The sequence below is a fragment of the Pipistrellus kuhlii genome, unplaced genomic scaffold (genome assembly GCF_014108245.1).
Source record: "Pipistrellus kuhlii isolate mPipKuh1 unplaced genomic scaffold, mPipKuh1.p scaffold_m20_p_5, whole genome shotgun sequence".
Classification (NCBI taxonomy): domain Eukaryota; kingdom Metazoa; phylum Chordata; class Mammalia; order Chiroptera; family Vespertilionidae; genus Pipistrellus; species Pipistrellus kuhlii.
The window spans coordinates 27,676,156-27,964,513 of NW_023425551.1; the positions used below are offsets into that span (position 1 = coordinate 27,676,156).

The 288,358-nt window shown below is 38.9% G+C and overlaps 1 protein-coding gene across 10 annotated transcripts; it reads left to right on the forward strand.

Annotated features, from left to right (window-relative positions):
* The first annotated feature begins 6,645 nt into the window (after positions 1 to 6,645).
* HS3ST5 (heparan sulfate-glucosamine 3-sulfotransferase 5) lies at positions 6,646 to 237,610 on the forward strand. 10 transcript variants are annotated; one of them, XM_036414173.2, is made up of 7 exons: positions 7,295 to 7,517; positions 93,507 to 93,694; positions 140,819 to 140,932; positions 227,950 to 228,028; positions 232,108 to 232,157; positions 232,276 to 232,414; positions 235,887 to 237,610. In XM_036414173.2, the coding sequence occupies exons 6-7, from the start codon at positions 232,308 to 232,310 to the stop codon at positions 236,815 to 236,817; spliced, it is 1,038 nt and encodes a 345-aa protein (XP_036270066.1). In that variant the 5' UTR covers positions 7,295 to 7,517; positions 93,507 to 93,694; positions 140,819 to 140,932; positions 227,950 to 228,028; positions 232,108 to 232,157; positions 232,276 to 232,307; the 3' UTR covers positions 236,818 to 237,610. The 10 variants fall into 10 exon arrangements, 8 of the variants coding, with proteins under 8 accessions (XP_036270066.1, XP_036270064.1, XP_045428541.1 ...); XM_036414171.2 differs by lacking the exon at positions 232,108 to 232,157; XM_045572585.1 differs by lacking the exon at positions 232,108 to 232,157 and having other exon boundaries at positions 140,819 to 140,928.
* The last annotated feature ends 50,748 nt before the right edge of the window (positions 237,611 to 288,358 follow it).

The following is a 288,358-nucleotide window of genomic DNA, read 5'->3' on the forward strand; positions in this document are numbered from 1 at the left end:
TACTTGCTATATAGGATGCTGTCCAACCCATAAGTCACTTAATAAAGCCAATTAGATATTCAAATTTACTCAGTTGAATTTGCATTTTAACAATGATAGGGAGGAACAGCCATCCTAGGAATGCTAAATCAATCCATATAATTCTTCTCCTGTAGACCTTTCATCATTACCTTTGCCCACTGTCTCTCAGCCGATAATATGGGAACTAAGTGACTGATGCCCAATCGTAAGCCTAAATTCAAGTGGAAGCAAAAACTCTTTTTTTTTTTTTATTGCTCTAAAACTTAATTGAGACAAAGATGGAATATATGAAATATTCAAAAAAGGCATTATTAATAGTCTCAATGTAATAAAAGCAAATGTATCAGAGTCCAATGAACTTTGATAGTTTGACTTGAAAGAGTTGGCTTGTTTTCTGTCTGAGAAAGACCACCCCATTCACATGGGGCAAGAATGAAGAATCTGGAAAGATCTTGCCAAGTTTCTCCCTTCTATCTTTTTCTCTCTCTACATAGTGACAATATATTAATATTTAGCCTACAAACTTAGCACTTCCCAGACATATTGACTCCTTTTAGTCTAGACTGACACTGCCCAATCCAGGGACCACTTGTGGCTAATGAATCCTTGAAATATGGCCAGTCCAAATAGAAATGGGCTTTAAGAGTAATACCAGATTTTAAGACTTGGCACATGTATGAGTCTTCCATTGCTTCTGTTAAAAAAAAAAATACTATAAATTTAGTGGTTTGAAACAGCCATTCATTATCTCATGTTCTGTAGTCTAGAAGTGAGGTTCAGTTGAGCCCTTGGCTAGAGTCTCATAATGCCAAAATCAAGGTGTCAGTAAGGCTGCATTCTTCTCTGCGGGCCCTAAGCATTCAGGTTTGGCCCAATTCTGCTTTTGTGGTGGAGGGCAGGTCCTATTCCTTCCTGGTTGTCAGTCAGGAGCTCCTCTCATCTCCTGAAGACCGTCTGCATTCCTTGTCATATTGGCCTCTCCATCTTTAAGCCAACAACACAGCATGTTGAATCTTTCTCATGCCTCAAATTCTACAAATTCTCTTTCTGTCACATCTCTTCTGCTTCTAGGCTGCGTAAATATTCTGCTTTTAAGAATTCATGTGATTAGATTGGGCCCACTAAAACAATTCAGGATAATCTCTCTATTTTTAACCTTTTGTTCTTGTTAATCCTAACCCAAGGATATTTTTATATTTTTTTAATATATTTTTATTGATTTTTTTTACAGAGGAAGAGAGAGAGATAGAGAGTTAGAAACATTGATGAGAGAGAATCACTGATCAGCTGCCTCCTGCACACCCCCTATAGGGATGTGCCCGCAACCAAGGTACATGTCCTGACTGGAATCGAACCCGGAACCCTTCAGTCCGCAGGCCGCTGCTCTATCCATTGAGCCAAACCGGTTTCGGCCTAACCCAAGGATATTTTTCCATTGATTTTTAGAAAGAATGGAAGAGAGGGGTAGAGACAGAGAGAAAGAAAAACATCAATGTGAGAGAGACATATCCATTGGTTGCCTCTGACACAGCAAATGACATACATGCCCCTTGACTAGAATCCAACTCACAACCCTTCTGTCCTCAGGCCTATACTCTAGCTACTGAACCAAATTAGCTAAAGCTTTATTTTTAACCTTAATTAAATCTGCAAAATCCTTTTTGCCATGTAATGTAACATACTCACAGGTTCCAGGGATTATGGCATGAGAGTCATTCTGCCCATCAAAAAGAAATAATAATAAAAAAGAAAAATATTTCATTAATAGTTTTTATATTTCTCATATGTTGAAATTAAAATATCTTCTAATATTTTCAATTAAATAAAATACATTATGAAATTTAACTTCACCTGTTTACTTTTACTTTTTGATGAATATAGTATATTAAAATTGCATATGTGGCTTATTAGGTCTAGTAATAATTAATGTCGTTTTCTAATACTTTTTTAAATCGAATTTATTTAAACAATACAACAAAATTTAATCAACAATATAGTTGCTGTTGTTTTCTACTACTTGTGCCCAACGCTCAGGAAGCATGTTAATCCCTCTGTTGTAAAATTCTTGTGATTTTGATGCAAAAAATTCGGTCAATGCATTTTTGAGGCATTCTTCATTATTAAATTTTTTTCCAAGAAGAAAGTTTTGCAAAGAATGAAACAAATGGTAATCGGAAGGGGCAATATCAGGAGAATATGCAGGTTGAGGGAGAACTTCCCATTCCAACTGGCGCAGTTTTTCAGCAGTGATTCTTGCAGTATGCGGTCGTGCGTTATCGTGGTGAAGAATTACGCCCTTCCGATTAATCAGCGCGGGTTCTTTTTCTCTTAAAGCTTGGGCTAACCTTTCCAATTGGGTACTATACACTGCACTTGTAATGGTTTGGTTAGATGGTAAAAGTTCATAATGAAGAATTCCTTTAAAATTCCACCAAACACACAACATCACTTTTTTCGCATGCAAGTCAGGTTTTGGCGTGGGCTGCGGAGCCTCATTTTTGTCCAACCATTGAGGCCGCCTTTTCAAATTAACATAACAGCACCCATTCTTCATCTCCGGTAACAATTTGCTCTAAAAACGGCAAATGGTTTTGATGAGAGAGGAGCGAACTGCAAATTGTGACTCTTTGATTACGGTTGTTGTCGGTCAACTCATGAGGAACCCATTTTCCAAACTTTTGGACTTTGCCAAGTGCACGCAATTGATTGGAAATTGTTTTTTGTGAACAATTTAAAGTTGTCGCAAGCTCTTGTTGCGTAATTTGAGGATTTTGCACCAAAAGAGCTTGAAGAGCTTCTTGATCAAAATTGGACACACGGCCTCGACCACTCTTGTCATCTAATGAAAAATTTCCCTCGCGAAATTTCTCAAACCAACGCTGGCATTTTCTGGTGCTAACTGCATCTTGACCAAGAGCACTACAGATGTTTTTTGCAGCCTCACTTGCTTTTCTTCCTAATTGGAACTCATAAAGCATGCAGTGCCGAATATGCTCTTCATCTGCCATCTTCTTAGCCCTAGTTTTGCAACAAAAACCAAACCAAACACAAACTTTTTCAAGCAAAACTTGTTAATTGCACTTCACACGTTCTGTAGATACCACGTGTTTGAAGGTTATGTCAATACAAGTCAACGCCAAGCAAGATTTTAAACGAATGTTTAAAAACGACATTAATTATTACTAGATATATTTATATCTTATATTACACTTCTATTGGCCTGTACTGGTCTAGACTTAGAGAGGTCTTAAATCCTCTTTACCATCCTCATAGTTTGTGACATCTCATCTGTGGACCACCTCCTCTATAAGAAATGCTTCCCTTGCCAAAACCAGTTTGGCTCAGTGGATAGAGCCTGCGGACTGAAAGGTCCCAGGTTCGATTCCAGTCAAGGGCATGTACCTTGGTTGCGGGCACATCTCCAGTAAGGGGGTGTGCAGGAGGCATCTGGTAGATAGTTCTCTCTCTATTTCTAGCTCTCTATTCCTCTCCCTTCCTTTCTGTGAAAATCAATAAAATGTATTAAAAGAAGAAAAGAAAGAAATTCTTCCCTTACAATCAGGTATGACCTTATACTTTTAAGCCTCTTTCATCCAAGTGATACGTAAGTATAGGGATGGAGCATGGAGGTAGGTGTATGGGTTCATTTCCAGATAAGGGAAGGACTCCAGGTCAACCTGATAACCCTAGTAATTACCAAGCTTGCCCTATGAGTGCAGAAGCTTCTCTTAGTCACCTCTTGGTTTCTGGTGGTTGGCACATAAATGGGTCCTTTCAGTGAATATTTGCCAATCCAAGTGAATCTAGATATCAGTGATTGGCTGGTTAGAAGCAAATAAATAAATAAATAAATAAATAAATAAATAAAAAAGAATTAAAATTAAAAAAAAATTAGAAACTAAGTCAGCTACCTCCTTTATATTCTAATAATGACAAACACTTCCATAGTGAAGTGAGAGAACTGCCTCCATTTGAAACTGCAAGCTGAGCAATATTTAAGAGTTGCACATCTTTATGAAAAAAGAAAGTGTGATGATGCTTGGGGAAAATTTTTTCATTTTCTTTTTAACAAATGAACACTCTAAATAACCAAATGTTTTCATTACTGTGCACTTCATTTGGCTTTGGTGACTAAACAAAACCACTAAATCTGTGACTGTTATCAAAAGTGCATTTCCAAAGAGATTTTTTGGATATGCCGCTTTGTCTAGAGTTTACTTTTATTTAATTTAGCACAATACCAAAATGTTTCTACTAAAGATGTTGGACCTCATCCACTCACCTTTGCACTTCACCTAACAGGAGGCCAGATCATCTGTGGGTGCAGAAGAACAGCATCCAAAAAAAAAAAAAAAAAGTGTGTGTGTATTAGGGGGCAGGGAGGGCATTTATTCTGATCTATTCCTCTAACCACAGGCAAGGTAGGCAGGGTAGAAACCGCCAGGCTTTGCTTCAGTTTCTTGGTCTGTACCCACTCTCAGCCCCAGGTGTGATCTTCACAAGCTAGGCAGCATCACTGTGACAATCTCCTCTCCATCGCTAGGATTAGAGTTAAGGATCCTCTGAAGAGAGGTTAGGACTGCTGAGAAAGCTCGGGCTGCTGAATGTCCCTCTCCTGCCAGACTTAAACCTAAAGCAGGACAGAAGTTTGAGAAACCAGGTTCATCCCACCCCATTGTCCTCAGTGATCTTCCTGGCCCAATGGAAGAAAAGGATACCATGAAAAAGATAATATAAACGTTTTAAATAAAGTTTACTAATTAAAAGGACAGACAGAATGAGGCATTCTTCAAAATCTATTGTCATGCCTTTGTGAATTGTATTGCTTATCGGCATTTTCCCCCTCAAAAAAAAACAACAACAACAAAACAAAAAAAACCAGAACAGCAACATTTGTTCAGAAAAAGAAAAAGAAAAAAAAAAAAAACAAACTGATGATTCTTCCTTTCTTATTACTTTTATTGTTTGAGGTTTCAGACTATAATGGGACATTGTGATTTTGAGATGGGGAAAAAACAACCCCTTGTCTTTCAAACATAAGAATGTGATTGTATGCTATTGTTGCTAACAATGAGCTAAAGAGGTTAATGGATCACATATCTGGCAAACAGCCATCTTTCCTCCAACTCAATACATTAAACAAGATACATTTGGTTGCTGCTGCTGAGCTTCTGATTTTGTCTGAGCAGTTGGTAAATAAGTTTACTTACATTTAAGTTATCTCTTTCTAGAACTCAACAGCTTTGTCCTTCCAGCTGTATCCTGAAATTTAAAAAGTGTTAGGAACTCTGAGTCAGACCTTTGGATGTCAGGGTGAGAGTGAGGGGGGAAGGGGCTGGACTGGCTGGCTGTTGACTGGGAATCTAGAAATATTGTGCCTTGCCAATTGTATATCAGACCTTTCATTTTCAGATTGCCTAAACTAACGGTGAAATTACCATTTAATAAAAAGGAATGGGTGCTAGAGAAAGCATCACCATTCTTTCTAGTGTGGTTTCCAGGGATCATTCTAACAGCCCTCTGATTAAATGGACCCTCCGCTCCACCCACCTTGGGGTGGAGTGGGGGTGGGGTTGACGCAACTTTGCATTCTAAGACAGTCATTTGAAAACAGACAGCAGTCATAGGCATTAACGCAGTGATTCCCCGCCTAAAGGACCTCTCTGTGTATTGCATTTTACTATGAAATTATAGAGAGACCTGATACCTCCACAGCCAAGAAGAAGAAAAAAAAGGGGTTATTTTTAGGAAACTCCACAGGGAAAAACTTTATCAAATAAAGGAGGGGGCTGGGGTTGGGAGAGAAGCAGCAGCCCATCAATCTCAGATCAGGTGGGAGAGACCCCTTCCATCAGGCAAAGAGCGCAGTAACATCTAGTTCATAAGAGTCCCCGGCCCATTGTTTTTGCTGGGAGCTGGGGGAGGAGGGACCTCGCCTGAATCGGGAAGGTGAGTTTGGGACCTGGACCTGGACAAACGCCCAGATTTCCGCTGCTTCCCAGCTAGGCGGTGATCGCCCCCTGCGACTCGGGAGGCACACAGCAGCCTGAGAACCGCCGCTGCCACCCCGCACACCCTCCGACCCAGCTCTCCAGCCCTGCACGCTGGAGCCACACACGAGATCCCCGGACACCTGTGTGCCCCCAAGCTCCAGGTGCCGGCCCCTGTTACCCCGAAAAAGACCGATCTCGACCACTCAGAGAGTGAGTCCCTCGGACTTCCAGATCCCCCGGGGTTCTGCCACTCAGGTCACTTCCGCGGGTTCTCCGGGCAAGGACCCCAATCCACCTGGGGGTGGAGGGCAGCACCCCGCCTCCCTCCCTACCGCGCAGTTGGCCCGCGGCTCCCGCGCCTGGGTAGGACACGTGGGGGGGCTCAGCCACAGGACCTCCACCTCCGGGTACATCCTCTCCTCCCCTTTCTCCGCCTAAAACCCTGCCCAGCCCCTGCCGGAGCCGCTCGGGCGTGTGCGCCCACCTCTCCCGGGAAGACACCTGCGCCTCCTTCCCCGCCCTCCACGGAGAGGTTCCTCCCCGCCTCTGGGAGCCGGGAGCGGCCGCTGGAGGAGGAGCCGGGAACGCAGGGAGAGGCCGGGCAGGAGTAGGGGCGGGGTGGGTGGGGAGAGAGCCCCGAGGGTGTGGACTGGCAGCCACTCCGCAGCTGGCCGCCGGGACCCGTGCCTCCCGCGCGCCGGGTGATGGAGGGGAAGCGATCCGCTTAGACACACACGCGCGCTCACAGCTGGGCACGTCTCCGGGAGGCAGGCAGCTGCCGGCTGGGGCGCTGGGGCCGGGCGGCGGCCGTGACAGCGCCAGCCAGCCGCGAGGAGCGGGGAGCCCGCACCGCTTGGCACCGGGAGCTCCGACCCAGGAAGGGAAGAACCCAGCTGACCGTTGCTTTTTTTGGGGGGGCGCGGAATCAGGAAGGAGCCGGCTGCCCTAGGGACTGTCTACCGGGGACGCCGAAGACTCTGTCCTCAGCGCCCAGACGCGCCGGTGCCCGCGCGGGGCCAGGAGGATGCGCCCCTCCTCCCGCGGGGCGGCTGCGGGCCCCGGCGCCGCGCGGACACGAGCCCCGGCGGCCGCCCGTGCCGTGCCCGCGCCGCGGGAGCGCGCCCTGCCGCACCTGGCTCCGGTCTCCCGGGGAAGTGCAGGGATCGCTCCCTAAACTCCGCTGCGTACTTCCCGCCCGCCTCCTCCTCCTCCTTTGCCTCCTCCTCCTCCGCCGGCCCCCCCGGCCAGGACCTGCCACCGCGATCGCCCCTGCGCGTGGGGCCCGCCCGCTTCTGACTCTCCCGCGCGCGGCACACGGAGAGCCCCGCTTTCCCGTTCCCATTCGAGCCGGCTGGCTGGCTGGCTCTCCACGCCGAAGCCCGGGCATTCGAAACTACTGGACCAAGTGCCGCAGGGACCGTCAGGGCCGCCCGGCGGCCTGGCACGGGCTGCCCGCGCCCTGGGCTCCCGCCCGCGCCTCTGCCGCCAGCGCCGGGGACCGCGGTAAGTGATGCCAGCCGCCCGCTCCGCGCCAGGGGCCGGGGGTGGGGTGGGGGAGGAATTGAAGGGGGCGAGGACTCTAACACAGCGGGTTGGAACCTGGTAGATCTGGGGGAAATAGCAAGGGAGGAGGCATCCGGGAGAGATACCCATGCCCGTGCGATGCCAGCCAAAGTACTTTAGTGAGGCTGGGCACGGCTGGGCACTGCCTGGAAAGACTTTGGAGACATTCGCTGGGCCTCTGGGCTAAAGGAGTGCGGGATGGGAAAGGACGGGGTGCCTCCTGGGGTAAATTGAGAGTAACCACCGGTGTTAGTCAGTCCGCGTCTCCCAAAGGTGGGTGCAGCGCTCAGTGCTCTTTGGGAGGCAGTCCGCGTTTGAAGGCACTCGGCAGAGTTTGGGGGCTCGCGCCTGGCCACTTCCCAGGGGTGACGGTAGGGCTGTCGCTTGCCATGCAAGTCGGCTTTGGGGGAGGTGGGTGTCTGCGAGGTCCGAGGCAGGGTTCAGGCAAAGGCTAGTGAGCATGAAGGATGGGGTGTATTCTCCCCATCTGGCCTCCACCCCTCCAAGCCCCAGTTCCCGCCCCCTAGTTCACGCAACCCGTCCCACCCACCCCATCACACACACACACACACACACACACACACACACACACTCCGGAATTGGATGCCATCGAGGGGACGGTTACATTGCTATTACTAAGCGGTGCACGAGGTCGCTGTGGCCGCTGGCTGGAGCTCAGAGTCCTGCTCCTGGAACTTGGGCGACAGCCTCGGTTCAGGAAGGCGAGGAAGGAGCGCCCAACCTCCGGTGGATGCCTCTACCTGGCCGCTCCTGGCGCGCAGCTAGCTGACCTCAGCCAGAACTCCCGTCACTGCAGCTTGGGGGCTCTGCTCTCCGGTTTCCCTCCTTTGAGGGCTTCAGGGCGCTGACCCAAAGGAGCGGTTGCTGAGATCCCGGGTCTCTCCCCAGTCCTAGCCCTAGGCCGGTAGGTCTGTCTTCCTCCCAACTTCCCTCCCTCTCCTCAGCACCAGCTTCTTCATGGAAGACATTGATCCCTTAAGGGGAAGTTTAATATTTGCAAAGTGCTTTATATCATATTACTTCGTGGATGCCTTGAATGGCACTGTAACGCTTCTCTGGTTTATGTAAACTTAGTCTGATAAAGAGTGTGCGGGGTGGGGCCAGTGTGGGAGTGAGCCTGGGTGGGCGTCCTTTGGGTAACGCTGCTCCTTTCTAAGCTGACTTGCTAGAAGTGATAGAAAGCTGGCGCTTCTGGAAGCTTTTGCTCAGTAGCCTTGACGTATTCCAGGGCTTTAGACAAATGTTTCCACATTACAGCTTATTTCAAATATATTCAACTTCTATGCCAAGAAAAAAAAAAAGTTGAAAAGATAAAGCAATGACAAATTTGGATATCAAAACTTTTTTAAATGTTCTTCATTGGTATCGATTATGTTGAATGCAGCAGATTTATTTTTAAGTTATTCTGGTGGTTTTTCCTAGGGAAGCTTTTAAAAGGAGAAAGGAAAACAATACTATTCCCTTCCTCCCTGTATGTGTGTACGGATGGTCCTTGCTTAGAGGGACTGAGTGAGCAGCAAGGTGGGCTTCGTTAGGAATGCGAAGTCAGTCGCCAGCTCACCAGTGACCTGATGGAGACACAAAGATGTTCCCAGAAACATAATGATGGGAAGGAAACTGTAGTTTACATTTCACTGCCTTCCAGTGCAGGGAATTTTAACAGTGAAGAAATGAAGACTGCCCTGGCCTCTTTCAAATTACTCTCCACTGTTTTTAAGGAGTCTTTTCTCAATTAATAGAAATCTATAGACACATTAGTAATGTAAAGTGATAGACTCACATAGATGCACAAAGTAGATTAACCCGGAAATTCTAAGTATGGTGTTCAGTGGAGTCTCACAGGAGTACCAGGATCCTGGTTGCCAGGTGAAGCCAGACCTTAAGTTTAGATTTCTGCTTCCTTTGACATCTCTGTGAGAAGGTGCTGCCTACAGTGTGCTGATTATGCTTGCATTATTGTCCTTACCAATCTGCAGACCTACACAGATGTTTTTGAATGAATAACCTTCTTACTCACTGAATTTTCCCTCATTCAAAAAGTATTTCTTGAACACATGAGCACACACAATATGCAGAGCTGAGCTGGGTGTTATTTTAAACAAGAAAGGATTTTCAGTGGCAGCAAAATGCTTACTCCTACACTGTGTGAAAAAGGCCTGCAGAGCAGTGGCTTACTCGGGAGGCAGCATCTTGCCCAAAGTAGGTAGCCCACAAAGAGTGCCTGATTCAAAAATCACACAGATGTCAACCAGCCAACCTTCTTCCTCCATAAAGCCCGCCAATATTCTTAACGCACCACATCATTTAGGTATGACTCAACTTCAGAGAAGTGATATTGACTTTGATCTTCTTGCTCTTTGTCTGAATACTCTGGAGAAATACAACTATCTGTGCATTGCTCTAGCTCTCTGTGTCTGACTTCTGTGGAACAGTGCCCGGTCTGTATATGTCAGTAGTATTCATTCATGAATAAATGCAAATAGTCCTGTTACATTAAGCAAGCAAACTCAAATTCATAGGAAAAACAGCAAACATTTTGCTCCTTTTCTTATCTCTTTATAAACTCAGAAACAGTAACATCTCTTAAAAATGCAATTCTACTATGTAAGTCATCAAATTAACAAAAATAGTTATTTAGGATTTTCTAGACACATGGAAATATCTCATGGAAATTTTAGTTGAGGAGAATTTTCCTTGGCTTTTTTGATATGTCTGGCAGGATGGTCTTTCATTTTAGAGACTTTTGTTCATGAATGAAATAACTTTCAAGGTAACTTTCTAGTTAAGGGAGCTCGCAGAGAAGGAATGGTTACCAGAAAATGATGTTGAAAACTGGGAATAGAGTATGAGCAATAATGCTAAGTTTGTGTGATGGAAATTAAACGAATACTTATGTATTTTATTGGTCTTTATATACATATGTTTTTAAATTTTTTAACACTTCTTTTTCAAATACTTTTGTATTCTGACATTATTGCAATTGCAGAGGAGTTGTAGTTTAGTAATGGAATTATAGTTTATTTTGCCTTTTTTTTTAAAAAGGTTAAAATTTGAAAAGAGAATAACTCAAGGGAATAATTATTCAAATCACAGATTTATCTTCATCTAAGTCCTGTCTCCTCCTCCCCCCTCCCCCAAGGGGAAGGGAAATCTCAAAATGAAAATAAGTAGTTAAACTTTCATTATGACCTAAATCGTCACTATTTAGAGAAATCCTACATTTTACTTTTTCTGTGAATTTAATAAGAGTTTTTAAAACCAGCAAAAGGTTTTTTTTCCCTCTAGAATCCAATTTAGTTATTCAAAAATTTTGCTCACTCTAGGTCAGTGTTTGTTCCTGACTGATTATGTTATCCTTACCTTTACAGCAAAAGTACAATTAAAGAAAGATATTAATATTAATAAGTACACATAAGCATCACTAATCTACTCAAAAACATTTCAGAGCAGTAAACATTTATCAAAAGTAGAAGCAAAAGATAACTGAAGATCCACATAATGTTTAGGCAGGATAAATGAACATCTCTGAATCTAATATGCAAGTTCCATTAGTCATGTCTTATTTAATTAATATGTGCTACAACAGATTATTTTCTATCTTCTTGAAAACTTTTATGAAAAAAACCTGTTAGTATTAAGAAATGGTTGACTAGTTGGTTTGACTTTAGACCACTTTACCTAGATTGTGCATGGGAGTCAGACATGTTTTATATGTACCGTATTTTTCGGACCATAAGACGCACTTTTTTTCCCCCAGAAGTGGGGGGAAAAAGTCCCTGCGTCTTATGGTCCAAATATAGCCTACACATATACTTTTAAAAAAAAGTTTTTTTACTTGCCCAGCTCTGTGTGGTCTCTGTGTGCTTGCCCGGCTCTAAAATGGTTCTAAATGCTGCTGTTTACTTTACAGGGTTGATTACATGTGTTTATGACTGTGATGTTGGGTTTTAATGCACATAAAATATTTTAGGACACTATTTGTTTCAGAATCTTTTTTTCTTCATTTCCCTTCTCTAAAAACTGGTGCGTCTTATGGTCCGGAGCGTCTTATGGTCCGAAAAATACGGTATATACATATGTTTAGACCAGCGTTTTTCAACCGCTGTTCCGCGGCACAGATGTTGCCTGGTGTGCCGTAGGTGCAGACAAGACAAGAATTTTATAATTTTTCAGTATTTTGTTTACTTAATATTTCATAATAAAGTAATTATAAAATACTTTCTTTGTGTTTATTTGATTCCTATTCAAGAGAATTACTTTATATATAGTCAATATAGGCACAGAGTTAAATTTTTTAACATTTTCTAATGGTGGTGTGCCTCGTGATTTTTTTCATGAAACAAGTGTGCCTTTGCCCAAAAAAGGTTGAAAAACACTGGTTTAGACACACAGAAGATATACTTATGTATTTATTTGTTTCTATATCTATATCTATACTTGATAACTGTGAAGAACAGGAAGAGAGTCTCTTTTGTGGCATATGTGATTTGTGAAGTCAGTGTCATCTGACAATAGTATTATACTTACAAATGCTCAACTAGTTTGATATTAAAAATTGAGACTATACTAAACTTTTTTGAACAACTTATTTAAGAAACACCTATGATAACCTTTGATAACCTTGTGTGTCTGATACTGTCTAAAGAATTCTGCTAATATTAACTAGTTCAATTCTGGTAGCCACCGTGCTATCCCCCACTACATGAGAGGAAATAGGTAGGCCTTATTATTATCCCTGTTTAGATAAGGAAAGTAAACCTAACTAAATGGCTGGCCTCTACAGTTCATAAACGACAGAGCTGCCACCAGAGCCCACACAGCCCACGGGCTATGCCACTGCTCTTGAACAGGTATTTTTAAAGCTTACTTAATTAAATAAGGGTCAAGGGGGGAGTGAGGTAAGTGCTAAAGCAAATACATTCTAGCAACTGAGATTTGTGATGGTTTTCAAATTAGAGTGAATTTTTTTTTAACATATTTTTACTGACTTCTAAGAGGAAGGGAGAGAGATAGAAACATCATCAATTATGAGAATCATTGATCAGCTGCTTCCTGCATGCCCCACAGTGGGAATGGAGCCCGCAACATGAGCATATTCCCTGACCAGGAATCGAATCTGTAGCCTCACAGTTCAGTCACTGAGCCCTACCAGCCGGGCACTCAGAATGAATTCTTAGGGAATTCAGAATGAAGGCGGTTGTTACGAAGCCCCAACATAACCTGAACTAGAGCGGTACTAGAACAGCGCTGTAACTTAATGTAGTTTTCAATGGACTCAATAATGTTTTGAGATTCCGCTACTTTTAAATTAGGTAACTTAAGAACCAATGCCATATTTAAGTAGTTTTAATGGCTCAGAGGATCCCATATTGGATGTTTCAGGCTTCCCATAATATCCTTCTAAGGGGAACTTCTTGTACAGAAGTCAGTGTTACAAGTTACACTATGGTACTTGTTAAAAGGACCGGTAAAGTTGTATATGAAGGTGTGAGAAGGTGTGAAATGACACTGATTCTGCTCTGACCCACGTGGCATATAGCAGGCATCCAATTAATGTTTCCTCCATGCCCTGAAGGGAAGTATTCTAGAAATTGCTAGTCCAGAGGTCAAGAAACTTTAAATGTCTTTGTAATTGCATATTAAGTCACATAGATTGTGATTTCATAGTGAATAGGATTTTCCCTTTTTCATGAGGGTCTTAGGACATTACTATCTATGAAACCCTGTGGAATAATAATAATCTTCATGAAACTGAAGGGCCTGAGATAGAAAAATTATGGTGTAAAGGGGTGAAATAATCAACTGATTAAAATGCTTAAGTTTAAAAGTCTGCAAAAGAAAAACTGCCTGTAATTGTACGTTTTATTTTACAATGGCAGATAAGCTATAATTAACACTAAATAACAGAATCCTTACAATACTAATTAAGTAGCATTACTGTGCTGTCATAAATATTAACAATCTAATATTTGAGTACAGTTTGGGGAACTTTTTTGGAACATATGAAAATGCTACTGTAATGCTCTTTGCCCCAGCAAAGTCAATGAAAAAAAAAAAATCATAGTAATTCTTAATGTGCCTCACCACAAGTAAGATCTAGCTACCTTCTATCTATGAGAATTGGTTGTACTCCATCATAAAGCATATGTTCTGTGGATTCTCTGACTGTTAACAGAAAGATAAGAGAAGAAATACATGTTATAGACTTAAGCTTGATTCAAGTGTTACTAGATTTAAAGGCCTGTGTCAAGCACAGAAGTTGAGAGGAGACTTTTGCGACAGCCATTTCACAATTTTTTCTTGCAGGGCCCAGCTGAATGTGCTCACATAAGTCTTCGGAAGATAATATCTTATACTGATATGATTAATGGGGAAGAACAAAAGGATTGCTAAATGCATTGAAACATTTATATTTATCTACATACCTAATATGAGTTAAAGCATTAAGATACATAAAAATTTATTTCTCATATACTAGTGTGTGTGTATATATATATATACACACACACTAGTATATGTATAAAAAATCCATTATATATATATATATATATATACATATATATATATATATATAATGGATTTTTTTTTTTTTTTTTTAGATAGAGATGAAGAGGAGAGAGAGAAAACATCCATGAGAGAAAAACACTAATTGGCTGCCTCTTGCATGCCTGGTGAGTGTGCCCAAAAACTGGACATGTGCCCTGACTAGGAATCAATTTGGTGACCTCTTGGTACATGGGACAAGGCTCAATTCACTGGGTCACACCAGCCGGGTTCTTTTATATTTTTATACCACATAGAATTCATGGCTTAAAGAACAATCTATTCCCTAATTCTGGTTACTAAACTTGAGTAACTTGATTTAAAAGGTTCAATTTAACTTTATTCTTAGATGTTGTTTTTTTGGGGGGATGACATTTAATTCTGGTAGCCACCCAGTTTCCTCACTTTGCAAACTAATGTTCCTCTCTATTATTTTGTCCTGTCACCTTTGTTTCCATGGCGCTTTGGCATGTGGCATCATGGGACAGACACAGCTTCCTCCTGTGGACATCTCAGTCTGGACAGCGAGAGCTAAGGGATTCTGCAGGGGGAATGTAAGGAGGAGGTGGAGGCGGAAAACAGGACAGATGAGGATACATGAGGGGATGATGGGCCAGCACGTGGATTGCTAGCCAGTATTAATACTTATTTTCATTCCAGTATTTTTATTTCATATTTATTTAATTCCTCTGTTCCCAAGGTTTGACTAGACGTGCAGTGACCATTTAATCCTTATAATTGACTCTGTAAAGTCAAAATTATTCCCATTGTCCTGGTAGCGGTACCTGGCACATCATAAAATGACAAATATTAGCTATAATTATGATTGCCTGATTTTCTGCAGATGGAATTATTTTTTCTTAATCATGTACTTATCATATTCTCATATTCGGTCCGCTGACTAGACAGTTTTTACTTTAACAGCATTTGGTTCAGGACTGTCTGAATTCCATAAACACTGGCATCCTTTTAATAAGGAACTCTCAACTCTGTAATTACCAACATAAGATGAAGGGCTTGAGAATTTTTATACATTAGTTTTCTAATGTTACCTCTTTTCCAATAGTTTGTTATTTTGCTATTTCTGTGTTGGCAACATCATCTGTCCATACACCCAAGAAAAGTGAGCAAATAAGAACATGTAGTTACAAGGATCATAGTAGGGACACAGGTGCCTAAGGATCAAATTGTGTTTCTCCTCCACCTCTAGTCTGTCACCAGTGTAGTGAACCCCTTTCATGTCCCACGTGGTTCAGGGTTCAGGTTTAGTGTTCGAGTTCTGGAGGAGACTGCACACAAATGAAAGAGACTAGAAAATATTAATTTGGAAATGTTGGGGGCCAGGCAGGAGCCCAACTCAAGGGAAAGGACTCCACCCTGCTCTGGCCTTGCTCTCCCTTTTATTAAGACTATGGGATATACCCATAGCCTTTACGCAGGCAATTCCAATAATAGTCAATCAGCAAGGATTTACACAAAACAACCTGGAAGTTGCTTTAGCTACCATTGTCTCAACTAAACAGTGGGTGCTTGGCTCTGACCTTTCAGAGCTTCAAGGTTGACCAGCCTTCCGGGGTCCTAGTCCACACCTCTCTGCTAGTGAAGGCACTGGGTGGATTCCAACACACCAGGTCCTGAAAACCTTGCCTCCAGAACACCTACCTTCCCACCAACCCCATTGGTTGCTTGAGTTCAGGTAATCAGAACTCACAGGATGACACTAGCCTCCTTATTAGCTTCAGGTCTTCAATTTCTTCAGTGCTTCTGAAATTCTTCCCAAATGCAAATCTTCTCATGTAATTTCCCTGCTTAATAGCCTGCAGCATTCTTTGCCTTCAAGATAAAGTTCAAACTACCTCAACCTTCAAAGCCATTATTGTTCCAATGGTCCAGCCTGGGACTCATCTCCTGTCACTCCAACACAAAGCACATACATTTGGTAGATGCCAACCAAGGAACAGAGCATGCTATTTAATATTTCCATGCCTTTGCACATGCAAGCCCTCCGTCGAAACTGTTCTCTGCTTGTCTAACGTATCTTCCTCATCACTTCTCTTTGTTTTCTTACTCCTTTCCTTTGTAGCCCACCAACCGTGATCCACACCACTGTCAATATTCCCTTTACCTAGGATAGTGTATGGAATATAGAAAGTACTAAATAACATTTCTCTTAGAGCAGTAAATAATCATCTTATTCTCCCTTCTGTCTTGCTAACGTTTACCTGCCTTTCCTCTTTCTCACTGATTTATTTATTTCAGTAAACATTTACTGAGCAACTACTGTGTACCAGGAAGTGTGTTGAGGATATAAATGATTTTATACTTGTCCTCCCTCAAGAAACTTACAAGTTCAAGAGCAAACCCAGTTGGTAAAGAAACAGGTAGTATTCAGTGTACTAGATGATGGAGAGAAGACAGGTGTCAGGACAGAGCATGAGGGAAGAAATCTAGTTCTGCCAGTGATCAGGTAGAACTTGCTTCCCACCCTTCATTCCCCACCTCTCCTCTCCTCCAGTTTTCTAAGTGTCCATAAGTAAGTATCCATCTAGGAAGACTTTTAATTTTTAAGAGTAGATGCAAGTTTCCATTTCTCTAATAATAGTCTATAGAGAACTAGGTAATTTTTTTTTCTAATTGCAAAACTAAGAAAGCTTCAGAAAGTTCTATAAAAGCCCATGTGCTCAATTTGAGTTTTTCTTCTATTCAAATTACTTTAAATACTAGAGGTCTGGTGCACAAAATTCATGCATGGGGAGGGGGTCTCTCAGCCCAGCTTGCACCCTCTCCAATCTGGGACCTTTTGGGGGATGTCCCACTGCTCATTCAGGCCTGATCCCACTGGGAAATTGAACATCCCTCTCACAATCCAGGACTGCTGGCTTCCAACCGCTCACCTGCCTGCCTGCCTGCCTGATTGCCCCTAACTGCTTCTGCCTGCCAGCCTGATTACCCCCTAACCACTCACCTGCCAACCTGATCAATATCTAACTGCTCCTCGCCAGCCTGATTGCCTCTAACTGCCCTCCCCTGCAGGCTTGATCCCTCCCAACTGCCCTCTCCTACTGGCCATCTTGTTGCAGCCATCTTGTGTCCACATGGGAGCAGACATCTTTGACCGCATGAGAGCAACTATATTCTGTGTTGAAGTGACGGTCAATTTGCATATTATCTCTTTATTATATAGGATATCTAGTAATTATATTGCCTATTTAAGTTGATTTGTCCCCTATAAAGCAGGAAACATATTTAACCAAGTGTGAATATCTGCTTATAGTAATATAAAAATCAGTTTTTTCTGGTAGGTGTTTTTTAAATTATTTTCCATCTGGAAAGCTTTTTTTTCTCACCTTCACCTGGGATGAACAACCAAATTATTAATTCTATTTAAATGTGCTGTATTCAGAAGAGTAGCTGCCAAACTTGTTGGGATCTATAACAAGATAATTAATTATCTAGCAACACAAGGACTATTGGAGTGTTGGATATAAACCAGATGGTGGAGAAGAAGGATGAGGCAGTCAGGATACTGTGAGCGGTGTGATAAGTCTTTTTGGCCTGTGTGGGGTACAGCCACGTGTGCGCCAAGCTTCCCTCACCCTCCCTGCTGTGCTTATTTTTTCCCCATTGATCCTTCCACCACCCTATCACTTCACCCCTGGGGACTCCAGTGCCCCCCCTTTCCGACTGCCGCCACTTTCATTTTAAATGTCAGGGAAGGTGAGGGCAAAGGTCTGCTCCCCTTAGACCCCGGGTTCTGCCAGCATCTGTGGCACCCCAGCACCTACCCCATGGAGCAGATCAGCCTGCCATCATTACCCTTGCCCTGACATTGCTTTCGGTCATGCAGCTGTAGAGCTATGAAGGAGCTTGAGGTTCATTTCAGAGTCCGTTAAGATAAAGTAATATTACAAGCAAACCTCATGATTTTTTTTTTAAATTTACACACTTCAAAGACCTAAAATGAAGGCTATCCATTTTCTTATAGAGAAAACCTGGTAGGACATCAGTGAAAAATGTGTACAAGAAACAGTTACTTAACCCCCGTCCCCATTTGTCAAAGTGATGTTCCGTGTCTAATCCAGTTTGTGAGCAATTAGAAGGTGCATTTAGACCGAACTCAGGGTTTGATGGTAGAGATTGTAGTGACTTCACCATGATGCTTTTCCTACAGATTACCATCATGATGCACCAACTGTGAGCCTCGCCGTTCTTGTTGTATTACAAAGGGGGGTGGGGGGGACATTTAGATTACAGATATATATATTTACAAACTATTTAACTGCAAACTTTTAGCACTCAGGCACTAAAGAAACACAGAATAACCCAGGTAAGACATCTCCACAATGAAGTTACTCATTTATCATAAAAAAATAAATTAATTAAAAATTAAAAAAAAAAAGAATGAGTCTCTGATGGGGAAGTAAGCGGTCACCTTGCCTGTCTCACCCTCTCAATATCAGGCCCATCTTTATTATTTAAAGTAGAGCTTCCTAAAATAGATTACACTGACAAGTAGTAATTACTGACAGCTGCATTTAATTAGCAAAGCAGATTCCTGCTCATGACAATAAAGTATTATTACATGTTTAGCATTAGCACTGGCAGTAAAGGAGGTGACTTTGCTAACACAGAACGAGAAGACCTGTTTTCCTTATTTAAAAATACACGCAGTTTGGCTGGAACTGAGCTGGTGCTACGTGGGAGTGTCTGTGGTTACAAAAAGAAAGAAAACAGTAACTATAAAAGTGTTTTGTGTTTTTTTAAAAAAAGAAACAGGCATATTGTACAAGAAAAAAAGTGCCAACCCTTGGCTCCCAGTCTTGAATTGTGAGTGCTTGTTTTTGTGTTTGAATTTGTGTTGGGGGGAGGGAGGAGAGGTGTTTGAATGCCAGATAGAAACACAATTAATCCATGCATATTAGTAATTTATCATTATATTAAGACACTATCACCTTCCTTCCTTTCTTTATCCCAGTGGTCGGCAAACCCATTAGTCAACAGAGCCAAATATCAACAGTACAACAATTGAAATTTCTTTTGAGAGAGAAATTTTTTAAAAATATATTTTATTGCTTTTGTACAGAGAGGAAGGGAGAGAGATAGAGAGTTAGAAACATCGATGAGAGAGAGTCATCTATCAGCTGCCTCTTGCACACCCCCTACTGGGGATATGCCCACAACCAAGGTACATGCCCTTGACCGGAATTGAACCCAGGACCTTTCAGTCCCCAAGCCGACACTCTATCCATTGAGCCAAACCAGTTTGGCAAGAGAGAGACATTTTTTAAACTTAAACTTCTTCTAATACCACTTCTTCAAAATAGGCTTGCCCAGGCCATGGAATTTTGTGGAAGAGCCACACTCTAGGGGCCAAAGAGCTGCATGTGGCTCGTGAGCTGCAGTTTGTTGACCGCGGCCTTATTCTATAAACAACTCTGAGTTTTAAAGTACTTCAAAAGTATATGCAATCAAATTTAGGACTTTATACACACTCTGAATTTTAAAGTCGATTGTAATTTCCATCCATTCTTTCTTGCAATAAGCTTGTTCTATCTCCCACTGCCCCTAATGTTCCATTTCCACTGTCCTATCTCGTTCTCATCTGGCAATTTGTACTGAGCATGAACTTAACAATGTTGGGATTACAAACATCACAATAGGTGGTCAATATTTTGAGCAATACCACCTTTCCAGCACCATCACGCCACAGTATACAAATAGCTGCTGTTAACACTAAGAAGGACTGTGAAGATAGCTAAAACAAGCAATCCTTGACTTAAATGACATGTGCTATTTTTGTTATTCAACTATTATATCACATGAGGTATAGAAACAGATCCACTTATTGTGGCATTATCAGTAGAACCAGTCCTAGAACCGAATATATTTTCTCACACTTGTGGAATGCAATTCTAAAATATTTACTGAAGGTCTAAACTCTGAAGCAAAATATATGATATCACATATCTGGAAGATGTTTTTACTGGGATACCCTGGTGTATTTTCACAATGCAGCTTGAAGTTATCTGGATGGCATTTATTTTTCAAGTAGTAAAAATAGGCTCAGTATAATATATTGCCATCTTGTAACTTACCGTTAAAAGTACTATATTTATAAAAATCAACATATGTAACCATGGCAATAAGAGGCAAGATGAATATGAATAAAGAAATCCTAAATTGATCCTCAAACTAATTTCCATGGTGGAACTGTTCAGCAGACTTGCTAAGCACCTCTTGCTGGGTTTATTTTTTTAAGGTCTCTCCCACTCACCCTCTAGTGGACATAAGCTAAAGAACAAGGGGGATGCCCAAGACAGCCTGCAACAAGGTAAACAATGGGAAGTCCACAAAGAATGCGGCCATGGTCATCCCAGCACAATCCCTGGGTGTTCTGAGAAACACTTCCTTAGGCGATGCCATTGTGGTGCGAAAATCAGCATCAGAGTGCACTTACGCAGACCCCATGGCACAGCCTATTGTACACCCAGGCGATAGGGTATAGCACCTGGGCTACACACTGAGGTAGCATATGACTATACAAAACAACATGCGATACGATCAAGCACCAGGGAAATGATGCAATCCGGAGACACAGTCAACACAAGATGCCTGAGGCTGCTGCCTGCCTATCATGGCATACTGTTTAAAAGCAAACTTTTTTTGGCAAGTATGAAGAATACACGCTAAAACAGGGGCGGGGAACCCTTTTCCTGCCAAGGGCCATTTGGATATTCATAACATCATTGGAGAGCTCTACAAAGCTATCAACTTAAAAATCAGCCTGCTGGACTTGGTCAAATGTAATGAACTCACCCCTACTGCCTTGGCAGGGCCAGACCAAATTATTTTTGGGCCATCAGTATACAGCCCTCGGGCCAGATGTTTCTCACCCGCTATAAAATGATGATTAAAAAGTGTAGTATAGTAAATATTTGAAGCAGTAACATAGTCATGATCACTATCAAGTATCATGAACTGTACATAATTGCGTGAGCTGTACTTCTATACAATTGGCAGTGTAGTGAGTTTGCTTACATCAGCATCACCACAGTCATGTGAGTAATGTGTTGTGTGCTGTGAGACTGGGATGCCTATGACATGACGAGGCCATAGGAATTTTTTAGCCCCATTGTGATCTTACACAACCGCAATGTATATGCCATCCGTTATTGATCGAAACATTTGGAGTCACATGACTTGTAGTCTGATATTATTATCTACAAGGACTTTATGACCACAGACATTGTGTTCAAGCCCAGGCTGGGCACTGTATCATCTTTGTTCTCAAATGCTAATCATTCTAGCAAGGATATTTGGAGGAAAAAATTTTAGGAGCATAATGGTATTCAAGAAGACTTCTACAAAAATTAAGTTTTAAGAAACTGCATTTGTATGGATACTAAATATAAATATCTAAATGAGCATTCAGGTAAGACCATTTAAGAGTTATTTTTAATAATAAACCCATAAAGCTTCATTCACAGCCTAAATCTAAAGCCCTACTGAGTCTCATAATTTATTGGTATTTAAATCCTATTGAGAATAGAGGTTTATTTTTATTTTGTGCTTTAGAAACCAACCAAGAATAGAAGATTCTTTACTGAAAACAGTTTTTGTATTCAAGGACATTGACTAAAAAGAAGTAATGTGATCATCGAAATTGGGTATGTTTGACAACTCAGTGTTTCAACTATAAAACTTTCCAAAATTAGACCGATAAAATTGGAAACTCTACTACGCAGCTGCTCTAATTACTGTGCTGGTTTATAATTTAGTACTGAAGAACAAAGCCTCAAATATTCTCTTTTAAGAATGCCTTTGACTTTTAATATAATCGTAACTCAGAATTCCATGTTCAGTCATTAGGCAAGTATTGCCATTACTCAAATTCCATATTCTGTCATTTAGGCAAATGCTTATTGAGGGCCTACTGTGTGCTATGAAGATGAAACAAACACAGTCCCCTAGCATCAAAGAGTCAGGAGGAGAAAAAGTACAAACCCACCCACTTCAACAAAGAAATACCATTATTATCATGTTTCTATCCCACCATGTTGAACCAGTTACATAACTTTTTATCAAAATTGGTCTAGAATACCTATTTTTAAACTGGAACAGCCTTTGACCATAAGGCCTGGGCTACTGTGTGACTTCAATAGGTTCTTATTTTAATCCATGATCAATTGTGCCTGGATAACCAATCCTATCAAGTTGACGTGCAGAAATCTCTTGAGTCTCTGCCCAAGTCAAATCTCCTACACAGACGATGCATAAATCATGTGCAGTTGCCAAATCTTAGCAATGCATCCATTCAGAAAGTGGAAAGTTAGGCTGATACATTCCAAGATCTTTAAATCTTTGTTTAAATGTTCCCTTTTCCAGAACTAAGTGTAGATAACTCCTGCATGTATAACTATTAATATCATTTCCTAGTTTGACAGTACTTCACTAATCATATGACTAGAATTGTCCTATGCTATAACTTTTCTTAAGTCCGGTGAGACATGTTAGCAGCAGTTGGAATCATTCTAGCATAAGAGAGGTGATCCCATAAACTGCTATGTGGAAGGAGCCTAAATAAGGGTTTGCTCAAGTCTGCAGATCCATTCCTCGTCCATCTGAATACACTTGAGTCTGCCGGCTGGAATGCTTTCAGAACATCACTGGCTAGAGAGGCTACCAATAGACCTTGTGCATCCAGTTTCTCAAAAATTGAAATAGGCTTTAGAAAAGGCAAAAGACAAACAACTTCATCACTGATAAGTGACACCCCAAGTGCACATAGTTGTGGTTTACCATGAAATAATACCCTATGTGTTTTTAAAAAAGAAATTTATTTTGATGGGCAGATATCTGCAAGGAACTCAAGAGAATGCATCCTACCCTACATAATATATGTATTATGCAACTTAAAGCAACTGTTCAACTGTTCAACCAGTAGCTGTGACATGCACTGACCACCAGGGGGCAGATGTTCAATGCACAGTCATGGAAACATGGAACAGACTTATGAACCTAAGAGGGAAGGGGGGAGGGGGAGAGCAGGAAGAGATTAACCAAAGATCTTATATGCATACTAGAGGCCTGGTGCATGGATTCCTGGGGGGGTCCCATGGGACCAGTGGGGTCCCATGCCCTGGTCTGTGGGGATTGGGCTGAAACAAGCTCTCTCACATCCCCTAAGGGGTCCCGGATTGTGAGAGGGTACAGGCCAGGCCAAAGGACCCCACCGGTGCAAAAATCTGTGCACCAGGCCTCTAGTGATTATATAATTTGGGGGAAGGGTGCTCATTTTTTAAAACTTGGAGTCAGAGCCATCAACCTAGGGTTGTATCACAAGGATTTTGTTCTTTGGTACCATGATTAGATGTCAAAAGCCATATATAAATTATACATAAAAGTTATGAGCTGTGCTCTGGCTGGTTTGGCTCAGTGGATAGAGCACCCGCCTGCAAAATGAAGGTCCCAGGTTAGATTCCAGTCAAGGACACATACCTGGGTTGTAGGCTCATTCCCCAGTGGGGAGCATGCAGGAGGCAGCCAGTTGGTGATTCTCTGTCATCACTGATGTTTCTATCTCCCTCTCCCTCTCCCTCTCTGAAATCAATAAAAATATATTTTTTAAAAAAGGATTGGCATAGTTGTTAAAAAAAAAAAAAAAAAAAAAAAAGTGATGATCTGAAACCAGAATCCTGCCATGTCAAAAATTACTTGCCCCTCCAGGGCCACGTTAGAAATGAGAGTTTTCGGGGGGGCGGGGGGGATATATTCAGAGAAACACAGGTGGCATTGTCTTCACATGCTCCAGAATATTAGAAGCTTCCCAGCTTTTCTCAACCAGGCATCACGTTAGGTGCCAGAGACACCTGGCAGCCCTAAAACAGAAGCAGATGGGTAAATGTTTTGAGGTCTTTACGTTTTATGTGTAGTAATGACCATTGCAGTGCACAGTGACTCTCTTAGGTTGTATTGATCCAGTACAAACTTCTTGAATGTCACACTCTTAGTGCCCCCAGTGCTCCTGCTGGAGCCGTCAGGGTGTCTTTGTTTACCCTCACCTCCTGAATCAGTGTCCAGAACAGCTTTCTAGGTCTCTTTGGTCAAACGTTAAAACTTGATTTTTTTAAGACCCTTTAAAAATATCTTCTATCCCAAATTAAGATCCAAAACCTGAAACCAGTACTCCTTAACCCACCCTAGGCTACTATACCTTTAAACTCTGGAAAACTTTGTATATTTTAGCTTTCTATTCATTCAGACAGAAAATGCAAACTATACAAAAATAATAAGATTTGCATTGATTGAACTGCCACATACTATATTAGATCCTCAGCATGCATTCTCTGTTTTCCATTGAGATAGGTTCTACATTCCACTTTTATAGATGAGGAGTTACAGCATAAATTAATTTACTCTAAGTTGAACAGTTAGGAAGAGGTAGAGATAGGAATTAAACTTCTGTCTTTCTGGTTTCATAAATTTATTACCTCTGCCTCTAGTCTTATTGCCTACTATAGGTTACAGTGAGAAACACTTTGTTTTCTGAGGACAAAACTTAAGTATGCCTGTACTATTAATACTAACAGATTAGTGATTTTACCTATATCCCCCTATACACATTTAATAGTCAGCCAAACGTTAGTCCTTGACCCCTAAATAATTTTACATATCATGAAGTGCGTGCCAGGCAGCTTACATACATCATATTTCTCTAATCCCAGTAACGGTCACAATCCTGCTACCTGTTTTTCTTTCCCTTGTACCTTCTTTATTATGGTGCATTACTTCTTATCGTATGTATTAGTCAGAAGCAGGCTAGGCTGTGCTGAGGTAACAAATGACCCAATCTCAAAAGTGCATGTCTCCCTTCCACCAAGGGTGTGCAGTGTGAGACATGGGCTGTCAGAGCAGCATCTATCAGGAACATAACCTAGCTTGTGGTGCAGGGAACAGAGAGCACTATGGAGGACACACTGGAGCTAAAAGTTTCCCCCTGGAAGTGCTACAAGTCACTTGTATTTATTTTATTTGCCAAATCCATTTCTATGGCCAAGTCTGACATCAAGAGGCAAGGAAATCTAGTCTGTTGTCTCCCCGCTCTCCCCCAGCAAGTACAGAAAATATTTGGGAAGTTTAATATAGTTTATGGCATTAGATATGAATGCTCGCTTGCTGTATCTAAAAACTATGGTCTATTTAGTCTTTTTAGTGGATGAGTCATAGAAACCTCAGTGGCTGAGGATTATAGATGGCAAGAAGGGAAATCAGCTGCATGGAATGTCTTCAAGGACTACCTCAGCAGCTTCTACAGAAATGACCACCAGGATTCTTGTTCTTTCGCAAATAGGTTTTCTCACATTTATTCCTCTTGCTAACACGGGTTTTAGTCATTATCAGCAGGGGCTTTTTATGCTGCACTGTTGCCATTTTTTAAGAATATATATTTAGAATTTGGAATTACTTTCTCTCATGTCAGTTCTGCAGCTGATTTTTTTAAAATGTGTTATGTGAGCAAGTGTAGATTTTAACTATAAACACAGTGCAAGGGAGAAGCAGGCCCATCTGTCTCTTTCAGACTTGATTAGTATGGTCTTAAAATTAAGGTGAAGGTGCTTGGAAGCCAGCTGACTACCATAGATTTATTTCTTTTGAGGGTTGGGGATAAAACAAATGGAAAATATATACACATTCCCAAAGACACATTATGTTGCAACTTTAAAACCACATTACTATTTTGGTTGCACAGGAAATGCATTTTAGGCATAGAGAGCTTTCCTTCTCTGTCTTTGGTGACAGAAATTTTGAAATTGCTAACAATTATCTTATCTTATACTTAATATTACTAAGAAGAATTGAACATGCTATCAAGGGAAAGTGTACATAATATCAAGCACTGTATATGTGATAAAAAGTTACATTACATTCATCTAAATGGCATAGAGAAAAGTAAATTTAATAGCAACTAAGAAAAAAGTGGCTTTTCATTTGTTCTAAGTCTGATTTTAATAATCAATCTGTTCTATCAAGTCACCAAGTTATTAAATTATTAAGTAACCAGAAAGTACCAGACTAGCCTTATTTTTCTCCACTTCCCATTACTCTGGGAAATAGACAAATACCAAGCAATCAGATAAATAGTCAGATGCTGGGTTAATTGAGAAATCTGTGGGAAAAGCCCTTAGTGGCACTGGTGGGGGGGAAAAATTAAAAGGAAAAAAACAAAAAAATCCCAGATATTTAGATTTATGAAAGAGCAAATAGTTTTTTTAATAGAGAGAGAGCAATAAAGCCAAAGGTTGTTTCATGCACAGTATTAGTATTTTACATTCTGAATCTGCACATGCTACTAGGTATGAGGGGGGAAAGAGGCTCATAGCTTGCCCAGAGTTTCTGTGAGTGCATTGATGGGGCCAAAATTAATTAAATACATTCATTTTTTAATTCATTCAAAAATATTTATTGAGTACTCTCTAGACACTGTTCTAGGTGCTGAGGATATTGCAGTAAACAAGAGAGAGTTGGTATTTCCATAATGCCAATAGTTTTCTGTTTTATTTTTAGCTATAAAATTGTGGGTTTTCCTCCAAAGAAAATATGATATGATCTGTCCCCATCCTCTGTACATAAAGCAGATAAAAATAAAGCTGCTCTATTTGAGGTGTGGAGAGGGGGCTGGGAGGTCTACCTGTTTAGTGCCCACTTCCCCCTCCTTTCTCATTTCACATGTGTCTACTTGGTCCTTATACCGTGAGATTACTACCAAAACAGTAGAGATATCAACGAGGGAGAACAGCAGGTCCAGGTGTTGAGGAAGGATGACTCTAGCTTGAGATAGTAATCTTATGATGTATTTGAATTAACATAGAGTAAGATTATTGGACAGTAGTGAGCAGGAGAAATGAGAGGGAAATGATGGAAGGAGGGCTACCCAGTAGTTCACTTGATAGTAGTGAACACTGAGTAGATACAGAAGATAGAATGAGTCAGCATATAAAGACTGACCTCACACATGATTAAAGAAAGATTGTGTATTTGAGGGTAAAATATGGGTTTAGGAATTAGAGAATTCAGGTACATCACCTGGCCTTGGTACTTACTTTGTAAATTTCTAGTTTGACCCAAGACTCAGTCTCCTCATCTGAAAACACAGGCCTAATAAAACCTGTCTAATTGTGAGAATTAAATATAACACATGTAAGGTCCCAAGAACAAGACAGTCACCTACAGAGGCACCTCCTGCCCGTCATCAAATTTTATAAGATTTTTTGAGGAAAGATGTGTACTCAAGAACAAGTTGTATTAGTTATTATTATTATTATTATTATTATTACCACCATGATTTCTCCCTCTCTAGTAAAAAAGACTGGATGCCATAAAGAACTGATTGAACTTGATGTGCTATTTATTATCATGAAGAAGGCTGAGAGAGATAAGAAGATTCTAAACCTGATTGGGATAATGGTAGAGCCATTAACAAAGTACATATGAGTCAGGTATTTACAAACATAATTATACAAGGAACTGTGTTTATTGCAATAGTGTTTGCAGTTGCAAAAGATTGGGGAAAACCTGAATGTCCATCAATAAGAACTGAAATAAATTATAGTATATTCAAATAATGAAATACTATTCAACCAAACAAAAGGATGAGATAGAACTAAATAAAACATGAAATGATTTCCAACTTAAATTTTAACTCTCAAAGCAAGATATATACTCATTGGAAAACTAACATTAAGCTTTTACACATATTATTTATATTCAAAAAAGAAAAAAAAGAATAAAAATGAGAAAATTACTTTGTTTTTTAACTAAGGATTCTGAAATGGCTTTTACAAATCATTGACATGGGCATAACCATGGATAGACTTTGAAAATAGCAATGACAGCTGGTAACCAGAGTCTATACTACATATGAATCAAATTGACAAAAAAACTTGAAGGCACAAATCATTCTCTTAAGCTATATTTGTCTGTAGAATTGCCTCCAGCAGTAATATCTTTGAACTCTGAGGACAGAAGTAGATCTAAATCACAAGTGTGCATAATGGTGCCTGAAAATTGAATGATCCAACACAAATGTATTAAGTTTAAGAAAAGTAAACAGATTAAGTTCTCACTTTTTCTATGAGGTTGGAACATATAGCATTTCAGAGACATACAAGTATACATGTATCACATTAAATAGAAGCCACAAAAACATAAAACTGGATGCACATTTAAAATATATACTGTGGATGGTCACCAATTTAGGATGGTTTTTAAAAATATATTTTTATTGATTTCAGAGAGGAAGGGAGGAGGAAAGATATCAACATCAATGATGAGAATCATTGATCGGGTGCCTCCTAAACACCCCTACTGGGGATCAAGCCTCCAACCAGAGCCTGTACCCTGGCCAGAAATCTAACTATGACCTCATTGTTCATAGGCTGATGCTCAACCATTGGTCCACATTGGCCAGGCTAGGGTGTTTTTTTTTTTTTTTTTTATTTTCAAACAAGTATAATAAAGTAAAACAAAAGACTGCCAAGATGATGGGTAAAACCTAAATCTTGTTCCTCCTGGGACTAATGGGAACTAATAAAAGTGATGTTTTAGTCATTATTGGAAAAAGATTATGGAGCAGTAATAGCTAATAGGTAGTGAGCACTTGCTGGGTCCAAATATGATACTGAGTGATTTAAATATTAGTTAATTCCTCATAACTTGATGAGGTAAGTGCCCTGTTTTCCCAAGTGGTTCATTTACTTGCCCAAGGTCCCTGGGTAATACTATTATAGTAAAAGGTCAAGTGGGCATTTGAATCCAGATCTGTTGATACCAGAGCTCTTATTTGTAACCAAGATGCTGGATGCTATAAGAGTAGTGTGTAGCCTACAAGAGGGAGAAGGGGTAGAAGTCAGTTAATTATACAGAGCTAGAGGAAAAGCAATGCAAAATAATGCATTTGGATATAGACACGAGATATAATGATGTGCAGAGCCTGTTATGTACTATGTTTTGTTGTGTAGTATGTACTAAGTTCTGTACTATGCTTTTGGCTAATGTAGACCTTCAGTTCTTCCTAGTTGGTCACCTTATATTATGGGCTGGCTATGAGGTAGACAAAATGATGGGGAGCCATGAATAGTGAGATGTTAAATGGTAGAGATTAATGAGCCTTGGCAGGTCAGAGTAGGGGAGTTTGGGTGGCATCTGTTTGCACTGCAGTGAGCTTAACTCATGCCAGTTCTATGTGTAAGAGCTGACAGTTCAGAATTTGAAGTGAAGAAAAGCTCACTTCACCTAGTAAAGTGTTCTAATTTGGGCATTGCATTAACAGTGCTGTTAATGAGGACATCTCATTTTTTGAAAATATTTCATTGGTGTGTGTGTGTGTGTGTGTGGTTTTAATATGTGTTGATGATGTGGGATTCAGTTCATCAACAACTCCACTTAAAGCAAGCTACTTCTCCCCATGACTTTTCCCCACCTTCCACCCCACCCAATGCCACCATCATTACTCTGTGGTGGTTCCTTCATAGCCCTGAGGACAATTTGTGAATAATTTGACTTATCTGTATTCATGTTGTTCCCCAATCAAAACAAGCTCTCCAAGGGCAGGACTCCTGTCACTTTTGTTCCCAGCTAGGTAGGTGCCTACTCTAACACTGTAGGAACTCTATGAATACCTTTTAAATGAACAGATGAGCCAAAACCGGTTTGGCTCAGTGGATAGAGCCTTGGCCTGCAGACTGAAAGGTCCCAGGTTTGATTCCGGTCAAGGGCATGTACATTGGTTGCAGGCACATCCCCAGTAGGAGTTGTGCAGGAGGCAGCTGGTCGATGTTTCTCTCTCATCGATGTTTCTAGCTCTCTATCCCTCTCTCTTCCTCTCTGTAAAAAATCAATAAAATATATATTTTAAAAAAGAAAAAATAAATAAATGAACAGATGGATGCATCATATGTCTTTCCCAATAAACCTGGAATAATCAAAACTCCATAATATGCTACTCAAATATCATATTCATAGATATTGCCCAAAACCCTAAAGAAGGAATATTTTCCTATTGAACTTTAAGACTGTTAAAAAATTCCTTTGCATTTCAGTTAGCACTTTCATCCTTAAGAGAGATCATAACTGGAACTACATGCTTCAGTTTACTCCAGGTCTGTTCAAGATTGGCCTTATGAGTAACATAAGAGATTAAATGAGGAGGAAGGGGGCTTTTCTACATGAGAACATGACAAAGCTTAAGGGCTTTCCCTCCAAGATGGCCTATGTATTTTACCAAAATGAAAGTAAAATCATTTACATGCTCATGATGCCTTCGCTTTTATAGAGATAATGGACATAAATTCCCCATTTGACATTTTTACTTTTTAAAGAAACTGAGAAATTAAATCACTTGCACAAAGTCACCTCACTAATAATTGGAAAATCAAAGATGTTAAATCAGATCCTTGAATGAAACTTCAGTGAGTTTCTCATTAAAACACACAGGATAACTTGATGACTTGCTTTTATAAGGAAAATCTTACTTTATTTACCCAACTAACTGTAATTTCTGTGCAGCAATTTTATCAACCTAGAACTTTAAAAAGAAGCAACTTAATGAGTCAGTATCATTTCTTTCATGTGAGAAAAATCTAAAAACATCAGCATATAAGACAATGTAAAACATTTTCTCCTTATCTAAAATACAGAAAAAAAATGTATTGCCTTTAAAATTTTAGAAATAATTTGTGCTGATGGTTCAATGAACTTATTCATCTAGGAGAGCTTTAATTTTTTTTTAGCAGTGTTAACTACAGAAGGCATAAGTAAATTTACAGTGAATTTCTGTTAGCCTAATAATATAAATATTTGGCATGTGTAATGTGGATTAATTTTTTTCTCTGACATCATCTGCTTGCATCAATTTATTTTTGCTTTTTTAATCAAGTTGGCACTTGAATACTTTTGGATATGTCTGGGATCATCACCCTCCTCTGCTCTCCATTTCTTGTCCCCTTGGAATTAAAAAATCATCAATTTGATTTCAGTGCTCATCTGATATGTGACAGAATAAACAATACTGGAAGTATTCCAGGTCTACATTATATTTAATGCCATCCCTCCAACAGATGGCCAATGTGGTGTTCGTTTCATGAGTGTCCTTAGATCAGGGCTGCTTCCTGCATCATTGGTTTATTGCAACTGGTAGCGATATGGTTGGGAGGGTTACTTCCAAAAGCAGGTCTCATTATGGTATCATTTATACAAATAATTATCTGTGCACAGGCAAACTACTAAAATATAAGGAATACTGTCTATTGCCTTGAAGAGAGGTGGAGTGATAGAAGATCGTTGTTCACTAGCGACCTAATTCGCTCCATATAACAATAAATTCAATAATTGTTGATAGAAAAAGTCACATGCCTGCCTTCATGTCCCTTAATGGCACTGCAGGGTTAGATTGAACGTGAATGAAAAGATGGTATGTTTTCAGAGCCTTGGCAGCCTGCAGTGACCTTCAGGAGAAATGAAATGCTCTGCTGGCTAGAGAAACAATTGAGCTGAAACCAGTGAGGCGCAGAAAACTCAGAGATAGACTTCCCAAATTAAAAGCTGTTAGCAACAGCTCAGACAAGAAGAGGGAGAAACGAATATCATTCGGTAAGGTGATTTTATGCAAAGATTAAAACCTGGGGAGAAAACAAAAGTTCAGATAAAAGAAAATGTGAGCGTAGTGCCCATATGTTAATCTAGAACAGGTATAAGTGTATGACCTGTTGAAAAACATGCAGGAAAAAAAAAATCAGACCTTTTTCATAAAACAGAGCACGAATGACTTAGTAGTGGTCATAATATTTTACATTCAAATCGTTTTCTGTGCACGCCTAAGTCACAAAACATCAGTCAGTGAACCACACATTTATTATGAAATATGAATACTAAACTGTTTACTGAATCTGTTGATGGCTAAGCTCTATGATTATTTGCATTTTTCCCTTTTATGAAAATAATTGAATATAACAAGGTTTCTGATAGCTTGTTGAGACACTAGAATGAACCCCTAAATGTATGTGTCTAGGACACAAAGCAGAAGACTGAACATATATTCATTTTATATTTGTAAGGAATAAAAATCGGAGTTGTAGTGGACAATGAATGGAGAGATTGTACCACATTCTAATATTATGTGTGGCAGTCTCATTAAAATGCTTATAAATTATGCTGAATAGGGAGAAATAATTATAGCCATGATTGCATATTCTACACATGAAAATTTATATGCACAAATAAAAATGTTCTTTTAACTACAAATGCTCTATTGCTCACTTATTGTCCAAGCCACATTTCCTAGTTATTAAATTTACATTAGCATTTGTTATTTTAATGATAATCGGAACCAGAAATAGTAGGGAGAAGTTGAGGTATATAACATAAAATTAAGATTATCTTAATTTTAATCTTACTTGAAAAAAATTACACTTCTAGGATGTCTTACAATCCTCAGAAGCTTTCTTTTCTCATCATTTTCAGATAGTGACCTTCTAATATCTATGCCAAGTCTTCAACCTAAAACTTCTGAATGTTCAGCATAAGTAACAGAAAATTAAATGTAAGCTTCCATGTTCACCTATTTATCTTTGAAGAAAATTCATAAATACAAAAATTAAAAATGGAAAGAATACTCATAGAGTTACTTAAGTGCCTCTTCATGGTTTTTTTTTTTTAATCATATTTACTTGAAAATTTGATATAAAGTTGGCCCTCTCTCTAGGGAGGGTGGAGGGAGAGCATGCATGCAATATATTAGTATTGAATTTCAGAGGATTTGCCAACTCTCTCTATGATTTCCAAGGACAGTATTAAAGCCAATAAAAAGCTAACTTTTATTTTTTTCAGGAAATGACTCAAAACACTAAATTCATTCCCATTAAACTGAGAGGCATGTGAATGGATTTAAACTTGCAAAATTGCTCTGTATTTACTAACTGCAGCGAGGAACTTGCTGAAATTGACCCATTGAATGTCTCAATTTAGGAATCCTTTCTGCCCCTAAGCAGTGGTTCTCCGTGTGCTGTCAGGACCAGCTATGTCAGTGTCACCTGAGAACTTGTTAAAAAAAAAAGCAACTTTTTGGAGCATCACTCCTAACCTACTGAATTAGACACTTGCGGTGGGAACAGCAGTATTTTAAAGAAACCTCTCAGGTGATTTTGATGCAAACTGACAGCTTGGGGACCACTAGTCTAATAAGTACCCTTATTTCTAATCTGTACAGCCATACATTTCTTTAAATTCCTTAATTGATACATAATTTATATACAATAAAATGACACATTTTAGCCCAGTCCATGTGGCTCAGGGGGTGAGCATCAACCTAGGGACCAGGAGGTCACGGTCTGATTCCCCATCAGAGCAGGGCACATGCCTAGGTTGGGGGCTCCATCCCCAATGTGGGGCGCCAGGAGTTAGCCAATCCATGACGCTCTCTCCTCATGGTTGTTTCTCTTTCTTTCTCCCTCTCCCTTCCTCTCTGAAGTCAATAAAAATGTATTTTTAAAAATGACACATTTCAAATGTACATTTGGTGAGTTTTGATATATCTGTGCGCCCACTTAACCACAATGAAGATATTAAACATTGTTTCCATCCCTCAGAAAGTTCCCCCATGTACCTTTGCAGGCAATCCCTATCACCTCCCTAGTAAACTATGGATCTGATTTTTATCACTATTGATTAGTGTTGCCTACACTAGAATTTAATATAAATAAAATTATATAATTTGTACTTGTTCTACAAGATTTTTTAAAAAATTTCATCCGGGTTGTGTATATCCTTAGTTTATTTTATTTTTTAAATTGCTGAGTAGTACTTCATTGTTTGGATATACCACAATTGTTTGGATAACACTTATCTGTTTTTGGATATTTGGATTATTTCAGTTTAGGGTTATTATGAATATTGGCATGAACATTTTTATACATGTCATTTGTGGACATTATTTTATTTATCATGGGTAACTACCCAGGACTGATACTTACTGTTAGATCCTATGGTCAGTGTAAGCTTAACTTTAAAAGCCACCAGTCTGTTTTCCATCACAGTTGCATTCTCATCAGAAACACATGAGTTGTTCCATCCACATTCTCACCAACAGAACTGCCAGCTTTTTTTTTTTTTTAATGTTTGCCCTGCTAATGACAGTAAAGTGGTCTCTCACTGTGGTTTTAAATTTCATTTCCTTGATGACTAATGTTGAACATCTTTTCATATGTTTATTGGCTATGAATATGTCTTCTTTGATGAAGTGGATTTTTTTGCCCATTTTTAAGTGGGTTGATTTCCTTCTTATTATTTAGCTTTTAGAACATTTTTTTTTTTTGCTTCTGGATACAGGTCATTTGTCATTGTATTTTTCCAGTCTGTGGCTTGCTGTTTTTATTTTCATAATAATATTTTTTGAAGACCTAGAGTTCCAGTTTTGATGAGGTTCAATTTTATTTTTTAAAATTTATTTGTATTATGTCTAGTTTAAGATATCTTTGTCCCCTTTAAAAGTCTTTTCCCTGTGTTTTACTGTAGAAGTTTAATAATTTTAACTTTTATATTTATAAATATAAATATTTTACATTTTTATTTTAAACAAAAATTCTAAATGTATTTGGTGTGAGGTCCAGATCATGGTTATTTTTTTTTTTCATTTGGTTATTCATTTGTTTCTGCACTCTTTGAAAATTTAAGGTAAGCATCCATTTTTAACTCTAAAATGGTTTATATTAGATTTCTTTTAAAAGTTTATAACTTCTCCATTATTTTGAAATAATATTAGTTTACAAACATATTAATAAGAAATCCAACTATTCCTGAGGTATTTAAATATTGGTTAGGCCCGAGGTTAGCTAGAAGGGAAAAATAAGAATGCTCTATATACATCTCTACCTCATTGGGAAGGTAAATACAAAAGTATGAGATCATGTGTTAATGGAAAATATTACTCATATTACAAAGTTAAAATACTATGGACTTTCAAAGCAGAATGCTGAATGGAAAGTAAAATGACTGAAGTAATAAAATATATAATAAATTATTTATTAATTTTGTGGGGAATATAATATCATTCAACAAATAATTTCTTGTGCATAAGGTCTTATCTATTTGCAAGTGGGCTTAAAATATGTATATATTTCATGGGTGCCTAGAAAGAGAAAAAATATTTGGTGAGTAAATAAATTAGTCTCTTCCACAAAAAGCATGTTTTAAGTTTCTGCCTTTTATAATACAACTCAATCTGAAAGCTTAAAATGCCATTTTAGGTAGTTTACTTATTTTGGAGTCCTTACAAAGCTTACAGATAAGCATAATTATATAATTTCTTATCTTTCAGGAAAAAAAATCTATAGTCACAAACTTTTTCTCATACAATTGCCTCCCTATGGCCATTAGTATACAATAAAGGCAGATTTTTCATTCATTTATTGAGTAGCTATTCTGTAATAGATCTTATACAGAGCACCCTTGAGGAGACTGCCCTCTCCCTGGGAATTTAATACTTGAAAGATACTTTATACATAAGAATGTTACCTTAGAGTTGTTTTTTAATATGTTTTTTTATTGTTTTTTAGAGAGAGAAAGGGAAAGGCATAGAGAAGTAGAAACATCAATGAGTTAGAGGAACATCATCGATTGGCTGCCTCCTACACATCCCTCACGCGATTGAACTGCAACCCAGGTATGTGCCCTGACCAAGAAACCAACCGGTGGTTTCTGGGTCAAGACTCAACCGCTCAACCACACCGGCCGGGCTTGAATGTTACTTTAGATTAAATCTAAATCTTCTATAGAGGCTGTGACTAATTTTTTCCCTCCACTCCATCATGGATTCATTGTTCCCCTGCCTGGTGTATTATAGGAGAGGGAACAAGTCCATTGCCATCTTCCATTGACTTGAAAAGTCTTTTCTCTGCACGTTACCCTTTAGACCTTGATGAAAGGCATGCTCAGAAATATAAATAAATATAGAGAACTTTCTTCAATATACTTCCTATATAGAAAATAGAAATTGGAAAAGAGCCCTGGCAGGCAATACTTAGTGCAGACTTAATTCTCTGCTCAAAATGTGGAACAGTCTTGGCCCAAAGACAAATGTAGTACCATGTTTTTCAGAGTTTTAGTCTTTGCATATAAAAGAGAACATGTTCAACACAAAAGGCTATTGTAATATTTTTGACCCGAGGTTACTATTTAACTTACTACACTGGCGGGGGGGGCGGGGTGTGTGTGTGCATTTTAGAATTATATCCATGTGTTTTATTGACAGTTCATGCAAATAGTAAAAGGTTTTCACTTATTAATGCTTGTCCTGGACAATGCCATTTGTACTTTAAGTATAATACAAGTTTCAGTTGTTTTCAGCATACCTTCCTTTTAGGTATTTCCTAGTGCTTGTATATATTCTGCTAAAGGGTTTCTTCTGGTGTGGCAAAGAAACCATCTTTAAAAAATAAAATGAAGTTGAATTCACCTCGCATTGGTTACAGCATCTCCAAGGTTTCTTGTAAAAAGCCTCCTCAGCCATCCCTATTCTACATCTGAGCCTTTCGGGGTGGGACCCTGTGTTCTGTGATGCTCTGTTGTACTGTGGTGTCTGCCTCAGCCCAAGCCATGGCCCTGCAAGTGAACAGGACCAGGGGGAAGAGCACAGCATCCTCATCACCAGTGGGCTGCCTGCCCAGGAGGGTGCCGGCAGAGCATAACAGCCAGAGATGTGCTTGCCTCACCTGGAAACGGGGAGCGGGTACCATCTTTCTCCCCTAAAGAGCTGCCCTAGAGCGAGGAATTCGATTTGGGGCCATGTTTATCGGGTTACTAGGACTGCAGCCCACTAATTCCCTGTCCTCTTCCCTGCACTGTCGCTGGGCCTGTTGGCCATGCTCCGATATCTACCCTGGGACGCCACCCTGGGTTGCATCTGCCACATAATGGTCCAGGCCGAGGTGATCCAGGCGACTGCTTAGGGGTGTGACATTCACTGCAGGCTAAGGACCAATGCTTTGTGGGATCGGGGCTCGTTTTTGGCTCCTGCTTGCTTGTTACCATGATCTCTGTGTCTGAAGAGATCATCCTTTCTTGTTAGGGATATCTCTATGCGCAGCACGAGGTTTTGTCAGTTCCCTGGGTGGTGTCAGGTGAAGTTTCTCACCATCCTTTTGTTCACTCCTTACCTGGGCCTTGCCTCTTCCTGGGACTCTGTGCGGGGACAGGTCAGAGGCTCAGAGCATTTCCCAGAGCTACAGCTCAAGTCAACTGTGAAAAAACTATAATTTCCTGCACTTATACTTAAGTGGTCAGTGAGCCATCTTGTTAGCATTAAACTGGTCTATTTTCTGCTATGCAAGTGAGTCCAAAAGGAAAAGAATATTAAGTTTAAGAGACTCTTCCTTTAAAGAGAACTTTAAAAAGTTCAATGTTACTCTAAGATATTTCTATGCTTACTAGGTTAATACATTTTTTACTTAAAATTTTACTATGACTGTTTTTCTACATTAGTCTGAAAATAAAGAATATTCTGTTAATTATTTATTTCCTCACTATGAGCAATGTCTATATATAAAATGATTTTTTCAAATCAAAATGTCGTCTGCTTTCTAAAGCAATAATTTCTAAGATTTATCATATGATTCAATGTATTATTATTTTTTTTTACTACATCAGTCTTAATGTTAAACATTGAATAATATTTCATAGATTGGGGTAATATTATATATCCTGACATGGTCAAAACCTCCAAATAGTTTTAATTAAAACCAATTTGAAACTGGTGAGTAAGAATATCTTTGAAAATAAATTTTAGCCCAGCTGATGTGACTCAGTGGTTGAGCATCAAACTACTGTATGATGAAGTCATGGTTCAATTCATGCCCTGGTTGTGGGTTCGATCCTTAGTGAGAAGGTGTATAGGCAAAAGCTAGTTAATGATTCTCCCTCATTATTGATGTTTCTACCTTTTCCTCTCCCTTCCTCTTTGAAATCAATGAAAATATATTTTTAATAAAATAAAGTTGAATTCACCTCACACTGGTATTAATGAAAGTTGTAGTGTTCCAAATATTCTTGGATTTGGTGCTATCAATATTTTATTATCTATTAAAAGAAAGCAAATCACATCTCACTAGTAAATGCCAATTCACCTACTTTCTAAATTTAAATGCAAATTCTTTCCACCTCTTACCTTTACATAGAGATAAGTTAAACTAGAAATTGCATATGTTATGCATTACTTTATACAGGTTTCAGTACCAAGCATTTCTATCACTATTCTTCAAAAATTTATTTTAGACAAAAATCAATGAATCCAATTTTATCTTCATTTCTATATTAAATTTTAATATAATAAAATGTTTAGACATTTATCAAAACAGAGTTTTATCACAGTTCTTCAAGCTCTGTGTACTTTCCAACAGATTACTATGTGAAAACAAAGAAAGGGGACTTTGATGTACATATTTCAAATGTGGTATCATATGTTAGTGTCACAAGGGAAAGAGACCATTGATTCAATCACAAAGCCTCAAAATTGCAGTCTGACAACATAAGGCTTTGGATCTTGTGTATCAACAATAAAGGAATTCCAGTCTACATTTTCTCTGCTCATGACTTAGGAGTCCTTGTTTGACAGGAATATAAGGAGGTGTTCACCAGCTCTTGCTACTGCAGTGATCTGTTGGTGCTACCACCTGTACTGTAGTGGTCAGAACAGAGTTTCAAGAGCAATAGGAGATGTTGAAATGTACCGAAAGAGACAATCTGATGCCCTAACTAGTGTTCCTGAGGTAGGGTATAGATGTTTAGTATTTGGAGCTTCTCTTGGTGATCATGACTTTTAACTTTCTCAGGTAGGGTTTACTAGATTTCTCACTCAACTTATTAAACTCTTTGGAGTCTTGGATTCTAAAGCATTTAATACCCTTTCATTTAATTTGGGCACTCAAATAGCATCTCTCAAATATAACTATTTTTATAGAGACTATACCTGTGTCTAACAGAGCACTCTAAACACATCTTTTTTTCCCCTAACCTGTGAAATGTTGAGAATATTTTCAGTCTACCAGGTAAAATCATATTGATGGATAACAATTTGCAGCTAGAATATAAAAACACAACGAACACTCTGCTGACAAAGTAGTATAAACATAATGTCAGGCACTAAAGCACCAATGTGTTTCTATAATGTTGTAATACAAAATTGGCTCTAAAATTTACTCTAGGTCAAAATTACACACTATTTATAATGCCATGATAACACTCTTTGCTTGTAGATATTCTATATAATATTCATGAAGAGTTTTGCAGTAAACAGTACCTGAATAAACAAAACAAAAAATGCTAAAGTAACATTTGGATCCTTAAAGAACAAGGATGGGTTTTTTGAACATTTTTTAATAGTCATAATTGTTTAAGAAATGTATTAAGATTCAGAACCTCAAAATTTAAAGTACTTTTTTAGAGACAGAATGTAGTGGGAGTTGCACAGGAACTGTATGGCTCTTAGATATTTAAGCTTAAGTGTTTATGTCTATTAATTCAAGAAGCCAACAAGCTTATCCTTGGTCCCAGTATTATAGTCCAATGTATCATATAAATCCTGGCTCTTAAAGTGTGATTTGTGGACTCCTGGGATTCTTCAATCACTGTCAGGAGTCTGAGGACAAAACTATTTCCATAATAATATTAAGGCATCCTATGTCCTTTTCACTGTGCTGATATTTGCATTGATGGTGCAGCAATAAGTGGTGAGTGAAATTTCTGAAGTTTTAACACAAATCAAAGCAGTACCACCCAACTGATTGTGTTCTTTACTGCCACACACTCAAGTTAAGAAAAGAAGAGGGGGGCCGAAGCTGGTTTGGCTCAGTGGTAGAGCGTCGGCCTGCAGACTGAAGGGTCCCAGGTTTGATTCCAGTCAGGGGCATGTACATTGGTTGCAGGCGCAATCCCGGTGGGCGGTGTGCAGAAGGCAGCTGGTCGATGTTTCTCTCTCATCGACATTTCTAGCTCTCTATATCTCTCCCTTCCTCTCTGTAAAAAATCAATGAAATATATTATTTTTTTTTTAAAAAAAAGGAAAGAAAAGAAGAGGGAAAAGGAAGAAGAGCAGGCAGTTTTACTTAAGCATGCCCTTAATGAATCAGAAAATATTATGACTTATGTGAAATTGCAACTCTTCAGTTACGGTCTTTCGAATATTCTGTGATGAAATGGGAGGTATGTAAAGCACTTCTATGGCATATCAAAAGTACAAAGGTTCCCTTGAGGAAAAGTTCATGTGGATTATTTGAGTTGCTAGTTAAACTAACTTTTTTTTTTTTTTCATGGAACATCATGAAAGAATGATTGACATATAAACTATACTTATGCATACTTTGGTATTTTGCAGACATTTTATCAAAAATAAACAAGGTGAGCCTGTCACTTCAAGGAAAACAACTGGCAATATTTGTTACCAATAGTAAAATTCAAACATTCAAATAAAAGTTCTGGGAAACTTATGTATGCTACTATTTATGTGACAGCATCCCAACATGTAGTGACTTTTTTATGATGATTTGGGTAGTGATTTTTTAAAATATATGGTTTTTATTGATTTTTAGAGAGGAATGGAGAAGGAGAGATAGAAATATCAATGAGAGAGAGACATCAACATTAATTCGCTGCCCCCTGCTGGGGATCAAGCCCTCAACTCGGGCATATGCCCTAACCGGGAATCAAACCGATGACCTCCTGGTGCATGGGTTGATGTTTAACCACTAAGCCATACTGGTCGGGCATGGGTAGTAATTTTTTTATAATGAAATGTGTCAACATTTGGAAGACCTGCCGAACTCAGTGCAATATTTTCTCAATGAGTAATGCATGATCTTAAAAAATGTATTGCCAATGGAGTGTAAGTCAGAAATACTCCTGACATCTTATATTTCTCCTAGAGACATTCATATCAATTACAGGAAAATGAATGTGCATATGGAAGCAATGACTAAGTTATGAGTGATTTATTTTTTTCTCTTCTCTGAGGTTCACATAGAATCACACTGCTACTATAGGCAATCATTTCTGTGGGTTTATGAACTCTCCCTGAATGACATCCATTTTTTATAATAAAATGTATTATTTTTTTTTTCTTTTTGAAGCATTGATATAGAGAACCACATCCTAATTTTTAAGAGAAGAATGCAGGCTCAATAGTTAAAGATGATTATTTTTGTGGGTATTTTAGGAATCATAGAATGCATTATCATTATCATTTGTATTTCTTAAGTAATCTTAAGCAATCAGTATTATGGTAAAAACTAAAGCTAAATACATCCAAATTTGCAACAGCCATGTTGTTTCATATTCCTTAGGCTATGTGTCCCCTGGTAAGATGGAATGTGCCCTGATAAAAACAGAAGTGAGGGGGGAAAAATAGTTTTATGTTCTCAGACAAGAGGTTCTTAGTATGTTGAAAAAAGAAAGAAAGAAAGAAAGAAAGAAAGAAAGAAAGAAAGAAAGAAAGAAAGAAAGAAAAGAAAAGAAAAAAAGCCTTTAAAATCTGATGAAAGCCATCGTCACTCTGCCTAGAAATATATAAAAGTACAATATGCTAATTTTTGTAAGTTTAGATTATTATTACTTCCATTTTACTGTCTGAGGATTATACTATAATGGAATTAAGTGTCTGTTCTGTCTCTGCTATGACCTAATTAAGCAGAAGCTAGACCTTACTTTCTACCAAGAATGGAACTTCTCAAATTATATATGCCTTGCTCAGCACTGACTCCCGTGAGCTAAGACAAGTTTTTGAAAGTAGATTAACGTCTGAGAAAATAAGGACAACTGTTACCTAGGACAACACTTTAGCTTCCCAGGGGATGGTAGGGTATCTGAGTATGACCTTTAGAAATAAGTTGACTTTTCGTGGAAATATAACATAGATGTCAAGATGGTTTATAATAATGTATATCATGCTAAAAATGAACTTGCCAACATAGAGAATTTTTTGCAGAATCAACTTTTGAGGAAGGAAATCAGCTTATTATTTTTTAAAAGCTTTACTGAGTTATAATTCCCATAGCATAAAATTTTCCCATTTAAAATGTGCAGCTTAGTGGGTTTTAGTACGTTCACAGAGCTGTACAGCCGTCACCACAATCTACTGGAACATTTTCATTACTCCCCCACAAAAACTCTGTACCCGTTAGAATCACTCCATCCTCCTGCTCTTCAACCCACCAGCCCTGGGCAGCTGCTGATCTGTTTTCTGTCTCTATAGATTTGTCTATCCTGGACATTTCATGCAAATAGAAGTATATAAGATATAGTCTTTTGTGATTGGCTTCTTATTTATTCATTCATCAGTTTATGGATATTAGGATATGGATATTGTTTCTACTTCATGGCCATTATGAATAATGCTACTATAAATATCAACATAGAATTTTGTGTAGGACATATGGTTTAATTTATCTTGGGTATATTACCTAGGAGTAGACTTGCTAGGTCATATGGTAACTCTGTGTTAAATGCATTGAAGAGTTGCCAAAACGTTTTCAAAGTAGCTGTGACATTTCACAATCCCACCAGCAATGGGTGAGGGTCTCCATTTCTCTGCACCCTTGATAAGAAGTTATTCATTGTTCTTGTTTTCCCCATCTAGGAGCCAGTAAAATAGTTTCTCATGGTTTTGAGTTGCCTCTTTTCATATGCTTGTTGGCCATTTGTATGTTTTCTCTGGAAAAATTGCTCCTCAAATTCTTAACCCATTTTTAAGTTGGATCACTTGTTATTTTTATTGTATGTTTTATATTTAAAATGTCCTTTACATATTTTGGATGCAAGTCCCTTGGCAGGTATTTGGTTTTCAAATATTTTTTTCCCATTTTGTGAGTGCCTTTTCATTTTCTTGATGATGTCTCTTGACACACAATACTTTCTAGTTCTGATTAAGTTCATTTTATACAAATATATTTTATTTCTTTTTTCACTTGTGCTTTTGTTGTCATAGCTAAGAAACCACTTCTAAAACAACTGATAAGATCTGTATGTTAAACCATTTTGCATTTAAACCCTTAGAATTATAGACGTGCATTATTTTTTGCCTTGTGCTATATGGTTAGGCTATCTTTACCAGCCCACAAGGATGCCCCTCCCCCTTTGGTTGGTATCAGGCTATGGGAGAGGAAACAGTATTCAGGAAGTGTACATTTTTTAGTGATCAGTTTCGCCCTAGCAGTCACTAGTACTGAACTTAGAAAGGAGCATAAAGCACAAAACTTGTATTTTCTTTTTTATCTTACTGAGAAATTTCAATTATGTTGGATATATTTCTTGTAATGTATGGTAGATTTTAACTAATATCTGATCATTTCAATGTCCCCAAAGGGCATTATTATTGAAAATTCAGTCTTATTCTCTCCAAATAAAGTATTCATTACTGTTATTTAATAGAGGACTAGAGTGTGTGCTCTGAGGTCACACTTCTAGGTTGAATTCTGACTAGCACTTGTTAGCTGTGCACATTTGGGCATGTTTTGTGTTTGAATTCTATAAAATAGGAGTAACAAAAGCATCCAGCTTGTAGAGTTGTGAAAAATAAATGAGATATTTTAGGTAAACTAATTAGAGCAGTGAGACATAGTAATAGATGACAATAATGTTAAGAATTGTCATATTTGTGCAAAATTGACCAAAACAAAATCTGATGAGTCTTTTTTATTGTTGTTTAATTATTTCAGACAAAATGAAATGTGTCTTATAAGATGAACAGCACTATATAGGCATAAATGAAACAGAAAGCATCTTGAGCGTTAATGTACAGTATTTTCACGTTTTTCTTTTTTCTCTTATAAGAATAAATTTCAGCCAAAACCGGTTTGGCTCAGTGGATAGAGCGTCGGCCTGCGGACTGAAAGGTCCCCGGTTCAATTCCAATCAAGGGCACATACCTTGGTTGCAGGCACATCCCCAGTGGGGGGTGTACAAGAGGCAGCTGGTCGATGTATCTCTCTCATCGACGTTTCTAACTCTCTATCCCTCTCAATTCTTCTCTGTGTAAAATGAATAAAACATATAGATATTTTAAAAGAATAAATTTCATCTTCTAGTAGTTAGGAAATTGCCTCTGTCAATTATTTTTTAAATATATATAAATATATATTTTTTTTAATTTCAAAAATGAAGCAAAAGGGAGAGAGATATATAAACATGAATGATGGGGGGAGAATCATTGATTGGCTGCCTTCTGCACACCCATACTGAGGATTAAGTCCCCAACCTGGTTATATGGACTGAGCGGAAATTGAACCATGACCTCCTAGTTCATAGGTTGATGCTCAATCGCTGAGCCATGCCAGCTGAGCCACCTATTTCAATCTTTGTTGTTTAATTTGTTTGAATGCCAAGCATTAAAATAACTCATTAATTAGTCAACATCTTCTCAATTACTTTCAAGTGCTAGGAATATGGCAATATTTTACATATGGTAATCAAAGGTCTTGGAACTACTTTTAGTGACTGCAAATATACTCATCTTTATATGTGACAGTCACAGCAGGGAAGGAGGATGACAGACACCACCAACATATAGAAAAATGCCTTTTAAAAACACTATATTAACCTCTTAATAGTAAAGATAATTCATAGAAAAATTAATGTCGGGTTCTTAAAAGCATGTTCCAGTTACTGTTCACAAAATAATGTGTCAGATCCAATTGTATTCATTATCTGTATTAGTCATTCTAGCAGTTTCAGCTTTGCTGTCTCTATTTCATGAGACTGACATACTATTTTCTAGTGTAAATACTGGGGTAGATGCTTTATTTCTCCATTAGACGATCACTCCTTAAAAAAAGTCACTAGTCATACTTGTTGCCTGTCCCCCCACATCTAATCCTATATAATAGAAGCCTAATATGCAAATCGACTGAGCAGCTGAAAGACGCATAAAATGACCCATTGATATGATATGCACTGACCACCAGGGGGCAGAAGCCCAGCACAGAAGCTGCCCCAGCCTGCAGGCCCCAGGCCAGCCAAGGCAGGTGGCAGTGGGGGCGTGGCTGGCGAATGGGCATTGGCAGGGGGCAGGGCCGCCCCACTGGTCACCACCCAGATTGGCCCTGATCAATGGCCAGGCCTAGGGACCCTACCCATGCACCAATGTCATGCATCGAGTCTCTAGTATAGATATAATACCCTGTAGATTCCTACAAAACCAGGCAATTTTAAAGCTACCAAAGAAGGACCTTCATTAAAGATGGATAAATCCACAGAGTATTAATATAATGTGTGAAAAAGAATGTGTTAACGCTACACTGAAAGAACTGATAAATGTCTTAAAAGACACTTTTCCCATGAGCCCTGTTTCTCGTTCTTGCTCTGAAGTTTTGCTGGTGCCTTCTCCTCTCACCTCTCACACATGCTGTTCATATACAGATGCCTGAGGACACTTCTGGGTTGGGAGTTCCTTCAGTGTGTCTCTGCCATATGTTCAACTTCCTTATTCTAGTACATATTCTCTTAGTTTCAAAAGTGCTTGTTTAATTTCTATCTCTCCCTCTACACTGTAGCCCTAAAAGGCCTACACCATTGCATTGTATTGCTCATTGCATTGTGCTGCTCATTGCATTGTACTGAACATCATATTATGTTGAACATTGCATTGTGTTATGCACTGTATTCTTTTTGTCTAGCATGTAGTGGTGCTAGATGCTAGGTGGTAATTTCTCATATATTTTTTGGATGGTTGAAGTTATGTCTAGCTCTGCCTCTAGCTAGTTATATCATCTGGGGAAGGCAGTCACCTCTCTAGGCCTCTGTCTACCTATCTGTAAAATGATGTGGTTGGACTTGATTCGGGTTTGAAATCAGATGATGCACTTGTTGATTTTGATCCAGAATAATGTTTTTATTTTGTTTGTACCGTATTTTCCGGCATATAAGACGACCACCTAATTTTACAGTTAAAACATAGGTTTAGGCCTATATTCACTGTATAAGATTAGGTGTACTAGGTGTATGGTGTTGCCCCCACTTCCAAGGCAACACCAGTTCTTTTTTTAATAGACCACCTCTCTGACTCTGGCCAATCTGAGCAGGCTTTTTACTAGAACACAGTGTACATGTTCTGTACCCGAAGCTACACTGTGTTCTAGTAAAAAGCCTGCTCAGATTGGCCAGAGTCAGAGAAGCAGTCTATTAAAAAAAGAACTGGTGTTGCCTCGGAAGTGGGGGGTAGTCTTATACAGCCAATATAGGCCTAAACCTATGTTTTAACTGTAAAATTAGGTGGTCGTCTTATACGCCGGAAAATACGGTATTTGTTTGTTTCAGAGAAGCATGCATTCCCATTTGGCTACAGACCCCATCACTGCATTTCAGCTTTCACCCTTGTGTTCTTGTTATCTGACCAGCCCCTGATATACTAGGTGGGGTCCAGCCAGCCTGGCCAGGTGGAGTCTACATGGGCAGTTGGCCAGCCTGCCTGCTGGTTGAACTCCTGGTCTAGAGGACAACTTGCATATTAGCCTTTTATTATATAGGATATACACTGAGTAGCCAGATTATTATGCATTCAGAGATCATAATAATCTGGCCACTCAGTATAAAGATATATAAATAAATTTTTATTCTAAACTTAACAAAAAGTGTGTATAAATGTGTGTACATATGAACATAGAGGCATATTAATAACTTTATGTAATTATGAATATACAAAGGTTTTCTTATTGGGGGCAAAATCAACCATAAAATCTTTGCATAATCCTCAAGATAACTTTATATTATCCTCAATGAATCTGTTTCAAGGTGTGTAGTTACCTCCAGGAGGTATCATTTTATAAATAGCACAGCTTGGTAGAAGAAGCTTATTTGACATGAACCATAGTTTACTCACAGTTGAGTGGAACATAACAGGCCTCTGCTGAATAAAAACGTTAATGTAGCAGTGTAGTTTATACACAGGGAGATGAATAGTTTTAAGTTTCGCACTAAAAATTACAAGAAGTCTACATTTTGTATTTTTGCTGTACTGAGCGGAGTGGCAGCCATTACAATGAGAAATACGTGAGCATTGGAGCACTATTGCTGCCTATTTTAGAACATTCTGCATGGCTAGCTACTTGGGGCATAAATTCACAATAGAAGCAACTTTCAAATCAAATAGAAACCCGGGGGACATACACATGGGATTGTTCAAATAATTGAACTCTCCTCCACTTATGACTATCTTATTTGCCACTTGGTACAGACCTGAAGATTGTTCGAGCTGTGAAGAAGCCACTTGGATATGGTCTGGTGGTCCCTAAGCAATCATTTTACCTTCTGTCACAGCAGACCTAGTTTATAGAGAACTAAGGGGCCCTGTCCTTAAGAATATTAAGGAAGTAATTGCTCATACATGAGTTCCGACTCTGTAACAATTTGATGTTCAAAGCAGCAGTCGCCAGATATGCCAGCTTGTTGTATGTGGCTATGGCCCTGAATAAGTGTTTCTACTATGGAGGGAGCTCTGCCTACCTGAAATGTTTGCAAATGCAGCAAAGTTAAATATTAATAGTCTATTCTCCACATTTGGCCAAATTCCCCTTGTCCTAAATCAAGCACTTAATGTCTTATTAGAGAAGTTTTTAAGGATTTATACTGTGCCTGACATTGTGCTTGCTGTAGAGGCCTACTCACTTAAGAACCATTTATTATTATTTTATAGATAAAATTTTATTGGTTAATAAAAAATGTTATTATCAGATTTAAATAAGGGGATTAGCAAAGATAGGTGTAATTCAAATCCATTTTTTCATTCCTATTCTTCCATTACTTTTACCTTATTTTATTAAGAGTCTGAGTGTGTACATGTATGTGTGCATGTGTGTGTAGGCAAGAAAGAGAATGAAAAAGGAGTGAGTATACACTTAGAATAAAATCTTGTTCTTGGGATAATTTAGTTCTGATGCCAGACACTTGGGTTTGGGTGGGGGGAAAGAGTTTCTAATATCTTATTAATTAGTATGTAAACTATTATCTGTGAGATTAAGCCTCTTCATCTAAAAAAAGAGAACTGTAATCCTCAAATACACAGAAATGTTCACCTTCAGTTATTCTACAATTAAGAGAATAATAATGATATATAGAAAAATTAGACATTTGATCTTTTTAAGAATTTCCAAAAGGCTTTTTTTCACATATTTCAGCCAATGTTAATGAAACATAATCAGTGACTTAATATTGCATAATATTAAAATTATTTCAGAGTCATGAGGATAGCTCTTTCTATATCAGAAACATATCTTTTTAAATAGGTATGGTGGAAACATTTATAACTTCACACTTAGCAAGATTAATTTTGGGAGTTCAGAGGGACACATCTAAAACCATCAAATCCTACCTTTTTCTGACAGCTAGAAGGCCTCCTGTACCTTCTGATCAAACATGTAGCAAGGTTCCACCAGAACACTTCCAAAACCCGTTCATATTCTGGTGGAGTCAGCATTATATTGTTGGCTAGCTTTATTTCTCTAGCTTTTTCTATGTTCAACCAAAGTTCACTTTTCTGTATCAGCTATCTTTTTCCCTAACACTGCCTCCTTGGGACATTCCTCTCAATCTCTAAATATGAGAAACATTCCAAATGTCCTCCAGCTGCCCCTCCTTCAATTGTTTCCCCATGAAGTGCTGTTGAGATTGCATGCCATCCTGGGTTCTTTCTGCATGAAGATTCCCATCCAGCTCTTGCCATCATTTCAAAATCCCTCCATGATATTTCATCAAGCTTCTGATAAAAGCATATCCGTCCTCATTGCTCTTGCTTCTTCACTTTTAATTCACTCCAGAAAGCACCACAGCCTGATTTCTCCTTCAGCCTGGATTCTACTGAAATGTGCCTCCATGGAGTCAGTGATAAACTCCTGAGGACCATATCCTGAATATATCAGTTCATCTCTGCAACCTGTGATCCTTGTTGATTCCTTGAAACTCTTTCCTCTTTTGCAGTCCTAAAACTTGCTTGTCTACCTTTTTCTAATGGTTGTGACTGCTTCATCTCAGGCTCTTCCATGGATGCCCGTTTAAAGGCTGGCACTGTTTTCCAAGGTAGCATCCAGCATCTTTTTGTATATTGCACACATTTACTGAGCAGTGTCTATATGCTGTTTTTTGTTATTGCTCATATTTGGATGACTCACAAAAATGTATGAATCCAGACGACTCTTACAATTCAATTGCCCTGTGAACTACCTTGGCTTAATACCTCCTATAGCTGTCTCCTTATGGGTCATGATGTGCAATTCATGACTTCACTGTGGTGAGGATAAGATTTCTGAAACAAAAATCAATAATTATCCTGAGGGAAAGGCTTAAGGGACTCCCTTTGTCTAAAAAATGCCTTTCAAACACCTTAGTTAGTGTATGAGGCTCTTCATGACTTACAATAATACTTCTCCAATCTCACCTAAAAACCACTTGCCATTTTAAACTCAGTTAATAGCTGTAGAGAATCCAAGCGGAGCACTTCCTCACCTCTGAATCCTGTGCAGATCCCTCTGCCTGAAATCTTTTTTTTTTTTCTCTTTTCCTTCTCTTCACCTGATTACCCCCTGCATCTCAGAGGCTCTGTTCCAGCTACACTGTGGCTCATCTTCCCCAGAACTCAGCTAAGTGCTTCTGGGAGTGCTCCTGGAGTCCCAGCACAGCGCTCTACCCAGCATCCATCACTCTGTGATTGTTCTTGTGCCTGTCTCTCTGCCCACCAGACCACGAGCTACTTGAAGAGGGACTATGTCTTCTCATGTGTGTAACTCCAGTCCTTCATAAAAATGACTTTTGCTTTGGGTAGGTATCTGAAGGAAATTAAATCACTATGTTGAAGAAATATCTGCACTCCCATACTTATTGCAGCATTATTTACATTAGACTAGACAACCTAAGTATTCATCATTAGATGAATAAAGAAAATCTGGTACACACACACACACACACACACACACACCTGAATACTATTCTGCCATTAAACAAAATTAAAGAAGGAAATCTCGCCACTGACAATAAGATGGCTGGACCTTAAATACATTATGCTAAATAAAATAAGCCAGACAGAGAAATACAAATACTGCATGAGTTCGCTTATATGTAGAATCTAAATGGGGAAAAAATGCACAGAAAAAGAGATCAGATTTATGGTCACCAGGAAAACACTTTTTTCATTTTTTTTTTAAATGTACCTATGTAAGATTAGGAATATTAACTAAACTTACTGTGGTAGTCATTTCACAATATATATTAGTCAAGTAATTTTGATGCACACTTTAAACTTATACAGTACTATATTTCTGTTATACCTCAATTAAACTGAAAGAAATTACTTTTGCACTTTAATTTGGGTCTTAACATTCATTCATTTGTTCATTCAATGACCATTTTTTTTGAAAACCCACTATTTACCCAGCTTTACAATGGATGCTGGGAGTATACTGATGAGCAATATAAAAATGGACCGGCCCTGTTGAAACTTACAAACAACTAAACAACCTTGTTATTCCTTTTAAATGTTGTTTATTCATCCCTTATTCCAATATGCCAGAATCATTTTAAATATGTATTGATCTTGCTATAAACCACATCAGTTAGCGTTCCTGTCTATATCTTGTGCAGATTTGTTCCTTAGAACATTTCCTGGAATAGTCGGCATGCACTTAGTGCCAACATTTATATCTCCCTTCATTCTCAAAGCAATTCTATAATGTCAGTACTGTTATTCTCTTCTGACATGTGAGAAAACAGAATCTTGCAGAATTTAAGTCTTGGGCTTGGGAGTGTCGAAGCCAGTTCAAACCCAGAGCCCAAGAGCTTTACACTAAGCTGATCAAGAGGCTCTTTTGTGTCTTCGTTTTAGGCATCGATAACAAATGCTGAATTAAAAAGAGCTGAACACCGAGCCCCCAGGCTGACATTACAGATCTCCTTCCAGGTGACACCAAACATTTATCAGCCGTCCCTCTCCATCTCCCGGTGGGCAGCCCACCTTTCTTTATTCTGTCCCCAAGAACATTTACAAAGGGCTCACTAAATGCCTCACAGAAATTAGTACCCACCTTCTCCGTGTCCCTCTGTCTGCAAGCCCGGCACCCCCACGGCACAGGGAAATGGGCTGAGCACCAGGCCTCATAAATATCTGTCACATAAATGGCCGACTTGACTTTCTTCCCTGTTCTTCCCACCGCATCCTCTAATAACTTGCAGCTGCATAAATGCTCGGTGCAATTACCCTTTAAAACCTCAGGTGTGCTACCTCAGTGACACCATGAATACAAAACAAAGGCTCTCCTCAGAAACCGGATGGCTTCCTTGCATGAAATGTACAGGGTTATGTATGTTCTAATCAGCCTGCTGCTTGGTCCAAAGAAAGGATCTTTGGCGAGGGGGGAGAGGGGATGCAGGGAGATTATAAGGGGTGAATGGGAGAAAAAGGGAGGATATATGTAATACTTTCAACAATAAGGATTTGGACACACAAAAAGAAGAGGTCTTTGAAAACCTATGTTCTTTAACCAGTATTTATACTGAGGTGCTAAGTGGCAGGGCAGGTGGGACTGAACCAGCGATGTTGTAATTTATTTCATCTCCAGAGAAAAGGGGTGTGACTCAGCCTTGTTGGGGATAGTGGTCCGAGGAAGAGGACCCATTTGACAGAGGAAAGGAAGAGCTGCACCCAGAAAGAGTCCCCGAGTCGGGGCGGCTGGATTTCCATCCCCAGTTTCTCACTTGCAGCTTGACATTGCAATCAGGAGGAGCAGTGGGAAGAACTTATAAAATAATAGATTATTTAAATATATTCTTAACAGTGTCCCCCAGGGAGATGAATGGCTTCTTGTTTTAAAAAATGAGTCACACAACACTTGTACATAAAACTCTTTTTTAACATTTCTTAGGCAGATGTGACAATATCAATGGCAATTGTTAAGTTGTAATTTTAGAAATCAAAAATGCTTGCCCAGGAAACCTGTGCTTTAAAAGAAAAATTTAGCACTGAAACTGACATATCATTTGGTATTCAAATCACTGCAAAAAAAAAAAAAATTGTTCATAGCAGTGTGAATTCTCTGAGGACAAGGCTAGTGAGGACCGGCGACTGAATTGAATAACCTTGAAGAAAATAAAAACATTTTGGGATTACCTCTTACCGTGTGATCTCCTGTTAGTACTGCATTTTAGCCTGATCTTGATCAGAAAGGCATAATTCATAGAAGAAATTTCAGAATAGGACTTCATCTGGTTAATATTTTACTATGCTATCTTTAAAGAAAAATCTGAATTCTCCCCCTCAAACCTAACTGACTACTGATTATTCTGAAACTCCAATACAGAACAATGATTTACTGACCCCTTTGTCTTCTTCAGCCTGTGCTACTGAGAGCAATGGATTTGGTACAGGACATTTTAACAGCTGACTCATCCTGTGTGTAATGTGTCTTTCCAAAAACCACTTTGGCATGTAAATTAGATTCTAAAATGTAATTACCATTGAACTAAAAGAAATATTCCCTTATATGTAGTTGAATCTCTATTTATATGATCATTTTGAAATAGTGCACTTTTGCAAAACTTACAAGAAAATGCCACCATAATTGTACTGCAAGTCAGTGGCCACTGAGGACAGAGAATTCTTGTATAAGAAGATGATGTAGCCTTTTTGCTCCCCAGAGCTCATATAATCATTATTATAAAAGAAATATACTACTTTTGTTTTTCATTTGAAGTATGGTACTCATCACTGTATTACCCATTGGATATTTTAGTTAAGACATGTGGCCAAGAGAGGTGCTTGAATGTAGAATGCTTAACTTTGATTTCAAAGTTCATAAAAAAAAAGTTTGGAAAATTCACATCATATCTTGTTTAACCTTTCTGACTTCAGCTCTGCCCACCACTTAGTTAACGACATAAAGTATAAGTAACATTTGTACTGGTAGACCATGTTTCTATAGTTGAGAGAGCAGGTTCTGGAAGGCACTTGTCATTAGTCTTCATGAAGAAGAGACACATAGTGAGGCTTAATGCCCTCCGCTGACACACTGACACAGGTTATGATTGATTTGAGGTTTCGTCATCTGAGATTTACAGGGAAACCAGCCTTGTGGAGTGGTTCCTCTGCAGCCTGTCTGAGTCAGGACAGGGTGGCAGAAGCAGGGGACTGCTTGGTGAATCAACTCCATCAGTGCTTGCTTCCTGGCGTGTCTTAAAAAGACTAAGTGAAAATCAATGGTGGAAGGTATTTAACTGTTATAACTTTAATTTTTAAAATAAATATCCAGACTTATTTTCTTTATTTTCTTTCCTTTTTCTTGATTTCAGAGAGAGGAAGGGAGAGAGAGATAGAAACATCAATGATGAGAGAGAACCATTGATTGGCTGCCTCCTGCACGCCCACACTAGAGAATGGAGCCCCAAACCAGTGTCTGTGCCCTGATGGGAAATTGAACTGGGATCTCCTGGTTCATAGGTCGACACTTAACCACTGAGCACACAAGCTGGCTATTTTTTTTATTTTAGAACATTTAATAGATTCATGTTTCTTGGACTTGCTGGCTGCACACTTTGCTGATATGGAAGCAATTGCAGCATTGTCTTTCCTACTCAAGGAAGAATTTATAAATAGGACTAATCAGTATCCAATGTGTGTTATTTTTTAACTGGTGATTGAATTATCTTTTACATTTCTAGTATAAAAACCTCAATGTTGTATTATGATACCGCCTATGAAATAGATTTTAAAATAAGTGTACTCCAGACTGAAGAGTATAACATTAAATAGAGAAACTCAGTTAGTGGTTAAATATATGCATCCATTCAAATAGTTTACCAACCAGCATTTATTGAAGGTTTATTGTATGTCAGGAACTGTTCCAGTAACGATGTTTTGAACATCTCTTCTGTCCCAGAAATCATGCTAGGCATTTATAATACAAAGCTCATAAAATAGAGTCTGTGTTCTTAAGGAGTTAAGGATGTGTGCAATTGAAAGTAGGAATGATTGATTGGTAGCCAATTAGGTCAGGGCAAAGCCCTAGAGTTAGTGGCCCCCATCACCGTTGGGCTGAATTCAAATTCTTAGGCAAAGACTAATTCTAACATCCCACTTGTTTGGGGAATGGCAACAGGAGACAGCAGGCCAGAGATTCTGGAAAAGAGTGAGGCTGTAGATAGCATAAGTGCTAATAAGTCTTGGTTTGCTGACATGTGTTTAGGACAAGTGACTCCATTTTGGGACTGCTTTTTAAAAAAAAAAAAAAAAAACTCAAACTCACAAAGTTCTTGGGTCTTACATTATATATCTATGTTATCTATATCTGTACATCTTTATGTCTATCTGTTTCTCTGTCTCTGAATGGAAGCTCAGGACTCCAAGTGCAAACGTTCTAAGATATGGGAAGTGGAAGATACCATTCTCTTATGCCCTTTTTTCATTCTGGAAAGATAATTTTTTAAGAGAATATTTTTAAGCCTTCTTTAAAACGTTTCTGTCTCCTGGCAATCATGCCAATATACTTAATTTTGTTTTTAAAACCATAAGAAATCCCAAGTATAACTTAGTTATCAGTGGTTAGTGGGATTTGGGGTACATATAAAACAATATAAAATATGCCATTGCATTTTCTGATTTGAGCTGTGGAGAAACACACCCAGGTAACTTTGACATGCAGTAATTCCCCTTTGGTTTCCTTTCCTAAAGAGTGTATTTTATAATTCACTGTTAATCGAGGAAAGGATTATTTTATAGAATGCTATTTATCTGTTGCTTTCACTGGTACAATACATTACCTAGCATTTTTTACAATTGTAATGGATTAATTATGCATGTGCTCTATGTATTAGGTATTTAAATAAATAGCTATAATAACTCCTGACTTTCTCAGCTACCCAGAAATAACTGTCATTTCTTCACATTTATAGTGAATATGTGAGTGTATGTGTGTGTGTTTAAATAGCATCTTCACACATTACTAGTTTCAGAAGGAAAAAATTTCAAGGACTATTCCCTCTAAAGCTTTTCGGTGGGAGAAGATGAGAAACTGGGCAGAGGAGACATTTCCATCTTACTACTGCATACTACACAATTAGGTACTTTATGGGGGGTTTTATGTTTTCTATAAAAATAGCCAGCATTGGACATTTTCAGAAATAGGATATTGGACTGATCAGATCATTGGTCAGTTCTGCTATGGTAATTTCTGTTTTCCTGAAGAGGATGGTGTTTGCTCGATTTGAATAAATGTCAGATAATAGAGCGAATTCTTTGTTTAGGCTCCTTGAATCACGCACCATTCAAGGAACAGCCATACTACAAGGTGTCTTACTTGGCAAACTCCTTCTCTTTCAAGTGCTTTGGTAGGGAATTGCTTAATGATGCGAGAACAGGTTCATAGTATGTTATATGGATAAAAACAACATTATAAAACAGTATATAAATTACTCTCCTTTTATCTTATACCCACAGAGGAAAGCCTTATGTTATGGACTTGCGGTAATGATCACAGTCTCTGGCATAGTTCAGAGGGCCCAAGTTCAGATCAGCTTCTCCACTTATGGGGCCTTTTACCCAGAGCAAGTTAGTAAACATCTCTGTGCCTTAACCTTCTCTCTTGCAAAATGGAGATTATGAGGGTTTGTATATTAGTGTATGTGTGTGTGTGTGTGTGTGTGTGTGTGTGTGTGTGTGTATATATATATATATATATATATATATATCTCCAGAGACTGATGTAGAGTAAGTGCTCATATTGTTAAAACTATATTATTTTATTATTAACACATATTAATAGTGCTTATCACTGAATAATCAGACCTAAAAGTTACTTTTATTTCCTTTCTTTTAACTGTGCTTTCTAAATTGTTTAAAATGCGCATGAATAAAGGTTAACTATGTCATTTTATTTAACTGAAAGAAAACCAGGCTAATCCTCTAATTTGCCTGGAAATCCAGCATAACCCCAGTCATCTTTAACATCTTCTAAAGGGAAACTACTTTGCATTATTTTAGTTTTCATTTCATTTTCATCTTTTTACTTAATGCATTAAAATTGGAGTGTTACTAAGTGACTAAGAGCTTTACAGCCCTACAAATGTAAGCTTAGCACAAAAAAGTAAGAAGCTTTTTTTCTTCTTAAAATGTTATTTATAATAATAAATATTAAGACAAACTTTTTATCATTTGTTGTAACTTTCTAACTTCTAAAGTTACTTATTTAACTGAAAGTGAGTCACAAGAAAAATGTAAAAAGCAAAATTATATGCTTAAAGGGGAAAATGTTTTTAGCAAGTCACTGTTTGTTAATTCAAGGTTAGTTTATAGCAACTAAGAATGAAAATTGACAATGCATACATTTAATTGGGAAGAAAAATAAGTCTTTTCCCAGTAGAGCATAACCATGCCTATTTTCTTTTTATTTTGCTACACAAATTGATTGATATATAATATGATATTCTTGGCTAATCTATATTACTTAATAAAACTGGCATATATATGAAAATGGTACCCTAATCGGTTTGGTTCAGTGGATAGAGCGTCGCCCTGCCAAATGAAGGGTCCCAGGTTCGATTCCAGTCAAGGGCATGTACCTTGGTTGCAGGCACATCCCCAGTAGGGAGTGTGCAGGAGGCGGCTGATCGATGTTTCTCTCTCACTGATGTTTCTAATTCTCTCACCCTCTCTTATCCTCTCTGTAAAAAATAATAATAAAATAAAATAAAATATATATTTTTTAAAAAGAAAGTGATGTGAAAATTGAATATTCTAGCACTTTAGAGAATGAGTCATATAATAGTGTACACTGATTACCTTGAACTACAGACCAATTTGAATTTTATAGATGTTTTCTCTGCTTTCTTTTCTAATTTACTTTTATTAAACTTAGTGATTTTACCCCTCAAATTTTTTTTAAATATATTTTTTTATTGATTTTGTACAAAGAGGAAGGGAAGAAATAGTTAGAAACATCGATGAGAGAAAGTCATCGATCAGCTGGCTCTTGCACACCCTTTACTGGGGATATGCCCGCAACCAAGGTACATGCCCCTGACCGGAATCAAACCAGGGATCCTTCAGTCCCCAAGCTGACGCTCTATCCATTGAGCCAAACCAGTCCCGGCTTACCCCTCAAATTTATGTTCTACTCTGATCTGTAAGAACGATATACATGCGTGTATGTACTATTTATACACACACAAATTTACATATTTATAGATGTACTTATACATATACATATATGTGCACACAAGTGTATGTGTATCTGTGTATTTTAGAAAGATACATTGAGGATTTCCTTTTTACCTCTACAAAATACGTTTATTCTGCTTATAAAGACTGTTTATCGTTTTACTTTCCACAATTTATGTGGAAGACATTATAGAGATTTGCAACGCTGATATTAAAGGAGCTTTTAGCTCTTTTCCCTGGATCCTGCCATCACAGACCCAGGCTTTGGGGATGTGGGTGAAGAGATGCACAGTGGAAACTGACCAGTTTCGTTATGACTGAGACTAAATCTCTTGGCTCAGGCTAGCCTCTCAATTCGCAGCACAATTCTTTGGGAATGAATGATTTTATAACTGGCTTCTCACCATAAAAAAAGGCCACACTTAAAGAAAAAAAAACTTTAAAAATATATGACTTGTAACAGCTCTACAGTTAGCACCAAAAAATACTGCCTTTGTAAAATAATGGCTCAATGCTGCATAAAGCCTCCAGGTCTGTGCCTTGTGAATGGGTTTGTCAATGAAGAATGCATTGTTAGTGTGAAAAATGAAGCCAATAAAGATTTGGTATCAAACTTTAAAATTCTGTAATGGGTTTTAAGTTCTTCCTAGATAGGAAGCTAAGCATTTTCTAGTTAATGGTATGTGTGAGCCCATAATCATTTACTTATCCTTTAAAGGAGGATTTAAACTTTTGTTTTGTTTTGTTTGTCTTGACATTGAATGTTAAAGACCAGATTCCTGGTCAATCACAAGACAGATATACCAATTAACACCCAATAATTAGACCTGCTCAGTGATGGAACTGGTAGGAATCGTTGAGTCCTTCATCAGCTTTTCCAAACCCAGAAGTATATGCAATGTCATTTTGAGTAAGTTCTTAGTATATGTATTTTCTGCTGAAATAATCCACCTGCTGCTGCAAATAATTTGGGGTTCTTTTTGGAGATATGTCATTTTTGATATTCTAAAATACTTTTTAAGAGCATTTCTCACTATAGGCAATATCTTCCACAAATTCTCTGGTTTCCACATTTAAACAAATTCTCTGGTTTCCACATTTAAATATATTCTTCTTCCCTGTCTTTTCCTTTGCTCTGAAAACAACAGATTTTCTTTGTGTAGAAAAGAAAAGGGAATTCCACTGTCTATTGTGTTATAAACTCAGAAACATCTTCTGTAAGCTAACAGACAGAAAAAATGCTTCCAAAAAGTATCTTAACTGAATGAATTGTAGTATAAACCAAAGGTGGTTTCTTTGGTTACATAAAAAAATAAAATAGCAAAGAAATCTTAATTTATTTATATATATATATAATTTAGAGAAAACTTTCCTGGATATGATTCTGCTTGTTACAAGTTCTCAACAGTGTTTGTATTGGCACTCCCAATGCACAGATGAGAAAACTAAGTGTCCAAGAGGCCCTGAAGGTGGTGAATGATAACCCAGGCCTATGAACATGGTAACCTTTAATCCAAGGATAATACATATTGTCTGGATGCCAACTTTAGTTACAAAGTCACAATGACAACCCAAAACCAGGCTAGAAATGAGAGTCAGTGGAAATTAGAGTAGGTATTTTAAGCAAAGCCTAAAAAACTAATCCAATACCGATTAGTTTTTTAGGCTTTGCTTAAAATATTAAAGACTTATGTATTAAAATAGCATGCACCCATGTTAACTCTATGTAGCTTCGGCAGGAAAGATCAAGAATTCTCCTGTTGGTTCCATTTTAGAAGTGAAACCAAATTAACAGCTTAAATTTGGGAGAAATATATTTAAAAGTCCTTTAATTCTGGTCACAATGTATATAAATTATATTACTTTTGTAAAAAAAAAATGGTTTAGAGAATGAAGCTATACTTGAAAAACTTCAATTATGAGTGTTCCTTGGTTCTGTCCTTTAATAATGGGAACAAAGGGGAAAAGAGAGGATGGGAAAGGTGGCGAGGAAAAGCAGAGACAGAAGGAAAAAATTAAATCAAATTGGTAAGAAGACAGCAGTTCCAGGTGCACCTCAGTGGGCCAAACAGAGCATTCAGCACAGTCTATTAACATGCCCTTGAATAATTCAAACTTTCAAACCACAGGAAGAGGCTTTCCAGGAGGAGGGAAAGTCGCCATAATTAAACCTTCCCTGGCATGAAGGCAGCTGTATCCTCCGACAGACCCGGAAACTGGACATGGCCTACCAGCCGGAGAGAGCAGGGACGCTGTGGTGCGGCTCTGTGTGAGGAGCATTAGGTTTATATTGGTGTTCTCCAATTATAAAGTCAATTCTCTGGATACCAGCTCCTTTTACATATTAATGGCCTAACCCTTGGCATATGGTAAGAATTCAGGATTCAACTCTGAGGCTCTTGACAAAGGAATAGTGAGTTCAGAGATGCCAGTGGCCGCATATTATATTTTTGAAAGGTTGCTTTCAAAATAAACAAGAAGATGAGTCCCCCCCGCCACATCCAAATACAATTAATCTTAAGAAAAGATATTTCTTTGCTTAGTATCTCTACATGAGATGCTTAGGAGTTTCCAAATATTACACACACACACACACTCAAACGAATAGTTTCTGAATATGTTAAATTTTTAAAATGGAGATTATTCCTGTGTATACATTCCTTTCTTTAACAAGCCTAAACACCTTCCTCAACTCACCCCTTTATAGTGTTCAACCTCCCTCCCCTTGATTTTAATTTATCCAAATGCAGAGACTCATCAGCACCTTTTTTTTTTTTTGAAGGTGCTTATTTTTCCCCTTTAGTGCATTTCCTATGTGTAATTTCCTGCCATCTCCCAAGTGCCTTTCCACAAGTAGGCTCATTGTCATGCTTGTTTGCTGGGTGTTGAATGCACCAAAAGGCCTGTACGAAATAAGCAATTCAGTGTATTCCTGGAGGCCTTGCCAGACTTAGAGAAGCTAAAACACATTGCGGTGTCCCCTTTGGGACTTCACACCATGCCTAGGCTAAAGAAGGTAGAAAAAAAGAGGCAAGCCTACCTTCTATTTCCTCTCTCCTTCGCTGAAAGAGTTAAGACTGTACCTCTCTCTTCGTGTTCGATTTCCCCCTCCCCCATCTCCCGAACATCAGTGCGATGGTGAGCTATTTTCCAGGCAGCTACAGGGGATGGGATCATATTATAGAAATGGGAAGCAAGGAATCTGAAGTCTACTTCTTTGCTTCGGGGAGGAAAGTAGTTTATTTTTATCAAGCTCTTTAAAAGCTGGTCAGAAAGTTTCCATGGCCTTTCAAAGGATCGCTTCATTACTCTCAGGACAACCTTTAAAACTTTCATGATAAAACTTCATTGGACAGGATCTAATTTCAAGAATTAGATCCAGTCAAAATCAGTTTGGCTCAGTGGAGAGAGCATTAGCCTGCGGACTGAAGGGTCCCAAGTTCCATTCCTGTCAAGAGCATGTACCTTAGTTGTGGGCACACCCCCAGTAGGAGAGGTGCAAGAGGCAACTGATCAATGGTTTTATCTCATTGATGTTTCTAACACTCTATCCCTCTCTCTTCCTCTCTATAAAAAAATCAATAAAATATATATTTTTAAAAAATTAGATCCAACGTTGTAGACAACATTGGCATACTTTGTAAAATATAATTCATGTTGAATCAGATATTTTAGTTAAGGGACATGTTACCCTCATTGGCACCCACATAGCTTTCACTACCGACTAAAAAGATGCAGTACAAGAAAGCAAGTGAAAAATATTTTAGAATGCATTTCTTATTCTGAATTTCCAAATTAAATTACAGCTGAACTCTCAACTTATAAGGTCATTGTCTTACCTTAAGGAGCAGAAATGACTGGCCTCATCATGTAACCACAAACCCATTGACCTGAAGCTCTCACACAGACAGACTGCATTGTCACTCTGATGATTGTGTAACTTACCAGTTTTCATGATTCCTAAAGGCTCAGTCTACAGCCCAAGGTGCCCTATTTCAGTTTTAATGCTGATTTGTGAATAAGCAGGTCAAATTATCTTCAAAGGCATGAAAATTGAAATCAGGTCTCTGAAGGCTCACCCAAAAGGTAAGAGATGGAGTGCAATATTTGCCTCCTTCAAAAATACCATACTCTTGAACTTTTTGAAAACAATTGTACTGAAATAAACTTTACATCATTTACAATGTGGAAGTCAGAAATGTAGTTGGAAATTGAATAATTCAACATTCAGAAGACTCGGTAATAATCAACTACGGGTCTGGCAGAAGACTGATTTTTAGACCAGTTTTACTAACTGGATTTGGGTAATATCCCCTGGCCATCATTCTCTTCCCCATAATGTGATCTGGGTCCTCTCCCCTTTGTGTGGTGGATGGGAAGCTACCTTCCCCGTCTCAGCTGTAGCAAAACTCTCATGTGTTGAAAGCCTCCATAATGCTGACCCAGAGACTCCTTTCGGGCTCAGGCCACCATGTCAAATCTTATTTTAACTCCTTTAGCTGCCAAATGTTGACCTAGATCATCTTCTCCATCCTTAACATAGCTAAAAAGGCCCATCCTGAACTGGCTTCTGCTTGAGTTGCCTCAATTTTCCATGCTCTGTCCATGCTTCAGTCACTCAGAAGGACTTTCCCCTCCCCACATTCTTCGTTTGCTTTCGCTCTGTATGGGAAACCTTTTTTCCTATATATTTTCTCTCCCTCTCTCTCTCTCTCTCTCTCTCTCTCTCTCTCTCTCTCTCTCTCTCTCTCTCTCTCACACACACACACACACACACACACACACACACACACACACACATCTTTAGCCTGGACAACTCCCAGGGCTCACATAGATATCATTTCGCTAAGAAGCCCTCCTAGACTAGTTTGGCTGGTCTTCTATATTCTTTCCTAGTACCAGGGCAATGTACTCTGGCTTTGGTCTTGTTTATCATTCTGAATTATAAGCCTGTCCTTTCCTGCTCTATGTGGGAACTCTTCCCTCCCCACTCCCTAAGCCGTCGGAGGCTAGGGAGAAGGACTTATTCACCCAGGTGTTCCTACCACCTGCCCCAGAGTCTGCCACAGAGCAACTTCTCAGTAAATATTTGTGGAAGCAAACTGTTTGAAGCCAGCTTGTGTAAACTCTCTCCCAACTTCTGAAAGGTAGCTGTCCCTCACCCACCAGGTCATGGCACCACCACAGGAGACATACTTATTTCTGTCTAGCTCACATTCCCTGCCCATCCTTTCAAGGTAATTCCTTCCATAGTGGGTTGTGTCCTAACCACAATTAAGAGGTTCTCCTAAAGCCACGGTAGACAAACTGTGACTCGTGAGTCACATGCGGCTCTTTGGCCCCTTGAGTGTGGCTCTTCCACAAATACCACAGCCTGGGAGAGTCTATTTTGAAGAGGTGGCATTAGAAGAAGTTTAAGTTTAAAAAATTTGGCTCTCAAAAGAAATTTCAATCATTGTACTGTTGATATTTGGCTCCGTTGTGTTTGCCAACCACTGTCCTAAAGCAATAAAATAATGACAATCTTCAGCTGCTGACAAAGATGTGGAGACTGCCCAGAATGGATTAACTCCCCTTTTTGGTGTTGTCATCATTTAAAACTCATTTCAATTGAACAAAAATCTGGGACAGCCTTGCTCTACTCCATCACCAATAGTCTACATTTAGATCCTTGTATAACACACAAAGCACAGGTTCCAACTATTTTTCCCTAAATAGAAAGAAGAGGTTATAGTGAGAGTTGAAATTATGCTTCCGTTGCAGAGCCCCCCAGGGCAATTTGCTGCTCCACGTTCCTCTTGCACCATGTTAAGAACAAGCATGACTTACAAGGCATTTCCTGAAGCAGCCCTTTCCCATTTCAGTATCATTACAGACACCGCCTTGCTTTAAATTCAACGTGATAAACAGGCAAGCACACCCATCTATTGATATATACCTATTGACATGGGTGTTGATTTTTCTTCTAAAGAAATATGAACTTGGAATAATCCTGATGTTTTGAAATACCAAAGTAGCTGTGGATTTTTTGTCTAATTATTAACTAAAGAGATAGATTACTTCTTGTCATTAAAATCTGGTATTGATTAGCAGTCCTATAGTGCACTGCATATTTATCTAAGTGGAATTGATGCAGTCAACTAGACACAGAATGAAAAGAGGTTATGCTTGTAGTGCTACATTCTTTACTAAGCTTTGGAGAGTTTCCTAAGTGGTGAATTATGGATAAATGAATTGCATTGGCCATATCCTGTCACTTGATGTGGAGAACACATTTCAGTCTGGTTTTCCTGCATATGTGCATGAATTTTTTTTACAAAGAAGTATGTTTCCCTAGCCTTTGTCTTTTTTAATGGAAATTCACTCAAAGGTTCTTATCATTCCCTATCCATGTCACCTCCTCAGCCATATGCTCTCTCTGCCTTCCCTGCCAACAGCCTTCAGCTTTCTAGTGGAAACAGGTCTTAAGGAATCTGGATACAGCCGATAAACAATTAAAAACCCTAGAGATTTGTTATAAGAGTTTATGGTCTTACACTGTCTTGATTTTTTTAAAGAGGAATGAAGTATCAGTACTTTTGAAATGAATATAAAAAGGCCTCACATCCCTCCCAGATTGCTAAATTAATCTCCTTTTTCCTTTTACTTTGTCTTATTTTACTATGTATTAGAGATAATTTTTTTTTCTGTTCATTTTGACTCACACCTTGTAAGGCTGTGGGGTTGGCAAGCAAAATAATACACAAAATGCAGCCCCCTAAGGCAAAGAAATTAGCAATAGCGACAAGAAAAAGAATAATGCCTTAAATTGCCTACATTCAAATTCAAGAAGTGGAAGAATTGAACAGCAAGGATTTCTATTGATTTTGACATATTTTTTATTATAGCACAGTGTTCATTTATGGAGCTATATAAATCTCATAAGAATAATTGAGGAGCACATGTAAGTCTGCTCCTGGCCCCTTCCGGGTCTCCTCCCTCATGACTTCTCCGGGGTGTCAGCAAGCAGCTGTCAGTCATGGGTGGCTGTGTTTAATCATCTATTGTTTCTCGAGCTAACCTGCCCCTCTGGAGCCTGTCCCAGGTGGCCTTTACCAAAAATAAGAAATGAGAGCCACCAGGCTCTCTCATCACTGAAGATTGGTGTGACCTTTTCATGTTTGAGGAATTTTAAAATATATTTTAAAACATCGGAGTAAGAAATAAGTCATCGTTTTAAAATTGTTGTGATTATTATACCTAGACAAGGCTCAAGAGGGGATGTAAGAATAACTAACTCATTCAAAATATCCTTGAGTAATACCTGCATGTGGCTGTTCCCTAAGTCATTGGAATTTCCATGTGTGTACTCAAGCATGGAGCAGTGTAGAATGAAGTCCCTTATTGCGAACTGTTCCCTGTTTTCTTTTGCCTATGAAACATTTTGTGCAACAAACATCATAATCCAGTTTATTTTTATTAGATAGAAATGATAAAGTTGTAACACCAAATAAAAAAAGGAAAGTGACTAAGATTTTCACTTATACAAATGCAAGGGTTTTATTCTTGTTAAAATTACTGTTACTGGCAGTATAACTACTGTTCTAAGTGGCCATGTATTTCCTATTGTAAAAAAACAAACAAACAACAACAAAAACAGTCAAAGTTATATAATGCCGATTTCTTCTTTTTCCTAGATCTGCTTGTTACTTATTGGCAATTGACATTGTAACCAAAGAGACCCACCCCTGGTTACAGAATTTTAAAAGAATTAAATCAAGATTTTTTTTTCCAAAAAGCTTTAATAATGTGTCATCCTTATTAGGGATGGAAGTGATTCTGCAAATATTTGGAACATCAACATGACAAACTGTGAATCTTAGGGATTCCTTTTATATCTTTCTAATTGGTCTTAAAAGAAAACAAACAAAACACCAAAAACATTCTAACTGCAGACTTTCCCTCAATAGAAAGAGAAGACAAACTGGGAGAAGGTAAAGCTAAAATAGGTTGCACTGATGTTCATTCTTTGCCAAATGCACCTTTCCCTTCACATGGTAGTGGCTGTACTTGGGGATTTGTCCTGATGCGATTAGAGATCATAATGTTTTTCAATACTCTCTAAATGGACCCCACACTCAACATCATTCCATTTCATTGTTTTCTTACATGAATAGAGAGGGATAGAGAGAGAGCAACTATTTCATCAAAAATGGGGTTGGTGGATCGAGTAGGAAAGAGAGAACAAATGCATGTACTTGGAAAACAGGCCTTTTTGTGCCCAGTAGACCCCAATCTTAGCTGTAGGAACTGTCCTTTAGTTTATGAAATTTGTGCTATAAAGAGGAAACTGTAAATGTGGTGCTGAGGTAATGTAAGGTATTTCACTTGGAAATTTTCACCAATTTCTGAGAGGTTTTCCCCTCTCACAGCTTTCAGAGATTTAGCTGTGGCACATCTTGGGATGATTTACCTAAATGGAATTTCCACTACTATAAATTCTTTTCTTTTTAATAGCTGGTTAGTAGAATACCTTGTCTTGCATAAAAGCATGAGTTAACCATTAGTTAAAATGGTACTAAACACTTATTCTCTCACCATGCAGATATTTATAGGATAGCTAATTCATTTAACTATCTTATAAATAGTCTTGAAGAAGTCACTTAATTTCTCTAATCTTTGGTTTCAATATATTTTTATTTATTTTAGAGAGGAAGGGAGAAGAAGAGAGAGCTAAAAACATCCATGATGAAAGAGAATCATTGATTGGCTGCATCCTGCATGCCTTCTACTGGGGATCCAGCCCACAACATGGGCATGTACCTTTGACCCAAATCAAATCTGGGACCCTCAGTCCATAGGCTGATGCTCTATCCACTGAGCCAAACTGGCTAGGGATATAATTTTTTGTTTTATAAAAGAACTAAAATAGACCTGAGAGAGGGTCTTCAGGTTCCCAATCTTGCCATCTATATTTGTCACTTTTTCTTTATTTTTGGTGATTACCCTCGACCCCAAACTTGTGAATTTTGACTCGCCAATAAACAGTTCTCAACCAAAATATACTGGTTGAATATTTTAATCCCCAATTTATTGTCATCGTTGTTAATTCTTAATAACCTACTCTTGGTAACCTAACTTAAATGTCATTTATATGGCTCCATTTTTCCCTATAATGAGTATGAGCATCTTGACTTTATATCTATGGCTGAAAATGTTATGATAGATACATATACTTAATATTTTTGAGATGGAGAAAGCCTTGCAAATTAAATAGGCTTCAGGAAGGAAAAAATAAGGCTTAGAATGGCCAAGTGAGTTGCCCAGACTCACACTGTATAGAACTTCCTTGGACCCCATTCCAGAGCTGTCTTTACTGCACATGCAGTCTCCTCCTGCCTATCAAAGTTAATTTAAATAAATCTTACTGCAATATTTTCATTTCGGATATTTAATTTTTTCAGTACGTACTGTGGGCTCATATTGGATGACCATAAGCATACATCAAACTGAATCAAAATGAAATTTTATAATGCAGTACAAAAATGCTATTTTAGTAATTTTTCTTAACACAAAACCTAAAGATTCTAAAATGGATTTTTAAAAGTTTCTTCCTATATTTTCACTGAGATGGAAATCAATAAAATCACAGTGCTTTTATAGAATGGTGCAGAGAGAATGTTTTTATTTGCAATAGACTAAAGTACTGATTGTATTATTATAACTTGGCTTATATTAGCAAAATTGGCCAAGTCTACCTCATTAAGTTGCATTTGAGAAGTGAGCTCTTCCTTTTCCTGGTTTACTCATTCGAATACAGGAATCCTTAGCCTCATATTAACTTCTGACATTGTTCACAGACCACTCTGGTGCCAGACAGCAATGGTGCCACCACAGAGAATTTGATTATAACTCAAAAGCTAAATAGTATCTGGCTATGCTAGATCAATATTAGAGTTGGAAGGCGCAATTTGAGCTTTGAGCATGAGTCCAATGTTCAAATTGCCCTTGACTGACCGTGGAGGCACCGATGAAGGCCAAAAGTGACCAAATTGCTGGGTAAATATTAAGTCCATTATCAAGCCAGCAAAAGGTTGTGTGACAGTGTATTAGTCACTCTCGCCCTCTGGGCCTTGGTTCTGTCATCTGTAAACTGAGGGCTTTGGACTCGATGATCTCTAAAGAACAGCCATTCTAAAATTATATTAATGAATCTATGATAGCCCCTGGGGTGTACTGATAACCAGAAATTATACGGGCAGCTGCCAAATAGCACACATAGCTAAATGGACTCCCGTATATTTCATTATTATTTAATATTCTTCTTTCTAAGGTTTCCAGCCTTGCTCCAATAGCTAGAGAAAATTGAGTATGTTGGGAATAAGCTCAGGATGCCATATGGTGAAACTGAAGGGAAATATGGCTGCTACTTTCTAAATACACTGGGAGCAGTGGTTCTTCTAATTTTATGGCTTTAACCCTTTGAGAATTTGAGGAAAGTTGTAAACTGTTCCTTCCAAGAAATTACACCAACTGCCCAAATTTTGCTGAAATTCAGAAAGCTCATGGAACTCTCTAGAGCCATCTTTGTCACATCCCTTTGAAACATCCCTGTTTTGATGGTTGGTATATATTGATATATGGTGGGCTTTCCATAGCATTGTCATGATGTCATAGACAGAACATGAGCTTTGGAATTAGATTACAAGTTCTGTTTCATAATCTGTCAGATACTAGGCAAAATGGTTAATTACTGTGAGTTTATTTTCACCTATAAAATGGGAATAGAATACTTTTGTTGTAGAATTTGGATTATTTGAAATAATAATAATACTGCCTAATACCATGCTTGATACATAGGCATTCAAAAAAATTATTTTCTAGTTCTTTTAAAAAATGTGGCCAGCTTATAGTATAGATGAAAGTTTTGGATAGCAACTAATGAAATTTTAGAATCATAAAGTGTTAAGTGTTGGAAGGTAGAAATCTAATAGCCTACAAAACTCTGAATCTTTAGACCATATAGGTCTGCAACTTGAGATACTAGAGAACTGGAATGAGGCCTGGGGGACATCTTCCAAGTCCCACTAGCTCCTCTCTTTGGCATACTCAGTGACCTTCTATTGTCTGGTCTGTCTCCAATGTGGGCTTCATCCCGACACGAATAGTCTTGAACACCAACATCCTCTCTCTTATTTATCAAAACTCATCTATCCTGGGTTTTCACCCTTAATGCTTATTCTATCCTCAATTAATTTGAGTGAAAGTGCTAACAGTGGATAATAAAATACTCCTTATTACACCAGTAACTCTTTAACTATTGCCCTCAGTACTCATTACCTGCCCTCCCCCCACACCCAAATGACTAGTTACATAAAATGGTTCAATCTCTCATTTCTGAATTGTTGCTTGACAAGCAACTACCTATGGGCATCTCTTAGTTTATACTTTTGGAAAGGAAAATGACAGAACATGGCTCAAAATGTATGTAAAACGGTTCAGTTTTAAAGTTTTTTGTAAACATGTTCAGTGCTTATGGATGTAAGTTGTTGACATCCTTCCTATTTATTTTCTATCCCTCTAAATCATGAGGAAGAGAACCAATGGCAAAGAGAAACTGGGGCAATTCTTAGCAGCCTTCCCTCTTATCCTATTTTCTATTCGTACTTTTTAGAGACTTGTATCATGAGAATTTAGAAGAGGTAGTAACACGTTTTCCAACTAAAATGTCCAGCATGTCCAAAAAAGCCACATTTTCTGAAACTAGTGATATGAAATTCAAGAAAGAATATACTGGCATAGATATTGCAAAAAAAAATGCTTTTTATGCCTGGCTTCTGTCTCCCCTGGCCCTGTCTACCAGGCTTTTAGGAATTCTAAGAGCCAATGGTGGCTCAGCATGATTGGCTGTTTGGTTCATTCTGCTTGTCCTTGAATACAACAAGTTGTTCCTTTTATCAAACTCCTACCTTATAAAAATAGATAAATAAGAAAATGCTCCAGAAGCTAGAATTATGGCTGCTCCCTTGAGTCTAAGAAGAGGGCCTCTGTCTAGTCTTACTGAACCTCTGCTCTGTCTTCTAGCACCTGATACCTGCTCCACCCTCCTTCACCTCAATGTGCAGAACCCCATTCTGAACCCAGTACATTTAGAAGGCTCTGTTCACAATATCTTATATGAAAAATGAATAATCAGAAATTTCATTATAAATGGAGATAGGAGGGTAGAAGAGAGAACTTTCACACACGTGTCACTCAGTGCACACTCCTGACCCCAAAAGGAAGAGAAGCGCTTTACAGCTCCGACAGGAAGTGATACTACATTACTGCCTCAGCAAGAGGAAAAAGGTTTCCTCCTTGTCCAGTACCCTAGCTCAGCAATGAACAGTCACAGTATTTCAAACATCATTTCCTCCAATGGACTCTTCATAATGTTCAGATTTTATCCCTTTAAAAAGTCCTTGTTTAGACATGCTGAGAAAAGAGTCTGGAAGGAGACCCAATACAAAGTGGACAGTGAGTCTCTTGGATTGTGTATTATGAGAACTCTTTATTCTTCTTTAACTTTATGTATCTTATACTCTTTCACTATAACGTGTTATTAGTTTTTATCTTCTAATTATAAAATCTATCTTCCTGCAAATTAATATAGGTGTTATTTGTCAGTTCTTAATTACTTTTTTTAAAAATTTCAGCTTTATTGAAGTATAATTAACATATGAAATATTTAAAGTGTATATCATGGTGATTTGATACACATATATATATTGTGAAAGGATTCCCCCCATTTATTTAATTAACACATCCATCACTTCACATATTTATCTTTTCTTTTTTTCTAGTGGGAACATTTACATTCTATTCTCTTAGCAAATTTTAATTATGTAACTAATTATAGTCACCATGTTTTGCATTAGATCCTCAGACCTTATTTATTTTATAGAGAAAAGTTTGTACCCTTTCACCAACCTCTCCCTATTCCCCTCACCCCTCTCCCCGCCCAAAGCTTGGCAGCCACTCTGTTTCTATGAGTTTGACCTTTTATTTGTTTTGATTCCACATATAAGTGATACCATGCAGTATTTGTCTTTCTCTGTCTGGTTTATTTCACTTAGTTAATTACTGTTGACTCTTGATGATTATGGGACTACAGCAGTGGTCGGCAAACTCATTAGTCAACAGAGCCAAATATCAACAGTACAACGATTGAAATTTCATTTGAGAACCATTTTTTTTAAACTTACTCTTCTTCTAATGCCACTTCTTTAAAATAGACTCGCCCAGGCCGTGGTATTTTGTGGAAGAGCCACACTCTGGGCCAAAGAGCCGCATGTGGATCGTGAACCAGTTTGCCGACCATGGGACTATAGGATGGGATAAAGAATCTCTCTCCATAATACATTTTCTCATCTGACCAACTTTGAAAGGAGCCTAGTTATGCTGTGCCCATACTCCTTTGGTCTTTTCCTAGAGTAGTGAGGGTACGGTGACGTTGTGGCCAATAAACACTCGACACCTGAACACTACTTCATTGTGAGGCTGATTATCAGAAAGCTTTTTGCTTTACTTTTTCTGTTAGAAACAAGTGATAGAAACTTTTAAAGAAATGAGATTCCATCTAACAAGGTTGACAGAAAGCTACCTGAGAGTAACAAATGTCAAAGCTTTGAAGATTGTGAGATATGTTAGAAATTCAAAGAGCTTTTTTTTTTTTCTTATTAGGAGGATTGAATAATTTACTGTTTAACAAGCTAAGAAGAATTTTTTTTATTTTATTTACTAGACTTAATGAGGAAAAATAGTATGTAAAATAAGAGTTCAAAGCAAAGTGAAAATGGGATTTATATGTTTTTCTAATATTAAGATGAAGGTTAAAATTGTCTGAATGAAAGTGGCTAATAAAGATCTTGAAGTATTTTTACTGAAAAGTACATCTGATAGGTTCAGAGTCCTAAAAGAAAATATAATTATTAAATGCCTATTAGAAAAATATTCAGTGTTTGAATAATTTGTAAAAATCTCAGTCACTTAGAGTCCAACAGAAAAATCCATTCCTCCACCCCTTATTTCTAGACCTACATTGATGGTAATTAAAAGAAAGAAGGCATACATAGGGAAGTTACTGGAAACAGTAGCAACCTGATACCATTATATGCTCATTTTGATCTCCTACACTATTTTCAAGAATACGGTAGTACTAAAAATATTCTGGTTATATTCATAGGCACAGCAAAATCTTCAATTATCAAAGAAAAATTCACTTATGTTTAGTGGATTTCCAAGGGAGAAAGGTGTTCTTAGTAACATTTCTCCAACAAAAACTTATTCAACAAAAAATTCCTAAATCGCAATCAAACTGTGAAAAAAATAGTTCACAGTTTCCCATGCAGGCTAAGTAACTGAGTTTTTTATTCCTCTGACTTTCATCTTTATTATTATATAACATTGCTTTTTTTTTGTTTTGTTTTTTTGGCTTTTACAGTCATCAATTTTCAACTAAAACATCTTCCAAAAATTTGATGTGAAATGATTATGTGCCCATGTATTTACTGGCTATAAGAAATTATTTCAATATTACCTGAAACTGCTAATTGGTTCATAATCCTATATGATAAAAGTATAATATGCAAATAACTGGATAGCAGAACCACCAGTCAACAAAAATTACTGAGTATCCAGGACTTTGATAGCAAAAATACAGGGTTGCCTCAGCCAGGGTATTTCTATAAGCCTCCTATTAATTCTAATCAATTCCTGGGTTTTGTTTAGCCTGTTACCTGACAGCAGTAGAGGTGAACAGGTCAGACTGTGAACCCAGATTTCCTGGGTTCCAATCCTGCTTCTGCTCTTTACTGAGTCTCAGTGTCATCATCTTTAAAAAGGGATGATAATAACAGTACCTACATCATAGAGGTATTTTATGGATTAAATGAGTTACTTGTCAAATTATTAGAGTAGTACCTACCATTTGAGAAGTTCCTCAGACGTTTATGGTTTTGTGTTTTGTTTATTTCCCCAAAGAAGTCCCAGTTTTCCTAAGTCAAAAACCTGAGTCCTCTCTTTCCTGAGCCCACTGCCTCCCTCAACAAGCACTGCCAATTCTGCCTCCTAAGCAGAACTAGATACCATCTACTTTCAACTTGTGCTCTTGACTTGCAGTATCAGCCTTCTCACCAAGTCTATAACCTCAGCCTAGTACCCCCTCCACCCCCCTCCCCTGTCAATGTGAATCTCAATTACCATTTCTCGTATGCTGTAAAGATTACACTATTTTCCACAGCCCAATATTACTATTTTGAAACCACAGTGAACCTGCCACAGTGGTGAGAAATTTAAACACATTCATTTGGGAGGTTTGGGGTCTTCCACAGTGTTTGGGGCAGGGACAAATGGGAATTGGGTCCTTGGTCCACTCAGGGGACCAGGAGGCACCCACTACTCCAGTGTGCATTGTGCTGCAGGCTCGGGGGGCTTGGCTCACTCGGATACAGAAATCATTTTCCTTCTGGAGCATTGGAAGGGGACCTGTTTTCCATGGGGCAGAGCTCAAACCCTCACTTCTCGCACTTAATCTTCTCTCCTCTCTCTTCTATCCTTCTCTTCTCCCTTACCTATCTCGTCCTTATTCAGCGGACTGCCGTTCTGGCTTCACATTCCTATCCAAGCATTTTCCTATACTTCCACCTTCTCTTCATGTTACTTTCCTCACACGCTATCTAAATTGCCTAAGGCAATTTTGGATCAGAAAAGCCAGAGTGAACATTTCTATTTTTCACCTGGCCATATTCCTTCCCCAAGTCAATGAGCCAAGAGTCTGTTGTCTGCTTAAATGGAGAAAAGGAAAAAGAATTACAGGGAGAACAAAATAGGTTAACATCTGAAATAGTGTCTAGCTGCACATTCAATACACAGAAGCCAAGTATACTGGCTGCAAGACCTGAAGCACTGATGGAGTCACATCATTCCTGTTTACAGATTTCCAGTGGCTTCTAATTGTGTTGAGTTTCACATCTACACTTCAGACCTGTGTACAAGTTCAGACAAGTTAGCACAAGCTTCAGCCTTCTCCGCTCTCCTTTCCATCACTCCCTCCCTCTTCCCCAATATCGGGCCACATTAAACCTCTATCCCTAGTGAGAAGAGCTTTGCTGACCTCTGAGATTTAAATTACAGAGTTTGATAGTATTTGCACTTAAGATGCCTCCACCCCACACAAAATAAAACAAAATCTCAGAGAGAACCAACTGTTCTCTGCATCTTTGTTGACCAATCCAGGGTACATATAGCTATTGAGCACCTGAAGTGTAATTAGTCTGAATTGAAATGTGCCATAATTTCAGATTTCTATGATTTAGGATCAGAATACACACAAAACAAGTCTCATAACGTTATTATATTGAGCACATACTAAAATAATACTTTGAATATATTAGGTTAAATAAGATAGATTATTTAAATATTTTTTACCTGTTTTGTTTGATTATTTTTAAAGAGTACTAGTATACTGGAAATTTTTAAATTGCATAGGTGGCTTGCTTACATTATATTCCTATTGAATCTGTTCTAGGCTGATGGAGAACAAAGTAAAACATTAAAGCTTAGAAAGAAAGGATTAGGATTCTGCACCCATTCTACCCTCTGAAGACCCAGGGCTGATAGTCATTTAATGTAAGCCTCCACAGGGTCAGCCTTAAATTGGAGTAGCTTTATAGGAATATTGTATTTTTTTTCCAAAAGAAAGCATTCCTTACCATGTCTAAACACACTAGAGGCCCAGTGCATGAAATTCTGGCACAGGGAGGGGGGTCCCTCAGCTCAGCCTGCAATAATGCCAGCATCCCATGCCCTGGCCTCTGGCCACCATCTTTGTGATGGAATGATGGTTAATTTGCATATTACCCTTCTATTAGATAGGATTCTGTTCACAGGCCTATAGCATTCTGAAATTTTCATTAAGTACTCTAGGTATCCCTGCAATTATAATTAAATAATACAATTTTCTCTAGCAAATCATCTAGAACTTACACTCTTCCCCCTCAGCAGATGTTCAGGAAGCTCTAAAACAATTAGTGAGAACCCTGCATTGACTGCCATGAATCCAGCCTTCCTGGTCCCCCAGAGTACAGCTTGTCTTCCGTGGGTCACCATAATTTCACACTCAGGCAATCAGTTACGGGAGGAGCAGGGCCACCTTAACCCATGGTTAATGAGAAATTCTCGGTGGCCGAAATTTGTGCAGAATCAAATCAGTGCATTAACTCTCAAACCTCTGCAGGTTGACTAAGAAGCAACACAAGCAATAATCTGCACACAGGCATAGCAGGATTCGTAGTGTCAGAGCAGGAATGCATTTTGGAGAACAATCTAAGCAGCTCTCTTGTTTTACAAATAAGGGAAGATCAAGCATTGTTAATGGAATTATCCATCGGAAATTAGAACCCATGACTCCTAATTCCTAGCTCGTTCAGGCAACAAGTATTTGTCAAACTGCCGTATTTTTCGGACCATAAGACGCTCCGGACCATAAGACGCACCAGTTTTTAGAGAAGGGAAATGAAGAAAAAAAGATTCTGAAACAAATAGTGTCCTAAAATATTTTATGTGCATTAAAACCCAACATCACAGTCATAAACACATGTAATCAACCCTGTAAAGTAAACAGCAGCATTTAGAACCATTTTAGAGCCGGGCAAGCACACAGAGACCACACAGAGCCGGGCAAGTAAAAAAACTTTTTTTTTAAAGTATATGTGTAGGCTATATTTGGACCATAAGACGCAGGGACTTTTTCCCCCCACTTCTGGGGGGGAAAAAGTGCGTCTTATGGTCCGAAAAATACTGTACTCAAATGTGTTAAGTCCTCTTCAGTTACATGCTTTTCTGCTATAACAGAAAAAAGGAAAACAATGAAAATCTGATTTAAAGAGAAAAGGACATTGATAGTCACTAACTGAAATCTGGCTCGCTTCAGGCTACACTTGGCCAGTACTCAAATGAGTTCACTGGGCTGCCTCTGTCTCAGCAATCTGTGCCACTTCAGGGTTGGCTATTCCTCCGTTATTGTCACAATATACCAATTCAGCAGCTCCTGGGGTTATGTGCTTTCAGGTGCAAATCTAGCAACAACAACAACAACAAAAAAGAGAGTCTGCTTAGTTCTGAAGATAAAAACAGCAAAACTCAAACAAAGACACTTGGAATGGATTCTTGCAGCTGATTGCTAAATTGAGTCATGTGTGGGCTATAGATGATGAGATGTGCTGACTATGTTAAGCTAATCAGGGGCCACTTCCAGAGTCAAGAATGGTGTCAAATTTATCCAAAATACATGCTGAGAATGTTAAGGTACTGTTAGGATGGGGGAATGGGGAGAATAAATTCTGGGAAGCAATACAAAAGTTAAGCAATCTTCGCTTCAGATCCCCACAGCTGAGCTCTTCAATGACCTAATTGTTTTTACACTTTGCTACGTCGAGTCCTAGGAGTTCCTTAGGTGTATCTCAGAGTTTGAGGGTGTCTGCTACACTAAAACGCTCAGCCGCTTACTTCTGACTTCAAACAGAGCTAGTCCTCTCTTGCCTGTTTTACATATTGGGGTTCTGCATGAGGTTTCACTTAGACAAAGTGCTTCACTGCTGGCATGCAATTATAAAACCACCATCCCATGATCATGTTATTGCAGTGGTAGATGTTAGTATGTACTACCCCAGTCCTCTCCTGTTTGGACATGTCTGAAATATATTGTTATGGGGTTTTTCCCCCATAGCTTGAAGCAAACAGCCTGCACCTGCAGAAGATAAGATACCATCCCCAACTGACTCGGGCGCTCCCCTCTGCCTGACCGGGTTGTATACCCACCAGACATCCTGCTATCTTCCAAGGCTGTCCTGTTGTTCAGGCAGCTCCCCCAGTGGGCTGGTGCTACCCTGACCCAGTCCCTGTATAAGAGAACACAAACACTCCCTCGGTGCTGACACTGACACACTGGTCTCAGCCCACTGAGAGAGAATGTAATAAAAATTTCTTAATCTCTCACAGCGTCTCTTGGCCTGGCTCCTGTTGGTGTGGACCTAACAGTAGAGTTATCTGTATTTTATGCTTTTCTTTGATTCAAGTACTTATCCCTTTTGCCAGAGTGCCTCTTCCAGGGCTAATTGAATGGAATAAGAATGTCCTGAAGGCATTTCTTGGAACTTAGGTCTTAGTGCTGAAAATCCATTTCATAGGCTTTCTCATGCTTCTGATATTTTGCTGATAGTAGTCATTTCATAGACATTCTTCCCATTCCCTGTTCCATTTACAAATGCTAAACACTATGAGAAAGGTTCCTCCTCTCTAAAACTTATAAATACTCAAATTTCAGGTCACAAGTATACAAGTGAAATTCTTAACAGATGAGTGAATCTGCTGCTGAGTTCACTAGGCAGGTGGACTATGACTGTCTTCCAATGACCCACCTGCTTACCTGGAAGGAAGTCAGACCTTACAGTGTGATGATTAACATAAAATAACAAAAGGCCAAACAAACTTTAACCCAAAAGAAGAAAAAATGTCCCTTACTTCATGCCATAGTTGGCAGTATATTTGTTATGGTCATGTACTTGGTGAATTCTCTTTCCCTGCTAAATTTTTATCTCTTTCATATTCTAGTTAATGAAATTTTAAATTTGAAAATATATCACATTCCCTGTTGACTCTGAAAGGGTTCAAATATTAGTGCATTTATTCATATTCAGTCACTTCTGTCCCATTTCATCAGCATGATGTATTTGGCCCATAATTTTTTTTAATTCTGGAAAAATAAATTTTCTGAGAAGCATTTAGGAGATTCAAAATATTTCCTAAAATTCAGTCTTAAACAGTGAGTAATATTCATATCATAAATTTTTGTGGAATAAGCACTATTATTTCCTCACTTAAAATTAGATAAGAATCTTGAAAATAGGTGAGACTATACAATTATTTTAGATTCATATTGATTTATTTTTACATTATTTATCTTTGTTTTTGATTGGGTGAAATATATTTCTTCAAGTTCTTTGAAAATATATGTCATGGGGAATTTTTGTGCCTGGAATTTGGTGAAGTGTTTGGAAACAATAGCTATAAGGATCTGAGGGAAGCAGGGTTGGACAGATGGAGAGGTTCATCTACGAGCTGTCACAACAAAGATTGCAGATTATCATGGAAGCTCTTACCTAGCTGGGTCTTCAGAGTTGTCCTAATTTGAGTCATGGGTCCTGGGCTTTGCATGTCACATTGACCAGTCCTTGGATGCAGACTATGCTTGGGAGGGGGCATGCCTTGGGTAAGGTAGTTCCCTTCAGGCAAGAGCAGCCAACACTCTTAGGGTGCTTCCATCTAAAGGGGGGCATCCACTACAGTACAATGCCCTCGCCCTCATCCTTGCCATCAGAAAGGCGCTTCGAGGGGCAGAACAACAGGTATTTATCTGAGCAGTGCCAAGGATTCCTGTTCTGTTTCATTCCTTGTCTGCCACTCAAACAAATTATGTCTTGAACTTTAAATGCATGGGTAAGTACTTTTGAAATACTTTTGTTGATACAATGAAAGTACAAGTAATAGATAGTTACTGAATAAGAAAAACATGTCAGAGGTTCCCCTGGGCCTAAGGGGGTAATTATTTGATTACAAAATAAGTGCTAAAAGGAAATTAATTTTAAAGGCAGTGAATTTCTAGAAGTTGCCTTTGTCTGGTATGTAATACATTTCTTAAGTAGGGAAGCAAAAAGAGGGACTCACAAGGAAATTATTTCACGTATTTCCTAGATTAAATGAGCTAGTCTTAACAAGACTCTGGAAAGATAGGTAGCATTCTTGTTTTCAGCAGGGACCAGTAAAAGTATTGAAATTTTCCTCACATAACATATATACAGAAAAAATTAAAAAACAAATCAGGGTAGACACAAGATGGAATAAACAATACCTTCAGTCTAAAGTTTCTGCTTGGGATTGAAATAGCTGATAAAATGCTTCAGGCAGCCTTTTCTGGGGATGGCACTGTGTTAACTGAAACCATGGGAAGTAAGTTCTGTCATATTCACTTTTACTTCAGCTATTGCAATTTTATATTTCTACAGATTTGACTCTTTGAAAATTATTAAATTGTCTGTATCACTAGACATTCGTTTATTTTTTTTGTCATGTATTTATTTAGGGCTTTTAAAATTATTTTTTTTCATTTTTCAATTACACTTGACATTCAATATTATTTTATACTAGAGGCTCAATGCATAAAATCCATGCAAGGGCCTTGGCCCTGGCCTGCACCCGTCACCACCACAGCTAAGAGCCTCTGCTGCCTCTTCCTTGGCCCCCACCCACCGCAGCTTTGTCTGGAAGAAAGGATATTTGGAAGGACATCCTGTCTAATTGGCACATTATGCTTTTATTATTATACTAGAGGCCAAGTGCATGAAAATTCATGCACTAGATGGGAGGTCCCTCAGCCGGTCCTGCCCCCGTCACAGTCTGAGAGCCTTCAGGGGCAGGAGGCCACCCAGCAATCGGGGGAAGGTGATGCCCCATCACACCTCTGCCACTGCCACTGCCAGTAGCACAAGCCTCAGCTAGCCCTGGTTACCTGAGCCTCAGGTGGCTCTGCGCAGCTGGGCAGCGACATCTGAGGCTTGCTTGCACCTTGGGTTGGCCCTGGGGGCTGAGGGGACTGGAGGACTCTGGAAGCAGACATGCAGAATGGCCAGAACCGCCTAGGGGTGGGCCCGGCCATGCAGCATGCCTCCTACCCTGGTGGAGCTGCAGGGCCTGGGCACCACCATCTGTGGTTTGAAAGCATGGCAGTTAATTAGCATATTCCCTCCTTATTGGCTGTGGGTGCTGCCATCTTTATGATGGTGTGGCAGTCAATTAGCATATTTCCTCTTTACTAGATAGATATTAATTTCAGGTGTATAGTATAGTGGTTAGACAGTTATGAAATTTACCAAGTGATCCACTGATAATTCTAGTACCCACCTGACATCATATATAGTTATTACATTATTTTTTACTATATTCCCTATACTGTACTTTATATTCCTGTGGCTGTTTTGTAATTATTAATGTGTACTTCTCAATTCCTTCACCTTTTTTCATCTACCATATGGCAACCCTCAGTTTGTTCTCTATATTATGTTTCTGTTTTGTTTGTTCATTTCTTTTTTTCTTTAGATTTAACATAAATGGGGTTAGTATGTAAAATTTGTAAAGAATTCATACAACTCAGAGCAAAAAAAACAAAAACAAAAACAAAAAACAAACAGTTTAATTAAAAATGGGCTGAGGATCTGAATAGACACTTCTCCAAAGAAGACATACGGATGGCCATTAGACATATGAAAAGATGCTCAACATCATTAATCATCAGGAAATGCAAATTAAAACCACAGTATCACCCCTCACCTGCCAGAATGGCTATCACTAATAAATCCACAAAGAACAAGTGTTAGTAAGGATGTGGAGAGAAGGAAACCCTTATGCACTGTTGGGGAGAATGCAGATTGGTGCACCACTATGGAAAATAATATGGAGTTCCTCAAACAATTAAAAATACAATTACCTTATGACCCAGCAATTCCACTTCTTAGTATTTATCTAAAGAAATCCAAAACACTAATTTGAAAAAAAAAATTTCATTGCAGCATTATCTACAATAGCCAAGATATGGAAGCAACCTAAGTGTCCATCAAAAGATAAATGGTTAAAAAACATGTGGTGCACATATACAATGTAATATTCAGGTGTAGAAAAAAAAATCTTGCCGAAACCAGTTTGGCTCAATGGATAGAGCGTCGGCTTGGGAACTGAAAGGTCCCGGGTTCGATTCCTGTCAAGGGCATGTACCTTGGTTGCGGGCATATCCCCAGTAGGGGGTGTGCAAGAGGCAGCTGATCGATGACTCTCATCAATGTTTCTAACTCTCTATCTCTCTCCCTTCCTCTCTGTACAAAATCAATAAAATATATTTTAAAAAAAGAAAAGAAATCTTACCATTTGTGATAACATGGATGGACCTAAAAGGTATTCTAAGTGAAATATGTCATAAATTAGCTTCTTGAAAGAAGAGATCTTGTCTGGGTTTCCTTGTTATTTTATTCCCACGGCCTAACGCAGTGCCTTGTCATACAGCAGGCATTTAGTAAATGTTTGCCAAATGAATGAACCCTCAACCAGATGACGAAGTGCACAGCAGTCTGATGATCATACACTCTTCTCTTAGACCGACTGTACAGATCTGAATTTTGCTGGCTGAATCTTGAAAAACAAAACATTCTGTGACAAACTTAGTACTTGCTTCTTATTTAGAAATGCATAGTATTTATAGCAATCCTTCATAATATTATATTCTAATCAATAATTTGCTCTTCCATTTTCAACTATCTTCTGTCTGTCTAGTTCCAAAAAAGATCACTATCTATATGAATACACATTTTGTGTATCCCATAGAGAATATTTCATATATTATTATTTACTAATAAAAACAAATAAGGGCTTTCAAATTCAGTTAGAAAAATAATTTTTCTGATGACCTCAATAACAAAAACTAAAATTAAAGTTTCTTTCTCTGCTTAGTGTTATTCATGCTTCCATAGACTGAGATATACAGTACAGAGAATAGGAAAAAAAATGTGTTAAGTAAAGGTAAAAACTATGAAGTAAGGTTAGAAATGCAAATTAGGTGTAGGAGTGTCCAAGTCACTGGGTAATGGCTAGCAAAGTTCTTAAGTCCAAGGAGTTTCTTTATTTTTAACTATCAAACTCTTAAGCATGAGACAGTGGCTCCTTTTCAAAATATGTCCTGAAATGTTGAATCGTCAAATGTGTGGATTATAAGCTGTTTGTAGAAACTCTAGTGCTTTCTTGAAAGTCACATGTCTATCAGTTACCATGGTTTCTCAGATAGACTCAGACTTCAAGTTAATTTTCTACTTTTTCATTGTTAACAATATCACCCAAGGATATGTTTTCCATTGATTTTTAGAGAGTGGGAGGGAGGAAGAGGAGAAGAGAGTGGAGAAGAGGATAGAGAGAGACATGGATTGGTTGCCTCTCACATGCTCCTCTACAGGGCTGGGAACGAACCTGCAATGCAGGTACATGACCTTGACCTGAAACTCTTTTGTCTGAGGGATGACACTCTACCACTGAGCCATACCAGTGGCGAATTTTCTACTCTTAAGTTTAGCTCTCATTCTTGGTTTATCTTTATCACTCATTTCTTATAAAGGTATACTAATGAACAAGTAGAAAATAGTCTTATATAATGGTGGCCATGGAGTAAACTCTCTCATTGCCTGAGTGGCTGGTACCACCCATTTAAACAGACACCACTGCAAAATTACAGAGCACTTTCCCTCTGGTTCCTTGTGTTACATTCATGAAAACTGAGCAACTACTGTGCAGCAACAAGACTAAGAACAGTAGAGGGTGGGTTAACCACAGAAGGGTACCTGCAAAAGTGAGAAACAATAACCCAAAGTGAATTACCAATCTCACGACGGAGGCAAAGGAAACAAAATTAAGGAAGAGATATATGAAAATGGCTTTATTTTAGTTAGGAATTCTGATTAAAAAGAAAAGAATATTTAAAAGCATAAATTACACAGACATTTGTTTAATCTATTATTATTTTATTCCCATTACCACAGTGAATGAAACCAGGTCATGGTAGAAGATTAGGTTTACCTTTTAATTCAAAGCTTTTGTGTTGTGTTTTTTTTGTTTTGTTTTTTTTTTCTTTTTCATTTTGTTTGGGGTTGTCGTCTGTACGAATAAGACAGCAATTTCTCTTTGAAGGTGCTCCTGCTATGTGAGTAGAGCAGGACACACAACCCAAGTTCTTCTCAGTGACTACAAATTGGTAAATAATGCCCAGCCTTATGTTCAGAATATGTAAATCCAAACAAACCAGCCAGTAAAAAACATGTTACTGGGTGGGAAGATGCTTTCCCAGGACTCTTAAGTCAACAGGAGGAGGAAAGTTTATTCTTTTTTCTCTTAATAGAAGCTCTTCTGTATAAATGCTGCTTAAGCTATCATGAAAGCCAATTTTAATTTCCCTTAGCTTAAGTGACTGGCAGACAGAGTATTTTATTGTCTACTAAAGCTGACATAAGTAGAAGAGCAAATTGTAGTAGGCCTGCTTTGAACATTGTTGTTGGAGCCCTCTTAGTTATACTTTAATGTTTGCCACATGTGCATATAGTGCTCCATGGAACACAAATCTTGGCTATGACTATTCTCACTCTAGATCCTCACAAAATAAACTGTGACTTAAGCAGAGATAAAAATCTGACAAATTGCAAAACTTCTGTGGCTCAGGACACATCTGCAAGTGTTCAATAATTCCCTTAGATAATTATGGTCCCTTTACCACGAATCATGGACATAATTCAATGATGGACAAGCACTCTTCCTACAAAGTAATATCAAGACACTAGAGGCCTGGTACACGAAATTCGTGCAAGGGGCTCAGCCCTCGCAGCCCTCTCTTTGTCCAGAAGGTCGTTCGGCTGTTCGGTCTAATTAGCATATTACCCTTTTATTATTATAGATTTTATTAACAAAGAACAGAATACAGAACACATACCAGCATACAGACTGCTGGATGCTGGTGATGGCCAATGAGAATTCTCAGGCTAGGTCACTTGGTAAAATTTCTTCTTCTATTTTCTAAATTCCTGCATACAAGGCCTGAAGGTGCATGCTCCTAAAGGACAGGGTGGGACAAAAGTAGGTTTACAGTTGTTTGAATGGAAAATAAAAGAATAATTAATAAGTAATACTACAGGAATAAACTGTGTTTTGCATACTCACAACTGTAAACTTACTTTTGCCCACCCCTGTACATAAGCAGTCGCTTCTAAGGGGTCATGAAGCTTGACTGAAATATCTTGCCTTGCCCTTTCCATAAAACTCTGACTTTTATATCAGTTCAAGGCACACAGTCGATCTGGCTGTAGCATAACTAACTTGGTTTGGACATTGCATACATGCAGCTTTCTTTTCTCAGTGTGTGTGCATAATGATTGACTTGTATGTGTGGCTTTCACCGCTGTTTGTACCAGCTTTGCTTATATTTTGCCTTGGAAACGAGGCCACTCTCACTGATTGCTCTGTGTCAGGGCAATCTATCAGGTGCAGGGCTCTCTCTCCATAGCGAACCTTGAAACTGTGCTTCAGTGTCCTTGCAGGACTATCTGTTCTCTCAGCGTGTGCTGTCCCCACACCAGCCCTCCAATCCACATCTGTGCAGTTATCCTGTTATCATCTATTCTCCTCACCTGTGGAGCTCCAGTGTGGCGATCTGTGCTAGCAGGCTGGCTGCATACCAAGACATTGGTGCTGATGATGACTTACCATGTAATGTTCAGCATTATTCACAAGTACACGAGAAGAACCAGGTGGATTTTTTTTTTTTTTTAATCCATGCCCATTTCAAAGCTATGGGCTAGGTCACACCTTACTTCCGATTCTCTCTAAACCCTCATTTTATAAAGTCAGAAGCATGATGCTGTCTTGGTTGTGTTCTAATTTTTAGAAAAGCACATTTACTTTCTTAATCTAATTTTTACTCTCGTAGGCATTCCTTGGAACCTTGGGCAAGATGCTGCCGGCATATCATCAGCTATCAATTTTGTATTGTAACTTCAAACCATAGATTTCCAGTGCCTTTTCTGTACAGTTCTCCTCAGCTCTTTAATGCTGAACAGTATCTGAAACGTACATGTCACCTTGTGATTCACTGTTCCTATTGCTGGTGACAAGGAGAATTCTGTTAGGCCATCATCAATTCTGTTGCAATAACCCCATGTTTTCACATTTCACAACTGAAAATAATAAGTGATGCTACTTTGATCATGGGTATACCTCTCCTGTCTCCTCCTCAAAGTAATCCAGGCTAGTAATGGAACAGCATATAAGGTGTTTCATATACTTAATGTTAAGAGTCCCCATAAGTGGTCACTTCATTTGTTGATATTCTAGTGTTGGGCTGTGCTCCACTTGGGAAGCTGGAAAGGAACATAGTTTCTTTGACTTTCATAAAAGTAACAAACTGTGAAGAAAACAAAGAGCTGTCTTTGTCAATTAGCAGCTGCTCACCCACTTAGCCACTGCTCCTGACTGGAGCACAGCGTGGGGGTACAGGTCAGATTTTACATGGACCGTAGGCCAAACTGAATTTTCGTGAGGGAAATACTGTGCACCAATCTTTCAACTAACATTTATGTCTGAACGATGTGCCAGACATTTTAATATTTACTGCCTTCTTAATCCCGAGAACAACCTATGAATATATATATTATTTTCTCCGTGGTATAAATCAACTTGGGATGGTTTAGTAACTGTCTAATTATGCATCTAATAAGTGATAGGGGAAGTGAATACCACTGTATATCTACGTGTTTTTTCCCACTCTGTGACACCATTCCATATTAAACTTTTTGTGCCAGACTGTCACTGGCAGAAGTTGTGACCCACAGAAGCTAGTCTCAGAAAGGTTGTATCATTTTTTTAAAGTAATTAATTAATTAACTCAGGTTCTCCACTAGCATTTTTCAAACCATGTAAAAGAGAATTTAAACAACAAAACCTGCAGGACCCTTTGCTAAGATCTTTCCTTTCTATTCATGGTCCCTAACAGCCTCCCTTTCTCTGAGTCCTCTTAATTTAAACAAAAGGCGCCCCCATCCCTGACCTCATGCAGCTTTTCTGTCTTTTATAAAGGGTGCTATTCTTCTAATCTTACCCTTTAACCTTTCTACCCATCATTCAGTTCTCCCTCATTCTCAACATTTTTATTCAGAATCAAAAAGCCCAACCCACCCATAAAACAGTAGGAGGACCCTTCCAGGAGCGTGTTGAAGGCTGAGAAGGGGATGACTCGAGTGGAAAAAGCCAAGTGCCATTTTCAGCAAGCATTGGGATAAGACAAAGCTGGAAGTAATTATACATTAACAGCTTTTCAACCACCAACAAAAAAAAAAAGCATCCATAGGAAGGACCTTTTGTAACAAATCCACCACTTGCTTGAAAAAAGAAGAATCATGCTATGCTACTCAATTCCATTTAAGTCGTAGCATCCCTACTGATCTTGCCTCAAAACTCCTCATGATAACTGACGTGTTATACTTCTAGGATGAATTTGTCCAGCTCTGGATAGAATATATTCTCTGGTTCTCGTACTTGTCTCCCTAACTAAGGTTAGAGAGAGTGTCATTTAAGTGTGGCTGTAAGGTCTCCAATGTGAATTGTCACATTAAAAAGTGAAAGCTCAGTTCTGAAGATTATACTTCTGTATCAGTTAGGTATTTCAAGAAGAGGCTGGATAACAAACAACCATGCAGTCTCAGCAGCAGGCAGTAATAACCATATATCTTATAGCTCTGTGGATCTTTGGGGTTGGCTGACCTTAGGCTGCGGTGGGCTGGGTGGCTATAATTGTCTCATCTGTGTGCTCATATGGCTGGGGGCCAGCTGGGGGTTAAGCTTGGCTGCACAAACTTCTGTTCTACATGTCACCCATCCTCTTCCTGTCTGGGTAAATTCTCATGACAACAGCAGAAGTGATGGAGAGCAAACTCAATAGTGCGAGCAATGCTCAAGCCTTAGTCACATCATGCTCTCTAAAGTTTCATTGACCAAAACAAGTCAGGTGATGAAACTCAAAGCAAGGGAGGAAGAAAAGACATCCCACTTCTTTATCAAGACAAATTACAAAAGCATTAACAGTGGGCATGGCTGCTGGAAGAGGCAAAGCCATGGAGATATTGATAAAGTCTACTACAGCCACTGACCCATTTTTCTTAAATATCATCCTATGAAAAATTAGATATTGTTCACTCTGGTAATGTCAGCTGTAGATGCACGCACCTTTCATTTATTCATTTGTTAGTTCATTCATTCATTTGTTCATTCACTCATTTTTAATGCAATCTAAAGGAACAAATTAATTTAAATAGTGCACTCATTATATATCTTTCTAAGGCATTTGCTTTTAACTGACTTTTGGGGGGAAATTGTTGCGTTGATACAATGAATCTTAGATCTTGTCATGCCACTCACTGTGCAGCAATTCCTCTTCTTGTCCTAGGGGTTCTCTATTACACACCCCCTTGCAATCTTTCCAGCCTAGTTTAATTGGCAACATTTCAACATGCCGTTTCAAAATCTCATATGGAGAGCTATCACTGAGCTCCAAAGTCTGGCAACAAAATGGTTGCTTTTGCAAAATCAATACAGTAAAGGAATATTACCTGAGATCTTATTACTAGGTGGATAGATTTTTACATTATGACTTTTTCTAATAAGAGCCCAGGGTCTTTCATGATAGAATATTTGAATGGCAAGTTGTCTTTCCCAGGGCTTATCTGCTTTTGAAAAAGTTAAAAAAACAAAAACAAGAAATCACACACACACACAAAACTCTGCGTGGTTGTATGGAGAATTCATATTAAAAGTAGGTAAAAGGGAGAATATTGTTTTAGAGCTAGTAGAAGGAGTAACAGAAGCAGAGAATGGAGAAAATGGCAGGGAAGGACATTGACAGTATCTATTATTGAGCTGATAAAGATTATCCCTGCCTAAGGGAAAGTTTGGACTTTTCCACACTAAACTGTCCAAACAAGGTTTATCAAAGAGGGTAATTTTTAGAACACAAATATTAATTGTACAAATTGAAGATAAAGGGTCCTGGCAGGAATACAGAGATGTTTTCTTTGTAGTCTACAAAAATCTGATGTTTCTTATATATTTAGGCATAGTTTATAGAACTGAAAGTGATTTATTCTAAATCCTATGAATTACCTTGTGATTTCTTTTCTCTGTTTTAATCCTGTTCTGGTTATTGCAGGCCTTTCTGTGGTGATTCATGGCTTTGATTGTGGAACACAGGGTTATAAAACCACTTTGGACAAATGCCTCATGCTTTCTTGTTCCTCTGATGACGGAGCAGGGCCCAGTGATGGCCCGTGGAGTAACACTGCCAGGGAACCCAGAGCACCTCTGGCTTTCAGCGCCTGTGTAATCAATACTTTCCTCCAGCTGGCGGAGTTTATGTAGTTTGGGGTGATAATAGTACAGAAAACAGTATTCTCAGCACTGAGATGCTGATTTCACATGATGTTATTGAAAACTACAGTTATGCTCCATGTTTTCATGCTAGACACTTTAGGAAATGACTATAATTACATACAGAAGAGAGTCCAGATTACATGGTGGGATTTTTTACTATTTAAATTACAAACATATATTTGTGCTTGTACTCCAATTTTTCACGAGGATTTAAATCAGAACAGCAATATCAATCTTGAGTTTAGTGACAAAATATCATTTCAATCATTCCAAATAATACTTTTCATCACCAGCAGACATCCATGAGGTATCTCCTCTCCCCACTTCCACATCTGACATTCTTGCTTTTTTAACATTGAAATATTTTGGGTCATTTCTTTTCATTGAGATATTTTCAGATGGGGATTTAAAATAAATTGAAAAGAATCAAGCAGTAGTAAACTAGTGGCAAATTAATATTTTATGAATAAAAGAAAGGCAACTATAATAGCATGAACATCAGAGGTCAAAATCCTCCCCTCTCCAAGGTCAGGAAGTGGGCAAGGGGTTTCATCAAAGTGAAAGAAGGGGCAGGAGGTGAGGGTGTCACCAGAAACATCAACTTTAGCTCAGGTATGGAGCATGGTCCTGTGAAAAGGAACAGGCTCCACTGAACAACTCATAAAGTCACTTGGTAAAGAACTAAAAGTTGCTGATGGAATTAAGAGTAAGGGTGTGTGTGTGTGTGTGTGTGTGTGTGTGTGTGTGTGTGTATAAAAGCTTAAGAAGTGACTTAAAACAGTTTATACTGAAATCAATGAATAAGCTGTGTGGTTGTAAATTATCTTAAGAATCTTTATATGCCCATGGCTTCAAACAAAAAGGCACACCATAAGTATTTATTGGATAAATAATGAATGAATGTTATCTAATGAAACAAATTTGAGTGACTATGGGTTTACCTTTTTATGGATAGTAAGCCCCTTCAAACTAAAAAAAAGGACCTAGGAATTAGGCAGACTTTCAGAAACAGCCATTAGCATTCTGTCCCTGCTGCCATATCTCAAAGATCAAAAGTCCTATCAACTGCAGAAACAAAGGCCAGAGCTAAGGAAAGGGAACAAAATAAGGCCACAGTTCTCATCTCCTACCCTGTTTCCCCGAAAATAAGTATCTTAGATTTAATTTTTTCTCCCAAAATTGTGCTAGGTCTTATTTTCGGAGGATGTCTTATTTTCGGGGAAACACGGTAATTCCAAACCCTAACTTTAGCCTCTTACCTGTGGCCTGCACAGAGAAGTATCAAAGAAAGGAGATGGAGCTCCAATCTTAACATACTTAGTACTTATGCTGTATATCCTTCCCTCCCAAAGATAACCTATTCCAGTTTCAAGATTAGTGTCAGAGATACCTGCATCTTCCTTTTTTTTAAACCCAGGTATATTCAAAAGAACAGCCAAGGTTTAAAGACTCCTGATTTGGTTCTACTTCCTTTCATATGGATAGAAAAACTAAAACCATTTAGGGAGAAATTATTTCTCTCAGGCCACTGTAAAGCCTGGGTTTTGCTATGAGCATGTTTTTTCAGGTCTTTACAGAAACTGATCATTGAAACATGAATTTCTCTATTCTTTTCACTATGGTGATAATTATTACAAATCATACACAATTTACATAAGATAACACCAACTTATAAACATAGACACACAATTCAACTATCTAATTAGGTAACTAAGTCCTTATTAAAGACTTGTCATAGTTTGAAAGATTGTGTAAATGAATATAGTTCTCTTTATAATTCATAGCATATCCTTGTACTTAATGAGTTTTTTCTTAGTTAAATCTTTATTCCCAACTACTTTAAACTGTATTTTATTGTCTTTTGATTAATAAGAGTTTAAGGTAGGAGCTATCCCTCCAACATTCCATCCGCAGTAGAATGTTTGGCTCACCAAGGATGCTTAAGGCATGATGATGCTCACTATATACAAAATTTTGCCTGAGTGCTAAAGAGAAAAATGTTTCTAGCTTTTTATCTACTATCGTTTTCATTTATTTCTGGCACTGGCAAGGTAGAAAATTTGCATTACATCTGAGCACAGGCATGATGCATTTAGATACGCTTTCCATCTCTCCACAAGATAAAATATGTGCCACATAACAATCGGTACTGCAATTTTATGCTGAATTGAAATATTTTAGACTCTGATGGCCTCAACAGACATATACATACAGAAAAGATAGGTGTCAAAGAACAGGAAATGTTTAACTATCTCTGTCTTCCACTCTGTTAACAATGGGCCATGTTATCAGCGCTGTTTTCTCAGAATGTTTCTCAGGAAATGAGTTACACATACTTTATATGATGACTTTAATAATAGGTCTACCTATGCTAAAATGATATGAGATGTCTCCTTGATTCAAATAAAATGACAAGTTATAAATATGTTTCAGGAATTCTTCACAACAATCAAACACTAACTTATTATTGGTGAAAGGCAAGGTCACCTACCCTGAGAAATGTAGGAAATTCATACATTTACACTACTGCATAGCATCGTGTTTACTTTTTCTCAATCTACCCAATATATGACATAAAAATTTATGAAGCATGATTCCTTCCATTAATGGTATCAAGGGAAAGTTCTAAGAGTCCAAACTAAACAAAAGAAATTAGTACTAGACTGTTATGAAAATTGCTCCAAACTGGGACTAGGTAAAGTGGCATCTAACCCATAGGTCAATACCCAACCACTGAGCATGCTGGCTAGGTCATACTCTTAACTTTAAAAATCATTTTTTTAAATAAATACAAAAGGTTTGAACTATACTTATAGAACATAAGTCAATTTTATTAAAAAGAGGCAAACACAATCTTGTCAATAGATTCAAATATTAACAAGCAAAATGAAACAATTTGGCAAGTTAAATATACACCTGAAAATCATGTTTCCCCTTAAACAGAAAAGAAGCATGAATAAAGACACAGCATAATAATCTGTCCTTCCACCATGCAGCTAATGTTACTTTTTACTTATATTGAGAGGAACAAAGTAAACAGTTCTACGTTAGCTTATTCCTCGGAGTTTAAGTACTGGGAGGGAAAAGAAATAATGACTATACCCTGGTGGGATTTCTTATTTTGCTTGAAAAGCAGTTGAAGATTAAATCACAAATCACTAGATGCCTAAAATACCTTTTAAAACTCTAATTATAAAAGAGCTTACTCTCTGGTTTTTAATACAACTATTAATGGTCATTCTTGAAATGCAGTTCTTGTAGCGGGGTTCCTTTTTTTTATTTCTTTCCTTCCATTTTTTTTTTTTTTTATCTTTTTAAGTTTTACAAACTTCCTAACGGATTACATACCCTGAGAAAACAAGGACATATTTATAGTGGAACAACAGGTCTATAGAAACCCAAATTCAATGATCTCTTCTATAAATATGCCTTAGGCAAACTTCAACTACTTTTTAAGTAAAAGGTTAAACCTGCTCAAGACGTTTATTCAGGCACAAACTTTGTATTGTCTACTCTTACATTTCCTGGCCTCTCTTCCTTTTAGATTTTTTTCCGTCATAATTCTCTCATTCTCCAACTTGGGAAACATCTGGCCATAGTAACCCAGTCCGCAGTGGCTGTGAAATATATCCCTGTGTCCTCCAGGCTAGCCCAGTCACTCACAGTCCCACAGCTTCATTGCTTTCAGGCCCCCAGCGTATGTTCTTATTTTAGGCTACTCTAAGAAACATTTCTTTTATTTTGGGTAATGTCAGTATAGAGCATAGGCTAAAATTACATGCCTACCTTTGGCTTTCTGAAGTTCTTCTTGCTTTGTTCAGGTAAATATCCAATAACTAGGAATTAGTTTGTACTTAGGGTAACTATTTTTCAAAATAATCAGTTTCTACTCAAAAAATGTCCACTGTTAATAACTTAAAGTATTGAATTTTTGCTTATATGTTTCAAGGAGAAAAGATTTCTAAAGAAAAATATAAAACATTTGAAAATATGACAGTAAAAAAACGAAACAAACACTGTTTGTCCACATAACTCAAGGCCCATCTGAAAATTCATGTCGTGCAGAACAGCTCCTGTATAACTGAGTGCAAATTCTATAGAATTGTGATCATAAACAAGTTTCCTATTTTTAACTTACATTTTGATAGCATAATAATATATTTCCCCTTCTTTATTTAATCTTATAGGTAAGTGATAACTTATTCTATTGTGAGAATGAACTTCTGCCTTCAAAAACAAACCGAAGTAGAAATGTTAGTATCAGTACAATATAGCATCCTGCAATGGGATACAAAGAAATCTGATATTTCTTTGCCTTCAGTGGGCTTATAAGTAATTCAGAAAATAAAGTATACAGAAAAAATAAAATTACAAAATGGTTTATGTTCAAAAGTTGTTGCAAAGGAATTATACATTCATTTATCAAATATTTATTGAATGCCTACTATGTGCTAAGCATTCTGCTTAATTCTGAGTATTTAAAAAATGAGGGATGACTGGTAACCATGGCTCAGTGTTTGAGCAACAACCTATGAACCAAGAGGTCATGGTTTCATTCTGGTTAGGGCACAGGCTCGATCCCCAGAGTGGGGCTCCATCTCCTTTTCCCTCCGAAATCAATAGAAATATATATATTTTAAATGAAGGTATTTAAAAAGAAATAGTTGGAGGAGGGCAAAAGGGTAAGTGAGGGACAGGTGTAATATTCAATAATAAAATACATTTTTAAAAAGAGGGAGAAATGGTCACTTTATTCTAGGGAAATTAACCTGGAAAAGTAGAAGGGAAGAGGGCCCAATCATGACAAAAAGGTGGACTTAGGAACAAAGAGAAATAGAAATGAATGAAATAGGAGATACACAATAAAAATAAATAAATAAATTACAAAGGTTTTTTGTTGTTGTTGTTATTCTTGCCAGTTACAGAAATACCAACCCGAACAGGCCTACTCATGTAACCCCATTCTGGTCCATACACTATAAGAAGAAAGGAACACTGGGAAAGTGGACAGCTGATTTCTTTTTCTGTATTTGTGAGATATATCAAAAAAGAAGAAAGCTGCCATAGCCGGTTTGGCTCAGTGGATAGAGTGTCGGCCTGTGGACTGAAGGGTCCCAGGATCAATTCCAGTCAAGGGCATGTACCTTGGTTGCAGGCACATTGCCAAGAGGGGGTGTGCAGGAGGCAGCTAATCTATGTTTCTCTCTCATCAATGCTTCTAACCCTCTATCCCTCTCTCTTCCTCTCTGTAAAAAATCAATACAATATATCTTTTAAAAGAAATATTGTAGAAGAAAACTGAGAATGTTTTTAGGCAGCCAAGCTGTAGTGTCTTCCATTGTTGTTTCACAGTGTACTCTGTCCTTGCATGTGTGTGACACTTGGTGTTTTGTGTTTGAGTTTGTATTTATCTGTATGTGTTGCTTCCTCTACCGTTTAAGAGAATATTTGCATGACTGATCACCAATTTTAAAAATAGATATTTTATTCTTTTTTTCCATTAACCACATCTTAACTTCTTCAACAAAGATGCTAGAATTTTGGTTTCTCTGAGTAAGCAACATATTGACTAGATAGGATATTATTTTCATTCATGTCTAATTACCTTGGCAAGCATTGCCCATGTGAAAGAAAATATAGCAAAAGTAGCAGATGATTCCATGGGGATTTAGTAAAGGTATTATGTTTTATCGTCTTATGAGGTGAGATAGTCTCCTGTAAGAATATATTTCCAAGAGATCTCATCAACCTTGACCTAAGAATTCAGCACCAAAATGTAGCACCTGCATATCAAAAATAAAATGAGTAATTACATCGCTTGATGCAATCTTTGGGGGGGTGGGAATCGTCAATTAAAGCTATATGAATTCGTCCAGAATCTTCTGCAGGCAGCGGCATCGTGCAATTCTGACTTCACAATGACATGAAATTTTAAATGACAACTGCTAAATCAGGCAGCAGCAAACCCAGGCCAAGTTTAAATTTAGTAACACTGCTCGTTTACTGAAAATAACCTCTACAACAGAGGCCCTGAATCTCAGGTAACCGACTACTTGTTTTTCTATTCTGTTCAGAGATAACCAGGTGCCCAGAGGCCTCTCGTCTTCTCTTCTCAATGGCATTTCTGGTGTCCATCTAAGGAGTCTCCTTGTCCAGCCTTGAAATTTTTGGAAATTAAACAGAGGACTCGCTTCATATCTTCTTCTTGAAGATTTCCACCATATATATCCAGAACTTTCTGAATAAGCATAAAGATTTTAAGGTAAGTGATGTCTGGAAGTGACTCACATTCTCATGTCATGCTTAGTTACATCGAAAGTAATATTTAATGTATGTTAATACAATACACAAAAGTGAAAGTTATGAACTATGAGAAAACAGCTAGCGATGTATAGTTCCACACAAAAGAGGGAAGTAAACTACAAAGTTTAAAAGTTGTTATATGGCCTGTAAATGTACATACAAGCAAGGCACAGTGGTGATCTTGGTATCTGATCATTGGTTTTGAACAAAGTAGTGATGAGACCCTGTTTTGTTCCTCAAATCTAAATGTGCATAAGAGTCACCTGGGGGTGGGGGGAGCCCGAACGTACACATGCTGATCCCTACCCCCATGTGTACGTTCGGGCATGTTTCACAAAGAGATTCACCAGGTCTGGGAGGTGGCCCGACAATCTGCATTTTTACAGCTACCCACCCCCACATGATCCTGATGAAAGTGAGAAACAATGAGTTATATTAAATGGGGTTTTATGTTGTTTCCTTCAGTCACAAGAACAAATAAGAAAGGAGTGCCCTTAGCACAGAGGGGCTGAAGGAGTGCTTCCTTTATAACCCTCTCAAGGTGGATTCTTATTTTTAAAGACTCAGTACAATGAGCTCATTCCCAGGTGCCCCCATTTCTTTCTCAGGGTGACAGTCCTGCCACTGGTCTCTTCTTGTGTCTCTATTCTCTGCAATGTTGTGATTTATGCAGATGTTTATGGCTATTGATCAAATCCCAGTAAATAACTACACATTGAAAATAATGAGTTCTTGCCAGGGTTGGCTAAGCATTTCTACATTTTTGAGGGTTTTTTCCCTCTTCATATTGAAAACTCAGCCATAGATTTTTAAAGAACAGATCTACTTAATACATAGTTAGCTACTCTTCCTTTGCAGATAAAAACTTATAAAGCATATGGTGTATTTATAAGTTACAAGAACATTTATTGAATATCACACATTTGTATTTCTGTTTTCTATATCTCATTTAGCACCTTTGTTTCTATTATTTTCAATTTTAAGTTTATAAAATGTTTGCTTTTTAATTCCATTGAGAAGAAGTGATTAGTAGGGACATATTCAGATCTTAAATTGTGATGACTCCTTATAAGTACAATATGATATTATTTTTATAGTAAAAAGTAAACTTTTTAATTAAACTCCTTTGATTGGATATCTAGCTCATAGACCTTTTCTTCTCTCTCCTTATCAGTCATTGTGTGCCCTTGTTCATACTGTGTAGAATTTTTTGTTCATAAAATATCCAAAGGTAAAAGTAAAGCCTTAATAAAAAAGAAGTATATCCTTATAGTGCCAGTTAGCTACACATATTATCTATTCAACAATTTAAAAGAAATTAATATAGTCATATGCATAAAATAAGAAAGCATTTTTTTTAAGTAATCAAAATTAGGGATTTACATAATTGGGTCAACTATGATAATAAATTTTCACATGTAATTGTTGTCAGAATTGTTCTTAATAGTAAGATTGCCATATCTAATGATAAACCCTAAAATATGTGCTACAAAATATCATAAAATCTTCAAGTATATAGTACACAAGTGTGTGATTCAATTAAGTTTCCAAATTAGACTTAAATTAGTACAAATCTGTATTATTTCAATTTCAGAAAAAAAACATAACAATTACTGTTATGTTTTTTGTTTTGTTTTGTTTTTGCTTTTTTTAGTAATCAGTAGGTCATCTTCCATGTCATTAATTAAGAAATGAAAACATAAAATGTAGGTGTATTTCAGGCTGGTCAGCTTTTTCTGGAAATCTGATATTGAGGGGGAAATAGAGTTGAAAGTAAGATACAGCTTTTGAACAGTAGAGCCATCTGGGACCATTGAGTGTAGGGAGAAAGGAGATTTAAATATGTAAGAACCTCTGGGGAGCATCAGTGTTATTATGAAACAGTATAATAATGACATTTGTGAGATAGCCTAAAAGATTAAAATGGGTTTATTATTCTCAATTTAAGAAGCTGGGAAGTAATTAAAATTTATGTGCAAAAAGTATAATTATTGACATGGGAAATGCTCATAATATACTTTATATGAAAACAAGTTATAAAACCATATTTAAAAAGCTATAGAAGCACAGGAAGAAAAATTGAAGGAATAAACACCAAAACATTATTAATGGTTATGCTCAATTGATGAAACTATGGTTGATTTTTATTAGTGCTCAGGGTTTGTAAAACTTTTTCTAAAGTATGTATGTATGTATGTATTATTATTTTGTTAATCCTTACTTTGGAGGACATTTTTTCCATTTATTTCAGAGAGAGTGGAAGGGAGGGAGGAGGGGGAGAGAAGAGCGAGAGAGAGAAACATCAATGTATTAAACTAACCTTATTGAGATAGCAATTTTGTTATATATATATATATATATATGTATATCAAATCACACATATATAACAAAAGACAGCTACATCAATTGGTTGCCTCCCCAACGTGCCCCAACCAGGGTGGGGAACCTGCAACCTAGGTGCATGTCTTCAGGACCAAAATTGAACCTGAGACCCTTGAAGTCTCAGGCCAATACTCTAGCCACTGAGCACACCATCTAGGGCTGAAGTGTGTATTCTTAATGTAATTTCAACATATTTTAAGGGTTTTGAAAATATTCAATTATCTGGTTAATTCACTTTTTTAGAACTATTAGGTAGTTTCATTCTCAGTTATTTAAAAAAGCCTTACAGCAAGGCCTTTTCATCTTAAAGTATTAAACTGGTTTGAATATGAGAGTGATAGCTATTACTAGATCAAATGGTTTTTATATGTAATTCTTCATTTGTGGAATATTGCAACAGAATAAATTTCTCAAGGTTTGCTCTTTATTAAGCACTGGTAATTTTAAATTATGATGATTAATTTCTCAGAAATAGTCTTCATTTCTCGCCTCAGATAATACCAATGTGTTTTCAAGAGTTTTCTAACTATAACAGTTTGCTCCATTTGGAGGATAATTTTGTATGTTTGGTTACATTAGTGTTAATATGTCTTTGTTCTTTAAATCTCCAGTGCACATACGGTTAGTCTCACCATTATTACTACCAGCTGGGGTTGGGCTATGAATTTGTTCATTCTGTCTGAATCCAAAGTAATTAGCTCTTTAGTTTAATGACAATATTTGTTAATGGGTTTTTAGGGCCAAATTCTGCTGTTAGAGAGTGGGTGGTGTATTTAAAGACAGAATCTGGCCCTTATGTTTTAACATAAGCTGCATAATTTGATTTCAAAATGATGGCTTAGGAAGTTTGGAGTAGGAAAACTGACTCTACATTTATCTGAAGTTTCCCAGTTTCAAGAAACAGAAAATGAAAGTGACAATTTATGTAACTGAACAACAAACCCACTGAAAGTTCTCTAATACAGTTATCCTGCATGTGTCATTCCTTATATATTTGGAATAAGAAATGAAATTATAATTCTCAAGCAGACATTAGGTGAATCCTCTTAGATGAAGGGAATAAATATTTTTGATCATTACATTCTTTCCATTGTTAGTGAGATATAATGGACATATAACTTTGTGAATGTTTAAAGTATACAATGTGATGATTTTTTACATATATATATATATATATATATATATATATATATATATATATAATTGTTATCTCAGTAAGGTTAATACATCGATCACCTCACATAATTAAGAGAGTAGATCTTCAATACTCTTTTTTTTTAAAATATATTTTATTGAATTTTTACAGAGAGGAGGAAGGGAGAAGGATAGAGAGCTAGAAACGTCAATGAGAGAGAATCATCTACCAGCTGCCTCCTGCACACCCCCTCCTGGGGATGTACCCTCAACCAATGTACATGCCCTTGACCGGAATCGAACCCGGGACCTTTCAGTCTGCAGGCCGATGCTCTATCTACTGAGCCAAACCAGTTTCGGCAACCTTCAATACTCTTAACACACACACACACACACACACACACACACACACACACACACACACCACAAAGTGATCATTATATTTTTTAAAGGACTCGGCGAAGTGGAAAGGATTCCTGCCTGGAAATCACTGGGGTTCAAGTTCAGACTCGGCTTCCTGTTAGTGGCATTACCTTGACCCCTCCCTGTGGCTGTTTCTTCATCCGAAAAGGACTTTGCACCTGATGATGTCAATGAGCCCTTCCAGCTCTGATATAACTCTAACTTGCTTTAAAACAGTACTATGAGGAAGGCATAAGGAGAGCAAGGAAAATGCAATGACATGAGCTAACTAAATAAACAAATCATTAAGTTCACTAAAAGGTACTTTGGAGATATTTTGACCTTAAGAACTTTCCTTCAGTGACTTGTTTCTTTTATCCTGGAGAAGAGAACTATTTAGAGAATTTGATATAGAAGAGACCATAGGATACTCTATTAGAAGTTTTCATGGAGACCAATTTTGGCAAAACTTAAAAAAAGAAAAGCCACATAGTAAAAGTTGAGATATCCAGCAGTGAATTAGGAGATTATAAATTCACCATCATTATAGGAAAGAAAGTGGGTACCAAGGGTTATGTAGCAGTCAAGTTTCCTTTCAAGGTACAAAAGCTCGAGGCAAATGTTCTGAACATAGAAATGATGCAATCATGAGCCCTTCTTGAAGCAACTATTAGGAGACAAATGCCATCAAACCAAGAGCTTACTATAGAAACTACTACAAAAGGACTAACTGTGAGAATTGGATGTATTTAACTCTAAACAAAATCTAAAATAAATTTCAGATCAGGGTAACAGAATAGAGCATCCTATATAATAAAGAGGTTATATGCAAATTAACTCTCATACCCTCACATAAGGTGGCCATTCCCATGTGGTCACAAGATGGCTGCCACAAGAGGGCCAGCAGGGGAGGGCAGTTGTGGGTGATCGGGCCAACAGAGAATGGCAGTTAGAGATGACCAGGCCAGCAGGGGAGGGCAGTTGGGGGCAACCAGGCTGGTAGGGGAGGGCAATTATAAGTGATCAGGCCTGCAGGAGAGAACAGTTGGGGGCAACCAGGCCTTCAGGAGAGGGAGGGCAATTAAGGGGGAGACTAGGCCTTCAGGGGAAGGCAGTTAGGGGCGATCAGGCCGGCAGGGGAGGGCAGTTAGGTTTGGCTGGGCCAGCAGGGGAGGGCAGTTGGGGCAACCAAGCCTGAGGGACACCCCCTCAACCCCCCCAGTACATGAATTTTGTGCACTGGGCCTCTAATAAAATATAATATCCAGGAGCACTAAAGCAGCTAACAAAAAGTTGGATACAAAAGAAAGAAGTTGGTGCATATACTAAATTAGCTGATTGTTTTATTACCATTATCTAGGAATATTGAATATCATTTAAACCTGCTAAATCAAAAAGTATAAGCATATCTAAGAGTAGAAAACAAAGATACTAAGAAAGGTCATGCTGTTACCTAACATTAGGTGGCAAAGAATGGGGAGAGAAAGAAGAAAATATATGCTTATTTTTCTATCACATACTATAAGGAAATATTACATAATCTAAAGAAGTGAGAGTTCAAGGTTACTATATAAGGTTACAAACTTGATATATGGGTTATTTTATGAACTTACAATTTATAAATTAGAACCAAATTCTAAGCTGTATGCAAGAATGCAGCCAAAACAAAAATTCGGAAACTTGAAAATGAAAGTGTAGTAAAAGATGTTCTAACAAATGCAACCTGAAGAAATTAGGCTTTATATAGTTCCCCCTGATCTGCAGGTGTGATGTTGCAAAACATCCAGTAGGTGCCTGAAACCATGGATAATATTGAACCCTATACATAAAGTTTTCTCCTATACAAACATATTTATAATTAAATTTAATTTATAAATGAGGCAGAGTAAGATATTAACAGTAACAATTAAAACCAAAATAGAACACTAATAACAATATACTATAATAAAATTTATGTGAATCTGTCTCTCCCTCTCTTTCTCTCATAACTGATACAGCTACTAAATGACTAATGATCAGTCAGCAAAAGCAGTGTGGATATACTGGACAAAGAACGATTCACATCTTGGGCAGGACAGAGCAGGACTGCTCAATATTTTATCACACTACTTAGGACCTAGCACAATTTAAAACTTATGAATTGCTTTTTTTTTCTTGAATTTTCTGTTTAATATTTTTGGACCAAGGTTGGCTGCAGGTAACTGAAGCTGAAGAAAGTGAACCATGGGTAAAGGGGGACTACTGTAGAATCTTAATTTCATAAAAGATGAAAATTAGAGCCAAAATGTTTAGTTAAGGCAAGAAAAACTTTAGAGTGAATGCTTGATGGATATACTACGTAATGAAGATATATAATCATGAATAAATATATTTATGAGCAACCATAGGTGTTTGTTGAGCAAATAAACTTAACTTCTAAAAGCATTCCAAGAAATACCAAAAGTTCATATTTTAGGTGCTGAGCTAAGTTTTAAAACTCATCTTCAGGGTTATAAGGTAACCCTGAATTAAATTAAAATTTCTTTTCAAATTAAAGTTTTTCTATTTTAACAATAATTGAAACTATAATCAAATATTAAGTACTTGATTAATGACAATTTATTTAAATTTATTTAAATCAACCAAAATGGATTATAAGTTCTTTCTCTTTTTGAAGTTCCCCTGGGACTGCTACTATTGGGTCGGCAGCTAAGTAATTGCGGATTTTTAAAAGAAAATCAAAGACAATTTTTTCATGGAACTAAATAACTTTATTCTGTAATGTATTGCCCATTTTGATCAATGACCTTTTGCCATCTTTCAGGCAGCATCATAATCCCACGTTCAAAAAACTTCTGGTTTTTATTAGCAAAAAACTGAATCAGGTACGATTTGACATCATCATCATTATTGAAATTTTTACCATTCAAGGAGTTTTGTAAAGATCGAAACAAAAAGTAATCAGATGGTGCAAGGTCAGGACTATATGGTGGATGTGGCAAAACATCCCAACCAAGCTCCATTAATTTTTGCCGAGTGACCAAAGATGTGTGTGGCCTTGCATTGTCATGATGGAATACAACACCTTTTCGATTTGTCAATTCGGGCCGCTTTTCTTCAACTGCATTGTTTAATTTCGTTAGTTGTTCAATGTAGACATCAGAATTGATCGTTCGGTTGGATGGTAAGAGTTCAAAGTAGACAATTCCTTTGTAATCCCACCAAACTGATAACAAAACCTTCTTTTGATGAATATCAGCTTTTGATGTTGTTTGAGTTGGTTCACCTGGCCTGCTCCATGATCTTTTCCACTTGATATTGTTGTAAACAACCCATTTTTCATCGCCAGTTATCAGTCGTTTTAAAAATGGATCATTTTCATTACGTTTCTTTAGCAAATCGCAGCTGCTAATGCGTTGCGTTAACTGTGATTCTTTCAGTTCGTGAGGAACCCATGTATCGAGTTTTTTAACATAGCCAAGTTGTTTTAAGTGATTTTCAATGCATGTATGTGATACATGAAGCTTCTCTGCAATCTCACGTGTTGTACTGTGACCGTCCGAATTGATTATTGCTTTGATTAGGGCGTCATCAACTTCAACTGGACGACCAGAGCGTTTTTCATCTTTGAGTGAAAAATCACCAGAACGAAATTTGGCAAACCAATTTTGACACTGCCGTTCTTTTAAGGCTTCGTCACCATAAACAGCACATAACTTTTTATGAGCTTGCGATGCGTTTTTCCCTTTGCGGAAATAAAAAAGCAAAATATGACGAAAATGTTCCTTTTGATTTTCCATTTTTCAACGAACGCCAAACAAAAACTACAAAACAGATCAAAAAACTTTTTTTACTGATTAACAGCTGAATAGCCAACTATCAAATAACAAAATGTGTTTTACATTTGTACTACGTCTGCAAACCTAAAAATTCAACTGAAGCCATATATGTGTGAAACCCGCAATTACTTAGCTGCCGACCCAATATATGCATTAAATGTATTTGATTTGAAGGACAGAGGAATGTTTGGGTTCCTCACCCAGCAAGTATTCACTGAGAATCTGTATTAGCTGGTGGGATGTAAATACTTTCTTTATCGTTTCCCATATCCATAAGTTTAAGGCAGAGTAGGCACTGAATAAGACATACTATTAACACATATAATATACATACGTATAAGCATTTGCAGTTTTCAACCTCCCCATAGAAAACATTATACATGTAAACCAATGAGATATTAAAACTTAGCAACATCTATGTGTGTCTATACACATGTGTGTATGTAAATTGTCTTACTTAATTTTAGAAGTAAAAGTTGCCAAGTAGTTTAAAGATTGTGCGTATCATATGAGCTTACTTATATAAAATTGCAGGCATAGATCCCTGTGTCTATATACTGAGAAAGCTATCTGGAGAGATGTTCAGCAAACTTCTACTTTTTTTCTCTGAACTTTTTCATATTGCAATTAATTAGTAAGTATGGAATTTTTTTAAAACAACAAAGCTAATTAAGTTATTTTAGGAAATAATTCTTTATTGAGTTATCCATACTAATGGGATTAATTAATCACAATCCCTCCCAACTCAAACACATACTGCATCACATCCCAACAGGTATTCCTAACCACAGGGTATAATTTCAGAGTTTTTGCAGTGAAGAGGTTTCTGCTGAGCAAAAACCCTCGTTCAATTTAGACACACAGATTATAATAATTTCCCCATCCTCCTCGCAGCAGGTCTCCTGCCTTTGTTTTGCAGATGCCCAAGTTCAGTGGGAAACAACTAGGTAACTTCAGTTCCAGGTCAACACACCCTTCAAGCTCACAGAGGCCCACTAACTTGTGCAAAGCCGATTAGCTTTCCTAGTGAAATGGCATAGAGTTGGATTGCTTTTCTAACGTAATGCCTATTTATAATAAATGCAAAGTCGTTCATGATGGCAAACTTTGTAGAGCATGAAAAATTATGAGGGTCTCCAATGTTTTCTGGCCTAAAATTGTGAAGAAGTAGCATGTATGCCAGCATGTGACACTCCTATTAAAATAAAGGGATAAAATATTTAGAAATTAAATGTAATACATTGGCCTTTATGATATATTATTTCGGCAAAACCACTTAAATGAAGCTGTTATACTTTATAGTAGCCGTTTCTTTCTAGATAGTACAGTTTTTCCAACTTAATGCATTTTCTCCATTGCAATTTCTTTCCTCTATGAGGCCTCCACCATGTGGGCCACAATTTCCTTATTTTTTTTTTGAGAAAGTTAAGGAAGCTCCAATATTTTTGTCTGCTAATATTCGAGTGGTCGTATCTGTATAAATGCAAGTTAAATGGTGTAAACCACACATTATTATAATATAGGTTATTAAGATACTGGTATTATCCTTTGAATAAGAAAATTCTAGATGATAGTTTCATCAAGTTGGTTAAAATAGAATAGCTAAGGTGAGGGCCAATATTTTACAACCACAAACTGTTCTATCTTCACCCTCATACTCAACTAATTCACTTTGCTCTTCCATTAGCTGCCCTAGTTTCACGGGTAAGGCACAAAGGAACCAGGCCATGACAACTATGTTTTCCTTGTGCCAAACTGAGAGATTGGTTTTTATAATAGAGGGAGTAAATGTCCTGACAAGCCCAAACTAGACTGGCTTGATGTTTGTTTTTTATGCCAAGAACTGTGACTTCAGATGAGAATCAGACCTACACCCAGATGCATTATAATCCAATGCAAACTTCATTCCTTTCTTTGTTGAACAAGTATTTGGTTAGTCACTACTCAGTGCCAGGCTGTTCAAGGACTTGTGATGAATCAGTGAACAAAGCATGGCATTTTTTTGGGATATGAAGGCAATAAATAATAACCACAAGTGAATTATGAAGTATCATAGAATATGATAAGGAATGAAATAAAGAAAACAGATTAAAGGTAAGACAAAGAGGGAATGATCTGACAGGATGCAGAGGGTGGGGCCAGTTCTGGTTCTGTTTGTACAAGCTCTTCTGGCAGATGTTTTGTTGTTTTGTTTTGTGTGATGTTCAGCCTGGCTGTCCGAAAATCAGAATATATGGGTAGAGGTGGAGGATGACTCATTGTTAAATGATTGTTGTGCAGATTTTCTGTTACTACTGATAACTTCCATACATTGTCATGTGCTACTGACCTTAGATTTTCTCCAAATTAAAGCAATCCATTGCATGTGTTTACTAACTTTTAGCTTCCGAGTTCTTGGCCTGGCTTTATTACATATGGTCTAATTAACAACTGCTCTCCAAGCAATGCTGGGGAATTACAAAGAGCTCAAACAATGAAGAATAAAAACTATATTAAAAAATATAAATTTCTTTATGTTTTTCCTGATTGTTTACAATTTATGGAGTAATTTTAAGTTATTATAGTATCACTAGTATATATCTTTGAAAGTGATATTAAACAATGCCAAATTAGTTCAAAAAGACCCAAATGTCCTATCTTATATAATAAAAGCCTAATATGCAAATTGACTGAACGGCAGAATGACCTGTGGAATGACCGATGGCTATGACATGCACTGACTACCAAGGGGCCGAAACTCAATGCAGGAGCTGCCCCATATCCCACAGGCCCCAGAAGAGGTCCCAAACTCCCCCAACAGTAGCCTCACAGATTGGCCCTGATCACCAGCCAGCCCTAGAGACCCTAGCCATGCATGTATTTTGTGCACTGGGCCTCTAGTAAGAATATATTAACTTTAGAATTAACCTGGATTTTTAAAATATGGACCCTTTACATAATATTCTTACTTCATTCTAAGAAAAATGAGGACTGAACTCTAAATTTGAAAACATATTTTTAAAAATAACCTACAGTCATTTGTAATTTAGTGATGCCACTTTGAGAATCATTTCATGTTAATAACCACATATATCCCTAACCTCCAATGATACAGAATCATAGCCTGTTTGAGCTGGAAGTGATCCCAGAAATTCCAGTCCAACTGCCTTTATTTTGCAGGTGTAAAAATTGAGTCCCAAAGAGGGTAATTTGTGCAGGTTAGATGGTATATGCAAGTCTAGAGAGCCAGTTAGTGGTAAAACTAGGACAGGAATCCATCCTTTAAACTCCCAATCTCTGTTTTCAGTACATCACTCTACCTGAGATTTTTCCACTGCTCATAATTAAAATAATGTTTTGTTTTAATTGAGAGCTGAACATACTTTTATATCGCACAAGGCAATATGATTAGTGAGTGTGACTAAGCTTCCAGAATTGATCATTTAATTGATAACTCCTTCAGCACTACCATAAATGACTTAAAAAATTAGAATGATTTTTTCAGAATTTTTTTGAAAAAAATAAATGAAATTATTTATGAAAACATGATTTAACTATTACTCAGTATATAAAGCAAAAATGGAAGACACTGTATTATTTTTCAATGAACTGTGGAAGGAAAAAAAATTATAAATAGCAAAGTGCTGAGTTTAGAAAACAGTTTAAGTAACATCTGGGCCCTGGGTTCCTCAGCATCTTTAGGCAACAGTACAGAGTCATGTGAGAACACTTTGAACTCTCACAAGGCAAAATTATGCAACTCCCCGGAAAATAATTTCAGTGGATTTAATAAGGCAGAGAGGCAATATACCCCAACACAAAGAAAAGTATAAAAGACTATATGCCAAGCCTTGGGAGGTTTCCATGAAAAAAAAATTAAACAAAGCAATAGCAATTCATTTTCTAAGAGAGTTTTTTAGTTTAAGCATCATAGTACTTCTTGAAATACTGTACATTTAGTTCTTGTAAATGGATTCTAAATCTGCCTGAAATGAAGGATAGATCCATAGTTTTATATAATGATAAAATTGGGGTTTCTCATTGCACAGAACAGAATTTTTCTGTGTATTTCCAGGCATATCATTTATTAAACTAATATAATTTACATTTTAAGCAAATTAAAAAGTATGTGTAACATTAGGTACCTGGCTCTAAATGATTGATGAGTATTATTATGGAAAACACCTGTAAATATCCAGGGTCCAGAAGACTTAATGAGTACTTTGTGAACTTAGCAAGGTTTTGATGACTTTGTCTGATAGTGAATGAAGTAAGAACATGAATAATTCACTCAATTTTACTTCTATTATTGTACATGTGTAAATCCTGTTAGATTAAGTAGCTGAAAACTGGATCTTCTGTTTCAATATCCATAGTACAATTCAATTAAGTCTTCTATAATCAGTGAAGTTAGTTGAGAATTATATTTTAAAACTATTTCTGGTTCTTATTAATGTGATGGCTAATTGTTAGCATTCTAGCATTATGCACTTTTGATTAATGTTTTATTATTTTATAACAATAACCAAAAAGTAAGATGTTTAAAAAATATAAAGCTAATATTTTCAGATTACCAATTGGGAAAACACTAAAACTAACTAATTTATGCTTATTTTTGATTGATTGAGTTCATTTTGTCTGAAGCTTTAGTGATGTCCTTGGAAATTTCTATCCCCTTTTTCTTCCTCTCCCCCCTCCATGAATATTTATGTGATTTATAAGGCAGCAAGTTTTTTGCATATTTCTTTCCCAAAGGAACTTTTTTTTCTCCATTTTTAATTACTTCATAGATGAACTGTTCTCTGATAACCGAGGGGATTAATGGGCCAAACTTCCCATGTCTGTAAACCTATGTGGACCAAGAGTGTGTTACTTTGCCTCTTGGGGTGAGTAAAACTGAACTGACCTTTACCTTTCATTGTCTTTTTATACATTATGTAAATTGGTAATAATAAAAGTAATGTGATTGGAAGTATGGTTTGACAGACAGTATCAAGTAATATGATATCCAAATACTTATAAGCTAGGAATAGTGCCTCGGGCAATACATTTATTATAACTATTTGCATTTCACATTGTTGTCTAGAGTTCAGAATTACATAATAAATCACTCACTGTGAAAAGTAGAATTGTCTGAGAAACATTCTACTAACCATTCTAAGGGTAACAAAGAAATGCTAAAGGTATCCTCACGCAAAGGGCTTTCCATCTATTTGGGGAAGTAAAGCACTGAGGCATAAGAAATAAGATAACTGAAGAGTTAATAATGAATAGAAATCTCTATATGGATGACATGGCTGTTATAAATTCTCTTTCTATATCTCATGTGTAACTCAGTTCAGTGCATGCTTTTCAGTTCAGAAGCTTAAGTTTAAAAAACAAGTTCAACAAAAGTTGTATTCAGGTTTTGACAGCAGAGTATATGTTCTAATGCTTTGGGTTCTGGACATAGGGAAGTTAGGTGTTTAAATCTTAATAGGGATCAGCCCTGGTCCATTAGGCTCAGAAGATAGAGCGTTGGCCCTCAGGCTGAAGGGTCCTGAGTTCAATACTGGTTGCAGGCTCCATCCCTGGCCTGGTTAGGCCACTTGTGAGAGGCAACCAATCCATGTGTCTCTCTCACTTTGAGGCTTCTCTCTCTCTCTGTTTCTCCCCCTCCCTCCACTCTCTCTTAAAATTAATGGGAAAAAATATCCTCAGGTGAGGATTAATAAATCTTAATAGGGATCAAATAATAAATGCATTCTCATGCTAGGCCTAAATAAGGCATTGCTTTCCTGGTTTCTCCATAGCAAGCTGACTAAATCCAGCTTATGCCTAGCTCATCAGGAAATGGCATCTTTTCCTTCAAAACTTTATACTTATTTAGAGGCTTACTAGCCTTCAACCAATCTTTCTCCTTCCGAAAAGCAACAAAATTTTCAGCACTGAGGTTTTCAGTATTGTTTAGTTTCAGAAGAAAAGCATTTCTACCAATGTATACAGTAAATGTTAAGGACATTTATCACAGACTAAAACTGCTTAGTTCTTCAGGTAATGAAATAAAAATATTCTTTTTTATTTTGTTTTGCACCTTGGCATTGAGATCCATCACTATGGAAAGCAAAATATTTTTTTTAATGTAGGTAGCATAACATGTATTAGAATTATACAGAAAGATAACTTGGATATTTAGACTAATTGTAAACACATTTTAATGTGGGAGAAAAAGAAGTCTCATTATGTTCATGTTTGTAGGAGAGCCATCCATGACTGGATTTCCTGATCACATACAAGGTAATACAGAATAGCAACCGAGGTGAACCTTGGAATTTGAATGACTAAATCCAAATCCCTGTTTCTGCTATTTTTCACCTATGTGAACTTAGGCACTTTCAACTCACTATCTTAATTTCTTTATATGTAAAATGAAAATGATGATATCACCAACCTCTTAGGGTTATTGTAATTAAAGTGGATGATTCATATAAAGTGCTTAGGATGGCTACATAGATACAGACTACTAGTGCTTCTGCTCTCCACATGGCCTTCCTCTCTTGTTTTCTCAAAAATGAAATCTGCCATGCATTACTTTGAACCCTAAATGTTCCTTCATTTTCACTGTCTCCATTAACTTAAAAAAATGAAAAAAGTATTAGTATGTAACTTAATATAATCTACTTATCTAAAAGCCTAATATGCAAATTGCCCCCTCAAAAGTTTGACTGGGAGACTAGTAGTTGGATTTCTCACTGTGGCATGCACTGATCACCAGGGGGCAGCACAGAACAAAGGGAAGCCCTAATAGGCCCTGGTCTCCAGGCAGGCCTAGGGACCCCCTACCTGTGCACAAATTTTGTGCACCAGGCCTCTAGTTGTATACAACTATATATCCTATACACATAAGCATATAGGAATTGTGAAAATATTCAAGATTGATTAATAGAACACTTGCATTCTAGGGATAATGGTTCCTTTAAATCTGCAGCTTTGGAACAGGATTTAAATGGGAATCCAATGGCTTTGTCATCATAACCACATAAAAGGTCTGGCAAGATGTGTAAATTTGGGCATATGGGCATGGTTGGCAAGGCCTTTGAGTTAAAATTTAATCTACCCAACAAGTTGTTGCATCTAAACAGTGCCTGGAAATGTTTGCATTTTATTGCATGCTAGTTGGCTCTCCAGCTAAACCACTCATGAATGAAGAACACGGGCTGTCAGAGAGTGCGGGGCAGGAGTTGCTGTCCCTCCAGATTGTTGAGCAGCTGGAATGAGTCATGCTTAACTGCCACTTGACAGCTGTCCATCAGCTTTATCATGAAAAGAGCTTTGTTGAAGCAGGAGAACTACCCTGGTACCCAAACTTCTCTCCCACTCTCCACTGCTCTGAGCAGCCAAGAAATCCTGTTCCAGCTAAACTATGCAACCTTCTAAATGGAGGGAAGGATTCTTTAAGAACACTGCACTTTCATTTTTTTTAAAAAAAGGGAGGATAAGCCCATAGCTGATTTGGCTTAATGGGTAGGGTGTTGGCCTGCAAACGGAAGGATCATGAGTTTGATTCTGGTCAAGGGCACATACCTTAGTTACAGGCTCAATTTCCTCAACCAATACATGTGTCTCTCTTACTCCCACTTCCTTACATTCTCTCTAAAAAAGTCAATGAAAAAATATCCTCAGGTGAGGATTAACAACAACAACAAAAATAAAGGTGGGGAAGAGGGTTCTGTTCTCTGTTTCTGGACACTTCTGAAAGTTTTCTGGGCAGACTAAAAAGTCGATCAACAACCATTTTGGCTGAATAGACTACATGCCTGAAAACACTTGCTCATTTTCTAGTTCCCTTTTGTCAACTATGTTGTGAGACAAAGGATATGAAATGAGAAGATATAACTGTGTCTACTGTTTGTGGACATGTTGATGAGTGGAATCTTCCTTTGAGCAAAGATTAAATGTATCATTGGAATGCCTTCTGATCAGTATCAGTGAAGGTCTATTTACTATTGTGGGCCCACAGAGTGTGAAAAAAATTGACAGTCTGTATCATAACTGAAGGTGCATGCATTTATAATATGCTGATTTTATTTGTGCACTGCTGCAGTGGGCTTTGCCAGACGTTTTGAAGAGACTGCTGCAAGTTAACAAATCGTTTGGCTGCATGCATGATTTGATTTACTTCAGGGTCTAGCCAGTGCATTCAGCTTTATATGTTATCCTAGCAGAACATTATTTATTAATGTGTTCTTCATGCTTTATTAAGCCTAATGTCAAAATACCTCTGTGGGACCTACTAGGCATGTTTTCTCTTTGTGGTAAGACCTCCTAAAGAAAATGAAAAATTTTTCAGCACTGTTCCAGTTAAAACTTAACAGACATCAGCTCAATTTCTCTTGAACCTGTCAGGTGATGTATCTGAGTCTTTGTGAAAAATATGCATCTGATGCAATGTGAACTGGAATCCAAGAAGGCCCTCCTTCAGGTGTCAGTAATTCAAGTCTCTTCAAAACAAAGCAAAGCTCCTGTGGGCCCACAGGATGGGGGACCCTTCAGTAAGCCAAGCTAGCAGTTCAGTGGGAGGGGAGAAGCACAGACTCAGTCTCTACAACAGTAGTGAGGAATTATAGACTTCTGCAGATACAGTAAATTGAGATGAGTAACAAAAAGAAATAACAGGACATCTGAATCCCAAGGGGAGTGGGCACAGTTCTGAACCATGCTGGGAGTTAGCAGTAGGGGCTAGTGGGAAAGGAGACTAAGGAAAACAGCCAGTGGGTATAAAAGCCCACAAAAGGCATGCACCTGTCAGCTGAGGAATCTCCTGGCTTTGTGGAGGAGGGATGGGAATCAGCAGGGCCAGACAGGTCATGGTAATGGAAAAACACAGGCAACTGGGTATAGCAGGATGGGTGAGGGCTAGCATCACGGTTGGAGACATCAGACACTCTCCTCAGTCACTTGTAAGGAGAAACAGAAGAGGAACCAGCCAGGGCTCGGGATCCCAGGCAAGGAGATTCTGTGCTGGGTTTCTTAACAGAAAGCTCCAGGACAGAAACCAAGGTATGAGAGAGGCCAAGAGTAATTATTTTAGCTCATTGTTCTGTGCAAGTGTCTGGGACCCACCCCTCCCACAGAATTGATGAGGTCTTTGGTAAGAAGATGCAACAAGTCATGCTGGATACTGTGTCTGCCCTTTCTGCTGGCCACCAGGTGTCCATGTGTCATCATTAGCACACAGGTGGGAGCTTCAGTGATTCCTGCTCCCAGAGCCCAGAGGAAAAAGGCTCATCCATCGCATCTGCAACAAAGTTTTCTGTCTTACAGTTTTGCCAATTTGCTCTCTAAGTACTGTAGCACACAGCTCAGTATTTAATTATGTTGGTGATTGTTTCTGATGTGTGGGTAAATACCGTATTTTTCGGACCATAAGACGCACTTTTTTTCCCCCAGAAGTGGGGGGAAAAAGTCCCTGCGTCTTATGGTCCAAATATAGCCTACACATATACTTTTAAAAAAAAGTTTTTTTACTTGCCCGGCTCTGTGTGGTCTCTGTGTGCTTGCCCGGCTCTAAAATGGTTCTAAATGCTGCTGTTTACTTTACAGGGTTGATTACATGTATTTATGACTGTGATGTTGGGTTTTAATGCACATAAAATATTTTAGGACACTGTTTGTTTCAGAATCTTTTTTTCTTCATTTCCCTTCTCTAAAAACTGGTGCGTCTTATGGTCCGGAGCGTCTTATGGTCCGAAAAATAACGGTAGTAGTTACTGAGATCCCATCGTATGCAAGACACTATAGGAAATAAGAACCTCTGGGCAGCAAATCTCTCATGAAACTTACAGCAGGATAAGGAAATATACTTGTACAAATGTAAAGATATTACAAGGCAAAAACATTTTCAAGGGCATGAAAGATAAGGAGAAACTGAGGAAGAGTCACAATTCGGAGGAGACTAAGGAAAGGCGTGGGAACTCAATGCAATATGAGCTCTTGGACCAGAAAAAAGTACATTCCTGAAGAAACTGGTGAAATCCAAATAAACTCTAAAGTTTGGTTTTACCTATTGTACCGATGTTAATTCTTTTATTTTGGTTATGTGAGATTAACTTTAGGAGAAACTAATTAAAGGATATAATGGGAACACTCTGCAACTTTGCTATACATTTAAATTCATTTCAAATTAAAAGTTAAAAAGTGAGAAATCCTATAGGGAAGCTTCAGATGAATATATTTACATGTCCTGAGAAATAAAACACTTCTAGTTGATGAGATAAGGTAAAGCTTCCTAAAGGGGCAGCTGACATCCAAGAATAAGATAAGCGCCGAAACCAGTTTGGCTCAGTGGTCTATCCGATAGAGTGTCGGTCTGCGGACTGAAATGTCCCTGGTTCGATTCCGGTCAAAGGCATGTACGTTGGTTGCGGGCACATCCCCAGTAGGGGGTGTGCAAGAGGCAGCTGGTGGATGTTTCTCTCTCATTGATGTTTCTAGCTCTCTATCTCCCTTCTCTGTAAAAAATCAATAAAATATATATATATAAAAAAAGAATAAGATAAGAAACATTTCCAGGGACAGAAAACAAGGTGAATAAAAGCATTCAAAGAGGACAGGGGGGATACTTCTGGGAAGAAAAGCAGTGTAAGTAAAATAAAGAGCATGATAGCCCACTAGGAAAGACTTGGTCTTTCGTTTACAGACAAAAAGAGAGGCAGGAAGTTGTAGGGCACATGGAAGAAGATTAGTAAGCCATTTGATTTGCTTGAGTTCACCACACATGAAGTGAGGCTGTAAATGGGAGACAAAGATGGGTTGGAAGGTCATAGAGATAAAATTGTGAGGCAAGTTTCTGACCTGCCTCTCCTATGCACAAGATAGACTGGGACATGTTTCATCTTGTTTTCCAGCAGACTACAAGTGCTTTAAAACTGCAGTTCTGTCTCATGTTGAGATATCTGGGGACACGTATACAGAGAAAATACCCCACACTGGAAAGCTATGAAGAAAAGAGAGGAAACTGCAGAAAAGCTTGAAATCTGCAGGTTAGAGAATAAATAGCTCAGAGAAAGGCTAAAAGGACAGATATATTAACGAGCACGAAGGCTCTACTGACCTATTGCCATGGTCAAGTTAAGGGTGTTAGATACACAAGGCCATATATTTGGAGTTGGCTGCTGTTGTTTAAATGCTTGGCTACAGATAAAATCAAGAGAGATTTATTTAACAGAATTACAAATTAATATGCCTAAATTAAATAGAAGAGTATTAAAAGTGAAATGATACTAGAAATTCTCTATGTGTAAAAGCATTTATGATCCAATTAATGTACTTCTTAATAGGAAATAATAAACTGCCACTGCCATTTTGTTTTTCCCACCAGGACTTGCAGAATATGAATGTCAGTGGCATGATTTTTAGGATTCAAAAGAAGGAATGGTAAACTACAGGGTGCTCATTACTCTGGAGCAGGAAGTGAGAAAAGAGCAATAAGACACCAACATCACCATGTATCTCTGTGTGCATCCTAACCCCATGGCAGGAGCTACCTCTAAGGAAAATATATCAGGAGTTTGGAATATCCACCATGACCATCACTACTATATTTGCAGAAGTCCAAGCCTACCCTCTGTGGGAGAAGCTCTGTGCCTCTTGGAGACTAACTCCACATCCAACTATCTCCCCATCTGATTTCTATTAACTCCTACCACTAATGGTTGATACCCATCAAGGAGCCTGGTTATAAGTGAAAAGCTTACCGGTTAGCAAACCGCTCTGATCTGGGATTAGTAACCACAGCCATGCCTGAAACATCGCACTCTGGTTGCCATTTCTCACAAAATCACTCCAAAGTGTGACAATATGTCTTTCAATCATATTTCCCTTAAGGCTGCACAACAATGTGGAACAAATAACATGTGCACATGTCCACTTGAAGGTGTGTGTTTTATGTTTTAGCCATTAGCCATCACTTTGTGAGATCTTTCAGCAATTCCAAAGCCTGTGAACGTCCAGAGTCTATTTTGAATTTGACTTGGTTTTTCTCTCTTAGTCTATTATGCCAAGTGTTATTCTGTACCACCATGTTGTCATAAATGGAAACAATTTTCCATCCTTTTGTGTAACCCAAGAATGAAAGCTGGTTACTAATACATTTTCTCCTAACATATATAAAGCTAAATATAATACTTGTCTGAGTAAAAGACATCTTTATTTTAATAGACTCTGGCATAATATTAGGAAATATATTCATGAGACTCATAAAAAATTCCTAAAGTTAATAGAAAGGAATATTTGCATCGACACCATATAAAATGCTTTCATAATTGTATCTTCAATTTTATTATTGTGAAAGAGCTTCTAGAATGAGTCTTAGGGAACCAATGGTTTTCTTGACACCAAATTTGCAGATAGCATGGATAACTCATGCAATGGAAGCTAGAATCAAGACCCAGGAAGACCTCTATTTGGCTACAACACAGGGCCAAATCCGGGAGAAAAAAATTAAATGTGCATAAATGTAAAGTCCTATCCTCCAGTTCAAAAAAAAATGTATTGGAAATAATTTGAAAGAAACACACATGAACAATTCTAGGCACTCCTTTAATTACTAGTTCAGTATAAGTTAGAGATGTGATATAATTCCCCAAGAGAGTTGATAAGATCTTAGACCCAATTCTTAATAACAACATGTCCGGAGCAAAGAGAATGACGGTTTTTCTTCCACTCAGGTGAGCACACCCACAACCCAGCCAGCAATGTCACATTATGTTTGTTTGTTTTTTAAATATATTTTATTGATTTTTTACAGAGAGGAAGGGAGAGAGATAGAGAGCTAGAAACATCTATGAGAGAGAAACATTGACCAGCTGCTTCTTGCACACCCCCTACCAGGGATGTGCCCACAACCAACATACATGCCCCTGACCGGAATTGAACCTGGGACCTTTCAGTCCGCAGACCAACGCTCTACCACTGAGCCAAACCGGTTTCGGCCACATTATGTTTTGAGAGCCCCACTCTAACTGGAACATAGGCAATGTGTTCAGAGTAGAGCACCAAGAACTATTAAAGGGCTAAAGAGCATCCTGAGGAAGAGAACATTTCACCAGAAGGAGCTAAGCTATAGCGGAGAACTAAAAACTGTCTTCAGTGTTTGAAGGCTGCCATGGAGACATGAGCACAGGCAGAACAAGGAGAAAGGGTGGAAGACACAAGTATTTACATCTTGTCTCTAACTATGGCTGAGATGCCCAGCAGGTAGCAAGGTGTCCCTCAGTTGGCAAAGGCCTATCATGGCTTATTGCAAGTGCTAAGGGTCTCTAAATATAGTTTGTCTAAGTCAGTGGTCGGCAAACTCATTAGTCAACAGAGCCAAATATCAACAATATGACAATTGAAATTTCTTTTGAGAGCCAAATTTTTTAAACTTAAACTTCTTCTAACGCCACTTCTTCAAAATAGACTCACCCAGGCCTTGGTATTTTGTGGAAGAACCACATTCAAGGTGCCAAAGAGCCACATGTGGCTCGTGAACCACAGTTTGCCGACCACAGATCTAAGTGATTTTGGTGCCTAGTCTCTCTGAAGGGCCACAATTCTTGGTACCTCCTAAACCTAGACCTCAATTCCATAAAAGTTGTCCAGACCATAACAGAGTATAGTACATGTTCTTAAAAACACATCAGAGGGTCCATTTGTTTTCTGGAAATGTAATGAAATATCAGTTTAACTTCTACAATAAACAAAGCACTCTAATAAGTTCTTGTCATATTAGTTTGTGTTCGTGGTGCCACTGCTTAAGCTGGAGAAGTGCTAATCATTTTCTTGTCCATCATTTTCTCAGAACCCAGAGCAGCTGCTACAATGGCTAACATAAACTAAAATCCTTTCGGACACAAATTGTGATCACAGATTTTTAAATTCATTTTCAGTTGTTCATTTAATTGAGGTCCAAGACTATAACAGGCTTTTGCCTGCAAATTATGCAATGGGAGCGTGGACTCTACCTGGAGGGGCACACAGAAAAATGGAGCTACAGAATCCCTTCTGCTCCTATGAAACTTTCATTCCCTAATTTCAGTTTGTAATTACTACTAGTAATGAATATTTTACCTAAGCATTTTATCAACCTTTCCATTTTATTCTATCTGGTCCACAACACAATATTTACATTTTTATCTTACTTTTTCCACCTTGGTCTTTCATAGGAAAATTAGAGACGATGAGCAGTCTGGGCATGATGTCAAAATTGTATTAGAATAATAGGTTTCGTGGATTTTAAAGATATATTGAAAGTTCCCTCTATGTTATTACTTGAGAATTACCTTGAAATGAGAAAATAACTTGAACTTGATGCCAATGCTCAACAACACACCATCGTTCATTTTTCTTCTCCATCCTTTGCTGTCCCCATTGTCTGCTTTGTTTTCTTTTCCCTCCTCATTTCCAATCAATAAGTATTTGAAGTTATATTCATGTATTGATATTTCCAATTTGCATGCCAATGTCTACTATAAAAGATTTCAAAATAAAAATTGGAACAGGGACAAGCAATTTTCATCTTCTGCTTAACATTCTTTTCACTAAAATAAGTATCCAGAATTTGAATACCAAATTGTTTGTTCTAGGACTACTTAGTGAGTTGGCAAAAAGAAAGACAATACTCAATAGGAAAGCTGAGAGAATGCAGGAAGGAAAAATATGGGGAAAGAGAGCTTTAAAAAAGAGAAAATTGGGTCAGAAAAAAAAATCTTAGAAATTATGCGTAAGGAAGGTGATGATAGACTTCTTTTAGTAATGAGCAAACTAGAAATATATATTTTTAAGAGTTAAATATATAATTATAATTCTCAAAACAAAAACAGTGCCAAAATTTAACATGTGCTTAATAAAACTTTGCTTAATTGAATTGAATTGTCTGTAGAGGTTGTATTGTCTCATTAAAAATACAGAATGTAGGAAAGAACATTATACACATTTCAGTTTAGCAATAATGGAGTTATTCTGAAAATCTGTACAGCTCATATGACTCCCTTACCCACAATTCCAACTAACTGTAACTGGATAAAATCTGCCATTTATATTCCAGTAATTGTTGTGATTGCTTGTGGATGTTTTTAATATTTTTTTATTGATTTGAGAGAGAGGGGGGGAGAAGGAGATAGAAATGTCAATGATGAGAGAGAATCATGGATAGCTGTTTCCTGCACAACCCCTACTGGGGATCGAGCCTGGGACCATCCTCTCTCCCCTCCCCTGCATGTATCCCGGCTGGGAATTGAACTGTGATCTCCTGGTTGATGGGTTGATGCTCAACAACTGAGCTGCTTGTGGATATTAACCCTATCCTCCCTGTTTGCCTTTAGTTAGATCCATTGCATTTATTGCCCAGGAATATTCACTGGACTTATAGTATAGCTCTGTAACCACCATACTTGATAACTGAACATTTAATCCAAAGCAATCTCTGATCTTTAAAAAGTAATAAAATTAATAGTATATTTTTCATCAAAATTTGTAATTTATAAAGCACTTGCATAAAATCCTATAAAGTAGTTAAAATAGGGATACCCTTTGCAAAACTGAAAACACTAAAGCTCAGAGAAATTTAAAATAATCAACTGGTGGCACAGGCACATGAAAAGATGCTCAACATCAGTAATCATCAGGGACATGCAAATCAAAACCACAAGACATTATCTCACACCTGTCAGAATGGCTATTATCAAAAGGTAGAAAATAACAAGTGTTGGCGAGAATGTGGGGGAAAGGGAACCCACATACATCGTTGGTGGGAATGTGAAATGGTGCAGCCACTATGGAAAATAGTACGGAGTTTCCTCAAAAAATCAAAATTAGAACTACCTAATAATCCAGGATTTCTACTGAAGGGTATTTATCCAAAGAAAATGAAAACACTAATTTGAAGAGATAATCTGTACTCCCATGTTCCTTGCAGCGTTATTTACAATAGCCAAGATAATGGAAGCTACCTAATTGTCCATCTACAGGTGAATGGATAAAAAAAGATATTATACACATATACAATGGAATATTAGCCACAAAAAAAGAATGAAATATTATCATTTGCAATAGTATGGCTGAACCTAGAAAGTATAATGCTAAATGAAATAAGTTAGACCAAGATAAATACCTCTTATATGTGGAATCTAAAATATAAAACAAATGCTTAAACAAAACAGAAAAAGACTCTGACACAGCAAACTGGTGGTTACCAGAGAGAGGGAGGGAGAGAGAGAGAGAAAGAGATAGAGAGAGAGAAGTGCAGCAGTCTAACCTGACTAGATCTCAGGGTTTGGACTTCCTACTCTGAATGCTTGACATACCAGCAGGAGCAGGAGTCAACTTCACCATTACTGTCCTTAGGGGCCCACTGGACTGCTCTAATGCAGCTCTTTGTGCTCACGTATTTCTAATGAAGTGTTCTAGACCCTGTAGCAGAGATTTGATTATTTTTGTTTTAATATCAACTGGTACCTTTTGTCTATCAATACAAGGAAAAACATTTCATCCACAATATTTATCACCTTGTCTCTGGTATCATTGTTGAAAACTACCTCTACTTTTTAAAAACAATTTGCATTGCCCTGGCCGGTGTAGCTCAGTTGGTTGAACTTCCTCCCATGGATCAAAAGGTTGCTGGTTTAATTCCTTATCAGAGCACAGGCCCAGGTTTGGGGTTTGGTCCTTGATTGGGGCGCTTGTGGGTGCCATGTTTCTCTCTCACATTGATGTTTCTCTTTCCCCCTCTCCTTTCTCTCTCAAATCAATAAAAACTTTTTATTAATAAAATATCAGGAAACAATAATAATAAATTGAAAAATTATAAAAGGAAAGCTTGTATAGCTAAATGTTAATGCACTCTAAGGGACAAAGACACAAAGCCACCAGTGCTGGGCAAGAAAAATGTGTGGCAATGGAAGTCTGCAATGTGATTTACTCGGCTGGCTACTATATAGGGGAATAAATTCTATAATCTTGCCAAAACCTGAGGGAAATGTGAATTAAATAGCAATAAATAACCTTATTGGGAAGAGCTGAATGTGATATACTGTTTCCTCCATCCTTTATACAGAAAAATTTCCCATTGATTACAGCATCAGGCCCAAAGTGGGCTGGAGACGAGGTAATTTTTAATGCACTTAGTGTCCCGTCTGCTCTTCTGCCACAGCCTCTTACACTGTGAGTGGGAAGGTCAGGCTGAGCTATGTATGCAGCTCCAACCTCTGCAGCCTCTTCTGGGATTAAATAAACTTCACAGCTAGTTTTCTCTCTGCCGTTTCATTAATATTCTCTTGCTGCTTAGAAGTCAGTGGTATATTTTTATTAATATTGGATGTTTAGTAACATCTTAATTGCTCTTATTTGACTGTTTTAAAGTTACAAGTGCATTTTCTAACCCTCACAATATTGCTTTGGGTTAAGAAGGGTATTATTTTTTCTATGTGCTATAGTTGAGAACATTCAGATCTAAAGTAGTTATGTGACTTGCCCAATCATAATATAGTGAGTAGGTGGCCAATCTGGGGCTAGATATCAGGGTTTCTGCATCTTAATGTTTAGTTAATAAGAATGTTGTCATGTGAATTATTACAATTGACTATGATAGTTTCATTTCTGCTGAAATGCCTAGTTCTATCGTATTTTTATATTAAAGAATATCATAGACTACTAAAATGCAATTTGCTTGCTTCAGTCAGGCAGTTACTCCTTTATTAAAATTTTCTGAGTGTCTGATTTGCGCACCAGGAGGAAAAAAGGAAAACGAACATAAGCAACTACCCTCAAAGAGTCCAGAGTCCAGAAGGGAAAGCAGATAAACACATATGCTCCCTTCAATACCAAAACCATTTGTGATATGATAATAAGTAAATAAAATGTGTTAGGTTTGTGTCCTCCCCTCCCCCTCATTATAACAGGAAGCTCTTAAAACTTGGGAATTTCCTAAGCGATAAGAGTGTCCCATTGTCTGCTAAGGAGGAGAAGGAGCTAGAAAAACCAATCATGTGATTAGAGGGTTAGAATTTTCAGCCCAAACTTCCAATGTCCCATCAGGGGAGAGGGGTACAGATTCCAATAGCCAATGACTTTAGTCGGTCATTCCTGTGTATGAAATTAAAAACTGTGAAACAGTGAGGTTAACAAGCTCAGCGATGTGCTGAGGTGGCACAATGGAGAGGGATGGAAGCTCTGCACCACATCCCACCCTCACACCTGCTCTAAGCATCTCTTCCACATAGTTGTTCCTTTATAATAAACCCATAATCACAAATGCAGTGTTTACCTGAGTTCTGTTTGTCATTTTAGCAAATTTTGAACATGGAGTGTGCAGACCCCAGGCAGACAATGTGGGTAGTTGGGCAACCGGGGACTTTAGCATTTGAGGTGAGGACTGTCTTGTGGGACTGAGGCCTTAATTTGGGGGAAATCTGTGCTAAATCTGGGTAGTGTTAAAATTGAATAGAATTGTAAGGACATCTAGTTGGTATCAGAGAATGGAGAATTGGTTATTATTTGCAAAAACCAAGCATCATTGCTCATCATGTCCTTCTCAAAACACCCTGAATGTGCCTAAAGGCTTTGAGAGTGTATAGAGTCACTGTGTTGTGTATTTACCAATAACTGGTAGTGTGGCCCCCAAAACTGTGCTAATACTATTCTGTGTAGCTACGTATTTTTTTCTTATAAAAGTATTTTTAAATAAATTGATGTATTTTGATGTTGTTAACATGATAGCCCAGTGCTATATCAAGATAGCAAAAGTGAAGACTTACTCTTTATTTAGGTACTAGAGACCTGGTGCATGAATTCGTGCACAGGTGGCATTCAGCTGGCCTGCCATGATAATTGCTGATCCAGCCAGGCTAGAGGAGGAAGGGGGGAGAGGAGTTGTGAGAGGTCAGCTGCCCCTGGGGCTGCAGGAGGTCAGCCAGCCCCACTCCTGATCTGAGTTGGGATTGATTGGGGGTTGGGCCGGTTCAGGGGAGGGGCTGTAGGAGGTTTGGGGTCTGATTGGGGCTCTGATTGGGCTGGTTGGCTGCCACAGTGGGTTTCATGGCAATTGGTTGTTTCAGTCATTCTGGTTGCTTGGCTTTTATATATAGAGAGAGAGATAACTGATATATAATCTTATACTGTTTATATTATTTTAGGTATACAACATAGTGATTTGACATTTTGTACCTTAAAAAGGGATTCTAATTCTAATTCTAGTAATCATCTGTAACCATGTAAACTTATCACAATATTATCAACTACATTGCCCTTCCTCTTTTCACCCATCTCACCTCACCCTGCCTCTGGTAACCATGCTTTTTGTCTGTGTTTCAATGAGTCTGTTTTTGTTTTGTTTGTTTTGTTTTGAGATTCCACATATACGTGAAACCATACAGTATTTGTCTTTCTCTGCCTGACTTACTTACTGAACATAATACCTTCTTATAAGGTTCTCCGTCCTCCCAACTGGTGGGCGGAGTTATGTGGCACCTGTCACAGAGACATCTCCAAGACATTGAGCCATCAATCAGCGCCTGCCAAAGTGTTCTGGAGCCCAACCCTTCCTGTTCTGCCCTGGGTCCAACCCTCTCCTGTTCCTCCCCTTAAAAGGACCCCCATACAAGCCACGTGCTGCTGATCCTCCATGTCCAGGTGGCAGCCCGGCTGGGTCCATCCCCCCTCCCAACTCCTTCAATTCTGATTTCTCTACCTCCGTAATGAGTCCCGCTCATTACTGGGGAATAAACTTTACTTTAAAACTCCTTGGTGGTCAGTTTCCTACGCCTCAAACCTTACACTTCTGTCATCAATGCTGTCACAAATAGCAACATTTCATTCTGACTATTGCCGTGCAATATTCCATTGTATATAAATATATCACATCTTCTTTATTCATTTATCTATCGATGGACACCTAGGTTACTTTCATAACTTTTAGTAATATAGTTTAATTAAATATTTAATAAGCTTAGAAATATAAATGTAAATTTAATTCACTATTAAAACTTGTTGAATTCTTTGGAAAGACTTAATGAAGGTAAATTGTTATAAAAGAAAAAAAAATCCTGTCAAAGTGGAAATGGACAAGACAACTCTAAAAGGCTGAAGAAAGATATTTTAATCTTAAAAAAATAAAAATAAAATATATCCAGCCCTATGATATAAAATTACCAAATAATTACTTTAAAAATATATTACAGAATTGTTTTTTAAAACCAGCTGTGTAAATATGAGTTACAGTATTAAAAAAATTAATGTAAAAATAAATCAGAAGAAATGAAACTGTAATTTGTAAATGATGAAATATTTGTGACTTAGCGAGAAATAACAAAAGAAAGAGCAAAAACCAGACCCACTCTCAGAAAACACCTTGTGGGGGTGGGGGGCATGGTAAGATATGTACATATAATACCTTAATAAAAATAAAAGGGGGAGGGCGAGAAAACACCTTGATTCTCTTTCAAAGAAAAATTCCTATGTTTTGAATGAAAATGAAACATATAAAGTATAAATTAATTGTCAAATTCTCACATTAGCCAACTTTTTTAGTTAACCAGCCAACCATTGGTTCTAGTTACAAAATGAAAAAAAAAAAAGAGGGGGACAGGGCAGAAGTATCTACCCTAATTTTCAGCAGGAAGAAAACTGTTTTTAATTTTTATTTGTCTTTATAATGGTGAGCTCTCCGTGTCAAATAACGATAAGCATTTGCATTTCTTTTCTATAAGACTTCTAGGGCTTTTAATTTGCTTGTGTGCATTATAAAACTCCAAGGGAGAAATATGTTTTTGCAACATTTCTCAAATATATTAACCATAGAGCTTTTTTTTTCTTTCTTTCTTCCAATGGAGTATCTCAGAGGACCAGTATTCCACACATTCACACACTGGAAAATGCCCTGCTGACCTGTTAGAGACCTGACCAATAGTGGTGCATTTATTTTGTTCTGGTACCTTATCCTGTGCCTGCATCACTTATAGTGATAGTCACCAAAACAGGTCATTCATGCACTTGCATTTTTAGTTTTTTGCATTTCCCCCCTTTTTATTTTTGTGTATGGGATATTGCTCTTTTCTCCTGTTAACTTTGGTGCTTGATATGCTATTTTTATGTTCCTACTTAATGTATTTGGCTAAAATATAAACATTTTATATCCTTAGTTTATGCATGAATATTTTACGATTTTAATATTTTTACCTCTACTGTTACTCTCTCGGTTCTACTTCTGGACAGTTGCCCAATGCCTTGGAAGCACCTGGGTATCTACTCTAAATCACATATGCTGTTTAAGTCAGTAAAAATATTTGTTGTTCTGAAAGCAAGCGTTTATGGGTCAATTCCTCCTTCAAGGGCACTGAGTCCTTGGGGTCCTGCTCCTGAGACATGGAGACTTTGGTGGTGTAAATGTCACAAACAGGTGTTTGGCTTTCTTCAGGCATATGCCACTATGAGGAATACCACCCACAGTTACTCAACAATGCGTTTACTTTTTTTAAAACAAAAACTTGTACTCAGTAGCAGCTACTTTTACTGCTCCCTAGTTACTACTCAATTTCTGTCTAACTCACAGAACTTACAAAACAGAGCAAAGTCCACAGTAAGTATAAAATCATCCAAGGGTGCTCAATAATTTCTTTAATTTCTTTAATTATGCATTGAATTTTATGCACTGAAAGCACTGCCCCAGGATTTCTTAACACACCAGACCAATCACTTCCTCCATCAGACACGCTGGTGTGTAGAAAGAAAGTGCTAAGTGCCCCTTACACTTACCCCCTACCTTTCGCCATTAATTCTGATTGTTCTGCAGAACAGAGAGGTCACTTCTCACTTCAACCAAAAAATGGCTGCTTCTTGGCCAGCTAGGAGCCCTGGGGTTTCATGCTGTATCCATCCTGCTGCTAAAATTATCTTGTCTTTTAAGGCAACAACCATTAAAAAAACAAACAAACAAACAAAAAAAACACACCTTTATGCCTTTACTTTTTTGCCCTTCAAAATAATTGTTTTTTCATTTAGCTCTCTACCTCTTGTTTAATGGATGTTTTTTCATTTACAAACTTGCCACAATTTTCGACTCTCCTTCCTAATGATACCAAATCACCTTTAAAAAAAAAACAATAGCTGCCAAAACCCAACTAAACAAATTCATAACTTCAAAAGCTATAAATACAGTAGCTTATCATCTCACATAACAGAATCCATCACCAGTGACTGTCACTGCAGGCTGGGACTCATGAAAACTGGGTCTGTTTTTGTGGAATCTCATCCTGGCTGTTCTGTGATTGGAATGACACTGGTAGTTGAGTTTTAAACCAGGAATGGAGGAGCTATTCACAAAGGCCAGTCCCTGATTCTTTTCCTTTGTCATTGGAATTGGGGCAATACATTTTAAAGTGAAGAGTAAATGGAAAGAAATAAACTAAACTATGGGTCTAGTAATAATTAATGTCGTTTTTAAACGTTCGTTTAAAATCTTGCTTGGTGTTGACTTGTATTGACATAACCCTCAAACATGTGGTATCTACAGAACGTGTGAAGTGCAATTAACAAGTTTTGCTTGAAAAAGTTTGTGTTTGGTTTGGTTTTTGTTGCAAAACTAGGGCTAAGAAGATGGCGGATGAAGAGCATATTTGGCACTGCATGCTTTATGAGTTCCAATTAGGAAGAAAAGCAAGTGAGGCTGCAAAAAACATCTGTAGTGCTCTTGGTCAAGATGCAGTTAGCGCCAGAAAATACCAGCGTTGGTTTGAGAAATTTCGCGAGGGAAATTTTTCGTTAGATGACAAGAATGGTCGAGGCCGTGTGTCCAATTTTGATCAAGAAGCTCTTCAAGCTCTTTTGGTGCAAAATCCTCAAATTACCCAACAAGAGCTTGCGACAACTTTAAATTGTTCACAAAAAACAATTTCTAATCAATTGCGTGCACTTGGCAAAGTCCAAAAGTTTGGAAAATGGGTTCCTCATGAGTTGACCGACAACAACTGTAATCAAAGAGTCACAATTTGCAGTTCGCTCCTCTCTCGTCAAAACCGTTTGCTGTTTTTAGAGCAAATTGTTACCGGAGATGAAAAATGGGTGCTGTATGTTAATTTGAAAAGGCGGCCTCAATGGTTGGACAAAAATTAGGCTTCGCAGCCCACGCCAAAACCTGACTTGCATGCGAAAAAAGTGATGTTGTGTGTTTGGTGGAATTTTAAAGGAATTCTTCATTATGAACTTTTACCATCTAACCAAACCATTACAAGTGCAGTGTACAGTGCCCAATTGGAAAGGTTAGCCCAAGCTTTAAGAGAAAAAGAACCCGCGCTGATTAATCGGAAGGGCGTAATTCTTCACCACATTAACACACGACCGCATACTGCAAGAATCACTGCTGAAAAACTGCGCCAGTTGGAATGGGAAGTTCTCCCTCAACCTGCATATTCTCCTAATATTGCCCCTTCTGATTACCATTTGTTTCGTTCTTTGCAAAACTTTCTTCTTGGAAAAAAATTTAATAATAAAGAATGCCTCAAAAATGCATTGACCGAATTTTTTGCATCAAAATCACAAGAATTTTACAACAGAGGGATTAAAATGCTTCCTGAGCATTGGGCACAAGTAGTAGAAAACAACGGCAACTATATTGTTGCTTAAATTTTGTTGTATTGTTTAAATAAATTTGATTTAAAAAAGTATTAGAAAACGACATTAATTATTACTAGGCCTAATATGGTATGTTATTTAAAGGATGCAATCTCTCACATAAGTCCCACTCCCTGGAAGGACAGGTTGGGAAAGCTCTTTATCCTCCTTTGCTCACCTTACCCACCTTCATCCCAAGTCACAGACAAAACTCAGGAGATCCTAAGAACAAACTGGCTGAACTAGAGAATGCAGCCCTACCACTAACTTCCCATGGATCTCACCAATGAGGCTTTACCTTTCGCCTGCCTGAGCACATATAACTGGAATGTCCGTCCCTTTGGTATGCTATAACCAGCTCTATCTCACAGTGAGGTTTCTCCTCTCTCAGCACAGGCCACCAACCTACAGGCTCATGAAACAGACAGAATACTGGCCTTGGACACAAATGTGTTTTGCTTGGCCTAGAGAGTGTTTTAAATATTTTTTTTAACTTAACTTGCATGTCTTGATTGAGGCAGGCACTCTCTCCAGGCCGGACCCCTGTTGGCTCACAACTGCTAACTTGGCACATTTACCTGCTTTGTGACATGGTTGTGGGGACTAGGCTGTCTGTAGCCCCTCAGTTTGACTCCTTCTCATATTCAATCCCATTTTTCTCAGTGGTCAGGATTTCTTTAACTTTGGCTGCTACTTCGTGGAACATGGTCTGCTCGCTGACTTTTGGCTATGGGGAAATAGATTTGCCTAACCTTGTTAATGCCATTCAAACAGCCAATCCTTAGTCATTGTCTGGACTTAATAAAGATTTAAACTCCCAAGTGGGATCTCAGGATAAAGGTTGTGTGTCCTGCTAACTTGTATCTTTCCCTGGTGTCTTTTGAAGTAACCATAATTATTTAATATTATTCAGACAGTAGGAGCCAGCTTTTAAAATAGTAATTTCTTTGGGTCTCTCTTCCAATTAATTGCCCAAATGTAAGCAATATAAAGGTAAGATATCTAAATCAAATTTAATTAAAATTAGAGGGTGAGTTTTGAATTATTATATTTGCCTCAAACGATAACTTGTTCATCTCAATATAATTGATCACACACACAAAAGATAACAAAAGATAAACCTTGTATGTCTTAAATAACACATTTGTCCTTCTAAAGCGGTACATAAAATATCTAGTGACAATGTGAGTTTCTTGTACTTACTTTTTTGTGCCCATTCATCAACTGGCTTCATAATTCAGGAAATCTGAATGCTTAGATGGGCTGCAAAACAGCTATTCGGACACCACTCAGAATGTCTGAGTTGTGAAGCTGTCTTCCCGGGACAGCTTGATGATTTACAGAGGAGAAGACTGGTCCAAAGGCTCATAAGCATGATCTAATATTGCTTACTGTTAGTGTGAAGACATTGGGAGGAAATTTCACCTTTAATAATGATATTGATTACTTCAGAATTAGTTGTCTCTTTGGGGTAATAATTATGATAGTTAACATTTATTGAGTGCTTATTATGTGCCAAGCACTATACTAATGTCTTTACAATTATTTAATCCTTAATAATCCTGCAGTTAAAATATTATTATTTCCCCTATGATATAGATAAGGAAATAATGGTACTAAGAAGTTAATAAACTTGTTCAGTGACAGTCCAGGATTCAAATCTGGCACAAAGATGCCAGAATCTACATTCTTAACCCCCATGAGACACTATCTCATACACATGCTACTACTGGCAACTCCTCAACACAGCCAAGCTCTGTGTTCTAAGGAGTTTCCCCTTTATAAATAATACCTCTCTTTGTTCACCAGCTTCATCTTGTGGTTTGCTACATGTGTTCAAACTATGATTCAGATATCACGTCATCTATGAGGACTTTCCTAACTTTTCCGAGGAGAATTATAGTTTCCTTCTTCTAAGTTCCCACCACATGCGCACGCGCGCGCGCACACACGCACACACACATACACACACACACTCACCTTTACTATATTAATCCATCATTACTTTTATCAGTCTGTTCCTCCACCAAAGCTGATTAAATCAGTAAGCAGGTAGCTTTGGTCTCCAGTGGCCCACCACCAGTGATTAATTGGAGCTTGCTGATTTAATGTGTTCCAGGAATGGGCAAACAGAGCATTAACTACTTATTCCTGGTTCCATAAAGACTCCTACAATATTAGCATGACAGAATATTAAAAAAGAAAGAAAACGGATGCCATGGTGCTATCCAGCAACATTGAAAGAAAGAAAGAAAGAAAGAAAGAAAGAAAGAAAGAAAGAAAGAAAGAAAGAAAGAAAGAAAGAAAGAAAGAAAGAAAAGAAGGAAGAAAAGAAAAAGGAAAAAAAAAAAAAACACCTCTCGGTAGAATAACCTTCTATGGAAACTATGGAGAAAAGTAATAAAACCATAGTCTATGACTTTGAAGTTTATGTTAAAACTTCCTTAAAAGAGATTGTGGTAACATATGTTTTGTTGATATTGGAATGATGTATGTCTCTTTATAACTCTGGGGTAAAAGCTATGACCTCAGGACCAATAACCCTCAAATTATATAACTCTGAGATCTCTAGCTGAATAATCTGTGTCCCCCTTCCCCCCCACCCCGGCTCCTGCTCCTCCCAGGACCACAAGCAGTCTCCTAAGTTTTTAAAAATGAAATGTCACCCTTGGTCCTGTGTGTTGCTTTAGTAATCAACACTTTAGAATTGCAAGACAGTAGGCTCTTGTCTTGGAGTTTAGTTTTGAATTTATAATTATTCAACTTCTTCAAAAAATTCTATGTGAAAATAATTATATCCAAAAAGTGGACTCTGCCTTAGATAGACAGATTCTAGCTTTGTGTTTTTGCCAGTTAGTGTGAGGTTGGGCAAGATATTAGCTTCTCTGTGAAACAGTTCCCTGACCTGTAAAATGGGACAATCGTAGGTTTCTATCTCAAGTAATGAAGAGGACTAAGTGAGCTTCTGTATGTAATATGCTTAGGACAGTGTCTGGTACGTAAATACCTTAGTTGCATTTGCAATTATCATTGTTTAGTTATTTAGAAATCTATATTCATACATAAGATCTCAACAAAAGTGCCTTCAAAAATCACTATATGTTGTACCCTCCACTTACAGAATATGATACAAAAATAATCTGTGAAAACAATTTATCCACATCTTAAAACTCTTGTCCAAGATAATATGTTATATTACTTATGTTATTAACATTACTTATGTCATGTTAATTTTATATAAGGATTGTATGGCAAATTCAATTTTAAATTTAGTACCAGGAAAAAAAAATTTCTCATGAAGAACATATAACTGTTTCTGTAAGATATTAAAAAATATATATGTTACCTTTTTTAACTTTGGGGAGGAATCTGCCAACAGAGTTCAAGGTTACAACCTTTTGAAGAACCTGAAATTTAAGTGTCTGTGTTGTCAAGATAAATGTGCCTTTATAATCAATCAGATGAAAATAGAGTTAAATTTTACTCACAGAAATTAAGGAAACATGGTCACTGGAGTCTAGAGTGGGATTGGGCCAGAAGGACCACAATGGGCACAGCCAAGCTTTTTCTCATAAAATAGTTCTCTCCACACACATCTCAAAATAACTGGGAAGCCTCAGTTTTTGATGCTGCAAGGTATGAGTGGGTGGGTATTTGATGGTGCTGGACCATATGCTGAGGATTCTCCTCACTTAACCTAGTGCTGCCATGAAAATTGAGACAAAGACTCTTCCACTGAGCCAGCATCCATTGTTTTATTTCCAAAGCCTAGAAATTACCTGCCTTGGGACTGATTCTCATGAGTTTTATTTTCATCTCATCTTTTTCTGCCCAGAACACAACATTTATTTCAACAAAATAAATGCAGTCTGAAAGCTCCCTGTTTAAGTATTTCTTTAATAAAACAAGGAGCCTATTTTCATATGTATAGCATTGCATGTCAATAACCAAAAAGGCAGGGTTGAGTGGCAATAATGATAGATTATGAGTATATGTTTACTTTATAATAATTATTAACTTATGATTGAAAAGAACATTGGGAAAGGGAATATCAGAGGAAATACATAGGTACATGGATTAGACATTTTGAAGAGTTTCCTTTTAAGAGGAAAAGGACGCAGTGGGATTCTTTTGTGAGTCCATGTTTTCCTTTGTCCCATAGTTTCTATATTTAATGTGATTAGACCACCATTAAATCTGGACCAGAAGCATTTGTCAACAGTTGAAGTCATTTTTCTCTTTGGCCACAGCTGCACTTTGAGTTTATTCATGATGACCCCATCCTGAAAGGGCAGCCATCAAGTGACCTTCACCATCTAAGAATCTGTTCAAACAACTAATATACATGTTAAGTGGAAACCAGGACAGATGGCAATACCAGCCACAGAGAACTTCTTTGTCGCTGTTGAAGGCTAGTATTCAATTCTAGTCTAGATGGAGCATTAGCTCCAACAAGATTTTCACGATAGAGACATTCTCAGAGACCAAAGTTCCATACATGGCTTCATGTTAAGATGACAAAGAATGTTTAACAGCTTATAATATTTGGGGACATCTGCATAGGACTAATGTAGAGAATTTGCTCAGTTGGTAGATGAAAAGAATTATACATGGCGATGATTCCTTCACTCTGATAAGAATACCATGATAAGCAAGGTAGTTATGTTTTATTAACTACCTTTCAAACCCCTAATGATGTAACAGAAAAAAAGTTTTTTTAAAGACACATACTTATGGGGAAAAGCATACATAAGAGACAACACCAACAAATAATTTGGTATTTAACATACCCCACATGCTGAATCTTAAAACCAGTAGTGGATCAAGACAAGAAGCAATGCAGTTTTCACCAAAGTATTTCCAGAAGCCTCAGGAAATTACCTCATTGGATATCTCTGGAATTTGGGGGTAAACCTGAGCTTAATAGCAGTAAGACCAAGAGCAACTACATACCCTGCAGATCCTCTCACCCATCCATTCAGCTATGATACTGCAGTTCTTTCCCATGATTTAGGCAAAACACAGTCAGTGGGCTTGGGAAACTTGGGGATAGAATGGGAGCATAACACTGAAAATAATGGATTTAAATTAGTGTTTACATATGGAATGTTGAGATTCACAGCCTTCTTCCTCACTGGACTCAGCCAATCCTCAGATTTCACCAGGAAGCATATTTGACCAGACTTTGGGGTATTTAATCAGTTCAGAAATGAAAAACCAAAAGGTACAAAGATCAGGGATTCCGTAAGGAGACAGGTGATTATACTACTAAGTCATGTTAGTACATAGTGGTATACTATGTACTAAAACACTCTTGTAGGAAAGCAGAAACTATCTGAAGAGATGAGATGAGACTTATGCCTCAGTGGAATGAGAGGAGTGTGCTGTAGAAGAGGTATATTCAAATAACAAAAGAAAATATGCCTAGAAATTACTAGTAATAGTATAATAGCAGATATAGAAAACAAAATAAAAGTGTTAGAAGATAAAGTAGATGGAATCTCCCAGAAAATATAGCAAAAAGATAAAAAGATGGAATATAGGAGAGAAGGTTTTTAAAATTAGAATAGGGATGCTACTTTTGGATAATTGAGAATTCCCCAGTATAAGAATATTTTAATAAGAGGGGGGGAAGTCATTAAAGGGATATACTAAAAAATAAAGAACATGAATTTCACAACTGAGGGGACCATGATTACCCAACACAGAAAAGGGGAAAATAGACCACATTCATTAAGAAATTTTACAACACTGGGACAAAGAAAAATCCTAAGAAATTCTAAAATAAAACTGCAGATTTCATAGATTTGGATATCAAAATAATAGCAGGCTTCTCAGCAGCAATGTTATAAAAAGAAGATGTGTCCTCAAATTTCAGAAGGGAAATTATTTCTAATCTAGACTCTATACCAGCCACACTATTATTCATGAGGAAAGAATACCTCACAATATTATATTTTTACATATACAGGAGTCAAAAAATTCTACCTTACATTCTCTAGTTTTGCCTCTCTATTTTTTGAAATGAGAATACAGGAAAGTATTCTAATTTTAGTAAATTTCCTTCTTTTTGGTTTATCCTACGAATCATGAAAAGTCTGACTTTACAATTTGTGGCTTTTAGTGCATAGTTATAATTAAAGAGGGCCAAATAAATATAGAGTGGGGTAAAAGTGGGTTTACAGTTGTTCATATGAAAAAGAATAATTAATAAATAATCATACTGGAATAAACTCTGTTTTGCATGCCCACAAATGTAAACCTACTTTTGCATATAAATAGCAAACAAACTCTTAGAGAAAGAGACATTCTTCTTTTATAACTAGAACACCTCTCACAGGACTGAGTCCTTTGTTAGTAAGATAAATTCTGGAAGTAGGTTTCAGAGTAAAAACCTCAGTGTTTGTTTTTATTCTTTGTGAAACCGTAAAGTACTGACAAAGAGTGCTATAACATGCCTCCATTGTTTAGAAAGAAGGTACATTCCAGAGTGTTCTTTATTGTCTTTTGAGGGTTGGATACTGCCTCAGCCACACTACCCCAGAGCATGCAGCATTACAAAACAGCAGCCGGAAGGTTCGAGCCACTGGAGCCCCACCTGAATATTACATACACTCTTTTAAAATGCCAACCCCTTAGGAATAGTCGGGTGATTATACAACCGTGTCATTATGTTACCATAGGTTTAAGTCTGAAATACATGGAATTTAAAAGAGTAGAGGATATGTTGTTTCATTGCCCTTCATACCTTACCATTTCCTATAAAATTGCAACCCCATGTCCAAAGCTATTTCAAGTGTTATTCTTTTAGATAATAAATGCAAGCATTATTTTGATACATCCTTGCTTCCTTGAATCTGAATGCTAAAATGTCTAATACTTCACATGCAAACAACAGTAGAATTGCATTACAGTTCTGAGGCCAGAAAAGGAGGATGGAGGATAGGAAAATATAACTTTCAAGTTCTGGTGAAAGGTGACTTGGTTGTGAGGGAAATGAAGATTTGCACAGATGACAGAAGCGACAAATGGGAAGAGACTTTGTCACTGAATCGCAGAGAAGAAGGCTTTAGAGCAGGACACTCAGCTCTGGCTGCACAATAGAATCATCTCGAAGCATTCCAATTTCTGAGAGTGACTAGCATGTAAGTTAAGACCATAGAAAAGAACTTGTATAGAGGACATAAAAATAGATTTATAACCTAGAGCTTTTCTATGCACTTTTAAAAAAATAAAATAAAATAATCAACAACAACAACAAAACCTATACAAGTTCAACAATCACCTTTCTTTGTTTTGTGAGGAGGGGTGAGAAGGTAGAGAAGCTGTCATGTTCCCCGAGTTAGGTATTCGGTAAAGCTTAGTTGCTAGTCTGACTTTGTTTCCAGCTGAGCCTGTGGAGTTAATTTGAATGGTGTCTATACCTGGGAGTAGGCGTGCATGTATATGTAATACTCCATGTGAATGAGAAGCAAGACTAGTTCTTTCAGAAATGCTTTCTCCGTTATGCTAAAGAGAAAAATAAAAACTGTAGATAAAAATAAAAACTTTACAAGTGGCTTTTGCTTGCAGGGTACCCTTTTACATTTTCAATAGCATTTGTGTGTCTTTCTTGGGGGGGGGGGGAGTCCCCCATTCAAGGGCCACATTGCAACCAGAGATCATTTATGTGGAATTTGTAGGTGATAGACATTTGAAATCACTGTGACTGGTGTTTCCGCATTGTTCCTACTGATCTGACACAAAGCATATTACCAAAAGCACGTGGAGAACTTAAATTCCCCCCGGGAGACATTTGAAGCACCCTTTTTCAAAATAAGAATTTCTACCAAGAAGCATCTTGGAAAGAGGTGGGGTTGGGGTGAATCGTTCTTGAGATGAAAATACAGTTCAGTGAAAGCAAAGGTATTTCTTCAGTGGGGACTGAGTATACCAGGCTTTCATGTTCTCATCATCATTGTGGTCTTTGGAAATGTTTTCTGCCACCCTCCACATGATGGCCCCGGGAAGCCCAGAAGAGAGGCAGAGAAAGCAACTCTGTGGGCGCTCCTGGTGAAACATTTCCATACAATTCAAAATAAGAAGTGAGAGTTCATTAAAGAAGCAAAGAAAGACTGAAGGCTGAAGCCTAAAAAATACAGAGAATGTCTTTCTACATGACGGTCCATCGACGCCAGCATTAATATGTAAGACCAGCCAGTGGCAGCTGTGCTAAGTAATTTATGTGTGAATAAAAAGTGGTTTTATATTACTTTTGCTGTGGAAGATAACATTCTGTAAGTTCGTCGTATTTTTAATCTTGACTTAAGAAAAGTTCTGCTGTGGCGATTTTTTAAATAAGAGTTACAACTTATCTCTCTGCAAGGAGCTCTGTCTCTCCCTTCTGTGCCCTTACCCTCACACCCACCCTGCCCTCCCCAGCTTCATCCACCCTTTGCCTAAGCCAAAGGCGAGTGTGAAATATGGAGCCAGTTATGTCATAGCTCTTATTTGGGGTATGCCTAATAAATGCCTCCTATATTTCAGAGGTGGTCTGAGGAGGTCAGCTAATGCAATTTCACTTTGATTGCTTATTTGAATTTTGGATGCAAAGGACCCTAAACCAATTGCCTGAATTTGTCATAATCCTAATTGAGTTAGCCACAGCTGCTTTATTAGGTTTCAGGTACTTCCAAGAGTATATTGATTATTACAGCTCTTGATTATCTAATAACAATATTTATAAGACGCCCTCCTCGCCAGCTCCATTTCCCTGACTCACTGAATGGGGACTGGTTTTAAATTCTCTCCTTTTCCAGTCACAGTGTCTCTCTAAGAATTATCAGGTTATAATGACACAGCAATATAAAGCAAGACCATAATCTGTTATCTAACAGATGTTATATATTTGTCTCCATCAATTCTTCCTACCCCTTTCAATGGACCCTGGTCGTTACCATGACACATCTCCATTATGAACTCAAATACAAACATGGCATTCCAGAGCTCAACATCCTACACTGGCTCCTATTGTGCATTCTTTTTAAATATATTTTTATTCATTTCAGAGAGGAAAGAAAAGGAAAAGAGAGAAACATCAATGATGAGAGATAATCACTGATCAGCTGCCTTCTGCATGCCCACACTGGGGATCGAACCCAAAACCGTCCATATGCCCTAACCAGGAATTGAACCATGACCTCCTGTTTCCATAGGTTGATGCTCAACTAGTGAGCCACTCTAACCGGACTTTTTGCACATATTTATAGAAGAGGTCGTATGAGAAAGCTCTTGAACCCAAATGTGAAACTTGTTCCAGCTAAATGAAATAATCAAATGGGAATATTAACATTAACAAATGCCAAACCCCGTAAATTAATATTTTTTAACAGTGCTTATATTTAACAGTTTGTATTATGACCAAAAGGATATAAAATGGTCATATATTAACTTCTCATTCAAATGACTTATTAATCTTTTTAATAAAGTGTTTGGGAGCAGCCAGACTATGTTAAGAACCAGTCTAGGCAATAGAGATTTAACAGCAAACAAGATAGACCTGCGTTAGCCTTCATGGAGCTTACAGTCCGTCGAGGACACAAGCAGGTGAAGAGACAATGATGCCACTGTATGAAAGGGTCTTGGGTTGGAGAGAACAGGGTTCTACATAATCTAGAGAAAGGACACCTAGGCAAGAATTGTCAGACAAAACCTCCTCAGGAAAGTGACATCCACGCTGAGACCAAGAAAAAGAGGAGAAATTAACCAGGTTGATTGGGATAGTGATCCAGGCACAGGAGTAATTCTAGGAACTGGAAGAAGCTATGAATGAATGAATGAATGAATGAATGAATGAATGAATAGTGAATGACTGAGCAGAGGCAGGTATGAGTGGAGACAGGAGGCTGGAAAATAACCAAGACCCTAGGCACTCAGGGTCAGAGTCAGAAACACAGGATGAGGGGCAGTTTGTTGACTTGACGTGTCTGTGGTTATCCCAGTGTGATTCCCAGGAGGCAGGATGATATGTTCTAGTCGGTAACATGTGAATATAAATAAGAAGTAGCTACATTTCTTGAGATTTCTCAGTTTTCTAGGGAAAGTTTTTACTTTAGCTCCTGTTACTTATTTATAATTAACCAAATGATATATCTCTAGCTATCTTAACAAATTTCGGAAGTATATGTTTAAAACATTACCAATGATTTGAAGTTTTCCTATTCTAATGGCCTGTCTTCAATTTCTCTGCACTTTTTTAACCAGAAATTGATATAATTAAAAATGTTGTGGCCTGCCATAAGGAAGTACAAAATGGAAAATTTAGGGCTATAACATTATATTAGGAGTCAGTTCTGTGGAAGTTTAATTCCCCATGCTTGTCAAAAGTTGTTAAAACATTGCTTGCCTTTTTGAATATAAAATGAGGGCAGACATGTAGTAATATATCAAAAAATGACAGTTTGTCAAAGATGGCTTTCATGGGAGAATGTTCTGAATAAAATGTTTTCTTTTAAAAAGAGCCCGACCTGTTTAACATTCCAAAGCAAACACAAAAGAACACAAAATGCCTGAACTTACTGCCAGTCACAATAGTCAGTTTCATTTACCCTTCAATGCACTTTTTTTATATTCCAAAAATTGTTCCCCCGAAAGAGTTATCAGTTTTATTCCATGATAACCCTGGTTTGAAGTAAAATAAAAGTAGCTCTGACCCTCCTTAAAATGGATTCTTTTCAGACTTCCTAGCACTTCTAATAGTATGGAGATGATATGGTTGGCTATGTCTACCGGTAGAGGCAATGTAATTATATGTGAAGCAACAATTCCCTTATCTATAAGGAACACTTGCTGCAGTTAACTGCATTTCAGTGGCTGGCAGATGAAATAAAGAATTAAAATCTCAAGCTAGTTTCTCAGGTTGTTTTTTCTTTCCCCTAGTCATTTTAAAATGTTTTAGCCTAGAGGAAACGGTAGCCAGAAAAGAGCAGAAAAGAGATGGTATTTAAAGCCTTTGCAAGACGCACAAAGCAGATGAGACTGTCTGCCTCCCTGCCCTGATTCCTCTGCATGGTGATTCCTCTGAGGGTCCCAATCCTTCCGACCTTGTGAGAATGTCCAGAGTGAAGGTCATGACTGGTAACTTGAAACATTAAAATCAAAATCAATAGATCATGGTGGCTTTGATCGCAATCTAATATCTAAAGGGGAGGGATATCTATCCGTTACCTACGCTCTTTGCAGAGGATGGGCCTAAGTCTAGCTCTGGGGTGTGAGTATCTATCATTCACTGCTTAGTGAACCAGGGAGCAGGGCTGAGAGAAACAGAAACAGATGGCAGTGGAGGTAATTGAGATACCAGGTAGCTCGCAGACATCCTGGTAGGCTGCATAGCAGCACTAGTGTGAATGCAAGAGAAATATCCCACACAACTTCACTGGATGTGCTAGCGGAGTCTGACTGAACAGCCTGCTCAGAATTCCTACAGCAGGGGCTGGGGTACAGAAGGTTTGAGCTCATGTCAGAGAATGGGGCAACAGATTTCCCCAACTATAAGGGCTCATCGTAGAGTAAAAGGCTCAGGTTTTAATAAAATATTTGAAAATTCTGTATTGAATTTTGGCATGAGAGGGTATTAGTATTGGAGACAAGAGATTTTTGGTATTGATAGATAAGTCACCTCTTAATTAGCTCACACTGTTTTGCAAGGGAGACATATTTTTTGTGGTATCGGTGGTGGTTGTAAGCACTGAAAATGCCTCGGACCTCAGAGATGGAGAGCTGGGGACAGTAGGTGCAGATCTGTGGAGTGAGGCTTCACATCCTGCCTCTGTCACTTACTAATAATGTGACCCTGGGCAAGTACCTCAGCATGCCCATGCCTCATTTTGTTCATCTGTAAAATGGGCCTAATAATATCACCTCATTCAGCATTTGGTTCAGGATCTAATACATATGCAGTACCTAATAAATAGTAGCAATATCATTAATAAATAAATGTGCACAGTATAGCAGTTTTGCATATCAAGGGTTGAGAACATTCGTGGGTGTCACTTCTCACCGATGCTGAATGGCCATGGTGAGTGTTTCTCAGTGTTCTCATGTTCCGTAGAGCAGGAAAATCAATGCTACATCACTAGCCCTTCCCTCTTGGTTCCTGTATATATAAAATCCATGCAGTTCATCTAAATAAAAGTTAACTCAGAACGTTTCCTGGAAACACTTTCTGATTACATCATTAGACTGATTCAAAGAAAGTGAGGTGCAGAGACTTGCTACACACATATGAATCACCTGCTAAAAACAGTGGTGCCTCCTGAATGTATTAAGGGCAAAATTTACTTATAAAATTTCGATTCCTTTATAGCTTAACCCAGTGGTTGGCAAACCACGGCTCGAGAGCCTTATGCGGCTCTTTGGCCCCTTGAGTGTTCTGACCCAGGCCGAAAACCGACTTCTGCGCATGAGCCACGAAGTTTCAATCGCACTGTACGTACATGCCTACACATGGTATTTTGTGGAAGAGCCACACTCAAGGGACCAAAGAGCCACGTGTTGCTCACGAGCCGTGGTTTGCTGACCGCTGGCTTAACCACTCATATCTTTGATTATAGACTATAATTGCCTGGTATGTTAAAGAATCTCTCATATGTATAGAGGAAACATCAATTACATATATTTTATTCTACTATAGGATGACCATGCCAGAAACCCACATATAAATGGCTCAATATGAATTCACAATTGAAACCAACAAAAGATGCAAACTGATTCTAATTCATTTTAATATTAAATGTCAGCACTTTTTGAGCTATTTTATAATTAATTTCAAAATAGATGAGGCAGTAACATCAAGGTTTAGCTAATTATGTTTAAATTAAATATAAGCATTTAAAATAACCATTATAATTAAATACAAGACTCAGGCAACTAATCATTAAAAGTAGAATTGTTGAGATTTATCATTCTGAAATCCCTTGTATTGCCTTTCTAATGCGTTTTTGCCTCTAAAAATGAGAGACAAAAGGTATCTCGCCGAAGTCATCCTTAGTAAAAGGTCAGGGTTGTCAATTTGATATTGAATCAGTGCAAAGAATCTGGTTTACTACAGTCTCCTGGATACAAAACTTCAGTTACTATTGCTAGACCATGTTCAACTTGACTTACATCTTAGTTCTATAAACATCTTAGAATCATCCTAACGATTATAAAATATTTATTACTGTCAAAGAAAATGGACATATTTAAAAAAAACATTATTATAAAGGAGTCTCTGAGAAAGAAAAATCTAATTTTATTATTTAATTTTTTAAGTTAAATAATTTATTACAACTTTAATACCATCTCACACCTGTCACAATGGTTATCATCAACAAATCAGCCAAGGACAAGTACTGGTGAGGATGTGGAGAAAAAGGAACCCTCGTGCACTGCTGGTAGGAATGCAGACTGGTGCAACCACTGTGGAGAACAGTATGGAGTTTCATCAAAAAACTGAAAATGGAACTCCCATTTGACCCAGTGGTCCCACTCCTAAGAATATATCCCAAGAAACTAGAAACACCAAACAGAAAGGATATATGCACCCCTATGTTCATAGCAACACAATTTACCATAGCTAAAATCTGGAAACAGCCTAAGTGCCCATCAGCAGATGAGTGGATTACAAAATTGTGGTACAGCATGGATGGAACTGGAGAACATTATGCTAGGTGAAATAATTCAGAGAAAGATAAATATCACATGATATCATTCATTTGTGGAATATACTGAACAACATAAACTGATAAACAAAAACAGATCTCCAGAGACAGTGAAGCATTGATCAGACCGTCAAACCTCAGAGGAAAGGTAGAGGAGAATGGGGGTAAGGGAGAGATATCAGCCAAAGGACTTGTATGCATGCATATAAGCCTAACCAATGGACACAGAAACCAGAGGGTGAGGGAATAAATGGGAGGGGGGGGTCAGTAATCAAGGGGGGGTTAGGACACATATGTAATACCTTAATCAATAAAAAAAGAAAAAGAAAAATGTTTTAAAGAATAATGAGGAATACAACTGAATAGATTCATTTTATAAATTATATATATTCCAAACTTTATGTTTATAAGAACATACAAGTATATTGATATAATTAAATTTGTATAAATGTTTGTATGTATTTAGAAAATAACCATTAGCTAGTTCTTATTCTGGAATGTTATTCATTTAGCATAAACCCTGACACATGGCAGGTGCTTAATCAATGTTTGCAAATTTAAAATATATATATATATTTCCTATTATCTAGCCTTTTCTGTGGTCTAGAATTAGTCCAAATGTTAAGAGTCTAAAAGTGAGCAGTGCCTTTCTGGGCGGTAGAGGGTGATTTAAAGGCAAGTTAGCTTGTTTGGCTCCTTGTACTAACCACCTGCAATTAGTGATTGTCACATTGTCTGTGTTGTAAAACTGAACTAATTGAAGGTGCTCCCCTTAGGGGATGAATTCTACAGTGTAATAAATGTGGAGTGCCCTCTTGAGTTTAGCGTTTTAATTATTCATAATTATAATGATTTCTGTTTGTTTGAGCACTTTAGAGATAATTCTAGTTTATCACAAAACTCAAAAGCAGAGTAGTTGAGGCTTCCCTTTATTTTATGTTGAGGTCACCGGGCCTATGAACATGCCGGACATTCTCGGGAGCAATGGAGCCAGGTTACAGGCTGGCACCGCTGATGTCCTGACTTAAAGGGAGGCACTTATGTCTACTCGCTCTCTGATTCCCCTAGAAGGTTTTGGACAATGTTGGGATTGTGAGGAGAAGAGCTGACAAGGATTCAAGTGGAAGAACTGGAAATAGTATAATGCAGTATGAATCAGAGAGGAGAACAATAGATTTGATAGCTGGTTATTAACCAAGTGTATAAGTTTTTAAGGTCTTTCCTCTTCTTAAGAGTGTGTGTGTGTGTGTGTGTGTGTTTGCTTTGCACCCTAAATATATTTGCACACAAGAGACCCAAGTAAAATATGGGTATTCGTAGGTATTCTGGCCATTTTGGACTAGAATAATTTTTATGTCTACTATATTCAAATATATACTAGTGATAACAATATATTGGGATTGGGCTCCTACCATCTACTCATATACGTTCTTAATAACAGCCTGAAATAATGAAATCCTACTTTTAAAAAAAGTTTGGCATTGCAAATTTGTTTCTTTGCAATTTGTCTCATTTTCCCCATCTTCTTCTATCCATCTACCCAACACTTTAATTTTAGAGCCAAATATGTACTTTGCAGCTAGAGAATTACTCAAGTCTTCTGATAATCTATTCAATTTAGGAAACAGCAGCAATTGTTTAATATATTCAAGTAGTAGCAAAGGGGGAAGAATGATTGATATGGGTAATATCATCTTATAAAAAGGTCCGTCTGCAGGCACGCGATATTAGCAATTTTAAGGAGAGTACATTTAACCACTCTCGCCTAAAAAGCTCAGCAGAACCAAGGTCCTGCTACAAGAACATTATCTGAAAGTACGTATGAGTGTGTCTCTGATGAAAGGGAATGAACAATTACATAATCCAGGGTTAGGCTCAAATGTGAGCTCTGCTCTCATCAGCAAATTGTTTACTAAAGAGACTGGAAGTACCATTTAAAAAAAAGAAATGTTCTGATCATCCACAATATCTCGCTCCTTCTCAAACATTATTTTTAACCAACGCTACTAAGAAGGGGGGGGGGGGGAACTAATTGGAAACTCACGTTGTCTCTGCCTCTACCCTCAGGTGCTGACAAGCAGGGAGCAAGCCCCAAAGACAGGCCGTAGGGAAGGAGAGGCCATGGAATATCCACCAACCAGATAATCATCGCTGGATCAACCGGGACGTGTCTGAATGTAGGTATGTGCACTGAAGACTTCTGTGTGCGTCTGCGTGTAACACACCCCCGTCCCATCAGCCTCTTGAAAGCACTACTTGGCGGCCTGGTGTATGTGTGCACAAGGCCATACAGAAACCACAGGAAGACCTCTTTATTCTCTTTGGCTTTTAAATCGTTCCACAAAGTGACTTACACTGCTTCCCGCTCTCCGGCCTCAGTGTTCCCACGTGGAAACCTTCCTCCCACGGACACTGCACAGAGTCTGAGTCCTGGCTCTCCCCACGCTCTGACCATGTGAAATAAGTCCCAACTCCTCTCAGCTGGTTTTAGTTCTGGTTTCCCGCCAAGACCTAAGTCAAATTCCACCTCCCCTGCAAATTCTGGATGCTTTCTCCATCCCCAATATTTGCTTTTGTCCAAACTTCTATAGCATGTGCAATTACAGCTTTTCTCTGGCATTTGACAGCTGGATCCACGTACTGCTTTTTTTCTCCTTGTGCATATGTCCTGTTTCTTTAGTGCTCCTGTTTATTTCTGGAAAGGCAGGATCTGCCACATTTTTTTATTTTTTATTGCTTAAAGTATTACCAAGAGTAGTACATATGTGTCCTTTTTTTTCCCCATTGACCTTCCCCCGGCATCCCCTACCCCCCAGTATCTTGCGTCCATTGGTTATGCTTATATGCATGCATACAAGTCCTTCAGTTGATCTCTTACCTCCCTCACACACACCCCAACCCTTCCCAGCCTTCCCGCTGTAGCCTGACAGTCTGTTCGGTGCTGCTCTGCCAGGGCAGCAGAAATGGGCGTGCGATGAGCTGTGATGATGAAGTGAGGCAACAGCGGGCAGGGGTGAAGAACACAGGACCTGAAGCCACACTGCCTCAGTCTGAGTTCCCACTCAGCCAGTTACTAGCTGGGTGCTCTGGTCAAAGTTGCTTGGAAAAAAAAACTTCCTGTGCTTTGTCTACATCTTTAAAGTAGGAACAGTCATTCTACCCATCTCCTTGAGTTGTTGTAAAGTTCAAAGGAGCCAACAAATTTTAAAAGGCTTGGCATATCTAATACATAAAAAGCACTCAAAAAATCATTACCTAGTTACTACTGTAGACACAATAATATTCCATCTCAGTTTTCTCGTAATGCTATAAAATACAGTTATCACCATTCTACAAACAGGAGCCCTGTGGCCCTGAGAGGTAGTGAATATTACTAGCAAGTGAATAAAATGTATTCACTTGCCATCAAAGAATAAACTACAAAATTTATAAACTTTACAATCATTTTATTCTATTTTTAATTATTTTGGAGAATTTACCAAGAACTCTGTTAAACTTGGCAGACTAGCCTTCTTGGAATCTCTTCATCTTCTAGGAAATCATCAAGTCTTGTTCTTGTCACTGCCAAAATTCCTTGGCCGCTGCTGCTTCATTAGTGCATCTGTAGCACCGAGCACTATGCTGGGATGTAGTAGATGATTGATAAATCCTTGGTTAAATTAAATTTTGTCGCCCTGCTGATACATTAAGTATACTCTGCCCTCCTGGCCCACCGCTTAATTATAGAGTAGCTTTAGAAATCCTCTATGGACCTACAGAAACTACCTTCAGGTAAAATATTTCCATGAGAAGGGATTGGAAGAACTAACATTGTTGAATGCTTATCTTATTGTAGGTTTGTTGGGGTGTCTTTTTTTACTTTGTAAATATTATTTAATTTAATCTTCAAAATACCCTGTGAAGTAGGGATCGTTATCCCCCATTTACCAACCAAAAAGCTAAAATTCAAATAATTTAACCAACATATTTAAAAATCACACTAGTGGGAAAGAATTTCCTATCTAAATCTAACCCAAAGACGAAGCAATGATGAGGCAGTAATGGGGTAAAGTGAGGCTCAGAGTCAGTCATGAGGCAGATCCTCTTGACACAATTTCAGGTGCGCATGTGCCTCCTTATGCCTCAGTTTCCTCAGTTATTTTGAGTATCAAAACATTTTATTTGTAAATGGCTTCTAAATTATCATTGATACTATAGACATAAGCCATCATTATGGACCTGGGGAACATAAACACTGAAACAGGTAAGAAGTCCCCAAAAGGTTTGAATTCCCTAGCAGGTGATGGGAGGAAGGTGGAAGCAATGAAAGGAAGTGAAGATCAAAGACAAAGAAAAGCCATGTCTGTGGAAGCGTCTGGGGGCAGATCTAGAAGAAATTACTCTAGCACCAGTGCTGATTCAAGGCTGTTCAGTTGTCAGTTGTCCTTATACTATGTTAGATCATGTTTTAAAATGTAACTATAATTGCCAGAATCACTAAATCAAACACTAGATATATAGGACAAAACATTGGAAATCAGGACTGTTGTATATGGAGCCAAGTACCTAGTATAAGGGATGGTTGTATGGCAAGCTACTCATCTGAAGGATTAAGAGTAATATTATTGCTGAAACCAGTTTGGCACAGTGGATAGAGTGTCAGCCTGTGGACTGAAGGGTCCTGGGTTTGATTCCGGTCAAGGGCATGTACTTTGGTTGTGGGCACATCCCCAGTGGGGGTGGAGCAAGAGGCAGCTGATCGATGGTTCTCTCTCATCGAGGTTTCTAACTCTCTATCCCTCTCTCTTCCTCTCTGTAGAAAAACAATAAAATATATATATATTTAAAGAGTAATATTATCCTTAAATACATGGTTCTAAAACTACATGTGTAGCATAGGTGGGCTGAAAGAGGTTAATGGGGAGAAAGGGAGACATATGGAATACTTTTAACAATAAAGGTATTTTAAAAACAAAGCTCAAAAAATAAAATAAAACAAACTACATGTGTACCTCACAGAGTACCTGAAACCCCTAAGGGCCTCAGTGGGATCCAGGCTGCTGGATCTTGAAACAATTTCTTCAAAAGTTTTCATAGAAATGAATAGCATTTGATTTGTTGCTGGTGTCTTGTTTTGAATGGAAGTAGATGTATTTTATGAGTTAATAAACTATGGCACACATTTAGTTAATAAACTAAATAACCATATGCCTCACTTATTACGATAGTAAAAACAGTTCAGTGTTATAAAACTGTAAAGTGCTTTCCATTTCTTAGCATTTAATTACATCCCTACTGAGTTTATAGAATAATGAATCTCACCATATGACCTGTTGCATGTATTTAGATTTAAGGAAGTTATCTATATAAGCCTGAGCAACCATTACGGCAGGACAACCAGAATGACCAGTCACTATGATGTACACTGACCCCCAGGGGGCAGATCCTCAATGTAAGAGCTGACTCTGGTGGTCAGTGCACTTCCACAGTTGGAGTACTGCTCAGCCAGAAGCCAGGCTCACGGCTGGTGAGCACAGTGGCAATGGCGAGAGCCTCTCCTGCCTCCACTGCAGCACTAAGGAGCAGCGAGCCAAGTGGTAAGGAGTGAGCAGGCAGGTGGTAAGGAGCAAGTCGTCTGGACTGTGAGAGGGCACAGGCTGGGCTGAGGGATCCCTGCCCCAGTGTGTGAATTTTATGCACTGGGCCTCTAGTTTACTATAAGAATATACCCATATTCTTTCTTTTCCTTTGTTTACATGATAAATTCCAGAAACCATCTACTGGATTTTTTTAAATTGTATTTTAACTTAACTGAGAACAGGCAACCTAGTTGATATTTTAAATAGTACTGAAGAAATCAAAGAGAAATTAAGAAACCACTTTTATAAGTGTCCTTTGTCAAAGCTTGCCTAAAGGAAGCCTCCACTTCCAAGATCTATGGCTGAGATGGAGAATCTATGATCAATTGCTCAATTGCATCTGACCAATTTTAACTGTCAAGTATTTTTGAAAAATATAGCCTATGACAATAACACACTTAACTTATTATAATAGCCTCTTTAATATTTTAATTTTATCATTATTGTTAATTATTAAGCACCTTGATGGTGGAATGGCTTGTAAGGATAATGACTGGAGTAATGGAGCAAGAAATGGCTAATTTGAGGGATATTTTTAGAGTGTATTCCTTATTTATATATATAAAAGCCAAGCAACCGCAACTGGTTGCTATGACATATACTGTGGCAGCCAATGGGTCTGATTGGCCCCAATCAGCCCTCCCAGCATCTCATGGCCCCTCCCCACAGCTGGCCCCACCACTGACCCCCTCCCCTCCCCCCACCCCGATCAGGGGTGGGCCAGGAAGCCAACTGTCTGCATCTCCCCACCCCCACTGGCCCAGCCCGGATTGGCCCCCCAAAATCCCCACTCCGCACTGGCCTGGCCAGTTCAATGGAGTGGCTGGCCAGACCCCACCCATGCATGAATTCATGTACTGGACCTCTAGTAAATTATAAGTCACTATACAAATATTTATAAAAATAATTTTTACAATACCAAATTATGTTTTTGGTTGTTGTTTTTTTGCAAAGTAGAGAAATATAATAGAGAAAATTTTTCCTACTTCTATTACTTAAAAAATATTTGTGAACATGGGTTCTTCAATATATAGCAGGATGGTACCTGTCCAGGAGAAGACTCATCCTATATAATAAAAGCCTAATATGCAAATTGTCCCTGAGGGTGGTGGTTTGACTGGGAGACTGGGAGTTTGACCGATTGCTATGACATGCGCTGACCAGAGGACAGAGCGAAACATGGCAGGTATCGGCAATGCAGTGCTGGCAGTGGGCAGCAGTGGAGGCACTGCCAGCCCTGATGGGCCCCAACATGAGCAGGACCTTGGAGGATGGTGGAGCAGGTGAGCAGGCAGTGCCAGGCCAACATAGGTAAAAGCAGGGGCCTGATTGCCCCCGCCAATTGCCCCACAGATGGAGACCAGCATCAGGGGGCAGGGCCACTGCCCAGCTCCCAGGGGCTGAGGGAACCAGGCGGAGGCCTGATGGCCCTGCCAATCGCCCTGCAGACAGCAACCAGCAATGGCAGGAGGGGATGGAGCCACTGCCCTGCTCCCAGGCACTGAGGGAGAAAGGGAAAATAGCAATATTAAAATATTTCTTCTAAATATTTTTCTTTCAATGTGCATGAATCCGTGTACCAGGCCACTAGTAAGAATTGTAAAATCTGCTATTCATAGAGTGCCTGTTCTGTGCTAGACCCTTTAAAATAGTCTTCAGAATGTCCCTACAAGGATATTTTGTTTTCCTCATATGCCCTCCTATACAATTGGGGTTCAGATAGGTTAAGAAATAGTTGAGTACACCAGTAAAAACGTAGTGCCACAATTCAAACCCAGATTTTGAGACTCCTATGTTCATATTTTTAACTATTAGGGAAGCCAGTTGCCTCCATAGAGGATGGGAGGCAAAAAGTTAAACACACACATACAATAATAATAGCTACAATTTATTAATATGCCATGTACTGGGCTAGGTATCCTAAGTTCCTTATCCTAATATACAGCTCAAAAGAGTCTCCATCTCAGATTTTCAAACGAATTGGATATTAGTATTCCCATTGTCCCTGTGAGATATTTAATTATTGACATAAGATGGCATATGTGATAAGTAGCAAAATTGGGTTTCCAACTCAGGTCTTGTCGAGTTCAACATCATGTTCTTTCTAAGAATATCATAAGATAAAATATAAAACTTTTATAAACTAAAGACTCTGGACTGCTGCATACTTATCTTTTTTTCTCTGTCTTAAAATGATTCCAGTTTTGTTAGAAATTATTGAACTTTCTGTTAGTAAGGAATTTTCCTGAAAATTAGTACTAATTCAATGAATACGCACCACTTTGTATTTATTCTAAGGGTGCTCAAGTTTACATCAAAGTCAGATTTTAACATTGTCACTTTCATGTGCTCAGCTGATGTTTTATAATCTAGGATTCTACTAAGAACTTGAAAATTAAAACAGGTTTATGGAACTCCAGAAAACTGCCCCACATGCATAAATTGCCGTTCTGAATGCCGCAAGTTACAAGCACAACTGAGTATCTTTCATCCTAATCTTACAAGAAGTCTGGAACAGCATTTTGTATTCATTCATTAAACAAGTATCACTGATTGCCCACTAGTTTCATAACTGTGTGCTAGGGAGATTGGCAGAGAATAAGAACGCAGACCCTACCTCAAACAGCTTTATGAATTAATTAGGGGGAGGGGGAAGATATGGAAACCATTAAGCAACAAAAATTGAAGTTAAGTAACATGAGAACAGTGAAATAAGTTGTGTTTAATAAAAAAGAAGGGAAAAAAAGAGTCCTACAGTTTCATGGCTGGAGGTGCTGACTATGGGTTAAAGTAGTGAAAAAGGCCTCACAGAATAAGGCTCTGTCTAGGCAGAGAGGATGGACAGCCTGGCCAGGCAAGCACTTGGGGTGGAGGCGGCCGGCAGCCGGTTCATTTGTTATGCTGAAGGCTTGTTCATGGGAATCAGAGAAGACAAGATTGGAAAAGGGGGTGAGCCCAGATAGCCAGAGGCTCTGGCTCCAACTAAAGACTCTGGCCTTTGGCCTCCAGATGATGGGAGTCATTGAACATTTTTGAGCAGAGAAATCACATAATTAAACAGTGCTTTAAAAAAAGATACATTTGGCAGAACATGGGCAGAATGAATTTGTGCAGAAAGTGCAGGAGCAAGGAAACAACAGCAATAATTCAGTTCTAAGGTGATGAGGTTTTGGATAAAAGTGACAGTGGGACTAGAAAGAAGGAAATAAATACAAGAAGTAGGGCAAAGAAAGATGAGAGGCGATGAGTAGATATAGGAGAGAAAGAGACAAAATAATTTTAAATTCTGTTTGGGAAGTTATATCGTTTATAAATTTTGTTTTTGAATTAATTGGACATCATCCCTAATATTTGTGTTCTGAGACACCACTGGATTCCTTGCTTTTTATTCAATGTGGCTTTTTTCTTTTAGGCAAATTTACAGTAAAATCCTGCTTCCAAAGAGATAATACTTTTATAAAAATGCCTGAGAAAATAGTTGTAGCTTTATGTTATAGTAATAATAATGCATTTATAGGATGGCAGGATGCTTACGTGAGTGATGTAAATTCAGCTAAATAATGATGTTCAGTTTGTTTCCAAAATTCTAATTTATTGATTTAGCTATTGTTATGTTTCCTACCAAAGTGACTTTTAAAAACTGTTTATTGGTTGTCTACATTAGATCACTTTTACAAGTATGTTGATATGATTCTCTAGCAGTTTGGATACATCTGGTGCTTCCTCCCAGGATAAATCCCATTGTCTTCAAATTGTCCCAGTTTAATTCTTGTACTTGATGGGAAAACTGGGCCATAAAGAAAGCGAATTAATGATTTATTAAGGGTAGTATGAGAGCTGAAGAATTTATCTTTCCTTTAGGTCCAGTGGACTTCATTGATCAAATAAGACTAGAAAGAAAGAAATATTCTTTTTGGTTATTTAGGTTTGGTAAAAATACCCAGCGCCAGGCAAATATAACCTTGTTCTTCATCTCTTCATCTCTCTCTCTCTTTCTCTCTCTCTCTCCATTGCATTACTGTGATATATATATATATATATATATATATCAGTTACTTTAAAAAGCAAGTGTCACTTTAATATTACTTAGATACTATTTTTAATGCATCAAGTAAAACATTAAAGTATCATGTTTAATATTAACTCATTCTCCACTTAGCATTGTTAAAAATATTTATGATCTGCTACAGGGCAAAACATATTGTTATCCATTTCCCCCCACTTTGATAAAAAGCATTCTTCAGCTGTTTTCTAGGAACAAAAGTTGTCAAAGTTTGATGGTAATTTATGTTGTCAGTGCATTAAGTTGATTTTATGGCAGCCAACACAACTATTGTCCATTTATGAAACCAAGGATCACTCTAGGTCTCCACAAAGGCCATTTGATACCTGCCCTCTCATCTGACTGACCTTGAGGGGAGTTGAGTTTGGTAATTTATGGCAAACACCATCTAGAAGACCTATTTGCAAGATTCACTGTCATTTAGTGCTAAATGATCATTGCTGAGTCCAGGGACAATCTGTGCTCCTGACAGAGCAATCCCATAAAAAATATTGCCTACCCACCCAGGTGTCCTTTCCAATTATCTGAAGTAGGAATTAATACTTTTAAAAGCTGCTAGTTTTTGAAAGGTTATTACAATTTATTCCAGCAGTTTCTTTTGCACATTATGATGAATTAGTTTATTAGGCCATTATTTTCCATGTCAGCTTTTTAGAAGATTGAACCATAATGTTGAAACATTAGTGTGAATGGCAAACATACTATTTTACAGCTGAGTAATATATTTCTTTGAGAAAAATGTGCTCCGTTTTTAATAACAGGTAATTTTATGTTTATGTTCACTAATGCTGTTGTCAGGTATTATTTATTTCTGTTTGGTAAGAACTGGAGAATTTTCTTTCAAAATGTTAATGGTGGCCTAGACAGATTTTAGAGTCATAGTAAGAATATATTACTTAAAAGTAGAAATTATAAATTGCGTTTTTCCTTGAAAGCTAATATTTTGTCAGGTTTCCTTAACAGCAATTTAATACATGATTACTTCCAGGGAGAGTTATACTCTTGTCTCATTTTTTTTTTCCTCTAAATATAGTGGACTGGGTAGGGAAGGGGTAGTTCATTTTTCTAAGGTCTTAATGACTTTCAAGTTTTTATTTAATAAATATTCTTTATCTGAAATGATTTGTTGCTTCAGAGATCATGTAGTGATATTCTATCAGATATAGGTATTTTGTAAATAATAACTATTAGCATTTGATAGAGATTTACTTTTCAGTCATTGTTCTCCATTATATGTCTACTAAAATAGTAAAGCTGTATAGGTAACCTCCTATTTACCAAGTATTTTAAAATAGCTCTATGTGGGAAAGATTAATTAGAAGTACTTACTCTAAAGAGCATTCAGGGTACTATATTTTTATTCAGATAGCAAATATTTTTGAATGCCTAATACCTGCCAGGCATTATAAAACTGTGTGGAGAGGGACATAGGCCATAGCAACAGTTTAGACATTCAGCCTTTTTATTTCTGTTAACGTTATTTGTGTAGATACAGTTTTTACAATATATATAGTTCCACAAAATTCTGAATTTTGAGTACGCTAAGCATCTAAGCAAATTCGGTAACACTTTGAAAGGTTTATATTTGCTTCCTCCAATACAACAAATGCTTGCCAAAGGAAATACTGTTTTTGTTTTCTCATCAAACACATTTGTTTCTGTAGCAAATGGTTTCAAAACTGAAGTATTTGTTTTTGTTGATATGACTGAAACAAATGTTAGTTTTAGCAGAATTAAGATTTGAAGCATTGCATAAATTTTTCACATTGTGTCAGAGAATTTTTTTTATAATGTCTGAAATTAATAATGAGAATTCCAAAGTTTCTTCTTTTGGGGGGAAGAATAACATACATACAGAAAAATGCACACATAATAACTATACAGCTCAATGGACTGTCACAGAGGAAGTACAGGGATATAACCAGCACTCAAATGACGATAGAAATCCACCAACATTCCAACAAACAACCAGCCAATCACACCCCACCCTCCACCCCCATTCTTCTGATTCATGACATCATAGTTTACGTTAGGCTGATTTTTAAAATTTATAAGGTTGCAATAAAATTATTACTACTTTTGCTAATGTTTCTGAGATTCATCCACGTGTTTGGATTCTGTTGTACTTTGTTGACATCAATACATGGTATATTCCATTTCTCAAATGTACCATATTTTATTTTCCTATTCTATTGATGATCACTAGATTAATTTCTGTTTGGGGTTTGGCAAAAAAAAAAAATTTGTCTGAGCATTACATATACATATATTCATACAGGTTGGGGCAAGAGTAGGTTTACATTTGTGAGTACATGAAACACTTTACTCTTGTATTATTATTTATTAACTAGAGGCCCAGAGTACAAAATTTATGCACAAGGGAAGAGGGTCACCTCAGTCCAGCCTGCACCCTCTCTATTTGGGAGCCTTTGGGGGATGTCCAATTGCCAGTTTAGGGCCTAAACTGGCAGTTGGACATCCCTCTCACAATCCTAAACCACTGGGTCCTAACTGCTCACTTGCCTGCCTACCTGGTCACACCTAATTGCCCCCACACATACACCTGGCCTAATCTCCCCTTGCCCCCCCTTTTTCCCCTTCCCCACTGGCCTGGTCACTCCACACAGCCTGCTGTTTGGTTGTTTGGTCGTCCCTCACTGTTCCCCCCTGCCAGCCTGGTCACCCCTAACTGCTCCCCTCTGCTAGCCTAGTCACCTAATTGTGCCCTTTGCCATCCTGGTCACCACCAACTGCCCCACCCACAGGCCTGGTCACCCCACAGCCTTCTGTGAACTGGTTTGGTCATCCTTCACTAACCTCCCTGCAGCCTGATTGCCCCATGCAGCCTGCTGTTCAGTCATTTTGTTATCCCTCTCTAACCCCCCTGCTGGCCTGGTTGCCCATGCAGCCTGTTTGGTCATCTGTTCGGTCTGTTCAATCATGATGGCCCCTGGCTTTTTATATATATGGATTATTGTATTATTTCCTATATGAACAATGGAAAGCCTACTTCTGCCCCACCCTTCATATCATAAATATATAAATATATAAATATAAATATAAATATAAATATAAATATAAATATAAATATAAATATAAATATAAATATAAATATAAATATAAATATAAATATAAATATATATATATATACACATACATACACACAATATTGTATTGTATATATACTATAAAAGCATATATGTTGGTATATTCCCAGGAGTGGACTAGCTAAATCTCAGGATGGGCACATTTTGCAGATACTGCCAATGAGTTTCCCTGAGTCCTGTTACTTTCTTATACTCACTAGTTACCTTCTTTGGATATCAAGCTAAAAAATAATTGGGGAGAACTGAAGTAAATAATTTCCAGGTTTATTTTAGGCCTAGAACTCTGCAGTTCAGTACTTGTTTACAATGGAGAACATTTGCATAGATTTCAAAAAAGGCAGATAATGAGAATCTGCCACTTGGTTTTCCATTATACTTTACTATTTGCATTTATATATGGATATGAATGAACCTGAGCATTCACATTATTTGCTAAATAATAAAATTACAGTATCTGATGCAGAAGAGCTGGAAAGTTTTCTGGTTTCCTCTCTATGTTACGTGACGTACAGAACATTTTCTGCCAGGCTGTTGGAAATAACAAGACAAATGCAAAACAGGCCTGCTCTTCAATGTTGCTGGTTATTTTCACGGGAGGGATACAGGGACTGTAGTGTACACACCCTTAGGGTATTTTACACAATGCGAGTATTCAATACATTTTTGTTGTACACATTATCCATTCTGTGGAATGACTTTGGGAGGACAGAGCTCTGGGGGTTGCATAGAATCCTGGCTCTGCCAACCGACTTTGGCCAAATTATTAATCTCCTTTAGCCTTACTCACTTCATCTGTAATGTGGAGAACATAGCCCCTACTTGTGAGAACAAAGGTCATAGCATATGTGAAACACTTCACACATAGCATATGTGAGCACTGCTTGTGATGCTCAGTAAATGTAGAGTGGTATTATTATTATTGTCTTTTTTTAATGTTAAGATGGTATTTTTACAACCTCTGTCTAAAGATAGTAAAGATTCTGCTGCGCATACTTTATAGATAGATAGGTATGCTCTAAAGTTTATTAGAACCTGACAGCTAGACCTTATTCTTCCTTTCATTAATTTTTCCACAAATATTGATGCAGTATACTATGAGTAATGCACTATACAAGGCATGAATATTCCACCACATTTTAAACTCTGCCCCTGGGCACACAGAGCTGATGTGGCTTGCAAGTCCTCTGGCAGTTAAAGTACAGTGGGAGTAGGCATGAAGGGGAGGTCTAGACACTCCAGGAATACTTCCTGGAAGAACTGACACCTGATGATGCCTAGGCCTTAAACCATGTAAGGGAGAGTGGGGTAAGGGATGTTCAGGAATGAGAGCATACCAGGCAGAGAAAACAACGTTAGAGGACTGGAAGATTTTCAGAAAAACTGAAGCTTAGAAGGCCATGGATGAAAAAAAGAAAAGAAAATGTGTCAAGAAGAAAGAAATAAGGCTAAAAAGGCAAACAGGGACCAGTCCATTAAGGCCTTACAGACTGGACTTTGGACTTTATCCTGAGGATAATGAGAAGCTATTAAATGTTGTTTTTGTTTTAAGTAGAGTATCTTTATTAGATGTGTGTATTGGACCATTCTTGGTGAAGAATGGGAATGGAGTGGGGCGCAGGAGGAACAAGACAGGAGGAAGAAAGATAGTAAACAGGGTAGAGGTAGCAGTGGTCTGAATTCAGGTCTCAGCAGAGGGAACGGAGAGAAGAGGATGGATAGAAAGCACCTCATTTGGAAATCTAGGATGGCACCACACCACAGCCCTAACCTGGACAGCGGGATGCTTAGTCATAGTCATTACCAAAGGGGGGCAATGAAGAAGGCAGAGAAGATAGAGGTAGAAGGATAACTGAATTATACTGGAACAAGGTCAGATTGAAGTGCTGTGTTACCTAAGTGTGTGTTGAATAAATAGCTTTGACTTCAGGAGGGAAATCTTTAGATGAAGATGTAAACAGCATCCGTGGGCATGGGGAAGGTTGCTTCAGCAGAGTTTAGAGGGAGAAGAGAGCAGCCCAGAATGGAGCACTGAGGAAAAGCCATATTTAAAATATAGGTGGAAGAAGAAGAACTGGAATTAGAAGCCACAGAAAATGTGCTAAGAAATTGTGAAGTGTGTGCTTACCATGGCCTATGGGACAAAATGTTTCTGGAAGAAGGAATGAATGGTCAGTAGTGGCAGATGCTGCCAAGGGGTGAAACAGCCGGGGTATTGAGCAGTGCAACCACCAGCTTTGGCAACAGGGGAATAAATCTGAGGAAACTTTGCTAAGAACAAGTTGGCATTGAACAAGTCAAGGTACAAATGATAAATAAAAACATAACTACAAGTTGATGGGCTTCCAGGCAAACATGATTACTAAATAGCACATTATGTAACTATATTAGTAAGAGTTCCTCAAAGATCTGTTAAATACATATTTTAAAACTTAAATACAACTACAAAATTTGATTGTTTTTTTTAAATGGTTTTTATCACTGGCTTGACATCGCTGAATCATAAAAATATTCTTTAGGAGAATGTGAATTTTATGCTCTAATCCAGTTGTTGGAAACTTGCCTCTTGAAGAAATTTGGCTGAGAATTCTGAAGAAACAAGAACGGGGAAGAAGTTCCCTGTGGAGATGTTGTTGTTGTTGTTGTTCATGTTGAAAAGAATAGAATGGGCTTTCAAATAAATAACAAAGAGAAAAGAATAGGATGTGGAAGCCTCGCAGACAGGAATCCCTAAGGACAGGGAGTGTTCAGGTTCTTGCGTGTGCATATATGCAGAGCCAAACGCAGAGAGAATCAACTCCTGGAGGAGAAGCCGGTGATTCATTATGGTGAGTTAAAAGGGGACATGTTATAAATCATAAGCAGGACAAGCGAGTTCTGTTTTCCCTGCTCTGTTCCACTGTTGAAAATTAATTTTCCTCGGGATTTTTTTTTTTCCTGGTGGCTGTTATTTACAGTATCGCCCGCCCAGGCCAGCTCATTCATTTCCACAGGCAGCTCTGGTTGGCGCACCAGGCAAAAGCACAGCAAATGCACTTAGGGGGTTGTCGGGACTCTATGTGCAAGGACTGCTTCCAAATTCAATCTGTAAACGTAAGGTGTGTTTATCCTCACATTTCACACCAAGCCCGGGTTTAAGTAGATGAAATTTGTGTTTAAAGGAGATGTAAAAAAAGACCACATCTGGGTAATTTTTCTTTTAAAATAAGGTCACTTAGACCTGGGATATAATGGGTCATTTCATGGGCACTACTTCTCATAGTGGCTTTGTGACTTCTAGGGTAGAGCTGAGGAGCTGGCTGTTTTGTGGAGCAGATGGCATGGTCTGTGGCAGAGCCACATGGGACACCCCACACCCCTGTCTCCCACCTCCCACTAAGAACCTGGGCCAGGGACCGAGGACTTCAATACACTCTGTTCTCGTTGAATTTCCAGCAGAGCTATGAGGTCAACACTATATTTATATCCACTTTACAGAATGTCAGAACCCGAGAAGTTAAGTAATGTGCCCATGTACACAAATAATAAGTAACAAGACCTGGATTTAAACACATTTTTCCACAAGGACCAAATAGAACTAATGAGTTAGTATGTTTTTCGTGTTTTATTGTTGTTGTTTTGTATTGGTCTTTTTCCAAGTTTTGAATAGAGTCCAATAGCTTGTTATTAATAAAAGACAAATTTCTTTTCTTATTATTCTAACTCAGACTTCACTATTGTTTTCTTTTGTTCCTTCATTTTTTTATATGTATTTATATCCTACTAGAGGCTCGGTGCATAGATTTGTGCACTGGCCTGTGGGGGTCAACTGGCAGACCTACATCTCCTGAGGGATATAGCAGTGTGTGAAGTGGCAAGCAGCCAGCGAGGACCCCGAGCCCGGGCCAGGTGCTGCACCTCTCCGACTCATCCCGGCCCAGCTGCACCTCCCATCACGGTCCAAGTCTGGATGGGGAAGGGGCATGCAAGGGGATTGTCCACAGGAGAGGCTCACACCACTGCAGCTGTGCTCGCCAGCCAGCCATGAGCCCAGCATCTGGTGCCTGTTAGTCAGCTGAGCAGCACTTCCACTGTGGGAGCACACTGACTATCAGGCTGCAGCTCCTGCACTGAGCATCTGCCCCCTAGTGGTCAGTGCATGCCAAAGCAATCGGCCAGTCATCTGGTCGTCTGGTGGCTTAGGCTTTTATATAAATAGATTATTATATCTTTTAGGCCACTTAAAATTGGGGGAGAAGATGAAGAAATAGATACTTTATTAAGACAGTCACTATCACAATTTAGTCTCATAATAAGATAAGACATAATAGCCTATATTAGCATTAAGCATGAGAAAGATTATTTCATGTAATAATTAGCATGAATTTGTTCAACAAATGCTGTTTGAGCACCTACTACTCACTGGGAGGCCCTTATGTGTTGGCTCAATGTTTGTAAACATCCCAGGAGAGAATGGGGATGGGGCATGAGAGGGGCAGACAGTAAATAAATATATAACAGGACAGCGGGGGAAAGAGAAGACAAAGTCAAGTAGGTAAGGAGTGCCAAGGGGATGGGAGAACTAGAGTTGTGTTCTCATGGAAGAAATTCAGTGAGATAAGTTTCCCAGAGGCCAAAGGAGCAAAGCCTGCTGAGTGAAGTACATTCAGGAAAAGTAAGCCTGACTAGCAAATGCCTCAGGTATCTGAAGAACTTGGTGAGTGGCTGGGTGTGCCTACCTCTACCTTCCCCAAGCAAGGCGAGTGGTGTGGCGGGAGTGGAGGAAGGGGAAGGGATAATTGGTCGCTATTAAGTCAGACAGGGTGATGAGGAAGGGTGGTCTGATCTTGGAGAGTCCTGTAAGCCCTTTAGTCAAATACAGTAAGCAAGTCACATTTACAATTAACGTTGCTTTAATATATCCAATGCAAGTTTTACCATTTTTTTCCTTTTTGGGGTTTCTTTTAAGTTATAAATACTGCCAATTGGATGATTTATCCTGAAACCAAGAAGATCAGGGTCAGATAATAAGCAAACCGCCACTTCCCTCTGCTCCCTGGGGTGGGAGGCATAACTGATCACAAGATCCTCTAGTCACGCTGCAAAAGGTCAGGGCCGGCCAACAGATGAACTGCTCCAGGCATAGCCTTTAATATGAAGATCTTTCCATCTCTGCCCCAGTCCCACCCCCAAGCATTAGTACAGCCAAATCTCCAGCAGCTGGATAAGCCTTAGCTTCGGCCCACTGCCTGGCTCGGGAACTAAAATTCCCTTGTGATCTTCTCCACTCCCCACGGAACCCCCTCTTTGACCCCACGTATATTCAATTCCCTCGGGTCCCCTAGGTAATTCCTCTCTGCTCAGTGGTGCCCACTTGAAAAGGTCTGAACTGCGAAGAGCTGCAACCAAAATAATCTTGACCTTTCTGGACCTTAACATCCTCATCTGCATATGGGCCTGATTTTGTCCAGCCTGCAAGACTGCTGTGAGTACTGAGGTAGTAACTATTAATAAAGTGATCTAGTTGAGTCCCTGATCTGATAGGGAAAAAAAAGGAAGGAGAAAAGAGGTCCCAGAAACTTGAAATACAAGAAACAGAGGTGAAAATTGCTTAAATTTTTTACTGGCCCCATAGTTTTACCTTCCTGCTACTTCCATCCCACTTGGCTGAGCACCAAAGAGTTAATTAGAGAGAGATAAGAGAATGTGAGTGAGAGTCCAGGACCAAAGCTTGATCTCCTCACCAGAATGGTGTGATGGTAGTCTGCCCAGTTGAAGACATGAATTTGAAGAGAAGAATCAGGCAATTCCTGCCTTCAGGAGGGGACAGAGTTTTTCAACAGATGGGTGGGAAGGAAAAGTATATCAATGGAGATATAAAAAGAGACAGCATTTGGAAAATTAGGAAGTGCAACAAAATTCTAATGGGATGTCAAAACTGGTTTGGCTCAGTGAATAGAGCGTCGGCCTGCAGACTGAAGGGTCCCGGGTTCAATTCTGTTCAAGGACATATACCTTGGTTGCAAGCACATCCCCAATCGAGGGGGTGCAGGAGGCAGCTGATTGAAGTTTCTAGCTCTCTGTCCCTCTCTCCCTTCCTCGCTGTAAAAAATCAATAAAATATATATATTTTTTAAAGTATTCTAATGGGATGTGTAAACATTCCAACCTATTATCACTTAGAGAGGTGGTTGTTAAACAATACAGAATTAGCTATACTGAAGCAGGGCAGATTCTGGGGGCCAGGGTCTGGATGTCCCCCCCCCCCAAATCCCTCCCATTCCCGCACCAGCATGGGACATACAGGAGAATACATGTCAGCTGTTAGAACTCTGAGAAAGTCTATGCTAGGAGACAGAGACCAGTCACCATGTTGCCACTACCTTAGACATGTGCTCTGGCTCTTATTGTCATTCTAGCAGGCGTCTTCAAACTACGGCCGGCGGGCCACATGCAGCCCGCAGAGGAGTCTGATCCGGACCGCCAGGTTTTTTGGGCAGTGAGCGCAGCCGAGGTGTTACAGTAGGAATTAGTAGTTCATATAGTCCGGCCCTCCAGCTCTCTGAGGGACCGTGATCTGGCCCCCACTTTAAAAAGTTTGAGGTCCCCTGCATGATTAGGCAATAAAGGGATGTTTCAATGGACAAGTTAAATAGAGCAACTGGGACTATTCAAGCAAACACATAGGCCTCAACCATTGGCTGGCGGTCAGAAGCAAGGCTTAACCTCCTTCTTGTGGTTGGGGGAGACCAGAACTAACATGGGACAAGCTAAAGGGAGTGGAAATTATTAGGCAGGTTCCCAGGTAGATTCAGTTAACACTGAGATCCAATAAACCAAGACAAGGCACGAGCTATAGAACCACAACCAAAAGCCCTCAGAAGCAAAGGCTATATGAGGCTGAGCTCCCCAGCTGAGATGAGGACTGACTGGACAAAGGGCGGCCACGGAATAGGGTACTGAGACAGTATTAACCCCTCTCGCCTAAAAATCTCTCAGCAAAATCCACTTTAGTCTCTGGATATTCCTTGGGCTGCAAGATGAGATTCTGAGATGAGAAAAGTAAATCTGTAGACTTGCTCTGGAGTTTCAAACTCTTTCTAAAAATCACTTCATGCTTAGCTCACATCGTTGTGGAATTATTCTTACCAATCCAAAAAACCTACCCCTAATTGAGTATTGGTAAAGAATGATGTCCTTGCCTGCTAGTGTGGCTCAGTGGTTGAGTTTCAACCCATGAACCAAGAGGTCATTGGTTCAATTTCAGGGTACATGCCCAGGTTTCAGGCTCTAATCCCAGTACGGGGCATGCAGGCGGCTGTGGAACAATGTTTCTATCTCTCTATCCTTCTCCCTTTCTCTCTCTCTAAAAATCAATAAAAAATATATATTTTAAAAAAATAATGGTGTCCTCAAAAGCTTAAAATTCTGAAGCCAAAAGTGGAGAAATTAAGAATGCCCATGGGCTAATAATAGTTGATATAATCTTAATAGTGTGTGCTGTGCAGATGTGGGCACTGAGAGAAACACAATTGTGCACTTGCAAACATTCTTTTTCTTTAAAAATAGAAACTTGTGGCATGCTAATATTGAGAATTAACTGAAACTTTCTTTTTAATAACTTCAGGAACATAAATTTGAACTTTTCAGTTTACAATTAATTCAGCCACAGAGAATGGGATATACAAGGAGAGCTGAATGTGTCAAATTAGAAAAGAACAATCTTATAGACACTGGCACAAGAACTTATGTTTTGCTCTTTTAATTTGCAGTTTGTGAAGTGTTGATACAATTGTCTACATTTTACATAATTTGACTATAAGTGTCTCCTTTCAAAGGGACTTTGCGTATTTTGGAATTTATTGGGCAAATGTGTATCCAGAAGCAAATGGTTATTCATACTTATTGGCTTCCAGAGAGGGGTTGTGCTGGTTCATTCAGGCAACTGGAATGCTGTCCACTAGAAAGCTAATCAGCAAGATGGCTAGTTACATTTATGAGTATTTCTTTTAGAGGCGTTTAGTTTCAATCCCACAGATGGTAGCTGTAGTCCATTAGATTTTGAGCCAAGCTTTTCCGTGTCCTATTGTACTTAGCAAGATTGCTATTGCACCAACACAATTATTCCAAATTCAGTGAGACTCAGCAGGGCTGAAACAAAGCTATGTCATAACAATTTAATCCCAGCTCACCTTCCCCTTTACTGGATAAACAATCAAACACCTGCTGAATTCTGCTCCACATAATGAGAACATCTGAGCAACAGAGATCAAAGAACACTGACATTTGATCTTATAGCCAATATACTAGAACTCCCTATTAGGAAAGATTTTTATTACATGGTTTCAGATAGCTCTTCTTTGGATCAAATCATGCTGCCCACAATAAACAATACCAAGAAATTCTGATCTGACGTGGTTAATTTGTAAGGCCTACACTTCATCATCATCATTGATAGGTGCTTCATTCTATCAGCATTAATCTTCATTTGAATGACATGAGAAAAGATTATTTAAGATTTGGAGGTACAAGAGAATTGTGTTTTCTGGTTTTTCATGCTGTATGTTTATCTTCTTAGTTACACTAGAATCCCCACTTTCAGGAACAAACGAAGTATTCTGAGTTTCAAAAATGTCCAAAACAGCCGGGACTGGTTTGGCTCAATGGCTTGGGGACTGAAGGGTCCCGGGTTCGATTCCGGTCAAGAGCATGTACCTTGGTTGCGGGCATATCCCTAGTAGGGGCTGTGCAAGAGGCAGCTGATCGATGACTCTCTCTCATCGATGTTTCTAACTTTCTATCTCTCTCCCTTCCTCTCTGTATAAAATCAATAAAAAATATGTATTTAAAAAACAATGTCCAAAACAACAGTTTTCTGGTATAATTTACAAACGACGCTTCCGCTATCCTGTCTGTGTATTTCTCTTCATACTTTAATAGTAAACAAATAGATAGGACCATAAAGATAAGGCTTTCTTTCAGAGTTTTATTGTAACTATTGAATACTTTTCCTACACTTAGGCATTACCTTCTTCTCTGGACCTTTTTAAATTGTACACAACAGAATGCATGTCCCTTACCTTCCCCCACCGTGTCCACATACCGTGTGAACCTGCACATTCTTCACAAATCCTCTCTCGAGTGACAATGAATGAGAGCCTTCTCCAGTTCTCCATGTCAAGGTCTAATTGCAGGAGTTTTCCAAGGTTCTCTCCTGTTGAATAATACCTTATATCTGAAGTAGTAAAAAGGGGGCAGCTGGGTCCCTATACATCTGCTTGTGAGATCACCAATCTTAGGAAACTTTACGAAGGCAAACACTGAACAGTCATTCTGTGCTGTGTGCGACTGACTGGGGCCTGATGGGTCTCATAGTGTTTTTATGTTAATGGTTATGTGGACAGAAGCTCTGTGACACATAGGTCCCTGTAAATGCTGCAATGTGCGTGAATAGAGCACATGTTATAACAAACTCCACAGGGCATCCAAAGCTGTCCGTTGTATTGGAAGTTTTGTTACAGTAATTCTGTTTAGGTGACAATAAGGAACAAAAAACTAGTTTTCAACAAGAGTACTTGGTGGCAGCCAAGAAAAACATAATTAGCCATTCCTACACCCTACAGAACAGAAATTCTTGTATTTTAAAGTAACACTAAGACAAAAGTATCCCAGCATCCTCTTGGCATGAATAACTTCATTTCTCATTTAGCTAATGTGTTCCTCTAACCAACAAAAGGGAAGCATATTCCAAGCCTGTCTCTTCTTCATACTGGAGGGAACAGAATTACCCGGATTTTGAATTAACAGATGATTTACGGCATTTGGGATTATGTTTGAAGACCTGGGAGAGCCCTTTGATTTTACATGTAAATTCAGAATATGGATATATACCCGGTGTTAAATTCCTGCTTACTTAAGAATTTATAATGTTTAGAAAAAAAGACTTTATTTTATCTAGAGCTGAAACTTTAAATTGACATTATTTGAGAGGTGATGCTTGTATTTGTTTCCTACCTCAAATCATACTGAAATTATGATTTCATGCACTAGGATGAAGGACGGTATGTTTGCAAAAACAAAGAGATCTGAAACAACAGAAGGTCAAATATAACAGAAGTTTTTTTCTCGCTGACCTGCTAATTTGAAGTGAGAAGTTTGGGTTGGTGGGTGGCTCTGCTCCATTAGATTATTCCAAGATCCAGGTTCCTAACGTTATTTTCAATCATCTTGTTCATGATTGGAGCTTCCAGTGCTCTCTCAGAGGAGCAGAAACCGAGAGCAATTAATATCCTTTAGTTTGATGATTCACTTCATCTCATCTTCTGTTAGCGAGCATTTGGTCATATGGCCACAATCTAGTGGCAAGAAAGGATGGAAAACAGTCTGTGGCTGTCCCCATCCAGGTCTGTGCTTCTGGAGAGCCCATATCCATGTGCTTTCAAAGCCCCACCCAATCTTTGCATCCAGCACAAAGACACGCACCACTTTTGCCATGGAAAGCAGAGATACGGTAGCTCCTGTATTTTGCTGACCTGTAAACAAAAAGTTGTCTGGCTCTGCCCATGTACCCCCAAAATGGAGTGCTGGTGTAGGAATGGGACAACTACAACAAAATCTACCATTCAGAAAAGAAATCATGGGGAACACAGCAGTCCTAGGTCCATGACAATGACCCTGCTGCTCAGGAATGTCAGACACACCCTTCCCTCCCAGGGCACTTGTCCCCACAGGCAGACTCTGGGCCTGCCACCTCCCGTTTCCTCTCTGCTTGTGTGCTGTAGATGAACTCAAGTGGGGGCTATCTTCCAAGGAGGGATTTCTCTCATCACTAAATGGTCAGATTTGGTCAAACTATAGGAACTTTTGCAGAATTTAATTTTAGGTCATTGTACCAGAGCATCTAACACAGTTCCAATGCTGAACCAGATAGCTGTCTTTGTAATATAAGAAAGTAATATAAGAAAGAAAGGTCTTTGTTGGGCTTTGACTTTGTGAAATTTTAATTTTTGAGCAATGATTGGTTAAAAATTCGGTAGATAAGGAAAATCATTATATTAGATGTATTCATCTTAAGTCATCCAAATGGGATGAGAGGTCTGTAATTGAACACTGCCAATGTTTGGGAGCCCTTCATGTTGTCTTTGTAGAGTCAAAACAGAATGGAAGTTTTTTAGTCTGAAGATATAGGACAGCGTTTTCCTGACAGTCAAAACATCAACCTTGTCAGGCTATGTGTGTGTGTGTGTTGGGGGGGGGGGGGGGGCCTGGGGGAGGGGGAGGTTGCCACTGGGAATGCCTCAAGAGCATTTGCACTATCTGCCAGTATCTCACATTGAAATAGCAATAGCACTACATACCTAATCACTTCCTCTTCTGCCATGCACATGAAGCATATTCCTATGAGAAAATCAAATCTAGAAAAGGAGTGAAGCAAAGGTGATATACAATGATCTCCCATTGAACATGACATATGTGTTGTTAATAATAATCACTATTATTCTATGAGACATGTATGTACTACGCATTATGTGCTGGGTATTATTCTATGCACTTTATGGATATTAAGTCATTGATCTTTACAACAGTCTTAGGAATTAGGTACTATAATAATGCCAGTTTTAGAGATGAGGGAACAAAGGCAAGAACCACTAACATACCCAAGGTCAAAAGCAACTATGAAAATTATGCTCCTTGTTTGAAGGACCTGATGATGAGACAGATGTAATGAATGACAAGTATTTTGGCGTTAATAAAGGGAGAAGAGAGAGCTCAGTAAACTCCCCTGTATAACTTGCACCATGTTTGTCATTAAATGGCTCCTTGTGGCTGACATCTATCACTTGTATCTCTCCTCTAAAAACATGAAAATTTTTACCTGTGAATATGTTTAGGTGAGAAATCTGTGATAATGATGCAGAAAATTATGAGTGAGGTGAGAGGATAAAATTTACCTAAAAGCAGTCCAAAGGAAGTGACCCCACTCCACCCAGGGCTCATTCCTTCCCTTCCTTATCTCCACATGGATGGACATATAGGAAACCCTGGGTATAGAATCATCCCGCCAAAACTGGTTTGGCTCAGTGGATAGAGCATCAGCCTGTGGACTGAAAGGTCCCAGGTTCGATTCCGGTCAAGGGCATGTACCTTGGTTGTGGACACATCCCCAGTAGGGAGAGAGCAAGAGGTAGCTGATTGATGATTCTCTCTCATTGATGTTTTTAACTCTCTATCCCTCTCTCTTTATCTCTGTAAAAAATCAATAAAAGTATATTTAAAAACAAACAAACAAACAAACAAAAAAACAGAATCATCCCTTGCTTAGCCTAGGCCAATTAAGTGCTGTTATTTTAGACCTTCTAAGACTTTTAAATAGTGATATTATAATGTTTGTTGTTCTCAGAATATACAACCTTAGAACTGGTGTACCTAGATCTTTTTAATGCAGTGGGTTCCTTAAAAGTTGTACAACTCAAGTCCTCTTTGCCTAATAATTTCATTTCTGAAATTCTTTTTCTGAATTTCTTACTGTTCTTCAACTGACAGTGGATCTTAATGTTTATAACTTTAAGTTGACCTTCCTACCCACTCTTCCCAGTGTTTTTCCTGGTTCATAATTTGTAGATCAGCGATGAGTGAGGGCTATGCTTCTGAAGAGCCTTATTCTGAAGTCTGTGAAGTAATTTCAAATAAATGCTTTTTTATTGAGGTTGGGGGAAAAAATAAAGAAATAGCTATATGATACGAGTACTTTTCTGTAATGGTATTTACTCTAATGTGATTTTACCTGTAAGGTCCAAAAGATTCTCATACTTATTGGTGATATAATTATTCATCCTGACAAACATTCTTTAACAAAAGCTACATGTAAGTTCTATTATATTCGGCCACAAGTTTGTATCGTCCTCTCCCACTCTCACCGTTATTGCACCTCCTCCCTGACAGCCTTCCTCATCTCCCAGGACATGTGCCTGCCATATGACCCCATTCCGAGCTTCCACATGGAATGGAGTTTTAAGGGGAAAAATGAAGAAGGCTGGTGGCATTTCTTTCTGATGTTACTAATTTCTTCTTCCTTTCATTGGCTTGCCAATTTCAGACTGCAGATCCTCTTTGAACTAGGACTTTCAACCCCTAATTACAATTGCACATCTGTAACTGGCATGCTCCTCACATCCTCTTCTGAGCATTCTATACAGAGGTGGGGACTTGCTGCCCCTGAAGTAACCAGACAGCAATGCTCCCAGCAGAAAAGCTTCAGAAACCAGGGAGATGGGGAAAGGAAAGCAGCACATGGCTTGAAACATGAAAGGCCAGGGCATTATTTTGTGAGAGAGAAGAGCAGACAATATGGAAATCAAGAAATATCATGAATAGCACAGACAACTGGCTATGAAGAAGTGAAGGGGGAAATGTGGGGCTAAAAATGAAGCAGGATAGTCTTCCTTTTATTCGAGTGTGTGAGGATCTGAAGCCAGTAGAATATTCCGGCAGTCATTAGCATGGCACGCGTGTGTACAAAGAAACACATGAACCAGCATCCTAAGGACACGGCTACGGGGCAGGAGCTAATGAACAGGAAGGTCAAGCTCACCTTCTCAGCCTCCCCTTCCACATACCCTCTGCTGCCTTGTCACATTCCAACTGAGTCCCGTGCATTCGGTACTGTACATATTGTTAAAATTAAAATTAAAACTGTCATACTTGGGTGGCTGGGGCCCATTTATAATTTATCACGTTCCTTTAGAGTTAAGAAGAACAACCAGGGAGATGCAGCTTAGCTCTCTCGAACTCTCTGCTGCATAAAGCATGCTTGGGCCTCGCAGGACAGATATACTGCACTCAGTTAGCATATTTATTTCTCCCCTTATGGAACTTTTTCTTATCCCTGGTATGCTTAGCTTTAAATATATTCAGAGGCTATAAATATTACATGGGGTTTTGAGATATGAAAAATCACTTTTTCATCACTGATTTACTGATATGCTACAGAACAAGTTTAGTATCTATATTTACATGATAAGAATTTTCCGTTAATACAGTGTTTCTAGCTATCCATGGCAGTGCTGTGATTACTTGTCGATCCTTAAGTGCACAGGGAGGGGAGAAGGCAGCAATTCAGACTGATCCCGAGTTGTGTCCATAATTGCTTGGTAAAGGGAGGTTGGGTTGTGGAGGCAGGAAGAGATGAGTGTGTCCAGGGATACATTTGATGAGTACGTTTTAATGAGGTAGTGCAGCCTGATGCCCAATTCCTTTTCCTTCTGATATTAGAATCATGTGTATCATGTATGTTTAAAACCCATGTTGTTTCCACATGGATAAAAGCAACAGCAACCATTTATTCCTTAATTTGTTACAGGCATTGTTCATTCTGTCTTACTAGTATGTATTCTGATCACAACCTGGTGGCTATTTTTCTTCTGTGTATATGAGAAATTGAAGCAGAGACATTGCATAACTTGCTAAAAATCACACAGCTAGCAAATGCAAAAGTTACATGGCTTTGAAACCTTGGCCTTCACCTCTGCCTTGTCTGCTTCCCATTTAGAAAAGAGCAAGCTTGCCATGTTATGCAGAAGGGCCCCCGATGGCTCTGTCCTGAGTAGCCCCCTTCATTTTCCTCCCCATGCTCCCCGTCCTAGGTGCTCTTCCACATGCCTTGGAGCAGATCTGAACATAAAGCTAGTGCCCTGTGTTGGGTCCTCAGCCAAGGAAATAGACTCAGCAACGTCCAATGCTTTCTAAATCTTCATTTTTCCAACAATGGTCCTAGAACATTTTGACAGGCAAGCATGGCAGACCTTAGAGATGTTCTAATTTATCTCAAACATCTAATATACCTGTTAATGCCAGCCAGTCACACACCACCTATGTGATTTCGGCCAGATCTACCCACCACTTTTAGGATTATGGATTACACCATTTAAATAAACTCTTGTATAATGCATTTTTTTAATCAAAGAAATTTTTACATCAGTACTATAAATGGAAAACCAGTATCACTTTCCATAAGTGGGAATTAAGCATAAAAAAATATCATATGATTTCACTCCTTTGTGGAATATAAAACCAAAACAGGACAAATGAACAAACAAACCAAACCAAACTCATAGAGGCAGACGACAATTCGGTGGTTATCAGAGGGAGGAAGTGGAAAGAAGAAATGGGTAAAGAGGGTCAATTGTGTGGTGATGGGTGGAAACTAGACTTTTGGTGGTGAGAACAATGTGGTACATACAGATTTTGAATTTTAATGTTGCATCCCTGAAACTCATATAATGTTGTAAACCAACATTAACTCAATAAGTAAAGTTACCTACACAGACAAGACAAAGCAACATTATTAAATTCCAGTCTAATACTGTATTGCCAAAACCTTTTGAAATTGATAACAGGTTTTTCTTGTGGTGCATGTTAGAAATTGTTTAAGCGATATTAATGACATTGTAGCATCAAACTGAGGCTTTTCTCCTTGAATAAATAGAAGGATTAAAAAAGGAATTAGAAGGAAATAAATCTTTCCCCAGGTGGTTCAATGTTATTTAATGCTATGTCTGTGCATTACTTTTAGTCATCTCTAGAACAACTGCTAGTTAGTAGTCATCACTTGGAAAATTGGCCTTGTCTATTCCCCTATATCTTGCCCAAAAAGAAACAAAGATCCAGAAAGGTGAGATCATTTTTCATGCTCACACCCCTGGTACCTGGCATTTAGTAGATGTTCAATGAGTGAGTAAATGAGCTATCTGGACATAATTGGACTTGAGAATCAAATGTGGATTCTAATTCTGTCACTACTGCTTACTGCCAATATGAAGTGCCAACCGAATCCATATGGTCTCTTGACTCCCAGCAGTGTCCTTGCTAATCCTGCATTCTGCCTCATAAGTTCAAGATGACATATAAATGGTAGTTAAAAGAGCCAGATGCAGATTCTGAAGCAGGTCCAAAGTTCCACAAGGCAAAACCTAGCATGGAGTTGGGAAACCAAGATGTATTAAATAAGTAACAGAGCGTGAACGTTTGGATGAACAGGAGTCACATTCTTCAGTCTTAATTCAGAAGAATTCAACTCAATTCAACTTCAGTTTATTGAGCACCTTCTATTATGTTTGCTCACATGGAGCAGATTCAAAGATAAATTCATGTCAAATTACCCTGAAGATGAAGTGGTCTACAGAAGCCTACTCTGCTGTCTTCACACTTCTTTTCCACTTTGTCCTTCACACTGTTCGGAAGAGATTTAAATTCTCTGCCCTTCGCAGACTTTCACCTGCTTCAATGCCCCCTCCCACACTTGCCTGAGAGTGGCTGCCATTGAGCTGTTATGTTTATGCATGCACAGTGGCCTCGCCGCCCAATATCACAGCTCAGGGAGAGTGGTTAAACAGAATGCTGCCTCAGTCACTGCAGCAAGGAGAAAAGAAGTGCTTCTGAAAGAGTGGCGAGAAGATCCGGGCAACAGGGCAAAGATGGTCCTGAGGGACTAAATTGTGTCGCTCCTGCACACCTTCCTCTGCATCTTCTTTGGCGTCACAGCCTGGCTCTGCCTCCCAGCAGCGGAGCATGAGCAGGTGTGTTTATCCCTACTCTGCACGTTTACCAGAATCGCCACATAAGTAGGTTTGGTTCAAAGGACTGTGAAGCATGGTGTTTTCATTCAAAGGGGGTTAGGAAGGAATGCTGAAAAAAGTGTGAAAGTATTTATAAGATGCTCCCAAAGGGTTATCTGCTCATGCCCACCCAGTTTCTATTTCTGGCTTCTGCTTTTAAGTTTTACCTAACCTCTGCCAATGCTGAGATCTTCTGCCCTCCCCAACATTCCATAATAAAGCTCTAACCTTAGTTACAGACATGATCATATGAACCCACATAGCTTTTGCTTCTAACGATGAAAAAACTGTATAAGTCATCTTTCTTGGAGAACAAAGGAAATCTAAAGAGTGAATGTGCGAAGATAGTAATTTTGGAAGGTCAATAGTTGAAGGAAGTGTGACCCTCACTTTACAAAATCAGTGACTATTCTGTCCTCATTACTTAAACTCTGCCCTGGATTATCACAGCACCTCAATAAATGAGTGCACTTGGACATATAATGGGCTTACAAATCAGATGCGGATGTTTACTCTGTTACTGCCACTTACTGTGCTGTGACTTTAGTCAAGGTACCCAGCTGTCATTTTCCTATCTGTAAAATGCTGGTGCTATTCTTTAAGATTAGGGATAAAGCACATAGAGCATCTAGCACAGTACCTGGCCCACAGGAGGAATTTAATAAATGGTACCTAAAGTGCCTCTGTGCTGAGTGTTTATTGTTTGGACATATTGAGGAAGTCTAAAAATACCTGTTTCCTCAAAGATTCAACTATCTTTTTAGTCATCAGTGCCACCAATAGGACACAGCATTAGGTGCCAAAGGAGACATAAGCAGTGGGGAATGAGGAAAGTGGGAGAGATGAAACAGGAATAAAAGAATCTAATAAAAAAAGGCAGACAAAGAAGGGAAGTTGAGAGGGGAAGCAGAGTGGTGCACCAACAATACCTTGCTCCCTCCATCAATGCCTGCCTTGTTAGCACTTGGGCCAGAGGCATTTATTTACCTATCTCATTTCTCCGTTCTTAAAGCAGACTACAGGAGGGACAGACTTGAGGATTTTGAATGGTCACTTGGAAAAAGTCTTTTTTCCTGCTACTGTTCTGTGTTTCACTCTTTCATTTGAGCAATGTACTATTTGTTTACTACGTCAGTTTAGCAGATAGTTACGGAGCAAAACCAAGTCTAAAACCCAATAGTTGGCAGGTCAGCAATGAGATGCTAATGTTTTACTCTAGGATTGCAGAGGATCCTTGTCTGTGTGACATCCATAGGTATGTGTCTTTCTCATCACTTTAACAACAACAACAACAACAAAAAATAGGTGTCTTTCTCATAAGCAATGGAAACTTCCTAGTATACAGGAGTTAAAGTCAGCATACTGATACTTTTGTACTTTGAAACTATAAATGGAATATGGGAGAAGGGAAGGAGAATTGAGAATTGTTTTCATTAAGGGAGAAAATATCTTTTTCAGATAACTTATTCAAGAAGAGATTATTCTCAGATTTCTACTCTGGAAACTGCCATTATCCAGAAAGTCATTGAAGTGAGATAGCTATGATGCATTATGTTGTCATACCCACATATCCATTTAGGGGGAAAAATACTTTGGTAATAGTTCCTCAGCAGAATATATTATGTTCTTTGAATGAATAAAATTGAGAAGGCAAAATATTGAAGAATGATGTGCTCTCCAAAAGTAATTCTTCATAAAAATACCAGAACGTTTAGGCACTCCATAAATATCATTTTTGTAACCATTTTAATTAAAAGAACCAAAATGAGGCCAGAGAGATGTAGAGCCCAGTATGAAAAATGCCCCCCTGACTTATTTCATAAAAATGTCCAGGGTGATTCTAACTACTTGGATTATGCAAATGAAATGAGGAATTTTTACAGTGACCTCCTCTTGAACTAAACAAGGCTTTTAGATTGTCATAAATTCTTTGAATTGTATTCTCAAGTGAGTCAGTGCCAAAACCATAAAATCAGGGAAGCACAACAACCAAACAAACCAACTGGCTTCTTCTGGAGAGCTGAAGGATTTAAAGTTAATGCCAATTCAATTCAATATAACAGTTATTGTCACCTTTGTGTAAGGAGTGTCATGAGAGATATCTGTCCTTAGAATGTTATAATCTAACTAGAGGCTCAGTGCATGAATTCATGCACCAGTAAAGTCCCTCCACCTTGCCTGCAGGATTGGGCAGAAACTAGCTCTCCAACATTTTTCGAGGGGTCCCAGATTGGAAGAGGGTGCAGGCCAGGCCAAGAGAACCCACTGCTGCAAGATCAGGGCCAGAGAGGGATGCGGGAGGGCTCCAGTGTGTGTCTGGTCTGACTTGCTCAGTTCCAATTGGCGAAGCCCCAGCAGCAAGCCAACCTACCAATCAGAACATCTGTCCCCTGGTGGTCAAAGCATGCTATAGTGACTGGGTGACTGTCTGCCTCCTGGTGGTCAGTGCACATCATAGCAAGCAGTTGAGCAGCCTTATATCATTAGCATATTACCCTTTGATTGTTGAATGGCAGATGGGATGACTGGATACTTAGCATATTAGGTTTTTATTATATAGGATGTGCCAGACAACTACTCTAGCAATCATAATACAAGTCTGAAGTCATTCGTTCATGCATGCATGCATTCATTCTTTCAGCCAATATGCTTTGAGCACCTACTATGTGTCAGTCTCTATTCTACATGCTGGAGATTAAGCATAAAACAAATCTCTGCCTTCCTGGCAGGGGATTCTAACATATGATATTTCGGAATAATGAGTGATATGGAGAAAAACAAAGCAGAGAATAGGAATATGATGTTGGCTCTAATGATACGTAAGTATCCAGGGGAGTCTTCATAGAGAAAGTGGCATTTGAATAAAGGTAAGAAGAAGATTGTTGGGACACCTGGGGGCGATCATTGTAGCCGGGGCAGAGCAGGTCAAAGTAAAGAGTCTGAGAGGAAGGTGGGTGCTCAGAGTGCTCAGCATGAGCCAGGAGCAGTGGGAGAGTGTGAGAGCAGGTGGGACTGGCCGGCATCTACCCCACCTGCTCCAGCTCAGATTCCATGGATTATTGGTGTCCGTTACCTCATTAACAGCACCCTGCTGCTTCTCTCTGCCCTTAGCATCCTATCCATTTTTTGGTTGTTCCCTGCCTGAGGGGTGCTGTGGTCATCATTCCTTCCCCTGACTTGAGCACCATCCCCCTCTCCCCCCAGATCACCTATCTCTTTTGTGGTTTAACTTTTCTGCCACCTAAAAAAGAAAAAAAATCAAATGAATGAGAGAGGTTTTCTCTCAGGTCAGTACCTGGGTCACAATCTGATGGAGACTCTGTAGCGCTGTGAATGAGGGAGGAATAGCAGGTTTGTAGGGAACACTTGCAGCCACTCCACAGGAAGGATGGCTGCAGACAGCAGGCCACTGCAGCCTATAAGCTCCAAAGGGGCTCTGGAGAGAGAGCTCATTTCTCTGCCTTCGCCTCTTCACCAGTTTTGGTTTTCCTACCTCTCACACCCTTCCCATCCTGCTTCTCCAATCTAGCAGTCACATACCAGAAACAGTATGTCACCACGTTCACGTGTGGATGTGACTCCCTCCTCATAGGCCCCTCCCCATGGGCGTTCTGACCTTTCTCCCCCAGTGCAGACTGGATGTTCACCTGGACAGCAAGCACAGATGTCAGAGTGCTAATTGATGACAGTGATGTGAGCTTAAGGGGACCGGAACATACACAAACATTCACGATGCTGCAGGAAAAGAAAGAGCCTGACAGGGGTCAGCAAGAAAGGGGACTCCATCCAGGGTGTATTTAAGGAGACCTCCCCTGGTCCCTTCCAGACCCGGCAAAGAAGCTGCGGTTTCCTACAGCCCTGGCTGCACATGTAGAATCACCGGAGTTGTTTTCAAAAACTAATGCTCAGTCCCCCATTAAATGAGAATCTGAGGCAAAACCCAGGCAGGTATTTCCTTAATGATTTCCACTGTGCAGGGAGGCTGAGGACCGCTGAGCCAGAATCGGAGCTGCCGCAAAGGCCTTGCAGGCAGCTGTATGCAAAAGACCCTGGCTGCCTGCCTGGGACAGACTCCCTCTGGGCCTCTCTCCCATGCCAGGCCTCCCAGACTGGGCTCCAAATGATGTTCTCAAGAGGAAAGAGATGGCTAAGCGAGACAATGTCTGTGTGAGATCCTTGCTTCAGACCTTAGAGGCAGCCAGCAGTGCAGCCTTGGGCAAGTTACTCAACCTCTCCTGGCCTCACTTCCTTTGTGCAGACAGATGGTCATAACAGCGCCCACCTAGGGGTTGTGCTGATTGCAGATAACCTAGGTGTAAAGCTTCTCAGGCAGTGCCTGACTCAGCTGGTGGCTGCTATTCACTGTCCACACTGCATGGCGTGAGGGCGTGTGCCTGGCTCCACCCAGCTTTGGGCTTCAGGGCTTGCCCGCTTGTTGACTCATTGCATCTTCAAACCTGAATTTTTACCTTCTCTCTCCTTTCTTCTTCTTCTTCTTCTCTGTCCCTCCTCACTGTCTCACTCACACACACGCCCATACATGCTCCCACATAGATGTCTCTATGGTATCTCTCACATCCCAGTCTTGTTCCTTCTGCCTGGCGTGGTCTCTCTGACCTTCCTCCAGCCTGCATGGGTCCCTGTGCTTCCTCAAGATCCATCTCATGATCACCTCCCTGGAAACCTTCCCTGAACACCTCTCCACCCACCATACCCCAAACAGAGTGACTCCCCTGTGCTGCTGACACATCCTGGATCTGCCCCTCCTCAAAGTGGATTAGAATTGAGCAATTGAGCTCCTCAAAGTGTTTTATTATCTTATGGTTTTGGTGCTTAAAATAGTGCCCAGTATATGAGAAGTACTCAATCAATATTGACTAACGACATGAATGTTCTAAAATATCTTTCCCAGAGGTTTATGAAGTCACCCACTCTCCTCTTCCCAGCCTGAAACGTCTACCAATGAAATCATTTCCTTGTGTTAAACAAGAAAAACAGCACCACATGGCCAGAAATCTAGTTAAAATGCAACTGTGCTCTTACACACTCTGAAATGTGACAGTAGATATGAGCACGGACCTCCTCTGCAGACCGCCTCATCCCCTCCCTTTGCCTCAGTGTCTGCAGATGAAAAGTGGGGTCATGGGCTGGAGAAGCTCCTGAGTTCCCTCCAATTCCAGAACCTGGAGGGTTTAGGCTCAGATCCTGGGAGGTTCAGAGAAGCTGACTCGGGGGGGAGGGAGGGCGCAGAGGGAAGCAAGATGAAAGAATGGACAGGGCAGTGGCTCCATGCCCTTGGCCGTATCCTGGTGGACAGAGAGAGTGGAAATGATAGTATCTGAGTGGGAAGAATAATCCAGAAAGGGCAGGTCTAGATGCAAAGCCCAAAGGAACCTGAATGGGGCTGGGGTGAGAAACAAGGAGGTAAAAATGGGAGTACATAGGGTGAGGATGAGGCTCTCTCGGAAGCAAACGCAATGAAAGGGCCTGGAGGAGAGAGATGAAATTTGAAGATTGGTTGCAGATTATCGATAGATTGACAAAGGCTAATGTGGATAAGAGAATGAGGGAGGCAGAACAATGAAAATGCAATGCAAGGCACAGTCTTCTTAGCCCTGAAAATCCCCCCAAACAAAGTCAAAATTCACATCCTCCAAATTCAGAATGACCTAAGGGAGAGCCTGGGCCTCAGGTGGCGAATGGGACAGAAGCCCACGGGTCCAGCAGTTGGTCCTTCAGAATCGGCAGCCCCAGCCTTGGTTCACAGCAGGTAGACAGGCATGCTCTGGTGCAGACCTTATTTAATATTTACTGAGCCTGTAACTATTTATGAGTCTGTTTTTTCTCCTCAGACCTGGCCAAAAATCTTGTTTAAATTGGGTCAGGCCGTCTCCATTGCTTTAGGCCATAACACTACTCTGTTTCCTGCTGCTCTTGTATCATAGGTGGATAGCAATGGAAATCTCTGTTTGTGACCACTAACACATTCTTGGAAAATGCCTGCCCTGCTGGTATTTGGCTAAGTATTGAATAGCTGTCTTTCTAACTACCTTGGCTAGCTGGCTGCTATGTGAACAAGATGGAGATTCTTATTCATCTCCAGCATTTACATGGCAAAATAAGATATGACAAACTTAACAGCAAATACTGTATATAAATTGGTATCAAAAACTATTGTGTTGGGTGTCTGGAAACACAATCACATTTGCCAATAAATTTTAACTCATTGTAGGGGTAAGGGATAAAATGAAGGGTAATGTTTTCCAAAGTTTTACCAATAATTCATAAAAATCATACAAGTGTGCTGGTGGTAAATCAACTGTCTTTACCATACCATACACGTAGGTGGTTGGTTATTGGATGGTCTTTATTTTTCTTATTTTGTCTCTTTCAGCACCAGTTGGTGACAAGAGTTTGAGCACCTCTATATATGTTATGAGAATATTAAAAAATGTGAATAATTTTTATGCAAAAGGAAATTTAAAATAAAGAGTACAAATAAACATTCAAAATATTTATAAATTAAAATATAGAAAAATTGAGCTGAAGAGAAAAACACACTAAGAAGTAATGGGAGAGGAATTTCCCAGTGGGAGCCACACCAAGTCACGCCCCTTGGCATTGCGAAAGGGCACATTGGAATATTGAATGCCCAGGGGATTGAGGACAAGGCTGATGGTGAGTGCTGGTGTGGAATTTTACTAGTCAGAAAGAGAAACAGAGAGGGGGAAATGGCAAAGAGTAATTCTATGGAAGTAAAATTAATGGATTTTTATACATAAAAAGAATCTAAGTTGAACAAAGATACTCAGTAGATATCTGACTTCTTAGGCTTCAGAGCAAACTATTAAATAAAATATATATAAGTCTTTCAAAAGTCAGCTTCCTGAAAGATTTTTTAAATCTCAAATTCCCCTTCCCCTGTTCACAATCATCATGTGAAAGCTGGGTTCCCTGAGAAGTGTAAGTACATTTTCTCTAAATACAACACACTCTTTTAAAAGCTGATAGTTTACATATTCTTAAACCTGATAATTTTTTTTTGTCAAAAGAAGGAAAACACTTTATACTTTTTATTTTATAAACTTATAGAAAAAAATCACTACTTTTTAAAAGTTTATTTTTGCAACACTTTAAAAATGAAACTCATTCTGCTACTGCCTCCTATTTTATGAATGTTCTCCTCAAATATGGTCTACTGAAATTTCATCTACCTCCTTCTTCGTTTTGATAATCCATTTGGTAGGTATTTGCATTAGATTGCTCCTGAAATGAATGACAATTGGAACACTAAAATGGTTTCCACCCCATTTCCAGAATTATACATGCAGCTCTGATGCATATGTAAAGCTATGGAGTCTACGAGGACGCCTGCCCAATTTTCCCTGTGAAACATTTGTGTGTGGAGGTAGAGTTTTCCATGCATAGAAAATTTTAGATTTGCAATTACATAGGTAATTTTAAAAGTACATTTGGAAAATTTGGTCATAATCTTAAATAAGCTCTTTATTCCTTGTGAAATGCTTTTGATAATGACTAAAGTTACTTTTCTCTCTCCCTGCAAAAAACTAACATAGTGCTTGCTGTCCCATAGACCATTTTAGGATGATGAAAATGCTCTAAATATGTGCTATTTGATGTGAGATACTAGTTACACTGAGCACTTGAAATGTCATTAGTTCAACTGAGGGGCTGAATTCTTTTTTTCTTTTCTTTTATTAACATATTTTTATTGATTTTAGAGAGGAAGGAAGAGGGAGAGAGAGAAACATCAATGATGAGAGAGGATCACTTACTGGCTGCCTCCTACATTCCCCATACCAGGGATCGAACTTCCAACCCGGGCATTTACCCTGACAGGGAATCTAACCATGACTTGCTGGTTCATAGGTCAGCATTCAAACACTGAGCCACACTGCCCGGGCTGAGGGGCTGAATTCTTAATTTTATTTATCATAATTACTTTACGTTTAGGTAGCCACATGCGGCTGGTAGCTATAATCCAATAGATATGAATTGGTTGCCTTTGTACTTCATTCCATGGAGAACAAACCCATGCTTGTGTTTACATACAGAGTGTGTGCACCTCTGTTTTCTCTTTAGTGGAATGAGAATGGTTTCAAATGTTCTTTGCAGCTCAAACTTGTCTGATTCTCCTCTTTGTCTAAAAATATTACACTCACTACACACAGCTTTAATTCTATCACAGCCTACATGTCAGATCTAATAATATGAGCTTTTATTAGTACCAATGAGAATGGCCCTGTGCACTTGAGTCTCATGCAAAATATTTGATAAATAATGTTATCAGAACATTACACAAATGGCAGAAAATATATTTCCTTCCTGAAACTGCCATTGCACAATTGCAATTACATTCAAAGTCAACACTGGCAAATCCTCCTCCCAGGAGGCTATCCTGACTCTCCCTCCTCCCTTTCCAGCCACCAGGGAAGGCCCTTCCAGTGACACCACTGACCCCTAGGAGAGCAATTAGGACTCATCATTTGTTTGGCATCCTTCCTTCTGCTTGATGTTAAGATTCTGGTGCAGAGGCGTGTCTCAGCGGTCTTTGTGTCTCTAGCTCCTGCAGGGGTGCCTGGCCAATTGATGAGACCAATATACCAATGATGATAGTTAATATTTTCCAAGGGCTGCCTACGGACCAGACATCGTGCTAAGGGATTTCTATTGCAATAGTTTCGTTTGCCCTCACAGTCTAGGAGGCACATGCTATTACAATTTCTATTTACTAAGTGTGTGATGAATGGGCACAGAACAAACCAGAGACTTGCCTTCTCCTTTTCCTGGAGTTAGCCTTGTCCATTACAGAGAAAAAGAATTTGTCAGCAGCCTTTTCTACTGTGACAAGACCTACCTAATATTTGAAAGAGCAAGGCTGAGGAGCTATAAGGAACCCAAATTCCATTGCTGACATTCACAGTGGACAGAAGCTAATTGCTTACCCCATTTTTATGTACTTCTACTCTCGGCAGGTGTCTTAATCACACTGCGGTGCTGCCTAGGTCTTGGTTTAGTACTGGCAGTTAAGTTGTACAAGAAAAATACAAGTTGTAAAATCTACATATTTTCTCTTTGTTGTTTTTTAATCTGCTGAGAAGTTTTATCGTGCATACCTCATTGGCTTTCCAATAAAGACCCCCTCCTAGAATGGAAGCTCCATGTGACAGGAATTTGGTCTGGCTTGTTCATCTCCACATATATCTTCAGTCCTTAGAACAGTGCCTAACATATTATACACTAGGGCCCAGTGCATGAATTCATACATCTTGAAAGGAATTGTGGGCCAAGAGGTTGCTGTGGCCACAGGTGCAGGTCTTGGCTCATCCTCTGCACCCCCACCCAGTCCCTCCTGCTGCAGTCCCTGGTCTCTTGACTGCCAGCAGCCCTGCTCCCGCCACTGCTGCTTCTATGTGCTGATGGGAAGCAGTGGCTGCTGCCCCGATTGCCCCTCAGGAGCAAGGGGAAATGGAGAAACCCTCAGGGGTTATCAGTGCCAGTGCCGGGTGCCAGCAGCAGGTGCAAATGCCAGGTTGGACCACGTCACACGTGAGCAAAGAGTTTTCAGTAACCACCAGAGACTCACCCTGATGACAGCAACTGGCACCCGCTCACCTGCTCCACCATCCTGCCACGACCAGCACCCACCATCTTCATTGATATTTCTCTTTCTCTCTCTCTCTCTCTCTCTCTCTCTCTCTCTCTCTCTCTCTCTCTCTCTTCCTCTCTGAAATCAATAAAAAATATTTTTAAAATATTTTTAAAAACTACTTAGGCTCTGGTCTTACCCCAAGAAATTCTAATTTAATAAGTCCAGTGTGGGGATTAAAAATGTTTATTTTTATAAGTATCCTAGTTCATTTTTAATTTTTTTTTATTTTCAAAGAAACTTAATGGTTGCATTCATCAGGTTTTCCCAGAGAAATTTAACCAATAGGAGGTCTATATAGAGATATTTATAAGTAGATATATTTTAAGGCATTGGCTCACACAATTATAAGAGCTGGTGAGTGCCAAATCTATAGGCCAGGCCAGCAGGCTGGAAACTCCAGCAAAGGTTTTGAGAAAAATGCCATAATTTCTTCCTCTTCAGGAAGCATCAGTCTTTTCTCTTAAAGCCTTCAAATGATTGCATAAGGTCCACCCACATTATAGGGTAATCAGCTTTACTCAAAATCTACTGATTTCAATGCTCATCACACCTAAGAAAAAGTAGCTTCACAGCAACATCTAGACTGATGTTGAAACAAACTGGGTTCCATAGCCTAGACAATTTTGACACATAAAAGTTAACTATCACAAAGAAGTATAACTTACATATCATAAAATGGACTCATGTAATGTATAGAGTGAGGTGAGTTTTAAAATATATACTCCCTATATCCCATTCAAAATATAAGACATTTCCTTTTCCACAGAAAGTTATCTCTTGAACCTCTATAAACACTGATTTCTCTATCATTCCGTCATATTTGTCTGTGCCAGACTTTTTCATTTGAGTTATTTAATATGTTCTATTTGTGCCCACCTTCTTTATCTTTTTTACTGTGGTAAAATGTACAGAACATGAAATTTACTATTTTCACTATTTTTAATTATACAGTTCTGTGGCATTAAGTACAACCATCACCACCAACCATCTCTAGAACTTCTTCTTCCTCAATTGAAACTCTACCAACTAAACACTACCTAATGGCTCTTCCCTCTCCTGAGTCCCTGACACCTACCTTTCTACCTCTTGTCTCTGTGAGTTTGACTACTCTAGGAACTTCGTAAAAGTGGAAACGTGCAATATTTGCCATCCATTTTGTAGTGTGTGTTTGAATTTTCTTCTTTTCTAAGGATGAATGATATTCCTTTGTCTGTATATATCCCAGTTTACAATCTATTGATTCATAGAGTTACAACTGTGTGCCTGACTTCTATCGCTTACCATAATGCTTTGAGATTCATCCATTTAGTTGTTTATATCTGTAGTTGTTTCATTAGGTAATTCTGATGATTCTTAAACTCTTCTAACCAAATGAACACTGGACTACGTTTTATTTTGTTTTCTTTTTTCCTTCTCTGATTTATTATTAACCAGCTGGTTTATTATGTGTCTGTCTGTGGTAAGAAATTTCTATCACTCGTGGGCATATTTCAGGACAAGGACAAGGAATGGGACGTGGTAATAATTTGCAGTTGTGTGGCACTGACTACTGACAGCACTTATTTTTGTGCCTTGTGTCATGTAATCTTCTTAATAACCCTTTGGTATATCATTATCCCCACCTTACCCAAGAGAAAGCCTAGGCCAGGCAGGATTAAATAGTGATGTGCCCAAGGTCACACACGTGGCAAGTGGCAGAACTGTCACATTATCCCAATCCTTCTGAGCCAGGTTCAGTGCTCACAGCTGCCTATGCATTTATGTGAAGGGCACAAGGAAGGCTTCCATCACAGAAAATAACTCCCCCGCCAGCCCATCTGGGTGCCTGAAATTCCTGGCATAAATTGACATCTTTGAGTCCTGAGAGTGCTGCAATCCACGAGAAATCCCGCTTAAGATAAAAATGAGCTGCAGTTGCACCAAGTTCATTCAGTGGGAATCAATTCATAACAATAATAAAGCAATGGCCATTCATTGAACCTGGCTCTCTGCTAGGCTCCTGCCTTCGCTGAATACCTTCCTTCTCAGAGAGAGGCTGGCTATTACCATTCCCATGTTACACATGAATAAACTGGGCCCAGATGCTTAAGTGACTTCCCCAAAGTTTCAAGCAAGTAACTGGAGGAACGTGTCTTTTCATCTTCCATCTGACTGGCTGTATAGACAGCATTTTTAATCACTATCGTATACTGACTCTTACCAGAAATTCTTTTAATAAGACACCGAATGGGGTAGGGTGGGAAGGTGGCAAGAGATCAGAACATTCCTCAGGCAAATAGCTGGGGAAAAAGGAGTCCAATTGAACTTTTTGCAAAAGTTTGCCTGGGGCTGGCCGGGATTACAATTTATGAATGACTTGCTATGGGAAACTGATAAAGGCCCCTCTGTGTTACTTTCCCCTCTCTCATTTTTAAATAACTCCTTCTCCACTAAATCCTCTGCCTGTGCGAACTGTGTCTCGGGCACTTTTTTCTGGGTGTATCCAGGGAGTGTTTCTGAAATGTTGTTTCTTACCGAGCGTCCTAATGAACTGATGATATGAATCGGGGTGAAGAAAGGAGAATATAAGATTCATGCTGCTCTTTGATTAATGCTTCTTAGGATCTTACCTCAGAGCGTTGTTGTTTTAATGGCCTCCTACAGGTATTTTTCTGAGAGGTCTCCGAGGGCTTTATTTCCTCCTTCCTTGCAGGAGTGCCTGTCAGCTTCCAGGCTGCACGTGTTTGACTTCAGAGGAGAGCCAGCCAGGTAATTTGCCTATTTCTGCATTTTAGAGCAGAGCCAGCCGAACAGTGCCAGGCTATCCTGTGTTGATGAGGAGTCAGCAGGAAGGGCTAGTCAGGTAACTGGCAAGTTGATATATTTGAGACGCGGTGGAGTCTTTTCAGCTAAGTACTCTCTCTGCACTGTGAGAATCGATTAATCAGGAGGAGTTCCATTTAGGGTCCCGCTTATGCCATTTATTGTGTTAGTGCCTTAAACAGGAATGAGTGAGCTCAGCCTCCATTATTGGGATAAAAGTCTACCAAATTACCAATTTCTTAAGAATTGCCTCTGATGTAGATGATACCAGAAATAGAGAGCCTTTGGTCTCGCTAAATAGTGAACAGTTTTCATGAAATGGCAGAAAAGTGGTTTTCTAGAATTCAGTGATTCTTTTTTTTTTGCTGCAATGCAATCAAGTTTGATATGTTTAAAATATTTTTGAAATGCTGCCCTAAACTTTACAGGTAATTTTCTCAGAATACTCAAATATTTTTAAATGTCCTATAAAATGTACTTCTAAAATTGTGTGTATTGGTAAGGGATTTATATTGGAAAACGTAAAGTTTCCAAATTGTATGTACTATTTTGGAAGAGTACTATTTGAAAGAGATATGTTAGGTTGTTCTTAATATCTTATGCTAATACTAATTTTCCCTAAAGATATTTCAACTTCAGCAGTTTCATGTTTGTTTGTTATTTTTAATTTTTAAAGGGTGAGGACTTGATTAGAAACTGACAGCTTCCCTAATAAACACACCCAAGGATGTGTTTTTATTGACTTGAGACCAGGGGGAGGAGGGAAAGGAGGGGGAGAGAAACCTTGATATGAGAGAGAAACATGCCCCCCAACTGGTATCGAACCCAAAACCTGAGTATATACCCTGACCAGGAATCAAGCCCATGACCTTTAGGTTTTCTGGACAATGTCCCAACCAAGCCACACTGACCAGGCAGCAGTTTGCTTTTTTAAAAAGGGAAAATGAAACATTTAATTTGTTGACCATATTCCATGTTCTATATTGCAGTAAAATATCACATCTTCCAGAGAAAAAATCAATTATATTTTATTTACTTTCCCCAGACTGAGTTTACCAATCTGAGATATATAAACATATATCCTGGCTGCCTCTCTTAAGAAATTTCTAATGAAAGTAGCCACCCCAGCAAATTGTTTTTACCACATAGCTAGAATCACTCTATGGACTAAGCTTTGAAATATTGCATCTTATTTGCTCATTTTATAGAACATTTTCCTTACTACTATCAAGCAATTTGCTGGAAAGAAATATGCCAAATGACCCAAAACAATGTAAATCTGAAAATCGATAGTTGATTGTTAATAATATGGTCCCTTTCTCCGCTGAAAGGAGAGACACTTCAATTATTTTGTCTCAAATGTACCAAGGAAAGGATAAATAAAGTTCAATCCTTTGTGTTGTTTTTCCCCATTACCAGGATTTCTTTTTCATCAGCAGGTAATGTTCAAACTTTTTAAAAAGGGATGATCTTGGACACATTTGTGTATCAAACAACTCAGTTATTACGGTGGAAAATATAAGCTAGAACATTTTCAAAACTAATTTATCCAAATCTAAGTATCAGTCTGATGTAAGGGAAACAAACTCGCATATTCTTTTACTGTCATATGTGGATGGGCCCTGAAAAGGGGACAAGGCTGGTTGAAACACTTGTAGAATAAGGATGACAGACTGAGAGCAGTGAAGGAAAGCCCCAGGAGTATCATCTGACTCAACATGCATCCCTGGTGTCACTGCACTGCTGGGCTTCTCTTTCCCCCCAAGTTAAAACCAGTTCTGACCTATGCTAGGCTCTGGAGCTGGAAATGGATAAGGACTTGTTGAGTGTTGGAGTATGGTGTGGCATCAAGAAGGGTGGGAGTGTACGTTATTAAGTCCACCCACAGAGGCAAAGTCAATGGTAGCAAGAGTTGGACGGAAAAGCAGGGGCAGCAATTGGAAAGGTCAAATCTGATCTCAGAAAGCCCTCCAGAGGCAAGCAGAAAGAAGGGAAGGAAGCTGTTTGTGAGGAGCTCCCTCTTGGTGGAGGGAGCTGATTGATAAAGCAGTACCAGCTATGACTTCCTTAGAGAGTGGGTCTGACGGTAACCATGATGAAGAGAAGAAGCCAGGCAGCTGGTATTCTAACATATGCTTGGAAAAAAGAGATCCAGCCCAGCCGGTATGACTCAGAGTTTGAACTTTGACCTATGAACCAGGAAGTCATGGTTAGATTCCCATCAGGGCACAGGCCTGGGTTATGGTATTGATCCCCAGTAGGGGGCATGCAGGAGGCAGCCAATCAATTATTCTCTCCCATCGTTGATGTTTCTATCTATCTCTCTCACTTTCTCCTGAAATCAATAAAAATATATTTTAAAAGAAAGAGAGAAAGAAAGAAATTCAGAGAGCAGCAACAGATCCTCCTTGAGGTATCCTGGACATTGTAAAATCATGGTGATACAATCTTGGAGACACCAAATATTTTTTTTAAATATGTTTCATTGATTTTTTACAGAGAGGAAGGGAGAGAGATAAAGAGCTAGAAACATCGATGAGAAAGAAACATTGATCAGCTGCCTCTTGCACATCCCTCACTGGGGATGTGCCCACAACCAAGGTACATGCCCTTGACCGGAATCGAACCTAGGACCCTTCAAGTCTGCAGGTTGATGCTCTATCCACTGAGCCAACCAGGTTTCTGCTTGGAGACACCAAATATTAACCTATGCAAAGAATTATTAAATTTCCAAGGTAATATTTTGTACTTGCAAGTACATGTGTTCCTTACAAAATGCATGTGAGCCAAGGACCCATCACCAAGGACAGGCCCATTTGTCTGGAAAAAAACAGCTGGATTTCTGAGCTAGTTGTGAAGGTCAAGGCTATGGGTTAGCATGCTGAATGGTATCATGTATCTGTATACTTGCAGAAAATGTTAATTGTGTTCAAAAATTGATTTAGCTAAAGAGGAGAACTCGTTATAGTTAGAAACAGGAAACTGACCTTGAATGTCAGAATTTGGATTTGATTTTATTGCACAACAATTATTTATTAATATATTTTCATTTTTTATGCTTTTGAAAGAAATTTTTATTTGCTCTTTTCACTTTTTTTCCCTTCTCCGTTTATTTTAGACACATCTTTAATTGTTTGAAACATTCAAACTCTGAAATGAAAGAACTAGAAGTCATTTAACTTGGACTCGTTTGTCTCATTCCTACAATGAAAGTCTGGGGCTAGGACATTTCTGAGATCTCTTTCAGTTCACAGTTGTGAGTTTGGGCAGTGTAAAAATAATAATAATAAATACTGTACAGATATACTTGACACTGAATAGACAAGTTGTTTTCACCTGCTTAATGATTCCATTTTTAAGTAGATTTCTGCAGATTGAGAGTTCGGTAGATCAGATGTTACAATCTTTGTAAATGATGATAATATTGTGAGCCAAGAGTCCTCCCTGTCTCTGTGCTTTTGTGCCCCATACTTTATTGTTCAATAAATACTCCTCCAAAGGTGGGGAATGTGTTGGTGGTGAAGGCCTAATTGGTTGTATGTCTGGCAATATATTTGTAGCATATCCTATATAATACTATATAATAAAGAGCTAATATGCAAATGGTCTCACACCCTTATACCCTCGTACTATGGCCAGGGGACCTGAGGCCAGGCTGGAGGATATGGAGCCACGCCCCCAGCTTGTTGGAGCTTGACCAGGGACCTGAGGCTGCACCCTCTCATGCAACCCGGCCGGGCTTGACAGGGGTGGGGCTGGCTGGGTCTGGGTCTGGCATGATTTCAAGGTGCACGCGAGTGGGCAGGGACTTGACTCTGGGTCCCACAGCACACCCAGACTCTGACAGGAGGGAGATATTCCCATACATTTTACTAATTTTTTTTCATCTCTGACACTTCCATTATAGAGAAAGGGCAAACAGCAATATTAAAATATTTCCTCTAATTCTCTTTTAATCTGCATGAATTTTGTTCACCAGGTGATTAGTGTTAACCTAAGTGTAGTTTAACTTTCCTAGGCGATTTGTTTTCTTCCAAATTTATGTTAACATGGATTATCATGAAAATAAAGCACACGTTAAAGACACCAGCTATATCTAATGTTGCAATCATTCCAAACTAAACATAATCCACCACCTATTGAAAATGACCTCCAGAGAAGAATTTCCAACTGTACTGGTATGCAATAAAGGCTCAGTCGTAATCTCTCACTCTCCCCTCACATTCCCTGGGACTTCTGAAGCATAGAGTCACTCCATAACCATGGAGACTGTGTCCTTCACAGCTATATCCCCAGACCTAGACAGCCTTCCAAAAAGTAGGGGCTCACTAATGTCTAAGGGATGAAAGAAAGCATGTTTATGTGAAGTGGCGAAATAAGTTTAAGAACAACACCAAAGGTTGGCATCAGAGAACAGCGTGGATCCTGCAGAGGTGAGTCCTGAGGGCTTGGGACAGTCAAGGTAACCTTTATTTTAAAATAAACTTTAAGGGCTCATCAGACATTCTGGAAACCAATGGCAGCAGGGATGGCTAATCAGAGCGGCCGGAGGTACCAGCTGGGTCTTTATTTCAGCAATACCCAAACCAGGCTCATCCCCAGGGACAGAGGCTGCTGTCTGGGCTGGGCGAGGGCAGAACCCCAGTCTCATTAAAAGGGAGGCAAGGTCAAGGAAGGCAGAAAGCCCAGCACATAGTCCCTAGGCTGCTCTTCAGACAGGACGATCAGTGAGTAGAAAATAAGAAGTGAACAGAACTAAGATCTAATAATAATTTCTTAGTCATCACTCATAACTATATTCCACCTCCAAAAATAAACAGATATGCAAATAAATCAATCACTGTTTTAAAATAAACATTCAATTTCTTTCCAAAGACTCTGCAAAGATCTTTAATGATCTATAATAAAAAATTAATTAGTGTAATATGCTAATTAGATTGGACATCCTTCCAGATGTCCTTCTGGATGACATTCCAGAGGAAGCTGGGGCTGTGAAGGAAGCAAGGGTCCCAGGTGCCAGACGGAAACTGGTGCCAGCAGCTGGGGGAAGGAAGGCCTACTTTTGTATGAATTTTCTGCATCGGGCCTCTAGTATTATAATAACCAAATATTGGAGAAAACTTAATATTCAAATACAGTGGTTGGTTTTAAAAATATGTGGGATAAACATATATTAATACTATACAGCCATGTAAAATTATTTATAAGTATTCTTTTAATATGTTATTAGGTGAAAAAATAAGGTAATAACTAGTATTTACATTTTAGCATAACTCTTTGCCTACAAAGAAAGGGTCTAAAATGATATGACGAGATATTACTAGTGGCTTTTATTCTGATATTGGATTACATGGATTTTTCTTTTCTGCTTACGTAAAATTTTTAGTTTTTCTATAATGAACATGTATGACTTCTAAAATAAGATTAAAGCAACAGTCAAAACCGGTTTGGCTCAGTGGATAGAGCGTCAGCCTGCGGACTGAAAGGTCCCAAGTTCGATTCTGGTCAAGGGCATGTACATTGGTTGCGGGCACATCCCCAATAGGGTGTGTGCAGGAGGCAGCTGATCGATGTTTCTCTCTCATCGATATTTTAGCTCTCTATCCCTCTCCCTTCCTCTCTGTAAAAAAAATCAATAAAATATATTTTTTTAAAAGAAAAGAATAAAGCAACAAATTTTTTAAAAATTAACAAGCAATCCTTGTTCTTTGGGGCACCAGGTTATAGAAAGGCCTCTGAGTACGATGTCACATGTCTTTCCACATGCTGAGAAATGGGCTGACTCTTTGGTGTGTGCCTCTGCTCCCTGGAGTGAGTCTGCCCACAGGAGCTTCCAGCACAGAGGTTCCCACTTCTATTGTAGCTGAAGAATTTTGAACATTGTTATGTGGAATGTAAACCATGGGTCAGAGCAGCAATACAAAAACAATAAGAGTAGTTTTGCTTCAAGAAATCCAACTCCATTTAAAGGGCCTGAATTCCCATTTATAAGCCTGAGGAACATTAGAGTTTGAACGCTTTTTGTTTCCTTTCAAATCTACATTAATATTTGGCTCCGCGTTCATAGGGAAGCAATTCAGCACTGGAGGTACAATTTTTCTTCCAGAATGCTAAAATCACTTTAGCCGTTTGGCTTGTAGTAAATGGTGAGTTGTAGTTTCAGATGCCAAGTTTTCCTCCAATTATAGGTGTACATTACTGGGACTTATGAAAGGAAAGGGAAAAAAACACATGCAAAACCTCCCTTTTTAATTCTTGGAATTCAAGTCCTAAAGGAAAAAAAAAATCTAGAAGCTCTTAAAAGAAGAGAACTACCCTCAGCTATAAATTAGAAAAGCCAGTTTGACCATTGCTTATCATTTTACAGAAGATTTTTATTTTATTTTATCTGAGTATACTCTTTTGTATTAAATATGTTTCTGGACTATACTGAAAAGTAACTTAGTATTTTGCATGTGACTTACTAGAAAGATTCTCGAAATGTGGCTTATAAATCATTAATGTCCCATGAGTTTCTAACTTGTCTTCTAGTTGAAGTGAAAAGAGAGACCAAAATGTAATCCCATAAAGAAGCAGTTTTTTCCTGTGGGATTAAATCCATTGTTTGCTTAAAGCACACACACGTGCATGCACTTTCACACACATGCACATTAAATTAATATTTGAAAAATGTAAAATAGTAGTGCCATGTAATCTTAGAGTTAGATGTGAAAGGCATCAAGGTAAAGAATACAAATGTTGAAATCACAGAAAAATTGATTTCAAGTTTTAGTTTAGTTAGTTATTATCTGAGTGTAGGGCCAAATTGATCTCTCTGAGCTTCAGTGTCTCCTGTTTTTAAAAAAGGATAAGGAACCCTTACACAGAAGGCTTGAAAAATTAGAGGGGAGAAGATATGTAAGGATCTTCTCATAATCGCTAACAAGTACTAAGTGTTAATAAATGCTAGTTGAGGGCTTGTTGGTTTATTATGTTTGTTTCACTTTATTGTAAGCACCTTGAGGGTAGGAACTATATCCTCTTTGGATCCCTTAATGTTTTAGCACAATTTCTAACTCCTACTAATTGCCTAATAAACATTTGTCAAATACATTAATGGATTACCCTGCAATGACTGAGAGCTGCTCATCAGGATTATTCTAACTCGATCATAATCCTATATAATAAAATGGTAATGTGCAAATAGAGTAGACCGAATGGCAGAACAACTGAACAACCAATCAAAGTGTAATATGCTAATGATATGCTAAGGATGTTCAACCACTTGCTATGATGTGCACTGACCACCAAGGGCACAGACAACTGGTCGGCCAGTTGCTCTGATGGGCACCAGGAGGGCAGATGCTCTGACTGGTAGGTTAGCTTGCTGCTGGGGTTCAGCTGATCAGGACTGAGTGAGATGGGCTAGACATGCCCTGGAGTCCTCCTGTGGTCCCTCCCCAGCCTGATTGTTCGCTGATGGCGTCCCTCGGCCTGGTCTGCACCTTCTTGCAATCCAGGACCTCTTAGAGGATGTCAGAGAGCCAGTTTCAGCCCAATCCCCGGGCCACTCCCCTTGGGAGGGCACCAGACACCGGGCTCATGGCTGGCAATCAGGACTGATTGGACACTAGCCTGTGGCAGGCACAGTGGGGTCAGAATGAGCAGGAGTAGCAGGTAGGAGCTGCAGGCAGCGTTGGACTGCGGATTTCAGCCCAATCCCCTCAGGCCACCCAGAGGAACCCCACCCACGCACAAATTCATGCACTAGGCCTCTAGTGTGACATAATAGAACTCCCCAGATTTCCCATTCCTTTTAGGCTTTATTATTTCAATATCACATAAATATTTTCTCTAAATCTTTTGTATTCACTTCTCTGAAAGCTGGAGTACATTTTAATGCCCAGTGTTCCCCACTTTAGTAGCTATTGTACTTATTCTCCCATGTTTCCCATTACTTTCTTAGAATTAAGCAGTTCTTCCTTATTGAGCCAATATAATTTCAATTTGCAGTTCTCATCACTGCCTCCCCAGCTTTTGAAAAATCACAGTGTTGCTTTTGAAAGATCATTTTATTTCCTGGATGAGTCAAAAATGTATCAGCTTCTTCCATTTTATCAGGACAAAATTTCTGACATCTCAAAAGGATAAAGTCTCTGAGTGGTCTGATCACTGTGAGTCTTAACCACCTGTGTGAGGAAAGCATGTGAATGACACATCCACATGAATTCAGTTTTCTACTGCTCTGCTTACTTTCCCTCAGGTACTGTGTGTTCCACTATCCCCTTTAGGTTTGTGGATATCCACTCAACATGTACATGTTTTTCTAATCTCTCATTCCCTTCAGTGTAGCTGCTCCTTGTGAATAAGGTTAACTGTATCAGGACGGTGTACAGGGTGGGCAAAAGTAGATTTATAATTTTTCATGTGGAAACTAATACAATAAGTAATAAGTAATAATACAAGAATAAACTGTGTTTCTCATACTCATAACTATAAACCCACTTGTGCTCTATTCTGTATATTATGCTTTGATTACAAACAACCCACAAATCTAAGCAGTTTAAAATTGTTGTTGTTTTTTCTCTTTCTCAGACTTCATATCCACCATGGATTGAGTGTTCTTCTGTTCTGTTTGGCCTCGGTTCAGTACCAAGTCAATAGACCAGCTACTCTCTGGAACACAGCCAAATACTAGGTGCTATGACAGAGCGCAAGGTCTATGGCATGTCTCACACTAGCTCTTAAAGTTTTCACTAGATGCAAGGTGTGTCATTCTTGCTCATACTTTAATGGCAAGAGCAAGTCCTATGCCATGCCTGTCTTAAAGGGGAATGAGGCATACCCTCCTACAACCTGTATATAAGAAGAGCCAGAAATAACTGGTGAAGCAACTAATGCCTGAGAATTCTGCCAATTCATTCTGATCATGACTCCTGTCTCACCTGAGCGTGCTCAGATTTACTTCTGTATTTTAAAATTTCAAGTTCACTTAATGTATTAACCATTCACTCCCAAATAGAAAATGGGAACCAGTAGTCAATATCATGGTTAATAATAGGAATAACCCCATATAACTGCTTTATTATATATACATTGTTTTTAACACAGGTAAGCCAATCCTTAAGAAATCAACAGTTTGAGAATTAGTAGACAAAACTTAGATTTGCCTCTTGGAATCAACTTATTTCCATATGTTACTTTTTCCCACTGAAAATTACGGCTATCTTTTATGATATGTAGGAACGGCTAAGCTAGCAAGAATTTATACTTGTCTCCTCAGACCCTTAATGGTACTTCAAGATACCTGCCTTAAAAATTTATAAATCTGATCATAATACAGAAAACCCACAACTAGAGGAATAAAGGAGTTCTCCTTGCCACAGAGAGAAGGCCCTGTGAATGTTAATATCATCATTAATTCCCTCTGTAACCTGAGGCAAATCACTTAAGTGGTAGCTGTTTCTCTTTTCTGGTCCAAGGATAATATTAACATACTTCTCCAGTTCTTGTGAGGCATAATATATAGAATTGATTACAAGAGCACTTTCAGAATAGGAGACACTGTAGAGACATTTGATGTGCTCTGAATTCCCAGTGCTCCTCCTAGAGGTGAATATCTACCAAGGGAGAGAAATGTCTGAGGCGAGGGGTTGTTCTATAGGGTAAAGAAGTCTATGCCTGAATTCCCAATTAGGCAGAGTCAGGTATCTCTGTTGTGGATTATATTTGGGCTGTTTGATGTACTGATCTTCTTCCTTTCTTTGGGCATTTTTCTGCTTTCTGTCCTAACCACTTGGGAGAGCAGATAAAATTCAAATTAGTCCTTTTTTGCCTGGTGTGGAATCTCTAGAAAAAAGTTAGATTGGGGAGCTGGTTATAAATAATACTGTGCTTTAGGTTTAGAGTTAGAGTACACGTCATTACAGTTGTTTAGCATTTAATGTTTGCAAAGTGCTTTCACAACGTGTATGATCTTATGTGGGCCTTAGGATAACTCTGTAAAATGGGCATCATTGAAATATGCAGAGAGGAGACCTCAAGGTTGAAAAGATTCAGTATATTGCTCAAAGTTGTCACACTAAGAACTGACAAGCTCAACCCTAAATTTTCTGATTGTGCAAGGAGCAATCTTTCATTCCACTGTTCCAGGCTGCCTTTATGCTTCCTGGCTATGAACCCTATGACCAGATAAAACCAACATAGGGTATAAAAGTGGAGAATTGGTTGAAGAAACAAGCAGAAAAGTGCTTATCAAAGCCAAATTCAAGATATTTTGCTGAAGAATTAAAAGGAACTGTTCCTTCAAGATTAATTTTAGTATTCTAATGAATTAAAATTAATTCAGTTAATCAGTTATTTCTCACCAGAGCAATCAGCCAGAATGGGAGGGGGGGATATTTATAACTCCTAGTAAAAATGATGACTTGATTTCTTAATAAAGGTATTAGCCAATAACTCAACTCCATCTCCCCCCACTAAATGAATAAAGAAGAATAAGGAGAGTTAATTTTTATTTACTCATTATGCATTCATTTACTACCACTTGCCTACAAGTTGTAGCCTGATGGATGGAGGGAGGGGGAGGACAGGTAAGAAAACAGATTACTATAATTCAGTAAATGCTGTAATATAACAAAGGCTGGTACTGAACCCAAAAGGAAAGGTTAAGAAAACTTTTAAGAAGAGGCAGCCATTGAGGTAAAAGTTAGCTGGGTCAATGGTGGGGAATGGAGTTCCGGTTATTAGAGCAGAAGCACAGAGCTCTGCTTGGTAAGCAGATTAGGAAGGCAGTGGAAAGCAGAGGGAGATGGGCTAGACAGGGCAGCAAGGTGTAGACCTTCAACACTTGGTCTAGCTTGCTAAGAAATGCTAACTTTTTCTTGCTGTTAATCCTCATCCAAGGATATTCTTCCCATTAATTTTTTTTTTCTAGAAAATGGAAGAGAGAGGTAAAGACAGAGAGAGAAAAACATTTAGGTGAGAGAGACACATAATTTGGTTGCCTCCCCCATGCACCCTGACAGGGGCCAGGGATAGAGTTTGCAACCGAGGTACATGCCCTTGACCAGAATAGAACCCAGGATCCTTCAGTCGGAAGGCTGACATTAACCACTGAGCTACTGGCCAGAGCTAACTTTATTCTTAATGCTGTTGGAGCTGCTGATGAATCTGCACAACATAGAAAGTCTGAATGTGCAGCAGAGAAATTCGGGATCTTGGGAGGACTCAGAAACCTGCAAGGAGGTTGTTAGTTAAATCCAAGCAAGAACCAAGATAGGGAGTGGTTCTGCTATTTGCTGCATGTTATTTAGCTCACACCTGGGCAAATCAGAAACTATAATCCAGTTTCCTAATTCCTAGGCTGGCGTTTTTTCTCCCATCCATAATGCCTTCCCGTTTCTTTGGCATTTTCTTTCTGTAGAAAATTCTATTCCTTCTGTAAAGTGTACAAAGATGCCAGAACATTTTAAAGGTAATCTCCTGAGTATTTATCATGGTGATGCTAACGTTTAGACACTTCTCACCGGCAATCCCATCCATGCAATCTTATTTGGTTTTCTTCTCAGAATGTGCAAGCTATTTTTAACTTCTGCGGGTAAAAATCAAGATGCCCTAAATGTCTCCAGTTAAATAATTTAAACTTAAAGTTTTAACTTTTCTTTATATTGCAGTTTGGAGAATAAAGCAAAGCAGTTGTTTTATTTCATTCTTTAGTTATCAAAAGATAACTGTTCATTGTTAATGAGAATTGTAGGGCCAGTTCACTGCAGTGATAAATTCAGAGCATAAAAGATCATATATCAACACGACCTCACTAACCTTCTCTGAACTAAATGACAAACTGCTAGAAATAGCCTTTGGATCAGGTCACGGACACACTAAAATACTTACCCTTCACCACAGAACTCTATTGAACCCTATCTATCATTTGCCACCTTCAATCACAGAAGCCTGCTTCAATGCTACACAGAATTTCAAACAAGAAATAAAAGGAGAGGAAAACTTGCTTCAAATAGCCCAACTTCTGATTTTATTTAACATTTCTTTGAACTTTTGAAATAATGTGGGGAAAGGTCATAGCCAGTTACATTATGCTTCTTGCATTTGTAGAATTGTGGTATAAGGGAAAGATAGGGTTTTAGAGACAATAGGTATCAGCCTGGTGTCTATGCCTCACTTTCTCCTTCTATAAGAGGTTAATATCATATCAGTGCCAAGACTGATGTATGACATTACTCTTTTCTTAACAGCAAAATGAAACCCAGCTAATAGAGACTGTTAAGCTTTCTAAGAGACTAGTGGGATTCCACCAATGGGTTCTGAGACTGCCATCTTCTTGTTATGTATACTTACTGCACATACTTCAACCCCATCTTCAAATAAATTCCATTAATTCTTGTTCTAAATTTATCTATGAAAGACTTCTTCATCCATTTAGAAAATCAGGGTTTTAAATAAATCATCTTCAGGGAAACACTCCTCAACCACTATTAACCACTCTAACATTCATGTGTTATTTTCATATATTTTTCATGTGAGAAAGAAATATTTGGGAGGTATAAAAATTAAAATGTATTCTTACATAGGATGTTGAACTACATAGTTTGCTAATGAGTAATTAGTGAGATTTTGCATTTAACACAGCATTTATGCATTTGAACCTCTGCTGTAGAGCCTAAGATCATCAGAAAACACAGATATTTACATTACGATTCATAACAGTAGCAAAATTAGTTATGAAGTAGCAACGAAAATATTTTATGGTTGGGGGTCACCACAAAATGAGGAACTGCATTAAAGGGTCACGGCATTAGAAAGGTTGAGAACCACTGGTCTAGAAGGATGGGATTTGGGGCTCAATGGAACAGATTGGCTGCCAATTGGCTCATGGTCAGTTAGTTCATCCACTACTACTATATGTGGAAAACAGATTGTATATGTAGCAATGGAAACAGGTTAGGGAAATGGTGAAAGATGCTGTATTTCCCAACTATTTATACTTCCCTTTTTCTATAAAGGAACAAGTACAAACTGAGGATAAATTGACGAAAGGCAGTGTGGAGATTTGAGGAAAGAAAAGTTGTGAAATAATCACCTTAGAGAGCGAGAAAGTGAATTTATAGAAAAGTGTTGTGATAAGATTGTCCTGAAATGTCACGAGGTCAGTTCTGATGTCATCGTATTTGAAATGAGGTCAGTTAGCAGGTTTGTGAATTTCCTAGTGGCTGGCTCTGTGGGTGCTGACATAGAGTAAGTAGATAGTTAGGTTTAACCATGGGTATTCATTTGCTATTGCTGCTATAGCACCACAAATTTAGTGGCTTTAAACAACACCAAGTTCTTATCTGACTTTGCTGGAAGTCAGAATTTAAAGGTGGGTCTCAATGGGCTGAATTCAGGGTGTCAGCAAGGCTGCGTTCCTTTAGGAGACTCTAGGGAAGAATCTTTGCCTTCTCCAGCACCTCAAGTGCATTTCTTGGCTCATTTCTCCCTTGGATCTTCAAAGCCAGCAACTCTGGCCAGGTTCTTTTCATGTCGCTCCTCTGCTTCTCCCTCCTCCCATGTGACCACCTCAGGCCCACCAGAGAATACATGATAATCCCCCATGCCCAGGCCCACTAATTAGCAATATTAATTCCATCTACAGCTTTAATTCCCCTTTGTCATATCACTTCACATATTCATACTTTGGGGATTAGATTGTAGACATCTTTGGGGAGTCATTATTTTGCCTAATACTGTATCAGTCTGCTCTGAGTGTCATAATAAAATATCACAGCCTGGGTGTTTTAAACAACAGGGATTTCTTTTCTCGAAGTTTGCAAGCTGGAAATTGGAGATCAGGGTACCTGCATGGTCGTTTCGGATGAGAATTCCCTTCCTGGTTTGCAGTTGGCTTCCTTCTCCCTGTGTCATTTACATGGCAACTGGGGGTGGGGCGAATGCTCTCTAGTGTCTTTTCCTATTAGGACACTAATTCTATGGGATCAGGGTCCCTCCCTTATGTTGTCATTTAACCTTACCTCCTCATAGGCTCTGTCCCCAAAGAGTCACATTGGGGGTTAAAGCGTCAATGTATGAATTTGGAGGGGATACAATTCAATCCATAGCATACACCGTGGTTGGCATTTTACCAGGTAAAGTATGATGAAATGAAGGAAGGAGAGTGAGAAACTTGAGTGCTTTCAAGGAATGGTTATAAAACTAACCCATAGAACCCAAGCTGTAAATAGAGTGTGAGGGAGAGAGAAGGATGGTTTACAAGGGAAATTTCTGTTGTTTAATCCACCTCATCTATGATGTTACAGAGCCACAGCAGACTGATCCAGTATTAGGAAATATAACAATTCCCCAAAGATATCCATGAATTAATAATATCCAGTAATGATGTCAATGAGGTCAGGAAACTTCTGGCATGGCAAATCAGCAAGCTGGAAGAACAGGAGGCAATGGTCAGAGGGCAGGAGATTTAGTAAAAATGGGATTTTGGCCCAGGCGGAGTAGCTCAGTGGTTAACCATGGACCTATTAATCAGGAGGTCATGCTTTGATTCCATCAAGGCATATGCCCAGGTTTCAGGCTCAATCCCCAGGGTGGGGCATGCAGGAGGCAACTGATCAATGATTCTCTCTCATAATTGACGTTTCTATCCCTCTCCCTTCTTCTCTGAAAATAATAAAAATATTTTAATGGGATTTCAGAAGTTAGGGTTATTGGAAATGGCAAGGTTTCTGAGTTTTAAAACTGAATTACCCAAAGAAACTAATAAAAATTTATTTTCCTCTAAAGGAACTTAGGCACCTAGAATTGCCCCAAGGAGATAGTAAGATTCCAGGATGCTTGATTTTTTAAAAATAGTAAGTGAAGTTTATCCATCTTGAAAAGTAAACCCAGTTTCCCATTTTGTCTCTGGTCCATCCTTCAGCTTCAGCGAGGTGGGAGTAGGGAGAGCAGAGCAGGTGGAGTAGGGAGAGCAGAGAAGGCTGGGTAGGGAGAGCAATATGTAGAGGCTTTTCTATCGCCCAGGGAAGCAGAGGCCATAGATTGACGCAGAAGACTGATGCTCTTTGGGAGGAGGTAGTCTTTCTCTTTGGGGACTAGGAAATGACTTAGAAAATTATGTATAACTGCTTCCACTACAATGTGGCAGTTATTTAGGATGCCTTCCATGGTACCTAGGGAACATTTTGTATCCAATTTGCTAAGGATATTTCTATTTTGAACTTAAAACTGTTTCATGCTTTATTTTGCAATACAAATATGGGTCATCTCATTGCAGCGCTCATTGAAAGATTTCTCTCTGGCGTACTATGCCCAGAAAGCATTGAATTAGTTCTGCTCTATGGAAACCAGTACAAAATTGTCTGAGAAGAGCATAGTTTCTAGTCACATTATTGAAATCTCTTTTTTTTTCCTTCCAAGTCCATGCATGTCGTACTTTATTCCAAAGCAGTGCAAAATGACAGCTTACTGAAAACAAGAGGCCATATCTTTATGCTCTCTGTAGTTTGGGGGTGAATATGAGTTGGATGAGAAGTCTATTGAATAAAATTAGGGAATTAATGAAATGGTATATTATCTGTTCTGAGGTTAGTAACTAATTGAATGCAATTATTGCAACAATATTATTATAAAATGAGGATTTGCCTGTGCCTTTTGAAGAGAATTTAGAAACAGGTGTTTGTTTTAACTAGTGAGAAACTAGTTCACTATCCATGTTTTAAACATGTTACTGAAATAATAGACACACTACATTATGGAATATGCAAATACAAGTTGCAACTCTTTAAAAATTCATGTGATTATTTCCATGACACATTTAATAGTCTCACACGTCTCATCCCATATCACACCCTTTGTTCACACTCTCATATCCCTCTTTCCTCCTTTCTTTCAACTTTGTAATCTCCTAACCTCCTGTGAAGCCCAGCTTTTCCACAGAGACTTCTTTGACCCTGAGCTCCACACACTGCTCATCTCTGACTTCCTTTTGGCCTGGGGTTAGTACCACTATCCTCAAGTCAAATGGTCTCTGTTGATTAGGTTTAACATTTAACAGTATAATGTCTGTAAGGAAAAATTAAATCGCATCCCTACAGAACCTGCCTGCTCCTGGGCACAGAGTCATGCTGAAAAACATGCTTTATTTATAGATTTGGTGAATAATTGATACATGCCTCAACTCCCCACTCCATCTCAACCCAGCCCAGCTACCAGCAAGGGGGCACATTAATGGTCAGCAGTTTTGTCTCTTGGTGTAAAAAAATAATAAGTACCATACCTTCCACTAAACTTCTAATAGATGCAAGAGTTACTTCTATTAGGAGAGAACTAGAGGAATGCTGTACACATTTTTAGCAGCTATTGAGGTAGAAGTGACATACAATAAACTTTAATATATTAAGTGTACAATTTGATAAGTATAAACATGTATATACCTGTGAAACCATCACCCTCTTGTCCCAAAAACAAGTTATCATGCTTTTTTGTAATCCCTTTATGCCAGTTATTGATTTATTGCATCTCAGCTCCAAAAAAGCAGTTTTCCAAAAGCATTTGTGTGTGTGTGTGTGTGTGTGTGTGTGTGTGTATTAACACTAATAAAAGAGTAAGGTGCAAATTGACTGTACCTTTGTGACACCCACCAGCCAATCAGGAATGGGTATGCAAATTAACACAACAAAGATGTTGAGTTAATTTGCATATGCATGCACCAAGTGACCAGGGGCAGGGCAAGACACTTGTGTCCTTGCCATGGCAATGATGCAGGCATTTTTGCACCACTCCAGCTGCTCCAGGCCTTGGCAGCATGAGAAGGTGGAAAGGTGGCTCCAGCCAGTGGCAGCCAGAGGAAGGAAGGCCCATTTTTACACGAATCTTTGTACATCAGGCCTCTTTCCCTCTCCCTGCCTCTCTGAAATCAATTAAAATAATAAATAAAACCCATAAGAAGGAAAAATAGCCAGAAAAACAAGGTGTTTCCTTCTTAATTTCTTACTCAATTTTAGTCAGTAATTTGGGCATTGGTGAAGGTTATAAACTATATTTGTTTCCCGTTACTTCTCAATATAATTTGTAACAATATTTTTTTTGCCATTTCTGAGATGAGTTCCATGGAATAATTTTTAATATGCCATCTACTGATCTCCTAATTTTAGCAACAGTAACAGAAAGTAAGATTTGATAAAATACCTAACAACCTTCCTTGTTTTCATGTTCAACTTTTATATTGTACCTGACATTTCATAATTACTGTGAACAAATGAATTCATGGATAGACTTAAACTGTATTCAGGTATTAGCTTCAGCTCTAAACTAGCAAGGAGATTTTGTCAAAAGTAAACTTCAATTCCACCCTAATTATTCTTCCATACTATTTGGACACTTCTTCTGGGCAATCATTTTATCTGTAGTTGTCACAAATCAGGACATCATTTTTATGGATTGCATAAAAGAGATATTTATAGACAATATGTTAAAAATATGGATATATGACTATTATATGTAGTTTTTACTATACTTTTATTTATAGAAAAATACAAATAGAACATTTTGAGTAGGAAAGGGTGAGTTCTTTTATGTAAGACTTTTTTATTTATTCAGTTCAGGGAAATTTTATGGAGGGCTGACTCTAAACAGCATTTTTTTGTTGTTGTTAATAGTATTTCTTAATTTGTTATCTCTCTACTAAATAATGGTATTTTATCATTTCATTTGATAGGTCTATTTTAATCCAGAGATGGCTACTCTTAGATTAGTCATCTGATGGATGATAATGCAATTTATTTAATTCAAGTAAGGACAGCTCTTGCATTTCTGGGAATCCCATTATCCCTAAAACTTTGTCCTATCTTCTTTTTTTTTTTTTTTTTTTTAATGAAACTACCTCCTTGTGCTTATTAATCAGCACAGTGTTTTCCCACAGGTCATATAATATCTACTTACCCTAAACACCCCAAAGTCAAGAAAAATTAGAGTTTATCACTCTAAATTGATTTGTTACATTTAGATCAAAACAACACCACAGCTATTGGATAATCAATGTAAATTTTGCTAGTGCCACAGAGTTGAGCCCATCTGTGCAAGAACATGTGTGCAACCTACTTCATGATCTGTATCTTCTATGCAATGTTAACTTGATCTCACTAAGTAGTTTCATAAGACAAAAACCAAATATTTTCTAAAAATATTCTAATTGTAGAACATGAGATGTGTCCATAGGAGACATGTACATTAGTGTATCGAAATATTTATTGACATAGAAAACTACCTGAGCAGTTTATGAACTTAAGACTTGTTTCAGCTAGTTATCTCAGCAGATATACTAGTAGTGTTCATCTTACATTGACAGTAGTGACTGAAAGAAAAAGAAGTTAGAACTTTTCAGCAAATTTTATTCTTGAAAATTATTTCTAAGCTGACAACAGTATTTCTCCACAGGGAGAAGATGTTATTGTGGTTTTATTTCCTAATCAAATGAATATAAATACAAAATATAATCTATATTATATCACAATAGCAAAAATATAAATGTAAACTTTTATTAGACAAAACAGTAAAAGTATGCTGCCCTTTGTACTGACCAGAACCAGTGAACTAATTACTAATCACTCAAGGAAGTGAAAATCATACTTCACAAGGCCAAGCAATCCCCCTCTACTATGTAGTAAGCTACAGTTAAAATTTTACTAAAATGTCTTTGGCATAAAATTTAGGACTTTTGAGCGATCGTGTGGCTTTTTCAACTCTCCTAAAGCTATCCATAGACATTTGAGCTGCTGCCTTCTTTTTCCTAATGTATTTTTCCATGTACTAAGCAAAAGCTTTCATTCACAATTGTCCTATTGATTTCAAAATCACCTCAGCATAATGTAGCCACTGTTGATAGCTATGAGAGTCTTTCACTCTTAACTAGGAGGCCATAAAAAAAAAATCACCAGGTTATTAGCACAAACTTTTTTCTTTTTCAGAGAGAATCATTGATCAGCTGCCTCTTGTACACCCTATATTGGGGATCAAGCCCAAAACTGAGGTATGTGCCCTGACCAGTAATCAAACCATGGTTCATAGCTCAACACTCAACCACTGAGCCATATCTCTTAGAAATTGTGAAGATGGGCAGGTATCCCAGAGCACACTTGTTGAAAATCTGTCAAAGATTTTTTTGTTTGTTTGCTTGTTTGTTTGGGGTGTGTGTGTGTGTGTGTGTGTGTGTGTGTGTGTGTGTGTGTGGTGTTTTATTAATTTAGAGAGATGAAAGGGGGGAAGAGAGAAACAGGTGGAGAAATAATGTGAGAGAAAAACATCAAACAGTTGCCTCCCACACAACTTGGGTTTGTTCCCTGACCAGAATTAACTCCACCACCTTTTGGTGTACAGGATGATGTTCCAACCAACTGAGCCACACCAGCCAGGGCAAAAATCTGCCAAAGTTTTATTTATTTATTTTTTATATATATATTTTATTGATTTTATACAGAGAGGAAGGGAGAGAGATAGAGAGCTAGAAACATCGATGAGAGAGAGTCATCGATCAGCCACCTCCTGCACACCCCCCACCGGGGACATGCCCGCAACCAAGGTACATGCTCTTGACCGGAATCGAACCCTGGACCATTCAGTCCCCAAGCCGACGTTCTATCCATTGAGCCAAACCAGTCCCGGCAAAAATCTGCCAAAGTTTTAAGTAAATGGACAAAGAGTGGCAAAAACGAAGGTTTTTTAATTAAGACTGAATTGAGGAGGAGGATATTCAAAGCCACAGAAATGGATCTTGTGACATACCCTTAATTTTGGGTAACTTGAAACAAAAGTTTTGGTGTTTTTTTATTTTATTTTATTTGTTGTTTGTGGTGGGGTTTTTTTTTTAAATATATTTTATTGATTTTACATAGACAGGAACTGAGAGGGATAGAGAGTTAGAAACATCTATGAGAGAGAAACATCGACCAGCTGCCTCGTGCACACCCCCTATTGAGGATGTGCGCGCAACCAAGGTACATGCCCTTGACCGGAATCGAACCTGGGACCCTTCAGTCCACAGGCCGATGCTCTATCCACTGATCCAAACCGGTTTCAGCTGTTTATGGTTTTTTGTTTGCTGTGTTTTTTGGGGGGTTTGTCTTTTGTGGGGAGGGGGTGTTATTTGTTGTTTTCTTTTCTTTTCTTTTTTTTTTTTTTTCTTTTGCATTTGGTTCCACATCTTAGTTCTTCAAAACTTTCTAGAGAAGTGTAAAAAAGTCAGGTCAGCCTTTGGGGAAGCTGCATTAACTTTTCAAGACTAACGCCTGCATATTTCATGATGATCAGTTAACTGAACAAAATCAAGTGAAGTGCCAGAATAAAATCAACTCTAAGTAGCACCGAGAGTGGCTGTTAAGATGAGGTCAAGTGTAGGATTCTTTGACGTTCAAGAAAGACTAGGAAACTAGGACCAGTCCTGGAAGAGCTTAAAACAATCTACATGGAAAAAAATGCAAAGAGTAAAATGGCCATGGGGCACCTGGACTCCATATTCCAACCACCACTGGCTTAAACATTTGCTTATGCTCAGAAAAGGAGATGATGCGTGTGTGTTTGTATCTCTCCAGATGTAACTTTAACTCATAATTAGTCAACAGTGGTGAAAGGAAAGAAGTATCTCTGCAAATCTGAGTGCATGTAGTTTTCTAGCTGTTACTTTTTTTTTTTTTTTTTCAAAATACACCATACAGACTAGACATCAGAGGAACTGAGTTAAGTCCTAAACTGTGTCACTTGCTTGTCAAAGGATTTTTATGTCTTATAAAAATCTCTACGGTTTAATCATTTTCTCCCCTTTGAATGTCAGGATTATTTTAAATATCAAAAGGGATACAATATGTAGCAGTGCTTTGCAAATAACAGCACTAAGATGTTAAGAATATATTTTGAGCCCTGATCGGTTTGGCTCAGTGGATAGAGCATTGGCCTGCGAGTTGAAGGGTCCCAGGTTCAATTCCAGTCAAGTGCATGTATCTTGGTTGAGGGCACATCCCCAGTACGGGGTGTGCAGGAGGCAACTGATATAATTACAACTGATATAATTACTGCCAACAAGGTTTATTTCTGCTTTCAAGTTACCTGGGTTTGCACCCTTCTCCATCATGGTAAGATTATCCCCAGGTACCTAAGGCATAGGGGACTCATCATGGTCATATTCAAAACGTCCAGGGGGTGGAGTGAGAGACAAACAGCAGCAAGCTCCTCCAGATCTACAGATCGGCTCCCATTTCAGCACCAAATGCAGAAGTTCCAGACTAGCTTATATTTCAGGAATACCAAAGTCCTGAGGTAGAAGAGGTGATGTGCAACTACTTCTAAGCCAGAGTGGTTGTGGAACGGAAAGGAAATACTACAAGAGAGGAAATGCTACGGTAAATACAGTCTTCTTCACTGAAGATATTTTTAGAGCCTTGGGTATACTCATAGGCACCATAAATCACCAAGATGGGAGCTCCATACGCATCATTCCTCAAAGTGATTTTACCCATAGTCCCTTTTTATGGAGTATCTGAGGACACCAGTGTCCTAGGGGAGCACTGCTCTAAAAAGGCATCATTGCTGTTTGGGGATGATAGAAATAGAAGGCAATAGAGGAGCTTGCCTTTCCATATTTTTGTTCTTTAGAATTGCCCTGGGTAAATATGTTGTAAGCCTTTGTGAGTCTCTGCTTATTCAGCTTGATAACCTCTCTGTGGCTTCTGAATGGTGTAAACATGACTCATTCTTTAGAAACCTGAGTAGCTACAGTAATAACATAGATGTTACACATAGGTGAGACTGCCGATCCTGCAGAGGATACCAATCTCACATGGCTCAGACTAAATGAATTTTCATGCTAGCTTAATGAAAAAAAAAAAAAAGGAAAGAAAAAGAATTCACTTTCAAAAGTTAGAGAAACACTTTGTCAACTACTAATGGCCCAGGATATGACTTTACTAGTAGTTTATAGAAAGGCACAAACTGTTTTCAGTCCAAATGCTATGACTCTTAGCAATTTTTAAAAAATCTTTTTCTCTTTCTTATCTGTGAGACCCTACCTGCAAAATTATGAGGCAACTCTTTGTAATAACTGTCTGGCATGGTGTCAACTTCAGAAACCATGTACGTACTATGTATGTTTCTGAACTAAATATTTCTCCTTCCCATTGACTCTTGACCCCCTAAGAACAACTGTCACCTCCTTCAAACGTTTTCACTAAGTAAAAAGTCAATTGGCTGTAAGCGGTGATGAAGAAAACGTCATGTGATTAATGCTACAGGTTAGGCTGTTGTGATTAGTCACAGGAAAAAAAAGTTCAACTTCCTCCCCCAAGAAACACGGTATGTTAAAGTCAAATGGCCTGCCCGGAGCCCAACAGGAAGAAATAGTTGGGCGGTGTTAAAAGCTGCCTATTGATTTGTGCCCTGACTGAAAGCCATGCGCTGATGTAAATGAAAATGTGTCAAGAGTTGATATTGATTTTTTTTTTTTTTTAAATCAGACCATCTCTGGGGAAATATTGCTAGCCATACTACCGCTCTTGTCTATGAGTGAAATAGGTTTCTTTCCACAAGACTACACATGTCCAGACATCAAATTTTCCTCTTTAACTGAGGTATGGTAGGATGCTACTCCATCGCCCGCAATCTCTGCTCAAAGAAAATGGCCCAGAGTTCCAATATCCAGGAGTAAAATGAAAAAGAGAATGTAATGTTTAAGAGAGATGTGTACAAGGGGAAGGGTGTGGATCCATGCACAGCTATCTGCCCACCACCCTCTTTGTACGTGGCTCATAACACATACATACATACACTACGACTTTCCATGCCATCTGTCTCCAAATAAATCGTCTTAGAAGGATATGCTTATTTTAGAAAATTCTGTTCAAAGACAGCCATAATATGGGACAGAAAGTGAAATATATTCAGGATATGAACCATGAAGTTGGAGCCTTTCTTTTTCAGCCTGTAGGAAAACTACCCATATTTTTCTCTCTTAGGAATAATTTCCTGAGCTCTGCTTTATCCATAGAATGCAGTGCTTGTAAATATTGACGAACAATATAAGAAAAGGCCAAGAGTCATAATAACCATGCAGGTTTGGGTCAGATCTAGGAGGGTGGGGTCAGCTGCCCTGGTAAGGCCATACTTCATGATTCAGCTGGAAGAAGGCATAGACTCTGATATTGGGCAATTAGAATGAAAAATAGTAATGTGGAAGAGGAGGGAGGTCATCACCGGCCAATATCTGTGGATTATTTGGGATCAACTATTGAGATTAGAGAAGACCCCTAATAAAGTGCTAAGGGAAAGAGTCATCTGTGACCTTTCATAAAGTATCCATGGCGTAGTTTGTGATATGGATTAAGAGACTTAAATTCACTTAGGTTGATTCATTCGCCTTAGGCACAGACAGGTGATAAGAACTCTATATTGCATATTGATTAACCTTTGGTGATTACTTCATGACCTTTGAAATTTTCTAGATTTTATGATCTGTTTACCTTAGCCTCTAGATTAAAAGAAAAACAGGATCTGAAATAGACCTCAAGGAAATGGGAAATACTATGATGAGGTCACTTATAGTGAATGTCCTGTATTAACACTGAGGAATACGTAGCAAAAACTTTCAGAAGACAGCCCATTACTTTGCTAGTAACAAACAAAGTGACAAATGATCTAAGTAGATGGAATTTCCCTATTTATGGGTGCTGTCTGAAAACAGTTACAATTAGCCTGTAGTTCTCAAAAAAGGGGTAGCTGGCTGGACGTGTGTACTTTGATAGCAAACTGATCTTACATCATTTCCCTGTGGGGCCTACCAGAGCAGCCCTTCCTGGGCCTGGAAAACCAGAACACACCCAGAGATCTTTGCCTTTGATGATTTTAGACCAGCTCTTGACTGGGTTGCCTCCTACAAAAATAACTTGTATTTTTGTTTGTTTGTTTTGGGATTGTTGTTATTTTAACGGTTGTTGTTTTTTTTAATATATTTTTGTTGATTTCAGAGAGGAAGAAGGAGAGATATAGAACCATCAATGATGAGAGAGAATCATTGATCGGCTGCCTTCTGCACGCTCCCCATGGGGGATCGAGTCTGCAGCCAGGACATGTGCCCTTGACCAGAATCTAACTCGGGACTCTTCAGTCCACAGGCCAACACTCTATCCACTGAGCCAAACCAGCTGGGGCCATAACTTGTATTATTATTTACCATTGATATATGTTTAAATATTTCCAACAGGATAATAAGTTTAGTAAAAATAGATATCATACTAAGTTCATTGTGCTGCTAACAAAGCATAACTTCTTAACTGCTCAAGGAAAAAAATCTACAAATATATATACATGCATACACACATATGTCATACATTTATTTAAATCTATATATAATGCAAGATGAGCAAGCTATCCCTATGACATTAAATTATTTAGCCACTTTCACACTGAAATTGAATATTTTTAAAAATACATAGAAATGGCCTTATGCAATTATTCATTCTAGGATAAGCTCAAAGCAACTCAAAACATATTACTCAGAATGAAAAATGCTTTTCCTTTCTTCTGGTACTTTATATAGCTGTTTAATATATGCATTCACTTGCCTTGCTCTCATGCTCAGGCACATAAATATCATTTTCAAATACATACACTTCAGACAATAGATAAAATGATTTGAGAATGGCCATAAAGTCTGGAAACATAGATAATATTAATTTATCATATATATGCAAGAGAATACCAATAAATTATTCATTATATGTTTGCCTGTGTTTCCAGATTTAGTAGCCACTTAGTATTTTCAAATATATTATCTAAACATATACATTTAACAAACTAATTGATCTCCTGATTTTTACTTCAGTTATTAAACAGAAGGTTTTTATTTGATTGGTTTTTTACGTTTTAAGCTTCAAGAAAAAATTTTTAGCAAAAGAATTGTCATAGCCCAAAACTTTCAGGTAAAGCAAAAGGTGATAATAACATTATCATACTATCATAAATGTTTTAGTATGTTCTTTACTTGCTTAGTAAAAGTCCAAGTTAGAAAACAATGCTAATATTTAATTTCTATCCTTTCCTTGCTTTGTTTTTTCAAGTACCAGTAAAAGGGCAGACAATAAATGTCTGTACACAAGTCACACATTTGTCTTTTATTTGCAGGGAAAAAGATAGTTAGTAAAAACAAGAATGAATTATTTGCTAGCCCACAAAATTTTGTCACTGCTTTTTTTATTTCTCCATTAAGGATAGGGTTAATTTTAAATATATTTTTACATTTTTAGTGGGGAATTAAAAGTATCAGATGGAACACAAAAAATGAGAATATATATTATACTCTGATTTTTTTTTTTTTTTTAAGAAAAAGGAAGGAAGACTATGAAGTGACACCTTCCCTTTCTCACCAAATACAGTTCTAGGTGGAATTTTCAGATAGTCATGTCACAAGATTTGACAAGAATGAAGCAAATAATATATAACATAGTACTCATAATCTGAACATATCTGAAAGTTTGAGGAACAAACATGAATCAATATACCATATTAAATTCCAATTTTTTATTTCTTAATAATGATGTTTTTGTCATAAATATGATTTAATATTAGTGAGGAAAGTTTCAAAATAAGTGTTGCATTTTACATGCCTCAGAACAATAAATCAAATATATCCTAATATAATAAAAGTTACCTTTTCTCTTAAGCACATTTACACAGGATAAAACCTTTCATAGATTCCTTTAAATAGTAAAGTATAAGTATTTATCATTTATATTTTTATTCTGAATATTCTGTTGAATATAATTAAATAATATAATATCCAGTAGATAGATGGTAGATAGGTAGACAGATATTTCATATCAATAAATATGACAATAATTCAGGTGGTAAAATTTTAATTTTTTTTGTTGTATATTACTCAGGAAGAAAAGTAATCACAAAACTAAATGAAGGGGGGGAGGGGTTCCCCTTTTATTACACCAAAGAAATTGAGTTCAGTGAAGCACATTATGTCTTTCTTGATCGAGTGCATATTTACATTTGTATTGCTAAGTTATTTACCATAAATACGTTTTTAACTCTAGCAAACCTTAAAATAATAAAGTTCCATTTTCAAGCTTTATACAAACATGCAATTGTTAATATTACTAGGAATTTTCTTTAAATTACCGAACATTTTTTTCTTTATTGATTAAGGTATTACATATGTGTCCTTACCTCCCCATTGCCCCCCACACCATACCCTACTCATGCCCTCAGTCCCTGGTGTCTGTGTCCATTGGTTAGGCTTATATGCATGCAAACAAATCCTTTTGTTGATCTCACTCCCTTAACTCCTACCTTACCTCTGAGGTTTGAAGGTCTGATCAATGCTTCTCTTATTCATTATTCTATTACAGTGGTCGGCAAATTCATTAGTCAATAAAGCTAAATATCAACAGTACAATGATTGAAATTTCTTTTGAGAGCCAAATATTTTAAACTTAAACTTCTAATGCCACTTCAAAATAGACTCACCCAGGCTGTGATATTTTGTGGAAGAGCCTCACTCAAAGGGCCAAAGAGCTGCATGTGCCTCATGAGCCTCAGTTTGCCCACCACAGTTCTATTACCTTTCCTATGATAATCAAATCTCCCAACAATTGTAGAATATTGGGGAGCCCCCTAGTGGCACCTGTATTCCTAGTAAATTTCCAAACTAAAGAATAAAGTTCTTTCTTTCCATTTTTCTTACTAACTACTTGGACTAATTTAATTACCTAAACATATTTTGCTGATTTCTCACCGCCACATAGACCCCCATTTTTAAACACAATTGGACTTCTTTTTATGTCTCACATATGTTGTATAAGTTTCTGGCATCAAAAATATATATAATCATAATAATTATCTCTAGTAATTCAAATGACCAGTTTCTTCTCTTGTAAACTTCTGAATTGTCTCAGAAAAAAATCAGAGATACACTGTGAAAAACATCATCATTGGAAACTTAATATTAAATTGTAAAAACACATTTTCCCAAATAGATGTTAGTTTTAATATTATGTTAAACAGAGGCATATCTTTATTATACTTTCACCTGGCCAAAGAAAAAGGTATATGAAGTGACACCTAGACTGCATTATCTTTGAGGTAGTCATGCAGCATGTTTAAAACTTACTAACGTTACTATGAGTCACAGTGAAGATTTGAAGATGGGCTGGAGAGTGATGGCCCTTGGATAAACTGATCAATTTCAGGTCATTCTATGCTTTTCTAATGAGATTTCCCCAAACCCTTAGTCAGTCTAAGAAATGATGGAGGATAATGCTCATCATGGTGAGAAAAACTTCAACATGCATAGAAAGATGAAAATAGTATGAATGTGCCCTTGAAACTATATTAGAAACTATCAGTGTCACTGGCATAAGCAATGGACCCAGAGATGTGCCAGACTATGGAAGACTTTGGGGGCTATGCTTAGGGGTTTGAATTTATCCTGAACACCAGTGGAAAGGTTGTGAGATAGTCAAGTTTGGGTTTTAAGAAATGAATCTAGGCCCAAGTCAGGTAGCAGAGCTAGTTAGAATGCTATCCTGATACGCCAAGGTTATGGGTTCAATGCCTGGTCAGGGCACATACAAGAATCAACCAATGAATGCATAAGTAAGTGGAACAACAAATTGATCTCTCTCTTTCTCTCTCTCTCTCTCTCTCTCTCTCTCTCTCTCTCTCTCTCTCTCTTTCTCTCTCTCTCTCTCTCTCATCTTTCTCTTTTTTTCTTCTCTCTCAAAAAATAAATAAATGAAAGAAATTAGTCAATTAGTCTAAGGACAGAAAATAAATTTGAGGAAGAATAAGATCCAAATAAGAGACACTTTGTCCAAGCAGGAAATGATGAGAGGTGGTAGGCAAGTTGTACAAGGGCCTCTATAGCAGAGATCCTTTCTGGGCCATCAATGCCCCAGGCAACAGTGGAATTAACTGGGGTCTGAGCAAAGGCCCTGGCACCTCTGTGCCTCTGCTTAGCATCCAATCAGTTTTATTTGGGGTTATTTACCCCTCGCCCTTGAGAGTGAGCTCACATGAACATCGCATAGCCTTCAGCCCTGAAGAAAGATAGAGTTGTGTAGTCTGAATTTCACTCTATTAGAGCATATGAAGCATGGAAAAGAACTGGGTAGATATAGGATCACAGACTGTGCAGAATGGTTAGATATTAGGCATAAGGTCTGGAAGGAAGCCCAGAATGACTCCCAGGCCTTCGGCATGGTGCCTGGAAAGACAGGAGCACTAATCACTAGTGTATAGATCCAATAAGCAAGAAGGAGCAAAAGTAAATTGTAATCATTTTCTAGGCTGTGTAGTAAATTCCCACAAACTTAGCAGCTTAAAACAACACACATTTATTATCTCCTCATCCCTTTGGATCTGAGCCTGGGCCTGCTGCGCACTCTGCCTCAGGTCTCCCAAGGCTGCAGTCGAGGTGTCAGCCAGAGCTTGGTTCTCATCGGGAAGCTCAGCGAGGAAGGGCATGCTCCCTTGCTCATGTGGCTGTTGCCAGCATTCATCTTCTTGCAGCTGCAGATCCGTGGCAGCTCCCTTCTTTAACGCCAGCCACAGAGACACTAGGGCAAACCTGCTAGCAAGACGGAGTTGGATGTAATGTGGTAAAACCACGAGAGTGATATTCCATTACCTTTGCCAAATCCTAGCAGCTAGAACTGAGTCATAGGTCCCACCCATACTCAAGGGGAGGAGATTATGAATGTCTGGACCCGAGTACCATGGGAGCAATCCAACTGCCCATCACAGGAGCTTTTTTTAGTAGTGTTTTAAAATGTGAAAGTTCTGGTTGCCTTTACTTCTGTCAGTTCAGGAAAATCCCATTCTACTATAACTTGACCAGCATTATACTAGCTCAGGATTATTACAATAAGAATATTTGTCCTGAAAATATCTACATGAGAGTGGGGAGGAGCAACTTCATTCTTTCTGATCTTCAGCGTCCATTCAGGAAAGGTTTAGTGTTCATTTTTTTATAAAAATTTGTTCTTCAGAGTCTCATATCCCTCTGAGAAATCTCAGTTCATAGTGTGGATATTATGAAAGAGCAAAACCCAAGTATACTTCACACTAAATGATATCATCATAACATTGTATTATTGCTGGTTACTTTCCTGTCCATATGGGTTTGATTTTATGTGAATATTTTTTATAAGTTTTTATTGTTCATATTATTACAAATGTTCCTCCCCCCCCCCCCACCATTGCTCTCCTCCACCAGGTTCCCACCCCACCCCTTTCCCCTCTCCCCATTGTCCTCATCCATAGGTGCACAGTTTATGTTCAGTCTCTTCCCACGCTCCCCTCTCCCCTTTTCCCCAAGAATCATCAGTTCACTCCCCTTCCATACCTCTGATTCTATTATATTCAACAGTTAATATTGTTCATCAGATTTTTTTAATTTCCTTGGTTTTTAGATTCACTTGTTGATAGTTACGTATTTGTTGTTCATAATTTTTATCTTTGTTTACTTTCTCTTCTGAAAGAACCCCCTTCAGCAATTCATATAATTCTGGTTTGGCGGTGATGAACTCCTTTAGCTTTTTTTTATTAGTGAAGCTCTTTATCTGGCCTTCGATTCTGAGTGATAGCTTTGCTGGGTAGATTATTTTTGGCTGTAGGTTCTTGCTATTCATCACCTTAAATATTTCTTGCCATTCCCTTCTGGCCTGCATGGTTTCTGTTGAGAAGTCAGCTGACAATCGTATAGGTGCTCTTTTATAGGTTACTACCTTCTTTGCTCTAGCTTCTTTTAATATTCTCTCTTTTTCTTTTGCTCTTGGAATTTTAATAATGATGTGTCTCGGTGTGGTCCTCTTTGGATTCCTTTTGTTTGGAGTTCTGTGCGCTTCCTGGACTTGGAAGTCTAATTCTTTCACCAGGTGGGAGAAGTTTTCTGTCACTTTCTTTCAGTGTGTTTTCGATATCTTGCTCTCTCTCATCTTCTGGGACCCCCATAATTCTGATGTTGGTTTGCTTGAAGTTGTCCCAGAGGTTTCTTACATTATCTTCAATTTTCTGGATTCTCTTGCCTTCTAGCTTCTGTGGAGGAGTGTCTTCTGGCTCTTTATGTTCCAAATCTTTGACTTGATTCTTGCGATCTTCCCTTCTGTTTTTAGGACTCTGTAAAATATTTTTTATTTCAGACAATGTATTCTTTATTTCTTGTTGATCCCTTATCATTTCTTGTTGACTCCTTATTAATTCTAGTTGATCTCTTTTCATATCCTCATAGGCCTTATCCATCTTTTCTAGGAAATTCTTGAAAAACCTTATAAGCGTAGATTTGAACTCTATATCCAGATACTTTTTGTCCTCCATTTCTTTCGTTTGTGATCTATTTTGTTGTCGCATTTGTGATCTATTTTGTTGTCGCATTTCGCAGTTACAGATGGGATGGGGTTTCAGGGTGGAGCCTGCAGCTTTGGCTTCCGTCAGCCCCGCCCTATGCGGGTCCTTCAGTGCTCGCTGCCAGCGCCTCTGAGAGAAAGGTGCCCTCGATTTTCGCCTGCTGCCAAACAGTGTATGCTCTCCCACAATGAGCCCGGTATTGGGGTTCAGTTCCTTTGGAAGTGGAATTGGAGGTGGTGTTCAGAGCAGTCTGGAGCCCCAGTCTCCTTCCCGTCAGGGAGATCCCGCGGCACAGCCGACCGTCCCTTCTCTGCGCAGTGTGCGCGCCGCTGCCGGGACCTCCTTTCGCCTCTCCCCGGGGTTCCGCCTTACAGCCCGGCTCCCTATGGCTGAGCCTGAGTCCCTGGGGTCTGGCCTAGAACTGGGGTTCAGAGCAGTCGGGGGTCCAGCACAGTCGGAGTTTTATCTCCTTTCCGCTCGGGAACGCCCGCCAGGCACTCGGCCTCCCTCCTCTCCGGCTCCGTCCTCTCTGCGTGCTGCGTCTCCGTACCTTGAGCTTTTCCAGCTCCTCCGCGCCTCCTTTTGGTTTTCTCCTTGCTTCTCGCTGTAGAATTTCCAGTCAGTCAACCTTCCTGTAGTTCTGGGCAATGTCCGTTTTATATTTTAGTTGTATTTTATTGAAATTGTTGTGTGCGGCTGCGGCTAGGTGTTCACCTGGGCGCAGCCATCTTGGATCCCCCGATTTTATGTGAATATTTAATGAACAATTAAAAATGACTCAAAATCCTTTTGCGGAGGGGCACCTCTTTTTAACTTCCCCCAACAAACCATGATTTTTGGAAAACTAGAGATAATCCTAAAATGTCATGTATTATACCCACTCTTTTTCCAAATCTGAATGACCCTTTCTTCGAAATATCAGCTCTACTCCCCACTTTTTCTCCATTTATACAACCTCTCCACCCTTGGGCAAGCTGTTACTGCCTCATGTCTGAATAAACCAGCATCAGCCTGCTGCTTGGTGTACTTACTCTAGCACTTCCTCACCTGTCTGTTTGTACTATTCAAAAGTGAATTTTTCTTCTACATAAACAGTTTTTAACAAGCAGTTTCTTTTTTCAGTTTTTTTGTGCTGCTGCTCTGCTTCTTACACTACCATCTGTACACACTCAAGTCTGGCTTTTTAGAAGGTCTATTATCTAAAATACCTTCCATTCAATCTATCTTCTATTAGTTAGTACAAATCATCTCTTCACCCCCCCCCCCAAATGGTTTCCTACTTGCCCCTACATTAGACAGTCTTGTTTCTGATTCCTACCTCTGTTCACACCGTACCCTTAGCTTGGACTGTTCCACACCCAGTTGTCATGCATGTCCTCAGTCACACTAAATAGGAACTGCAGGATGTGTAGCCCAGGTAATGAATGAGGGGGAGCCAGATGTATATATCAAAGAGGAGAAAGACAAGATGTATCCATAACAGAGCTCAGAAGATAAAGGACACATGAAAGCCAGGAACTGGCCGAAACCGGTTTGGCTCAGTGGTAGAGCATCGGTCTGTGGACTGAAAGGTCCCAGGTTCAATTCCGGTCAAGGGCATGTACATTGGCTGGGGTCACATCCCTGGCGGGGGGTGTGCAGGAGGCAGCTGGTCGATGTTTCTCTCTCATCGACGTTTCTAGCTCTCTATCTCTCCCCCTTCCTCTCTGTAAAACATCAATAAAATATATTAAATTAAAAAAAAAAAGCCAGGAACTGGAAGAAAGTAGATAAAACAGTGTTGTTATATCCTAGAAGTCAAAACTAATCCCCAGAGTCAACCCAGGTTGGCTAGCATGAGCAGATGTAAATATCAAAGGTGAGATAAGCAGAGAGGGCAGACAGAAATCATCCAAGTAAAGAGAATCCCAAAGGGCAAAAGAGGTAAGAGATCATGTATGAGGATTTTTCCAGGCTCCTAGGGATGGGCAAGTGATATTCGCTGTAACAGCTTCATAAGAGAGGCAGTATTCTACTGGGACTCCGGTCCTCCCATGACCCAGTGCACCTCCTGTCCAAGTAGCTTATGGAGGATCATGATTTTTGAAACAAGTCAGTTTTAAGTTCAAATTCTCCTTCTATTTGTTAGCTCTGTGACCTTGGACTAGTTATTAAACTTCTCCAAGTTCACTTATGTGTAAAATATAGAAAATCATACAAATCTCATAGCAATACTAGAGGCCCAATGCATGAAATTCGTGCACTGGGAGGGGGGGGTCCCCTCAGCCAGCCTGTGCCATCTTGCAGACCAGGAGACCTCAGGGGATATCCGAGTGACAGCTGAGACCCATGGGAAGCAGGTCCAAGCTTTCAGTCGGACAACCTTAGCACTACCACAGAGGCGGGAGAGGCTCCTGCCACTGTCACTGTGCTTGCTAGCTGTGAGCCCAAATTCTGGCCGACGGGTGCTCCCCCTGTGGGAGCGCACTGACCACCATGGGGCAGCTCTTCATTGAGCATATGGTGGTCACGGCATGTCATAGTGATTGGTCATTCTGCTGTTTGGTCAATTTGCATATTAGCCTTTTATTATATATAATAAGAATTAAATATGTTTACATATATATGAAATACTTGACATCTAGCAAGTATACACATATTTATTAATTTTTATCATTTTAGTATTTTCATTTTTCTATCTGTCAAAACCAAATTGTATCTGAGATCTCATGACCTTCCCTAAGTCCTTGTGTAGGGTCTGCCCCATACATTGTATCCACTTACCACAGAATATTCTGTACGTTTGTAAAGTGTAAGGTTATTTAAGCTAATTTCCCCAATGATAAAATGAACTTCTTGAGTAGAGGCTTCCTACTGCTGAGCTCAATATAAAGACTCAGCCAGCAATTGCTATTATGAGGTATGAATTTCAAGGCCCCACTTCATTCATTCATTAAATATTTGTTGAGCACCCATTATGTGTAGTGGACTTGGGATATAACAACAAAGGGCTAGGCATGAATTGTACCACTATATTGACAGTATTGTGAATCTTAAAAATGGGAGGGCCTAAGAGATTATCTAGCCCAGGTCTCTAATTTTACAAAGGCATGATTGAGGATCAAAGAGATGACACTTGGCTTTTAATATTTTCTTCACTGACTATTCTTTTGCCTATTGAATCAATGTTATTTTAGGAAACAAAGAGACAAGTCAAGGGATGATTTAACTAAGAGTTTAGGAGTGAATTGTTTTGACATCTGCCATATCACTATGAAACTGAGCCCACTTCTCTCAGAGTAAGTTGCCAACAGCTGAGGATGGAATAGCCTCCTGTACATCTTTACTAGAAAAACAACAGGAGTTCTTCATGGCTGTTATGCTCTGGCCTCATCAAAATTCTCCTCCAAAGACTCAAAGAAGCTACATGATTCCCATATGTGGGAAAACAAAAAGTCTGTCATAGACACACCTAAAAAGTAACTCAGAAAAAGCACTTCCTTTGCTGGGAAAAGCCACACAATGGTGACTTCCTCTGATGTTCATTCCAGATTCTTAGTACATCTGAAAAGATCCATCTAAGCATTTCTATATGGAAATGCATTTCAATCAATAATATGGGACTGGCATCTGAAGACTCGGTGACTTTCATCAAATTGTTTGCTCAACACACTTCAATACTCAATTCACAAACTTATTTCAAGATTAGAATGCCAAGGTGAAGATTAATACCTCTAGTTCAGTGGGGCTAATGAGACATGACTTATTAATCCTACAAGAAAACCTTAATTACACACCAGGGCACTGCTTGTTTTACTATTAAATACTACCCAACTCCTGAATAACTGGAAAATAAATAAGGACTAAAATAGAAAGTGATGTTATAATTAGGCCCCCTGAAATAGACATAATACTATTTTTCCCCCTACATGGAAAGTATTTATCACTGTTTCCACATAAATAACTCAGTATTGGCATTTGTAATAATAGCTTGATAGAAATATTCTTAAAGTAGATAGACATGTAAACACTGGAGAAACAGGATATTATAATTCAAGAGAACTCTGCTAAGAAGGCAATTTTATTGCCTAATTTTGGCCTGGACAATGTTAGTTATGTCCAGGTTAATTAGTAAAATGACTTTAATATTATTTACTTTATTTAATAGGTTCTTGCTATTCAAATACATTAATTTTTAACACTAAGGATTTCATAATGCAAGTCCTACATATTTTGGAACTGCTTCATTTTATTTTTTTAATCAACCCATCATACTCAAATGAGAAGTGGGGGATGGAAGGAACCTAAAGGGTAGGTTCAAGCTCCTAAAATTACTCAAGCTTCCTAAAATTAAAAGGTAGAATGTAGCATACCCATGGTAATAATCATAATCTACAATTTTTCCCATAATAATTGATGTTCTCAATTTTGTTTTCATTAGTTGGTCCAAGATAGGACCTGAAAGGAAGAAATGAAGGGAGAGAAGGAAGTAAGGAAAAAACTTTTGACACATTCATTTGCCACTTCAGAATAGGTGCTTTTACTAACACGTAGGTGGGATAAACTAATGCTGTTACAATTAGATACAATTAGTATGCTAATAAACCAGATTGTCAAATTGGGTCAGTTTAGACTAAATAACAAGAGAATTGCCTTACACAGATAGAAAATGTGTAGGATGCATAAATCTCCTGTGTAAACAACATCAACTACAATTCATTGTTTAGTTTTATCCTATTTATCCATTCTATTTAAAATCATAACCTGCATTCTTTTCACCTTCTTTTTAAAAAGAAAAAATCATTAAAACCTAAGCCTCACATATCAAAATCTTGAAGCTTTCACAAGTCTCCTATTTTTTAACATAGGGTAAATTCCACAGGAACTGGTTCCCCAAAAAATGTCAATAACTATCTCCTCACCACTGCAGTTTCAGAAATGTAGCAATAATACTCTCAATATAAAGTTTTGGGGAGCCAACTTAGCAATTATTCTAGTTGTTGTAATATTTAATAGAATTATTAAGAGAAAGGTTGTTGTTTTCTTTCCATGCATACTAATCCCCAAAGGTGTGTTTTAAAGAGAATATTCTGAAAATATTAACTTAGCTGGTGAGGCTAAGCTAAAATCAAGAGGTTGGCCAACAAATAATGCCTCTCATCTTCTATATAATGAATGTGTGTTCTTATACATAAGTAATACTGGAAATAATAGGGGAGGCAGTCTTAACATTTGGAAATAATAAAGAAGACACATACATATCCAAATCTTCTTAGCTGCATGATATCTGATCAGTTTAAGTTAACTTTTCTGAGTTACACATTTCAAAATGGGGGTGCTAAGAATACCTAACAAGCTTGTTTTGAGAATTTTATGATGTGTGTAAGAGAAGTGCTTTGTAACATATCAAGCAACAAGTATTTGTACAAAAAAAATAAAAAGACCAAGACAAGAAAGAATGGGGGAAATCAATGAAAATCCTTTACTGCCATTTTGAAAATTACTGAAAGCAGGTACATACTTTCATCTATATAGATAATGAGGTCAGCGAGATAATCACTAACCAACATAGGGGATGAGGATAGTGGAGTCAGGGTACCTAAACAGAAAGGAAAAGTGTAATTTACTCTTATAAATCCACATATTCCTAGATGCCATTGTCAAAAACAAACTGTTAAATGGCCAATTTAATGGCCGGATAATATGAATGTTTTAAATATAGCTCCCTACTGTTTCCCAACCTTCCTTCCCCTCTCTACATGGTGGAGTGAAACTCTCACACTCTGCAAGTCAGAGCTGTAGTCTATTTTCAGTTCACTAGGTGTGCTTACTTTGCATTGTTCATTTATTTGTTCATCCACTCATTGGACCAATGTGTTTGTTTCTTTAATGTTTTTATTGATTTCAGAAAGAGGGAGAGAGAGAGAGACATCAGTGATAAGAGAGAATCATTGATTGGATGTCTCTTGCATGCCCACATTGGGGATCAAGCCTGCAACTGGGACATGTGCCCTGACCAGGAATCAAACCATGACTTCCTGGTTCATAGATCGTGCTCAACCACTGAGCCATACCGGCTGGTCTGGACCAATGTTTATTGATCAGGTCCTGTATTGAGCCCAGAAAAGCAGCAGTATATCTTACACATGGTTTGTCTATCAGAGACCACACAGCTTCTCCAGCTAGAACTCCCTCGTTTGTAAGAAAAGGGAAACACATGATACCCTCTTCAGTCTCTTCCAGTTCTAATGCTCTGGGTCTTTTTTTGTCTCTGCAAATTTTCATTCTTTATTCTCCTCCAAAGATTTAGAGAATCTACATGCTGGTCTTTCCCTCTCATTAAATTATGAAATAATATTTGTAGTATGTATAACATACCAACATAAACATTTATGTAATTTATAACCCATTTCCTAAATAAAAATTCTCCATTCATTTATGCATCACACACTGAGTCACTGAAAGAAGTCACTATACTATTTGTGGAAGTATAGTTAGATACATTAAACTCTCCCTATTCTCTAACTTACAATGTAAGAGAAGAGAGAAAAAATATTCACAAATATTACATATCAGAATCCTTCCTTTAGAAAAAAAAATCATTTCAGTTGAAGAGATCAGAGAAGGTTTCTTGTAGGCAGTGGAGCTCACATGAGTCTGGAAGAAGGGATAGAATGTTGGTAAGCAAAATGAAGGGAGAGAAGATCATACAAGAAATAGTATGGGCAGGGGAAAAGAAAAATATCAGGGTTCCTGGAAAAAAAAAAAAAAAACACACACACACACACACACACACACAAACATTACATGTGTGAGATGAGAGATGCAGCTGTCAAAGAAGACTGAGGCTAACATGAATCACAATGCCAGATTCAGGTGCTGGGACATTATGCACTTGGCTAACACTGTCTAGCACAGTATAATGCAAACCACATACATAATTGTAAGACTTAAGTGTTCTCATTAAAAATGATCAAAAGAAACAGGAGAAAGTAATTTTAGTTAATATATTTCCTTTTACTCAGTAAATAGGCAAAACATCATTTCAACATATAATCAATATAAAACATCATTAATGAAATCCTTTACATTCCTTTTTATAGTATACTAGAGGCCCGGTGCACGATATTCATGAACTTGGGGGGAGGGGTCCCTCAGCCTGGCCTGCACCCTCTCACATTCCAGGATCCCTCACTCTTTACAGCCCACCTGCAGTGGAGGCAGGAGAGGCTCCTGTCACGGTTACTGCACTCTCCAGTCATGAGCCTGGCTTCTGGCTGAGCAGCACTCCCCCTGTGGGAGCGCACTGACCACCAGGGGGCAGCTCCTGCGTTGAGTGTATGCCCACTGGTGGTCAGTGCACGTCATAGCGACTGATCATTCGGGTCATTCTGCCATTCAGTTGATTTGCATATTAGGGTTTTATTATGTAGGATTTTTATAATTTGTGGGCATTTAACACTTTCAGCATATTTGACTTTGTGCTAATGGCTAATGACCAGTGACTACCATATTGGACAGTACAGCTCTAGGCTATGGAGAGACACTGCTGGTTTTGAGGTTAAGAGTGGTTGGATAAAAGCAATTTTTAGGCAACTGGGTGATGTTTTGGTATTTAGGAATGTCATCAGATTGTGAGAATATTAGACAACAAGATGAAACTATCTGGGTTTAAAGTGATTGGCGTGGACCATAGTGGTTGGCTCATGTGTTAAGAAGTTTGGGAGGAAGGTCAACTCCACACTATCCAATTGAAGGAGAAAGTAATCAGCAATATGCCAACTCATAAAGAAAAAGAAAAAGTAGAATTATTTTTGATTCATCTGATTAGTTTTTCTCACTAAACAAGAGCCTCAATTCCACAAACATCTACTAATAAACTGTGTCAGGCTGTTCTTAATGTCAGTAACTTCACAATGTTGTGGGGGAAAACAAGCATTTAACCATCTTTTAATGCTTTGAGAAAACAAAAGAGGGAATATATTGTACAATTCTGCATGGATGGATCTAGAAAAGATTTTGGGGGAAGTGACATTTGAGCTGAATATTGAAGGATAACTACAATTTCTACAGATGAAAATAGAAAAAAAGGGGGGGGGCATGATGAGTAGAAAGAAGAACATGAGGGAAATTAAGAAAGTATCTGGCATGTTTCAGAAACTGAATATTTGCCAGTTTGAAAGTATGTGGACATGCCATAAGAAATAAACTGTAAAGCTGACTAAGGAGAAATTGAGGGCAAAAGGGGTGTCAATATTTAGCCAGCCAAATAGTGTTCCTCTTTGCTGCAAGAGCTGAAGCATCAGCAGGAAGAAAAGCCACTTGCAGAGCTCACAGGTGAGCATTAGGGAACATGTCTTCGGCTTTAGAAAAAGACACAGGGATTGGTTTCTGCAGGAGTAGTATGAAGACAGTAGCTTGCACATTATAACTCAGAATACTGACAGTGTCAGGTATAATGATCTGCCTTTGCACTGAAAGGTATTCAACGTTTCACTAACTTGACCTCTTCTTGCCAATAGCAAACCCAATTGCATTATCATCTCTGTTCAAAGTCTGAGCATAAGAGCTAGCTAACATTGTTAGGGGTACAATGTATTTCTTGAAGGTAAGCTTTTGCTGTCTGGCACTCGGTATTCTGTGAGTAGAAAGCTTCAGAGGGGAAAAAATCATTATCGCTGCCTTTTTTCCCCTTAAAGCTATAGATGAAGAAGAAATACGCCTGCATTCGTTTTCTGATGCTGCATAGCAAATGACTGCACACATAGCAACTTAAAAAAGAACACCCCTTTAGTAGTTCACAGATCTATAGGTCAGAATCCAGGTGGGCTCAAATGCATTCTTTGCAGAGTCTCACAGGGCTGAAATCAAGCTGTCAGCTTGACTGGGCTCTTATGGAGACTCTGGGGAAGACTCTGCTTCCAAGTTCATTTTTGTGATTGACGGAGTCTAGTTCCTTGTGGCTGTAGGAATGAAGACCCCATTCTCTCTGGCTCTGGCCAGAGGTTGCTGTCAGTTCCTAGAAGTTGCTCTTCATGCACACTAAGAAACTTGGACCAACTCCAGCATGGCTTCTAGCAGCCTAAGTCATCATACCTAGGGTGACTCCAGCCCTCCTTAAAATGCCTGCCTTTGGTGCTGCCAAAGGAATTTGTCGTTTATCCCAGCCCAAACCTGACAGAGTCCCGTAAACTCCCTCTTAATGCAGTTACTTTAGAAAACTTACAATTATAAACCTTTTCTCTGCCCCTTTGAGATATAAATCTTCTACCATCTGGAACTGTCTCCTTGACGACCTGGAAATGCCAATCGCCAGAGGAAGCTCTCCTTCTCTTGTCTCCCAGTCCCTAATTTAGTTGGATGCCTTGCTCTAATTTACCTCCTGTCCTAATGATATAAGAAATTTGTTTTGCCTCTAGATAAGTGCCAATTAACAAACCCAGATGGCTTATTCCCAGCAACCAACCCCCTTTCCACTTTTTGTAATTTCCTGACTCTGCTAGAGGTTCCAGTCCTTCCTTCTTGCTACTCCCTCATACTCCTTTTAAAGTACTCAGTCACCTATACACACCATACCCTGAAATCCCTTTCCCCTGCTGCAGTAGAATTACTGAGTACACTATGTCTTTACCACCTTTAGCTATTGCCTGGCTTAGGTCTTTAACACCACTCCATAAATTGGGCTTTATTATGACATCTCAGCACATTTCCCTGGTTCCAGTGAATTTGTTTGCCTCCTGGTGCTAACTCTACTTTCCAGCTTTTGTTTTCTTTAGATTTTAGATGTGAGTGCTGGCCTTAGAGGGCTTTTCTGAACAATGGACATCTTAAAATGCTTTGTGTTGTTGTTTTTTTTAAAGACTAATTTACAGAAGATTTTAATAATCCAGTCTTTTCAATTAAGTTTCATCTCATTACTAGTCTCAGCGGTTAAGAGATATTTCAGGAATTAGATCATTCTAACAGAGAAAATAACTAAAAGAAAGCACAAAGGCAAGAAGTACTACCTATTTTGTTTCCTTTGGGAAGGAGAAGAAATTGAGGGAAATATTTCTGTATTTGGTTTGAAATGTCAGTTTTTGCTTGCTGAATGGGAGGAAATTCTACTTCTGGCAAGAAAAAAAATGAAGTGTTGAAATGTAAGGAGAAATAGTGAGAAAGAAAGTAATTAGTGGGGTGCCCAGGGTTGGAGGAGACAAGGGGACATGTGGGTGACTACTAACAGGAACAATGTTTCTTTTGAGAGTGATGAAAATATTTTAAAATGTTGTTGTTATGACTGCATTCTGTAAGGATATTAAAATTCATTAAATTTTATAATTTTAAATGAGAGAATTAAAATGGTAGAATGGTTATGAGAATTATCTACATTAATAAAAGAGAAACATGCAAATTGACCATCACTCTGCTACACTCACCAGCCAATCAGGAGTGAGTATGCAAATTAACCCAACAAAGATGGTGGCAGCCATGAAGCTGGAGTAAGCAGGAGGCTTGGGTTGCCCCCGTGATGAAGGAAGCCAAGCTTCCTGACTGCCCTGGCTGGCCCTGGCCTCCACTCAAGGCTACAAAGTTTTAATTATAGAAGATAAATAAACCCCAGATACCTGCTTCCAGCCAGCCCTTGCCTCCACTCAAGGAAGCACTGAAAAAGAAAAAGAAAAAGAAAAAGAAAAAGAAAAAGAAAAAGAAAAAGAAAAAAAAGAGGTAGAGGGGCTGGGAGCTTTGGTCACTGGGGTGTGGCCAGTCTGCACACCACCATCAGCCCCTCATCCAGGCTGATCACACCCCCATGGCCCAATCCCTGTAAATGGGCAGTTGAATATCGCTTGAGGGGTCCCAGATTGGAGAATGATCAGGCCTGGCTGAGGGACACCCCCACCCTGTGAATAAATTTTGTGCACTGGGCCTCTAGTATATCAATAAAGCTAATACCAATAAAAAAGAAAGTGAGAGACAGTATTGATAAATGTGGATAAATCTAAACAAACAATGATGTGTAAAACAGTAATAACAAAAATAATGCCTAATTTAGAAGGGGTTGAGGAAACAGACTAAAATGAAAATCCTGACCAAAACTATACATACTATTTGAGAGGAGGTGATTGGAGTTAATATTCTAAGTTGATAATTGGCATAATAATTTTTATTTTCAGGTATTATTCATTAATTGGGGGGTCTTCTTTTTCTGCCCTTGATGACTCTATTATAATCCTTCTCCTTCTACCAAGATATTTTTCTGGGAGAAATTGATGATCCAACCAGAGAAAGAGGAAAAAAATATATTAATATTTGTTAATTCCAAATTACTTTCTATCTCTTTCATTTCTTCAAAGTTCTATACTTCAGCAAAAATTACTTTAGCACTCTCAAAACTTGTAACACACAGAATTAGATTTGCACTAATAATGAGCATACAGTCCTGGTACTGAAATTCATGCCAAATCTTCATAGAAAGAAGATGAATTTCCCAAAAACACAGGAAGTGAATGCAGCTAGATTCCATTTTGAACTCTGCAGGTCATTAGCTAGGTGGGCCTCGGCACAATACTTGGGCTACATGTTGTCTTCTTCATCCGTAGAGTGGAGAATAAAATAGGTGTTGTGTCCCTCATATCTTTGTTGTGAAAATCAAGTAAAATGGTGCTTTAAAGCTTTAAAACCTATCAAGTCCCACACAAATAGGCAGTAGTGTTGCAAAAATTGTGTTTTTATGATGAGTAAGTGCATAATAGGAAATCTCCCTCTAAAGTGTTCAGAAAGTTGTACCTATAAGTATTTCCTTAAATATTATATTAAACAAATTGAATTTTCTGAGTCTAACTTGGTAATTTGAATGTGGCACATTCATAATCATTAGTCTGCTAATGGTTTAATTATTCACTTAAAATATTTAATGTTAAATTAGCCTCATCTTCAGTCATTATAAAAGAAATATATAGCTTAGTGTTATAGAGATTAAAATAGAAGAAAAAGTCATTGCTGAGAGGATAATGAGAACTATAATCAAATAAAATATAATGATAAAAGTATCTCCATCCGTTTAGTCTCTTTTTAGAATTAAGAGACTTTTTTATATATATACTGTTTCTTTGTTCCTCACCAAAACAAAATTTGTGAGTTAGGAAATAAGACTAAAAAGCTGACTTTCTGTTTAGTAGTGAATACTACCCTTGATTTTAAACTAAATACATTCAACTATTATTGGGAATAAAAAGTAGAACTAATATTACTATACAATTGACTTCAACTATACAGGCAGAGAGTACTTAGTTAACTTGACTCTTTAATTGCATGAGCCTAACTTACTGGGATGTTCTGTTTGAGCCATCTGTAGAATTGTTACCTCTCCAACTCACACTTTTCTACATAAACATGATATTAAGAGAGTGAAAGATTGTACTTCTGAACTCACCAGCAGGACAAATTTACTAAACTCCCAACAACTACTGAATAAAGTGCAAAGAAAGTTTAGGAGGGGGAAAAAACACACACCCTTCTATATACATTAGTTACATGTACCAATGAGATACTGAGATTAAGACTAATTGGGATTCCTGTCAAAATAAAATTTAATTCCTATCTCTTAAGACATCTTCCTACTAAATGAGACCACTGAACAGAGGCAGAATTAACTGGCTCCTTTTAAGTTTGGTCATTACAAATGCAAAATGAGTATCCTTCTGCAGACAGAAAGCCAGAGGACTACTCAAGCTAACACAATAATGGTAGCTGTGATAAATTATGTATGCAGGATATCAAAAGCTGAATGGAGGGAAGAAATGGAGAACACATTTGAAAACTTGGAATTTGCTCAAAGCTGCTTCTGCAATGATTCCCAGGAGGATAAGCACTCAGCACAGAGCAGTCATAAACTCCGCAGTTCTGTATAATTTATCAGCTTTTTTCCTTTTTATTTCTAACATTGACCCTTCACGGTTAACTGAAGAAACAAAGAGCTAAGTAGCTGCCTTCACTGTTTGCTAGAGCAATTATGAGCATCCTGGCCAATACATTTTCTGCTTAATCTACTAGCGAATGGTCTCGTTTCCTCTTCATGTGCACCCTCTCCCCACAATCGGCTTGATGCGTGCAGAGCACTGGTTTCCCTGCCCTTGTGCTTGCGCCCCTCTTCACTTGTTTCCTTCTCATTACAGCTCTCATGCGATCATTATATTAGAAGAAAAGAAAATTCTTTATGACAATTTTCTTCAGCTGCCCTTGGTTAATTTTTTTTTTTTTCAAAATGTGATTCCTCTGAGTCTCAGACAGTAGGACACATTGAAAGCTAATCAGCAGACTCTTTCTTAAGTATCTTTTCAAAGAAATTTTATGTTTTAAGGTGAAAGGATTGGTTTTCACAGTGATAGACAGTATAGTGTGAAGCAGCCGTCTTGAAAGAGGTCAAGACTGCTTAAAAATGAAGGATAATAAGAAATTAAAATTTGAGATTTATCTCTGGCACTAATTTACCCCCACTACAATTGTCTTTGGTTCCTTATATATTAATATCTTCTATAAGGATACTCATTGAGGGCCACTCTGATAGGATCCTTTAGGATAAAAAAATTTTAGAGCCTGGAAGGATTGCTGAACTTATTTCTTCAAGCCCTTTGTTTCTTGGGTAAAAAAAAAAAAAAAAAAAAAAAAAAAAATCCTGGAAGATCAAGGAGGTTAGGTGACTTACCCAATGTCACATAGCAGGTAACTTGGTTTGAACTTCCTGTTTTGTTTTAATTTGAAGGGAGGAGGGGAGTGGGAAAGAGTTTTCTATCCTATGATAGGAGCAAATGACTGTTAATCCTTGTCTCTGCATTTGCTCATCTGCATGTTACAGGTGATGATACTGCCTTCTTTACCTCAAAGGGTTTCCCATTACTAATCTATTTTAATGAAGCCCCCTGCTGGTTTGTGTGTGTGTGAACATCATCCTCATATGGCACAGGCTCTGCTGTGGATAAGGCACTTAGGAGCGTAAGGCTTTGTGGGTAGTTCCCATGCTCCTAAGGGCTGAGTATCCAGGGAAGGGATGGGCCTCAGGGAAGACCACAGGACTCAGAGAAATAAGAGGGAGTGGAATTCCAGTCCTGTAGGAAAATGTGAAAGATTGTGTTCCTATGTGGTACACTTAAGACAATGCCTGCCTCTTAAAGCCAAAAGGCTGGTAAAAGGAGGCACCACTGGGAAAGAGCCACAACCTACACATAAGTAATCTAGTCTCTGAAGGCTGGAAAGTCTGGCTGCAGGCCTGTACAAATCGTTTGTGCAAAAATAATATGGGGCCTCTTATTCAGAACTTATTAGGAATTTCAAGTCAGTGACAACAAAGCTTTCAACCATGCTTGGGCCCTTCTGAGCACAGAGCCCCAGGCTAATGCACAGGCCACAAGCCCTGTCTGGTCACAAGTATTTATTTTGACAAAGTCTAGTCCAAACACACCCAATAAATTCTTTACTTAGCAAGCGGTCTTGAAGAGTCCTGTTAAAAGAAAAAAAATGGTGCTTTTTGGAGAGTGGTTTGACTATGGCTACTTGGGGAGAAGGCAAGCACCTTCATGAAGGTGGATCTTAGGATCAGGAGATGAGACCCTAAGATCCAGAAGACTTTGTATTTGTGGGAATTCTTCCTTCACAACCATCTAAGAGGATCTGGGCTCTGTGCTTGAAAGAAGATGCAGTTTCCTTACACTTTTATCAAGAGCTGACCTTGAATACTAGAAGAATAGCAAGAGGCAGGGTCAGAGTCTCCTATTCTCCACATCATTTCTGGCAATCTGCAGTGCCCGGCACATTGTTGGTACTCAGTAAATATTTGTTGATGATGAAACATAGCTGGTTATCTCAGTCTGAGAATTAGTGGAGCTCCTGGCCTTGAAATGAAGATCTGAAATTCAGAGTCTAGAATATCTCAGGTAAAAAAAAAAAAAAAAAAAAAAAAAAAAAAAAAAAAAAATTTTAAGTTTTGAAACATGTTAACACTGCAATTTAAGAATATATTAGCCGGCCCAAGAATGGAGACTTTTAGTATTATTTTGAATAAAAACTAATTATAAATTATTTTATAGATTTGTTAAATACAAGATTTTCTAAGACATGTAGTTGTATTTTTGCTAAGGTCACCTAAGAATAACAGCACTGCACTCTTTTTTTTTTTTAAGTTCTGTTATTTAGAGAATATAGTCAGTGGTAGAGTGCAGAGAGAAACTGGAATGAGGCACAGAAAGCTGAGGAGAAAGAGAAAGAAAGAAAGGAAAGAAGGAAGGAAGGAAGGAAGGAAGGAAGGAAGGAAGGAAGGAAGGAAGGAAGGAAAGAAAGAAAAGAAAGAAAAGAAAAGAAAGAAAAGAAAAGAAAGAAAGAAAAGAAAAGAAAAGAAAAGGGAAAGGGAAAGGGAAAGGGAAAGGGAAAGGGAAAGGGAAAGGGAAAGGGAAAGGGAAAGGGAAAGGGAAAGGGAAGGGAAGGGAAAGGAAAGGAAGGAAGAAGGAAGGAAGGAAGGAAGGAAGGAAGGAAGGAAGGAAGGAAGGAAGGAAGGAAGGGGGGAGGGGGAGAGGGGAAAAAAAGGGAAGGGGGGCTGGAGGAAAGAAGGATACTGTGGTGACTCAGGAGAAACATGTAGGCCAGCCCTGCGTGATCAAGAAAGATCTCCCAGGAACCTAAGATCTAAAAGATGGGAATTAAACCAAGGCCTGTGATGAGGGGAGGTGGAAGCATTAATAGACTGGCTAACATTTATTGAGTATTACTATGTGGCAAGCAGTGTTCTAATTACTTTACATGCTCATTTACTCCTCACAGCAGTGCTATGGGGCAGGCTATTAGTATCCTATTGGGATACCCTTTATTGGTGTCCCAGACCTGATAAATGAGGCACAGAGTTATTTTTTCCAAGCTATAGAAACCTTATGTTTCCAGCCCTGAAGCAAAACTGACTGTGGCCTATTCTATTCAAAAGAACCACAAGTTGTTTTGTGTGCTAACCTCTGTACATGTAGCCATTGGGGATACTGTGAAGTTGCTTTGGAGAGAATTAAAAACATCTTTTAAAAACCTGTGAATGGCCGAAACCAGTTTGGTTCAGTGGATAGAGCATCGGCCAGTGGACTGAAAGGTCCTGGGTTCAATTCTGGTAAAGGGCATGTACCTTGGTTGCAGGCAAATCCCCAGTAGGGGGTGTGCAGGAGGCAGCTGATCGATGTCTCTCTCTCATCGATGTTTCTTTCTATCCTCCTCCCTTCCTCTCTGTAAAAAATCAATAAAATATATTTTTAAAAACAAACAAATATGTAAATGATGATAGGGACCGATTAAAGTATATTAAGACTGAAGGTAACATGATCAAATTTTTGTTTGGAAAGACCACTCTGGCATTAGTATGGAGAATAAATTGACCAGGAGCAAACTAATAGTGGAGAGAACATAACTCTAAAACAAAGAGGGTGACCTGAAGATGGGCAGTAACAAATAACAATGCAGAGAAGTAGGTGGATTCTAATAGCATTTTGGAAGTAGAATTTTACTGGCTAAATGGATGTTAGGGGAGGGATAGAGCCAAGGATGAAGGACTCCAAGGTTTCTGGGTTGGGTGACTGTAGTAAGCAGAAGGGGAGCCATTCACAGAGAGTGAAGGGGAAGAGATGCAAGGGAGGGGAGAGGAGTGGTTGGGGATGGGTTGATAGTTAACAAATGTAACCAAGATCTTATGGGAATCAGTGCATAAGAATGTGAATCAAATGGCAGTCAAAACTAATGTAGACTTAGCCAATTTGGCTCAGTGGACAGACTATCAGCCTGTAGACCAAAGGGTCCTGGGCTTGACTCCAGGTCAAGGGCATGTACCTTGGTTGCAGGCTCCTCCCCTGCCCAGGACCTGGTTGGGGCTCATGCGGGAGGCAACTAATCGATGTGTTTCTCTCACATCGATGTTTCTCTCTCTCCTTCCTTCTTTCTTTCTTTCGCTCTCCCTAAAAATCAACGAAAAAATATTCTCAGATGAGGATTAACAAAAAAAACAAAAAACAAAAAACCCAATGTTATTTTGATCACCTACTGTAAAGCTATCAAAAAGAAAGTCAGTTCTTGAATTTTGGGGAGAACAAGTGAAGTTCCTGTGATTCTGGTCAGTCTTAATTATAACTGGTATAATGAGTATTAAAAAGATTTTGTAAATTTAAAAATACTACCTTTCATTGTTGTTATTATTATTATCATCATCATTACTTATTAACATTGTTCCTTTTATCAGGTTCAAGCCACCCAAATGGCCTCTTTTATCTGTCCTTCTATGGAAAATTTTTTTCCTCTTTTACTCTTCTTTTTTACCTTCCTGTACCCTACTTCCAGGTTCAATGGCAGGTAATTTGGGTGGAGTTAAGTGGTTTTGTCGCTCTCATCAATCAGTAAACAAACATTTGTCTCCTAGGTGAGCATCCAAAGCTGGATGAGTGGCTTTGCAATCAAGGGGCCACCTTCCTTGGGGTCAAAGAATTCTGGATTTGAAATCCTTCTTCCACATTTTCCTTCCACATGCCCTTGATCTGCTCATCTCTCTTCATTTTCCACCAAAAAAATAAATAAATAAATAAATAAAATGGATAATAGTTCACAAGTCTGTTGTATTACATAAGATAAAAAATGTAAAAGAAACTAACAGAGAGCCTAGTGCTCAAAAATGGTCCTTCCTGTCCACTGCATAAGGCTGTTGCCCAGGATAAATGAGCTAATACTCAAAAGATGGTCATGGAATAATTCTGCTATATAAGTTCAGTCATTTTTAATGAACTTTGCTACTATTGTTTCTGTTATTGTTTTTATGGGTACCAGGGGCTTGCAGTAACCGCGTCGACAACCCTTTGAGCAGCACTTGGACGTATCTTTATTATTATTTTTCTAATTTCCTTATTTCTTTGTTTCAGCTTGGGAATCATTTCCTTCTTTGCTTAGTGCTGCTTTGGAGAAGCTGCCAGATGTCTTTACAATTTGTCGCTTCTGGCCAGTACTCTGTTATGTAGACATTCTGCTTTGTTCAGCTAAGATGCCGTGTTTATTAAAGCTTTAGTAATCTGGAAAAACGATAATTATGCTGTTCTTGGAATGCAACATGAAAAACACTGAAATATTAATAACCTGTGATGAAGGCAGGCTTAAAATCACTGTAGGTCTTTTACCTTTTTTTAATTAAAAAACTTACACTCTACATAAATTGTCTATTACCATTCTGACTGCTCTGATGAAAGATTAAGATCCCCATAATATGCCAAAACTGGTTTGGCTCAGTGGATCTCTAGTTTATATTCCTAGACCAAAGTCAATAACTTCCAACATTTAAGACTCCCTTTCGGCAAAGGCTCAAGCACTTCATGATGTTGTATTAGTAAACCGAAAGGCATATTGGCCCTGGCAAGGTAACTCAATTGGTTAGAACTGTGGTTAGCAAACTGCGGCTCTCGAGCCACATATGACTCTGGCCCCTTGAATGTGGCTCTTCCACAAAATACCATAGCCTGGGAGAGTCTATTTTGAAGAAGTGGCATTAGAAAAAGTTTAAGTTTAAAAAAATGGCTCTCAAAAGAAATTTCAATTGTTGTACTGTTGATATTTGGCTCTGTTGACTAATGAGTTTGCTGACCACTGGGTTAGAGCATCAGCCTACTATGCCAAGGTTGCAGGTTCAATCCCCAGTCAAGCCACATACAAGAATCAACCTATGAAAATAAAAGTGCATCAAGAACTGAAAATACAGAAAAAAATCGATGTTTCTCCCTTCCTTTCTCTCTTTCTCTCTAAAATCAATCAATAAATAAAAATTTATTTTAAAACAATTTTAAAGGAATCTTGAGTGTTAAATTAACCAAGTATTTTTTTGTTTTCTCCAAGCAAACTTTATTCAGAGGCTGCTATATTGACTCTTGGCATGTTGTCTGAGACCGGTTATATTATATAATAAAACAGAATGCGATTTCACTCCTATGCCCTAGAGAAACTCATTAGAACTATGCATTTGGCTTTCTCACATCTCAAACATTCCAAGAGATTTCAGCCTAACAATATAAGTGTTAATCTTTTGTTTTTGTTAAATGAGCCATCTTTCTTTGAACAGAAAATATATTGTTAGCATTCTAATATTTAACAGGAGTTTCCATTAAACTGACATTTTATTTATATTAAAAATAGACTTATATTTCTCAAAATCCAATTGTACAATTAATGAGAATGTCATTTATTATTTTCCTCTTTAAAATGAACTGTAAGAATTAATTTATCAGCCTCCCAAAGGTAATCAATTGTGCTTTATTTTTGGTAAGTGCCAAATATCCATAAAGTTCTTTCCCATAGTTATCTTCATTTTACAGATGAGAATACCAAAATTTAGAAAGTTTCCATTACAAAATTAAACCAAAATGTGACTGGGAGTCTTTGACTTTCAATCCAGTGGTCTTTGCACTTCACCGTGGATGACTCATTCACATTAATTGTGATCTCAAATAAAAATTATCATTCTCACCCTGACCAGTTTGGTTCAGTGGGTAGTGCGTCCATCTGTGGATCAAGGGTCTCAGGTTCGATTCCAGTCAAGGGTATGTACCTTGGTTGCAGGCATATCTCCAGTAGGGGGTGTGTGGGGGCAGCTGATCGATGTTTCTCTCTCATTGATGTTTCTAACCCTCTATCCCTCTCCCTACCCCTCTGTAAAAAATAAATAAAATATATTTTTTTTAAATTATCATTCTCCTCAGTGTCACAGTGGATATGAAGATGCTTTTGAGGGTGTAAGTTATCAATATATTTATATAAATAAAGTATAGGAGGCAGTGCTAAGCCAGTCCTACAAACATAGGGCTGGGGAAATGAAACCTCCCAATGAAAGAACACGCCCCCTCACACACACACACAATGAGTCTATTTAAGACATCTCATATATAAAGGACTGGTCTGAAAGTAGCAGCTTATCCCACAGAGCAAAACCTCCATGGTAATAACTGGGCTTTTCATAAAGGGAGAATCTACAGCCCACTGCTGTAGTCCCTCTTCTTGGGTCACTATATTGAGCTACAATAAGAATCTTATCTTGAAAGGGGGTTTTGATTTATTTTTAATAAAAAGGCTGAATTGGAAGCTTGCGTTTTTCCCCAAATTTAATAATAGCGCTAGTAATGTCTTACACGTTTCGCTAGCCTTATTTCAGGTGTGACGTCAAAGCTCCCAGTTAACCTTCTGTTATAATGTAATAGGAAGACCGATATCACCAAACCCACCCACCCAAAGGAGGGGTCACAGAGGAGGGACCTAAGACTGTTTTCAGTCCAATTCAGAAACTGGCAGAGAACTTGAAGGAAAGATCAGGTTACTTGATGCCACTCTACTTAAACATCTGGGGTCCTGCTAGTAAACCCTGATGACTTTAATAAGTAAAGAAATAGCTTTTGATCTTGCTCGCTTCCTTCACTCACAATTAGAACAAAACAACATAAGTTGGTAAAATGTTATGCCCAAAACAATAACTTACTGAATTGGGGTTTCAATTTCTATATTTGCCCTGTTATTCGGAGGCAGAAACTTCAGTTTACTGGTTGCCCTGCCAGTAAACCTCAGATTGCTTAGTTGCTCATGTTATCAATACTTTTAATGGCTAACAACAACAAATATCCTATATAATAAAAGGCTAATATGCAACTTGACCAAACTGCAGAACAACCAGTCACTATAATGCACACTAGCCACCAGGGGGCAGATGCTCAACCCAGGAGTTGCCATCTGGTGATCAGCATACCCTTATAGGGGGTGTGCAACTCAGCCAGAAGCTGGGCTCATGGTTGGTGAGCTTAGCAGTGGTGGCAAGAGCCTCTTCCACCTCCATGGCAGCACTAAGGATATCCATCTGCCAGCTTAGGCCTGCTCCCAGGCCTAAGTCAGTAGTCGGACATTCCCCGAGGGCTCCTGGACTATGAGAGAGTCCAGGCCGGGCTGAAGGACACCACTCCTCCATGAGTGCCCGAATTTTATGCACCAGGCCTCTAGTAAGCATATTTGTACAGCCATATATATTTATTATTTGTTGCAATATGTGCATTTTAATTTACCTTGACAATTGTCCAGCAGGTTCTGTCTGGTTAGTAGTATCTTCTCCCAATTTTGTATTTGATCTTAAAGGCCAGGAAAAGGAAACCAAGTTTTGCTAAATACTCATGAACATTGTCAAGGTTGGTATGAGGTCTGTTCTTCATGCAGCATCACTTAATTACCTGTTTTCCTACCCCTGCTTAGCTTTGTGACAAAGAGAAGACCACTAATGAGTCCCCTTCTATCCCCATCTCTCAGGCTACAGAAGTCCTGAAGGTTGATGGAGGGCCATGCTATTCAAACAGCAGGTGTGGCTGAGACAGAAGCTCCTGGTGCTGGGAAGCCTTGCTGTTGGAAGTCTCCTGTATCTAGTCGCCAGAGTTGGGAGTTTGGATAGGTAGGTGATTAAACATATACCTATGCCCATGTGACTTTACGTGTTTCTTGACTTAAATTTCCTTAGGACATAATTTTAAATCTACCCTTTTGTTTTCCTCCTTCAAAATTCCCAAGAAACATGCTTTTTTGCAGTATTGATTTTGATCTATTGAGCCTTTAAAACAGAGATCCAAGTTGCTCAAACCAAGGTGTTCGTCAGGATCCATTTGTATTCTGTGTACACTGACATTTATTTTCAGAGAAGGGATAAAGCCATGTACAGGGGAAATGTCCATTTTCTAAAGCTCACTTTGGTCTGTGTGCATCTGGTTGTTGACCTCTAGCCATAGCAAGATGGTGATGATGTATTTAGGTATTTTCATTTTGAAATTTATGAGTGAGCCATTAACGTGCTACCAGGAGAGTTCAAATTATGTTTGTGCCTATAAAGGAGCTCGTCAAATTTGGAACCCACTGCCCTGGAAAGATGGCTGCAGGCGTGGGGAGTTTGAACTATGTTAATTGGCTCTGGTTTCCAGGAGTTGGATATACCAGACAAGGAGCCTGTCACTCAGAGTAATTGCCCAGAAACCAATGGAAAATCTATGGAGAGGAAATTTACAGAGCCAGGGGTTGGCTCTAAATAAGCAAACAGTTGAAAGGTGCACAACCTGCAGAAGCCAAGCAATATCATCTGGCTTCACAATGAACACCTCTGGGCTGTCCAACTTCCAGTGTGACTGTAAAGGACAGAGAACTGAATTTCTGAAAAGTGAAGCTTCCTTCTTTGCTCTTTAAATTAACTGTTGCTCTGGAAAGGCTGACGTGTGTTCTCCATGCATTCAGTTCACATCTTCTGTGAAAATGCAGCCACACTTTAAAATGAAAATATCTCCCTTGCAGTTTTCCTTTTCTAATCTATAGATCTTATTACCATGGATAGTGACCAAACAATATAGCAATGGTCTTTCTTTCTGCCAGTGTCAGTTTTGACTGGTAAAGTGAACCCCTTTATCTTTTTCAATTAAAAAATCCAGCGTAAATGTCCATGTACTAGTTGCTAACTATTCGAAATGGTATGCTCGGTTTATCACTGACTTCAAGTAATTCCCTAAAGGTAGTGTTTAGTTATTAGTGAAAAGCCTTAAGGTGGTATCATTGTCCTATGTCCATAAAGGGACTTTTATATCAAGTTCTTCCCAATCATTTCCTTTTTATTGAGTAATTGATCTAATGGTCATTAAGGTATTAGTTACTTAGTTGGTTCTTTTCATTTTTCACCTAGTTTATAGTCTCAAATGGGATCATTTTTATAAGAAGATAGATCGCTTATTGGGCTTTCTCAAAAGTTCGCAGTTGAGAGTATGAGTGGGTTGCATCTAAAATTTACCCTTCCTGACTTACGCTTATCTTATAGTAACTCTGAATGGTAGGCTGAGCTCGGTTACTTTTACAGTCCCTTCCAATCCTTAGAGTCCATGTTACATAGTCTGAGCCCCATGCTCAGAATCTACTTTTCAAGAAGTCAAAACAAGGTGATATTTTCTCCAATTTTGAGTTATGGAGTCCAACAAGCAATTGTTCGGCAGACCATGAACTCCCAGGGTAGCAGGTGGAAAGAGGAAAGAAGAAAGACAAATGGCCCTTTCTAGAGGTAGGAAAGGGACTCTATTTCAGCCTCTCTCAGCCAGAATTCCTCAGGAGCATTAAGTCCTACAGAAAAGGACTTGACTATTGCTTTAATTCTTTCAAGGATGATAGACACTAGCATCATTCTAGATGCACAAAAGAGAAGTCCATCCAGTATATTCAATGGATGTCTTAGGCAATTAGTCCTTACTTGTCAATCAAGAAGAGCTAAAAGGTGAATTTGTGAGGTCCCAAGCAATGTCACAATTAAAAACATCTTTGACTCTATGTGTGTTGCTCCTTTTATATCTTCATTTAGAACTCCAGTGTTAATCTTTACAAATTTGTGTAAACAAAATTTATGTTTCTCTAACATAGTGACTGTGATAAACTTTTTTATAGTGTTCCATATTTTCATGTTTTCCATGATGAGCATGAGTTGTGTTTAAAATCATAAAAAAAAAAAACAAGCACCGCAAAAAAAGTAAACTACGTTTATATTTTTGCTTAAGCATTTGAATAGGCTGTTTACACAGAGCACAAGCCAAGCCCTTTCTCTTCAGTTCTGCAGAATGCCTTGGCATGACTTTGAGATTCTCCTCTTCTCCTTTTAAAGTTAACATTACAGAAGATAAGAAAGGGACAATAGAGTCTCTTGTGAAATGTAAAAAAGAAACTTATTGACACAGAGAAGTAGACACAGACTCCCAATTATTGGGATAACTAGAGGTTTCAGTTGAAGGCATCGGCTCAAGAGTCATTTTTACCAGGCTTCTACCCTTTACCAAGATGGTTAAAATGCCTTTCCAAATAATCCTAGGGAAATTATAATGAATTTCAGTTCTATTCCAGACTATACACCAAAGGAAACTCAATGTACTAACCATATATATTAGCTATGCCAGATTAAACAGCCACTCCAGTCTAATAGCATTATATTTATCACCACACCTTTTTCTCTGAGAGAAGCAGTGGAAGTAGTTCATTATTTAAGGCAATGTTGAAGTGGGAATCCTTCTTTCTGGCTCCATTGATTGCATCCCTTTCTTCATGAACTTGAGTTCCTGATTTAAACGGTTTTGGCAATAAGGACCTGAGGTTTCTGGCCCTGCTAAGGCTGTGTTGATTTCTGGTCCCAGGCGTGGTAAGTGATGTACAGAACTTGCTGATGGCATTGGGTTTGTTCCTACATTTAACCAAGTAAAAACATAACCCTGACCACTTTAGATAGGAAGAAAAGAAATACAGTACTCTTCCAGCTGTCCCTAAGGACAACAACAAAAATTCTCAAGAGGATGAAAAGCTCAGCAAGTGCCAATTTTGGAATTTTTCAGGTTGATGATGCAAATAACCAAAGGCAGAGACTGCAACCTCTTTTCGGTTTATGCATCAACAGTTTTTAAGAACCATAGGAATGCCGCAAGATAGTAATACACACGAAACCCAAAAGACTAGCCTCCAAGCTGCCCTTCAGCCTCCCAGCTCAAGATTATAATTTCCCACCTTTCACATTCTCTAATAATGTTAACTGGTGAGCTGTTAAAAAGCTATTAGTATGACTGGTGTCACTTGTCTGTCCTGTACTGTGTGAACATAAGTACGTGCTGTAGTCAATTAAGTGCTTGGTGAATAAAAAATTTAAGGAGCACTAATAAAAAAAAAAAATCCCATCAATTATGTGTGCTCTATTTAATACAGTGTTGCTTAAAATAAAATTTCTCAGACATATGTTCATTATGGATTGCGTCAGGCAGGGAAACAGTGGTTTTATTTATGCATTTAAAGTCTTACTCTGACTGGTGAACCAGGAAAATGAGAATCTAGTGGCAGTGAGGTTCTTACAGTGTCTCTGTTGTTTGCAGGCTACAACCCATTTGCCCCATTGAAGGCCGATTTGGAGCCCGCGGGCAGGCTGACTTCCCGCTCCGTGCCCTGCAGTTCAAGCGCGGCCTGCTGCACGAGTTCCGGAAGGGCAACGTTTCCAAGGAACAGGTTCGCCTTCATGACCTGGTCCAGCAACTCCCCAAGGCCATTATCATTGGGGTGAGAAAAGGAGGCACCAGGGCCCTGCTTGAGATGCTGAACCTCCATCCAGCTGTGGTCAAAGCCTCTCAAGAAATCCACTTTTTTGACAATGATGAGAATTATGCCAAGGGCATTGAGTGGTATAGAAAAAAGATGCCTTTTTCCTACCCTCAGCAAATCACAATTGAAAAGAGCCCGGCATATTTTATCACAGAGGAGGTTCCAGAAAGGATTTACAAAATGAACTCATCCATCAAGTTGCTGATCATTGTCAGGGAGCCAACCACAAGAGCTATTTCTGATTACACTCAGGTGCTAGAGGGAAAGGAGAGGAAGAATAAAACTTATTACAAGTTTGAGAAGCTGGCTATAGACCCTAATACCTGCGAAGTGAACACAAAATACAAAGCAGTAAGAACCAGCATCTACACCAAACATTTGGAGAGGTGGTTGAAATACTTTCCGATTGAGCAATTTCACATTGTGGATGGAGATCGCCTCATCACGGAGCCTCTGCCAGAACTTCAGCTCGTGGAGAAGTTCCTAAATCTTCCCCCGAGAATAAGTCAGTACAACTTGTATTTCAATGTTACCAGAGGGTTCTACTGCTTGCGATTTAACGTTATCTTTAATAAGTGCCTGGCTGGCAGCAAGGGGCGCATTCATCCAGAGGTGGACCCCTCTGTCATTACCAAATTGCGCAAATTCTTTCACCCTTTCAATCAAAAGTTTTACCAGATCACTGGGAGGACACTGAACTGGCCCTAAAATAATAAGTCAGACAACACCATGTGTTGTGCCTGGAGACACGCAATGTCTCCTCTCCATTGAAATATGCACTTTTCCGAGACACAACTATCCAAGTCATGTTTCCATCTCTACTTGTATATACACAGTGTGTGACCAAAATATAAGTCCAGTTCTTTTTTTCTGATGAAAATGTACAAAAACAATTTGCTGTCTGCTTAGTTGCATCTTTGAAAGACAGGTTACTAAAAGAAGAAGTGGTGGTATTGGGGGAAAGGGACTTCAGCTATTCTCAAAGAGTTAGTCTTCCTTTGTGTCAGAATTTGTCACCCGCCATTTACATAAATTGAAGCCAAAAGATGAATGTGTGAAAAGTACCAATGGCTGTGAAGCTGCAGGAAGGAGAGGATTCGGTTATGCATTCTTTTCTAAGGGAAAGCTGGCTCTTTAATTCAGATGCTGAATTGGTGCCAGGAAAACAGAAAATGCTATTTTCTTATGATTTAAAAGGATGTCCTATCTCCTAAAATTGACATTGTCCCAAAGTTCCTGTGGTGATTTTGCACTATTGTTTTCTCGTATGGACCATGATGTCACTTGTAGCATGTCGATCATACATTGGTAAGTCCTTTCGCTTCCATGTTCTATGTCAACAAAGAGAAATGTCATGTACATAGTGTATATTATTGTAAATACTTGTTTCACACTAAGTAACTCTATTTTGTAAACTGAATATGGCTATTTAATTTATTGTGAAAATTAAATTTATTGTGGTATTTAAAAATGGAATGGATTAAAATTACTCTATGTGCAACTTTTCTTTTCAATTCATTTTTGTTATACATGCCCACTGCTGGGTCCCCAAACCAAAGCTGTTTATGTGCACATTGAGAGCACCTGGAAACATGCACTTCTCCATTGGATTCCTGTACCCTTGTGAGATTTATTTATGAAGTGAAGTTGAGTATATTAAAAAAAAAAAAAAAAAAAAAAAAGTTTCAACTATCTGGAAATCTAGTAGAATAGCCCTCAAAGAACACTTGTGCTGCTCTGCTACAACTTTATAACAATTCATTTTCTTGCAAATACTGCTGTGCCAGGAGAAAGACAAGAAATACTTTAACATAATCGATGCAGAGAAGAATCACAATTTTATTTGAACCTCTAATCAGAGCCAGACCGGTAGAGAAATTGAGTAAAATGAGATTAGAAAACATGTGTGGCCTCTGTACTGAAAGCTGCTGATGCTTCAAAAGTGAATACAAAGTCTCAGAACTCCCTCTTTGAGATGAAAATATTATCAATGTACTCAGAAATGATCAAATTGTGTAGTGTTGTCATTACTAACATAAACATAATAACTCATATTTCCATCCACAGAAATTAATGCTAAATTGGGTGCTTACTAACATCAAATAGATTATATATGCTTAAATATAATTCAGACAACCATGGAAAGAGATATCAGCAAAAATAATAATAAAAGATGGATTTTTCCCCAGCACAATTGCTTGCATTTGAGAGAGTTTAGTTCAACACCCCATTGAGAGGGCCTAGAGAAATCAACAAGTTATAATGGATTTGTCTCTATGAGTTGTTTATCCTGTCCAGTGATTTGATGGTGAGCTTTTACAAATAAACAGCCCTTTCCCTCCCAGTGTCGGTATATATTGCTTCTCAAGCTACAGCCTTGGTAATCTTTGCTGTTTCCATTCTCAATGATGCTGTTCTCTCAACACGGAACAAGCCTGACACCAGCACTGACAGGCTGGCTTCTCGCTCACTGTGCAATAACTCTGGAGTGAGAGTCTTCTGTCTAAATGTCAATCACATCTCCCTTCCACCATGAATGGAATCAAATATAAGGAATCTGTCATCAGATTCCTCTGTGCCTCAACTCTCAGCTAATCATCAGAGGGAACTCTTTGAATATTACATTCGGGACATGATCACACATTGCCATCATTAATTTTATTATAACGATTCCTAGAGCACTATACAGCTAATAGGTTTTAAACCAGTGACTGTCCAATTATGCCCCGTTGGAATACTGATGTTTCAAAAACTCACCCTAGATGTTCCACCAGTAAAACTGAAAAATGGCAATCCTTTTCAAGACTCAGAGAAATTTTAAAACCATGAACAGGAGTTTCTCAGTAATAATCTTTTATATTCCCAATTTTTCTTAAAACTTTGCTACTGCTATCAACAGTGTATATCAGAGTTCACTCTAAGGAACTCTATTTGACTTATGCTCACTTTTATCATTTGTTATTTTTAGCTCAATAAGCCAGCATTTTTGCATCACATTCAGAATTTAAAAAAAAAAAAAAGAGTGCTTTATTTCCCGTTAATCTACTTCCTAAATAAGTTTGAGAATTGTTTTATTAACATTTGGAGCCTCCCCACAGAGATCTGGCCTGAGGGGGTGGGGTGGGTTTGGAGGCAGGTTTCATTTCACCGAAACAACAAACAAATAAACAAAAGCCACAGCCACAGCCGATTGGGCTAGGCAGAGAAATAAAAAGCCTGTGACTTAATAGCATACTTCCACAAGAGGCTTTAAACCTCCTTGTTTAGAAAAACGTTTTCTGTTGTCATCACACAGGGACAGGGGAACCTCTGGAGAAATTGTCAGCTCATTGCAATAGCCCCACTAGGGTTCTCTTGAATAAGTTATTCCTTTTACATCATGAAAGCTGTATTCCCTCCAGAGGCCTGGTTGGCACCATATGGCTTTGTGAGACAGTTCTAGCTGCAAAGAGAAAGAAACCGTGTAAGCACCGCTGAAGTTTCTGCTGGACCATAAAGCTGAAATTACACCATTTGGGAAGCCAAGGAATTCCAATTATACAAACAGGAATTAAAGTCTCAAAAGAGTGAGAGACACTAGGGAACAGAGGGGGAAAGAGGCATGCAAACCCATAGATAAGACATCCCAATTCCAAGTATATCACTTACTCACTTGAAATCACCTCACTCAAACCCTCAAATGATTAAGGTGATGAGTTTTCCAACCAATTGCCTACTAGTGAAGGGAAAATCAAAAACATTTGGCTAATGTATGATAAAGCAAAGGCACATCAATCCCTCATATTGGCATCTGATCTGAGATTTGGTAACTTTGGAGTTGATGGGCCAGCAAGAACAGTCATTAATTTCTAGTCCAGACCCACTAAAGCTGATGGAGCCAATGAGAGCACTACTTGGGGTGCTGCACCTGGCACAGGGGTCCTGCAGGAAGACAATCTCAAGAACCTGTGGGAGCTTTCCTGGGATACTGGAGAGGTACTGTTGCTAAAGAAGGTGGGGCCTCGGGACAGACAGGTGCAGTCCAAACCCCAGACTTGACAATAAGCTTCTGCTTTGTCCAAGCAGCTTGCTAAATAGGACTGCCTTGCTAAGCCTAATTTAAGAATTTTTCAGGGATGGAAAATTCAAATGATTATAAATAGTGTCTGCCTGCTGAAGTTTTTGTGCTCTTTCCGCATACTCAGCAGCCATTTTCCACTTAGGAAAATAGCCTACAGTCTAAGAGAAAAAAAAGAAAAAAGAAAAAAAACTTTGCTGGAAACATTCTCCTTAAAAATGATGAAATACAGAAAAATCATAGCAATTTGGGCTAACAAGGTGAAAATATAGAATATATTAAGGCAAATTAATTGCTGTTATTCTCTACTACACAAAATGTCAAACTATAATAACAATATATTGAAAAACATTTAATTGTACCCTGTTTTATCAAATAAAAACCTCTTAATTGGTATTTTTTCCAAATTGATTTTATTCAAGTATTTCAATAACAGTCTTTCATCTTAAAGAGGTTATATATGCCCTCGAGTAACTGTTTATCAATTTTTATAGCTAGTGCTAGGATGAAATTTGGGCCAAAATATGATCATTTGGTAAGGGTCTAATAAATGTACCTTACTACATATCTCACAAAAACCTCGTGCACTTTGAAAGATTTATTTATAATTACATTTGATTGTACCTTTGAGGAATAGGAATGACATTTCATAATGGTTAGAGAGGGATTGAGGAGTTGAAAAGGCATACTATGCTGATAGCAATATGTATTTCCTATAGCAGGGACCTGATTGGTGTCAGTCACATAAAGCAAGCTGCAGCATGCCTGCCTGCTCCCTTATCGGACCAGTTCTGTCACTTCTGAATTTATGAACATAAATGTCTCCAAGTCTTAGGGAACCGTTGGTAAAAGGGTTAAACATACATGCCATTCCCCTTTAAAGAGTCCACCCAGAAGGTGAGTCACTCCCAGTAGACTGGGAACATCATTTCAAAGAGCTGACTTGCCTCCGGCTCACCCTGCAACATTTCTAAATTCACACACCTCTGCTTTGCATTTCCTTTCCTTTAATGACACCAGGGGAAAATCTTGAAGGCCAACTACAAAACTGCCAGTTCCTTTAGTGAGGGCACTAGGGTTTGAACATAGAGTATAAAAGAACCTCTAATTGGTGCATGGCAGGTCCTCTAACACTAGGTCCTGCAAATAAATTTTAAGGTAAGGCCTTCCAGCAACACCAGATGACAATATCACCACACCAAAGAGAATCTATGCTAATAAAAGGGTAATATGCTAATTAGACCAGGAGACCTTCCGAACAAAAAACCATGGTGGCAGGGCCAAGGTAGAGGTGATCAGGCCAGGAGGGGAGGGCAGCTGGGGGCGATCAGGCTGGTGGTGGGGAGGGACAGTAGGAGGTGAGCAGGCTGGCAGGGTGGGGGCAGTTGGGGCCAATCAGGCTGGCGGTGGGGGTGCATTTGGGGGTGAGCAGGCCAGCAGAGGAGGATAGTTGGAGGCGATCAAGCCAATAAGGGAGGGAAGTTGGGGGCAAGTGGGCCAGCAGACAGAGTGGTTAGGGGCAATCAGGCAGGCAGACAGGTGAGCGGTTAGGAGCCAGCAATCTTGGATTGTGAGAGAGATGTCCCAGATTGGAAAGGGTGCAGGCCGGGCTAAGGGATTACCCCCCATGCATAAATTTCATGCACTAGACCACTAGTTAATAGCATAAATGGGTGGGTTAAAGTTTAGAAGCCAGAGGAAGGAACAGATAACAACCTGAAGGAGTCTGGAGGACGTCAGTGAGATGATGCTTAAATGGAGCACAAGATCAATGTACCTCACAAAGCAGACAAGCAGTAAAAATGGACTCCTAGATGAGGCAGACAGAACAAAAGCATGAGGTCTGGAAGAGACTAAGAAGTCCGCAAAGCTGGACAGTTGTGCAATGTCTAAGAGAAGATGAAAACTAAAAATGGAAACTGTGCCAGAACTCCCCAGGCCTTGAGCAAGCCCTACCTGGGAGCATACCCCACCACTCAGGATGAGGGGCCCTTGCCTGCCTTCTTGGGTCTGTACCTGCTGATCCTTAAAAGCTACATATTTAAGAATGGAGATGAGATGACAAAATTATTCTAAATCTTCTTTCAAACAATTGGCACCCAGAGAATTATAGTTTTCCTTCCCACTCTTGTTTACTCGTTGGATCTCTCACTTCTCTTCTTGGCCAGCAGCTTTGCTAAAGCTGATGGAATCCTTCATATCTGGCTCATTTTTTCCATCAGGACTGAGGCAAAGGTATTTTTTGAAAGCCAGTTCTCTGCATATGCAGTCTGTGGAAGTTATATTGTCTGTCTGTCACTGAGCATCTCACGTAAGTCCACTCATCCTGAAACCAGGACACAGAGAATGAGAAGTCAAATACAACAATCTCTCACAAGAAAAGCCTAATAATAGTATTTTCAAAAAAGTGTGCAGCGAATATATTTGCTTCATTGAAAACAAAGGATATGTAACCTAAATTTTGGGGGGTGAAATGGACAAGTCAATCCATCTCTCTGGGATTCAGCTTCCTGTTAAATAAAATATAAGAATCAGAATAAGGATGTTTAAAATATTGCAATATGACTTCGTACCAATAGATTAAAGTGGTTATTGGAGCATTCCTTGTGACATTGTCACAGAATCAGGAATTTAAAGGTGGAGTAAAAAGAGGTCAGACTCAATGTACTCTGCTGTTCTTGTGCATAGGATTGCTCCAAAATGCTTTGTGTCTATGGCTTTGTGTGTCTCCATTCCTTTGCAGACCGATCTGTCCTTCAATATAACCTTATTCTCAGCTTTGGCTTCCAACTTTCTCCTTCTGAGTTAATGAACTTTTACTGTGTAACAAAATACCCACAAACATCTTATTTAGCTCAGGATGCTGTTGCTCATCTGGGCAGTTCTACTGGTCTGGTCAGGCTTGGCTTCCCTCTGCTGGCCTCCCTCCTGCACCTGTGGTTTCTGGCAGATCCTGTTGGTGATCTAGGGTGTCCTCTCTTAAATGTCAGGTGGCTGGTGCTACTACTGGGTTGGTGCCACTTGCTGATGCTCGCTTTTAGCTGAGTGACAACAGTGCCTGGGCCATGTGTGTCTCATCACTTAGTAGACTTGTCTGGGCTTCCTCAGATGGTAGAGGGGTGTAAAAAGTAACAAGAGAAGGCAAAACCAATGTGCAAGCACTTCTCAACCATCTGCTTACATTATGTCTGAAATTTCTCATTGGCCAAAGTATGTCACATGGCCAAACCCACAATTCATATGAGAGAGGACTAGATAACCTTGGACCTCTCAACCTTGATTCTATCATGATGAAAAATATAATTGTAGTAATAATTCACTAAAAAACTTTATTTTCCTCAAGTCCTAAAGAAACATAATAATAAAAAGAAAGGTAGTTGGCCAAATAATACCTTCCTTGAGGATACTTACATCCTAATCTTAGGAACCCATGCCTTTGGTACCTCCTATAGCAAAAGGGACTTTGCAGATGTGCTAAAGTTTAGAACTTGAGATGAGGCGAGTTTCCTGGAGTATCTGGATGGGACCAGTATAACCATAAGGGTCCTTGAAGGTAGAAAAGGGAGGCAGAAGAGGACAGTAGGAGGGAGACTGTAATGGAAGAATGGGTTGAGTTTGGAAACCTTCAGAGAGATGTCACATTTCTGGCTTTGAAGACGGAAGGAGGGAGGACATGAGCCAATGAATATGGACAGCCTTTAGACACTGAAAAAGGCAACAAAAAAAAAAAAAATGGATTTCCCCTAGATCCTCCAGAAGGGAATATAGCCCTGCCAACTCCTTGATTTTAGTCTAGAGAGACTCGGGTTGGACCTACAGAAATGTAAAATAATATGGCTGTAATGTTCTAAGCCACTAAGTTTATGGTAAGTTGCTATGCAGCAACAGTAAATGAACACAAGAAATAAGGGGAAGCAGAGTGCTCACAACATGTACACAACTATGTCATATTTAATCAGCATATGAGCCTTTCATCAAAGGGTGATGTGGCAATAGCGCCACAAAGGAAGTTTACAAAGCAAGCAAGCAGAGGGAAAGAGGGCCCCTCCAAGTTCCCCAAGGCAGACGCAGGCCCAGTGACCCTCTAGGAGGTGACTCCCTGGTGGTAGAAACACAGAGCAAGCCTCATTTCTTCTGGGACAACTCCACTGATTCTCAAAGGGTAAAAAACTGCTATAATGGTAAATTACAGATAAGTTTATGGTGATAGAAATGACAGGACATTTTTTAATATCTTTAACATGATGGTTTTTGCTCTCAAAAGAAAACATTTCCCCATCTTCTTACAAGTTCATAGAATCTAGCCTTGGTCCAGAAAATCTGAAGCTCCCAAAGATGGGAGGCAGGAGCCTTGGTCTTATCCCAGACTGGTCCTAGGATCTCCTCCCAATGGCTTTGGAAATTCTGCTATGGGGAACGACAAAGACCTGAGTTCTGTCTCCTAGGCTTAATGAATTTCAGAGGCATTTATTGATCACCTAGTATATTCCTAGCTTCTGAAAGATCTATCAATTACTAAAGGTCACTAGGAAAGCCAGAATCAGAGCTGTGACTAGAATATAGCCCTCCAGAACTCCAGCCCAGGGCCGCTCATCCAGCAAAGTCTCTAAATGGCCCCATTTATTATTTATGTCTGCTGACTTCCTAAAAGGATTTGAGGTGGCCATTTTCTAATTAAAATTTGTTTCTAATCTCTTTCTAATCTTGTTTTATTGGCTATATTTCAACACGATATTTAATCAACCTTGAATAGTAATATGTATCGAGTCTTTATAAAAATATGAATTAGCATTAAAAAGAAAATGTTCACACATTTAGTATACATGTAATATATATGGACATATTTGTATTTGTAATCCTGTTGAAAGAACCTAATAATAGTGGTTCCTGATAGAACTAATCAAAACCATTCTTTTGTCAGCATTACCTGTCGATTTAACTCAGCTACCTTTTAAAAATTACATTCCCAAAGGTGTTTCAGTCTATCCAAACAAAGTGAATACACAGAGAGAAAAAGAAAAATTCAGAAAATTAATATTTCAAAAGCACACATCAAGCAATCTGAAAGCAAACACTTTGATGAAAGAACACACTTACTTAATTAAAGTGTCACTACATACATTACAAGAAGTTCCAATGTTAAAAGGACGTTGTCTTGCTAATTCCAAGATATTGAAGGTGCTTACATGGCAAGTATTTAATATGCCACAATTGTGTGCACATGCACATGGACAACAGTTTGCATGTGTGTGATCCTCAGCGGTTCTGTGACAGTGTCCCAGCCCCATGTGATGATCCCATTACTTTTCAGCTTAACCATCACCACAAACCTTTTACCTTGGAATTGTATCGGGTGTCCCTAAAAGCACAGTTAAATGTAAAGACAAATTTAAAATCAAAGTGTTGCCGAAACTGGTTTGGCTCAATGGATAGAGTGTCGGCTTGTGGACTGAAAGATCCCAGGTTCGATTCCGGTCATGGGCATGTACCTTGGTTGCGGGCACATCCCCAGGGGGGCGTGTGCAAGAGGCAGCTGGTTGATGATTCTCTCTCATTGATGTTTCTAACTCTTTGTCCCTCTCTCTTCCTCTCTGTAAGAAATCAATAAGATATATTTTAAATAAATAAATAAATAAATAAATAAATACAAAATGTTTACTTGGTATGATTGTCTACATCTATTGTGTTTGAGACACTAATATAAAAATAAAGCAGAACTAATTAGTAGGCAAACTCAAGCCTAAAACTCTGAAAACATGGAATTAATAACTCTCTCCAGAATCCTGAAATGTCCTTGGGAGATATATGCTGAAGACCCAAACATCACTAAAATCAAAAGCTGTCTGAGGTGAGGGCTCAGAATAATCATGACAGGATAGCCCCATTCTTAGCTTTACAGCTGCCGCCAACTCATGGGAAAGATGCAATGGGAGCAGACACCTGGAGCATTGTCTGTGTTTATGCTCACACACTAACCAGTTGAATTCAGCCACACAAACACTTCTTTTGGATGGAGTTTGTTGAAATTGGTCGAATTATTAGTTACTATGTGATTATCTTCAAAAAAGTTACTTCAACCTTTCTAATTTCTCCTTCAAGCAATTGAAACATCAGGAGAAAGAACTTAAAAGTTCTTTGAATGAAATTACTCTTTTTAAATCTTTTCAGCTGTCTCAGGCTCCACATGGGTCCCAACCCCTGCCACATGCTCTCAACACATTCCCAGGAGTCCTCAAGAGCCTTTGAGCTCTGCAGACACACCAACCAACCAGCACCACGGGCACCAGTCAGCTGTGACTCTCTGAATACTGCAACCAACTCCACTGGGCAGTGTGGCTTCTCCAGCTGACATTTCCACAGTTCCTACATCCCCAAAGACCTATGACAATGCATGTATACACGCTGGGTGGAGGGAGGTTTACTTTCTCTCCTTATGTTGTATTCCTTTTAAAAGTACCAAAACCATCCTATGGAAATATCAACAAAGCAGTTCTTTTCACTCCCATGTTCAAAATGCACCATCCCAACAGAGCCCCATGATAGGTGTTCAATAAATATTTATGGATTGAATGGATAAGTTACTCATTATGATAACAAAGACTTTACTGATGGGTTAAGTGTGTCTACCTGTTTCTTTCCTTAGAATAGGTTCTCTGTGCAGAGATTCTAAGGCCTTTTTGCAAATAGACTCCTGGTTGTCAACAAGCAGCCAGACATGTCCCTCAGCGGTGGATACAGTGCAGGCTTTGCTGGGCTATTGAATGCCCATTATACCTTTAATGCATTGTAAGATACAAATGCTAAGAATAAAGGGCTAGCTTCAAACTCTGCTCTACAAAGACCTTCTCATGTCAGATACCAGTGTGACAGTTCAAGTCACTTTCTCCTTTATGCCTCATAATCTAAATCGGGGAGGCAGAAGATGTCAACTTCTATTTATGTAAGAGTCCTGGCCCCTCAACAATTTGAATTCCTAAAATTTTCCTATTACACTGTTAAATTTTACACTTAATTATACATGAATTAAAATTGTGAATTTCAAAACAATAAACTACCACTTTCATCATAGTAAACCATGTTCTGAATATATTGTTCAGGGTTTTACAATATTAAAGCTGAATAGTTTAGTTCACAAACAGTACGGAAGTGGAGCTCACAGTTGTTAATTACTCTTGACTTCTATCTCTTTTGCATGTTAATGCAACTTAGCCTGGGAAAGTGTAAGCATAATGCCCTGGACTCAAAGAGAAGGTAGACAGTTCATATATCACAAGCATAGTGGAAGATAACAGGGATTTACATATACAGAGTAAGTCCCCATAGATTAAGAAAAACACCTATCTATATTTGCATTGACACATTTAGGTCATTATTATTAGATATTAATTAAAAATGTTTAAAGCTACTTATTTGATTGAGGCTCTGTATGTACAAATGAAATAACCAGCCTGTGGATGATCCACTTACTCTACTCTCTAATGGTGGATATACCTGCAAATTGGAATTGTCATTCAATGAGTCTTGTTGATTACTGCATCTCAAGTTGACTGGTTACATCATATATAAATACAGACAAATCTTTCAGGAACATACTATGATACATGAATGATTTTGGAAAATTCACCAAATGAAGAGGCAAAAGCTGTGAATAGATGAAAAATCTTGACCTGAAAATCCACCCATGGCAATGGAGCCACATCTGTCAGGGTGCAATGGATAACATGGTAAATGTCGACCCACCGGGCTGCTTATCTCAGAATCTCATAATTAATTCTGGCAGAGACTCAAAAGAAATACTTATGTCAGATATGCAGCCTGGATTGAGAGCCACTACTCTCTATTCTAAACTGGAGGTGTTGACTTTATTGTCTTAGTAAACGCAGCATAATTAAAAGAACTGTGTCTTTGTTGAACATTTCTTCTATATTGAAAACAACTTTAGGGCAAGTCTTATGTCATACACCTTCTTATCCCATGCAGGTACTAAACTCACACTTTACACCATAATAGATTATTTTTAAAATTATGAATAAAAATCATAACCATTTACTTATTTATTTAAATAATTTCAAGAATCTCTAAAGTTTATTATTTGTTGAAAAAAATAGCTCTTGATGTACAATATCACTTAGAGACTACCAAATATGGATGACCTTAGACACATGTATTCAGTGTAGGGCCCATGTCAGGGGGCTCTAGGGGGGCCAACTGCTCCAAGCTTCACACTGACAAAGAGGTCAAAGTTAGACTACTGACTTTATGTCCAATGTGATTGCACTGCAGTTCCTGAACAACTGTCACAAATTCATTTAATCCACAACCTCGGAAAATGGTGGTAGGCCCCTGACCTCTGAGAGGCAACAATCTCATACATCTGTACCTAAATGCATTCACAGCAGGATGACAGGATGGGGGAGGTGTCCCTTTAACTTATTCACTTTCCTGTTTTTCTCAATTTGGTTGAGAGTAGTGTTCTGGATCCACAGGTCTGCTCCAGAATGCCCTTTTAAACAGAGCAAGTGCTAATGGGAGAATGCTAATCCATATTCCCATGGAAATGCTCTGGTTTCAATATTCCTTTTGAAAAACATAGTTTCTCTAGTAAGTTGCCACACTCCGAGAGGAATTAAGCTTGAAAGGTAACAGAACTTCAAAAGCCAAATGGAAAAGACCAGAGCTGAGGCTGTGAAGGGCATTCGGAATAGAGGAGGGTTTTAACTCGCTTTCAAAGCATGTTCTCCCTCCTCTTTGAAAGTTTTTGACACTTTTTGAGTTGCTGAAGATTTGCCCACCTGTGACTTCTTTCATCAAAAAACCATGAAATACCAAAAAATAACAAAAACATCTCTCTCTGGGTTGAGTTGGCAGGGGTAAGGGTGTGTGTGGGGGGATGAGGGAGGATGTGAAAGTAAGGCATCTCCAAGAAAGTTGCTTGAGCCTTACTTATCTGACTTCAAATTAGCAGGTTGTATATTCTACTGTGGGTGTGGGTGTGGCTCAAATTAGGTGGCCCCAACAGAAAGCAGATATCTTGACAGGTTGCCAGAAATGTGTCTCTGTGACCCAATTGCCAGGGATGGCCAAAAAACCAGAAAGGAAAGAACAGAAGTTAGGAATAAAATATGTAAATACATGTCTCAGCACTTTCATTTCTGCCTTTTTCAGACTACTTCCCTTACCAAAACTCTCCAGATGTCTTGCATTTACCTGGGTAACCTCTGCTGAACCTTCAAGGCTCAACTGAGAATCATTCCAATTAGTACAATATGTCAGTCTCAGTGCTAGACACAAGAACAGGAAAGTGCATGAAACACCATGCCTACCATCAGGGAGGTGTGTGCCAGGCACAACAAATAATGTACAAGGAAAGTGATTATCCTAAGCTCATTGCTTGGCACAAAGAATGCAATAGTGCACAATCCAAGATGCCTACCCGCAGCTGTGCACCAGATTCAGTGTCGGGCATATGAAAAACAACAGTACACAAGAGACCTACCCCCACGAAGTAGGTCTGAGAGCAGGCTGAGTGTTGAGCCCAAGGAACTGGACAGTGTTGCTGCCAGGTGCTTACCCACAAGAACCTGGTGCTATACTCAGTGCTGAACACAAGAAGCATGGCAATGCAGAACGAAGTGCACTTCCCTGGAGGGAAACGGAGTCCAGGCTCAGTGCTTATCACAAGGGATGTAGCAGTGCCCAAGCCAACGTCCCTACTCAGTAGCTCTGTGCCAGGTTCAATGTGGACAAATGAGCGTAATGATGCACAATGCAATGTGCCCGCACTCAACGAACTGCCTGGCCTGGTAATTCCTTCTGCACCCCACCCTCCTCCACTTACACCCTGATAAACATTATCACTTTTGAGTGAAATATTTTTAGTGTCTAGTTCCTCCATGGACAATAAGCATATGGAAGCATCAATTATAATTTGTTTGTGTTCATTTCCCCAGCACGGAGCACAGTGACCTCAAAACACCAAGACCACCATTGCCAATAACAACACAGACATGTGTGGCACTGAACCAAACTACTCATTTCTGCTCAAAACAGTATCAGTGAGCTTTCAGGGAGACATCTTCTTTGCTATTTCCTAGTTAGTATTTTTGCATCAATATTCATGAGGGATATTGGTCTGTAGTTGCCTTTCACTGTACTATTTTATCTGGCTTACGTACGAATCAGTGCTAAACTTGTTTTATAAAAGGAGTAAGAAGTTTCCCTTTTCTATTCAGTGTTCTAAAGCAGGTGTGGGCATTTTTTTTCCTCTAAAATGGATTGAGCCCCAGCTGGTTTTGCTTAGTGGACAGAGTATCAGCCTGCAGACCAAAGGGTCCCAAGTTCAATTCCAATAAAGGGCATGTACCTTAGTTGCAGGCTCCTCCCTGGCCCAGGTCAAGGCTTATGCAGGAGGCAACCAATCGATGTGTTTCTCTCACACCGGTGTTTCTCCCTGTCTTTCCCTCTCTCTTTCATTCTCCCTGAGGAATCAGAGGAAAAATATCCTCAAGTGAGGATTAACAAAAAATTAAAATAAAACAGGTTGATAACAAGTGATACTAAATATTTTAAGCTTTGCAGTCCATATTGGTCTTCGTTGCAACTACTCAACTTTGCACAAAAGCAGCCATAAGTAATAAGGAAATAAGTGACCGTGTATGACTGCCCGATTAAACTGCATGTATAAAAGCAGGTGGCAGTGAGCTAGATTTTATATCTGTGGGCATTCATTTGCTGACACCTGCTCTGGGATAATTTATAGAGCATGAGGACTACATGGTCTTTGAAGGCTTGGTAGAAATGCCGCTGTGCCTGATCTTAGAGGAAAAGACTCTGGTGTTTCACTTTAAATAAGATCACAAGATGTTTCAGGTTCACCTTGAGTTTTCCCTGTCCCACTTCTGGAATGATTCACTGTTTCAAGGAGCCAACATCATACTGCTTTAGGAATAGAGGCTTTATAGTATGTTGAAGTGTCTGGTAGAGCTCATTCCCCTTTGTAGCTTTATTTTTCTTTTCATGTTTTTTTTTAATATATTTTATTGATTTTTTATAGAGAGGAAGGGAGAGAGATAGAGAGCTAGAAACGTCGATTAGAGAGAAACATCGACCAGCTGCCTCTTGCACACCCCCTACCGGGGCTGTGCCCGCAACCAACGTACATGCCCCTGACCGGAATCGAATCTGGGACCTTTCAGTTCACAGACTGACGCTCTACCACTGAGCCAAACCGGCTTCGGCTCTTTTCATGTTTTATTACAGGCTCTTTCCTAGCACCAACAGCAAATAGACATAGAAGAGTAGGAGGGTAAGTGACCCAGAGGAAGACTTGCAGAAAGGGCCAGGGGCTGGGAGAAGGTCAGTAGGTCAAATGGGGGAGCTAGTAGCTTGAGTATAGCAATATAATGACCTTGGGTCCTGATGTGTCCTCAGTCTGGTTGAGGGGGTCTGAATCTAATACCAGTGACATGAGACTCTGGCAGCAGTGAATTCAAGTCAAGGGAAGTCCTGAGACTCACTCATGTTGAGTGACAGGTAGCAAGGATCTGCTCTGGCAAGTTTGCTGTCCCTGCCAAGGAAGGTTGGCCTGGCAAGGAAAAGGCAAAGGTCTAAGTTCCAAAAAAAGGAACCCTGGCAGAGGCAGAGGTATGGGAGATCCCCATGGCAGAGCTGCCAGGAATCTGAGGAGGAGAATGACAGCCAAGAATAGTTACCAAACTCAGAGCTCAGGGCAGAGTTCCTCAAGGACTAAGTGAGATTTAGGCTTAACTGCAAATGTCAAATTAGTGCTCCTAAGTCCTACCTCCCCAATGTCCTGATTAGTTACAGAGGCTCCAGTTATTCTGACTTTGAAGGAAGAAAGAGAGTGACCTTGGAAATCATTAAGGTCAGAAACAGGACTTTGAGTATTAGGGTTGTCCCTAGTTAATCAAATGAGCTCAGGCAGGACACTCTGCCTTTCTGGTCTTCCAAGGGAAATGAATGAGATTATGTCTAAGGCTCCTTCCAATTCTAAGAGTCGAAATAATTAACCTAATTAAGAACAATTGGGACTTAAGGTTCACCAGCACTTTCTGTGTCATGCATTTTGCCAGACACTTTACGTATTGAAAGAAAGAAAACTAATGTTTCTTGTTACCAGTAGTATGTTAGTAAATATTTGACAACCAGCTCTCTTGGAGGATGGGGAGAGTAGAAAAGCCTGGCATAAAGCATTTTCCAATACCTGTGGTATAAATATCCACTATGGTTTCAAGTTAGAACCATGTAGTTACTAGTGCAGAGCTGGGAAGAAATATCAGTGAAACAGATACCATCACATAATATTTCCATCCTACAACTACAGTAGATGTGAATAGCCTCTGAGCATAGAGAGTAATGAAATGAACAGAAAGTGATGTTTTCAGTATGTTACATTTTTATATAATTTATTTAATTGTAAGTATACATAACTTTTAATAATATCTATGTTTAACAACCAGCTCTCAAAATTTCTGATAACCTATGTGTATATATAGTATAAAAGGCTACTAATAATATGTAAAGTGTCCCACAGGAGTTTGACCCAGAGAATAGTTTGATCGCTAGCTATGACATGTGCTGACCACCAGGGGGAGATGTGGAACATGGCAGGTGACCAGTGATGGCAGCTGGGTGCTGAGGGAGTGAGGGAAGGAAGAGGCGGGAAGGTGGGGAACTTGATTGGCCCTGATAGCCGGCCAGGCCTAGGGCCCCTACCTGTGCACAAATTTCATGCACCAGGCCTCTGGTTTACCAATAGGGGCCACCTGCAACACACTACAAATTATTACTCATTGCCTACCACATGCCATAATCATCATTTGAGATTCTTTATTGCGACCTTCTGAAACAGTTATTTTACTGATGAATAAAAGGACCTTAGAAAGAATAAATAACTTGCCTAGTACCATGTTTCCCTGAAAATAAGACATCCTCCGACAATAAGACCTACTTACAGGTTTCCTTCTTAGTGAAATGTAAGGCATCCCCCAGAAAATAAGGCCCCCCTAGGCTAAACATGAGAGATTTGGTCCACTGATTCTGAAAGAAATGAAGTCACAAGAAATTCACCAGGAAATTCAGGAATTGAATTGTTATGATGATGTTCCAGAAGATGATGACATGATTGTCATTGAATAAATGAGTAAATTCTTGATACTGTAGTATTCACAGTTTGTCTGGTTTGTGTTGACAACTACCGTACTACCGTACCGTATACAGATAATAAATTTCCTTTATTTTCATTTAACAATAAATGTGTACTGTATTCTTCTTCATGGAAAAATAAGACATCTCCTGAAAATAAGACCTAGCACATCTTTGGGAGCAAAAATTAATATAAGACACTGTCTTATTTTCGGGGAAACAGGGTATCACATAGCTAAACTATGATTCTGTGACCTCTATCCTTAAAATCCTTATATCTATTACACCACACTGTCACTCATATTGCAAAACGTTTATTTTAAACTGTTTTACTCTCATTTAAGTGCAGGTCCCCTGAATCTAGCAAGTTTGTGAACAGTGATGTTTGTTTAAATCATTGCCCCTGAATCAGTTTGGTTCCAAAAAGTTCAGTTACAGAAAGTTCCATTAAGCTGGGTAAGAAGTCAGCTTTAAGCAGAACTTGACCTGCATAGTCTTGACCTGCAAATGATTAATAACCAGTTACCTGGTATGACGTATTTCGTCAGATACACTGAGAATCACTTCAAGCTTCCTTCTCATTTTCCTTTATTTCCCTAAATTAATTCCAAATCAACAAAACTAATTCCTTCTTAATCAAGTTGACGTTCTGCACAAGGAACTTAAAGGTGAATATCTAGTAACATCTCAAACACTGTTTTTAACTAATTTTTTATACTGGTTGCAGTAATTTTTGTCATTCAGAGTTATTGTTTCTTCTCATAATATTACATAATGGTGTTTTCTTTTTAATAAGCTGCACCACTATACAATATATGCCCTTTAGAACAAAATAAATTTTTAAAAATACATTATCCCTAAAATGGTAGAAAGAAGAAAGAGCTTACAGACACCTAGTAAATATATTTTAGAATTTTAAAAAGTGAATGGATACTTACTAGGGAATATTTAAACCTCCATATAATCTGCCTAAAGGATAAAAGACAATTGTTCACAATCATGAGGGACCAACCTTACTAGGAGAAAGACACCAGAATTTACTACATTAAACAATAATGTATTTTATTTCACATATGGCACTCCTATGAAAAATCACTAGTATTTTATCTATCACTGGTTAGTTAAGTTATTCTTATATGCCTTTACTTAGTTATTTAGATCTTAGAAAGAACATAACTATCCAAAGAGTTTGTATCTCTAACTAGAATGCAAACTAAGTATAAACTATGTCTCCACAATACCTAGCACATCTGAGTACATATTATGCTCACTATTTCTTTGTTGTTGTTGTTAAATTCATGTATTCTATAGCTTCTGTGGAGCTTATTCTTTTCATCAGAACTGCACTCTGTTCTTGGACTCATACCTCACACATCTTCAGCCCCAAAAAATGTTCATATGCCTGAAGATGGCATCCATTTTGGTAAGAAGAATTGACAAGATATATCTATTAATCAGATTACTTGCTGCTCCAAAATCATATATTTTAACTTTATTTTAATATGCTATAAGAAATAGAAAACTAGAAGAAGAAAAAAAGGTGTACTTTAAGCAAACTGGTTAAGATAACATTGGGAATACTCACAGCTTAGGGAAGAAATAAGAAATGAAATGATTTTTCTTTCAATCATGTAAAAGACCAGAGCTTAGTACGGCATGTGTAAGAGAAATAAAGAGCCACCCTGGGTGGTTTTTTAATAACTTCAAAGATCCTTGGGGAAGGAAAACTTATAAAAGTTAAAATGAGAAAAAGGGGATTTTTAAATGGCAGGTGAATTTGGAAGTTAGTAAGGTTTTTAAGGACAGTAATTCATAGCTTTGGAATGTGTTTAAATGATGTGGAAACTGACAAAACAGAATTGTTTTTTGGAAAACTTGCCCACAGCAGAGGAAGAACAGATGGGAGGATGTTGACAGAGAGCACACGCATGCTACCAACTCCAGTTTGGAGATGGACCATTAGGCTAAAGCTGAGAAATAAAAAGAAAAAAAATGTTTAACTCAAAATGAAAGAAGTAAACAAGCTAGCTATGCCCTCTGCTGCGCTCAGCCTGATTTTATTTCAAACTGCTCTTTGGAGGATCAAAATACATCAGCTGCTGCAAGTGGGCAGTGGAAACTGTCTTTGAATCCCTCAGAAGGTTCATTTGCTCATAAAACAAGAGAATGAACAAGACTGCAGCATTAACATTCATTGGTCACATCGTCAAAATTACTGTTAACTCATCCTAAAAAGTCCTCGGCCAAATTCTTAGCACAACACTTAAACACCAAGGTGATTTAACTGGAGGAATATCAACCAAGCATTCAAGAGAAATTCTTAAGGAATTGAAATTAGATGACAGTGATAAAGGCCCAGGGATGCTCTAGATTCAGAAAAATTGTAGACTAGCTGTTTTTAACTCTGTCCTAAGAAAAGTGTTGGGCTTTATTTTTAGAAACTAATTGAGAATACTAATGTACAAAACTTCTCTTCATTAAGGGGAACCAACCTGGTTGCAGAAAAATATGGCTGCTCTTGCTAACAGGGGTAATAAGAGATATCATTTGAAGATATAAGAGTTAAGAAGGACAAAAAGGAAAATCCAATATCATAATTAGACTGCCACAAGAGCATGAGAGAATTTCACACTCAGGGTAGACGGTGTAAAGGGCAAAGTTGGGGAAATGCTAATAATGACACTCCCAGCACTCAGCATTAACACCCAGATGTGAGATGAAAGATTCTGCAGCCTTAGATTCATAGGTTGGATTGGCAGTACCCTATAGGTGAAATTGTTATGTACTGAGGAGCAGTTTTGATTAAATATAAATAATAGATTACAACTTGCCTAAAAACATGTTCTAGCATGATAGACAATCTGATATTAAGAACCATGACTGAGTAATGAAAATTCAATCTGACACAAAACTTGGTAATCCAGGGCTATATTTCATCTATAGTGCCTTCTGGAGAAGATAAGCGGACAGAAGAACATAGCTAGAAACTTCTGAGAAAAAAGTAATGTCTTGTACTTTTTTGTCACAGACTTTCACTCTAAAAACATATAGTTGGCTTTGAATAGAACATCTGGCCAATTGGGTCCAAAGTTTCATCAATTATAGGACTGTTCCCAAGCAGATGGATTAGTAACCACTTTTTGTGTCTTAATTATCTGTTTCAATGTCATGATGTTATTCAGGATTATAGGTTACTTAAGAAAATCAGTCCTTAGATGTACATGTTAGCTTTTCATTTCCTATATTTTGAAGCAGCATATACTACTTCACCATCATCATATACTTATTGAGATAAAACCAACATAGATAAGACCAGTATTAAAATAACAAAGGGGCATAAACTATATACTAAATCTAAACATAGTAAATGTCACAGAAGAAGAAACAGCGGTCTAGAAAAATTAAAGAAAATTCACAGATATAAAGTGAGTTTGAAAAGATTGAAATAGTCAGATAAATGAAGAGGAGGAATATTGGTATCCTAGCCAGTTTTCTCAGTGGTTAGAGCTTTAGTCCAAGGACTGAAGAGTCCTGGGTTTGTTTCCAGGTCAAGGGCATGTACCTTGGTTGCAGGCTTGATCCCTGGCCCAACCTGGTTGGGGTTCATGGAGAAGGCAACAAATGGATGTGTCTCTCTCACACCAGTGTTTCCCTCTTGCTTCCACTCTCTCTAAAAATCAATGGGAAAAATATGCTTGGGTGAGGATTAACAAAAAAATAAATAATCAGTAAATATCCTTGGGTGAGGATTAAAAAGAGAATCTAGAGGTTGCAATTCATCTGGCTTGTCTACTTTGAATACAAAGTAGGATTCCTGTAGAAATATAATACAAAAGTTGGAAAGATAATTAAGAGCCAAATGATATAGTTTCTTGAATGTCAGATTTGCACTTTTCTCTGTACAAATTTGTACTTTTTTCTGTACAAAAAAAAATCAATTTGTACTATTTTCTGTAGATAAAGGGACTGATGATTTACAAAGTTTGAGGGGTTATCTGTGATGGGTTAAAAAATGAAGATAGAGAAATTAAGGTAAAAAGGTGAGAAATTTAGGTAAGAAGGCTATTAAGCCAACCAAACCAAATTCATACACTAGTGGCTCAAGGGCCCAGTCTAGCTCACAGCAGATTTATTTGGCCTACGTACTTTTTTAAATTGAGATACAATTGACATATAACATTGCATAAGTTTCATATGGACCATGTGTTGATTTGATACATTTATATGAACATATACCATTACCACCATAGTGTTAGCTATCATTTCACGTAATTATTATTTCTTTTTTGTGGTGAGAATATTGGTGACCTAGTCTCTTAACAACTTTGAAGTATATAATGCAGCATTGTTGGCGATAATCATGTTGCTCTGTTTTAGATCCCAGAACTTATTCACCTTCTAGTTGTAAGTTTGTACCTTTGACCAAAATTTCCCCAATTCCCTGCCCCACCCCCACCCCAAGCCCTTGGTAATCACCATTCTATTCTCTGTTTCTACAGTTCAGCTTTTTTGGATTCCACATATAAGCTATATCATACAGTAATTGTATTTCTCTGACTTATCTCACTTAGCATAATGCCTTCAAGGTACATTTATGTTGCAAATGCCTATGTAATTTTTAAAAATTCAAAGTAAGTTGCCCACAGTTAAAACAAGACAATTTCCCATTAAAACTTAAATTTTCAACTTCTCCAGAAAGGCTGTTTCAAGATCTTCACAGTTCTTAATTTGGAAACTTCACCTCACTTTCTATCAAATGTCCAAGTGAACCTCAATCTCACAGTAAATTTAATTTATACCTAACTGTCTAGAAGTTGATTAGTTGACAACATTTTAGGTTTCACAGGGATTTAATTAAAAATTTATTAACTTTAATATGCAGTTGTGTTTTCAAGATCAAAAATACTTTTTAATTCTAAGTCATATGTACTATGTCTGTTCTTGACTGCAAACATCAAGCTTATGGTATATCAGATAAAACAGTACTAGTCTCCTGAAAAGCCTAGTGACTGCTCAGGGTCCCTATTGTGTATCTCTTATGTCCCTGTTAGATGGGGCTTGTACTTTACAGGTTGCTGCAGGTAAATGAGTGCACTATGTCATTCATTTACGTTAACTGTCTGGACCTCGCAGCCATTGCATTTGGGACCTCTGCTTTAGATCCTGCTACTTAGAATGTGGTCCATACACCCACCATATTCGCCCATCATACACCCACCAGCATCAGCAGGGAGCTGGGTAAAAGTGCAGAATTTCAGACCCCACTTTTGACATGCAATTTAACATGTGATAGAACATTTCAATATCAATGAACACTAAAGTTTGACAAAAATGTTTTGATCAATGTGTGGTTCTCAACCAACATCAGCATCACTGGAGAAGTGTAAATTCTCAAATCCTACTCAAGATATACTAAATTAAAATCCCTGGGATGGGGACCCAGGAATCTGCATATTAAAAAGCCCTGAAGATGCTGCTGATAAACACTAACATTTGAAAGCCAATGGTTTAGACTATGGTTTCCTAAACTAGAATAGTAGTGGTGGGAAGAAAACACAGAGTTGGGTATATAAATTACTGCAAAGGAGAAATCAGTAGAATTTATTATTATATAAAATTTATCCTATATAATAAAAGCATAACATGCAAATCAATCAAACAGCTGAACAGCAGAACAACCATCCGGACAACCATCTGGGACCACACTATGACACCCACTGGCACCAGGCCAGCCAAGGTGGGTGGGATGCAATTGGTCGGAGGCCTGGCCATCGCCCCATGATCACCCCACAGAGGGAGGCCCAGGTCACCAACCAGGGGGCTGTGGTAGGTGGGTGAGGCCTCTCTCTGCAAGGGAAGCCTAGGTGATCCCAGGTGCCAAAGGGAAGCTGATGCCAGCAGCCAGGGGAAGGAAGGCCTACTCTTGTATGAATTTTGTGCATCGGGCCTCTAGTCTATAATAATTTTCTAAAGTAAGAGGTTTAATAATAAAGCATCGCCCAGCTGGTATGATTTAATGGTTGAGCACTCACCTATGACCCAAGAGGTCACTATTTCAATTCCAGATCAGGGCATATGCCTGGGTTGCAGGCTTGATTCCCCATAGGGGACATGCAGGAGAAGCCAATTGATGATGTTTCTCTTTCATCAATGTTTCTACCTCTCTATACCTCCACTACCTCTCTCTCTAAAAAATCAATAAAAACATATTTTAAAATAATAAAGCATCAAGTACATTGACAAGGTTCTGTAATTTGTGAGAAAATTGCTTCCATGCTTTTAATAAAAACAACTTTTAGACATTGTCTCATTCCTCTTTCTCTCATCTAAAATTTATAATGCATAAAATATTAGACAACTAGTACATGGATTTAATTTCATCAAATATAAAAAGATATATATCCTGAGGTGTTTTAACTCATCAGTTTACTGACAGGGATATGCCATTAAAAAATCTCACCAGTCCAAGCAAAAGCTGATGAGTCTAAAACCCATCAGAAGTATTGGAGATGAGAGGAGGAGATGGAGAGAAGAGATGACAAGAGGAAAGAATCTACAAGACTGGTAACAGATGGGATTGTGGGATGAATAAAAGGGAAACGGTTCCTGGCTTCCATGTTTCCCCGTGGGCTCTGGGAGGCTGGCAATGGCTTCCCTTCACCAAGAGGAAGCCCAGAAAGACAGTGGGTGTGGAGAAGGAGCAGACATTTAGACTATAGAAGCCACACAATTCTCACTTCAATCCACAACAATAACCCCATGTCATACAACAGTGCCTAAAAATGATTAATTTATTACTTTCTGAAGCCACACAAAAAAAGTGTCACTCCTAAGAGGAAATTCTAACTAATTAATGTTGTATACTTACAGTTATACTGTATCTTTTGCTTTTAAAAGAAGGTCCAGGAAGGATTATTCTAAAATTAAGTACTGTAATTATTTTTGTAAGTATGAAAAAGTGCATGTTATTTATATCAGGTCTATGAAAAAGGGCAATGTAATTAATCATCAATTATATCCTTAAAATTAGTCTTCTTTTAAAACATGAAAGTCAAAGACATGTATTCATTTTTAATTGAGGCTTTAAGAATATGTTTTAAATTAGCATCATGGAAATGTTAGTAGGACAAAGATCATCTGCATTGCCCACAAAAGACCCCATTCTCAATAATGTGCATCACGTATATCATCTCTAATACGACTTTGTCCTTTCTTGGCTTTTTGGCTTTTTTTTTAATCTAAAAAGCTTTAATTTCTTGATCAATATTTATCCAGCTCCCATTCACCTCATGAGGATAATTCTCTAAGAGATAAAACCACAAATAATCACCTGCCTTCCCCTCAGGTCACATCGTATAGACTGGCACAGGCAGAAGAAACAACCCAGGCCAGACTTCCTGGTGCCCCATGTTACACCCTTTATGCAGTAAAAAATAAATAAATTAATTAATTAATTAATTAAATTATTCTATGGGTCTATGAAAAGCAGGTGGGAAGCCCTGAAATGTGTTGGAGGACCAGAAAAATATCACTACACAAGGAACGTAGGAGAAAGAGAAAACTGGCTTCAGCTTTTACGGGATCACTCTCAGCCATCTCTCTCTCTTGTTTGAAGTGTTTCCTTTCTATTACAGTCTCTCTATAGCTGATTGAACGTTCCCCTTTCCTTCTTTCCCCTGCCCTCACTTCCTTTCCTTATCTTTCTTCCTTCCTCTTCCTTTCCTCTACAGTCATTCACTGATTACTGACTACAGCTTAGTACTGTGCTAGCATTAAGACGCCAACATAAATAGGACACAGGTCCCACCTTCAATAGAATTTAATAAGGAAATTAAGTTTTAGTCAAGAAAAGACATACCTTTTATATATTTGTATATACTAAGCATTGGGACCCTTTAATTTTGTTAGACAGGATAAGGGCCTCAATATATGGACAGAAGAAATCAACATGTAATTGGCCAAACAGTGTATATAAGCAATGGTGAAGCCTCCCTTTCCGGAGACAGACCTTTGAATATGAATCTCCGTCTCCTTTTTTGGTGCAAGTAAATAAAACCACCTTGCAACAAACAATGTCTTCTTCTTGAATAGATCACTCAAAGCAGCAAACCCTTGAGTCTGATAACAATTTGACCAGGAAACTACCAATATTTTCACTTTGAAATCATAAAACACAGATAGGTTAGCATCGTATGCCTTCTTGCACTGGTCCTTCACTAGGTAAACCTCTTTCACAAAGAACTACAAGACAAAGAAAGTCTGCTTTACCAGTAGATAATTTCTTTCCAAGGATGGAAGTGATTTTTAATATAACTATTTTAGTGACACTGATACATGCAGTAAGCATTTCAGAGCGCCATCTCAAAACCCCAGGCTCAGAGATATATAGCTTTAAAAATCCCAGGTATCTCTTTCCTCTCACCCGCATTTTTTGCTCATGCGAAGAATATTTCAGATAACAAATCACAGGCACAGGCAAGTATGTTTTCCTTCTAATGGCACTGCAACATTCCTGGACTATGATTGTCCTTCTCATTCCTGGGCTAGCTATTAAAGTAGAACGATCTGGGCTTTCCCTGCAGGGGCCCGGGATTTGGGGATATTTTGATCACAACAGGGTCTTGGGTCTGTAACTGCCGCTTTGGTAATGCAGAGACCACCCTGTTGTTTGCAAGATGGGAAGCTGATGTTGCATGTAATGAGATGGAAAACTGAACGTCAGCCAGGGCACCGGAGTGTCCTCCCTCAGGGCTCTGTGGGTCTAAAGTGCTTTGATGCGGTTGCGAGCATGGGGCACTCCGCGAGATGCTTCCGCTCCCTGGCACGGAGTGTCTTCCCATAATACAGTCAAATGAAAGGGAACCACAGGCATTGTGCAGATGAAGCAGATTTTTGCCCAGTGACCTCTGTAATCGGAGCGCTCCTTTAATGGACCGAAAATCCAAACCAATTAGAAAACTGTCTGACCCAAACCATAGTTCAGTTCAGACTGTGAGAGAGGCTATTGTCTTTAATGTACTTCACCTCTCCCTGAAACAAGCCTTGCTGCTTTTGAAAAGGTTACAATTATGCCCATGAAGCAATACTATAAATGGCCTGCCTTAAAAGGAGCAGACATCAAAATGATATCGTGAGTCCTTGCCTAGGCAAGATGAAACCACGGACACTGGAAAAGTATGGCTGCTGTATTTTCAGGCAAAAGATCTGGAGATAATGGGAAGGGAAACTTGAATAAATTGATATTAAAATAGCAGTGAGAGGAGCTTCAGTTGCTCTTCATAGTCTTATTCAGGAGGATAGCACAAATCCCTAAATGTCCATTCCCAGAGGGCGTGAGTGTCTATGTGTGGGACTGCCCATACATTCCAGGGCCTAGAAAATCAAACTGAAGATACAACCTGGATGGTAGCTCTAAGATCCTTTCTTCTAATTATTAGAATTAAATACATAATGCAGGAAAGGAATTAATTTTGGGGGGGAAAAATTAACCAAAATATTGTTTTTTAGCCACCCCCTCTGGGTACATGAAAGGCCTGAGCAGACAAGACTAGAGAAACTGTTCTCAAATCTTATGTGGGAAGAAAACATACAAGATGTTCTAAGGAAGATTATGAGACCATGAACATTCCATGTTGTGGGGCTAAAGAGAGCAGGGCATATGTCAGATATGCTAACAGAAAAGATGATTATAGCCTACATAAGGCCTCATAGGGGTTCTTAATTTAGGGGGGGCATTATTAATGGATTGTCTCACAGTTCAAAATCCACCCTTCTTTTTGCCTCCCTGTGTGATTCTGGAGCAGGTTCTTGTAAACTATCTCCTTTGCAGGCTTGATCACAGAAGGACTTTGCCAATAGAAGGCACTAGAGAGTCACTGCACTGCTAGAACAGGTGCTAATTTTCCTTCCTTCTTCTGGCATTGTGTTTCCACTCTGCAGTCAGCTGACTTGGCATGCATGGTCAATAGTGGTCAGCTTCCATCATCCCCTCTAGTAAGGCTCAGCACTGGTGGGCCACACATACCCTCTCCTCAGAAGTTCTGGACCTCGATCTGGAGTGAGCTCTAAATTTCTCATTTCCTTTATTGTTCCCTCTCTCTCAGCCTAGGGATGGGTGCTGCTTTCTGTCCTTAATAATTCTTTACTTCTTGGAGTTCTTGTTCACTCCTTTTAGTTGAACTATCTTCTACAAGTTAGCAATTCTTCATATTAAAGTGTATCTCTAAATTACTTGTGTGGTTTCTATCACTATGGGTTCTCCATGGTGACAAAGACTTGGTTTCTATGATTTAAAGTCTAGTACTTGCCCTTGCAGATCTAGACATTCAGAGAATATAGAGAACTTAGGGTGTACTTTATCATTGGAAAGACTTGGTTTAAAGCCTAGTTCCACTATTTAGTAGCTGTGTACTCAAGACAACTCCTATACATAACAGTTCTAATTAAGTTGATCATTCATTTAATAAGTATTTATTGAGACTTTACTAAATGCTAGGTACTATTATAGAGGTAGGGGTACCGACAAAAATTCCCTGCCCAAATAAGCTTATATTCTGGTAGGAAAAGAGAGACAATAAATAAAAGTAATGCAAAAGATATGTAGTATATGATAACACATGATGTGCAAATAAATACTAGACAGGAAAGGGGGAGAGGCAAGGTATGGAAGTTGAAAGTTTAAACAGAAAGGTTAGGGGAGTGGCACTTCCCTTTCCACTGTGTTTTTTTTTCCCAGCTGGAGCTGAAACACTGAAGACAAAACACAAAAACATTTCATTGGACCAGGACAGGTAAAGCAGAGCAGGGTCGAGTGGAGCAGACTGGCAGGCGCAGAGAAAGCAGAGCAGAGCCATCTAGCCAGAGAGGTGCCTCATCCCAGGGCCACCTCATAGCTGCGCTGTCCCACAGCTGTGCTGTTTCATAATCGGGCTGCTAACACAATTGAGTGCCACAGCTGTTATGTCAAGAGTTGATTGTTTAAGGGAACTTAACACATTGAGGACAGATCACGAGAATTATCTCTTCCTATTACACAGTGTTTTACAAAGTATTATACTTTAAAAAGATATTTGCATGTAAGAACATGTAATAAATAACTTTAAATGCAATGGGTATTTATTTTTAAAGCATGCCTTTAACATTCATGTAAAATGTTTTGTTTGTTTTTTTGTACTCATTCAGTAGAAACTTATCTGGCCACCGGGTAAAGCCAGCAATAAAACTACTGGTCTGCAATGCGTTAATCAAGTTCCCTTCTTTACCACACTCCAAACCGGGGATTCCTGGTGGCTTTGAATTGGCACCAATGACCATCATCGACAGAACTAGAATGGCCAATACGACTGCACCTACCTTTTTCTTCCCCATTTCATCCATTCGCCAAATGCGTTCCCTATTTTATTATTCCCTGTTTTTCTAATTTGTACTTTTAATCCCTTCCCATGTGTGTATCCCTTACATCATTATTGTTTAGCTTTACTTGTTTTTTAATTTGTAAAAATATTAGCCTTTGTGATCTTTTTGCACTTAAGATATTTATAAGACTCCTGCATTCATTTTCATTGCTTTATAGAGTTGCCTTGTGTGAATATACCACAAATTTTCAATTCTACTAACCATTTGGTTTCCAATTTTTTGTTGTTGTGAATATTCTTATACATCCTCCTGGTGCACATGTGCAAAAAAAATTAATGTGAAATTGTAAACTGATTGTTTTTGATGCCATACAACACCAACTGGAGTCCCCAATTTGGGATGTGATGAAGAGGGAAACTATCCAGTGAAAACAGCTCAATTTTTTTTTAAAATTACTTATTGGGGGAAACCTCTCTAAAAATATAGCATTTGAGTCCATTTTTGAAGGAGTTGAGAGAATTGGCCACGAGAATCCCCAGGGAAAATTATTCCAGGTTAGTAATTGCTCCCAAAAGTGATGCTCGAGAGTTCATGGACCATTATGGCTGGAACAGGATGAGTGAGGGAAGATATCCTAGGAAATGAGGTCAGAAAGGTAGCAGAGACTGAGACTGTGAAACATGGAAATCACTTAACTCAGTGCCTGACCCATGCTCCCTGAATGGTTGCTATAATGGCTACTTTTAGGACTGTGAGCTCCTAATAGGGAAAGAAGCCCTCAGAGCAGGAATCATATCCTCTTCACTTTTGAATGTCTAGTATCTATGATCGTGCCTAGCACAAAAAAAGTGCTGAATGAATGATGAACAAATTATTTACTCTAATTACACACGTGGGACTGTTCCGTGAGGTCAGAACATAAGTTATTAATTTATAACATGTGCTACACCTCTCTAATGTACTAATTATGTCAGTTGGCTACCCAGGGCACTCCCCACTAGATATCAATGTAGTCAGGTAGCCTAATTAATCAAGAGAAAACTGCTTACTATGCATGGAACACAGTCAAAGAAAGCTGGGTAGTCTTCAGGGATGTTACTTGCAGTTTTGTCTTCCTTGCCTTAGCCATTTTACCTATGAGGAGACATGCCAGGCAAGCCAATTGGGTCAAAGCAGGAAATGGAATGAACACACAAGAGAAACTGGGTTGGTTACCTCTCCAAGGATCATCCTCTCTCACTACTCCATAGTCATTATATCCTCATCCCACAATTTCTGGATAACAGGTACCAACACACGCCCAGCCTCTGGGGAGACTGGGCAGAGGCATCCCAGTTCCTGGGAGTGAATCACAACTGGTCTAAACCAATTGCCATAATCCCATTCGTCTTCAAGGGATTGCTTAGGCAAAACCATCTACTCAATTTTGACTGATGATACAGGAGAGAGGACTAGTGAGGGAGTCTCAGAAGAAAGAAATGTTCCCCACTCTTAAACAGATCTGCGGGAGGAGAAGCTGCTGTTGTGCTTCCTATGCAGCTGTGGGCAGCAGAAATGCTAGAAGCTGATAAAGCTCTTTTGCAACCATGTGCAGACAAACATAAAGGTTACAAGTCAATATGCTGAGGGGGTCCCCATTCAGATGGCGACATAAGAGGACCCTGAGCTCACCTCTTCACACCAAATCTAGACAACAACCCTTAGGTACACAGAAAACAACTTTCTCTGCAAAACAAAACAAACCAACAAAAAAAAAACACCTAGAAATTGGCCGGGGACATCTAGATTCCTTCAAAGTAGAGGAGCGAAAGAAGGCCCACAATTAAACAGAAAGGCTGGGCCACAGGGGACACCATCTCACCACAAACCCCCCTCTCAGCGCAGCCCACGGGGGCGTGGGGGGAGGGGAGGCCTCGTTGAGAAGCGACGACCTGAATCCAAAATCCGGCACTCTCAACAGTTAAGATCTGCACCGAAGGGACAAGCCCCCAAAACATCTAGCTTTGAAAAGCAATGCCAGACCCACAGGCCGCAGTGCCTTGGCCGGCGCAAGGACTCACCTGGGTCAGCGCTCAGGGCAGAGGCGGGGCTGGCGCCGCAAGGCCATGCAGGTGCTCCCTGGATGCAGACTGTCACAGGTCACCTCCATGCTCTGTGGTGCTCCCTGGATGAACTGTCACACGTCACCTCCATGCTCTGTCCACCTGCCTTCTGAGGGAGTCCAGGCTCCCCGGTCCAGCACCGCTATCTGCTGGTGGCCGTTTTGACACGGCTGCTGCCCTGGCTCTGACGCCAGTGGGGCCTGCGCTTGTGGCTCCCACAGGACTTCACCCAGCAAAGTCAGTGTTTAAATGGCCACCGCCTCCCGGGAGCACCCAGAAGTAACGGCACGGGAGCTCAGTGTCTCCGGGAAGGAGGCCTGTTGGCTTCTGATCACGTGCAGGAAGAGGGCAGGCTTCTGATGAGACACAGCTGGGCTCCCACGAGAAGCGTCCCAGACACTCAGACCACGGCCCTGCCCTAGCCTCGCGGTCCCCGGCTGCCTCTGCCTGAGCCCCACAGGCCTAGCCTCCCCCTGAAGGAGCTTTCACATGCACCTGGTGCATGTCTATGCCATCCAGGGGACACCCCCTGAGTGCCTGTCTCTGCTGGCCCAAGGGCTTTGCTCCTGGGCCCCCCAGGACTGTAACTAGCAGAGAGAGAGAGAGTTCTTGGTAGGCTACCACCCCCAGGAAACACGCAGCGGCATGAAATGCACCTGCAGCCTTTCTGCCAGAGGCCTTTTTACTTGTGGAGCTTCGGCCTGAAGCCCTTCAGGTTTGGCACGCATCTAGAGGCCTACAGATTACAATTGATAACGCTGTGGTGATCAAAACAGCACGGTGCTGGCATAAAAACAGACACATAGATCAATGGAATCGGATATAGACCCCAGAAATAAATCCACACCTATGTGCTCAATTAATTTATGACAAAGAAACCAAGAACGTACAGTGGGGAAAGGACAGTCTCCTCAAATAAATGATGGGAAAACTAGATAGCCACATGCAAAAGGATGAAACCAGGTCACTATCTCACACAGTACACAAAAAGTAACCCCAAATAGGTTAAACATTTGAATGTAAGGCCTGAAACCATACAATCCCTAGAGGAAAATGTCTCATGCCTATATTATTCATATGTTACAAGCTCATTTTACACACAAGTTGAATACATAATTGTTTTTGTACTTTTAGATCTGACTTGCATACACACTCTCTTATGTCATTTTCTTAAGGACATGGTAAGAATAATTAAAAATGGAAATGAAGATTTATCATATGAAAAACCAAGTTCAAATAATTATACCAGTTGAGAAACAGAAATAAAAAATAGTGACACCACCAACTGCAGACAAGGATGCAGAGAAATTGGATAACACATATAATGCTGGTTGGTATGTAAAATATTACACCCACCCTGGGAAACAGTTTGGCAATTTGTTATGAAAACTAAATATGCAATCACCATAAGACGCACCCTTTGTGTATTTATCCCAAAGAAATGAAAATTTATGTTCACAAATAAGTGAAACTGTATAAAATCCTGTACATGAATGTTATTAACAGCTTTAGGAGTAACAGTTTAAACAGGAAACAACCCAGGTGTCTTTCAATGATTGGTTGAACAAATTTTGGTACAGCCATACTATGGAATAATACTTAGCAATAAAAATGAATGAATTATTGATACACATGACCTCAATAAATCTGCAAGGAACTATGCTGAATGTTTTAAAAGCCAGAAGGTTGCATACTGTATGATTCCATTTATATGAGATGTTGAAAAGACAAAGCTTAGAAATGAAGAACAGATTAGTGGCTGCCAGGAGTTGGACACTGGGGGCTGTGGGATGAGAGGATGGAGGTGTGGTTGTTTAAAAGCAACATGAAGAATCCTGTGGTAACAAAACTGTTCATCTGTCTTGATTGTGATGGCGAATACATAAATGTACACATATAATGAAATTATAGAGCTAAATATAAACAAACACACACGTAAGAACAAGTAAAAGTGGGGAAATCTTAGTTTAAAAACATAAATATGTTAAGGATAGCAGAACAGAAAAATGGAAAGATCCTAGGTCTATGTTCATATCACTGAACAGTAAATTAACCAACCTTGGAAATATTTTAACTCTAGAATCTCAATGTTATGTGAAATAATAAATTTGCTTATATTTAAAGCAATTTTATTTTCTAGCTTATATTACTTTCCTAGGGCTGTCATATAATGTACCACTGACCACATGGCTTGACCAACTGAAACTTATTTTCTCACATTTCTTAAGGCAAGAAGTCCAAGATCAGTGTGTGAGCAGGTTGGTTTCTCCTGAGTTCTCTTTCCATAGCTTGTAGATGGCCACCTCCTTGCTGTGTCTCACATGATATTTCTTCTGTAAATGCATCCCTTGTGTCTCTTCCTCTTCTTACCCTCAACAGTCAGTTTGAATTAAGACCCTATCCTTATTACCTCATTTTACCTTAATTATCACTATATCCAAATATTGTCACTTTTGGGGTTAGGACTCAACATAAATGTGGGGAGGGGCACAATTCATTTAATAGCAGGCCTAATCTTATAGATAATATGCCATCCCTTAGGTCATTGTGACGATTTCAGGGTGTCAGTGCAAGCCTACTGTCACATCTAACAGTAATCATAGGTTGTTAATCAAATTTTTAACTTACATAATATGTTAGACTAGATGAGCTTTAAATCCCTCTCAACTCTGAGATTCCATGAGTACATTTGTTTATTCATAATAATTTTAAAATTATAATTACCAATATAATACATAAGTTGAATTAAGTTTAACTTCAAGAAACACAAATATCTTTTAAAATGCAGCTAAAAGTGGCTTAAGTCACATTACATTAAAAAAAACCCAGAGGTTGAGACATTCCAGAATTCGTTAATAAAGTTGCTTAACAAATCATCTGGACCAAATTGTTCCCATCTTTCTAGCCTGCCAGTGTCCACGTGCGAGTGGTTCCCCCGTGGTCACAAACTGATGGCAGCAGCTCCAGGTATCACATTACTACCCAGCACTTCCAAACACAAGACAAAGGAAAAGGGAAATATCTTTGTACCCTTCTATTTTTTTTAAGAATAAAAAAGGCATCTCATGAAGCTTCCCCATTAGGCTTTTCATTGATCAGTTTTGTCATACCTACCATGATTGGTTTAAAAGCAGACTTCCCTCATTTCTCATTGATAGAACTACCCATGTTTCCCCCAAAATAAGACCTACTTACAGGTTTCCTTCTGAGTGAAATATAAGGCATCCCCCAAAAATAAGGCCCCCATAGGCTCTGTCTCAGAAACTTTGTGAAACCTAAACTGCAAGCAGTTGTGACTTGGGTGAAGAATTCATGGGAGAAAATCACTGACAGTTGCATTGCAAATGCACTGTGAGCAGGCTACCTTGACAAGAAGTACTCATTTAAAGACAGTGCTGTTGCTAAACATGAGAGATTTGGTCCACTGATTCTGAAAGAAATGGAGTCACAAGAAATTCACCAGGAAATTCACAATTGGATTGTCATGATGATGTTCCAGAAGATGATGACATGATTGTCATTGAATAAATGAGTAAATTCTTGATACTGTAAGATTCACAGTTTGTCTGGTTTGCGTTGACAACTACCGTACTACCGTACTGTATACAGGTAATAAATTTCCTTTATTTTCATTTAACAATAAATGTGTACTGTATTCTTCTTCATGGAAAAATAAGGCATCCCCTGAAAATAAGACCTAGCACATCTTTGGGAGCAAAAATTAATATAAGACACTGTCTTATTTTCAGGGAAACAGGGTAGGTAGCATTTATGCGAAGAAAAGGCCTAAACCAATTACCAGTGTTTTGGGTGTTGATGAGGAGAGAGCTTTCCCTAAAACAGATGCCCACTGAGGAAAAACTGACCAAGTCAAGGTTCTGTTGGCAAGGAGAAAGAAAAGATCTGTGCATTACAGATATAACAACAACCACATTGTTAAAATCTCAAAGAAGAGCTGGCAGGAGAAATAAACATTTGCTATCAAGATTGCCAGAGTTGCCAAAACCGGTTTGGCTCAGTGGTAGAGCATCGGTCTGCAGACTGAAAGGCCCCAGGTTTGATTCCGGTCAAGGGCATGTACCTTGGTTGAGGGCACATCCCCCATGGGGGGTGTGCAAGAGGCAGCTTGTTGATGTTTCTCTCTCATCGATGTTTCTAGCTCTCTATCCCTCTCTCCTCCTCTCTGTAAAAAATCAATAAAATATATTTTAAAAAAAAAAAGATTGCCAGAGTTGTTCCCATTGTCATGTTTCCTAGAAATATTGGAAGATATTGATGAAATTTCTGAACTATTTTCAATATCTCAACAATGCTAAGAAAAAAAGTTTGCACAAACTAGCGAAAATGTTTTTTATTGATTTTTTTTTTTTTTTTTTTTTTTTTTTTACAGAGAGGAAGAGAGAGGGATAGAGAGTTAGTAACATCGATGAGAGAGAATCATCGATCAGCTGCCTCCTGCACACCCCTACACTGGGGATGTGACCGCAACCAAGGCACATGCCCTTGACCGGAATCAAACCCAGGACCTTTCAGTCTGCAGGCCAACGCTCTATCCACTGAGCCAAACTGGTTTTGGCTGTTTTTTAAAAAATTAAACTAACTGAAATTTTATAGTTTATATGCCAAGCACTGTTCTCTGATGCCTATCAGAAGTTTATATTGGCTATTCAATACATACTGAATTAATAAAAGAGTTCAATAAATTAATAACTAAATAAATATGTTTGAAAGACAGACCCTTTTAAAATAAGGAATCCATGGAGGAAAAAACACTTTTTAAATGGTCATTGTTCAAAAGGAAAAAACTTGAGAAGTCACTGGTGCTAAAACCATTCTCTTCCTCAAGGAAATATGAAGGATTTCAGTTATTCAGGACTCAGGAGTGTTCTCTAAGGAGACAAGAAGTAACTAAAATGCACAGACATTAAACTATTTGATCTCAGTCTGCTCTGGGCCTGGCCAGTTATCTTCCACATTGATCATATGCTGAAAAATCACTATCTTTCCATATCATTAACTCATGACACCACTAGGATTTCTTAAATAAATGCATTAATTAACCTAAGTGGGATGTAATAGGCAATCCTGTTACCTTTTTTTTCCCTATGGGAAAGGAACCAATCAACATTGAGTATTTAAATTAAATTCTATTAGCCAAATATACTTATTTGATATCAGAGACATTTGCATTTTATACCCTGCAATTACCATCTGCTAGTAGTAATTTAATTGTTTAATAAATAATTACCAAGGGGAGTAAACATTAATGAAAATGGTGAACGTTTTATTATAAGTCCTTTTAGTTTTAGTTTTCAACTGTGACAACTATATTTAGCATTAATCAAAGCCAGAGAAGGGTAATGAGAAATAGTTGCATGGCTCTTGAATATTAGATGACCAAAGGAAATAGCTAGTTCTAGAAGCAGTGTTAGGGGGGAATAAATCATAGCATAAATTGTTGAGTGTTTTGAATATGTGTTTGGTTGCTACTGTAATTGGGTAAGACAAAAACAATTAGCTACAAAAAGAAAGCACTGAGATTGCATAAATATGCCCATCCTCTTGCCTTTTTATTAGTTTAGCACCTAATCCTGCTTGGCAGCTAAAAGATGCAATTAGCCTGCTCCAGAATCATCTACAGAGCAGACATTAATCAGAAACTGTTGGAAGATGGCCTGTGAAAAGTTTGTGGTTTGGTTTTTTGTTTGTTTGTTTGTTTGTTTTGGTGTTTGTTTGTTTGTTTGTTTTTAAGTGAATGACTATGGCTTGCATTCATATACTGGCTAAGTGAACACTCAGCAACAAATATATCTGATACTCCACGTCAGACTGGAGGGCTACTGTTCAAAGGAACTTCTTGATTTTCAAGAACAAAGACCTAAACTAACTCAAATAAGACAGGGTGTGAGGAACATCAAAATGAGATTTTAAAAAAATGTCACAGATATACAGAAAGAAGTTAGAGTTGAGTCAAGCCTCAAAGCTCAGGAAAAATAAGCTGAAGGGTGCATCTTAATCAGAGATTTCCCTGGAGTCCCCAGCAGTGGTACATCTTTGCTGCAGTGCTCCACAATCTGCTGAGCACCAAATCCCTCCATATGCCTTCTGTTTTCTCTTCCTATGAACTGGCTTCCTCACCCTCTCACCTGTGATTCTTTGCTCCATCGTGAAGTGTCTGCTCATTCATACTTTTCCTCTCTCAAGACCATCCCACCCTCACCCATGCTCACTTTCTCTCCCCTTTGCTAACTTCTTTGCTAACACCCCATTTGAAATGCTCAAGAGACCATCTTATTGGCTCAGATTATCTTTTTGTGCCCAGATCACTAACTAGTTCATATACTGACTACTTTTGGGACAGGTACCCATTCTAGACTAACCAATTACGTCTGTGAGGTTGCCGAAGGAGGAATGCACAAGGCCAGAGTGGTGAGGGATTACAAACTTATTCGACCATCCACACACCAGGTGGCTGAGCCTGGGTGGGTCCAGCACCTAGTGAGGGGAGTCAGCGGCTTTTAAAGGACTTTGATGGGATTTTTCTGGGCGGAGACTTCTTTATAAATACCCAGAGGAGAGAGAATAGAATGCAGTCACCCCAAGTGAATAGTGGTCTTCAGCAAAGGGAATGTCCATAGTGAAATGACTTGAGAAGCCAGTTCCCAGGAGAAGAGTATCAACTCAATTGCTCCATCAAACCTAACAATGTCCAGGAGAGAAAAGGACACATAGTACCAAACATGGCTGCCCAGGGCTCTTCTCCTCTAGGCCCTGAAGATGAGACATTTCCCTCAGGAGCATCTGCAGGTTAGCCAGGCAGTGTGACTGGCATCTCTAGTAAACAAACTAAGTCAGAAGTTAGTCAAAGGATGCGTCTGCAGGTAGCTACATTGTCTGGTGTGCAGATCTTCAGTGAATCAGTAAATTGGATAATCATTCCAGTTAGTACCATTGTGCATTTTATTTTATGTAATGTATTCATAGTCTATACTTCTTTTATTTCAAAGTAAACTTTAACAATTAGGAAAGTTTTTTTTCAAGTGCACGGAAGTTGTTCTGATGTAATTAGCTTCCTGAGTCAACACAACTCCAATAAAAGAGATCCATAGGAAATGATCAGCTTGTCTAATTCCCATGAAATAAATTCCCTTTGACTCTCCACTCTACTCCGTAGGAGGCATTCCCTTCAGAATCCATGAATCATTACTATCCACTCCACTCCGTGGGAGACATTTCAAAATAAAGGGCCGTTATTATTTATTGTTTGTAATGAAGCCTACTCAACCCAGAGGGACATTGTGAGGATCACTGTCAGATTTTGTAAAATGCCTTTGGCTTTTCACTAGGAAGGTACTATATATGATAATAAAAGAAACAGCAATAATATTCTTGTACAACCCTGACACTGAGTTCATCTTTGTCTTAAAAATAGGATAGTTCATCTTTAGACCTTATGGGGATTACTGAATTCAATTTGTTCTGAGAATGCTGAGGCTCATGAAAAAGGATGCTCATTATAAAAGCTCTTTCTCCAGTTGCTCTTCTGTTCAATATGGGTTGCTTTTAACTTTTGTTTATATTGAAGAGTTGACCATTATTTGTAAATGCACAATGGCACTAATTGGAATATGAACCCTATAAAATTTTTACTTTTAAAGTGGCATAGGAAAAATTTTTTAAATACTTCAATTATCTTTTCTTTAAGAATAGTTTATTGATTTTTAGAGAAAGGAGGGAAAATGGAGAGAAAAACATTGATGTGAAAGAACAACATCAATCTGCTGCCTCCTGCATGCCCCCTACAGGGGATCAAGCCTGAAACCTAGAATTTGAACCAACAACCTTCTGGCGCATGGGACAATGCCCAACTAACTGAGCCACAAACTTTTTAAAAATAAGGTTTCAGCCGAAACCGGTTTGGCTCAGTGGTAGAGCGTCAGTCTGCGGACTGAAGGGTCTCAGGTTCGATTCCGGTCAAGGGCATGTATGTTGGTTGTGGGCACATCCCCGGTTGGGGGTGTGCAAGAGGCAGCTGGTCGGTGTTTCTCTCTCATCGACGTTTCTAGCTCTCTATCTCTCTCCCTTCTTCTCTGTAAAAAATCAATAAAATATATTTAAAAAATAAAAAATAAAAAATAAGGTTTCAGAAATTGCAAATATGCTTACCTAGATGCACTCGTGTGCTCATGAAGTGACATATACAAGAGAAAAAAGTGAGGGAGCAGAGGGAGAAAGAGAAAGAGAAAGAGAATGAGAGAGAGAGAGAGAGAGAGAGAGAAAATGAGTTATAGAGTGAGACTTTTAAGACATATACTATAACCAGATATATATTAACTGTTTATATGCATGTGGATTGTGCCTGTGTTACTTTGCAAAGCACCGTTGTGTATATGTTTTCATTTGGTTCTCACCAGAAACCTTGGAGCCGTGAGGAGAAGAGGCTTGCCTAGCTCTCTTGCTTTGGTCACTGATAAGATTCAAAGACAGTCAGATTTTCCAGAGGACAACAGATCCCAGAGTAGGGGAGCAGGTGTGTCCACAGTTTCCTGGTGGAGACAAAGGGAGAGACCTCAAGAAAGCCCAGGAAACCAATGAACCTGAAAACTGTGTTCTCCATCAGGATCCACTGGAGATTTCCAATTGTTTTCCCTTAACTTTGCTAACACCTAGGTCAGGGTGAGGAGAAGGATGCATCATGCAGCAATGAGATTTGAAGGGGCTGGATCCTTTGGATTATTCCTTTCTAAGAAATTTTCAGGAGCCAGCAGGATAGGAATACAAGCTGCCACAGAGCTAAAATAATAATAATAATAATAATAATAATAATAATAATAATTTTTTTAAGAGAGGCAAGAGTGAGGGGGCTTTGTGAAATCTAAGATTCATGCAAGGGCTCCTGTGGGCAGCTCTCTATGACTTTAAGTATGACTCACATATTTGATATGAGATTAATTATTTATCAAAAAAAAAGTTGTTTTGAACTGATATCAACCCAGAATAAACGTTTGCACAGAAGCTGCCCCAGGCTTGTCTCTGCAGATACTATTATCAATTCCTGCCTCTTAGGGAATGATCACTCCTCTTTCACTTTTTTTTGAATTCTCACTTTTCACCAAATCCAGGCTGTCTCAAGTCTGGCAGCATAGCAACTTTCCCCCTATAGAAAACTTCACCCTGTCATCTGCCATTTCTAAATCTAATTTAGAATTGCTTTTCTAGTTTTTACAACTCTTCCTCGAGTTTGCTCCTCCCTCCCTCTCCAAATTCATTTCTCCTATCTTCCATCAATCTGTCACCTTCAACTCCGCCCCCTCACTCCACTTCTTGGATTCTCAGGCAGTTACTGTCTGAATGAGAAGACTGAAAATCTCATTTATCACTTTTGAGATGTCTCACAGGAACATATTGCAAAGCTTCCTTTGCACCCAAGGGAGAGGGAGAGAAAGCATGACACCTAAAAATGAATCTCTTGAAGAGGGAGCATCCCTAAAATAGAGCAAAATAATAAGTCGATGCTGCTGTGCTTTCTTACAGGCACGGAACAGTCCTTTTGTAGCTGAGCTCTTACCAAAGCATTTTATTCTGGAAAAATTCTACTCATCGCTAATTCCCTTATTTAAAAAAAAAAAAAAAAATCCATGCTGTTCCAAATCACTGCATCAAGTCACAAAGGGAAAGACTAAAAGGATAATCCCCACTCTCACTTGGTACCAGCCCTGCCCTGGTCTCTGTTACACTACTGAAAAGACTTGGCAATTCAAGCATCTGTTCTAAGGCACACTTCATCAAAACTGCCACCTCTATTCATATTCCTTCCCCCCACAAGCTTAATAGATGGATGGATTCCTGATGGCCTGAGGTTACATTCAAATGGTTGCAACAGCCACTTCTTCCTCAGGAAACACTGCTTTTCCCCTAGGCAACAAAACTGAGATAATGTGGAGGGTGTACAATGACATAAAATGGGGATCTAGGCTCAAAATCTAACATTTTTCCTCCTGGCAGAAACACCAGACTGTGGTGTCTTGATCCTGCCATGCTCATGCTATGTGAGTGGCAAGGGCAATGAAATGCAAAGGAAAAGAGAGATATGCCCACAGGGCCAACCGCCCTTCCCAAAATGGTGGCCAAGTGTTTTGTTCGAACTACTTTGTAGCTGATTGGAGATGAAATTCCAAGTTCTGAAAGACTGCCTGCCACCACACTAGGGTCTTTATGATTATCACCAAGGGTCTTTTGTCTTCTGAATACAATGAAAAATAACTTTCAGTAAACAAAGGCGGTATAAACTGGGAAATGCAGGTTACTTGTCAGAGTCAAGTGGATAGATATGTTTTGCTAGCAGGCTTCCATTTTACCCTATAATAGGAAGGAAAATAGGAAAAACTGCTCAAAAAAGAAGGAAGGAAAGAGAAAGAGAGATACAGTTGTAATCAACCTAGTCCTATATAATAAAGAGGTAATATGCAAATTGGCCATCACTCCAACACATAAGATGGCCTCCCCCATCTGGCCAGAAGATGGCCAGCAGGGGAGGGCAGTTGTGGGTGATCAGGCCAGCAAGGGGTGGGGGGGGGGCAGTTAGGAGGGACCAGGCCTGCAAGGGAGGGCAGTTGGGGGCAATCAGGCCTATAGAAGTGGGCCAGGCCAGCAGGGGAGAGCAGTTAGAGGCAACTAGGCCTGAAGGGGAGAACAGTTGGAAGGGACCCAGGCCTGCAGGAGAGGGTAGTTGGAAGCAACCCAGCCAGCAGGGGAGGAAAGTTAGAGGCAACCAGGCTGGCAAAGGAGGGCAGTTAGAGGTGACCAGGCCAGCTGGAAAGGGCAATTGGGTGCAACCAAGTCTGCAGGAGAGGATAGTTAGAGGCAATCGAGCCATCAGGGGAGCAGTTAGGCATCCATCAAGCTGGCAGGGGAGTGGTTTGGGGGTGATCAGGATGGCAGGCAGAATTAATTAGGGCAATCAGGTCTGCAGGCAGGCAAGTGGTTAGGAGCCAGCAGTCCTGGATTGTGAGATGGGTCCCAGATTGGAGAGGGTGCAGGCTGGGCTGAAGGACACTCCCACCCCATGCATGAATTTCATGCACTGGCCATTCCCCGAGGATCCCTGGGGGTAGGGACAGAATAGGAAGGGGAAAGACTGCATGACCAGTAAAGTTGGGTGAACTAGGAAGGTACTTACTGTCAGCCACATCTGGAAACAGGTCATTGGCCAGAACAGGCATGGCCACTGCAAGCACAGGAAGATCTGGGATACTTAATTCCCTGAACAAAGTTCACTCTCTTGGCTCTTGGTCGCTCTTGGTTGACTCCATGCTTGTAGGGCTCTCTTGCTCCTTCTTCCTGGCATTCGCCCGCACACACTGGGGTAATGGACTGCAACTAGCCTGACGTTGAACTGGACCCGGCTGCAACATGGAACAGAAACTCTGGACACTGGCTTTACTTGTAGCTCTACTGAAACCCCAATTACAGTCCTTCCAGGACAGGATGGAGGGAAATGGGACTTTGGAAACCAAAGGATGTAATTCTATGTAAATAAAAATCACTCATTCTCCCGTGCAAGTCTCAGAAAATTCTTTTTCTTGATGTATCTTAAGGATGCCATCCCCAGCACGCAGTGAGGGAAGGGATACCCCAAAGCCCCTAATAACAGGAGTGAGGAAGCTGCTACCAGTGAAAATTTTCAAGTCGAAAAGGCTTTGGTTTCCACTTATAGGTAGTGATTAACACAGACTATGGCTTAACCTGTGTTGACGTAGATACACTGGGAGTCTGTCTTTCTGCGGACTCTGTTTGGTTTTCTTTCCTTGTTGTCTTTTCTTAGAGTGCTATGATTTTCCAATTTTGCTTTTTGCTCTGAGTTGGCAATAGATTCAGATTTCCAAGGGTGTCAGGTTGTGAGGATGGAAAGGAATTTCATTCTAATTTATTTTTAATATAGAATGATGTGTGTGCTCTCTTTGAAAGAGGCTGTGAAGAATATTCTTCTAGTGAGGAATCTATTTCCTATAGTTGTGTGGCCTCTGATGTGATAATAGAAGGTAATCCATTTCTATTTTCATTAAAATGTATTCATAGTCTTGCCATGGCCCTTTTTATAATGTGTCAATATTCTTGTGCTGTCCACTATCAAAACCCACTTGAAACTTTTACTTAAAAGGTTGCATGCTATTAAGCTTACATGTTCTCTAGTGATACACCCCTCGGTACCCACAGGGGATTGGTTCTAGGAACCTCCAATTCCCATGGTACCTAAACCTGAGGATGCTCACATCTCTTACATAAAATCATGTAATATTTATATATTTATGTATAATGCACATTCTACATATACTTTAAATCATTTTTACTTATCATTTTAATACAATGTAAATGCTCTGTAAATAGTTGTTATACTGTATTATCTAGGGAATAATGACAAGGTAAAAATATCTATAAACAAAACCACCACAGGCTTACCTATTTAGTACATGACAGCAACAACCTAACATTTTTAAAGTGATTTTTCCATCCACAGTTGGTTGAATCTATGGATTCAAGACCTGTAGATATGGAAGGCTGACTGTACTTGTCTTCTATACCAACTTTTTCCTCTCTTGCCAACTACTATTTTGAAACACATTTGGCTTTTCAGAACATTTTTCCCAATTCTACATTTCCCTTTGCTCTCTTCCCTCTCTCATTTCCCTGCTAATTCTCTGGAGTGTTACGGGGACCCTAATACACCACCCAAAATGGGCCACTTGGGCATACAGATTATTTTGAGCTGTAGGCAATCAAGACTCACTAGACATAGAAAAAAACTTTTACCTCTCTCTTTACTGCCTACAAGTCTTTAGGTAGGGGGCCTATCCCAGAAAGAGTGCTATTGCAGAGATAGCTTTTCATCTGAAGACTTACCTGCATGGCAGGGCAAACTGATTACCAAACATCTGCTTTGCTCATCTTCCTCTGAATTGTCTTCTTCCCCCTTTGAAGCCCAGGCCCTGCCCCTTTCCTTAGTTCAGGATGGCATATAAGCCTCGGTGGCCTAACTGCTTTTCAGTCTCATATTTTTATGAGGCTCCTGTACATATATTATATTTGTTTTTCTCCTGTTAATCTGCCTTATGTCAATTTAATTATTAGACCAACCAAAGAACCTAGAAGGGTAAAATGAAATTTTTTCCTCCTCAACAAGATGAGATTCTACTGTTATTATTGTTATTTTCTTATAAAGACTAGAAGAATGGGGCTGAAATATTTGGGAAATAATTAATTCCATAAATAACGAAAGGCCCAGAAATCCTCTTAGATTGTAGTGTATTTTTAGTGAATTACACAAAAAATACAAGTGGAATCTAAAAGTCAAGTGTCTTTGCCTGGCCAGTGTTGCTCAGTGGTTAAGCATCGACCTAGGTACCAGGAGGTCACAGTTCAATTCTTGGTCAGGGCACATGCCTTGGTTACAGGTTCAATCCCTGTAGAGGATGTGTAGGAAGCAGCTGATCAATTATTCTCTCTCATCATTGATGTTTGTATCTCTCTCCCTCTCTCTTCCTCTCTGAAATCAATAAAAAAATTATTTAAAAAACCAACTATATATTGGTTTTTAAAATATATAATTGGCTTTGTTTTTTGAAGCTGAAATCAAATCAAGTCCCTCAGTTTTACATTTATTACAAAGTAATTTCATCCACTATCATAACTTATAGGTAAACCTTACTATTGAGTAAGAAGCTCCTGAAAAATCCTTATGCTACAAAAATAAAAAATCCAAGATCAAAACTAGTTTGGTTATTAAGAGTTCTTATTTTTAAATTAAAAATATATGTAATTGGCATCTTAGCTCAACAGCACTGTCTTTAAGCCTGAGAGGACGAGGAAGTCCCATTGGCACAGGACCCAGCTGCCAACAGCCTCCTTTCTGTTTTCTGAATCAGTGGTTCAAATGGCTGCTTAAAACCTGCTTTGGTATAGTTTCCTGGTGGTGACTTGTTTTGTTTAAGGTGAGATATAATAAATGGTTTCCTCCTTTAAGAAAAAGAGGGTGTGCATGTAAAATGCCAACACAGGACCAAAGGCTGGGCCTGGCGGGAGAGGAGCTGGAGCCCAGAAGAGCTCACAGCCACTCTGCTTGTTGTAACTGGAGGAGAGCCCAGGCGGCAGCAGACGGGAAGCCAGCAGTCAGAAATAACAGGCTGAGGGGGAGCTGGCCTGGGAGAAACGAGGAGTCCCTCCAGTGGAGAGTGGTGGGGTAGTGCTCTTAAAATTACAGTTGCCTTTACTGGAAGAGCAGAGGCTGGGGTTCTCTGACGTTAGTGAGCAGAAGAATCAGATAAACTGCTTAACATTTCAGACCCCAGTACCACCTCCAGTCTTGGGGTCTAGGAATCCTGATTTTAAATCACCCACACAGGTGGCTCTAATGCAGCAGTGCTAGGAACCACACTTTAAAAATCCCTGCCATAGATTTACAATCTATGTCTGTAAAACACGAAGATTATGACAATTATGCAAGTGATGGGGCTCCACGTTTCTACGTTGGGATTTGGCTTCCTTGTAACCCTTTCAGAAACCTTGCTTATCCATGCAATTATATTATTCATGAAAACCTCCATTTTCTGTTATTCTAAACCTCTTGTCAGACAATGTCCCAACTTGGGGTATTCTAAATATGATCTTCATTTTAAAAGAAAGCATGTTCTCTAATGTTATAGCAGTTACTTATACGAATTACTGTCTCCTTCTTAAGAAACAAAACTCACATGAAGGGAGTTGCCCAAGTCTTGCTTCTCTCAGTGACTCAGAAATAAAATAATTTAGCTGTAAGGGAGCCCAAGCTAAGTTGAGCCTGCCTGGAAATGTCTGACTGAAATGCCTGCACAGGAACTTGAAGGAATAATTGTTCTCCCAAGGGCTCCTCGTAGATGCTGCATTTCCTACACGGTTTCTGCCACTCAGAAATGCTACACCCTGCTGGCTCTCCATTGATGTCTGTTCCATCCATTGCTTCACTGTGGGCCCCAGAGTATCTGCCTAAAGACGGGTTTCATCACAGCATACAAACAGCATCTTGTCATGCACATTTTTGTGATCAGATGGAGGACTGAATGCATAGTATAGCATTCGATAACTGCTAGAAGCAAGTGAAGTAAACCTAGAGAAACCAAAGAAAGAAAAAAGGGGCCTGTCAGAAAGTTACTTTTACCATCTGTGTTTGATTGGCAACATTTCTTAGAGTTGTTCTTGGTAGAAGACACAGACTTTGTCCAAGAAAGACAGCGCTATCGCCTTCCAAAAAAATTCATATTCTGCTATTGTCTGCAGGTCAAGGTGAAAGTCAGCTTTGAAAGAATCAGCTATAAATCTAATAAGCAGTAAAGAAACTTAGATTTTATGGAAAAATAAGTTCTTTGTAGACAGCCTGCAAAAATGTGCTGACCTTAAATCACCAATTACAGGGTAATATTGAAGATATGCAAGAAGACTATTGAATTTTAGGACTGTTTTCAGAAATACAAATACCAAAGTATTTTTTTTTTCAAAGCTCTAAAGTGAATCATTTGTAAGTTATCACACAATGGAGAAGTTTAAGCCAACTGAAGCATTATATCTTAGATGTATGTCAGCATTAGAAATTCTGCTACAGGAGCTCACCAAGTCATTGGCCTTTCCAGAGTGGTCTTTTCATCACCTATGTCTCACCCTGCATCTTTCTTAACTGCCCACGTCCTCCATGGCAATGTTATAGCTGAGACAATGGAGATGGGGAGAAAAGTACAGAGACTAAAAAGAGGGGGCAGGCCCTAACCAGTTTGGCTAAGTGGATAACTTGCAGGGGTCCTCAAACTTTTTAAAGTGGGGGCCAGCTCACGGTCCCTCAGAGAGCTTGAGGGCCAGACTATATGAACTACTAATTCCTACTGTAACACCTCGGCTGCGCTCACTGCCCAAAAAACCTGGCGGGCTGGATCAGACTCCTCTGCGGGCCGCATGTGGCCCGCAGGCCGTAGTTTGAAGACGCCTGGGAGGGTCTGCCTGCGGACCAAAGGGTCCTGGGTTTGATTCCAATCAAGGGCATGTACCTTGGTTGCAGGCTCATGCAGGAGGCAACCAATCAATGTGTTTCTCTCACATCAATTCTCTCTCAGTCTTTCCCTTTTTCTTCCACTCTCCCTAAAAAATCAATGGAAAAAATATCATTGGGTGAGGATTAACAAAAAAATAAAGAGGGGTCAGACTGATAGGGAATTAATATTTTTCCTCTTGGTAAGCAGAGAATTCGATGTGTACACAACTTCATATATTTCTTACTAGAGGCCCAGTGCATGACATTTGCGCACAGGTAAGGTCCGTAGGCCTGGCTGGCAATCAGGGGCGATCTGGGGGCCCCCACTGGCACCTACCCTGGCTGTCCTTGGGCCTGTGGGCTGGGGGCAGCTCCTACATTGAGCATTTACCCCTTGGTGTTCAGTGTGCATCATAGTGACCAGTCATTCCATTAGTTGTTCTGCTGTTCAGTCGATTTGCATATTAGGTTTTTATTATATAGGATAGTTGCCAGTGGTGATATTCCCTTGCATCCTTAAATTCTCTCCCTCAGCATTGGCAGATTCTGTAACAGGGTCAGTTACAATCTCTATATGCTAGGTATTGGCTAGGAAAAATTGGATGGCATTAATATGGAAGATGAAGTGATTTTGAAAAATGCAATGAGCAGTTAAAAAATGCCAGTACTTCCTCTCAGCCCCATGGTCTTTGGACTGTGGCAGAATGAGCAGCCTCTGTCAGAGAATTGGACCTCTGAAGACATATGTAGCAGGACATGGAATTGAGGGCAAGAAGGTTGAGGATGTAAGGAAGTTAATTAGGATCAATAAGGGTAATGCTAGACAAAGGCTGTAACAAATCAACCCCAAAATGTCAGTGGCTAGTTTTCTCATGCCCAGGTTAACAGCCTATTGCCAATATTCTTCATTGGCTACAACTCTTCATGGAGTAGCTCAGAGCTCCAAGCTCCTTCCATCTTGTGGTTCTGTCAAACCCCTACAGCTGCTGAATCCTTCCCATCCAGACAGGAAAAAGAGTAGGCATGGCACAGGATCTATTTAAAGACCCATCTGGCCTGGTCAGAGGGATCAATTGATTGTGGGTTTGATTTCCGATCAGGGCACATATCTAGGTTGCCATTAGGGTGAGTATGGGAGCAACAGATGGATGTTTCTCTTTATCACATCCATGTTTCTCTCTCTCTCTCTCTCTCTCTCTCTCTCTCTCTCTCTCTCGCCTCCCTTCCTTTATCTCTCTAAAATCAATAAAATATGTAGTCTAAAATAGCAGGGGTTGGAAAACTCAAGGAGAAAACTTAGGTAAGAAGATTCATGGCAGTTCCCACCAGCTGTAGAATTATAACTACAGATCCAATAGACATTTTTAATAGACATTTTTCAATGCTTTTGATACGAGATGGCTCTGCTGCATCTATCACCTCCAACCTACCAGCTTCCCAACCTCTCTTGACTCCCTCACTCCTCTGGGACTACACTTTCCTGTGGCCTGTTTCTCCAGCTGATCCTGAAGACTCTTTTTTTTTTTTTTTTTTTTCATCCTCATAAATATTGGTGCCCTGTCCAGGGCCTCTCCTCTCACTTAGCAAATCTCATTCTGTTAGCTCTGATTGGTTTTCAAATATTCTTTGTCTCCAGCCACTTACTCACAACTCAAAACCATGCAAGGTTCTCTTACAACCTTGAGATTAATTATTGTTTTCAAATTTTTTTATTTTTCATATGGGTCATAAAGTTTTTTTTATTACTGTGGGTCATAGATAAAGGTTTAATGCCCACTCAATACACCACTCCCTGTACCAAAGCACCCCAAATCAAATGATAAGAGGAAGAATTCAAGAACTAAATCAACTGAGTTCATTCACAAGCGCCAGTGCTTACTAGCTGTTTCATCTGACAAATTACTTAACCTCTCTACTTATCCATTTTCTCATCTGTGAAATGGAACCTCCTCACAGGTCTACTGTGAAGACTATATAAATTAATATAGTATTGGCTTGACATGGATGCTTTCTAAGTATTAACTACCTATAAACTATAAAACATTTACCCTATTAAAAACATTAATGTTATGGAAATATATTAGAGCTATCCACATATAGGCATGTTATATATTATCTAGAGACAGACAAATTCATCTGATTTTTTCCTTTTTCATGATGTGACAAATGTGGAAAGTGATAGTGATGTATGGTACAGTGGTATAAAGGGAACAGGCCACACTGGCTGGATATGATTAGCCACATGTGACAACAGCTTCTGGATAGGAACAAATGGCAGCCCCAAGGCCTGAAGGGGTCAGGACTCTACACTTGACCCAGACTCAGTACGAGGTAGGAAGCTCTGGACTCTGTCCATAGCTATCGTTACAAATTCAGGTGGGTCTGTGATCAAAGCTGGCTGAGGTGATTGACTGGAAGGACTTACACCCTGTTGTGTCTTTCTTTAGGCACCTCAATGAGAAAAGGAAAGCTCATTGCCCAAGTTGATGCCAGCCTTAGGGTGGGGCTGACTCTGTGGATGGAACAGAAACTGATACATGCAGCCTGGCCTCTGACAAAGTGGCTGAGCTGCTGAGTCAACCAGCCCTGAAGTCCACCATATTCTAGATTCCCTGTTAGAGGGATAATAAATGTTCTTACTGTTTAAGCTGTTTTTGAGTTATGATTTCGATTACATTCAGCCCAAAGCATCCTAACTGATTTAGTGTCTTGTTCTATTTTATAGATTTTCAACCCTATAATTCATAGAATAATACTGTGCTATGAAATGCAAAGTATTATACACACATTTAGTAATCAGAATATGGATAATCCCACGTGTTTACATTTGGGGGTTTCAGGTTCTTCTCAGATCCTCATTAACCCATCCATGGCCAAGGTTGCTGCTACTAGAGCAGTGTTTTTCAACCTTTTTTGGGCAAAGGCACACTTGTTTCATGAAAAAAATCATGAGGCACACCACCATTAGAAAATGTTAAAAAATTTAACTCTGTGCCTATATTGACTATATATAAAGTAATTCTCTTGAATAGGAATCAAATAAACACAAAGAAAGTATTTTATAATTACTTTATTATGAAATATTAAGTAAACAAAATAGTGAAAAATTATAAAATTCTTGTCTTGTCTGCACCTACGGCACACCAGGCAACATCTCGCGGCACACTAGTGTGCCGCGGAACAGCGGTTGAAAAACGCTGTACTAGAGACTGCTCCATCAGTACCTCATTTAGAATGTTCTGCTTTTTGGTGGATTTAATGCACTTCCAAAGGTCTGGGTAATTTCAGGGTGTAACTGCTTCTTTGGTAACCTCTGGGGAACTCTGTCATGGCAATTCTAGGTCTGCTGTAAAAAGATTCAAGTTCACGGAACACAGTATCTGTGTGGACATTAGAGCCCCATGCCCTCAAGATGGCCATGGCCGATTCTGCTTCCTCTGATGATGGGAGCATTTCAAAGGTGTCAAAAGTACACAGCTGCTGCAGAGAGGAAGGGCCAGGGCAGTTACATGGGAGCATCTTCCTAAATTGCTCATTGCTCTCCCAACTCTTCTTCATTTGGAAAAACTTAATGGGATTATTTATACAAAGAGAAAGGTAGCAACTATCCATTGTCCTCAGACTAGTTTGAGGTCACCTTAAATTTGGGACAGATGCCCTACTGACTAGGGCCTAGCCAGTTTGGCTCAAGATAGAGCATTGGCCTGCAGACAGAAGGGTCCTGGGTTCGATTCCTCGGGTGCAGGCTCCATCTCTCCTGGGCCCTGGTCAAGGTGTGTGCAGGAGGCAACCAATCAATGTATTTCTCTCACATTGATATTTCTCTCTGCCTTTCCCTCTTTCTTCCACTCTCTCTAAAAATCAATGGAAAAAGGAGGGTGAGGATTAAAATAAAAGAAAAAGAAGACCTGAGGCCAACGCTACATCATAGGATCTTAAGAATTAGAGAAAAATAAACATGGATTGAGTGTAAAGTTAGAACCTTAACTCAAAAAAAAATAATAATAATAATAAATCAAGAAGTGGGGGGTGGGGGGGGTGAGGGGGAGGAAATAAGTACCTGGTCAGTGTGGCTTAGTAACTGAGTGTTGTCCTATGAACCAGGAGGTAACAGTTCCATTCCCAGACTGCAGGCTCAATCCCCAGTGTGAAGCATGCAGAAGGCAGCAGATCAATGATTCTCTCTCATCATTGATGTTTCTATCTCTCTCTCTCTCCCTCCCTCTCTAAAATTAATTTTAAAAAATAAGATTTCAGTAGAAGGAAATGTAGGTGGTGGCCCTCTTATGGGATTATTTAATATTAATAAATCTATTACCAGCGATGCTTTCTAGGCCATTTGTTCCTCAGTACTCACATGGAGCAAATAACCTGTGCAGAATTAAAGGACTTGGGAATTAACTGGGCACAGGGTGTGGCTGATGCTCCTTACCTGGCTCCTGGAGGATTTCCTCCCAATAGCAGCGATGGCCCTTTTGGATGAAGCGCCCTCAGTATTCTGAAATGTATCACAATTGAGATCCTAAGGAGATCAGAGGACAGAGAAAGTGGCGATTCCTTAAAAAGAAATATCATCATTTTTATCCCCCACCCTGCAAATTGAAATACATATTATAAGCATAAGGAATATTACATCAAAGTACACAGTACTCCTTATTTTCTAATGAATTAAGATATAACTAAATTACAAAAATGCACATATTTAAAGTATACAATTTGAGCTTTGGCCTGCATATATCCCTGAGAAATTATCACTATTAAGATAATGAACATATCCATCACTTTCAAGTTTCCTCTTGTCCCTTTGTAATCCTTCTCTCTCTTCTGCCTCTTCCCACAGCATCTCCCAACTCTAGGCAACCACTAATCTGCTTCATGTCACTATAAATCATTTTTCATTGTCTATAATTTTTATATAAATGGAATTAAACAATATTTTTTTCTAGCTTCCTTCACTAAGCATAATTATTTTGAGGTTCATTCATGTTGCTTCTGCTTCATATATCAACAGTTTGTTACTTTCTGTGCTGAATGGTATTCCATTGCATGGATATACTGCATTTGTTTATCCGTTTGCATGTTAATGGGCATTTGAGTTTCAAGTATTTGGCTATTATAAATTAAGATACTATGAACATTTATGTCTGAATATTTGTATGAACATATATTCGTACAAGTGAATAAATACTCTTGGATAAATACTTAGTATGTCCCTAGAGGGACCCAGTGGGATTGGGCCTAAACAGGCAGTCAAACATCCTTCTCACAATCCAGGACTGCTGCCTCCCAACCACTCACTCAACTGCCTGCCTGCCTGATTGCCCCTAACCACTTCTGCCTGCCATCCTAATCATCCCCTAACCACTCCCCTGCCGGCCTGATCGATGTCTAACTGCTCCCCTGCCAGCCCAATTGCCAGCCCTCCCCTGCAGGCCTGGTCACCCCTAACTGCCCTCCCCTGCAGGCCTGATTGCCCCTAACTGCCCTCCCTTGCTGGCCTGGTTGCCCTTAACTGCCCTC

Bases quoted from the DNA above. Each gene is read 5' to 3' on its own strand.
- HS3ST5 (XM_036414173.2), top strand. From the start codon at position 232,308: ATGCTATTCAAACAGCAGGTGTGGCTGAGACAGAAGCTCCTGGTGCTG. The intron at 232,415-235,886 runs GTAGGTGATTAA...TGTTGTTTGCAG, and splicing joins AGAGTTGGGAGTTTGGATAG to GCTACAACCCATTTGCCCCA.